The following is a 277,287-nucleotide window of genomic DNA, read 5'->3' on the forward strand; positions in this document are numbered from 1 at the left end:
CCCTGAGGCCTGCCCTCTGCCCCTCATTTCTCATTGTTGTGAGATCATACATGGTGTGAGGGGGAGGGGGTGTCAGGCTAATTATTTTGCCCCAAAACCTTTTCCCTAGTCAAGCTAAACTATGAGGCTCAGGAAGGGATGATGTGGCAGAGTGAAAACGAGGGGGCCCTTTTGGCTTTCAGAATACAACTGGGGCCTCCCACACAGACTACAAGCGGCTTCTTGGAAGTAGATCATCCAGGTTGAGCCAAAATGTGAATCACCTCTTCTCTAGGTTGACATAGCCTCTCCCATAACGGACACTGCATTGGAAGCTTCCCTGTGTTCCTCCCTGACTGCTCTTGAGCTAGGACTCTCCCCTCTCGGAGCCCCGGTGAGGGACAGCACAGATTCTGGAACCAGGCAGCCTGGGTTTGAATCATCACTAGGCCACATACTCGCTGTATGGCCTTGGGCAAGTCATTTCACCTCTCTGGGCCTGTTTCCCTATATATACAATGGTAATAATAATAATGCCCTCCTCATTGAATTGTTTGGATGATTCATTGGGCTAGTATATGCACAGGTCCTGGCACATAGTAAAAACTTGATAAGCTTTTTAAAAAAATGTCCATTCCAGGCTGGGCGCGGTGGCTTACGCCTGTAATCCCAGCACTTTGGGAGGCCGAGGCAGGAGGATCTTGTGCCCAGTAGTTCCAAGACCAATTTGACAACATGGTGAAACCCCATCTCTACTAAAAACAGAAAAATTAGCGGGGTGTGGTGGTACACGCCTCTACGTAGTTCCAGCTACTCAGGAGGCTGAGGTGTGGGAGGATGTCTTGAACCCGGGAGGTCGAGACTGCAGTCAGCCAAGATCGTGCCACTGCACTTCAGCCTGGGCAACAGAGACTCTGTCAAAAAAGAATGAGGAGGAGGAGGGGGAGGGGGAGGGAGGGGGGAGACAGGTGATAAGGAACTGGCATGGGCAACAGCCATGGCAAACAGCCTGGGCAAAGGCCAGGAGGTGAGACACAGTATGTTTGTAGACCTGGCTTACAGGATGAGGACCAGGCTGGGGCTCAGTGTACATGGAAAGAGAGGAGAGGAGGAGCCAAGGCCAGAAGAGTCTTGAAAAAAAGCTTTGAGTGCCAAATAAAGGAGGGGAACTTTATCCTGGGAGACATGGGAGATTTTCCAGCAGATCCCACCCCTGCCCCCCATTTGTTGGAGCCCTCCAGTGCATCCTGCACGGCTACGCCTTTTTGTTTTGTTTTGGAGCTCTGTCGCCCAGGCCGGAGTGCAGTGGCGCCAGCTCGGCTCTCTGCAGCCTCAATCCCCTGGGCTCAAGGGATCCTCCCACCTCAGCCTCCTGAGTAGCTAGGACCATAGGCGCGCGCCACCACGCCCAGTTCATTTTTTAAAGTTTTATTGTAGAGATGGGGTTGCCATGTTGACCAGGCTGGTCTCAAACCCCTGGGCTCAAGTGATCCGCCCGCTTTGGCCTCGCAAAGTGCTGGGATTACAGGCGTGAGGCCCCGCGCCCGGCAACGCCTTTGCTGACTGCTTCAAAACTTTTTTGAATTGACTGTAGTCATTATCTATAGCTTAGCCTTAGCCTTGCGCCCGTTCGTTTCCTGGAGTTTTCTTCCAGCGTCCCCGTAGGAGGTGCCCCCACGCCCATCTCCAGCACCATGGAGGCTCGACGCCAACCCCAGCGCGCCCCCACGCTCGCCGTCACCGGGACGTGACTCGTGAAACGTCCGCTCCAGGCGGCGGCGGCAGCGGCGGCAGGCTGGCTTGTACCCCGACAACGCGCGTCCGGCTTCTGCCGGACGTTCCTATCTGGGTTCAGAGCTGGGGCCGGGTGCTGCAGGTCCCGCAGTTTGAGAAGTTTTCGCGGGTTTCAGAAGTTTCCTTAGGCGTTCTAAGAGCTTTACTCAGGTGGAGTCTCCATTCAGGCACTTATTTAACCACCCATTTCTCCTTTAGGGGTCCTCGCTGCTCGCCCAACCGCTAATTAAGTGACGGACACAGTAGCTAAGGAGACTGCCTGATTGACACGCATGATTACCAACCGACTTCCGGAAACTCCAGTCAGGGCCTGCCCGGCGCGTAGCCCACGGCCCAATTAAAGAAGTGGAAGCGCCAAAGGGGGAGGTAACGGAGCGGCCTAGGTTGTGGCGGTTCCCTGGTGAATGCGCGCTGGGGTTGAGGCGTCTGCGGGCGTTCGGACGATGCCGTGACGCGGCATGGCGACACTGTTGGCAATGTGAGCGCACCCCTGTAGAGGGAGCCCTTCGGTCCTGGAGGCGGCGCGGCGTGAAGACAGGTTGCTATTTGAGAGCGTTCCCTTGAAGCCCCTCAGAGAGTGGGGGAGGGGCGGCGGACGGCGAGCGGTCCCTGTCTGCGCTTGCGCCGGCGCCTCTGCCGACCCGGCCTGCACGCACGCGCATGCCCGTAGCGCGCGGAGCCGCGGTGGCCGGCAGCACTGCGCGTGCGCGGTGAGGAGCCCGCTAAGGAGCGGCGCTGGCGGACGTCGGGCTGGCTACCCGTGACGTCGTGCGGAGAGCTTTAAAGTGCGGGCCGGGCCGGGCGTCCGAGGGTCTGGTCGGGAGTCGGGCCGCGTCTCCGCAGCAGCCCTCCGCGGTATGAGGCGCTGCCGGCGCCCCTGCCCCGCGGGACGTGGAGAAGGTGGAGGAGGAAGAAGCCCCGTTGTCGCCACCGTTGCATGACCCGCCGCTCCTGAGGCCCTACCCCACGCCCGGACCCTCGACGCCCCCCGCCGGGTCCCCCACTCACGCATGGGGGTTCGGCGCTAAGGACCCCCCTCCCTCCGGGGGCCCCGGGGCGCGTCCCCTAAGAGCCATGCCCGGCTGCCCCGCCCGCCCCGGAGGACCCTAGAGCAGCGTCGTGGGGGCCATGGCGGCCGCCAGCGGCTATACGGACCTGCGTGAGAAGCTCAAGTCCATGACGTCCCGGGACAACTATAAGGCGGGCAGCCGGGAGGCCGCCGCCGCTGCCGCAGCCGCCGTAGCCGCCGCAGCCGCAGCCGCCGCTGCCGCCGAACCTTACCCTGTGTCCGGGGCCAAGCGCAAGTATCAGGAGGACTCGGACCCCGAGCGCAGCGACTATGAGGAGCAGCAGCTGCAGAAGGAGGAGGAGGCGCGCAAGGTGAAGAGCGGCATCCGCCAGATGCGCCTCTTCAGCCAGGACGAGTGCGCCAAGATCGAGGCCCGCATTGACGAGGTGGTGTCCCGCGCTGAGAAGGGCCTGTACAACGAGCACACGGTGGACCGGGCCCCACTGCGCAACAAGTACTTCTTCGGCGAAGGCTACACTTACGGCGCCCAGCTGCAGAAGCGCGGGCCCGGCCAGGAGCGCCTCTACCCGCCGGGCGACGTGGACGAGATCCCCGAGTGGGTGCACCAGCTGGTGATCCAAAAGCTGGTGGAGCACCGCGTCATCCCCGAGGGCTTCGTCAACAGCGCCGTCATCAACGACTACCAGCCCGGCGGCTGCATCGTGTCTCACGTGGACCCCATCCACATCTTCGAGCGCCCCATCGTGTCCGTGTCCTTCTTTAGCGACTCTGCGCTGTGCTTCGGCTGCAAGTTCCAGTTCAAGCCTATTCGGGTGTCGGAACCAGTGCTTTCCCTGCCGGTGCGCAGGGGAAGCGTGACTGTGCTCAGGTAACCCACCCGGGTGGAGGGGGCGGCCCTGCGCCTGCTGCCTTAGCTACCCACCCTGGCCCAGAAAGCAGCAGCCCGTAGGAGTCCGCGTTTTTTACAGTTCTGACCAGTTCTTCTGTTTGTAGGTTGTAGGGAGCGAGAGAAGGGTTCTGTGTTTAAGATACCTATAGCAAGAAAATAGGGAACCGATGTGGAAATCCTGTCCCCGAAGGCAGGTTTGACGGGATCACTGACTTGGCTGAGAATTCATCGAAAGCCATCTTTTCAGAAGGCTGTTCCCTTTGATTTTTTTTTCCCCACCATCCATTTCTTAGCATAAGTCCCTTTGTGATTTTTCGGTTTTCCATTCTGGCCTTCCATTTACAAATCTATGCTTTAAAAAAATTTTTTTTTGAATTTATCTAAAAGTCTTTCTTGTTCTGCCATTTTTGGATTCCTTAACAGAGAAAGTAGTCACAGGCAAAGGCCCCAGAGATTATTTAATTGAAGCACATTCTCCATTCCCAGGAGGGGAAGTGACTTCCCTGGAGTTGAACAGATTAGTGGTTGGGCCAGGCATACAGAGCAGCACACTCTTAAAATTCTTCCCTCCTGGCTGCAGAAGAGCCCATCAGTTCTTTGTAAGAACGTGTTACCTGTAGTCAGGACTGAATACAACAGAATACAGCTGGTCTCTTGACTGTTTGGCCTTACAGTTGCGTGAGCAGCAGAACTTAGGCTTTTGGCCTATATTCGGTTCCCAGATCCTGCTGAGAATTAGCTCAGTGCCCTGGCCCCCAGAGGAGATTGCCATTGGGAACACCTTTGCTGTTTATGTGAAGTGAAAATTTATTTGGAAGCGGCCTCCTTCCAGTCCTGAAAAAGGTAAACCTAGTAATGTAATTCAGTAATACCCAAAACCTCTTAGGTCTAGACCGCAGCTGTTCTCAGAGCAGCTTGGTTGACCACCACCAAATACAAGATGAGGACACACTGGGCTTTTGTCGTGAGCAGCCCAGGTTCTGAAGTGAGTCAGTAGGGCCAAAGTCATGAGGAGAAGCAGGGTCCCTGGAGCCTCTTGATATTATGAGAGCAGGTCATCTGTTTCATTTGAGTCTAACAGCTGAGGCTGCTTCCATGTTGGGGATGGCAGCAGAGCCTTGTAATGTCCAAGACCTCCTGATGGGAAAGTGTGGGAAGTCAGTAGTAGCAGAAGCGATACTTTAGCTCTTTAGGCATCTGAAACTTAGAGGACAGCCTACCTGTCAGATGCCTTCTTATGATGGGCTTTTGAGCTTCTCAGATCTTCATGGCGCTCCTAGATGGATGTCTTGGCAAAATGCTTTAAGATGGGATTTCCAGGACACACCCTCCCAGGGTGCTTGCTGTGTAAGGCAGGTTGGGGTCAGACCCCATTGACGGGTTCTCAGTGCAAAAATTACCTCACACAAGGACCATTTGGTCTCTTAGCGGGATATTAATTTTCTGAGTAGTCATTGGCCCTCAGGGTGGTTGTCAGGAGGTCTAGTAGTGGTGTGGTGCTTAATGAGGGGATCACAAGGCATTTTTTTGGTTTTGGGACTACTCCTCTCCTTAACACATGCCCACCCTGTATTTAAGAACAGAAGTTTCGAGTTCTTAGTATGCAGGTCTGTTAGTGATCAGCAACAGGATTGCATCATCAGGAAAATTCTCTTCATCTTTTCCTCAGAATAGTAAAGTCCTAAAGCTTTCCCAGTCCCTGTCAACCCTTTCTGGATTCAGACTTGGCTGTGGTGTTAGTGTGGGAGGCTCAGCCATGTCCTGAAAAGTGCTGCCCCAGGCTTTGATTCCAGCTTTTCTCTAATTTGCTTTGGGATCTTGTAGGCGTTCTCTGAGCTGGCTTTCCCATCTGTAAGTGGGGATGATGCCAACTTCCGAAGCCTATTAGAATTAAATGTGGTGATTTGTTGTCTAAGATAGGGCCTGGCACAAGGTAGGTACTTAAATGGGTGCTTGCTTTCATATACAACCACTCAGTGGTCCCCTGCTCTCTCACTGGGGAAGGAACTAGGGATTTGGTGGAGCCTGAAACGTGACAGTTTCCCTTCATGTAGTTCAAGCCCCATGGAGGCCTCAGACAGGAGGATAAGTTATAGCCCAGGAAGGTAACTGCAGAAACACACCGAAGGGGGACATCTTTTCCACTTTGGAGTGTTGGAAGTTTAGGGGAGGAAATGAACTGGAATGTGAAAAGTGACTAGGAATGAGCCAAGCAGAGAAAGGTGGAGAAATACACAACAGCAGTGTCTTTGGCTGCAGTAGCAGGAGTAGCCATAGGTAAGAGGGGGTGGATGTTGATGGGAGGCAGATGGAGTTCATTAGTAGAGACTGTGATTGAGGATGCTCTGGTGAACTCTAGATCAGGGCTTCTCAACAGTGCTATTGTTATTCAGGGCTTGATAATGCTTCATTGTTGGGGCTGTTCGTGCATTGTAGACTGTTTAGCAGCATTCCTGGCTTCTATCTGCTAGGTGCCAATAGTGTTTTTTATGACAACCAGAAAGTGTCCAGACACTGCCAAATGCCGAGGCAGGGGAAGTGCAGAATCCTTAGTTGAGAGTCACTGCTCTAGGGTCTGGACCCTTCCACTAATTAAATCTTCTTGCACCTGCTTACTTAGCTTACCTGGTATGCAGGTGGGTGAACACCTGCCTATTAGTAGTGCCCATTGTCAAATTCTGCATATAAACTGGTAAGAAGTGGTGCTTTCTCTTTTCCTGGTACAGATCCTAGCCCAGAGGTGATGAGCAGTAAAGCTGCAGATTGGAAGGGAGGGGCTGGTGAAAACAGTGGTGCGGTGCAGATGGGGAGGGATTCTAGTAGTAGGCATCTTAGTGAGACTTCAGTTGGTGTTGGTGGCAATGGTATGTGTACCCCTCTAAGACCGCATGGCAAGAATACAATTTTATATTTAATAGTGATCAGCATGGATGTTGGTGCGTCACAAACATTGACTCAGCAGTGTCTAAACCTGGGCATTTAGAACAAGGCCTCACAGAATCTTCTGGAAGTGCTTCAAACTCCTTTCCAAACCTAGTCGTCAGTTGTTTTTTGTAACCTTCCCATGTTAGGCCTGGGTGGATCCCTTCTTAAGGCTGTTCTTTAGGGAAATATTTTTTATCTTCATATCACTTTATCTGTCATTCATTCTCCTATTCCCTGCTGGCTGCATGGGGCAGATTAAAACAGACTCTGATTGGACTAATTAGAATAATTACTTCAAGGCTAATTGCTTACTTGCTGCTATCTTTAATCACTGCTACGTGGTCTGTGGTGTGGTGGCCACATGCCCAGAGACCCAGGCCTAGGCCAGCCGTCTGGAAATGACTGTGTATCACCCAGGCACGGGGCATGCACTGGTGAGCTCAGCCTGTGACTCTTCCAGTTAACGGTTGATATTGGGTGGAGTGGGCACCCCTGTCAGTTCTGGGATAGTTTGATCTTGTTCAGCTGGTTGAAAGCAAAATTTAGCTTTCTGGCTTAAAATAGTTGGGAAAGTAGGGCAGATAGGTCCTGGGCCACAACTCTTGTGTGGACTCTTCTGATTCCACTGGAGGGGGAGGAACCACAGGATGAAGTCAGGGCTGTGCACCGTCAGGAGGAGCTCTGGGCCAGGGGGGTTGGCTGCCCTTGCTGCTGCCAGAGCCTGACAAGGCAGAGGGCAGTAAAAGAAAGGAAGCTAACAGTGAACCATGGTGTTAATCATGAAGCTCACAGCAAGCAGAGAATAAATAGGCCATAAAAATTTCAGAGCTGGCCAGGCTCAGTGGCTCATGCCTGTAATACCAGAACTTTGGGAGGCCAAGGTGGACGGATCGTGAGGTCAGGAGTTTGAGACCAACCTGGCCAACATGGTAAAACCCCATCTCTACTAAAAATACAAAAACTAGCCGGGCATGGTAGTGTGCACCTCTAATCCCAGCTACTCAGGAGGCTGAGGCAGGAGAATCACTTGAACCCGGGAGGCGGAGGTTGCAATGAGCCGAGATCGAGCCCTTGCGCTCCAGCCTGTGCTGTAGAGTGAGACTCCGTCTCAAAATAAAAATAAAAAAAAAAAAATTTCAAGGCCGGGCGCGGTGGCTCACGCCTGTAATCCCAGCACTTTGGGAGGCCGAGGTGGGTGGATCACGAGGTCAGGACATCGAGACCATCCTGGCTAGCACGGTGAAACCCTGTCTCTACTAAAAATACAAAAACAAAATTAGCTGGGTGTGGTGGCGAGCGCCTGTAGTCCCAGCTACTTGGGATGCTGAGGCGGCAGAATGGCACGAACCCGGGAGGCGGAGCTTGCAGTGAGCCGAGATCATGCCACTGAACTCCAGCCTGGCAGCCTGGGCAACAGAGCAAGACTCCGTCTCAAAAAAGAGAAAAAGAAAATTCAGAGCTGGCTGGCCAGTTGGTGGATAGCCTTCACTGATACAGTGCTAGCTCTCTGGGCGATATAGGTTCATCTCTGCAAATCTCTTTCATGGGGCTAGTGGGTGTACATGTGCCCTTTGGTGAGGCCAGCAAGGCCCCCTGGACAGGCTTGTTACCAGGAAACACAGATGGGCTTTTCTTCCTACCGCCTCCACAACAAAATCCAGAAAGTTTGACAGCAGACTTGGTTGGAGTTACAGCACCACCATTTTAACTCTTTGACTTTGGGCAAATTAATCTTTTTGAGGCCTCAGTTTTCCTCATCTGCAAAACCAGTCTAATGATGCTATAGAGTTGTTATAGAAAGTTGAATCTTTGTCATCTATTGAATGCTTGAAATTTAGCTAAAAGTGTCTCAGGAGATGGGCTACCTTCTGTGTTTAGTACTGTCTATCTTGGTGTGTACAGCATTGGGACTTGGCAGGTTGACCTTCCCTCTGGATTCAGAAAGCCCCAGGACTTCTTATAAAGTTAGGCCATGGGTCGTCTTGGAGGCTTGGGTCTGGTAAATAATTGAGCCTGAGCTCACAATCCTGCCCCTGGGTCCAGGTGGCTGGTCTGCTGCCCCCAAAAGCCTGACCTTCTTGGTCCTGTGGGTCTGTCAGTAAGGCAGGTAGCCATAGCCAGAGAGAGACAGTCACCAGGCTGGGATCTTGGCCAGTCCCTCCATCTCTGGTTCATCCTGGCCTAGGCAGGGCATGGAGTAGATGGAAAATGGTGGCCATCTTGGAAATGTGTCATAACAACTCAGTTTCCAAGACCGTCCCCTAGAGGAGAGATGTACAGTCCTGCATAGTTCCTTTAAAGAATTTTTCAGGGTCGGATGCGGTGGCTCATGCCTGTAATCCCAGCACTTTGGGAGGCCAGGGCGGGTGGATCACCTGAGGTCAGGAATTCAAGACAAGAATGGCCAAGATGGTGAAAGCTCATCTCTACTAAAAATACAAAAATTAGCCAGGCGTGGTGGCAGGCACCTGTAATCCCAGCTACTCGGGAGGCTGAGGCAGAGAATTGCTTGAACCCAGGAGCTAGAGGTTGCAGTGAGCCAAGATTGCGCCACTGCATTCCAGCCTAGGCAACAGAGTGGGACTCTGTCTCCAAAAAAAAAAAAAAAAATTTTCAGACACCTCATTTAATTTGCACCTAATCTTCTGAGGAGGGGGTTGCTGTGATCTTTGTTTTGCAGAGGCAGAAACAGGTTCTAAGTAGTAGAATAGTTCAGCTCAACACACATTTCATTTAGTGTCCACTGTGCAGGGATGAGTAAGGCCTTTGAAGAGCTTTGTCTTGAAGGGAAGACACAATTTCCACAAGGCCAGATGGAATAGCAAAGAGGCATGAGAGGGTGTGATTGAGCAATGTGGGGGGAACCCAGCCTGGGGAGTCAGGGAAAGGCCCCCAAAAGAGGAGATAGACATGTCAGCTCCTTCGAGAGTCACTCTGAGGTATAGGACTAGTGGGTGACATTTGCAATATATACTGGTCAGTGCCTCCGGCTGGGGCTGGGGGCTCAGCCCAGAGAGGGAGCAGGCAAGCCAGATGGCATAAGGTTATTTCCTCTTCTCCTTTCCCTGTGAAAACAAAAAAGCAGGAGGTCCTGGAACTTTTCGTGCCAGCAGTAGGGCTGGACCCAAGGGCATATTAAGTTGCAAGCTGGCCGACTGAGACTTTCAGACAATTTATTTTGTAGCAAGTAGGTTCCTTAATAGTAAATAATACCCTGTGGTCTCTGCTCGACACTTTGTGAGATTGGCCAGGAGAGCTTCCCTTAATCAGGACTTTGAGCTCATGTTGCCAGAGCAGCCGGATATTCCGAGGAAAGGGTCAGTGGGCTGTGTCATAGCTGCTAGGAAGTTCTAGAAGACCAGTACTAATAAGCCTTCCAGGTTGGGTCAGTGCCAAAGTCATTTTTGTGGGCCTGTGCAGCCCTACCTCCATACTAGTTCTTCCAAGGCCTGGGCTCCGTGGCAGGAACCTGACATGGCTTATTGTTTGTTCTAGAGCCCTTTGGGGGATGGGGTCAGGGAGCATGCGGGCAGTCAAGCTTTGACAAACATCTGGATTTGCTCCAGAACTGCATTAAGAAAAGTGGTTCCTTGTTGGAGATGGAAAGTCAGGGCCCTTGGTTATGCATATAGCCAAGTCAAACAGATTAATAACACTTGTCAATGGCAGGGAAAGTTGCCTGTAGCCAGCACTGCAGATTCAGGACTTAGAAACGTGCCTCTGGGGCCGAGCATGGTGGCTCACACTTGTAATCCCAGTACTTTGGGAGGCCGAGGTGGGTGGATCACGTGTGATCAGGAGATCGAGACCAGCCTGGCCAACATGGGGAAACAGTCTTCACTAAACATACAAAAATTAGCCTGTAGTCCCAGTTACTTGGGGGTCTGAGGCAGGAGAATCGCTTGAACCTGGGAGGTGGAGGTTACAGTGAGCCAAGATCATGCCACTGCACTCCAGCCTGGGCAACAGAGTGAGACTCTGTCTTTAAAAAAAAAAAAAAAAAAAAAAAAAAAAAGTGCCTTTGAGACCTTTGACAACTCTTTGGGAAAGTCCTGTGTGTCTATATGGGACAGTCTTGCAGTCTAGACCCCCATTCCCCCAGTGTGGAATGATAAAAGCATGGGATGAGAACTAGAGTTCCTAGCTCTGGAAATGGGGCCCAGGTGGCCCCCACTACTGGCAGATCCCTGCAGGGGGAGCCCAGACCATGTCTCTTTGGCAGATGCTGAATCCAGGGCTCTGATTTGCCCCAGGATAGTCCAGGGCCCTCTGACTTTTGTCAGAGTGCTTAGTAAAGATTGTAGGGTGTCAGGCACCCTGCATTATCTGACTTAATTCTCGCAATACCCCTGCAGGTAGGCCTCTCACCACCCCTTTCCAGGAGTGTCAACCATGTAGTCATATAATGCTGCTGTTCTGCCTGGAAGGGAGGAGGCCCAGTTTTTAAAATCTTGTAATCTTAAAAACTTTAATCTTGTAATCTTTAAAACTGTCCCCGTTTTTAAAATCTTGTAATATTAGTAGCAGCAAAAGAATAGCTAAATTATAAAGCATGACAAAATGAATACCCAAGAACCTACTGTTCTCCTTATTACAGATGAAGAAACTGTACAGGTTTTTAGGTTCAGCATGTGATTTAACAAAGGTCACAAAGCTAGTAGGAGACAAAGCTCACATTTGAACCCAGGTCTCTTCAACTCTCTAACTCGTGTGTGATACTTCTCACTGTGGGCTGATGGGTATTAATAGGTATTATGAGAGAAGGTTCTTTGGTCAGTGCTCAAAGTCAGTGGGTTCTTTTGCTGTAGTAATTCTCATGTGCTTTAAATATATTAATGCTTTTTGAAACTCTAATCAGTATTTTACAAATTGATTTCACTGTAGACATTTGTCCACTGTCTTTTTTTTTTTGAGACGGAGTCTCACTCTGTCACCCAGGCTGGAGTGCAGTGGCACTATCTTGGCTCACGGCAACCTCCACCTCCCAGGTTCAGCGATTCTCCTGCCTCAGCCTCTGCGATAGCTGGAATTACAGGCACCTGCCATCATGCCTGGCTTATTTTTGTATTTTTGTAGAGACGGGGTTTCACCATGTCGGCCAGACTGGTCACGAACTCCTAACCTCAGGCAACATGCCCACCTCGGCCTCCCAAAGTGCTGGGTGGGATTACAGGCGTGAGCCACCGTGCCCAGCCTGTCTACTGTCTCTTATGGGACTGGTGTTCATGGAGAAAATTTTGAAAAATTCTTGTCTAGGAGCAGCTTGAGGGAGAAGGTGGAATCTATAAAATAAAGGTTTGGGCCGGGCGCGGTGGCTCACACCTGTAATCCCAGCACTTTGGGAGGCCGAGGCTGGCGGATCACGAGGTCAGGAGTTCAAGACCATCCTGACCAACATAGTGAAACCCCATCTCTACTGAAAATAACAAAAATTAGACAGGCGTGGTGGGGTGCGCCTGTAGTCCCAGCTACTTGGGAGGCTGAGGCAGGAGAATCGCTTGAACCCGGTAGGCAGAGGTTGCAGTGAGCCGAGATTGTGCCACTGCACTCCAACCTGGGTGACAGAGTGAGACTGTCTCAAAAAAAAAAAATTAAATAAAGGTTTGTTCTATCCCCAGCATGAGCTCAAATCAGATTTCCAAATCAGAGGTGCTTCCTTAAGGCTGAGCCTGAAGCAGTCTGGCTTTTTATCTCTTGTTGGCTCTTGCATCCAGTTATTAGAGCTGAGGTTTGGCCAGCCTGGCCATCTTGAGGGGTCCTTCCCAGGCCTGCAGTGTTTTTAATAGTTAAGTTTGTGTCTGTACAACTAGCCTTTGAGAAGGGAGCTGATCAGCAGCCATGAGAGAAGGGTTTGTGGTACAGGGCCAGGTAGGGAAACTAAGCCATACTTGTCCTACTAGGCTTGTGGCTGAGTTTCTGGGTGTGTAGAACTGCTGCAGCTCAGTAGAGTAACTTGGAGTAGGAGTATCTTGTGGCTGCCATGCTTCCAGTGATAGCATGTGAGGGGTATAGGAAGCTCAGAGCTTGCTTCCAGAGTTTCAAATTGGAATGACGCTAGCTGAAAAGAGGACAGTCATCTACCCACATTAGTTGGTCTCTGAGCGGTTTTAAAAGTCACGTAACTTGTTGAAAATAAACAGATATCTGAGTATGATGGAAATCCTTTTTTTGGGGGGGGGGCAGGGAATGGGGGTCGGTGGTGGGGACGGAGTCTCGCTCTGTTGCCCAGGTGCAGTGGGCGTGATCTTGGCTCACTGCAACTTCTGCCTCCTAGGTTCAAGCGATTCTCCTGCCTCAGCCTCCCAAGTAGCTGGGATTACAGGCGCCTGCCACCATGCCTGGCTAATTTTTGTATTTTTAGTAGAGACGGGGTTTCGCCATGTTGGCCAGGCTGGTCTCGAACTCCTGACTTCAGGTGATCTGCCCACCTCAGCCTCCCAAAGTGCTAGGGTTACAGGCATGAGCCATCACGCCCAGCCGGAAATTCTTAAAATATTCAAACACAACTGTCTTCAAAATTTTGGATCCCCCCAAATGGAGACTTCATGTAGACATTCTATTTTGGAATGAGGCAGTCCTAGCTCTCCCTGGTGACTCAGTGCTATCAGTGGCTGCCTTGGCTTTCTCTACCTGCTAAATGGAGGGAGAATGAGGAGGAGCTGCAGAGTACTCTCTGGAGTACCCTTTTAAAAAAGGGTTCCTGGCCTGTTCAGGGAGAGTCTTGCTTCGGGCCTCTGCCTTAAGTGGCCAAGGGGTCTCCTTTGTGTCATACCAGGTTTTTCCTTGAGTATTACAGTCTCTTGGCAAAAGCATCCTGGAGCTTAATATGATATTCCCTTCCATGTAGATCCTTGAAACTCTCAAGTAATGGGTAGAGAGCAGCCGTAAGACCTAGGCCATGTTCCTGTCCTGTTATATACCCCAGGAACTTTGGTTGTCTGTCTACTCTTCATGGTCACATGTTCTGTGTTTCTTTTCAGTGGATATGCTGCTGATGAAATCACTCACTGCATACGGCCTCAGGACATCAAGGAGCGCCGAGCAGTCATCATCCTCAGGAAGTAAGTGCCTTGATGTCTGACCTTCTGCCTCACCTGCAGGCCTGTCTGGAGATGTAGCTCTGGGTCCACTTAGAACTCAGCTCCTATGTATCAGTGGCATGGCAGAGTGGAGAGCAGAACTATTAAGTTCTCTTTTTATTTGAATCCTGTGAGGATAAAGTTGTTTTGTTGTTTTATCAGAAAATTAAGTACTCTATTTAGGGAGTTTAGGTCTGAGCAAAAGCATTTACGCCCAATATTTGTGGGTATAATCTTGAGACAAGATTTGGGCAACATTCTTCCAAACCTCACCCCACCCCTTAGCCTCTGTTCCTCACCTCCTTGGTTCTTATTTGTCACACGTACTCTTGGTGATTATTTTTAGACTGTGCCTTTAGCAGCCTGCTTTAAAAATGCCTGGGTTTTCACTGCTGGGAGGAACAGGGAGTGAAGAGAGGAGACAAGGGTGGGAGGTTAGGATGTAGTATTCAGCAGAATCATGGCTTGTGGCTCTTCTCTGGGGAGGGAATCAGGGATGTGCTACTTAACATCAACAAACCTGGCTTCACCAGCATTTATTTCTTTCACGGGGTGAGTGGAAGAAGCCATAGCCTCACAGACATTGGATCAAGACAAGCCTTGCCCCACTGTCCACCCATCTTGCTCAGGCTGGAATGCAGTGGTGCCATCATAGCTCACTGCATCCTCAAAGTCCTGGACTCAAGCTCTTTTCCTGCTTCAGCCTCCCCAATAGCTGGGAATAGAGGCAAGTGCCACCATACCTGGTTCACGCCTACCTTTTGAATAGAGTCCCAGAGAAGATAGGTGATTGCCCAGAGTCATAGAAGTCAGTGAGCAGAGCAAAACAAGCACGTAAACTTAGGCTTGACCCATATAACTTGCTGTCTTCTTCTTCCTTCCTTCCTTTTATTAAACTTTATTTTTTAGAATAGTTTTAGATTTATAGACAATTGTGATAGTACAGAGTTCTCATGTACTCTGCATCCCATTTCCCCTATTTGTTAATTTTTTATTGGTATGACTGAAGTCCATACTTTATTTAGGTTTCCTTAGGTTTTTCCTAATGTCCTTTTTCTGTCCCAAGATCATTCTACATTACATTTAGTCAACATATCAACTCAGACTCCTCTTGGCTGTAACAGTTTCTCAGACTTTGCCTTATTCTTTTTTTTTTTTTTTTTTTTTTTTTTTTTGAGACAGGGTCTCACTCTGTCGCCTAGGCTGGAATGCAGTGGCACCATCTCGGCTCACTGCAACCTCTGCATCCCAAGTTCAAGTGATTTCGTGTCTCAGCCTCCTGAGTAGCTGGGACTATAGGCATGTGCCACAACACCCAGCTAACTTTATTTTTTCGTACAGATGGGGTTTCCCCCATGTTGGCCAAGCTGGTCTCTAACTTCCAACCTCAAGTGGTTCACCTGCCTTGGCCTCCCAAAGTGCTGGGATTACAGGTGTGAGCCACCATGCCCAGCCTGCCTTATTCTTGATGATATTGACTGGTTAGGTATCGTATAGAAAATCTCTCAATTAGAATTTGTCTGATGTGTTTATGGTAAAGTGTATGCCATTTTTACTACATAACCAAGAATATATACTATCAATGTAACTTAACACTGTTGATATTGATCACCTGGCCAATGCACTGTCAGGTTTTCCACTGTAAAATTACTGTTTTTCCTTGTCCATACTGTACCCTTAGGAAGGAAGTCGCCATGCATGCCCACAGTTAAAGAGTGTGGGAGTTAGCACCATCTCCTTGAGGGGGAGCATGCAGGTGAATTACTTAGAATTCTTCTGCAGGGGGGATTGGTCTACTCTCCCTGATTTATTCAATCATTTATTTATATAAGTATAATTTTTATGTAAGTATGGACTCTTGGGAATTTATTTTATGCTCAAATTCTTCCAGCTTTGGTCATTGGGAATTTTTTCTGGCTCATCAACTTTAGTCAGTAAACAATAACTTTGGCATCCTGGTCCTTTGGGCCCATAACTCCAGAATATTGTAGTGGTGAAGTCTCTTTGGTATGGCTTTGCCACTTTGCCGAGTCAAAACTTTTAGTCTGTTTTAACTATAGTAGATGGGTATGATCCATATGTGTGGGACAGTCCTATGGTACAGGCAGAGCAGTGAACACGTGGGAGCTCCAGAAACTTGGGTCAACTTGGTGGGGTTGGCAGCCTCTCTTTTCTAGCCTAAGACTGTTCCCAGAATTTGTCAGAGGAAGGGAAGAGTTTTTATCTGCCTGTACTTTATTTTTCTGTGATAACCAGCACAGGCAAGAACTCAGAAACAATGGAGTCCAGAGTGTAGCACTCTTCCAGCCTCTCCTCCAGTCATTTCTTCTCAGGCTGTACCTGGTACCTCCAACTGCAGCCAGGGATGGGTGGCCTGCCCAGGCCAGGAACCTGGAGAGGAACTTCTAATGTTATATAGAACCAGAGCAGTAACTTCCCAAGAGTTCCTCTCATCTTCCCATAATAGCTTATTTTGGAGACATCTTAGTTGGATGTGCAGGTGGTAGTGGCCATAGCTGGAGTGTCAGTCTTCCAGCTGCTACTCTTTTATTGAATGGTGACTCCCATATCTGGCCGCCCAGTCCAACTGAGTCAGATGCTCCTCAGCACAGCTAGGAGTCTGCACCGTTAATCAGCTCCCTGGGAAGCTTTTCAGCCAGCTGGGTCCCTGCCAGTGGCCTGACCTTGGGAATGGCTGTTACTGGGTGACTGAAGCTCTTCTACCTTCTGACTTCAGTGGGCCCAGGAACCATTCACAGACTGGGCTGGAGTGCAGAAGCACAGAGCTTTGGTGTAAGGGGACTGGAGAAGCGTGGGAGGATGTCCTAGCTTCCCCAGGTAGCTGAGCTGGGGAAGTACACAGCCGTGGGGAACTCTAAAGTATCTGCAGCTCCTGTTATGGTTTATGGATTTGTGCCTGGGCTCTTGTGGCAGTGTGGCCTCCACTGGGCATACCTTCTCATCTAACATGTTCATCCTCTGATTCATATCCCAACTCCCCAAATAAACCTACATGATAACCAACTCCTCAGATAACCTAGTCATTCTTCATCGTTCAGATTGACCATTTTGACATGCAGAAAGCATCATATAAAAAGCCCTTTAGCTTTTTAGCATCACCTAAAGCCCTTTCAGCACACATGCAGACACATACACACACCCGTTTGGACTGTCACAGCTCATACGCTTGCCATTGTGAATTTTCAAATCTGCATTCTGTAGGAATAAGGAGATCCCTGTTCATCTGGGGCCTAGCATGAGGTGCAGCCCAGAGGAGGCATCAACTAGTGTGGAGAACAATTCAGGCCAGTGAGGAGCAGCTCCAGAGTAGCTACATGGGCTTGTCTTGGGAAAGGACGGGTTGTGACAAGTTTAAAAAGGGGAGCATCTTGGCCCAGGCATTGCCCGGAGATAAGTATGATGTGGCCTTGGAAGATACCTGGCTGGTTTGATGTCTTCTGGTGAGGTTGTGTTACAGTGGGTAGAATCTGGGCATTGAGCCTGGCCCTGATTATGGTAGAGGAGTTAGAGCCAGTCCTGCCTTCTCATAAGTTCAGATAAAGATTGCACAGGCTGCTGGTGGAGACCCTGGGAGCTCTGTCACCAGCTCAGGTCAGTCAGAGCTGGAAAGGTCTTTCTAAGGGCCTCACGGAAGGAAATGGGTGGGTAGCTGCCAAGTGCTTTCTGGTTGGACAGAACGCAGCTTCTGTGAACATGGGTGGTGCCAAGTCTTCATGCACATGTGCCCTTGTTTCTCACGGGGAGGCTGGAAGTAACCTTTTAAAAAAGTCTCCCCAGAGTGGAATCCTCAGACTGTCCCTTGGTGTTATAATGTTTGGGGTCACAACTTAGCCAGTAAATGGCTGAGTGAGACCTGGAACCTGGGTCTTGTGGTTCCTTGGTGGTTTGCACAGTGGAGTACCCCAAGTCCTGCCCTTTCCCCCAGTGTGTCGTTGGGATGGATGCTTTGAGTTAGGAAACTGGAGCTCAGATATAGAAGGGCTTTCTTGCCTCTGCTGTGCAAGTAGAGAGTTGTGCTGATTGGGGAGTATGTAGGGGGCACTCTACAGAGAGTGGGGTGAGGCAGCAGCTACAGGCTAGTCGGCTCTTTGAGGTGCCTCAGCACCCCCAAACTTCCCTGAATGTTACTGTCTCCCAGCCGACCGAGGGCAAGCTGCCGCAACATGCAAGTCTTTTCTCTGTAATTGTTGGTAACCCTGGAAGGGGAGGCTAGACCTAACCTTACTGGAGGTGTGGTTAAAGTTCTAGATTACTAGTTAGATAACCAAGAGGCTGACAAACTTCTGGGGTATAATAATTCATCTGTGAGGGGAGTCTTCCAGTTTTTCCATGATTCCCTAGTGCTCCTGCACTAGTGCACTCTGTGCTTCTGCTCCTGGTAGGCCTTGCTAGCTGCCCTGTGCCAAGCATCCACATATTAACCTTGAAACTAGAAGGTATGAACTCTGTTTGGAAAGGGGCTCAGGTAGGAAGTGAGCTGCCTCAGGTCATCTTGCTAGTTGGAATGACCTTTGAGCAGGGATTTCTGACTTGAGGGAAACATCAAGTATCTACTATGTACAAGGCACTTGAGGTGGGTACCGCAGGAAATTTAGTGCCCCCTTGGTGCTTCACATGTAATAAGTTTGCACTTTGCATGCCATTCCAACACAAAGCAGAGTGAACACTGGTGTAAAAGCACAGGGTATTCTCTGGGAGCCCTGCAAAAAAAAACCCCAAAAACCCAGGCCGGTCGTGGTGGCTCACACCTGTAATCCAGCACTTCAGGAGGGCGAGGCAGTTGGATCACCTGAGGTCAGGAGTTCAAGACCAGCCTGACTAACGTGATGAAAATTCTAAAAATACAAGAATTAGCTGGGCATAGTGGCAGGTGTCTGTGATCCTAGCTACTGGGGAGGCTGAGGCAGGACAACTGCTTGAACCCGGGAGGCGGAGGTTGCAGTGAGCCGAGATTGCACCATTGCACTCCAGCCTGGGAGGCAGAGCGAGACTCCATCTCAAAAAAAAAAAAAAAAAAAAAAATTTTTTTTTTTTTTTTTTTTTTTTAATTACATCCAGCTTTGCAGGAGGAAGGGTAAAGGTGAGCTTGGTAGATCTGGCCCCTGAGCTAGAAATTGCTGGCCAGGCAGAAATGGTAAGCTCAAAGGCTAGGAGGCAGGGAAATATAGGGGACTTCTGTAGATGAGGAATGAAAGAGGGAAGGAGGCCTTAGGTCAACATTTGATTCTCAAGAGATGGCTTATGGGTCTTCGGGGCCTTTAGTTGGTGACTAGGGCACCCAATCCCTTGGTTTTTAGGAGGCCCTCAGGATTGCACTGTGAGACTTGTATTCTTGAGATTGGTACTCTCCAGTTAACCAGATAAAGTGGCACAAAGCAGTATATATAGCCCATTTATTTCCTTTTGGTCAAGTGGAACTCAGCTCAGAGTGGTCTGAAGCTGGGAAATGCAGCTAGAGATCCCTTTGCCAAGTGGTAACCTAAGCTGGTGTGTGCTAGGCTCTGTGCTAGTGCCCGGAATGGGGTTTGTATGGGTTCCTATTCTCTTTTGTCCTTTGGGAAAAGGCAGACATTTAGCATCTCAACAGGAACTGGTCAAAGAAGGCTTTCCAGATAAGTGCCACCTGAAGGTAGTCAAGGATGCTTGGACCTTAGCCAGCATAGAATGAGGCTCAGGGGCAAAGATAGTTCAGTCAGAAGAGATGCTCTTTACAGAGGCTTGGAGTCCAGGAACTCTGTTCTGGAACACAGAATAGATAAGGAGTGGAGGACTTGATACACCGGCCTAAGACAGCAAAAACTTCACGCTGTGCAGAGAAATGTTAAGGGCGCTGGGGAGCCATGGAGGCATGTGAGCAGTGGGGTGAGGGATTTGCATGTGAGAGATTGTAGGAAGCGGAGCTCAATAGCTTACTTGGTCATTAGATCCGCAGAGTTCGAGGAGTCAGGAGACCTTCCATGAGAGCAGAGCAATCTGAATGTGAGGCTGAGTGGATGGATGAGCAGTGGAAGGAAGTGGAGGTCTCATTCTGGACCTCGTTCCTCAGCAGTGGGGTGAGGGGTGGCTAGCTCTTAGTTTCTCTGACCAGGGCTTAGTGTGTTGCTCCTTTCTCCATGATTTGTGTCTCCTGTGGTTAGATTTAGCTCACATTTGTTCCCTGGTTCAGTAAGTCTGTGTCCACGTGCATACACCCTGCCCTTTTGGCAGCCTGACTCTTCTGATGTGTCTGTGGCCTGCCCAAGGAATATGGGTACAATGGGATCACCAAGGAGGTGACAAACTTGGGCTTCTGCCCTGGCTCTGCCACTCCTCTCCAAATGCAGTCTTATCTGCACCTATAAATTGGGCAGTTGTGGTTAAACTTGTGAATGCCAGGTGGTCTTCTAAACTCTTCCTGGCTGGGTGCGGTGGCTCGCACTTGTAATCCCAGCACTTTGGGAAGCCGAGGTGGGCGGATTGCCTGAGCGTGGGAATTTGAGACCACCCTGGGCAACATGGTGAAACCCCATCTCTACTAAAATACAAAAAATTAGCCGGGCGTGGTAGCATGCATCTGTAGTCCCAGCTACTTGGGAGGCTGAGGCACGAGAATCGCTTGAGCACGGGAGGCAGAGGTTGCAGTGAGCCAAGATTGATTGATAGATAGATAGATAGATAGATATGAAGATAGATAGATATAAAGATAGATAGATATATAGATATAAAGATAGAGATAAAGATAGATAGATAGATGATAGATTGATTGATTGATTGATTTAAAAAACCAGGTGTGGTGGCATGTAGCTATAGTCCGAGCTACTCGCGAGCCTGAGGCAGGAGAAATAATAAATAAATAAATAAAACCAGGTGTGGTGGCATATACCTGTAGTCTGAGCTACTCACGAGCCTGAGGCAGAAGAAATAATAAATTAAATAAATAAATAAATAAAACCGGGTGTGGTGGCATATACCTATAGTCCGAGCTACTCGCGAGCCTGAGGCAGGAGGATCGCTTGAGCCCAGGAGGTCAAGGCTGCAGTGAGCTGTAATCCCACCCGTGCACTCCAGGCTGGGTGATAGACCTTGTTTCAAAGAAAGTAATTAATTGGCCGGGTGCGGTGGTTCACGCCTGTAATCCCAGCACTTTGGGAGGCTGAGGCGGGCGGATCGTGAGGTCAGGAGATCGAGACCATCCTGGCTAACACGGTGAAACCCCGTCTCTACTAAAAATAAAAAAAAATCAGCCGGGCATGGTGGCAGGCGCCTGTCGTTGCAGCTACTTGGAGGCTGAGGCAGGAGAATGGCATGAACCCGGGAGGCAGAGGTTGCAGTGAGCCGAGATCGCACCACAGCACCCCAACCTGGGCGACAGAGCGAGACTCCGACTCAAAAAAAAAAAACAAAAAACAAAAAAAAACAGAAGCCTGATGTTGGCAGGGGGCTGGTGGAAGATGGGTGGGGAGAGTCCCGTGAGGGGAGTGGGTACTATTGCAGGAGAGCCAGCAAGGTACAGACCTGAGCTTTGTGGGAGTCTGATTCTCAAAGGTGCTGGAGCTTAGACCTTAGCTCTAGGGACCCAGGTTACTAAATAGGCAAGAGGGTGCTTGGACAGGCCCACAATACTGGTCTCTGCCTCGCTTTGTTGGAAAGCCAAGCTTTTAGCACAAGGATGCCTGGTAAAGGTGGTGCCAGAAGTTGGAGAGTAGTTGGTAGCTGGCTGGGGACTGCCCTCGCTCCAGAGTCATCGTGGCCTGAGTGCGGTCTGGTTTACCATCTTCCCAGAAATGGTGGTGCTGCCACCTGCATGCACAGTGTTCTCTTGCACTGAGGAGGGCCCGCCTGCACTTTATTTTTTAATTAAAAAAAAAAAATTAGGGCCGGGCACGATGGCTCACGCCTGTAATCCCAGCACTTTGGGAGGCTGAGGCAGGCGGATCACGAGGTCAAGAGATCAAGACCATCCTGGCCAACATGGTGAAACCCTGTCCCTACTAAAAATACAAAAATTAACTGGGCATGGTGGCGTGCACCTGTAGTCCCAGCTACTCATGAGGCTGAGGCAGGAGAATTGTCTGAACCCGGGAGGTGGAGGTGCAGTGAACCAAGATCGTGCCACTGCACTCCAGCCTGGAGACAGAGCAAGATTGTCTTTAAAAAAAAAAAAAAAAAAAAAAAAAAGTTTAAATAGGGACAAGGTCTTACTTTGTTGCCCGGGTTGGTCTGAAACTCCTGGCTTTTAAGTAATCCTTCTACCTTGGCCTCCCAAAGTGCTGGGCTCCCACAGTGTGAGCCACTGTGTCTGGCCCCACCTGTGCTTTAGAGGACGTCACAGAGTAGTAGGTAGTAGCTTTGTGACTCAAGCTAGTGATTTGCTCTGGGATTTAGCTTTGCTCTCCAGTCCCTACAGGGAGAATAATTCACCCTAGCAGCTTCTTTGGAGGACCTAGGATAGGATCAACTCCCTCCCTTCCCTTTGGTTCACACTTTAGTGCTACAGCCATCCTTTGTTGTGACCTCCCTTGTCCCTGCTTTGTCCTGACACTGTAGGTGGCCACTCTGGGTATCACGGTCAACCTCACATGCCCGAGGTCACATGCCCGAGGTGCTTTGCTCTGACCTTTGAATACTGACTGATCTGTAAGGCAGGTCTTCATTCCTGTTGCCACCTGAGGAGGCCTGGGTCCAGACCTTACTGCTAGAACTGAGCCTCCTGAATCCAGATTTGTGACTCTCTGCTAAACCCTGAGGACCTGGCCTACGCCATGGGAGTTGGTTGCCTTTTAACAGGGGCATGTTCTGAAGTTAAGCTACTGGTGGGCACTGGGCTTGGAGTCAAGCTCTAGCCTGGCATCCTGCAGCTTGGTGAATTTTTGGAAGTGTAGGGAGGGCAGGAGCTTCTCCAGCTGTTATGAGATGTACTTATAACAGTCCCAGGGGATGTGTCAAGAGCTCTCATCTTGGTGGCTCTGCTTTTCTCCTACCATCCATCATTCACCCGAAGAAACAACTCCAGAGTGCCTTCACTGGGGCTTTTGGGGCACACAGGGGCCTTCCTTCCCTGAACATGGGCTCCCTGGCACCTATAGAGTCTTAGCTTTATGGGTACCAGAGGAGGGACTTTCTTCAATGAGGCCCTTAGAGTCCTTTAAGTCAAGTATAACGGCTAACATTTTATTTAGTCTGATCTCTGCCACCTGGACCTCTCAACTTGGTGACACGAAGCCTGGTAAAGAAAAGGTCATTGGGCCAGGCGTGGTGGCTCACGCCTTTAATTCCAGCACTTTGGGAAGCCCGGACGGGCAGATCACCTGAGGTCAGGAGTTCAAGACCAGCCTGACCAACATGGAGAAACCCCGTCTCTACTAAAAATACAAAAGTAGCCAGGCGTGGGGGCGCATGCCTGTAATCCTAGCAATTCGGGAGGCTGAGGCAGAAGAGTCGCTTGAATGCGGGAAGCGGAGGTTGCAGTGAGCCAAGATCGTGCCAGTGCACTCCACCCTGGACAACAAGAGTAAAACTCTCTTAAAAAAAAAAAAAAAATAGAAAAGGTAATTGGGCCAGGTGTGGTGGCTCAGGCCCATAATCCTAGCAGTTTGGGAGGCTGAGATGGGCAGATCGCTTGAGCCCCAGTGTTTGAGACCAGTCTGGCTAACATGGTGAAATGCTGTCTCTACTGAAAATATAAAAATTAGCCGAGTGTGGCAGCGGGTACCTATAATCTCAGCTGCTTGGGAGGTTGAGGTGGGAGGATCGCTTTAAGTTGCAATGAGCCAAGATCCCGCCACTGCACTCCAGCCTGGGCGACAGAATGAGCCCCTGTCTCAAAAAATAATAATAAAAATAAAAAGCTCATCTGGAGCCGGGCTTGATGGCTCATACCTGTAATCTCAACACTTTGGGAGGCTGAGGTGGGAGGATCACTTAGAAGAGTTAGAGACCAGCCTAGGCAAAATGGTGGTACCCTGTCTCGCCAAAAAAAAAAAAAACCATTAGCCGGGCATGGTGGCCCAGTCCTAGCTTCTTGGGAGGCTTGGGCAGGAGGATCCCTTAAGCCTAGGAGTTCAAGGCTGCAGTGAGTTATGATCATACCACTGCCCTCCAGACTGGGCGACAGAGCAAAACACGATCTCTCTTTAAAAAAAAAAGAATGATTCTATTCTATTTCACATACTCATCTCTGGTAGTTGCCCAGTACCACCTCTACCCAGAGAATCCCAGCCTTGAAGGAGGCAACTTGCCTTCGATTCCTTAGACCCTCAGCGCAAAGAAGCCGTAGAGCTAGTCACATTTCTTTCTTTTGCTCAGATGGGGAAACTGAGGCCCGAGGAAGGATGGTGACTAGCTTGGACTCTGAATGGCAGTGCCAAGACTAGATCATCCTCCTGTTGATGTTAGGTTCTGCATCCATGAGTCTGGAGGAGTCCAGAGTGGAGTCTGAGACTGAAGAGCCACTCACTGCAGCTGGGCCCTACTGGCATCCCCTTCCGCAAGGCCAACCCAAAGGGATGGGGATGCCTGTCCTACCTGCCTACCCACCAGTTTGGGCCTGAGGCATCAGAACATTGGTTCCCAGCTGGAAGGAAGGAGATGCCCCTGCTGCCTTTAGGAGAGAGATTTCCTACCCATGTTCAGAGTAACTCTTGCCTGTCAGGCTTGAAGTCTCACTTTGGCTTTAAACTTTCCCCCGTGACTTGCAGGATGCATGACTTACTGCCTTTCTGATCCTTCCCATCTATGTACAGTAGACCAGCCAGTGGAATGTGGGGAGGCAGCCATGGGGAATGGGGGAAACTGAGGACCAGATGCAGTTGTTACCAAGGATGCCAAGCAGCCTAGCCCAAGGCAGTTCTTGGATTTCCCTCCTGCTTGCTTCTCCCCAGCATCCTCTAGTATCCTTAGAGTCCTGCTCTGACTGCAGCCCCTACTCCTTCGGAACTAAGTTACTACTTTGTGTCTAGCAGACCCTGGAAAAGGTGCCTTCAGGGTCTCTGCTAGCTGTGTCCTATCGCTTCCCACCCAGTCTATTACATGGGTCCTTCTGCCCTTTGCTCCCACCTGCCTGACTTGCCAGCCTTCTCTGTACCACACAAGGAGCCTGAGGGCTTTGAGGTTTTCCATGCCAGCTCCCTTCTGTTCTGGCTTCATAAAGGACTTGGATCACTGCCCTGAGTTACCTCTACCCAGCTTCTCCATCCCCCTCTTCCTCATCTGTATTTGTGTGCCTTCCCTTTACTAGGCAGTGTATTCCTTGAAACCTATAGCTACACCTGCTGCTTGGTGGGGACTGTGCCTTCAAAAGCCCTCTGGCCTTTACCTTGTCAGCATCGTGAAATGAGCAGAAACTGCCAGATGACTGCTCATGGTTGTGGAGTGGGCCTGGGTTCCCTACCCTGGCTCTGCCACTCAGTCTCAGCATCCCTGTCTGTACAGTGAGAAGATAGGGTAGCTCTGGCTCTCTTTCTCTCCAGCCCCTCTACAGGCCTGGACCAGGGATCCTTCCTGTGTTGGGACCCACCAGTGGGGCCATTGGTCCTCTGGCAAATGAAGTAGATGGCCCCAGAGAACCTGTGGGTCCAAGTGGAGTGAGGTGAGGCTGCTTGGTTCAGCTAAGAGTGAGCCCTGGGATCTTGCCCCTAGGGTAGCACAGCCTGTCATTGGGAGTTTCCAGACAGAAGTGTTCCCATTCCTTACTCCTAAACGTGGACTTGAGGAGGGTATTTGAAAGTCAGCTAGACCAATCTCTAGTTGAACCTCAAGGAGAGTGAGGTACAGAGCAGAGACTGCTGGCTTCCAGGTCTAGCTGGCTCCCACTTGGCCTGGCCAGAGAATTGGTCTGATGGTGCCCACACCTTCACCGGAGGCCCTTTGGTGACCCCATGCATGTTTCCTTTGCAGGACAAGATTAGATGCACCCCGGTTGGAAACAAAGTCCCTGAGCAGCTCCGTGTTACCACCCAGCTATGCTTCAGATCGCCTGTCAGGAAACAACAGGGACCCTGCTCTGAAACCCAAGCGGTCCCACCGCAAGGCAGACCCTGATGCTGCCCACAGGTACTCAGTTTAGGACCCTCAGCAAAGGCTGGCAAAGGCCTGGCTGCAGGGTGAGAAGGGTGGAGAAGCCTGGGGTAGGCTGTTTAGGAGCCTTGGCTTGCTCACCCTTTCGAAACCTTATGTCTGGTTCCTCTGGGTTGGTGGCATTGGTGACATTCCCATCTAACCCTGGCCAACTGCCTGTACACCCAGAGAGAAGGGGTCAGGCAGAGACTGTAACAAATGGCAATATCATGGCTTTCCCACGACTTTCCTTGTTCAGTCTCACCCAGACAGACGCCCTTGTGGAATTATACTTAGATGTCAGGAGGGAATCTTGGGACTTGGATAATAGTGAACCAGGGACTTATTTCAAAAAGGATTGGATAAAAGGTATTTGAGGAGATAATTTTTTTAAAGGAAAAAAAATGTTTTGGCCGGCGCAGTGGCTCACGCCTGTAATCCCAGCACTTTGGGAGGCCAAGGCAGGCAGATCACAAGGTCAGGAGATCGAGACCATCCTGCCTAAGACGGTGAAACCCCGTCTCTACTAAAAAATACAAAAAATTAGCCAGGTGTGGTGGCAGGTACCTGTAGTCCCAGCTCCTCGGGAGGCTGAGGCAGGAGAATGGCGTGAACCTGGGAGGCGGAGCTGGCAGTGACCCGAGATGGCACCACTGCACTCCAGCCTGTGCGACAGAGCAAGAATCCATCTCAAAAAAAAAAAAAAATGTTTTTTAAGTGTTGGGGAAGGTTTCCAAGGAGGTAATGTTTAAGTTGATTCCAGAAGGATAAGGAAGACATGGAAGAGCATTCTAGGCAGGAAATACTGTATGAGCTAAACCCTGAGACACAAAAGAGCTTTGTGGTTTCAGGGGGTAATGGGGTTAGTAAGTGGAGAAGGGGGTGTTGGGAGGCCCAAGAGAAAGTGGGTAGAGCTGGGAAGTAAAGGTAGATGGCAGAACCATGCAGAGTCTTGAGACTGTGGTAGGGAAGACCTCTGTCCAGCAGCCCTGGCAGTGTCCCAGGGCACCAGACTCCAAGCCAGGCAGACCCCACAGGGTAATTGGGAAATGTCCCAAAGACTGGGGTGGTCACTGGCACTTAGTGGGCAAGAACCTCCGATACCAGGGCCTCTGCCAGGACTACCCTTCGTTGAGGACCACTGAGCTGAAGTGACCCATCCCAAGGATGAGACGAGGTACAGCCGTAAAGCCAGGCGCCTCCTGCCAGCCTCTCAGATAACGTCCTACCTCCCTTTCCTTGCAGGCCACGGATCCTGGAGATGGACAAGGAAGAGAACCGGCGCTCGGTGCTGCTGCCCACACACCGGCGGAGGGGTAGCTTCAGCTCTGAGAACTACTGGCGCAAGTCATACGAGTCCTCAGAGGACTGCTCTGAGGCAGCAGGCAGCCCTGCCCGAAAGGTGAAGATGCGGCGGCACTGAGTCTACCCGCCGCCCTCCTGGGAACTCTGGCTCATCCTTACGTAGTTGCCCCTCCTTTTGTTTTGAGGGTTTTGTTTTTGTTTATTGGGGGGTTTTTGTTGTTGGTTTTTTTTGTTTTTTTGTTTTTTTTTTTTGATTCTATATATTTTTCCTTGGTTTTGTTGCCTGTTAAGGCTGAAGAATAGAATTGGCCAGGACCTAGGTTCTCATATTCTTGGTATTCCTCCTGGATGGAAAGGCTGTTGGCATCAATAGGGGACAGAGGCTGATGCTGGAGTGGCCAGTAGAGGTGGTGGAGCAGAGCAGCCATCTTTTAAGTGGGGCTGTATCAGGCTGGGTTTATTTAAAAGCAACAAAATGTTTTGGTTAAGAAAATTATTTTGCTTTCAGTGTAAATGTTCGCAGTGTTCTAAACAAAGTTCAGTCTTCTGCTCTCCCCTTTCCTCCACTGATGACTGCACTTGGTTGAGGTCTCCTGGAGCCTCACAGGCTCTGCATGGGGGCTGCTGTTCTCCACTTCTCACCTGCCATCCACGCCCTGCAAGCTCATGCAAACACCCTTTCTTCCTCCTGCGGCAGAGTTGTTCAGGTTGCCTGGGCAGGGGCTTAAACAGTGCCAGCCCCTGCCATCCCAAAGCTATTGTTAAGCCCCCCAGGCGTCCTCCACCCACACCCACTAGCCTGCCATGTCCACAGTTCCTTGGGCTGCTGAGGGGCTAGTGCAGTGGTCCTGACCTCTCTTATCAAGAGCACACTTCTTTGCTGGTTGCTCCTTTTGAGCATATGCGTGTGATTATTTGGAACAGTTAGACTTGCCACGTTGGGTCAGTTTTAGAAATTGTTTCTAGCTAGAGGGACTGGTGTCCTTCCAAGTCTAGCATTTGGGGTATGGAAAATTGTTGTGGTGTGTGGTAGGGTTTTTGTTTTCTTTTTTGAGTTTTTTTTCCCCCTTTAGTCTCCTGGCTTTTTCCTTTCCCTTCCCTTCTCCATTGGCCAGCTTGGGCCTCATCCTCATGTCATCCTTCTAGGAAGGCGCCTGCCCCATCTTGTCTGCCGGCAGCATGCATCCAAGGCCAGAGCTCAGGCCTGCAGACTGGGCTGGTGCCTCCTCCGCTTCAGGGTATGGGAGTTGGTGAAGGGGCTTTCAAAAAATAATAATAAAGAAAAAAAAGGTAAAGTCTTTGGTAGCTTCTATCCACTCAGATCCTGGAAGGCAGCAAGGTTTTGTGGATCTAGATTCATTAGGAATGTCTTCTTGTCAGCCAGGCCAGGACCCGGGCTTGCCAAGAGCAGAGGCCCTCCCAGCAACCAGGATACCACCACTCTGGGGGCTTTGTGTACAGAGGTCCGGGTCTGAGACCTCATAGGCTGCAGAAATCTGGGGCAGCCACCATCAAGAAGCCCCTCTCAGGGGCCAGAACTCCTTTGCCAGCGTGGATTTCTCAAGTCGGGACTGCATAATTAAAGCAGTTGCAGTTTTATTTTTTTTACAGCTTTTTTCCCAAAAATGATTTGTAGTTGTGTGTGCAGCACTTCGCCCTGATATGTGTGCTCTACAATAAAAACCAAATCTAATATATTTTGAAACAGTTGTCTGATGTTGTTGTAAGAGAGGGCTTGCCTTTGGTGCTTCCTTAATCCCTTTACTTTCTTAAACTTGAAACGGGTTGGGGAGGCAGAGCTCATTGGCCACCAGCGTCCCAGAGGAGTTGGTTGGTCTTGGACACTGGGCCTCCTGTGTGCCTAGCCTCGGGTTTATGGCAGAAGGTGGACTTGCCCTCACCCCACTGTCCTTTCTCCCACTCCAAGGAGGGTGAACTTCATAAACCACGATGTCCAGGTGCCCAGGGACCACACCTTCTGGAGTTCTGGAAGTCCCTCTTTTAGATATGATCACTGAGAGGCTGGTGCTGGTGCTGGTGAAGAGGGAAATGGCAGGCACAAAAGCAAGGGAGAACCTGGCTTTTGTGGAAAATATGCGAGTGATTTTGCTCATTAAACAAATACTTGGCCAGGCATGGTGGATCACCTGAGCTCAGGAGTTCGAGACCAGCATGGGCAACTTGGCGAAACCCCATCTCTACTAAAAATACAAAAACTTAGCCAGGTGCGTTGGCATCCACCTGTGGTCTCAGCTACTAGTGAGACTGAGACAGACAAGAATTGCTTGAGCCTGGGAGGCACAGGTTGCAGTAAGCCGAGATTGTGCCATTGCACTCCAACCTGAGCAACAGAGCGAGACCTTATCTCAAAAAAACAAAAAAAAATTCTTGAGTTCCTATTGTATACCAAGCCACACTGGGACCCCAATAGTGAGCAAAACTCTGGTCCCTCCTTTCAAGATGCTCATGATAGTGTGGAGTGCAGGTACTGGCATGAAGCAGATGTTTTTCAGTGGGTAAGGCTGGGGCCCAGAGGGCTTTAGTCCCTCCAGACTTCAGACCTGGCTCCGTATGCCTGGTAAAAGGCTTCTATCTAGAGTCTCTTACTCTGTTCTAGTGCTCAGAGCTAGTCTGCTTGGCCAAATTCTTGCTGTGGAAACTTGGATAAGCTACTTACCTCCACATTTACCAGAGAAGAGAGACTCCAGAGTGGGGCAAGTAACTGGCCCGGGCTTGGTCTGAAAACTAGTGCGAGGGTCTGAAGAGAGAGGGGCCAGAGTCTCAGTGTGGTCTGGGGCTAGTTGGGCCTGGAGGGGTAGACACTGGGCTAGGCAGAGTGGACCTTGGATCCCCTGGAGAAGGAAACACCGGATCTGAGGGAAAGTGACTTGCAGAACATCATCCAGAGTATAAATGGCAGAAGTAAGCATCCCCCACTCCATACCTGAGCTTCTGACTCTTGGGGCATGGGATAGGGGCTCAGAGAAGGGCTGGGGGAGTGCAAGGAACCGTCTTTGTGGAGGACCCTATTTTCCATTGCCATTAAAAAGTCAGACTCCTGGCCAGGCGCAGTGGCTCATGCCTATAATCCCAGCACTTTGGGAGGCCGAGGTGGGCAGATCACGAGGTCAGGAGTTTGAGACCAGCCTGGCCAACATAGTGGAACCCCGTCTCTACTAAAAATACAAAAAATTAGCTGGGCATGGTGGCGGGCCCCTGTAATCCCAGCTACTTGGGAGGCTGAGGCAGGAGAATCACTTGAAGCCAGGAGGCGAAGGTTGCAGCGAGCCGAGATCGTGCCACTGCACTCCAGCCCGACGGACAGTGCGAAACTCCATCTCAAAAAAAAAAAAAAAAAAAGACTCCCAGCCTGACCAATGGTGAAACTCCATCTCTACTAAAAATACAAAAATTAGCTGGGCGTAGTGCTGGGCGCCTGTAATCTCAGCTACTCAGGAGGCTGAGGCAGGAGAATCGCTTGTGAGGTTGCAGTGAGCCGAGATCGTGCCACTGGACTCCAGCCTGGGCGACAGCAAGACTCAGTCTCAAAAAAAAAAAAAAAAAAAAAAAAAGTCAGACTCAGCCAGGAACAGTGGCTCATACCTGTAGTCCCAGCATTTTGGGAGGCCAAGATGGATGAGCCCAGGAGTTTGAGGCCAGCCTGGGCAGCACAGCAAAACCCTGTCTCTACAAAAATACAAAAATTAGCCAGGTGTGGTTGTATGCACCTGTAGTCCCAGCTACTTCGGAAGCTGAGGTGGGAGATCACTTGAGCCCAGGAGGTCAAGGCTGTAGTGAGCCGAGATCGCGTCACTGCACTCCAGCCTGGGTGACCCTGTCTCAAAAAAAAAAAAAAGATTCGGGCCGGGCGCGGTGGCTCATGCCTGTAATCCCAGCACTTTGGGAGGCTGAGAAAGGCGGATCATGAGGTCAGGAGTTCGAGACCAGCCTGGCCAACATGGTGAAACTCTTTCTCTACTAAAAATACAAAAATCAGCTGGGCACGGTGGCGCGTGCCTGTAATCCCAGCTACTCAGGAGGCTGAGACAGGAGAATTGCTTGAACCTGGGAGGCGGAGGTTGCAGTGAGCTGAGATCACGCCACTGCACTCCAACCTGGATGACAGAGCAAGACTCTGTCTCAAAAAAAAAAAAAAAAAAAAAGAGGATTCAGCCTCTTCCCAATCCCTGGGTGAAAAAGGCCCTTCACCCTGTAGTATGGAGAGATAGGAGGACTAGAGGAGGGGGCTTTGGCCCTAGCAGTTCCTGCTGTCTCTCTACCTGTACAGTAGCACCCTATCTCTGTAACATAATCCTCTGAGTAGTCCCTAGAACTCTACATCTGATTCTGGATCTGCCTGATCTGATTCTGGATCTGCCTGTTCCCAGCCATCTCCTAGGGCCTCAGGCCAGGTGCTGAGTCCCATCAACCCCTGTCCCTAGCCCAGTCTTGTACACAGTAGATGCTCTAACAACTTGTGCCATCCCTCACCCCACTAGGACCCCATCCCATTCCTCCAACCCTTTTGTGTGGAAGGGGAAGCTGAGGCCCAGAGAAGTTGACTGGCCAGAGGTCACGTTCATGCATTGAAAAAATAGTGTCTGGCCAGGCGCAGTGGCTCATGCCTGTAATCCCAGCATTTTGGGAGGCCAAGGCAGGTGGATCACTTGAGGTCAGGAGTTTGAGACCAGCCTGGCTAACACAGTGAAACCCCATCTCTACTAAAAATACAAAAATTAGCCGGGCATGGTGGTGCGTACCCGTAGTCCCAGATAACTCGGGAGGCTGAGGTGGGAGAATCACTTGAACCCAGGAGGTGGAGGTTGCAGTGAGCTGAGATTGCGCAGTGCTGGAGATACAAGACAGACCTAGTATATGATGTCATATATGCATAAAGTTATAAATTTTACTGATGTGAAGTATAGCATATAAATATTATTTTTGAGATGGAGTCTTGTACTGTTGCCCAGGCTGGAGTGCAGTGAGTGGAGTGATCTCCACTCACTGCAACCTCCGCCTCCCGGGTTCAAGCGATTCTCCTGTCTCAGCCTCCCGAATAGCTGGGATTACAGGCACCTGCCACCATGCCCAGCTAATTTTTTGTATTTTCAGTAGAGATGGGGTTTCACTATGTTGGCCAGGCTAATCTTGAACTCCTGACCTCATGATCCACCCACCTCGGCCTCCCAAAGTGCTGGGATTACAGGCGTGAGCCACTGTGCCTGGCCAGCATTTAAATTATTAAAACATATATATTCTTATAAATTCCATATAACCAATCTTTTCTCACAGAAATCTATTTTAGTTTTTTTGCTGAATTACTGTATTTGTAGTCTGCCTGTGCTTATAATTCAGCCATGATATGACAAAGGGACTTGCATCATACCTGCTTGTAATAGTTTCCCATGGCTGCCATAACAAGTCACCACAACCCTGGTGGCTTAAAACAACAAATTTATTTCTCTCAAATTCTGGGAAACTCCACATCACTGGGCTTGCCTGTCTAGTGGAAAACCTGTTCTTTGCCTCTGACAGCTTCTGTTAGCTGTTAACATTCCTTGACTTGGGAATGGGCAGATTCACGTCTCTGCCTCCATGGTCACATGGCCTCCTCCTCTGTGTACCACATCTCCTCTGTCTTTTTTTTTTTTTTTTTTTTAAGACAGAGTCTCACTGTCACCCAGGCTGGAGTGCAATGGCTGGATCACAGCTCACTGCAGCCTTGACCTGCCAGGTTCAAGCAATCCTCCTGCCTTGGCCTCTCAAACTGCTGGGATAACAGGTGTGAGCCACTGTGCCTGGCTTCCGCCTCTCTCCTAATAGGACATTCACGATTGGATTTAGGGCCCCTCTGTCACCCAGGCTGGAGTGCAGTAACATGATCTCGACTCACTGCAGCCTCAAACTCCTGGGCTCAAGTGACCCTCCTGCCTCAGCCTCCCAACCTCAGGTGTGCACACACCACTACACCCTGCTAATTTCTTTTAAAAAATTTTGGGCCAGGCGCGGAGGCTCACACCTGTAATACCAGCACTTTGGGAGGCGGAGGCGGGCAGATCACGAGGTCAGGAGATCAAGACTATCCTGGCTCACACGGTGAAACCCCGTCTCTACTAAAAAATACAAAAAATTAGCCAGGCGTGGTGGCGGGTGCCTGTAGTCCCAGCTACTCGGGAGGCTGAGGCAGGAGAATGGCGTGAACCCAGGAGGTGGAACTTGCTGTGAGCTGAGATGCGCCACTGCACTCCAGCCTGGGCGACAGAGCAAGACTCCGTCTCAAAAAAAAAAAAAAAAAAAAAAATTTGTAGGCCGGGTGTGGTGGCTCACACCTATAATCCCAGCACTTTGGGAGACCAAGGCGGGTGGATCACCTGAGGTCAGGAGTTCGAGACCAGCCTGCCCAACGTGGCGAAACCCCATCTCTACTAAAAAATACAAAAAGTTAGCCAGGCTTGGTGGGCGCCTGTAATCCCAGCTACTTGGGAGGCTGAGGCAGGAGAATCGCTTGAACCTGGGAGGCGGAGGTTGCAGTGGGCCAAGATCGTGCCACTGCACTCCAGCCTGGGCGACAAGAGCAAAACTCTGTCCTCAAAAAAAAATTTTTTTTTTTGTAGAAGACTTCACACTGTGTTGCCCAGGCTAGTCTCAAACTCCCAGCCTCAAGTAATCCTCCTGCCTTGTCCTCCCAAAGCACTGAGCCACTGCACCCGGTCCCCTATGTAATGATGTTTAATTATATTCGAAAGACCCTTTTTCCTTATGAGGTGACATTCACAGGTCCCAGGGATAATGACCCGATATTTGTGGAGGCCATGGATCAGCCCCTACATGCCCTTCTCCCAGTAAAGTTATTGCCATTAAATCTGATATATCACCTGCTTTCTCATCCTCAAATATTAGTTGGATTAAAATTTCTCAGCTATAGCAGTACTTTTAAATTTAATCTGAATCATTAATATTTTCCTTCACTTTCTCTTTTTTTTGAGACGGAGTCTTGCTCTGCCGCCCAGGCTGGAGTACAGTGGCATGATCTCGGCTCTCTGCAAGCTCTGCCTCCCAAGTTCACGCCATTCTCCTACCTCAGCCTCCTGAGTAGCTGGGACTACCCGCCACCACGCCTGGCTAATTTTTTGTATTTTTTAGTAGAGACAGGGTTTCACCGTGTTAGCCAGGATGGTCTTGATCTCCTGACCTGGTGATCTGCCCACCTCGGCCTCTCAAAGTGCTGGGATTACAGGCGTGAACCACCACATCCGGCCCTCTTCATCACTTTCTTAAATCTAGACCTGTGCTCTTCAATACAGCAGCCACTGATACTTGGCTAGTGAGTATTTGAAATGTGGCTAGTTTGAATTGAAATGTGCTTTTAGTTTAAAATACCAGAATTTGAAGAGTTAGTATGAAAAAAACAATGTAAATCATTAAGAACTTTATATTGATTACTTGTTGAAGATACTATTTTGAGCTGGGCATGGTGGCCTACGTATAATCCCATCACTTTGGGAAGCTATGGTGGATGGATTACTTGAAGTCAGGAGTTTGAGAGCAGCCTGACCAAATGGCAAAACCCCGTCTCTACTAAAAACACAAAAAATAGGTGTGGTGGCGCTCGCCTGTAATCCCAGCTACTTGGGAGGCTGAGGCAGGCTTGCACCTAGGAGGCAGAGATTGCAGTGAGCCAAGATCGTGCCACTGCACTCCAGCCTGGGTGAGAGAGCGAGACTTTGTCTCAAAACCCCCCCAAAAAAGAAGAAAAAAAAAACTATTTTGGACATATGTTAAATTTGGACATACTGGGTTAAATAAAATAGGCTGAGGCAGGAGAATTGCTTGAACCTGGGAGGCGGAGGTTGCAGTGAGCCCGAGACCGTGCCATTGCACTCCAGCCTGGGCAACAGAGCCAGACTCTGTCTCAAAAAAAAAAAAAAAAGCTATTTAAATTAATTTCACCTGTCTTCTGTTACTGTTGTATCTGGGTACTCAATAATGAAAATTACATATGTGTCTTGCATTATATTTCTGTTGGATGGTACTGGTCTAGAAAACTATAGGGCTGGGCACAGCAGCACACCCTGTATTCCCAGCTACTCAGGAGGCTAAGCGGGAGGATTGCTTAAGTCCAGGGGTTATCATGGCTGATTGCAGCTGATCAAGGTAAGGTCACTGAACATCGAGCTGTGAAGAAATGTGCAGTAACACCCCAATATATAGTGTTTCCACCATACAGATACAATAGATGTAATCCAAGAGTACAGATAATAGGAAAATGTAGCAAAATAAGTAGGAAATGCTTAGTTTTTAATATTAACCTTAGTTTTTAGTGTAATTTTAATTTTATATAATCTAATTTTTAATGACTTTAACAACTGACTCACAAAAGTTCTTGAAAATTTGCCATTTGGCTCTTGCAGAGGGCTCCAGCACACCACTAGATTCCCATAGAGAGTTTGAGCAGAGGAGTGATGTGAACAGATGTAGGATCACTGGTGCTGCTGTGCAGAGGACTGTCAAAATCAATAAGAAAACCACTTTCTTAGCTGAGTGCAGTGGCTCACGCCTGTAGTTCCAGCACTTTGGGAGGCTGAGGTGGGTGGATCACCTGAGGTCAGGAGTTCAAAACTAGCCTGGCCAACATGGTGAAACCCTGTGTCTACTGAAAATTCAAAAATTAGCCGGCCTGGTGGTGGGCGCCTGTAATCCCAGCTGCTCAGAAGGCTGAGGCAGGAGAATTGTTTGAACCCGGGAAGCAGAGGTTGCAGTGAGCTGTGATCGTGCCATTGCACTCCAGCCTGGACGACAAGAGTGAAACTCTGTCTAAAAGAGAGAGGAGAGAGAAAGAGGAGAGAGAGAGAGAAAAAGAAGAAAAGAAAAAAAGAGAGAGAAAAGGAAAGAAAGAAAGGAAGGCCTGGCGCGGTGGCTCACACCTGTAATCCCAGCACTTTGGGAGGCCGAGGTGGGCGGATCACGAGGTCAAGATATCGAGACCATCCTGGCCAACCTGGTGAAACCCTGTCTCTACTAAAAATACAAAAAAACATTAGCCGGGCATGGTGGCAGGCACCTGTAATCCCAGCTACTTGGGAAGCTGAGGCAGGAGAATCGCTTGAACCCGGGAGGCGGAGGTTGCAGTGAGCCGAGATCGCGCCATTGCACTCCAGCCTGGGTGACAAAGTGAGACTCCGTACCTCCCCCCCAAAAAAAAAGAAAGAAAGAAAAGAAAAAAGAAAATCCACTGTCTTTGTGAGAGATGGAAAACTAAGGGCTCGGGCAGTGTCAGGGCTGGGGTCCTCCAGTTAGGTGTGAGGCGCTTGCTGCTGCAGTTCCTCCTGTGTCCACAGTGCGGCAGCATAGCCTGAGTGATGGTGCTTCAGAGTAGAGGGGGCAAGGGCCAGCAGCTGTCCCTTGGTTTGGATGGGGAACTGAGGTCCCCAGAGACCCCCGAACCTGCCAGAGGTTACTCAGAGCCAATAGCTTAGGTTTAGGTTCCCCACTGCTTCTGCCCTTCTCAGCCAGGGATCTCAGGGCTAGTAGGGTTTTCCTCCCACTTCCTTACTAATCCTAGTAGATGTGGAGGGGCACTGGGACCTGTGGGTCAAGCAGATGCCATCAGGTCCACCCCCAGGCCACACATAACAGCAGTCCCAGCCTGAGCCCCACGCTACCTCTCTTGGCCCCAGCTCCTTGGAGAGTTCTAGACATCTTTGCAAGTGCCAGTACTCTGCCTCAGGCAGCTCTCTTCCATGCTACCTTCTCTGGCCCCCTCCCAGGCTTTTCAGGGGTGCCTTTGGGCTCCCCCACCCAGACCGGGGCCTCCTTTGGCACTGCCTAGAGTGTACTCTGTGGTCCCAGTGTTTCCACTCCAGGCTGGGAAACAGGGCCCTAACTCCCACCTTCTCCTGCACTCTCATTGAGTGAGGCCATTAACTTACTGTCTCATTTAATTCTTGCTGCAACCTCTGAGACGTCATGAGGGGACTAGGTTTACATCCTGATTCTGCAATATACTAGCTGTGTGACTTTGGGCAAGTTAACCTCTCTGGCCTCAGTTTCTTCCTTTGTAAAATGGGCATAAGATTAAAGGAATAACTAGTGCCTGGCACAGACTAAGTGCTCAGTGTTAATAAATGGTAGCAATTAATATTAGCCCACATTTCGCAGATGAGAAAACAGGCCCAGAGAGGGAAAGTGGCAGAGGCAGGATTAGCACTTGGGGTACCAGAGAGAAGTGAAACACAAAGCCCCACCTTCCAACAGGTCTGTGGTAATGTCCACACACCCAGCCCCTTGGGCCTCAATCCTGACAGTCCTTGCAGGGAGCAGGTGTGCCCAGGTCCCCGTTCCTGTAGCCCAGCATGAGCCAAGAAAAGCACACTCAGGATCCAGGCTCAGCGAGTGTCAGGGCTGAGAGTCCTGCCTCCAGAGAAGGAGCACTCGGTTAGAGGTCCCGGGACTCATATATTATTCACCTGTCACCTTGGGCAGGTCACTTCTCTGAACCTCGGCTTCCTCCCTTGTATAAAACAAGGACAGAGTAGGTCAGCCCCAACACTCCCCCTACCTATCTGGCCTTTCTTTCATGGAGGCACACAACACTATTCACTCTGTAGATTGAGGAGGCCCTAAATCCATTGCTCCCTTCTGTCTGGACCTAAAGGACACAAGACCTTATTAAGCTTCAGCTTCATTTTGCATACCACATGGGATGAGGTATTCACTCCTCCCTGGCTTGGGCTGGTCTGCTGACCCTGTCTTGGAGTCTCAGTAAGCCCACCCTTTCTCCCACTCCCTCATCTCTCTCCTTCCATCCTGGGCCCTGCCTAGCTCTGTCCCAACCTAGACCACTCCAGGAATTTTCCAGCCTGCCAGATCTGGCCCCCCAGGAGCCACTAGGAAGAAGTTGAGTCCGTGGTTTGGGCAGCTCGAGAGGGTCATGGCCTCAGCTGGGATCTGGGCCAGCTTCTGAAAGCCAGGGCCTGCTTTCTTCAGTCAGACTCTTGGTTTTCCTCCCACTTCCTTACTGACCCTAATCTACCTCCCTTGGAGCTTTCCCACTTGTCGCTCCCTGAGATCACCCTTTCTCTTTCCCTCTGCAGAGGAGTGACCAAGTCACTTCTCTACACTTATCTTCCATTTACTGTCTATAAAACAGGGTTGTTCTGGTATCTATGAGGATTCAGGGAGATACGCACAGATATAGCCTTTACTGGGGCACCTACGTCTGAAGACACCTTCAATGCATGCCATCCTGTTCACCTACCTGCCTACTTACATCCCATCAACCACCAAACCGCCACTTCTGTGGACTTAACTCCTGAACAGTATGGATTATTTGTTGTTGTTTTTGTTTGTTTTCTTTTGTTTTTTTTTTGAGACAGCGTCTCACTCTTGCCCAATCTGGAGTGCAGTGGTGCCATCTTGGCTCACTACAACCTCCGCCTCCTGGGTTCAAGCGATTCTCCTGCCTCAGTCTCTCAAGTAGCTGGAATTACATGCATGCGCCACCACACCTGGCTAATTTTTATATTTTTATTTTTATTTATTTTGTTATTTATTTATTTTTTGAGATGGAGTTTCACTCATGTTGCCGAGGCTGGAGTGCAATATCTTGGCTCACTGCAACCTCTGCCTCCTAGGTTCATGCAATTCTCCTGCCTCTGCCTCCAGAGTAGCTGGGATTACAGGCATGTGCCATACGCCTGGCTAATTTTTTGTATTTTTAGTAGAGACAGGGTTTCACCGTGTTAGCCGGGATGGTCTCGATATCCCAACCTCAGGTGATCCACCAGCCTTGGCCTCCCAAAGTGCTGGGATTACAGGCGTGAGCGAGTGGGCCCGGCAATTTTTGTATTTTTAGTAGAGACAGGGTTTCACCATATTGGCCAGGCTGGACTCAAACTCCTGGCCTCAAGTGATCTGCCCACCTTGGCCTCCCAAAGTGCTGGGATTACAGGCGTGAACCACAGCGCCCGGCCTCAGATCTTTAATCTATTTTTTAAAATTTTTTTCTTTGAGACGGAGTCTCACTCTGTCACCCAGGCTGGAGTGCAGTGGCGTGATCTCAGTTTACTGCAACCTCTGCCTCCTGGGTTCAAGTGATTCTCCTGCCTCAGCCTCCTGAGCATTACAGGTATGCACCATCACACCTGACTAATTTTTTTTTTTTTTTTTTTTTGTATTTTTAGTAGAGATGAGGTTTCACCATGTTGGTCAGGCTAGTCTCGAATTCCTGACCTCGTATTCCACCTGCTTCAGCCTCCCAAAGTGCTGGGATTACAGGCGTGAGCCACTGTGCCCGGCTTTAATCTGTTTTTTTAAATGTGTTGAGCATTAATTATGTGCCAGGCACTATTCTAGGCACAGCTGGTTCACTAGGAACAAACCCTGCTGGGTCCTGTGCTCAACTCTTTTTTTGAGACAGAGTCTCGCTCTGTCGCCCAGGCCGGAGTGCAGTGGCACCGATCTCGGCTCACTGCAACCGCTGCCTCCTGGGTTCAAGTGATTCTCCCACCTCAGCCTCCCAAGTAGCTGGGACTACAGGTGTGTGCCATCACGCCCGGCTAATTTTTTGTATTTTTAGTAGTGATGGGTTTTCACCGTGTTAGCCAGGATGGTCTTTATCTCCTGACCTCTTGATCTGCCCTCCTCGGCCTCCCAAAGTGCTGGGATTACAGGCGTGAGTCACCGCGCCCTGCCTCAAATCTTGTTTTGAGTCATCTCATTTAGTCCTTACTGCATTTTACAGATGAGGAAACTGAGGCCCAGGGTGGACTCATGGTTTAGCTGAGGTCACCCAATGAGCAAGGGGATGTCTTGGGATTTGAAGGCGGACTCCAGAGCTGGGTGAGAGCCCTATGGGAGCCTAGGAGGAGGTGAGAGGAGGGGGACACACCACCAAGGAAATGCCGAGAAGGCAGCCCCTCCCTGGCCTGAGATTGACCTGAGGCTGGGAGGCTGAAGGAAGAACCAGCTTCCCCTGCCAGTGCTGCTGACTCAGGAACCCTCCTGCCTCCCCCAGCTCCAAGGATGGGTGGGCACCTGAGATGACCGGGACCCTGTGTTCAGTTGTTTGTCTGGGCTCCCCTGATCCTCAGTTTCTTGTTCTAGCAATGAGCTGACTTGGCATGGCCATCTGTGCCAGTCTCTGCCCCCTGGGGCTGCTGTGGTAATCATAGGCCTGGGCTGTCCTGACTTGCGGGGGAGCGGACAGACAAACAGTCATTAGTGTCCCAGACCCTCCCAGCCTGGGAGATAGTGCCCTCTCCAGTGCCATTTCTGAACCCTGCTTGATGGTATGGGTAGGCTGGGCCTACATGCCCAGGCCTCAGTTTACCCATTTGTATCTGTATACCCATTTGACCCCTCTTAACCTGATCAGATGGGGCCAAGCTAGGCCTCAGGGTCATTTGGGAAAGGAGCTGGTTTAAAATCCAGATTCTGGGGCCCCACTCGCCTGTCATTCACATTTGCAGGACCTAGAATCTGAATTAACAAGTGTGTGTGTGTTGTGGGGTGGGGGTACTGACACTTTGCGAATCCGTTTGCCATGAGACTCTTCCCTGCCTATCCCCTGGCTCCTTCCACTAGGTACACTCCTTACCCATTACAACCCATGTGCACTGTCCTCTCCCAGCAGGACACTGACCCTGGGCCAGATGCCTCTTCTGGGCTCCCACAGCTCCAGTGCATGCCCCATCATAGGACGGTGAGCTATGGTTAGCTGTGGTCTCGACTCAGTTCTGTTGCCCTGCTCCCCAAAAAACTGTGAGATAGGGGTTGGGAAAGGCATGGCTGCTTACTGCCTAATAACCAAGTCCCATTGAAAAATGGGGACTGCTGGCTGGGTGCGGTGGCTCACACCTGTAATCCCAGCACTTTGGGAGGCCAAGGCAGGCAGATCACGAGGTCAGGAGATCGAGACCATCCTGGCTAACACGGTGAAAACCCGTCTCTGCTAAAAATACAAAAAATTAGCTAGGCATGGTGGCACAGACCTATAGTCCCAGCTACTCAGGAGGCTGAGGCAGGAGAATCGCTTGAACCTGGGAGGCAAAGGTTGCAGTGAGCTGAGATTGTACCACTGCACTCCAGCCTGGGCGACCGAGTGAGACTCTGTCTCTCTGTCTCAAAAAAAAAAAAAAAAAAGAAAAAGTAAAATGGAGATTGGGTGTCGGGTGCAATGGCTCATGCCTGTAATCCCAGCACTTTGGGAGGCCAAGGCAGGCGGATCATCTGAGGTCAGGAGTTCAAGACCAGCCTGGTCAACATGGTGAAACCTGGTCTCTACTAAAAATACAAAAATTAGCTGAGTGTGGTGGCGCATTACTATAGTCCGAGCTACTTGGGAGGCTGAGGCAGGAGAATCGCTTGAACCTGGGAGGCAGAGGCTGCAGTGAGCCAAGATAGCGCTACTGTACTGCAATCTGGGTAACACAGCAAGACTCCATCTCAAAAAAAAAAAAAAGGAAAAGGAAAAAAAGGCTACTCCATAGGCAGAGTTGTCCTTTGTTTTTTTGAGATGGATTTTCACTCTTGTTGCCTAGGCTGGAGTGCAGTGGTGCAATCTCCGCTCACTGAAACCTCCACCCGCCGGGTTCAAGCAATTTTCCTGCCTCAGCCTCCCGAGTAGCTGGGATTACAGGCATGTGCCACCACGCCCAGCTAATTTGGTATTTTTAGTAGAGATGGGGTTCTTCCATGTTGGTCAGGCTGGTCTCAAACTCCTGATCTCAGGTGATCCACCTACCTCGGCCTCCCAGAGTGCCAGGATTACAGGCGTGAGCCACTGTGCCCAGCCAAGTTGCCTATTTTTGTGGTCATTTCCTGATGATATGCTAAACGTGGATTATTCATATCTCCCCTTTTTAGACCATATAGAGTAACTTTATGACGTTGCCATGACATTTGTAAACTGTCATGGCGCTAATGGGAGTGTAGCAGTGAGGATGTCCAGAGGTCATTCTCGTGGCCATCTTGGTTTTGGTGGGTTTTGGCCAGCTTCTTTACTGCAATCTGTTCTATCAGCAACGTCTTTATGACCTGTATTTTGTGCCGACCCCCTCCTAGCTCATCCTGTGACTTAGAATGCCTTAACCATCTGGGAATGCAGCCCAGTAGGTCTCAGCCTCATTTTACCCACCTCCTATTCAAGATGGAGTTGCTCTGGTTCATATTACCCTGACACATTTAATCTCTACAACAACCCTTTGAGGTAAATACTAATATTATCAGCATTTTTACTGATGAGGAAACTGAGGCACAGAGAATTTGAGGTAACTTGTTCCAGGTCACATAGCTTCCAAATGGTAAAGTGGGAACGTGAATCAACGTTTTTTGTTTTTTTTTTTGTTTTTTTTTTTCATTTCTCACGCTTGTTGCCCAGGCTGGAGAGCAAATGATCTCGGCTCACTGCAAGCTCCACCTCCTGGGTTCAAGCGATTCTCCTGCCTCAGCCTCATAAGTAGCTGGGACTACAGGCACCTGCCACCATGCCCGGCTATTTTTTGTATTTTTAGTAGAGACTGGGTTTTTCCCAAACTCCTGACCTCAAGTGATTTGCCCGCCTCAGCCTCCCAAAGCGCTGGGATTACAGGTGTGAGCCACTGCTCCTGGCCTTTTTTTCGAGATGGTCTTGCTCTGTTGCCCAGGCTGGAGTGCAGTGGCACGATCACAGCTCACAGCAGCCTCAACCTCCTGGGCTCAAGCCATCCTCCTGCCTCAACCTCCTGAGTAGCTGGAATTTACAACTGGGCCACCATGCCCAGCTAATTAAAAAAATATTTATTTTTTTTTTTTCTGTAGAGATGAGATCTCACCCTACTGCTCAGTCAGGTCTCAAACTCCTGGGGACAAGAGATCCTCCCTCCAAGGCCTCCCAAAGTGCTAGGACTACAGGCATGAGCCACTGCGCCCAGCCAGCAACTTCTTAACACTTCCTGTGTGAGGCAGGGCAGGGACCAGAACCCAGACCTCTGAGCTGTCCCTGCTGCCTGTGCTGGTGTGGCGTGGCCAGTGGCCAAAGGGGTCTCATCCTCCTCAGTCCAGCAGCTCTGCCAACAACTAACAGCCTTTGGCTGATGGTCTCAGCTTCCTCATTTGGGATGGGTAATATTGTTGGCTCCCTTGTAGAGCTACTGACAGCACTAAATCAGCTGAAACCAGGAAAGGGCTTTGAACAGTGCCTGCCCCGCAGTAGACACTTAGGGGCTTTACTGTCGTCATTCTCCCTCCTCTCACCTCCTCACTCACTCCTGGGCCCTCTTCCGGATCCAGCCCCAAATACGGGGAAGGGCTGAACACCGCCGGCCTGGCGTGGGTGGAGGGGGACAGCCAGGCCCCAAGGCTTGGCAGCCGCCTCGGGGTCAGAGGTCAGCTCCTCCTCCCTGGACACAGCTGGTGGGGTTGGGGCCTGTCCTACCTGCCCCACCTAAGCTTCTAGGACCTCCCGCAGCCCCAGCCCTGAGCCAGGCGGCCTATCCTCATCCTGGAAGGAAAGGTTCAGCCTCGAGGCCATTGTCCAGATGAGAAAAGGCCTGGGAGGTGGGTGGGGACAGGCAGACGGCCCCTGAGAGTAGGGGCAGGGCTAAGCTTTGTTCAGACGCTGTTCTCTGAGGGGGGAGGTCCTTCCCCCATCTCCGTAAAGCCCCAATCCAACCCCAGAACAGTCCCAAATGCCACCTCCTGGGGATCCCGTCTCTTTCTTTGGCTAAGAAAGAATCCCCTGTGCTGTGACACAGAGCCTTTTGCGTTGGGTCCTGAAAGATGTGTAGGAGTTCCCCAGGGGCTGGGGGTGAGGAAAGAATTCCTGACTACAAAGCCAAGGCAAAAGGACGGCGGTGGGAGGTGCTCTGACATAGCGGGGAACAGACGAAATGGAGTTCTGTGAAATTGGTAAAATATAAACTTGGCAATCACTTGACCAATGGTGTAGATGGGGAAACTGAGGCGCAGAGGGGCCAGGGAGTTGTTCCAGTCAGAGCTCTCTTGGCTTTCGGAACAGGGCTGCCCCATTACATGAGTGGGCACGTCGCTCGCTCTCTGGGAGGAGGAAAAAGTCTCCTCCAAGCCCGGGAACGTGCGCCAATCCCCCTCCAAAGCGCTTCCCCAGCCGCCCGCGCTGGAGCCCCCGCTCATGGACTACAAGTCCCGGCAGGCCCCGCGCCGCGGCGCATGCTAGGCGGGCGTCCCTTCGCGAGCCCGGCCGAGCCCGGGGACCCAGTTCACCATTGTCTGGCCAACAGGGGCGGGGCGGGCGGCACGGCGGGCTCGCTCACTGGTCGGGCGGCGCGTCCGTCGCGCCCGGAGCCCACCCCCGTGCAGGCCCGGCCCCGCGCGCCCGCGCCCGGGCCGCCTGGCGCCCCGCCCGCGCCTCAGGACCGGCGGGGCCGCGCGGCGCATCCTGCGGGCTTCGGCGGCGGCGGGCGCGGCGCCTGCAGCCGGGCGCAAGATGATGAAGTTTCGGTTCCGGCGGCAGGGCGCCGACCCGCAGCGCGAGAAGCTCAAGCAGGAGCTTTTCGCCTTCAACAAGGTGCGGCGGCGGCCCGGGCCCGGGCTCGGGCGGGAGGGGGCGGGACGGGGGCCTGGGCTGGGGGCCCGGGGTCGGAGCCACGTCGGGCCCGGGGGGCGGGGGCTGGCATGCAGCGCGGCGCGGGGCGGGGCGGGGCCGGGCCGGGCCGCGCACCCCCTCGGCGGGCCCCGCTCTGGCTCGGACTCTGGGTGGGTCTGGGTCTCCGGCCGACTTTCCGTGTCTGCTCCCCGAGTCTCTGCGGGCCGCTCTGGCCCTGGCTCTGCCAGTCTCTGTGTGTGGGGGTCTCTCTGTCTCTGAGACTCTTTGCCTGTCTCTGGGTCTCTGTCCCTCTTTCTCTGCTGCTGACCGGCTCTCTCGCCCCAGTTGTGCCTGTGTGTGTGGTGGGGGTGTCTCTGCCTCTGCCCCTTCCTATCTCTGCCTGTCTCCCTTTATCTCTCTGCCTCTCGTTTCTCTTGCTGCCTGTGCGTCTCTGAGTCTTCTTTGCCTGTCTCTCCCTGCGTGTCTCTCTCTGTCTCTGTGGAGTCTCTCGACCTCTGTCGCTCACTCTCTGTCTCTTTATCCTTTTTCTTAGGGGCTCCATTGCGTCCCTGCTCGGCCCTTGGGACAGCCCTGGGGCCCGGTTTGTTTTGTGCTTTGGCACCCAGGAGGGTGAGAGAGTTAGTGGGGGCGAGGCAGCTGTGGGGGGTGCGGCTGGGAAATCCCTTCAAGGAGCCTCTCCTTCCTTCCCCCACTGCTCCAGGCTCTGCCTTGCCCTGCTCTGCCCTGCCCGGGGCTCCGAGTCCAGGGGACATGCCTGGCTGTGTACTACACTGCACTGCACTTCACATCGTGGGGCCTCAGTTTCCCTAGCTGTGAAATGAGGCTACTTTTTTCCGTACTGTGGGCCCTGGCTCCCTCTGCCACATGGGCCAGCTGTCCTGCCTTTCTGCACCAAGGTGGAGTGAGGTGGAGGCTTTTCCTTCCTTTCCCGGAGTGGGACACTAGGGGCCAGGGAAAGGGGCCGCCTCAGCCCCCGCCTCCCTCTGCACTGATGTTAGAGCAGGGCCTCAGCCCACTCCTGGCTCACTCCTCTGGGGGCGTTGGTTTTGTCCTCATTCTTACCCCAGAGCCCACTGATCGCAGAGCCTCTCAGTGCTCTTCAAAATTAGAGTTATCTTCAAAATACAGGTGAGAAAATTGAGGTTCTGAGAGGGGTGACGGCTTGCCCAGAGTCAGACTGAGTTGCACCAATATCTTTCTTGAGTTCTTGTGTCAGTGGGGTTGGATTTTAGCCTTGAGGGGCAGGGATTTTTCCAAGGGGCTGCTGTGGTCCTGGGCCAGTGTTGTGCCAGGCGCCCTGGGCTGCCTTGAGGAGACACTTGTCTTGGAGGAGGCTCTGGGACGGCTGGACCTGGAGTAGTGGAGGCACTGGGATGTCTCAGGGTTTCCCTGCCTAGGTCTGCAGTGGTTGCCGGTGAGAGCTGCCAGGACCCTCACACGTTGGCTGAGAACCTGCTAGGAACCTGAGAGGGGCCCAGAAGGGAAGCTGGGGCTCCGTGGTCCCCAGATGGCGCCTGTTTTCTGTGCCGGGGAGGCTGTGAGGGTGAGGTGAGAGGAGAATGGCCCTTCAGGGAAAGGCAGCAACAGGCACAGGGCTAAATGTCACTTTTTTTTTTTTGGAAATGGGGTCTCACTCTCACCCAGGCTGGAGTGCAGTGGCACAATCACAGTCCACTGCAGCCTCACAACTCCCTGGCTTAGGTGATCCTCCCATCTCAGCCTCCTGAAGCTGGGACTACAGGCTTGTGTCACCATGCCCGGCTAGTTTTTGTATTTTTTGTAGAGATGGGGTTTCACCATGTTGCCCAGGCTGGTCTCGAACTCCTGGGTTCAAGCTATCTATCCATCCATGTTGGCTTCCCAAAGTACTAGGACTACAGACATGAGCTGCCATGCCTGGCCTAAATGTCATTTCTTCAGCCAGTGAATTGGGGTGTGCAGTGGGGGCTGGAGACAGATGGGGGTGAAGCTCAGCCCACTCTGGCTAGCCTTGGGGTGGTGGAAAGTAAGGGCCCTCCACTGAGGATGAAGCTTGGGCAGCAGTGGTGGAAAGTGGGGTGGTCTTGGGGAAGGGACTTAGTCACCTAAGTGGATAATAGGTGATCGCTAGGGAATAGACCCCTGATTCCTGAGTTTGGGGGGTGGGAGACAGGTCAGGAGTGAGCAGGGACTTTGGACTCCGAGTCTTGGGTTCAAATCCCAGTCCAGCCCACACATCGCCTGTGGAATGTGCCTTCTCTGTTAATACTGAGCCCCACTGTGTGTGAGGTCTCCAAGGTGCTGGGGACAACAGTAGTTAACCAAAAAGGACAAGTATCTCTTAACTCAGGTGTCTGATATAGTTGTGCAGGAGACAGTGAAAAGCCAAAACAAAAAAGTAAAATAGACTGTAGTTGGGATGGTAGCCAGTGCTGTGGATCAAATAAAGCAGGGCGAGGGGGTGAGAGGTGTGGCCAGGGCGGCTGCTGCAGCCAGGGTGGCCTAGGGAGGCTTCTCTGAGGAGATTACTCCCGAGCGACAGGAAGTGCTGGAGGAAGTGCGTTCCAGGCAGAGGGGCAGTAGGTGCAAAGGCCCTGAGGCACAAGCCTCCCTTAGCTGGGAGCCCCAGGAGGATCCTGAGCAGGGGAGGGACAAGGATCTGGCTGTGGCTTTCATAGGATCCCTCTGGCCTCTGTGGGAACAGACTGTAGTGAGTACCAATCTAGGCACGTGACAGTGGGGCCTGGAGCAGGGAGGGAGGTGACTTCTGTGTGTTTTGAAACTGAGTTGATGGGGCTCAGAAATGGACTGGACGTGGGGTATGAGGGAAGCAGATGCTGGACAGTGCATGTAACCTCCTTTCCTCGTTTGTAAAATGGGAAGGTTGCGGGGATTTGCAATGCAGTGTCCCGTCTCTGGACCCTGGTTGTAGTGAGGGACTGGCTAGACAAGGTCAGGTGCAGCAAGGGCGTGGTATTATTGGTGGGAGAGAGAAGCCCCAGCCAGATCGCCAACTCTGTCCTTAGGTGGGCTTACTGTCCCAAGGGCCCAGATGAGAGACTGAAGCTTGGAGAGTACTGAGTCTTGGAGAGTACTGTGACTTGCCCAAGGCCAGACAGCTAGGCCGTGACCAAACCAGCTGCCCAGAGGGCTCAATCCCCACCTGGATGGGCGGAGGCAGGCAGGGAGGGAGGTTGGGGTTACAGGCTGGGAACTGGGGTTTCTTACAAATGTGCATCTTCCTGAGGCAGTGGGTCAGGAATTACCAGTGGTAAAAGTGAAAAATAAATAACAACAACAAGATAAAAGGAGTTACCAGTGGCCCACGTGGGTGTCCTGCACTGGTGTTCAGGATGGGGCTGGAGCTCAGCTGTGCAGGCTTCCCAGGGAGGGCACAGCCAGGCCAAAGACAGGAGACTGGTGCAGAAAGGGTGTGCTGTGAAAGGGGCAGGGGAGCGGGTGGGGAGCTGTTTCATCGACACTCTGGGCACACAGACCCCCTTAACACCATCTCCGCCGCTGATGGTTATGGGAGTCATGTTGCCCAGCTATTGGCAGGTGGGGAGGTGGGAGGATGCCTTCGGGGTCCAGGCAGAAAGCTACCCCTCTCTGGGCCTCTTGTCTCCCTGTGTCTGGGAGGAGTCAAAAGCCTCTGCCTAGCTGATCCTGGATGTTGTCCCTTGACCTCTGACCTCCACTCAGGCCTGTGTTTGGGGAGTGTCATGGACATCTTGCGGGACTCCTCCGCAAGCTTTAGTCTGTGCCTCTAAAAATGGGGTGCAGAGCCCTTCATGGAGCAGGTGGGGCCTCGTCAGTGCCTGCACCTCTGTGAGCCTTGCTTCACCTGTTTGTTGCTGGAGCCTCCATGCAGTGGGGCCCACATGAGCCTGTGTGCATTGAGGGGCACAGGGGCTTGGCAAAGGGCGGGCCTCTGTGGACTATGCATGCGGTACAGTCATGGTGGAGCCTAGGGGTTTAGCCACCTCCCCACCAACTGGAGGCATGATAACCCATTTCACAGTTGAGGACGCTGAGGCACAGAACAAGTAGACCTGCCTCCTACCCCCAGTGTGTCAGCTGCAGACCCTGGAGGCTGCCTTGGGGTGGGCCTCAGGGTGGGCCATGGCAGAGGTGCCTGGGAGTGCTTACCCCCAGCAGCCCTCCCCTCCTTGCAGACTGTGGAGCATGGCTTCCCCAGTCAGCCCAGCGCCCTGGCCTTCGACCCCGAACTTCGCATCATGGCCATCGGCACCAGGTCTGGGGCTGTCAAGATGTATCCTTTGCAGGACAGGCGTTCAGGGTCTGTTCAGGACCACCTGCCTGTAGTTCCCTGTGCTCTGGGGTCCCAGTCTTGGCAGTATCCAGCTCGAGAGGAGGACAGAGGTGCTCTGATGGGCAGTAGTGGGGGCTTCTGCAGAGGTTGGCGTGGCTTCTATACCTGAGACAACTGTGCAGAGATGATGGGGTCCTTTTGCTGAGAGACGGGTGGTGGGGGGTCAGTTTGCAGTAGCACAGCTGTCCCTTGCTACGTGTCAGCCAGCCAGTTACCTAGGCGACCCTGCCATCGTCCCAGCAACTCTGGGGAGGCCAGGCAGAAGGCTGGGCTATGATACCCGTGGAGGGTGGCAGGTGGGCTGGGGGCCCTGGTGAGCTGATGCACACATGTGTGAATGTGAAGACACATGTGTTCAGCCAAGGGGGCTGGGGGCAGTGCCAGGCTCGGCATGGTGAACACAGCACGGCCCCCACCTGGATACTGGCTGCTGCACAATGGGCTGTGTGAGCCACACAAAGCGGGCATTTTCCCTGCAGGCCTGGGGTGGGGGTGGGGGCAGGCCGGCAGCTCAGTGTCTCCTTGCCAGCCCTGGAGAATCCCACCCCAACTGCTCTTGGGGAAGCCGAGGTGCCAGGGTCTGGCTGATGGCGGCTTGGTGAGGGGTGCTGACCCCTACCCGTCCTGTGTGGCCTTCTGGGTTTCAGTATCCTAGTTTCAGACATCAGTTCCCAGAAAATGTGTCAGTGCTGGGAAAGGGGAGGGTGTGGGATGGGGGTCTCCTCACCCCAGGGCTGGGGGCACTGGCCAGGCAGGGATGGGACTCTGAGCCTGTGGTTTGTGAGCTCTTTGCCTACTCTGGGGAGTGCGGATGGGCTGAGATGTCCCCTTCTCTCCCATGGCCCCAGCGGCACCTGTTGGTGAGTGTGGCAGTGCTCTGGGCCCCACATGCTCCGCTGCCTGGCCTGCTGCTCCCACTCCTGTGGGTGCTGCGCTGCGTCCGCACATGTGTCCCTGCAGCCTTCAGGTGTCCCTCCTGTGTTGGGATCTCCAGTGCACTTGTCCTCAGGCTCAAAAAGAACTTGAAGTGCAGATGAGGAGACTGAGCCTCAGAAAGGAGGCTGGAGCCCGGGGTCCTCTTCCCTTTTTCCCCTGACTGCCACTGCCTGGAGCCCCTTGGGTTGGGAAACTGAGGCTGGAGAGGGCCAGCCCTGGTCACTAGAAGCTGCCCCTCCCCCTGCCAGGCTGGCCCCATCTCCTTGACGACCCTGGTTCCCGCCCAGCTGCTCCTGTCCCCTCTTTTGTCCCTTCTTCGGAGTTTCTCGCCAGGCTCCTGTAGGGAATCTCAGCTCAAGCTCCAGGCAACGGCTCCTGTGTTGTCACCGGGGCAACGTTGCTGACTCCTCCCTGCACCCTCTGTCGTGGGCCCCCCTCAGGCCCTGCTGTCCACCATCAGCCCTGGAGTTGCCGGGACTCAGGCACTGACACCGGGCACTTCAAGCAGGTCACCCACCCCCTCCAAGTCTGTGTGCTCATCTGTGAAATGGGCAGGCTGGAGTCTCTCCTCCCTCATGATGGCAGTTGTTGGCTGCCTGCTTTGGAGGGAGGTGGGTTTTTTTTGTTTTGTTTTGTTTTTTTTGAGATGGAGTCTTGCTCTTTGTTGCCCAGGCTGGAGTGCAGTCGCACAATTTTGGCTCACTGCAACCTTTGCCTCCCGGGTTCAAGCAGTTCTCTGCCTCAGCCTCCCAAATAGCTGGGATTACAGGTGCCTGCCAGCATGCCCGGCTAATTTTTGCGTTTTTAGTAGAGACGAGGTTTCACCATCTTGGCCAGGCTGGTCCTCAACTCCTGACCTTGTGATCTACCTGCCTTGGCCTCCCAAAGTGCTGGGATTACAGAAGTGAGCCACCGTGCCCGGAGGAGGTGGGTTTTCTTACCCATGGCTGAAGTTTGGCCTGAAGCTGTGGGAAAAGGCAGCCTGGACTCTTCTGCCCCCTGGCTTTCTTGTCCAGGCCTGGCCTTGCACCTTTGGCCTGCCTGATCCCATCTGGCAAGGCGCAGCTCCCAGAACCCATAGACACATGGAGCTGAAGTGGAGCAGAGCCCCAGCCTCTCACCAGGCTGAGGCCAAGCCTGCTGGGTGTGTTTATTCTCACTTGATCTGCAACAGTCCTGTAAAGTGGGAGTCACTGGCCCAATTTATGGGAAGTGAAGGTCCTATAGCAGCACCTGACTTGCAGGAGTGAGTGGAGCCTGCACACTGATCTTGGGGATACTGTAGGGGTGCAGAGTGGGAGCTTTAGGGAGGGGGCCTCCGTTCTTCAGGGAGGACTCCTGGATGGTTAGGCCCATGCCGGGGCCCACTGGAATAGTCCGGGTCAAGGAGGAGCCTTGGGTGTCTCCCTCACTGTGGTTTGCTGGTCTATGCCTGTTTCCACCTTGACCTGCCACCCTCAGCTATGGTGCACCTGGCGTGGAGTTCACAGGCCTGCACCGGGATGCAGCCACTGTCACACAGATGCACTTCTTGACCGGCCAGGTGAGCCTCTGCTTCCCACTAGCCAGCTCCCTGTGGCCCCCATATCTACGCATCCCCCTAGGCCAGCCTAATTTTCATCTCTGCTCACACACCAGGGCCGCCTCCTGTCCCTGCTTGATGACAGCAGTCTGCATCTCTGGGAGATTGTCCACCATAATGGCTGTGCCCACCTGGAAGAAGCACTCAGTTTCCAGCTGCCCAGCCGGCCCTGCTTTGATGGTGCCAGGTACTGGAGAACTTGGCTGGGGCCAGCCACCGGGCAGGGAGGATCTGGGGGAGGCTGTGGGAACCTGCTGTGCAAAGGCAGCATGGAGACGGGCAGCGGTTCAGGGCGGGATGCCTTGAGCTAGGCCTGGGTCCCAGGCTGCAGCTGTTAGACCCTGCTTTACTGAGGTATACTCTGAACTTTTCAGGTTAAATGGGAGGTTTGGGTTGAGTCCGACGTGAGCAGGTAATTAACATTGTGAGCAGCAGGAGGTACATGTATTATATGCCAAACTCCTAGGACCTGAGGCCTGGCACTACACTTACTGCAATGATGGGGTTGTCTAGGGGTTTGGGGCAGGGCCTAAGCCAGTTAGTAACAGCAAGGGTCCCCTGGCCTCTTCAGTTGTGGGTGGGAGACAGGCCTTTCTGTGCCTAGGTGAAAGGGCAGGGTTGAGGGCAAGGAGGGTCCCATGGGCTGTGCTTGGTAAGGCGCTGGCAGCATGCCCCAGCTGAGTGAGAGTGTGGGGCATCTCTCTCCCCAGCCCTGCCTGAAATAGCTGGAAAAGGGGAGTACCAACCCAGGGATGGATTCCTGATGCCTCCCAGCTTCTGCAGATGGGGGTATCTGGGGCCCTCCTGCGAAGTCAGGAGATATCTGAAGGCTGGCAGCGGCATTCCTAGGAGGGGCTCAGCAGGGAGCTCCTGGTCCTGGCTTGGGCAGTGCCCTGGTTCCTGCTGTCCTCTCCTGGTGGGTGGGAGGAGCTGGGAGCCCAGTCTGCAAGACCTAGGGACCCTATTTTTATCCGTCTCCCTGCTGACATCCTGATGAATAATTGAGCGGGCTGATGATGACGCATGTCTTCCTGGGGTGGCTCTGTAAGTAGGCCCTGGTGAGTGCTGTGGGGCCAGTGATGAGTTATCAGCAGTGGCCCAGCCCCTCACACCCCACCTCAGCAGGTGGATGGGCTCGTACCCTCACTCCCTTCCCCTTGTTCCCTGCAGTGCTCCGCTCAGCCTTACCCGAGTCACAGTGGTCCTGCTGGTGGCTGCCGGCGACATAGCAGCCCTGGGCACTGAGGGCAGCAGTGTCTTCTTCCTGGATGTTACCACCCTGACCCTGCTCGAGGGGCAGACGCTTGCCCCAGGCGAGGTTCTGCGCAGGTAAGAGGCCGGTGGGCTTCCCAGCACCCACTGTGTGCCCGGGAAGTTCTGCTGGCTCACCTGCCTTCCTCCACAGCGTGCCAGACGACTACCGCTGTGGGAAGGCCCTGGGCCCCGTGGAGTCGCTCCAGGGACACCTGCGGGACCCCACGAAGATTCTCATTGGCTACAGCCGGGGCCTGCTGGTCATCTGGAACCAGGCCTCGCAGTGTGTGGACCACATCTTCCTGGGGAACCAGGTATGTAGGTGAGGCCTGTGTCCCCTCAGCCTGGGCCCCTTGTGCATGCCCACCATGGCTCATGCCTGCCTGCCCCTGCCTGCCCGCAGCAGCTGGAGAGCCTATGCTGGGGGCGTGATAGCAGCACTGTGGTCAGCTCACACAGCGATGGCAGCTATGCTGTCTGGTCTGTGGATGCCGGCAGCTCCCCAACGCTGCAGCCCACGGTAGCCACCACACCTTACGGTGAGTGCTGGGGACACCTTAGCCAGAGGGTGGTGATGGGAGGGGGCACCACTGAGCCAAGCCAAACTGGCTGAGGAGGGACTTCCCCGAGGGGGTGGTCTGGGGGCAGTGTGCCTCCCGCTGACTTCCCGGGGAGGCAGGAGGCAGCTGCAAGGTAGAGAGCAGTGGAGGGCAGAGCATGAATGGCAGAATTGCTAAGAACCACCAGTGAGTCTGGTCTGACGCTGTCCCACCCCTCAGGCCCCTTTCCCTGCAAGGCCATTAACAAGATTCTGTGGCGGAACTGTGAATCTGGGTAGGTCGAGGGAGCGGGTGTCCGATGTGAGTTGGGTCTGGCTAGGGGGCTGGAAGGGTGGGCTCTCCCTAGGTTGTGCAGTATGTGCTCTGGACCCAGGTGGTTCATGGCTCGCACACCTCCCTCTGCACATAGGGGCCACTTTATCATCTTCAGCGGTGGCATGCCCCGTGCCAGCTATGGTGACCGCCACTGTGTAAGTGTGCTTCGAGCCGAGACATTGGTGACGCTGGACTTTACCTCCCGCATCATCGACTTCTTCACAGTGCACAGCACACGGCCCGAGGATGGTGCGTGCCCTGCCATACCCTACCCTTTCCCAGCCCCACCTGGTGCCCTCTGCCACGTATGGCTGTGCTCACCCCATACTCCCTCCGTCCCACAGAATTTGATGACCCCCAGGCCCTGGCTGTGCTGCTGGAAGAGGAGCTGGTGGTGCTGGACCTGCAGACTCCTGGCTGGCCAGCTGTGCCTGCCCCATACCTGGCCCCGCTGCACTCGTCTGCAATCACTTGCTCGGCCCACGTGGCCAGTGTCCCCGCCAAGCTGTGGGCCCGCATTGTGAGCGCTGGCGAGCAGCAGAGCCCCCAGCCTGTCTCCAGTGCCTTGGTGTGTGCGGGGATCAGGGGGGTCTTACAGGGTGGAGTCTTGAGGAGGGGGAGAGTGTTTCAGTTCTAGGCCCGGAGGTCAGAATGTGCCATACTCGGGGTGAGAGGGAGAGGATGTTTGTCCTAACCTTGTGCATACATCTCTGCCACCCCCTCCCAGAGCTGGCCCATCACTGGGGGCCGAAACCTGGCCCAGGAGCCGTCACAGCGAGGGCTGCTGCTGACGGGGTAGGTGTGCGTGCTTATGTGGGTGAGTGGGCCCCTTGCTGTTGGGGGAGAGCCCATCCTGGGCCTGGTGGGTGCAGAGGTGCCAGGAGACTCAGGCCTGGCCCCTGGTGGGACCAGGTAGTTCCTCCTTGCCCAAGGTGGATTGGAATGAAACCTCCCTGGACCTTGGTTCAAGGTGCTGCCCTGATCTGCCTTTTGGCCTGGAACTGAGCTCTACCAAACCCCAGGGCTTCACCCGCCCAGCCTGCCTGCCCTGGGACTGGAAAATCTGGGCTGGCCCACGCTGAGCTGCCCAGGGAAGGTGCCAGAGAGCCCAGCGTGGGCCTGGCGGGTGCTGACGTGCCCGGTGACTCAGGTCTCAACTTCCTGCCCTGCCCCCACTCCCGCCTGTGCTGGGACCCTCAGGCCTCTGACTCTGGTGTGCCCTTCCCTGCTGAAGAGCTTGCCGTGGCTTTCAGGGCTGCGGGAATGAGTCTCAACCACCCCCACAGTCACACACCTCTCACGCCCTGGCTCTGGGCTTTCACCACCGCCCAGGGCCCTGCTTGGACTCTGCAGCTGTGTCCCAAGGCTGCGCCCTAGATTTGTCTACTCCTTCCCCTGCCCCCTCCCTGCTTCCTCCCGGCCTCTGTAGTCTTCCTGCTCCTCCACCTACGTGGCTGCCTTGGGCCCCATGCAGCTCCTCCCCCGGGATGCCCCATGCTCTGTTCTGTGACTGCCTTACTCTTGATCACCTTTGATGGCTGCTCCAGTGCAGGCAGAACCCCCAAAGTCCTCTGTTCTCTACGTGTCCCCCTTTGCCACCTCATGTTAATCAGGGTGGTCATTTCCACCTTGTTTGGTTTAAAGGGCCCAGGTGCATGTGGCCTGGCCTATAACAGGTGCACAGTGTACCTGTGCTGTATACAGTAGGTGCCTATTGTTTTTTGTAACAGTAGGATTCCGGTCAGTGTTTGGCACGTGCAGTAGGTGCTTAGTGAGTGGTCATCAGATGAGTGAATGGAGGGGCGTGCAGGCCTCCCAGGAACTCGGGTACCCCTGACATCTGCCCTCCCTGCAGCCACGAGGACGGCACCGTGAGGTTCTGGGATGCCTCGGGTGTGGCGCTGCGGCCGCTCTATAAGCTGAGCACAGCTGGCCTCTTCCAGACGGACTGTGAGCACGCTGACAGCCTGGCCCAGGCTGCCGAGGACGACTGGCCACCCTTCCGCAAGGTGGGCCCCTCCCCTGGCCCTGATGAGCTGGTCTTGACCCCGCCTGGACTCATTACTCCTTCCCATCCCTCTAGGTGGGCTGCTTCGATCCCTACAGTGACGATCCCCGGCTTGGTGTGCAGAAGGTTGCTCTCTGCAAGTATACAGCCCAGATGGTGGTGGCTGGCACTGCAGGCCAGGTAGGGCTGGGTGTCCCCTGGGTTGGAGATGTCAGGGAGGGCTTTCTGGAAGAGATGAGCTGGAGGGTCTGGTGGAAAGGGAGATGGACTGGCACAGGCAAAAGCCAAGGTGGGAATAGGGCTCTGGGTGGGGCTGGCTGGGGTGAGGACAGATGGGAAGTGGGCCTGTCGCTGGGGGAACCACAGTGTTGAGGGGAGGGAACTCATGTCAGTGCTGTGCTCCGGCACTCACACGACATACAGGAGGTGCTCAATGTGTCCTTATTGCTAAATGGGAGATAGAGGCTCAGGGTAAGGGTGGACACTTTGCCCTCAGAGGGCAGGGACTAGTGTGTCTTGGTCACCACTGTGTTCCTTGTGCTCAGCGAGGGCCTTGGTATACAGTAGGCACTCAGTGAGTGCTTGTTTAGCTGATGAACTGAAGACAGTCCTAGAACCACCTTGGTGGTGGCTGGGGCTGCTTCAGAGGCTCCAGGCTGAGTGGGGCCCAGGGCGGCCCCTCCCCTGCGCTGATGCTCCCCCTGCCTGGCTGTGGGCTCAGGTGCTGGTACTGGAGCTTAGTGATGTGCCGGTGGAGCAGGCGGTCAGCGTGGCCATCATAGACCTCCTCCAGGACCGCGAGGGCTTCACGTGGAAGGGCCACGAGCGGCTGAGCCCACGCACGGGGCCACTGCCCTGGCCTGCTGGCTTCCAGCCCCGTGTCCTGGTGCAGTGCCTGCCGCCAGCTGCTGTAACTGCTGTCACACTCCACACCGAGTGGAGCCTCGTGGCTTTTGGCACCAGTCATGGCTTTGGCCTCTTCGACTACCAGCGCAAGAGCCCTGTGCTGGCCAGGTGTGTGGGGTGGGGCCGGCTGGGCAGTTGGAGCCCCCAGCGAGATGGGGTCTGGGCTTCCGTTTCCACCTCTAGTGTTTGGTGTGGCAAAGGCCCCACTAACCTCCATTGCCCTATAAGAAATAACCTGGTAGCTCCAAGAAGGACATTCTCAGCACCACCTGCAGCTGGGTCCATAGGACTGCGCCAGAGGGGCTGTGACTCCCTGACCTGGGTGCCTCCACAGGTCAGCAGGAGTGTGGTGGCTGCCCCAGGAGGCTGCTCTATAGCACGACTGGACCCTGTCTTCCCCCAGGTGCACTCTTCACCCCAATGACTCCCTGGCCATGGAAGGTCCGCTCTCCCGGGTGAAGTCTCTCAAGAAGTCACTGCGCCAGTCTTTCCGGCGCATTCGCAAGAGTCGTGTCTCTGGCAAGAAGCGGGCTGCTAATGCCAGCAGCAAGGTGAGCTGGGGTGGGCTGCACAGGAGCTGTGCCTGTGTCCTGTGCCTTGGCCTGGCTCTGGCCTGGGACCCCTGGGGCCTGCTTAGCTCAGTGCTCCTCCCTCGGCAGCCCCTGGGCCCTCCAGAGGGATGGGTGAACTAAGCTGGGTGGTAGAGGAATGGTAACAGAACGTAGGGCGCAAAGCAGGATGCAAGCCACTGGGGTGCTAGGGAGACAGTGTTCAGGAACCCCCGCCCGGCAGTTGCAGGAAGCCAATGCACAGCTGGCTGAGCAGGCCTGCCCCCACGACGTGGAGATGACGCCCGTGCAGCGCCGCATTGAGCCCCGCTCCGCCGATGACTCCTTGTCGGGTGTCGTGCGTTGCCTATACTTTGCCGACACATTCCTTCGAGATGGTAAGGCAGGGGCAGGGGCAGGGACAGGGCAAGGGTTGGGGGTGCTGGCCTCAGCTGGCCACCTGGGAGATGGGTGGTGGCAGGGGAGGTGGTGGGACTGCACCTTCCAGGAGGTGGCTGGGCACGGTGGCTCAAGCCTGTGAGTGATCCCAGCACTTTGGGAGGCCGAGGTGGGTGGATCACCTGAGGTCAGGAGTTTGAGACCCACCAGGCCAACATGGTGAAAACTTGTCTCTACTAAAAATACAAAAATTAGCCAGGTGTAGTGGCGGGCGCCTGTAATCCCAGCTACTTGGGAGGCTGAGGCAGGAGAATTGCTTGAACGTGGGAGGCGGAGGTTGCAGTGAGCCGAGATCGTACCACTGCACTCCAGCCTGTGCAACAGAGTGAGACCTTCTCAGAAAAAAACGCTTACCATCCAGCTCTCCCAGGGGGACTGCTGGGTCACCCCCAGTCTCTCTGGGGGAGCTGGATGGTAAAGGATTTTTGAGTGAGCTGGGTGGGCCTCTCAGACCTGAGCCAGGAGAAGGGAGGTTGAGGCCTGGTGGATGACGGTGAGGGGCACCAGCCAGTGCCCAGGCCCTGAGCCGGGCATGTGTGTGGGCAGCTGCCCAGCCACTTGGCTGGAGTGGAGCAGGTGAGGGTTGAGGTGTGTGGCTCAGGGAGATACTGCTGCTGGCCAGAGGCTGAGGACCTGGCTTTGATTCTCAGTGGCCTGGGAGCCCTGGGAAGGTCCTGGATTTGGTGATTGAGTCACTGATTGATTTTGAACTTGTACAATGGGAGAGTTTCAAACATACACAAAAATAGAGAGGTGCAAAGTTGTCCCACATACCTCACATGCCTGCCACCAGCCATGTGCCCCTGCGGAGTCTGCCCCCCTCCTCCACATTCTTTGCTGTTTTTTTTGCCGGGGTATTTTAAACGAAAACCCAGATACAAGTACTTCAGCATGTTCCTGACAGATGTCACTGACAGCCACTGCTTACATCATGCCCTGTAGAACCAATGTGAATTCCTGAGTGTCATCTGCTTGGTCTACAAGCTCAGCTTTCTGATGCCATTTATTTGTCGAGGGTCTTTGTGCAGTGGATTTTCCCACTGTCTGGATGTGGCGGGTACAGCTGGGGGTGGGGGGTTCTTTGACTTTTTGTGTTTTTTGACTACAAAGACCTAGAAGAGGAGAGCCTGGGGTTTTTAACTTGTTCCACTGGCCCGAGAAGGCCGATGGGTTCATGTTCATGGCCGGCTGGGGTTCTTGTTGGGCATGTTTTGAGTTGTGCAGACACTTAATGCCTCAGGATCCATCGGGTCATCAGGGAGCAGGTGCTGAGTCTGCTCTTGCTTCTGCTGGGCTGGGCTCCGATTCTCCACTAAAGCTTGTCACCCAGAGGTTCAGTTCACACAGGCAGAGCAGGGTCGATGGATGGTCGTCCTAGGTGTCCCCAGGCTTGGCGGCTTCCTCTGGCTGCCACGTAGGGAGCACACTGAAGACAGTGGGGGTGAAGCAGGGCTAAGACAAGGCACACCTGTCGACAGGACTAGCAAGGGGACACAGGTGGAGAGAGGAGTCGGGGTCTTGTGGGGCTTGGGGCCTGAGTGATGCTAGGATGGAGCTGCGTTTACTGAGATGGGGGCTGAGGGTGCAGTGGGATGGGGCTGGAGGTCTGGTTTGGGTGCCCATCAGCATTCTGTGCAGATGCGCTACAACTGTTCGGGCCTCTGCAGGAGGGCTGCATCCTAGGCTCCGACTACAGTCAGCAGCATAGAGCTGGGGTCTCAGGCCTCGAGGCTGGAGGTCACCAGGGAGGCATGGGGCAGGAGGGAATCAGCCCTGAGTCCCAGGGTGTCATAGTTAGGAAGCAGGGGTACAAGAGAGGCAGGGAGGGACCTGCAGTCTGTGGGAAGACCCCAGGGGAGATGCCTGGCCCACAGGGAGCACCCTCTTACGCGCTCGTTTTCTGCAGGGGCCCACCACGGGCCCACCATGTGGGCTGGCACCAACTCAGGCTCTGTGTTCGCCTATGCACTGGAGGTGCCGGCAGCAGCAGTGGGTGGTGAGAAGCGGCCTGAGCAAGCGGTGGAGGCCGTGCTGGGCAAGGAGGTGCAGCTGATGCACCGGGCGCCTGTGGTGGCCATTGCCGTGTTGGACGGGCGTGGCCGCCCACTGCCCGAGCCCTACGAGGCCTCACGGGACCTGGCGCAGGCACCTGACATGCAGGGTGGTCACGCTGTGCTCATCGCATCTGAGGAGCAGTTCAAGGTGAGCCACTGTGGGCTATGGGGGACTCTGGGGGACTCCCCTCCAGGCCCCAACCTCATGGACACCATTGGACCCTCAAGAAACCCTTCCTGCCTGTATCCCCCACTGTCAGGACCTTAATTCCCTTGCACCCCAGAAAACACTCCCAACCAGCAGAGAACTCCTACCCAAGGACCCTGATGCCCCCTCAGCCTGCTGAGTTCCCCTGGGAGGGCAGGAATCTAGTCCTATCTCACTGTGCCACACAAGGCTCCTGTACTGGGCCCAGACCCCTGAGCCCAGTCCCCAGGGGCTCTGCCTCGAAAGAACTCGAGGTTTGATGGGGATACCAGCTGCATAACCTTGGCACTCTGTGATTGATTTTGTCACAGATCGAGAGAGGGCCTGGGAGGTTTCTGGAGTACAGTGCGAAGTCTGGAGTTTAGTGGGGCAGCCAGGTGTACAGGCACGGGAGGCCACATAGCATGCAGCTGGGCTTTGTGGTGGGGGCTGTTGCAGCAGCCACGAGGGTGAGGGGCCCTGGGGCTGAGGACAGGGCCAGGCTTTGTGCTCACTGGCCACCTGCTGTCAGGTGTTCACACTGCCCAAGGTGAGCGCGAAGACCAAGTTCAAGCTGACGGCCCATGAGGGCTGTCGTGTGCGCAAGGTGGCACTGGCCACATTTGCCAGTGTGGCCTGCGAGGACTATGCTGAGACCTGCCTGGCCTGCCTCACCAACCTGGGTGATGTCCACGTCTTCTCGGTGCCTGGCCTGCGGCCCCAGGTGCACTATTCCTGCATCCGGAAGGAGGACATCAGCGGCATCGCTTCGTGCGTCTTTACGCGCCATGGCCAGGGTGAGGCGGGGCAGAGGCCGAGGAGGCCTTCCTCAGGCGAGCGAACTGAGTGGGACCAGTACTGCTTGGGAGCAGGAAGGGCACTCCGGGTGGGCACAGGCCCAGGCCACGGAGGATCTGTGGTTGGTGGTATCTCCTAACTGCACTCCTCATTCTTCTGCCCACCCAGGCTTTTACCTGATATCCCCGTCAGAATTTGAACGCTTCTCCCTAAGTGCCCGGAACATCACAGAGCCGCTCTGCTCTCTGGACATTAACTGGCCCCGCGATGCCACCCAGGCCAGGTGTGTGGAGGGGCAGCTCCTAGCCTGGGGGACCTGTGCCCAGGGCCAGGTCTCATCCCACCCCCGAGATCTGCCTTCCCTGGGCTCAGGAGTGGGAGGGCAAGGATCTAGCGTGCCAGCCTCAAGTCATTCACCTGTGGTCCCCATCATGGCCTCATCTCTGCAGTTACAGGATCCGAGAGTCACCCAAGCTGAGCCAGGCTAACGGGACCCCAAGCATCCTGCTGGCCCCACAGAGCCTTGATGGAAGCCCTGATCCAGCCCACAGCAAGGGACCTGGTGAGGGGGGCATGAAAGGGGTCCAGACCTTGGCCCCACGGTGCCCTGGGGGAGGGAGTCGAGACTCACATAGCTCAGGGATCGGGCAGGCTTCTGTAGGAGATGGGTGGTTGTGTGCTCACTGGTGCCACCCCTCACCATGGGCTGCCTTATGGGTCTGTGTCCCTAGGCCCGCCAGGTGCAGAGGGTGCTAAGGGTCCTGGTAGGGGCTGATGACTTGCTCCCTGCAGACACCCCGGAGCCACCCGAGGCTGCACTCTCACCCATGTCCATCGACTCAGCCACCAGTGCTGACACCACGCTGGACACGACAGGGGACGTCACAGTGGAAGATGTGAAGGATTTCCTGGGGTGAGGCTGGTGGGCAGGTCCACAGGAGGGGCTGCCCTGTCCCCTAGGCCTCCCTCCCCAGGGCTGCCAGGGGCTCCCCCGCCCCCACCCCTGAGCACCATCCCCATCTCGCAGCTCCTCTGAGGAGTCAGAGAAGAACCTGAGGAACCTGGCAGAAGACGAGGCCCACGCCTGTGCCATCCTGATCAAATGAGGTGCTGCAGGGGTGGGGCCCTGGTCCTCACCACTGGCGACGTCCACCCCCTTCAGCCCGTCTGGGTACCATTTGGCCCTGGTCTTCCACCTGAGACCCTGGCAGGCCCATGTGATGGTGGCACTCTCTGAAACCTGGCTGCCTTCCATGGAGTGCCTCAATTGGGGACTTCTGGGGCTCACACAGACACCAGTGTCATGGTTGGGTATTAGAAAAGCAGGGCCAGCCCCTCAGCCCTTGCATGTGACAGGTGGTGGTTAGGACAAGACCAGATTTGTTTTGTTTTTTTTGTTTTTTTTTTTTGAGACGGAGTCTTGCTCTGTCGCCCAGGCTGGAGTGCAGTGGCGTGATCTTGGCTCACTGCAACCTCTGCCTCCTGGGTTCATGCCATTCTCCTGCCTCAGCCTCCTGAGCAGCTGGGACTACAGGCGCCCGCCACCACGCCCAGCTAATTTTTTGTGTTTTTAGTAGAGACGGGGGTTTCACTGTGTTAGCCAGGATGGTCTCGATCTCCTGATCTCGTGATCCACCCCCTCGGCCTCCCTAAGTCCTGGGATTACAGGCATGAGCCACCGCACCCGGCCAACAAGACCAGATTAAACCACTTAGAGGTGGCAGTAGTTTGGGGCTTGGGAGCTGGTTTGGCCAGCCTGTTTCATAGATGAGATCACTGAGGTGCACGAGGTCAGGTCTCATCGGTTGGGCCCAGCAAGTGGCTGACTTACCCCTGCCTGAGTCTGTGTGGATCCTCACCTAGATGTGGGGCCCATAGATCTGCCCAGCGCATTTGCTGCCTCATGTTCCCAGGCACCTGACTGTAGGCCATAGCCTCACCCTGCACAGGACATGGACACCTCCCAGCTCTTTGTCTGGTGCCTCTCCCTGGCCTCAGTGGGGCATATGTGGCCTGGCGCTTGGATACCCATCTGGAGACTCAGCAAGCCCATCTCAGGCGGTCACTGAAGGGCCATGCCTGCCCTGCAGAGGAGACAGTGGCAGCACCTGTGTGGTCTGGCCGCTGTGGCAATCCATCTGCCCTCTTTTGCCCTCCCTCACCTTCTGCTGATACCTCTTCTCTCCCTCTTCCAGGAAGGCCAGAACTATCCCGACCTCCACCTGCCCTGCTCGGAGCTGGAGTGCTGGATCCCTGGCACCTGCCTGGCCCCTTAACATAGAACCACGCCTGCTAACCTGTAGGCTCCACTGGGACCTGCTGTCCTGTCCCGCCTGACCCTGGGCCCTGGAGCAGCACCAGCCCCAGGGTGTGGGCCTGGGACCTGGGCCAGAACTGAGCCCTCCTGCAGGCATTTGGCTGCCCTGGGGGCCCGCTGCCTAGGGAAGAGGACAGGTGGGGCCCAGCACTTGTGCCACCTCCCCCTCTCCACACACCATCCTTCCCCCTCACTTTGCAGAGTATTTTTCCTTTTTTTTTTTTTTTTTTTTAAAGACGGAGTCTTGCTCTGTCGCCCAGGCTGGAGTGCAGTGGCCCCATCTCTGCTCACTGCAAGCCCCGCCTTCTGGGTTCACGCCATTCTTCTGCCTCAGCCTCCCAAGTAGCTGGGACTACAGGCGCCTGCCACCATGCCCAGCTAATTTTTTCTGTATTTTTAGTAGAGATGGGGTTTCACCATGTTAGCCAGGATGGTCTCGATCTCCTGACCTCGTGATCCGCCCACCTCGGCCTCCCAAAGTGCTGGGATTACAGGCGTGAGCCACCATGCCCAGCCCTGCAAAGAGTATTTTTCTAGCGCCTGGGCTGGACAGTTGTTTCTAAAACTATTTTGGTACCTGCTTCTGGGCCAGTCCCCAGCCTGTCATGAGTGTGTGTGTGCGGGCATGGATGTGACTGGGAGCTCTGCTGGGCACCCACAACTGGGGCCTAGTCAGGTGTGTGTGTCCGGGGGGGGGTGGGTGGGGGGGGGTCAAGATGAGTTTCCCTGTAGATTGTACCTTGGGGTTTTTTTCTGTCATTTTGTTAAAATTAGCGCCATTTTAATATTAAAAATACTGATTTTTAATATTGAAAATAAAAGCATTTAATATCTCTTAAAGGGCAGCCACATCTGCTTTATCCCTGGCGGAAGAGTGAGGGGGCTTCACACGTGCACTCACACTGTGGGGAGAGTTGGATTTCCCAGACCCCTGAGGGCACCTGTCAGGGTCATCCCCATTGGTGCTGCTTGAGGCTACTGGGGGGACTGTGGCACTGGACGTGGCTGGAGCAGGTGTTGTCACCTGAGTACATTCTTTGCTAGCAGACAGTGGATGAGGCCCCTTCCTCCTCCTCACCAAGCCTGGGGCTGTGCCAGCCTGTGTTAGGCCAGGGCCTTGCAGAAGGCACTCCAGGCATGGAAGCAGCGGGTAAAGGCATGCTGCTCATTGCCCTTGCGGACCAGGCGCAGCCGGCGCGGCCGCTCATGTTCCTTGGACCGCATGTGCTGGATATATACCTAGCAAGGGGACAGCGAGCCTTGGGTGATGACCCTGCCCTGCCCACAGGCCCACCTCGGCCCTCCCTCCACCCAGATTACCTGGCAGGCCTTCAGGCTCAGCTTGATCTCCACCTGGCTAGTCTGGGTCCCCACCCACATGTAGACCTGTGGGGGCAGCAGGGGAGATATGGTTGCATGGGTGCCTGGGAACAGCCCCTTGCTCCTGGCCCGAGAATTCCCATTTGTAAGTCTATGGGCGCCTCCTTGGATGGGCAGGGCTAGTGGCAACATCACACCTCTTGGCCATTGTCTAGCAACATGATGTCATCATCTGCCAGGTCATCTTGGCAAAAGTCGGAGCATTTCTCAGTCACTGCAAAGTAGCCCTTCTCATTGGAGCACCTGGGAATCAAGGGTCAAGGTGAGGCCAGAGGTCATAAGCAGCAGTGGCAGGACTGAGGGGAGGGTCAGGGCCCTGGCCTCACCGGAAGAGCCGTGTGTGTTTCATGTACTCGGCATCGTCATCATAGGGCTTCTGTGCCCCAATGCCCACCCAGAAGAAGTTCTCAGGCTCCTCGCCTTCGTTGATAACCTGCGGGAAAGGCCAGTCCAGCCCAGGGCCCCTGCCTGCCCTGGCTCCTCTGTGTGTGCCCGCCTGCCCGCCCGCCTCCTGACCTGCTTGCTGTAGGAGGTGTCAAACATGGTGTTCAGGATGTCTTCTGCCAACTTGGCTTCGTCAGGGTCTGATGCCCGGCCCACCCAGGCATACACGATGCCCTGGTTGTCCTCACTCTCAAAGGGAACCTGGGGAGTGTGCAGGGGTGGGGGTGTTCGCAGCTGACTCAGCCCCCAAACACCCCACCCCTTGGTCCACGGAGTCCTGGCTCACACCCACAACCCCACCTTGAGGATGAAGCAGAACTCGGAGTTGAGGAGGCTGGAGTCGGTGTTGATCTGGATGCACCTGTGGAAGGGATGGGGCATCAGCAAGGAGTCAGGCCTGGCTCCCTGACGCCTGCTCGCCACTGCGTCCTCCCCCAGCCAGGCACCGGGTGCAGAGGGCGCTGCCGTTGGTGCGGATCTGGTAGAGGCTGGGCTGTTGGGCGCCCTGGACCGCCTTCCTCTTGCCCCGGTGAATGATGAACTTCCTCTTGAAATGGGACAGGAACTTGGGGTTCTCCTGCTGCTGCGTCATGCGTACCACCTGGGGATATGGAAGTGTTAGGGGCAGCTCCCTGGACCCCCACCTGCCCCTCGGGAGCCTAACCTTCGCTGGGTCTGGGCCCCACCACACCCCTCCGCCTGGCCTAGGACTCGCGGGGCTGCCAGGCACACCTCCAGCTTCCCAGGGAAGAGGCTCTCGAACTTCTTTTGCAGGCTGAAGGTGAAGGTGAGCCAGCCCATATTGGAGGCTTCACGGCCCTGCCAGAAGTACACGATGCACTGGAAGTCCTCCTCTGGCTGCTTCTCCTCTGCCTCAGCGGTTGCTTCCTCGCCTTCTTTGCCCTCAGCCTTCTCCTCCTCCTTGTCTTCCTTCTTTTCCTCCTCCTCGTACTCCACGGGCACCCAGTACCTGCCGGGTTGGAAAGTTGTGAGCAGGGGCCCGAGCCCCCAGCACCAGGGGAGGGACTTGGGGAAGGGAGTGCTGAGGTGGCACCTGCAGAGGAAGACGTAGCAGTCCTGCGTGTAGAAGTGGCCAAACTCCTCTTCTGGCAGCCTCGCAAACTTCTTGCCCTCCAGCACGAAACCCTCCATGCCGTCTAGGTCTTCGTTCCACTCCTCCATCAGCTGCTCCGCCTGCAGGTGGCAGGGACCCGCCCCGCGGCAGGTCTGAGCGCGCTCTGCGCATAGGCCCCGCCCTCGGCCAGCCCCCCCGCCCCTCCCCCCGCCCCGGTCCCGGCCCTGCCCCCACCTCGGCCAGCGACATGGGCGGCTGCCGCGGCAGGAAAAGCGCAGTGAGGTCAGCCTTCATCTGGTCTTTCTTCTCGGCGTCGCGTTTCACCTTCCCAGAGAGACCCGGGCTCTGCAGCACGGCCTCCGCGTTGCGTGTGTAGTCCACCGTCAACACATCGTCCCAATTCTTGAACTTGGCCTTGAACACCTGCCAGGGAGGCCATCAACTAACCATGAGGGGTGCGGCATGGTTAGAGTTGGAGGAAGTAGCCCGAGGCTTGAGGCGGGACCCAAGGGAGATCTAGGGCGGGGCTTGGGAGGCGGGGCCTCGGACACGGAGGTAGGAATAGGAGGGGCAGCTTGCAGAGGGGGCGGGGCCTGGGCAGAGTCAGCAAAGAGGAGGTGGGTTTGGGCCCAGCTCTGTAGGGAGGTAGTGAAGCCACAGGGCTCAGGGCATGTCAGAGTGCGAAGGATCCTGGGGAGGGGCCTCCGAAGCTGCAAGCGCACCTGCGCCTCGGTGCCCTCGAGGCTGCGGCTGACCGTGGCATGGCGTGGCCGGTGCAGCATCCCGCACAGCTCCTGACCCAGCTTGAGGGCGGCAGCGCGCACCAGGCGCGGGGACTTGCGGCCGAGCCAGATGAACACGTCAGACCAACAGTCCAGAATGTACACGCAGCGCGTGTCCAGCAGACTCTGCAGCTGCGGACCGGGAGTCTGGAGGTCAAACCCAGCCAACGGGGAGGGATCCGGCCCCGCGCCCTCCTCCTGCATCTCTTACCAGCCGCATTCTTGGCATCAGCTCCACCTTGGGACGCTGCTTATGTTCCACGGAGAGCTTGTAGTTGATCTGTGGCAGCTCCAGGTAGCCCAAGCCCAGGCCCACCTGGCAGGAAGGATGAGCATGGCAGGGAAGGGATCTGGAGACAGGAACCTCACCCACACAGCCCTCTGCTCTGGAACCAGCCCTGCCCTGCAGCGTGGCTCACTGACTGCTTCTGTTTCCCCCTCCCCTTCAAGGTCTTTTTAGGGATATCCTTTCAGAAGGGCTTTTAAATGGAGTTTTCCCTGCCTGCCCTCTCCAGGCCCTTCATGCCATTTCTAATTAACTTGTCCCTTTCCTGTTCACAAGAATCTGGATAATTGAGCCAAGGTTCCCAGCCCTGGCACTAGGTGCTTCTGTCTCCCCTACGGCCCCACCATCCTGGAAAGACTCCGTCAGGCTACTTCTCAAAAGCAGCCTCCAGACCTTTGCTCATACTGTTCCTTGTCCAGAAGGTGGCACCCTCTCCCCACCAAAGTCGAGATGGAGCCCAAAGCCAACTACATCGGTGTGTAGTCCATTCCCCCAGTCGGTGGGTGAACTTGGGAGGCCAAGGTGGGCCTCAGCAGCAGGGCTCACCTTGTACAGCTTGGGCTGCGGCGGCCAGAAGTCATCAGGCACATGCTTCTTGATCTCAGAGGGCTCCCCACCCAGTGCCTCCCAGAACTCTGCGAGCTCCTGGCCCTGCACCAGCAGTGTGATCTCGGCCTTCCCTTTCCGCTCATTCTTGTTAATTTTCTCTGCAAAGAGCCTGAGAGCAGGATGCAAAGTCATCAGCGAGGCTCACACCCCTTTCCTTCACACAAAAGACCCCACGATGTCCTCGTACCTGGCCTTGGTGGTGCTGCTCAGTGTGGCCTGGGCCCCCCGCCACACGTAGATGTCTAGCCCTCGGTCCAGCAGGAAAACAAACCTGGACAGGAAGGGGCAGGAAGGAGCTGTGATGGTGCATGGGGCAATGGTCACCCCATGCTCCTGACCCCACCAAAAAAATCCCTCACTATGGGGTTTCTGGGTAAGCCTCAGGGAACCCCCGCCAAGCTCGTGGGCAGGAATTGCTAGAGGGCCTCCTCTTCTAAGAGGCCCACACCTGCCCCCACTGGTGGGGAGGAGGCTGAGGATGAAGCACCCCCACCTCACATTGTTGGGGCTCACCTTGGGTCCAGAGAGGTCCCCTTGAGGGGCACAGGCTCCAACTTGATGTTCTTTTTCCCATACACACGATACATCCTGGGCACAGGGCAAGAGTGGCTCAGTGTAGGCACCAAAGGCCTAACTTAGCCCCAACACCCTCCCCTCCACCCCTTGCCAGCAGACTCCAGGTCCATACCCCCCACTGCCCCCACACCCTCACCTGGTGACATAGTGCGTGTCTTCCACAGTGTAGAAGCCACTGGCTGTTCCACCCTCAATGTAGGAGATGTCGTTGTCAAACACCTGTGTGTGTGAGGGTGTGGTTCTTCATCACTGAGCTGCCCCCTCCCCCACCAACCACTGCCCCTCAGGTGGGGGTACAGAGTTGCGTACAGGTGAATTGAGTGCTACAAATCTATGATGCCTGTAATCCCAGCACTTCAGGAGTCTGAGGTGGGTGGATCACCTGAGGTCAGGAGTTGGAGACCAGCCTGACCAACATGGAGAAACCCTGTCTCTACTAAAAATACATAAATTAGCCAGGCGTGGTGGTGCATGCCTGTAATCCCAGCTACTCGGGAGGCTGAGGCAGGAGAATTGTTTGAACCTGGGAGGCGGAGGTTGCAGTGAGCTGAGATTGTGCCATTGTACTCCAGCCTGGGCAACAACAGCAAAACTCTGTTTTAAAACAAACAAACAAACAAACAACAACAACAACAAAACAGATCTGGCTGGGCACGGTGGCTCATGCCTGTAATCTTAGTACTTTGGGAGGCCAAGGCGGGTGGATCACCTAAGGTCAGGAGTTCGAGACCAGCCTGGCCAACATGGCAAAACCCCATCACTACTAAAAAAATACAAAAATTAGCTAGGCGTGGTGGCACATGCCTGTAATCCCAGCTACTTGGGAGGCTGAGGCAGGAGAATCGCTTGAACCCTGGGGGCGGAGGTTGCAGTGAGCCAAGATTGTGCCACTGCACTCCAACCTGGGCAACAAAGCGAGAGTCTAAAATAAAACATACACATCTGTGTCTATAAACATACACACATCGGGGTGTTGGGATGTATGAAAAACATGGACACGTTCACCCACGTGTGTAAAGATGCCAGCAGCATGTTTAGATGCACGCATATCAGGGTACACCAGCAAGTGGGTTCATGGAAGAGTGGAAACCTGGGTGAATGTGGGTAAAAAAAACTCGGCGGGGGTGGGGTGTGTGCATAAACTCCATGTGTGTGTACATGCGAACATATGTCTAGGTGTAACCAGCTGGCGGCTAACACTGCTCAGTAATTTATTCAAGACTGGACTCTGGTCCCGCCCTTGGCCCCACCTCCTTGGCATCCAGGTGTGTCCTTGCCTCCTAATAACAGGTTTTGGCCCTGCCTCCTCACTGCTCTTGGCAACACCCCTTCCACCCTACTCTCAGCTCCCCTGTGTCAGCCCATTGGTCTAGCTCCCATGCCCAGCCTGTACCCTTATCCTTGCCCGGATGAATTCTGCCCCGCGTTCCAGAACTCTCCTTTGCTGACCCAGGCTTTGGCCACCTTAGACCTCACCCTGCGGTCTGCCTTAGGTCCCGCACAGTATCGTTGATCCACCCCCTTTAACCCCAGCTCCCTGCCTGCCCACCTGTTCTGCCCACCTGCCTTGGGCCCACTGCCCCTGCACCAGAGTTCCCTGGGTCCCCCACTCTGCCCACCCCCAATTTTAACGGGCTGGCACCTGCAGGAACTCCTCGCTCTCATCGCCCATCTCCTCCCGGACAGTGCGGCACTCAGCACCCAGGTAGTTGCGCAAGTTGACAGCGTGGATGGCAGAGCAAGCTTTCTTGTCGAGTGTGGCCTCCCCGCCAATCCAGTAGTAGATCTCCCAGTTGAGGGAGCCGCTGTCATCCAGAAAGGTCTGGAAGCCAAGGCACTGGCCACATCAGCTTTCATCCTGGCCTTCCGGCCACCCGGGAGACGCCACTCTGAACAGCACAGGCTTCCCAGCCCCAGGGGCTTTGTACTGCCCCTGTGCCTGGACCACCTCCTGCAGCCTGCCCACCTCCCACCTGGCCTCCCTGAACAAAACTCTGGAGTTGGGGACTGAGCCATCTTAGAGGAAGGTACTGGGCCACATGGCCCCTAACAGCATGCCCAGCCCTCACCTTGAGCACAATGTAGCAGTCAGCCTCGTAGAACTTGCCGTGGAAGGCTTCCTCCACCAGCACAGGCACGAAGTTCTCTATCTGCCAGATGGTCAGGCCGGGCAGCTGGCCCACGTCCTCCGTGAAGAACTCGGAGTAGTCAAGGCGGGGCTTCTCCAGGCCCTGGTCCCAACGCCGCACCTTCCCGCCGGAGGCCCGGGCATCTGCACTCTCCTGGGGGCAGAGTCACAGAGCACGGCTTGACTCTGTGAAGCCACTCAGGCCAGTCTTTACTTGCTACCCACACCTCAGGGCCTTTGCACAGCTGTTCTTTCTGCCCAGCACCCCCCGTCCCTCTTGGCCAGGGTCAAGGCCAGGGTCGGCCTTCAGCAGAAGCTAAGGCTCCCTGCCTTGTCCCAGCCCTAGCCTGGCTCACCTCCTGCTTTTTGTTCTTCTCCTGGGCAACATCTGACATGCCCTTCAGCACCTGCTTGGCCTGGTCATCCTGGGCTGAATCCTTGCGCCTCCGCAGTCGCATCTTGCGAGCCATAGGGTCCTTGGGCCCACTCCCTGCTTAGGGGAGGGGTAAACAGCTGAGCCCTCACTGGGCCTGCTGCCCCCTTGGGCATGCGACCAACCAGGGGCCAACTCCACCCACCAGGGTCCAGAAAGCTGTATGCCACCCAATTTACAGATGTGTCATTTGAGGCCTGGAGAGGAGCCCCTGCTCCCAGGCCAGACCTTTCCCCACTCACCAGCTGCAGCCGCAGCCACGGTAGCAGGAGAGGCACCTGCTAGCCGCAGCTGGTTCTGCAGCGAGAAGTCGATGTTGTACCACTCAGCGGCACGGTCCGCGGGCTTGGGCGGCATGACCAGGTTGGGGTTCTCCCGCACATCCAGGACCTGCCCCGTAGGGTGAGCAGAGCTGGCACTGAGCCTGGGTCCCACCTCCCAGACACACCAATCCAGTTTCTTGCTCTTGTCTGCAGCCGCCAGGGCTGAGAGGTCAGGGAACTGGGTTCTCCTCCCACCCACCTCTGGGGCTGGCTGGGGGCTTAAATGAGACTGTGGAATGTACTCTGGATGCAGGGAGGTGGGGCCCACCTTCTCCCCATGGGCACCCTGGCACTGGCCACCTCCCTCAGGAGGCCTCTGCTGGGTCCCCCTCACTCCAGGGCACACCCCTTGCTTGTCTCTCTTGAGCCCTCTCAAACCCAGCATGCCTGACCTCGATCTCTGTCAGGAAATGGATGGCTTCTGGGAGGGTCACCAGGTGGTTCTTGTTCAGGACAAGTTTCCTCAGCTTTGGGCACCTGTGAAGACAGGGCCAGCCAGGGCCTCAGGCAGGTGACAAACAAGGGGAAGTGTGCAAGAAAACCCCTAGTCCTGGGGAGGGGAGGCAGGTAGGGTCAGAGGAACTGGCGGGGGTCTCCATTCTCTGCCTGAAGGACTTCTCAGAGCCAACAGACCATGTTATGCGCACTGTGATCTCCAGAAGGGGAGGGAAGCAACACTGTGTTCCCACGTCATGTGGCCTTGTCCCTAACAGTGCCCCCCAAAGGGTGCTCTCAGGGGCTCAAGTTGGGAATGGCTGGCATGGGACTGTGGTCTTCATCCACAAAGGTGAGTTAACTGGGCCGGGCGTGGTGGCTCACACCTGTAATCCCAGCACTTTGGGAGGCTGGTCATTTGAGGACAGGCATTCAAGACCAGCCTGGCCAACATGGTGAGACCCCATCTCTACTAAAAATACAAAAAGAGCCGGGCGTGGTAGCGCACGCCTATAATCCCAGCTACTCAGGAGGCTGAGGCAGGAGATTCGCTTGAACCTGGGAGACAGAGGCTGCAGTCAGCCGAGACTGCACCACTACATTCCAGCCCAGGCGACAGAGCGAGACTCTGTCTCAAAAAAAAAAAAAAAAAAAAGAAAAAAAAAGGTGAATTAACCCATCTTCATTTTGTCTGACTTGCACAGACCACAGGGTGGGCTCTGACTATGATCCTGGGGTTCTCTGTGCTGCGAGTGCCCCTGCTAGCCCCAGCCCTGCCCAGCACCTGCAGAGACTTTCAGGGATCAGCTCCAGGTTGTTGTTGGCAGCCATGAACTCTTCCAGGTTGGTGAGCTTGCCAATGCCTGAGGGCAGCCCGTCAAAGTCCAGCTTGTTGGAATTCAGGTACAGCTTCTTCAGCTTGCTCAGCTTGCAAATGGCTGACTGGAGGGGGAACGGGCAGGGGTGGGAGGTCAGGGCCAGGCTCACGGCCTTCCTCCCATCCCCCTACTGAGGGCCTCAGACGCACGGGCAGTGATGTGAGCTGATTTCGGGACAGGTTCAGAGTTTCCACGTGCACCCACTGGTCTATGCACAGGGACAGCTCCGTGATCTGGTTGCTGCTGAGGTTGAGGCGGTGCAGGCTGGGGAGGGTGTACAGACACTCAGGCACCCGCGTCAGGTCGTTGCAGGACAGGTCCACGTCTGGGGTGCAGGGTGGGGTGCATCAGCTGGGGCCCATGCACCAGGTGCCAGGGCAGCCAGCCCTAGTGTGAACCCCAGCTCTGCCACCTCTGAGCTGTGTGGCTTAGGCAAGTGACAACTGCTGTGCGCCCAAGTTTCTCCATTTGGACAAACTCCCTCACATGGGGGTTGCGGGGGAGTTTTCTAGGCATAAAGTCAGTGTTAAGGCATCATCATAATCGCAAAAGTCACTGTAACATAACTCCAGCCTTTTCCCTCTGGGCATTGGTCCGAAGAGCAGGGTTCAACCCCTTCCACCCAAGGAAGCAAGAGGGCCCAGAGGGGGCCAGAGCTCAGAGGGGCTCCTGGGGCTGCCTGACCTGCGAGGTTGCTCAGACCCTCCAGGCTGGTGGGCAGGTTGCTCTGGGTGCGCTGGGTGCTCCGCAGGTGCAGGGTCTGCAGGGCCGTCATTGCTGGGAGCTGCCTGCCAGGGTGATGTGAGTGGTCAGGGCCAGGGCCCACCTAGGGAGTGTTAAGGGTGGGGCTTGGCGGGGCAGGACCAAAAGCACAGGGCCCAGAGGGTAGGTGTGAGGTCACATCTGGTTGAAGGGACAAGCCTAAGGGTGGTTGCAGGGTGTGTAAGCGGGAAGACAGGACTGAGAGGTGGACATGATACTTAGGAGGTTGTACACTGAGGGGTGCTGCCTGCACGGAGGGATGGCTGGGCCTAAGGGAGAAGGGTTAGGGCCCTGGGAAGTGAAGGGGCCCGGCCAGACTCCTCAGGGTGGCTTCTGCAGGAGTGCGGTCCGAGGGGGCGCCCACCGGAGCTGTGCATGCAGCAGGGGGTTTCCATTGAGCACGAGCGTCTGCAGGTGCACCAGGCGGCGCATCTGCGGGGGCAGGCTCTCCAGGCGGTTCTCGCTGAGGTCCAGGTATAGTAGGTCAGTGAGGTTGATGAAGAGCTGGTTGGGGATGGTGTCGATGCTACAGGTGGGGAGCAGGAGCCACCTGAGTCAGCACCAGCCACCCCCCAGGGCCCACCTGCCCCCTGCCCCCCACTGGCCTGGCACCTGTTGTGGCTGAGGTTCAGCACCAGCATGTTCTTGGCGTTCTCCAGCTCCCGCGGGCACTCTGTCAGCTGGTTGTGGCTCAAGTCCTGGGTAGAAGGGGCAAGACCCAGGTCAGGGGAGTCTCCTCCCCACCAGGCGTCTGCCAAGCTTGGGGATCAGGCAGGGCACTGAGTTGGGTGTGGGGGTAGATGAGGGGGTTTCAGGGCCAAAGGGAGACAGCCAGGGACTTGGGAGGAAGAGTGCCTGGGTTAGGGATCTGACTCCAAAAGTGACCTCAGGCAAGGTATTATCCACTCCAAGACTCAGTTTTCCCATCTACAAAATGGGATAACAATGGCCCCAGGGACTTTTATAGTGAGTGGGGATTGAATGGTCCGGCTAGCATAGGGGCCAGGTGAGTGGGTAGCCACTGACCAGGACTGAGAGATCATCTAGCTTGAAGATGTCATCGGGGACTCCGGAATTCTTCAGACTGTTGGCTCGGGCCACGATGGCCTGGGAATAAACCATAAGAGTCTATAATTCCTGGCTTCCACTCTCAGGAAGGAACAGAGTCTAGAGAGGGACACCTCCTCAGGCAGCTCACCAGAGGCCAGGCCTGAGGACTCTCTCACCTCTGGCCTTTGATCAAATAGCCCCCTCTCCTGGAGCGCTCTTCCTAGCCTCCCAGTGAGCTCCTATTCATGCCTCAAAGCCCAGCTCAGATGTGCCCCGGAGCCCCAGCACAGGGCCCTCAGGGAACCTTTTCTGTTCAAACCATTTCTCTTCTTCTTAATTCCAGAAGGTGAGATAGGGGTGAGGTCTGAGTCAGGGTTTTCAGAACAGAGGGAGAGAAGTGGACCACAGAGAAATCAGAATCTGGATGGAGAGGAAGTCTGCTTTCTCTCCCTAACTTAAGACTGACACCTCCTCACACCTTACAGACATGCAGAAAGCTTGAGCATGAGGGAACAGGGCCAGAGAATGGTGTCGTGACTCCAAGTGACAACGGGAGTCACCGGGGCTGCCCCGCCACTTCTCCAGTCTGAATGCCTGTGTGGCACCCTGCTGCTGCTTCACGGGGTCACTGCTGCCCCTCCCAACCACTGCACTTGCAGAGGAGGCCCAGAAGGTAGAAGCGATTTGTACAAAGTCACATCGCCAGGAAGTGGCAAAGCCCAGCTCTGAACTCAGAGAGTCCAAGTCAGAAGCTGTGCCCTAAACATCTCCAGGGCTCTGGACTTCAGATGGGATGGCCCTCTTTGAGGCCTACAGGGTCTGGCCAAGGGCCTGATGTTCTGGGATGTTCAAGTCTTGGGTAGAAGGTACACGGTGCTCCCGGCCAAACCCCACTCAACCCCAGCTCTACCACTGCCTGGCTCTGTGACCTGGGGCAAGTAATCTGCCTTGGTGGCCAAGTTTCTCTTCCGCAACATTAGTGGAGGGCTAGAGCATATGAAAAAATCCTAACAGAATAGTGGGAACATTGCTCAGCCAGTCTTGGCTATTATTACTGTAGTTATTGTCCGTAACGGCTGGTAAGATTTTGGATTTCTTTACCTTTTTCCTGATGGAATTCTCTGATCCACATGGGTTACTTTACACAGGGCACTGCTGTAACCTCTAATGAGAGGGCCCCTCTGTGACACCTGAACCTCTGAGCCTGACACGGAGGTGGGCAGAAATGCTGGCCCAGCTTGGTGTCTAGCCCAGGCTTCACGTCCCTGACCAGACCTTGGCCCCAACCCCAAGCCCGGTGGCCTCCCGGCCAGCACTCACGCGCAGCGATGGCAGGCTGGACAGCTCCCCGTGAAGCGTGGTCAGGTTGTTGTGGCTCACAGACAAGTGTTCCTGGGCCGGAATGGGGAGCACAGGCTCAGCAGGGTGGGTGGGGTGTCCAGAGTCCCTGCCTGCCTCCACAACTCTGCACCATCCAGGAAGGCCTCAGCCACACTGGCCCAACTACCCCTGCAGCTTCCCTCTCTCACTCACCCGGCCTCTTCTTGCACACCTCCCTGGACAGGGTGCCCACTCCCTTTCTTCCAGCTCTGCTCATAGCTGTCGGTGTTCCTCTCTCTGGAGAAGTTGTCTGCCTTCTCCACAGGCTCTGCCCACCTGGCTCATCCACAGGGACCCTCCCCTGCCTGCCCAAACCCCCTTACCAGCTTCTGCAGGGCGGCCAGCTCCTCGGGCAGGTAGCAGAGGCCAGTGCGGTTCAGCTTCAGCCATCGCAGGCTGGTCATGGCCTTGACATTCTCAGGGAAGTAGCCGCCCTGGGGGAAGGATGTCAAGGTGAAGCACAGAGCCCCTGCTCACCACCTTCTATGGCTCCTCCAGCCCACAGGAGCCTTTGGGGAGCCACAGAACCAATTCTCACCATCTGTGAGAACACAGACAAGTCATTTCATCATTGCGCCTCAATTTCTTCACCCATAGAATGGGACTTTTAAGCCCCCCCGTGACAAAAGTGTTGGCCTAAGATTTGTCTCTCCTACTGGATTCTGGGCCCCAGGAGGGCCAGGACAAAACTGGCTTGTTTCAGGTGAGAGCCCAGCATCCGGCTCTGTGGTTAGCTCGGCTCAAATTCCTTCACCCAGCATTCCACGCTCTGACTGGCTGCCTGGGGTGGGGGATCCCCCTTCCAAGCCTTTGCAAAGGCGCCACCTGTGCCCTCATCCTGCCATCAGCACACAGGCAACTCACGGCCAGGGTCAAACCCTTGCTTGCCGAGACCGTGGCTCCCCACCCTGCAGGGCAGGCCAGCATCACTGCAGTCCCGTGGTGTGTGAACGCCCACCTCAGCACCTCCAGCCCTTGTGGCACCAAGTCTGGGGCAGTAGGTGCCTTCAGTGCCTGCGGCTGATATTCCTTTCCCCCTAGCGCCACATTCCCAGCTGGTGACTCGGACTCTCCCAGTTCAGCAAAGAGGAACGGGGACCCCAGGTTAGGGTGGTGGGGATGGGGTCAGGGAAAAGTGGTGTAGCCACTTGTACTTGGGGTCAAAGGTGTGTACACAGGCAGGTAAACGCAGGAAAAACCTGCCTCCTCGGCCCCAGCCCCAGACCAACAACCCAGGCCGACCCTGCCAGTCACCCACCCTGAAGGTGAGGCTGACCCTCCAGCCAGCTCTCCCTTCCTCTCTTTCTCTGCTTCCCCTTTGGTCAGGCAATGCCTGTCTCATTCTTGAGTCCTGAAACCACCCCGCCGCCCCACCCACTGGCTGCGGAGGGCTGGGCTCCGGTCCCTTTTCTCTCAGTCCAGCAGCTGCTCAGACAACTGCCACCCAGCACCTGGCACACCGGCCTGACACACTCTCCACACCAACAAATCTCACTATACTCCTTGCGTCCAAGGAGGAGACTTTTAAGCCCCTTCACCGGCTGAGAAAGCCTAGGCTCTGAGACGGGAAGTGATCTGAGAGGCCCAGGATCACACAGGATGGCGGGTGGCGGTGGCGGGGAGAGGGCAGTGATGAGTCGGCTCCACACCCGCCCCTGGGCAGCCGGGCAGCCATCCCTGAGTCGGGGCCTGGCTTGGGCGTGTGACCTCAGAGGGGCGGGGAGGCTCGCCCGATCCCCAGGCCACCATCCAGCCTAGACCGAGAACACGGACGCGGGGTGGGGGCTCCCGGCCGGGCCCCCGGCGGGACTCCGAGCCCAAGCGTCCGTCCCCGGCCTGCCTAGCCTCGGTCTCCCCGTACAGGCACTGGGCGGAGGCCTCGGAGGTCCATTCCTGGCCAGGGGAGAGCCCCACCCCGCCCCGGCCGCAGTCCCTGGGACACGCAGGGCCTGGAGCCGAGCGGGACAGGAAGCGGAGGCCAAGCGGGCCGGGCGGAAGAGAAGGCCTGCAGGGAGGCCCGGCACGCGCCCGGCCCGGCTCACCTTGAAGTCGTTGCCGCTGAGGTCCACGCCACGCACGAACGGCAGCACCCCGGTGGCCTCCATGGCGCCGCTCTCGCTGCCGGGCCGCGCCGGGTTAGGGAGCGCCGGGGCGAGGGCGCTGGGGGGAGCCGCGGGCTGGGCCAGAGCCGGCCCCGCCCCTTTAACCCGCCCGCGCCCGCCGCATTCCGCGGGGAAGTGTAGGCTTTAGGCCTCTTAGGGCCTCAGTTTCCCCGTCTGTTCGAAGACTGCGGAGGCATCAAGGAGTGCGGGCCCCCCCTGTGCTGGAGTTGGAGGCTTCCACGATCTCCAGGCTTAAGTCCCAGGGCCCCAGGGCAGGGGCCGTAACCGCCGCTGGTCGAGGCACCGTCCCCTGCGCTGCTGCAGCACATGAAGCTGGCCCTGACCTCAGAGAGATTCTAAACCCCGGCCCCGGGGCGCAGAGGCCCAGGAAGTGCCTGTACTTGGCTGACCGGTGGTAGTGAGACACCTGGATCCTCGGGTCCTAGCTCTCCTGCTTCTGGACTTAGTTTCCTCATGTGTTGTTTTTGTTTTGTTGAGACAGGGTCTTCTTGCTCTGCTGCCCAGGCTGGAGTGCAGTGGTGTGATCATAGCTCACTGCAGCCTCGAACTCCTGGGCTCAGCCTCCCGACTACCTGGGATTATAGGCGCAGGCCACCACACCTGGCTAAATTTATTTATTTTTTATTTTTTTTTGAGACAGAGTCTCGCTCTGTCGCCCAGGCTGGAGTGCAGTGGCGCAGTCTCGGCTCACTGCAACCTCCGCCTCCCGGGTTCACGCCATTCTCCTGCCTCAGCCTCCCGAGTAGCTGGGACTACAGGCACCCGCCACCACGCCCGGCTAATTTTTTTTTTTTTTTTTTTTTTTGTATTTTTAGTAGAGACGGGGTTTCACCATGTTAGCCAGGATGGTCTCGATCTCCTGACCTCGTGATCCAACCGCCTCGGCCTCCGAAAGTGCTGGGATTACAGGCGTGAGCCACCGCGCCCGGCCTTATTTATACTTTTTGTAGACACGCGGGGCTTGCTATGTTGCCCAGGCTGGTCTTGATCTCCTGGCCTCAAGTGATCCTCTGGTATCAGCTTCTCAGAGTGTTGGGATGACAGGCGTGAGCCACCGCGCCCTACCCAGTTTCCTCATTTGTAAAATAGTTTCTAAGGTTGTCACCATAAGCAAATTAACAAAGAATGCACGTGTAGCTCACAGCATACAGCAGGCGCTCAGTGAGTGGCAGGTTATTATTCCGTTTTGTTTTGTTTTGTGCGCCAGGTTATTATTCCCACTTAGTGTCAGCACCCCTGTGCTCGTACCCCCCTACAAAGGGAGGCTCCAGAAGAGAAGCATCCGTCTTGGTCCCTGCTGTTCAAGGGGGCTCGCCCTGGCTGGCACATAGCAGGACCCCAATAAATGAGCCACAGCTGTCATATGCCCAACCATCCTTCGCAGGGGAGGAGGGGGTCTAGTGTCCCCATTTTACAGGAGAAAAACTGATGCCCAGGTGGAGAATGGCCCACACAAGCTCGCACGGAGCAGGTGGCAGGGGTAGGCGCTGTGCCCCTCAGGCCCACAGGTAAGAATGAGGCCACCAAGACACTCTCTCGCAGAGGTGACCTAAGAGGTTGGATGTGCCGGGCCTCTAGCCATGTGCAGCCTCTCTACCTGGTCCCCAGAAGGAACGGGGCCCAGACAGCTTCCTCCACACCGGAGGCTCACATTACAACGCACAGACGTCCTGGAGGGTCGCCTGTCACATCACCTGTTCGCGGTCTCGGAATGCAGCCCTGCACCTTTAAATCCAGACTGCGTCATGGAGTCCCGCCCCAGAGGGAGTGCGTCTGTCGGCTGGGGGCGGGACCTGCCCTTCATTGGCTGAACCGCGCAGTATTTTGGCGCCTGTGCGCTGGACTCGAGCGCTCCGATTGGAGTTAGGGCCTGCTTGTCTGCGTGCTGCGAGGTCCGCGGCCGCCCCCGGGGCCCTAGTGGTTGGGTTCCAGGGTCCTTCACGTTCCATTCCCAGGCTGGTCTGAGCTCCGGGGCTGTGGTCCCGCTGCCTCCTCCGGTCGTCGTGCGGAAGCTGCGACGCAGGTACAGCTGGAGCGCGGCGGGGCGGCCCCCAGGGTCACCGGGCTCGGGGCTTGGCGCGCGACGGAACGCAGATCGGGGGCGTGGCCCGCGATCACCGCTGGGGAAGGCGGGGAGGGGACCTTTGGGGGACCAAGGGCAGCGTTCGAATCCTAGCCCAGCCCCCTTCCCCTCTCGGTCTCTCGGTTTACCCTGAGAACGGGGCGTCACCCGCCCACCTAGGGCTGCTGCGCGGCCTGCTCCGCCCGGGCCCAGGGCAGGCAGGTTTGGCGGAGGAGGGAAGGCCAAACGGCCTCCAGGGCCCCGCTGCGCAAACTTGGGTTATTTTCAGCCACCCGTGCCCTCTCCTGCTTCTCGGAGCTGGAAGGCTGTGGACTGAGGCCTGCGCGACCCCGCCAGAGGTGGGGCTGAGTCCCAATTTAGACAGGTTGGGAGTATTTAAAGCGCTTTACAGTTTGCAAAGTAGATTCCTGGTCTCTCTGGGGGCGGGTGGCAGTATTGATCCCCGAGTCACCGATGAGGAGATTGAAACCGGCCCTGGGGCCGTGGCGGGTCACCCGGTTGGCCTGGGATCGCCCCAGAGACCGTCTTATTTTTAGTCTGGGGCGAATGGGCGGGTGTACGGGGCTGAGTCACACAGCGCTTCAGGCTTCAGCTACTCCAGGCATCTGGTCACCTGGCAACTGGGCCCCTGGCACCCACACTCTGGCAGGGCAGGTAGAAGTCCTTGGTGCCCGGGCAGGCTGTGACCTCATGATCATCTGCTCAGGCCTACCCGGGAGAGTTCTGCTTGGTGTCTAACTGATGTCCTAAGGTCCCAGCCCTTCTCAGCTCCCAGGGCCTGAGGGCAGTGTCCCTCTCGCAGAACGTGAGGAACGTGGACTGGGCCCTAGGAGATATCTGCCTCCACTTCCCAAGTGCTGGCCCCCACCCAGCCACACACTTCAAGGCTGCCCACATCTGCCCCTCACTGCTGCCTATGCCATCTTACAGGTGAGCAAACAGGCTGGGGCCCAGGCCCTCACCTTACTTTCTGTGTTGCTTGGCCTTCCGGCAGCTGATAAGCATCACCCACCACTACCTACACATTGTCCCAAGACTGAGAGGCCCAGAGAGCCCCCTGTACAGAGGCACTGGGCAGCCCTTTCTGCCCTGCCAAAGGGGCTTCAACCCTGACAAGCACATCTGCATTGGCCTGCCTGGGCAGCTTGGGCCGTCTTACTCTGCCCGTGCTCTGACTTGGTAGCTCTGCCTCTTGGGCTACCCTGTCAAGATTTGGGGGTAACTGGTCCCAGTGGTCCCCCAGACTGGCTGGGGCCCCAAATTGTTGGTCTTCTCTGGACTTTGGGCTCTTTTGAAGAGGTTATCATAGAGGGCTGCTGTGCCCTCTGGGTAGGAACCTTCAGATGAGGCTGCTGCTGAGGACCTGGGCACCTGGCACAGGGAGAATCCGTCAGACTCTGTGGGCGGATGAGAGTCTGGAGGCCTTGCAGTCATGGGTTGGAGACCTTACCACTCACTTGTGAGCTGGCAGCCTGTAGCTCTGTAACATAGGGGTAGTGATGATGACACCCTGGTGATGTCAGAGGTCCTGGAGGGTGGGCTCCAGGGAGAGAGGCCCCTTCCTATACCTGCACAAGCCTCAGGGCCTTTGCGAGCTTCTTTCCAGGCAGCTTTGGGAGAAGGGGCTTGGCAGCTCCCTCATCTCCTCGTGAGAGATGGGGGTTTGGGACCCCAAAACCCAAGCTCATATCCCATCCCTGCCCTTTCTCAGGTACTTTACGTGATTTCCCAGGGCCTCGGTGTCGTCCGCTGTGGATGGGTGGCCCCTTTCTCTGAGAAATTCTCAGAAAGCCCCCCTCATGGGCTCAGCTCTGTTACCCAGCATAAGGACAGCCAGAGCACCTGTCCACAGCAGCCCCTCTCCCAGCCTGGCCACCTGCACCTGAGCTGCCCCTTCACCCCTGGCTCTCTTACAGGCAGACCATGGCAGAGTTCTCCCAGAAACGGGGGAAGCGGCGTGGCGACGAAGGGCTGGGCAGCATGGTGGACTTCCTCCTGGCCAATGCCCGCCTGGTGCTGGGCGTGGGCGGGGCTGCTGTGCTGGGCATTGCCACCCTGGCCGTGAAGCGGGTAAGGCCAGGTGGGCGGGTCATGCCTGAAGCTCCTAGAGGAGGACAACAGGGTTGGGCTTTTCAGAGGGGCCCTGGGGAGGGGTGGGGACTGCCGAAGGCCTTCATGGGAGCCCAGGGCACCTGCTTCTCCACCCAGCACGCTGGTCTGCTTTGCCCCTGGGCTTTGCTATGACTGCCCAGACTTCATATACACTGATCTGTGTGACTGTGCTTGCAGTTCATTGACAGGGCCACTAGCCCGCAGGATGAGGATGACACCAAGGCAGACAGCTGGAAGGAACTGAGCCTGCTCAAGGCCACACCACACCTGCAGCCCCGGCCTCCACCTGCTGCCCTTAGCCAGCCAGTGTTGCCCTTGGCTCCCTCGTCGTCTGCCCCAGGTGAGTGGCACTCCTTCCCCTCTTTTGGTGTCACATTCAAGAGACGCAGCCCAGGCTTTGCCCTGACTGACTGTGTGGCCCTGCGCGAGTCCCTGCTTCTCTCTCGGTTGTGGGCTCCTCAGATATTTAATGGGGGTGGTGTTTCTTTGCCCTGCTCCTGGAGCAAGGTGGTAGCGTTGTGATGGTGGGGAGCTTTAGATGGGGAAACTGAGGCCCAGAGGGGCGTGACATACCTACCTACTCTGCATGAAGCTGTTTAGCCAGGGTGTTGGACTCTGGGGCAATGAGAACTCGTCACCAAGTGCTCACTATATGTGAGGATCTGAACTGAGTGCCTTCTCAGGTGCCACTGCAGGTGAGAAAAGTGAGGCCCTGGGACATCACACAGCTAGTTCTCGGTGGCGTTTTCTTAACTAATCACAGGCTGTTCCGACATGTTTCCTGCCCCTTCACTCTGCAGAAGGGCCTGCAGAAACTGATCCTGAGGTGACACCACAGCTCAGCTCCCCAGCACTGCTGTGTCTGACACTGCAGGAGAGGCTGCTGGCCTTCGAGCGGGACCGTGTGACCATCCCAGCAGCCCAGGTGGCTTTGGCCAAACAGCTGGCTGGCGACATCGCCCTGGAGCTGCAGGCCTACTTTCGGAGCAAGTTCCCGGAACTGCCCTTTGGGGCATTCGTGCCTGGGGGGCCGCTCTACGACGGGCTGCAGGCGGGGGCTGCGGACCATGTGCGTCTCCTGGTGCCACTGGTGCTGGAGCCGGGCCTGTGGAGCCTGGTGCCGGGCGTGGACACTGTGGCGAGGGACCCTCGCTGCTGGGCCGTGCGCAGGACTCAGCTTGAATTCTGCCCCCGTGGAAGCAGCCCCTGGGACCGCTTCCTGGTCGGGGGCTACCTCTCCTCCCGCATCCTGCTGGAGCTACTCCGCAAGGCGCTGGCTGCCTCTGTCAACTGGCCGGCCATTGGCAGCCTTCTCGGGTGCCTGATCCGGCCCAGCATGGCCTCGGAGGAGCTGCTGCTTGAGGTGCAGCATGAACGCCTGGAGCTCACTGTGGCTGTGCTTGTGGCAGTCCCTGGGGTCGATGCTGACGACCGCCTCCTCTTGGCCTGGCCCCTGGAGGGGCTGGCGGGGAACCTCTGGCTGCAGGACCTGTATCCAGTGGAGGCAGCTAGGCTGCGAGCCCTGGACGACCATGACGCTGGGACTCGCCGGCGGCTGCTGCTGCTGCTGTGTGCTGTCTGCCGTGGTTGCTCGGCTCTGGGGCAGCTAGGCCGGGGTCACCTGACCCAGGTGGTCCTGCGTCTGGGGGAGGACAACGTGGATTGGACGGAGGCGGCCTTGGGTGAGCGCTTCCTGCAAGCCCTGGAGCTGCTCATCGGCAGCCTGGAGCAGGCCAGCCTGCCCTGCCACTTCAACCCCAGCGTGAACCTCTTCAGCAGCTTGCGTGAGGAGGAGATTGACGACATTGGCTATGCGCTGTATAGTGGCCTACAGGAGCCTGAGGGGCTGCTCTAGGTGGGTGGGAACGGGTGGCTGCCATGTTTTCTAATGCTGGGGAGCTGCACCCACCTCCCTTCCAGGGATTTGAATAGTGGTTTTTCTCTAGCTTTTTGCCAGAACAAAAGAGGGTACATTACTTAAACCCAGGGCATCAGGATGTGCTTGGGCTATGGTGGCCATAAACCCTGAGCCCAGAGAGCTTGGGTCACTGTCACCTGAGTGCAGCTGGGCTGCCTCAGGCAGCTTGGAGTGCCAGCCATTCCTGCAAGCACCGTTTCAGCTCTTGGGGCCAACCCCAGGACCTTTGGCTCTGTCCATCACCAGCAACCAATCCACCAACAGAATGTGGTTTCTGCCATCCTGGGCAGAAGCCGAAGGCCAGCTTCACATTTCTGCTGAGAGAAGGTGACTTAACACCTTTTCCGGCCCTAGCTCCAGGCGTTTTGAGGCGTCTGGTGCCTGATGGTAGGTATGGTGTGTTTCTTCTGTCCCCTAGGGGCTGGAGTCACCTGGTGCCCCTGAAGGACAGATTTTTGGCTGTTAAAGGATGGCATTTTCCTGCTATCTTCTGTGCGTTTAGTTTTCTTGCTGAGCAGGAGCTCAGTGTGACTTGCCACCCACCTGATACCTCAGGGCAAGGCCCTTTTTCCCTCCAGCCAGGTGAGTATTTTCTTCAGGCAGCTGAGGGTCCTGGGGGAGCTGAGGCTCTGTGCTGCGCCCCCAGCCCACAGCTGGGGCATCTCATTGGAGCTGTTCCAGGCCCCACTGGAGAGCAGAGGACCTGATCCCCCACTAGAGAGGTCCGGTGCGCACAGCCGGCCTCCCAGTGTGCCAAAATGAACTGCTCTCAGCTGATGGCTGTATTCTGACTTTGAAGCCTGTTAAGAGGTAGCAAGGGGGATAGAGGAGGGAGATTCCACCTCCCCTCCCAAGTGACCCTTCTCCTGCCTCTGGTATCCTTCCTGCTGAAACGAAGCTCAGCTTCGAAGATGTGAACAAGAATAAAAGGAAAAAATTCTAATGTATATGTAACTCAGGCTGGATAAGGGAGTCTTGGTGCTTTCATACGCAGCTGTTGAGGGTTTTCTGTAAGTCCTGTGGCTTGTCCTGGCACTTTGGCAAGAGTGCTTGAGGTCAATTGGAGGTGGTAGAGTTTACTTTAAAAAGTAGCATCTTGGCCGGGTTGTGGTGGCTCACACCTGTAATCCCAGCACATCGGGAGGCCGAGGCGGGCGGATCATGAGGTCAAGAGATAGAGACCATCCTGACCAACATGATGAAACCCCAACTCTACTAAAAAGACAAAAATTAGCTGGGCGTGGTGGCACGCGCCTATAGTCCCAGCTACTCAGGAGGCCGAGGCAGGAGAATTGCTTGAACCCGGGAGGTAGAGGTTGCAATGAGCTGAAATTGCACCACTGCACTCCAGACTGGAGACAGAGCAAGACTCTGTCTCAAAAAAATTAATAAATAAGCATCTTGGCCCCGCGCTGTGGCTCATGCCTATAATCCCAGCACTTTGGGAAGCCGAGGCAGGTAGATCACCTGAGGTTGGGAATTCAAGACCAGGCTGACCAACGTGGAGAAACTCCGTCTCTGGTAAAAATTCAAAAACAGTAGCTGGGCATGGTGGCGCATGCCTGTAATCCCAGCTACTTGGGAGGCTGAGGTAGGAGAATTGCTTGAACCTGGGAGGCAGAGGTTGTGGTGAGCTGAGATCGTGCCATTGCACTCCAGCCTAGGCAACAAGAGTGAAACTCTGTCTCAAAATAAAATAAAATAAAATAATAATAGTATAATAAATTAGCATCTCAGTCTGTTTGGGCTGTGATAACAAAATGCCATAGACTAGGTGGCTTATAAACATCAGAAATTTATGTCTTACCATTTTGGAGGCTAGAAATCCAAGAGTGAGTCACAGATTCCATGTTTGGTTGAGAGCCCACATCCTGGTTCATAGGTGTCCCCATCTAGCTGTCCTCATGTGGAGGAAGGGGGGAAATGCTCTCCTAGGGTCTCTTATAAGGAAACTAAGCCCACCCATGGGGTGGGGGCCCACATTCATGATCGAATCACTTCCCAAAGACCCCATCTCCTGTTAGCAGTGCCTTGGGGGTTAGGATTTCAGCATACAAGTTGAAGGGGACACAGACTTTCTGTCCGTGACAAGTAAGGTAAGTGGAAGGAAAAGATGAAAAGCTTGGTGTTGCTTTAGTAATGGGAACCAGCCAGTTTGGGATGTTTCTTCCCGCAAGGCTGAACTGCTGAGCCCTGCACCATACTTTCTGTAATTAGTGGGCTGTTGACAGCCCTTCAGCCATGCTCATCAGTTTTTAGAAACCTGTGTTTTTTTTCTTTGAGAGTGAGTATCACTCTGTCGCCCAGGCTGGAGTGCAGTGGTGCGATCTCGGCTCACTGCAACCTCTCCCTCCCGGGTTAAAGCAATTCTTCTGCCTCAGCCTCCCGAGTAGCTGGGACTACAAGCGCGCGCTACCACGCTCGGCTAATTTTTGTATTTTTAGTAGAGATGGATTTTCACCATGTTGGCCAGGATGGTCTTGATCTCTTGACCTTGTGATCTGCCTGCCTTGGCCTCCCAAAGTGCTGGGATTACACGCATGGGCCACCGCGCCTGGCCAGAAATGTGTGTTCTCTACCTCCCTTGCACCTCTTTGTGGCTGCACAAGTGGGGAGGAAACTTGCCCCGCCTTGTGCAGGTGAAAGGCCAGGGCATCTTAACCGTCCCACCCCCAAGAGCCAAAGCCAGGGCTCACTTCCTATCACCAGATGACAGATGTGGGCTGGGGAGGGCTCTGGTCTGCGTGCAGGGCTGCTTCCAGCCTAGCTGTGCCACTCGCACCCTGCTGGTCCTTCCCCGACTTATGTCCTGAGGGGACTCCCCTACCCCTTCCAGCTGTGACTGCAGGACCCAAGGGAAGCAGGACTGTGCCGAGCAAATGGAATAGTGGTGTAGGCCTCTAGGTGTTGGGTGTAGGGCAAGAGGCGGGCACGAGGGCTCCTTGTAGAGGATATTATAAGGTCCAAAGTGGGAGACACTTGGCTGAGGTCCATTCCAATCACTTGATGCCTTGATGCTGGAGAGCTTTGAGCAGTTTCCTTGGCGGTGTTGGGGCAGCAAGGGAACAGTCTGGGGCAGAGCCTGTGCCTCAGTCTTCTCATCTCTTAACTGGGGAGGGTCATGTAATACCCAACCCCAGGTGCTTGTGACGATTAACTGGGGTGGGCAGTGCTAACATAATGCCTGGGAACAAGGACTGGTGGGCCTAGCTGTGCCCCACCCTCCAGCCACATCCAAGCCCCAGCACAGCAAGGTGCTCCCAGCTGCCACTCCAGCCCCTGGTCAGAGCGCAGCTGTCCAGGAAGCAAGCTCAGTCTAGAGTCCCACTCCTTCGACGACCAGACCCCAACACAAGCCTGATGTAGAAGCCACTTGCTTCAGGTAGCTCTAAATTTACTGTCTCATACCATGGCTTAAAAAAAAAAAATCCAGGATGAGTTAAAAGTGTTCATGGTTCATGTTCGTGGTTTCATCACCTAGCCAAGGTTAATGTCTGGGTCTTCCGTTTCTAGCCAGAGAACTGGAAACAAATCACTGTTTTGCTAGGAGCTTTGCATGACCTCACGCCCTAGGCTGCCGGGTCCTGGGCTGTCCTGATGGGCTGTGAAATCCCACCCACTCCCCTCCCCGCAAGGCAAGGACAGCCTCTGCCCTGCCTGCCTGGGAGCACAGTATGGGCTTGCCTAGGCCTCAGTGTCTTAACACTGTGGTGACTCAAATTCCTTGTTTTACCTTCACCAAGTAACCCAGAGCCAGGATCCTTGATGACTCTGGTAAGGCAGTGACTACCCCTGCTCAGAATGCAAGGGTCGCTAGGGAAGATTTTAGAAAAAAAAAAAAAAAGGACTCCAAAAATGGAGAATCTAAATGTAGTCCTTTGAAAATGTCACCCATAGATCCTCTACCACTAACTGTAATAAATTTGACCAAATAGCGTTTCCTTTTTGTAAATCCACTTGTACGCACTTCTCTTCAGGAATACTTAGCTGCGGGATTGTCCTCAAAGGGGGACCATTTATTCCCGTAGAGCTGACCTGTTCAGCTTGTTTCCATATCTGCTGCTAATATTTAAAAAAGCAAACAAAAAAACAGGCCAGGTACAGTGGCTTATGCTTGTAATCCCAGCATTTTGGAGGTTGAAGCGGGAGGACTGCCTGAGGCCAGGGGTTCAAGACCAGCAGGGGCAACATAGACCTCATCTCTACAAAAAATAATTAGCCAGGTGTAGTATATACCTATGGGCCCAGCTATTCAGGAGGCTGAGGTGGGAGGATGGCTTGAGTCTAGCAGGGCAAGGCTGCAGTGAGCCATGATTACCCCTGGGATTACAAGCTGGTCTCAAACTCCTGGCTTCAAGCAGTCCTCCCAGCTCGGCCACCCTAAGTACTGGGATTATAGGTGTGAGCCACTGTGTGTAGCCAACATTTGCTTTTTTTTTTTTTTTGAAACGGAGTCTTGCTCTGTCACTCAGACTGGAGTACAGTGGCCCAATCTCTGTTCACTATAACCTCCACCTCCCTGGTTCAAGCAATTCTCCTGCCTCTCAGCCTCTTGGGTAGCTGGGTTTGCAGGCATGCGCCACCACACTCGGCTGATTTTTGCATTTTTAGTAGAGATGGTTTCGCCATGTTGCCTGGGCTGGTCTCGAACTCCTGACCTCAAATATCTGCCCGCCTCAGCCTCCCGAAGTGTTGGGATTACAGGTGTCAGCCACTTGTGCCCGGCCAACATTTGCGTTTTTAATGACACTTTTGTAATCAGGATATATGTATAATCTTAATTCCTTGAGAAAGCTAAGGTTATAGTGGAGAAAACCCAGGTGTGTTCCAAAGACAAACACCAGTGACTCTGGTGACCTGCACTGGGTCATCTCTGCACTGCTTGCCGAATTCCTGAGACGATGAGACCAATCAGTTCAGTGGGCTGCGGCCTCTGGCAGGCAGGGAGGCCACTGGGGCTCACTTGCGTGGGTTTCAGAAGGAACCTTTCAGGTTCAGACTGCAGGCCAGACCCTGACTCTATATTAGTGTTTTCCAGAGGGACAGAACCAATAGGCTGTATGTAATATATAGAAAGGGAGTTAATTAGGGAGAAGTGGCTCAGAGGATTACAAGGTGAAGTCCCAGAATAGGCCATCTACAAGCTGTGGAAAGAAGCCGGTAGGTAGCACAGCTGAGTCCAAGTCCAAAAGCCTCAAAACCAGAAAGCCCACAGTGCAGCCTTCAGTCTGTGGCAGAAGGCTCCAGGAAGCTGCTGGTGCAAGTCCCAGAGTCCAAATGCCGAAGAACCTGGAGTCTGATGTCCAACAGCAGAGAAGAGGAAGCAAGCATCTGGCACAGGAAGAGGGAGAGGGCTGGAGAAGACTCAGCAAGGTGCTCATCCCCCTTCTTCCACCTGTTGTTCTGGCCGTGCTGGCAGCTGATTGGATGGTGCCCACCCACATTGAGGGTGGGTCTTCCTTTCTCAGTCCACCGAGTCATGTCACTCTCCTCTGGCAACACCCTTACAGACACCCAGAAAAAATACCAGCCATCTCGGCGTCCCTTAATCTAGTGAAGTTGACACCTAACATTAACCACTGCACCAACACCACCTGTGTGTGAGCTGGCGGTCTAAGGTGGGGATGGGGTGCACAGGTCTGTCCCTTGTAGGGACGGTCAACAGGTGAGTGGCAACACCCTGGTGAGCATATTGAGCTGGGGCCACCTGTGTTCCAGTCCAAGAAACCTGGAGATCCAGCTGAATGTGAACATCCCAGGCCTTCGGCCGGATTCTGTAAGAGGCAGGTGGTGAATTCATCCCAAAGGGCAGTGGGGTCTCTGCCCAGTGTCTCAAAAGCCAGTGCCTCCAGGTGCAGGCCCCAGCGCTGTTGGGCACATTGAGCCTGGCTCTGGGGAGTGGGGGAGCCGGATGTTGGTGACAAGGCTTATTTTTAATTCTGGATGCTCTAAGTATCCGGGGTGGGATCAGGCAGAGACTCCTCAACTGCTACAAGTTGTGTGGGGTGGTCTCGTTTCCTCTGCTGTTAAGTGCAAGCAATCACCTGGGGAAGCATGTGCAGGACGTCAGCCAAGCTTCTTTGCCAAGATGGCAGGGAAGCCTCCAGTTACCCCATGGGCTCTCAGCATTGGTGTGGAGAGCAGGCAGGGGCTTTTTACAAAACTCTGATGGGGCTTAGGGGGACATGGCATCAGAGACTAGGTTTCAAGGCCAGGTTAGCTGCTTGGTAGAGGAAAACACTTAACCCAACAGAGCTATGGTTCCTGCACAAAAAGGACAGGAGATGCTGTCTTGCTGGCAGCAGGAGGTTGAAACCACTGTAGGTGACAGCCTGGCCAGTGCCTAGTCTCAGCTAGATCCAGCAAGGGGTAGGGGGGGTCATTTTCTTCTCCTTGGTTTTGCATTGCACAAGCTGCAGATGTGGCTCAACACAGGGACTAAAAACCCTTCCAGTCGACGTCGACGGGGTAGGATGAGCTGCATGCTGCTAACCTGAGTGGGCAATCGAGAGAGACTTAGAAATTCCAACAGGTTTGATTTGTGAAGCTTTAATTTGCAGTCGTGCCTGACCGTAAGCCTTCACTAGAGAGCCTCAATATGAACAAGGACACCCCATTACGGATGAGGCAACTGGGGCTCCAAGGATGAGGCTGCACACCCAGGGTGGCAGAAGAGGCCAGGAAGTGGGAGCTGAGCCTGGGTCTGTCTGATCTCAGATGCCTGGCCCAGTCCATGGTGCAGCCCAATCCTGCAGTTTGGTTTTGAGACACACAGGAGTTGCCTGCAGAGATGTGAAAACCACAAAGGCATCTGATATCCAGAAACTATGAAGAACTCCTACAACTCAACAACAAAGACAAACAACACAACTTAAAAATGGGGGAAGAGACCAGGTGTGATGGCTCCTGCCTGTTAATCCTAGCACTTTGGGAGGCTGAGTCTGGTAGATCACCTGAGGTCACGAGTTTGAGACCAGCCTGGCCAACATGGTGAAACCCCGTCTTTACTAAAAATACTAAACAAATTAGCTGGGTGTGGAGGCGGATGCCTGTAATTCCAGCTACTTGGGAGGCTGAGGCAGGAGAACTGCTTGAACCCAGGAGGCAGAGGTTGCAGTGAGCCAAGATCGCACCACTGCACTCCAGCCTGGGCACAAGAGCGAAACTCCATCTCAAAAAAAAATAAAAAATAAAAAATAAAAAATGGGTGAAGAACTTAAATCGACATTTTCCAAAGAATGTATACCAATGGCCAGTAAGCCTGTGGAAAGATGGTCAATGTCATTAACGACTAGGAAAATGCAAAACAAAACCACAATGACACGCCACTTCATACCCACTAGGATGACAAAACACTAGGATGGCTATAATACAAGAAAAGGAAAGGAACAAGTGTTCACAAGGATATGGAGAAGCAGTAACCCTGGTGTGCTGCTGGTGGGTGTAAAATGGTGCATCCACTGTGGAAAATTTGGAGGTTCCTCAAAAAGTCAAAACATGGAGTTATGGTATAAAACTACAATTCCATTCCTCGGCATATGCCCCAAATAACTGAAAACAAGTCATCAGACACTCATACACCAATGTTCACAACAGTGCTATTCACAATAGCCAAAAAGTGGAAACAACCCAATGTCCATCAACTGACAAATGGATAATCGTGTGGTATATTCATACAGTGGACTATCAGCTTATCATAAACATCGAGGACTGACATGCTACAATGTGGATGAGCCTGACAAACATCAGCCAAGTCAAAGAAACCAGACACAGGATGTCATGTATGGTAGGATTTCATTTTTTTTTTTTTTTTTTTGAGACAGAGTTTCACTCTTGTTGCCCAGGCTGGAGTGCAATGGCCCGATCTCAGCTCACTGCAACCTCTGCGTCCTGAGTAGCTGGGATTACAGGTGCCTGACACCACGCCGGGCTAATTTTTGTATTTTTTTAGAGACGGGGTTTCATCATATTGGTCAGGCTGGTCTCGAACTCCTGACCTCAGGTGATCTGCCCACCTTGGCCTCCCAAAGTGCTAGGATTACAGGCGTGAGCCACTGTGCCCAGCCTGGTATGACTCCATTTAAACAAAATATCCAGAGTAGGTAAACCCACAGAGACAAAAAGTGGTTGGTGGTTCCCTGGAGCTGGGATAGGCAAAATCACACACGCAGGGCCACAACCCACACCCACTCGGAGATGTTCCAGGAACAATCTCAGGAATCTGCATTTGTAAAAATCCTCCCCAATACCCCATCAGAACACAGAGCCACTGGTCTATGGGCCAGGAGCCCAAGACCTGAGAACAATCCTAGTTTCTTCAACAACTAGCAACATGACTGGGCAACTCACACCCACCTCTGCTCATCTTCTAAACTGTAAATCAGAGTCCACATGGCTTGTATTATTCACAAGGTTTCTGTGAAGGCAAACAGGGGAACATGGCCACCACTGGAAAAAGTGGAAGATGGAAAGTTAGTGATCTGAATCTGAACCTTTCATTGGACATCTCTGCTCTGAGGGACCATCTGTGGGGTGAGAAGAAATTGGGCTCAGTGCTTACCACGTGGAAAGGGAGGAAGGGCTCTCCACATGGAACACAAGGGACAGCCATGAAGGACAGAGGCTGACGAGACCCCCCAGGGTAAGCTCCTTCCAGCACTGGCTGGTACCTGTTGCTTCTGCAAATGTTCCCCAGACCCTCTGCACTCTCGCAGGTCAGAGTAAAAAAAGGCTGGATTCTTTCATTTTAAAAAAAGTTTGAGAGACAGGGTCTTACTCTGTCACCCAGGCTGGAGTGCAGTGGTGTGATCATGGCTTGCTGCAGCCTCAAACTCTTGGGTTCAAAGGATCCTCCCACTTCAGCCTCCTGAGCAGCTAGAACTAAAGACGTGTACAACTGTGCTTGTTGTATTTTTAAAAATAGAGACAAGGTCTAACTATGTTGCCCAGGCTGGTCTTGAACTCCTGATCTCAAGCAATCCTCCAGCCTTGGCCTCCCTAAGTGCTGGATTACAGGTGTGAGCCTCCACGCCCTGCCGGGGTGGGATTCTTTTTATTTTTTTAAATTTTTAAATTTTTTTGAGACCGAGTCTCGCTCTGTCGCCCAGGCTGGAGTCCAGTGGCGCAATCTCAGCTCACTGCAACCTCCGCCTCCCGGGTTCAAGCAATTCTCCTGCCTCAGCCTCCTGAGTAGCTGGGTCTACAGGCGCACACTGCCACACCTGGCTAATTTTTTGTATTTTAGTAGAGACAGGGTTTCACCATGTTGCCCTGGCTGGTCTCAAACTCCTGAGCTCAGGCAATCCGCCCCCTACAGCCTCCCAAAGTGCTGGGATTACAGGCATGAGCCACTGCACCCGGCCTGAGTTCTTTATTGAAGCAATGAATTCTGGGTGTCCTGGCTTAACTAGATAAAGAGGGAATGAAGCTTCTTCTGAAGGATTAGTGTTACCACAGCCATCTCCTTGCATTACACCATCCTTCTCAGGACGTCTATGAGAATCCCTGGGCAGCCTGGACAGGGACTGCCCCATGAGTGCTGGTGGCTCACTTGGGGCTTTCTGGAGGTGTAGGAAGCAGCCCTGGGAGCTTCTTCCTTTGGCACACAGTGGGCTTCAGCTGGGACTGCACCAATCCTCTGCTAACAGCAACCATCCTTGGGGGGTCCGAGGGAGCAGCTGCGTGACTTTTCAGCAGTGGCTATGGTCACTCCTGAGGCCTGGGAAGAGGGTCACTGTCCAGCAGAGCTGGCCTGCTCCAGAGTGATCTGGACCTTGTGCCCCTTAACACAAGAAGGCCCGACTCCAAAGGCCAACACTGTCCTCTAAGTTTCCAGGACACTAAATGGCCACTTGGTCCTGGTTAACTCATTTCTAAACACAAAGGGGACAGGTCTGAGAAAGTGGCGTTCTCTACCCTACCCTGAGCTCATCTGTTCTGAGGACAAAAGGGACGGGTGTGTCCAGGCTGGTGGCAAAGGCTGCATTTCCGGGGTTTCTTTGCGGTGGACCCCATGTCTGAGGAACTGGCCCGGGGCCTTTTGCTTCTGGCTTCCGACCCCAGGGTTCTTCCTCTGTCTCCTGTCCAGGACGGGGCTCCAGAAGTCCCTGTCGGGAGAGTTCAGGGGAGGGGTGAGGTTAGAACTGACATGCAGAAGTGGCAAGTCCTGAACACGGTGGCTCATGCCTGTAATCCCAGCACTTTAGGAAGCTGAGGGAGGAGGATTGCTTGAGCCCAGGAGTTCAAGATCAGCCTGGGCAACATGGTGAAACCTTGTCTTTAAAAAATGCAAAAATTAGCCAGGTGTGGTGTATGCCTGTGGTCACAGCTACTCGGGAGGATGCCTGAGCCTGGGAGGCTACAGTGAGCTGTGATCACACCACTGCACTCCAGCCTGGGCAACAGAGCGAGACCCTGTCTCAAAAAAAAAAAAAAAAAAAAAAAAAGAGCAGCAGACGATAAGGCTGAACCAACTTTTTTTTTTTTTTTTTTGAGATGGAGTCTTCGCTCTGTCGCCCAGGCTGGAGTGTGGAGTGCAGTGGTGTGATCTCCACTCACTGCAAGCTCCACCTCCCAGGTTCACGCCATTCTCCTGCCTCAGCCTCCCGAGTAGCTGGGACTACAGGCGCCCGCCACCACGCCCGGCTACTTTATTTTCTGTATTTTTAGTAGAGACGGGTTTCACCATGTTAGCCAGGATGGTCTCGATCTCCTAACCTTGTGATCTGCCCGCCTTGGCCTCCCGAAGTGCTGGGATTACAGGCGTGAGCCACCGTGCCCGGCCTTTTTTTTTTTTGAGATGGAGTCTGGCTCTGTCACCCAGGCTGGAATGCAGTGGTGCAATCTTGGCTCACTGCAAGCTCCGCCTCCCGGGTTCACGCCATTGTCCTGTCTCAGCCTCCCGAGAGTAGCTGGGACTACAGGGACCGACCACCATGCCCGGCTAATTGTTTGTATTTTTAGTAGAGACGGGGTTTCACTGTGTTAGCCAGGATGGTCTCGATCTCCTGACCTCGTGATCCGCCCGCCTAGGCCTCCCAAAGTGCTGGGATTACAGGCATGAGCCACCGCGCCCGACCGGCTGAATCAGTTTTTTATACAGCCATGTACACCCCACCAGCCAGCCTCCCTTCACACTGTGTCCAACTCTGTAAGGTCGAGGTGTGATGTGCCTGCTGCCTTATGTTACCTGACACCTCTCCCTCAAGAATCCTAAGCTTTGGAGACATTGTCCCACACTCACTTGGTAAGTGGACTTTCATGCCGGCCCTTTTTACAGAGGCAGAAACCCAAGCAAGCTGGCCTGTGTGGTAGGGTGGGAAAGACAAGCAGCCTATGACCGGCAACCTGTGGCCCAACTCCATGCAGGCAAGTCCAGCTCTGGATCCCTTCCTGTCCCCTCAACAGGCCTTTCCAGACCAGCTGCTCATTTACCCAGGACAGTCAGTCAGCCAGCCTGGAGGTCAGATACCATGTCCTTCCAAGCGGGGAGACAAGAGGCCAGACTGCATCTCACTTCAAATGTGGGTCTCTCACTGCAATGGCCATCTCTGGGCCCCATTAGCACTGGTAGCCAGTTCCAAGTCCCACAGTTTTTACCAAACCTCTGGTTTCTTTCTGTGCATGCCGGGCTAGTGACACATGTGTAAGAATCATAGTCTGAGACTAAACTCCTTTCTAAAACAGGAACCCTATGAATGTAGGCGGGGACCATCTTGTTGAGCAAACTTGAGGCAGAGAGGCTAAGTCATTTGTTCAAGGTTATACTGCTGAGCTTTGGAACCAGATTTGCTCAACTCCAAAGCTCCCACTAGGCCTTTGGGTCATTCTCAGCTACTTAAGCTCTGTTGTGCACTGGACTGGAGCAGGAGGAACCATTCAAAGTGCCTCCACGTACACCATTCAACTTGATGCAATGTCCAGGTGCCACTTCTCATGACACCCAGTTCCCGGACATTGGCCCAAGCTGTGTCACCCTGGGCAGGTTCCTAAGTATCATCGGGGTTGGCATCTTCATCTGAAGAAATGAGGCTGGGCCAGGCACGGTGGCTCACACCTGTAATCCCAGCACTTTGAGAGGCCAAGGCAGGAGGATCACCTGAGGTCAGGAGTTTGAGACCAGCCTAACCAACAGGGTGAAACCCCCGTCTCTACTAAAAATACAAAATTAGCTGTGCGTGGTGGTGCATGCCTGTAATCCCAGCTACCTGGGAGGCTGAGGCAGGAGAATCATTTGAACCTGGGAGGTGGAAGTTGCAGTGAGCCAAGATTGCACCATTGCACTCCAGTCTGGGCAGGCAACAAGAGCAAAACTCAGTCTCCAAAAAAAAAAAAAGAAATGAGGCTGATGCTTACGGTCTGCCAAGGGTCACGACAGCTGCAAGGGCACATGGCCATGGGACTGGGAAGGCCTATGTACTCATCCTGGTGTCTGTTGCTATGGGACCCTGAGCAATACCCACTTCATGTGTCTGGGTCTCACCTTTCTCACTTATAAGTAAAATTGTGATCATAATGCTCACCCGATGAGGATGGAAGATGCACAGGAAGTATACTTAGCATAGTGCCAGGCATAGGGCAAGTGACACCATTACTGGTAGCTACCCTTTAATTTGGAATGAGGACTGTACAATTATCACCTTGCTGAAAGTGATCAAGTGAGGAAAAGTGAGGTGCAAGGCAGCCCAGGTGCCCCTCCCAATCCCACCATGACCCTGCCTTGCCTTCTTTCTGCTGTCCCCAGTCTCTGAGGTAAACACCTGAAAACCGAAGGCAGGGATTCCCATGCCCCTCCCTGCCTCACCTGGAGCGGTGTTCTCATCGACCCACTGGAAGAAGCCACACTGCTGCTCTCTCGGCTTGGCACATGTGTGGAACTGGCGCCCCTTGTTGGGTCCATCCTTCTGCACAGTCCGTGTGACGGAAGGCTGGCTGCAAAGGCAGGATGTGCCACTACCACTGCCATCACCAGGGTTGCCAAACCCACCTAGGTGGATCCCTGGGCCTGGTGGGCGTCCCAGGGAGGCGCCCAGGGGTCTATATGCCAAGGCAGGAGGCCCTCCTGCTCCCGGATTGGGGCTGTCTGCCCACAGGAAGAAGTTGCAGCTACCTCCGTTGCACTTAAAGAACTGCCGGCCCTGGTTGGGGCCCTCCTTACGGACAGTGAGCAGCACAGCCTCCTGGCCACAGTTGCAGGTCACAGAATTGCTTTCACCAGCAGCCGTGGGTGGTGGGAGGGTCTGGGCCAGAGCCTTTGAGGGCCCAGTCTGTCTGCTGTCAGCAGGCTGGGGGTGCTGGCTGTTGTCCATCCTGTTCAGGGACTGGTTAGCCTGCAGGCGGCCAGAGGGCTGGCTAGCCCTGGGGGGGCCCCGTGAAAACCTCAGGTCCAGGATCTCCCTCAGGGTGTCGTCGCATCCACCGATGCAGCAAACAAACTCCAGAGGCATGGTCGGGGGAAGGCTACCGCGCTTAAACTTTAACTTTAACCTAGTGAGGCCAGAAGATGAGAAAAAACATTAACAACCAGATGCCAGCTTCTCCTTAGTCCACTGAGGGCTGCTTTAGCCCGAGGCCTCTCTCCACCATTCCTTATGCATCAGGAAGCCCACGCAAGTCCCCTGTGAGGCCCTCTATCAGCCCACCACAAGCCCCCACCAGTCATCACAGGAGTGGACAGTGGGAAACAGTGCAGATGAAATCTAAGATCCCAGTAATTCACTAAAATAAAAACACCTCTGAGAAGTCCCATGTCTCTGTATCAGCAGTTCTCCAAGTGTGGTTCCAGGGTGCCTGAGCCCTTTCAAGGAGAGTGCAAAACTCTTTTATAGGCCAGGTGTGGTGGCTCAAACCTGTAATCCCAGCACTTTGGGAGGCTGAGGCGGGCGGATCACGAAATCAAGAGATTGAGACCATCCTGACCAACATGGTGAAACCCCATCTCTACTAAAAATACAAAAATTAGCTGGGCATGGGGGCACGCGCCTGTAGTCCCAGCTACTCGGGAGGCTGAGGCAGGAGAACCTGTTGAACCTGGGAGTCGGAGGTTGCAGTGAGCCAAGATTGTGCCACTGCACTCCAGCCTGGTGACAGAGCAAGACTCTGTCTCAAAAAAAATTCTAAGAGGTTATGTCTATTTTGCTCTTATTCTTCCATGTGTATGCAACGGAGTTTCCTGGAGGTTCCAGCACATGCAATGACTCAGCAGGCTGACTGCAGAAGCAGATACGGGAATCCAGCTCTCTTCTATTAAGCCAGACATACAAATTGCAAAATGTAAAACAATGTCATTAATGTCATTATTATTTTGCTTTTGAAAATAGGTATTTTATTACCCTAAAAAACAAGTTATTTACAGTAGTATGCAATGCATTTACTAGAAATAAATTATTAAATTTTTTTTTTTGAGACAGAGTATCATTCTGTCGCCCAGGCTGGAGTGCAGTGGCGCAATCTCGGCTCACTGAAAGCTCCGCCTCCCGGGTTCACGCCATTCTCCTGCCTCAGCCTCCCGAGTAGCTGGGACTACAGGCGCCCGCCAGTACGCCTGGCTAATTTTTTGTATTTTTAGTAGAGACAGGGTTTCACCATGTTAGCCAGGATGGTCTCGATCTCCTGACCTCGTGATCCACCCACCTCGGCCTCCCAAAGTTTTGGGATTACAGGCGTGAGCCACCACGCCTGGCCATTTTTTTGTATTTTTAGTAGAGACAGGGTCTCACCATGTTAGCCAGGATGGTCTCGATCTCCTGTCCTCGTGATCCGCCTGTCTCGGCCTCCCAAAATGCTGGGATTACAGGCCTGAGCCACCAGGCTCGGCCTATTCATTTATTTCTAGAGACAGGGTCTGGCTCTGTCATTCCAGGCTGGAGAGCAGTGGTGAAATCATGGCTCACTACAGCCTAGACCTCTAGGATCAAGCGATCCTCCTGCCTCAGCCTCCTGATCAGCTTGGCCTATAGGCATATGTCAGCACATCTGGCTAATTTAAAATTTTTTTTGGCCAGGTGCAGTGGCTCACACCTATAATCCCAGCACTTTGGGAGGCGAAGGTGGGTGGATCACTTGGGGCCAGGAGTTCGAGACCAGCCTGGCCAACATGGTGAAACCCTGTCTCTACTAAAAATACAAAAAGTGGTCAGGCATAGTGGTGCATGCCTGTAATCCCAGCTACTCAGGACGCTGAGGCAGAAGAATCACTTGAACCCAGAAGGCGGAGGTTGCAGTGAGTCAAGACTGTGCCACTGCACTCCAGCCTGGGCAACCCAGCGAGACTGTCTTAAAAAAAAATTTTTTTTTAAATAATTTTTCTTTTTTTTTTTTTTAAAGAGATGGGGTCTTGCTATGTAGCCCAAGCTTGGATGTTGTATTTAATATGTGAATAATTTCCTAAGCCTGGTGTAGCAGTCATCTATCTGGAGAGCGCAGGGAAAGAGCCCTTCCTGGTTCTTTGCCCATGGCCCACTCCAAACAGGGTCATACCTGCCAAAGCAGTGACAGCATGGAACACAACAGAACTGGACCAGCCCTGCTGACCTGGCTGCTGCAGAACACAGCTACGCCCCTGCAGGGCCTGAGTGGAATCCCCGACACTCCTCTGGGTTCTGGCAGGAGCAAGGGAAAGATGGTGTACACACTCCAGAGGAGGCACCTGACTCAGGTGCCCAGCTCACCTGTACACAGGGTGTGGCTGACAAACTGGACACACACTACTGTCCCTGCTGGCCTCCAGCACCGAGTCAGGAAGCCACACAGCTGAGCGACACTCTGGGAAACCCATGCAGCTGAGGTAGAACCTGGGGACAAAGTGCCATGTCAGATGATAGGAGTGCAGGAGATGCTCTCAGCTGTTGGCCATCAGCTAAGGCAGCCTTTCCTCAGCCGCCCGAGGACAACATTCCCTTTTCTGGATGACACTTAACTGGATACACAAGCACTCATATTGAATTGATTGGGAAAAATGAGCCTTCTCACATCCCAAAAGCACAAAGCAGCTATTGCTGGCCCTGCTTTCTATTTAGAAAACCAACAACCAACCAAGCTGACGCCAGGGGCTCTGTGCTGTGCACTCACACATTCTTGCCTTTCTGCCTCGTGCCAAGTCTGGGCAGTGTCAGGAGCCCCCTCAGTTTGCATGTGAGTAAACAGTGGCTTGGTGTGGCCTGGAAACCTGCCCAGAGACATGCATGCATGTGCGGATGGGAGCCAGGAATGGAAACCCATCTGTTTGTGACAAAGCCTCACCCGCAACATCTACACCCCACCCACTGCCCATCCATCCCATCCCCGTCTCTCCTGGCCAATGTTTTTCAACACCTTGCAGTCATGAAACGTTAGGGTTTGACTAGCTAATATGTATGTGATTTACAAATTCCTCATGAGTGTGCCTGGGTACACTATGAAGAAAAAAAAAGCCCCGAACTCCAATCATTTAAATAAGAAATTTACAATCTCAGAAATGGAAATTATCAGATAAATCATGGAGTGGCAAATCCCACAAGATAATCTCCTGACCTTCTGGAGTAACTCAGAGAAGCATTACAGAAGAATAAAAGAAGAACAAACGAATAACAAAAGAATAATAATAATTCTCCAATTCAGAGAATTGGAGAATTCAGAGCTAAAACAAAAGTAGTTATTCTCTCTCCTTATATTCCAATGAGTACTAATCCAATAACCTACCGATGGCAAGGAAAACCCATCAACAGCATTTATTAGGTGCTGAAATATACGCCCAGTCATTGGGCTAAGCCTAGAGTGGCACTGGCTTCTGTCTGTGAGTGACGCGAGCCCTGACACCTGCTTCCAGGTCTGGCCCATAGACCTCTTGTTTCTGAGAGCCTGGGTGGCCTTCTCTTCATCTGGGCCAGCCAGGTTAATGATGGCTGGAGGTGAGGAGTTGAGAAACCTCCTTTCTTATTCAGCAGCAAGGTGCACAGCAGTCCCAGGTGGGCCAGGCAGGATGGAAAAAGGCAGTGAAAACCCGGTTTCAAACTCTGCTGCCCACCACGGCTGCTTGACTCCAAGCAAGCACCTCAGCCCTCTAAGCTGCATAAAAATCCCTGCCTTGCAGGGTAGTTAGGAGAATGGGATGAGGTAATGCTTACAGAGCACCACCCTGCATTACACCAGTGAGGGACGGCACCTGATGAATGATGGCTGCCACCCCTCCAGCTCGTCTTTCCCCGTGAACCTCCTCCAGTGGCCAGCCACTGGCTCAAACAACCTGATGTGAGGCTAAATTGCCCACTCAGATCTACTACATTTAAAGCGAAAAGGGAGTTGAGATTTTCAGGCCCCATTCAGAACTAAAACTAGGAGAGAACAAAAGTAATATCTGCTGAGTATCTACAACACATCAGGCAATGTGCTATACAGTCCTGACCGTTTTCACCAAATCCTCACACTTAACACAGCCTTGTGAGTACTGACCTTATTTTATAAAAGAAGAAATTGGGGCTCCGAGCAGGTAAGTAACTCGCTTCAGGCCACACCGCTTATATGCAGCATAAGTGGCATTTGAACCCAGACCCACCTAGATCTGAAGCTCACGCTCCTCCATGTGTTACACATCGGGTATATGATGTCCTATCCACAGGGGACAAAAAAACCCCACTATCATTCAGTTCCTCACCTGCTCTAAATTCCCATAGTGCTTTACACCTCAAAGGCCTGATCCCACCCTGCTATGCTTTTAGGCCAACACCTTGCCTGCAGATTGGCAACAACAGGCCTGTCTTGAAAGATTCCATGGAGTGAAATAGCAGGGCCTTTCGAGCTACGGCTGACACCGCAGGTGCTGGGGAGCAGAGGTGGGGGCAGAAGGCAGCGCACTCACCCGCCATTCTTCTTGGTCTTAAGGACCATGTCCTTGTTGCACTGTGGGCACTTCCTGATGGGCTCTGGCATGGCTGGGTAGATCTCTTCTTGCTGGGCCAACTCTGTCCCATTCCCAAAGTACTGGGCCAAGGCCTCGTCCAATCTGAAGAAAAGGCAAAGACAGACACCCATCAGCCAGCAATCGCTGCAAAGGCACCTACAACTCTTACATGCACACAACAGGCGTGACCTTGAGAACCAGCTGGTCAGTGAGCCGCAGGCCTCCTGCAGAGAACAGACGGCAGACAGAAGACTGAGCTCACCATGGGCCCTGGTGTCAAACCAACTCTTGGGAGGAGAGTCCAGATACAGACAGATGCTTCTGCTTGTCACCAGCCCACATTAAAAAGTAAAACTGGGCCAAATGCGGTGGCTCACACCTGTAATCCCAGGCCGAGGCGGGCGGATCACCTGAGGTTGGAATTTCGAGACCAGCCTGACCAACATGGTGAAACCCCGTCTCTACTAAAAATACAAAATTAGCCAGGCATGGTGGCGCATGCCTGTAATCCAAGCTACTCAGGAGGCTGAGGCAGGAGAATCGCTTGAACCCAGGAGGCAGAGGTTGTGGTTAGCCAAGATCACGCCATTGCACCCTAGCCTGGGCAACAAGAGCGAAACTCCATCTCGAAAAAAAAAAAGTAAAACTGCACAGGGTCCATGTACAAACTCCAGGAGTGTCTGTCTGTATTAAGTCTAAACTAGCTCATGCTTGCCTTTTCACAACTGGCATGGGGTACTCTGAAGAACAGAAAATAACAAACTGTTATCTTCTATTACAGTCTCACAACACACATCAGACACCAGATGTGTGGGAGTTTTCCCCATACACCAAGCAACTCTCCCGCCACATACCAGTTGGACATCCTCTAATTCAATTCAATTCTGACACTATGCACCTGGAGATCCATCTAACGGTTAAGGGCTCAGTCCCAGAAGACTGCTCCCCCAAATTCCCTCAGATGTCAGTCACAAATCCCAGGCTGTGACCTGTGCTTCTGACTGACTGGCTATAAACTGGGGTTCCTCAGACCCCCTCCTTGGTTTGATTCTCAATAGAGTGGCTCACAGAGCTCAGGGAAACACTTTACTTATGCTTACCCGTTAATTACAAAGGATCCAGGTGAATACCCAGATGGAAGCAACGCACAGGGCAAGGGATGTGGGGAAGGGGTAGCTTCCATGCCCTCTCCCAAACACCCACCCTCCAGGAATCTTTACCTGTTTAGCTATTTGGATGTGCCCCAAACCCAATTGTTTGATTTGTTTTTGTTGTTGTTGAAGAAGTCTCACTCTGTTGCCCAAGCTGGACTGCAGTGGGGCAATCTCGGCTCATTGCAACCTCCACCTTCCGGGTTCAAGCAGTTCTCCTGCCTCAGCCTCCCAGGTAGCTGGAACTACAGGTACGCACCACCATGCCTGCCTAATTTTTGTATTTTTTTTTTTTTTTTTAGCAGAGAAAGGGGTTTCACTGTGTTGGCCAGGCTGGTCTTGAACTCCTGACCTTGTGATCTGCTCACCTCGGCCTCCCAAAGTGCTGGGATTACAGGCGTGAGCCACTGTGCCCGACCCTTGTTTGGGGATTTTATGGAGGATTTATTACTTAGGCATGATTGACAAATCACTGGCCACGTGTGATCAACTCAACCTCCAGCCCCTCTGCTCTTCCTGAGGTAGGGGTGGGACTCAAAGTTCCAACCTTCTAATCACAGAGTTGGTTCCCTGACAACCAGACCGATCCCGAGGCTACCCAGGAGCCCTCAGCCACTAGTCATCTCATTTGTATACAACCTTCACAGCACTTAAAAAATTCCAAGGGTATCAGAAAATGAAGTTCAAATATATATATCTTATTATAAATCATAATATCACAGGTAGAAAACACATCATTTCTAACAAAATACACACATGCTGCTTGCTAAATATCCACCTCTAAATGCTCCAGAAAACAAATGGATCACACTCCAGCACTTGGGTTTACTGATTTAAAAGACTTTGTTGCCTAACTCAAGATAATTAATGTGTCATGTAATTAAAGCAGAAAAAAAAAAAGATAATTAAAATCAAGAGAATGGTATTTCTAAAGCCAATAGTTCAGAATAACTGAAGGAGACTGTTCCGATTACTGTTTCTATACTGACAAAGCTCTATGGAGAGTTGTAAAAGAACCCAGAGAAGAAAGTCCAAAGAAAAGGGGTATGTGGAAAACCTCCAGGCCAGGAGGCCACTGGTGAGGATGAATCTGGCAGGGTTATAAACTCTGACTGGCCCAGATGCGGTGGCTCACGCCTGTAATCCCCACACTTTGGGAGGCTGAGGTGGGAAGATCTCTTGAGGCCAGGAGTTCAAGACCAGCCTGGGCAACATAGTGAGACCCCTTTGTATTTCTTTTAAGGACTTACTTCTTTGCTTTAGCCACCGCTTCAATGAAAACCTGCTTGTATTTCTGCACTTGCTGCCTTAGAACCACAAATTTGTCCTTTTTGCCATCACAGATCAGCTTCAGATCAGCTTCCAGTTCAGCCCGGAGGTCAGGCTTAGACATTTCATAGCCCATGGAATCATAACCTGCAGGGAGAGAGTTGAGCTCAGTGAGGGCCCACCTGAGACCCTCAGGGACTTGGTCAACACCACCCACTACCCACTGCAAGCTCTGTCCTCCCTTACCTTCCACAAGTCCCATGCCCAGGTGCCCAGGGAGGAACCGCTTGTCTGGGGTGAGGCCCACGTACATCCGGGCTTTGATGGTCTCGATGTGCTCCGCATGAGTGGCATCCGTACCTGGAAGCCACTTGCTGGTTACTCTGAGGTAATACAGACAACAGCTCCACCTGGGTGGCGCATGGGCACCTTGCTCACCCCGGAACCCCTCCTTTGCCTGGACAGCCTATGCAGGTAAGATGCCTTCATTTCATTCCCATATAGCTCATTCAAGAAATCACAATGGCAACCTCAACTCTCTTGTTCCCTCACATCCCATTACTCAGGAAAGCTGTCAATTCCAGCTTCAAAGCTCTTTTTAAAAATTCTCTTCCCCATGTGTCCAAGCCATACTTGCAGCTTGTGTCCCTATTTCTAGTCTCTTCCTCTACCCTAACCATTCTTTAAGCTGTGGCCAAAGGGACCTTTCAAAATGTAGCTCTGCCATGAAGGAAATGCAAATTAAAACTGCAGTGAAGGCTGGGAGCAGTGGCTCATGCCTGTAATCCCAGCATTTTGGGAGGCCAAAGTGGGCGGATCACCTGAGGTCAGGAGTTCGAGACCAGCCTGGCCAACATGCTGAAACCCTGTCTCTATCAAAAATACAAAAATTAGCAGGGTGTGGCGGCACGCACCTGTAGTCCCAGCTGCTCAGGAGGCTGAGGCAGGAGAATCACTTGAACCCAGGAGACAGAGGCTGCAACGAGCCGAGATGGCACCGTTGCACTCCAGCCTGGGTGATGGAGTGAGACTCTGTCTTTAAAAAAAAAAAAAAAGGGCTGGGCGTGGTGGCTCACGCCTGTAATCCCAGCAATTTGGGAGGCCGAGGTGGGCAGATCACGAGGTCAGGAGATCAAGACCATCCTGGCTAACACGGTGAAACCCCGTCTCTACTAAAAACAAACAAACAAAAAAAATTAGCCGGGTGTGGTGGCAGGCGCCTGTAGTCCCAGCTACTCAGGAGGCTGACGCAGAAGAATGGCATGAACCTGGGAGGCGGAGCCTGCAGTGAGCGGAGATCGAGCCACTGCATTCCAGCCTGGGCGACAGAGCGAGACGCCACCTCAACAACAACAACAACAAAACAAACAAAAAAAACAACCAAAAAAACCAGTGAAATAGCAGTTCAGACCTACTGGCAAAATCAAAAAGAGAGATAATACTAAGTGTTAGTAAGGATGTGGATAAACTGGAATCCTAGTGCCTTGCTGGTGGAAATGAAAAACGGTACAGCCACTTCAGAAAAGTTTGGTGGTTCCTAAAAATGTTAAATGTAGAGTTACCAAGTAAACCAGCAATCCCACTCCTAAGTCTACCCAAGAGAAATGAAAACACATATCCACACAAAACCTTGTACAAAACTGTTCACAGCAGGATTATTTATAATAGCCAAAGAGTAGAAACAACTCAAGTGTCCATCAACTGCAACCTCCACCTTCCGGGTTCAAGTGATTCTCTTGCCTCAGCCTCCCTAGTAGCTGGGATTACAGGCGCCTGCCACCAAGCCCAGCTAATTTTTTCATTTTTAGTAGAGAAAGTGTTTCACCATGTTGGTGAAGCTGGTCTCGAACTCCTGACCTCAAGTGATTGGCCCGCCTTGGCCTCCCAAAGTGCTGGGATTACAGGTGTGAGCCACTGTGCCTGGCTCTTTATAGGAAATAACTAAAGTAGGCAAATCTGGCCAGGTGCAGTGGCTCACTCCTGTAATCCCAACACTTTGGGAGGTCGAGGTAGGAGGACAGTTTGAGGGTGCAAGTTCAAGACCAGACTAGGCAACAGAGCAAGACCCTGTCCCTACATAAAACAAAAAAGTCTGGCTGGGCATGGTGGCTCAGGCCTATGATCCCAGCACTTTGGGAGGCCGAGGCGGGTGGATCATTTGAGGTCAGGAATTCGAGACCAGCTTAGCTAACAGTGAAACCCCATCTCTACTAAAAATACAAAAATTAGCCAGTGATGCGCACCTGTAGTCCCAGCTACTCAGGAGGCTGAGGCAGGAGAATCTCTTGAACCCGGGAGGCGGAGGTTGCAGTGAGCTGAAATCGTGCCACTACACTTCAGCCTGGGTGACAGAGTAAGACTCTGTCTCAAACAAAACAAAACAAACAAACAAAAAACCCAACAAAAAAATTAGCTGGGTGTGGCAACACATGCCTGTAGTCCCAGCTACTTGGGAAGCTGAGGTGGAAGGATCCCTTCAAACCCAGGGTTCATGGCTGTGACCTAGCCTGGGTGACAGAGTAAGATGCTGTCTCTCCAAAACAAATTTTTTTAGGGGCCGGGCATGGTGGCTAACACCTGTAATCCTAACACTTTGGGAGGCCTAGGCAGGCGGATCATGAGGTCAGGAGTTTGAGACCAGCCAACCTGGCCAACATGGTGAAACCCTGTCTCTACTAAAAATAACAAAAATTAGCCGAGTGTGGTGGTGCGTGCCTGTAAGCCTAGCTACTGGGGAGGCTGAGACAGGAGAATCTCTTGAACCCGGGTGGTGGAAGTTGCAGTGAGCAGAGATTGTGCCACTCCACTCCAGCCGCAGCCAACAAGAGCAAAACTCCATCTCAAACAAAAAAAAAAAAACAAAAAAACTGACTGTGGTGATAGCTGCACAACTTTGTGAATATGCTAAAAAATGTACATTATACATTTGAAGGAGATAAACTGTATGGTATATAAATAAAGCTGTTAATTTTATATATATATATATATATTTTTTTTTTTTTAGATGGAGTCACTCTCTGTCACCAAGGCTGAAGTGCAGTGGCACAATCTTGGCTCACTGCAACCTCCACCTCCCGGGTTCAAGCAATTCTCCTGCCTCAGCCTCCTAAGTAGCTGGGATTACAGGCATCAGCCATAACACCTAGCAATTTTTTGTATTTTTAGTAGAGATGGAGTTTCACCATGTTGTCCAGGCTGGTCTTGAACTCCTGACCCCCTACCTTGGCCTCCCAAAGTGCTGGGATTATAGGTGTGAGACACAATGCCCAGCCTGTTAATAATCTTTTAAAAATATTATTATTTTTTTGTAAGTGTACCTCTATGTGGTTCCTTTACTTAGAAATCCTGGAAGACTCCCTGCTGACCATGTACCACCATCTAAGCCCCTCAACTGGGCAAGCCAAGGCCCTGCAAAGTCAGGCTTGGATCATCTTTCCAGGCTCACCTTCTATGGCCACCCCCCACCAATCCAGCTACAGCAGGCTTCTGCTTTCCTGCTCCTGTGCCCTTCCTCAGGCCTACCCTGCACTGGGCTGCCCTTCGCTGATCCAGAAGTCTTACTATGAGGTTTTGGTCCAGCTCAAATGCCAGTCCACCCATCACATTTTCTTCCCTGCCTACTCCCTGCAGAACTATTACATTGTATTCAATGTGTTGGTTTGGTTCTTCTGTTAGATTGAGAACTTAAAAAATGAGGTCTTATTCCTCTTTGTGTCCCTGGTGCTTAGTCCAAGCTCTCACTCTTGTGGGCCTCATACTTTGTACCTCAGTCTCTGCCTTCCGGGCTCAAGTGATCCTCCCACCTCAGCCTCCCTACCTATAGGCATGCACCTAATTTTTTGTAGAAATGGTTTTTTTTTTTTTTGAGATGGAGTCTTACTCTGTCACCCAGGCTGGAGTGCAGTGCTGCGATCCTGGCTCACTGCATCCTCCACCTCCTGGGTTCATGCAATTCTCCTGCCTCAGCCTCCCAAGTAGCTGGGACTACAGGTGCCCACCACCATGCCTGGCTAATTTTTGTATTTTTAGTAGAGACAGAGTTTCACCATGTTGGTCAGGCTGGTGGTCTTAAACTCCCTACCTCAGGTGATCCACCCAGCTCAGCCTCCTGAAGCGTTGGGATTACAGGCGTGAGCCACTGCTCCCAGCAAGATGGGGTTTTACCATGTTGCCCAAGCTGGTCTTGAATTCCTGGGCTCAAGTGATTCACCCATCTTGGCCTCCCAAAATGCTGGGATTACAGGTGTGAGCCACCACACCCAGCCTTCATACATTTTTATCAAATAAATCATGACAGGTGAACCTCTACTAATTTTACCTAAACCTGCAGGGTTTCTGGATGTCCTAGTGATGGTCAAGGACTTCACGTTGAAGCACTGCTTCCCAAGTCATAGGCCTAAGAAACTCCCTTTGTGGATGACGCAGCTGCTTATGTAACACATGCCCAGGTAGCTCTGCTTCCCCTCCACTGTGCTGCAGGTATTCCTGGACTAGGTTTGCCAGAGAAAGCCCTTGAGAGCCTTGACAAAAACGAATGGAGGGGACAGAGATTAGTTACAAGGCCCTACCTGCAAAGCTTGAGCCATGGGACTTATCAGCAGGGTCCTGGCACATACATGAGGCCAGCGTGAGCAGCCTGAGTGGGCAGTGTGGGTTCAGACCTGCAGAGACAGCTGCCACCCTCACCCAATGCTCCACATGGGAAGGAGGCTCAGGGCTCTATCTGACACTTCAAAATGAAGATAGATTTTATGATAACTGTCCGAAGTTTTAATTGTTGGTTCCTTACATGCTGTTCTTATTCGAAAGAATAACAAATCCTCATGTGGCCAACGGGTGCTCCCAGTTGGGTCCTCAAAGCCATGGGAAAAGTCTCTGTTACTATGTGGACAGCACAGTGCATGGTTTAAGAGCACTGACTGTGGAGTTATTCAGACCAGGTTTTAATAATACACACTTTGTGAACTTAGGTAAGTTCTTAACCTCTCTGAGCCTTATTTCAACTATAAAATGGGATAAAGATATAGCAGCTGCATTAGAGAATGGTTTGAAGACTAGAGGAAACCTGTACCTGGTACACGGTAAGCCTTAGCTCAAGAGATGCGAGTTACCCAGAGGAGCCACTGACCAATGCCATGCTTCTCCATGAGGGCAATGAGGTCGGCCTCGGTGAGCAGCTTGGGTGGGCTGGTCTCCCCGTCCACCATCTCCACGGTGCTGGGCTGAAAGTGGGATCCTTGCTCATAGACAGGGAGGATCTACAGGGAGCGGCAAGTGCAACAGTCAGATGATTCCATCAGCACACTCAGGCAAAAAATAACCTCATTTCAAGGAACATGGTCCTCCTCCACTAGAGAACTCAGGGCTCACAACACAACTGTCCTCCCTCTCACTGGGGACCACTCTTTATTACCTTGTCACTCCAGTGATCATATGGATACACATCCAGATAGTTTCGGGCCAGAATCATGAGGCCGTGGGCCACAAAGCGTTCCTGAGCGATGTCGATCTCCACTGTGGTCTCCTGCCCCTGAGCATCCTGGGAGCAGCAAGCCAGGAAATGGCGAACAATAAACTCGTACAGTCGCTGTTCATCTCCCTAGGAAGAAAAGAGGAGTTTGAAACTCCCCCTAGAATATCACCTCTCAAGGACAGGAGCATCACTGGTAGCCTTAGCCTAATGTCCTGCACAGAAGAGGCCACACTGCTCCTCAGGCCCTGCACTAACATGGAGTGCCAGGCAAACGAGTCCTGGGGAGAGGATGGGTTTAGGTTGACACATCTCACAACTCAAATCTGGCAAAGATAAGCAAAGGAGTCATCTTCCCTTCCAGACTGGGAAGTGGTTCTTTGATGTAAACGCAATCTAAGCAGAAAACAAGATGAAAGCATAAGAAGTTAGCAAGACACTCCTCAAATACAAGAGACAGCAACATTGCACCTGGTGGCGTTAAGCCAACTTCATGCACACGTTTAAGCAGTAATTTGCAGGGTAATTTTCAATTAGGTAATCAGTGATTTAGTGAGCCTCAGTCTATCAAAAGCCCATGAGACATTTATACACATATCCAATAATTCCCCTTCTAAGGATTTCTTCAAAGGAAATAACTGGAGAACCACAAAAATATTTATGTCTACAAATGTTAACTATAGTATCAAAAACACACAAAAAACAGATTTGGCAAAATAAATTACGGCACATCTTTGCAATTGTTAAATATCATGCTTAATAGGCAATTTTTCCCCCTTATAATCTTTTGTATTTCTTAACTTGTCTAAAATGAACATGTAATTTTTTTTTTTTCCGAGACAGAGTCTCACTCTGTCGCCAGGCTGGAGTGCAGTGGTGCAATCTCGGCTTATTGCAACCTCCACCTCCTGGGTTCAAGCGATTCTCCTGCCTCAGCCTCCTGAGAGTTGGGACTACAGGCACATGCCACCACGTCCAACTAATTTTTGTATTTCTAGTAGAGTTGGGGTTTCACCATGTTGGCCAAGATGGTCTCAATTTCCTGACCGTGTGATCCACCCGCCTTGTCCTCCCAAAGTGTTGGGATTACAAGCATAAGCCACCGCGTCCGGCCATATTTTTAAAATCAGAAAGAATGTATGTTATTAAAAGAAGGAGGAGAAGAACAAAAGACTAAGATATCCCCAGCTTTGTGAGAAGCCTAAAGATGTAAACAAGCCTAATGGCTCCTGTGCCTGCAGAGCCTGCCCCTGGCTGAGGAAATGACTGAGACAGACAAGCAGAGCTGTGTGGGAAACTGCAGTGACAGGGGGTGGCACGACTGGGGTGGCAGCAAAGTTTCAGGAGGCAACCAAAACTGAGCCAGCCTTGGGAGGATGGATAGAATTCTCTAGTTCCAGGGATTGGGAAGGCCACAAGGCTCACAGTGGAGGTGGGGATCTGCACAGGGGTTGCCTATGAAGGACTAGCAGGGAAGCAGCAGGAGCTGATGGAGAGTGGGACGTGGGGCTGGATTAAGACGGGGGCCCACCACAGGGAGGGATGAGGCGGTCTTTATCAAAGCCAGGCAGAGGATTGTGAAATGAGAGAGATCTCAAAATCACTTGTTTTTACAATCACAGCCCACAGAGTAAATTCAAACCTTACTACTGACCCCCAGCACTTCCCTATGGGTTCCAGCAGGCAGTACATTCAGGGAAACCAACCTGTAAGCTGTTGGTGTATTTGGTGGGGTGAATGGGAGGGTGAGCTTGGTCAGACTTGTTCCCATTGCGTGGGGTGGGACCACCCCGCTCTAGAATGCTCTGGGCGAAGGCCCCCCAGCGTGGATCGGGGGTCTGCTGTTCCACCAACACCGTCAGGTTTAAGTCTCTAGGAAAAATGTTTGTTTCTGTTCGGGGATAGCTGATGTACCTAAAACCAAGGCAAACAAACAGAAAAAGAAATTGCTAGGCTCTCTGATTGGTCTATAAACAACTGAAAGCACACACTAACACCTGCAAACACTCATCTGATATAGCCAACTCAACTGAAGGCAGCCTATGTTACCTGCTTCAGAAAAGTTCTGAGATGAGATGCACCCCCTCATGGGATGAAAAGCAGCTGGCTCTCCTGCTAGGACACTCAAAGAAGCCAAAAGGGGCAGCACAGCACAGGAAAAAGGCCAGCAGCCTCATAGCCTGGGGCTTGTCACTGGCCACTCTGAGGGTCAGTCTGACAGACCAGCCCTGATGCAGCACATGAGCCTCACTGACCCTGACAAGTTCCACCAGCGTGTGCTTCAAGACTCTTCTTAGAGTATACAAAGAACAATGCTGTCCAATAAACTGTAATGTGGACTCTATTTGTTTTTTCTTTTTCATTTTTGAGATAGTCTTGCTGTGGCACCCAGGCTGGAGTGTAGCAGCGCAATCTTGGCTCACTGTGGCCTCCGTCTCCCAAGCTAGTGATCCTCCTGCCTCAGCCTCCTGAATAGCTGGGACTACAAGTGTGTGGCACCATGCCTGGCTAATTTTTTTTTTTTTGTATTTTTTTTGTAGAGACAGGGTTTTGTCATGTTGCTCAGGTCGGTCTTCAACTCCTGAGCTCAAGTGATCCTCCTGCCTAGGCCTCCCAAAGTGCTCAGATTTCAGATGTGACCCAACATACCCAGTCTCTATTTGTAATTTTTGTTTCCCCCCAAGAGACGGAGTCTTGCTGTGTCACCCAGGCTGGAGTGCAGTGGCGTGATCTCAGCTCAGTACAACCTCTGCCTCCCGGGTTCAAGCAATTCTTCTGCCTCAGCCTCCTAAGTAGCTGGGATTACAGGTGCCTGCCACCACACCTGGCTAATTTTTGTATTTTTAGTAGAGGTGGGGTTTCACCATGTTGGCCAGGCTGGTCTCGAACTCCTGACCTCATGATCCACCCACCTCGGCCTCCCAAAGTGCTAGGATTACAGGCGTGAGCCACCGCGCCCAGCATAATTTAAAATTTTCAATTAGTCACTTAAGTTACTGAGATTACATTCTATTTTCATAGAAGTCTTCAAAACCCAATGTATATTTTACATCTATAGCGCATCCCAATTTGGACAACTTGAATTTCAACTGCTCAATAGCTGCAGGCTGGACAGCACAGTTAGAGGACCTCAGTGCTGGGGTGTATATGACTGGGGCGGGGAGGAGTTTCACAGCCAAACAACTTTTAAAGGTGCCACCCACTGTCTGCCACTTGCCAGGGCCACAGGGAGATGGCTGAGGAGTCAAAAGTAAGATCTGAATCTACTCTATGGGTTTTTACATAGAAACACCTTTTCTGTATCAGAAAAGAGAAGTCAAAGTCAAAATCCTACCTCAGAGCTTGGGTGCCATCTAGACAATCAGTTTTTCCCCATAAACTCTTATTTCTTTCTTTCTTTCTTTTTCCTTTTTTTTTGAGATGGAGTCTCGCTCACTCACCAGGCTGGAGTGCAGCGGTGTGATCTCACCTCACTGCAACCTCCGCCTCCTGGGTTCAAACGGTTCTCCTGCCTCAGCCTCCCCAGTAGCTGGGACTACAGGCGCACGCCACCACACCCAGCTGATTTTTGTATTTTTAATAGAGATGGGATTTCACCATGTTGGCCAGGATGGTCTTGATCTCTTGACCTCGTGATCTGCCCGCCTCGGCCACCCAAAGTGATGGGATTACAGGTGTAAGCCACCGTGCCCAGCCCATAAACTCTATTTCTCAAATATTTCATCCTGATAAAGACGGTTCAAATTCTACTCCCAAATCCAAAATACTTACCCTTGAGTGTAGAGCTTCTCAGCAATCCTCATGGTTTCTTTAGCATTTATTCTCAACTTTCGAGAAGCCAGCTTCTCAAGCTCCTGTGAAATGGGTCAACAGGCATGTTAGGTGTACTGCATGGGTCAGGCAGCACAACTCAAATACACAACTCATCTTCAGTCAAATCTGGCTCGTGTCACTCCAGGTGCTTCTGTCAAACAGAGCTGAAAAGGCTGCCCAACAACGATTTCTGGGCCTGCCAAGCAGAGTCAGATCCTAGCCTAGTGGTTCTCAGACTTTAATGTGTGCAGGACTCAACTGGGAAGCCAGCAGATTCGGGGCCCTGACCACTGGGGAAGCTGCTATGTTGCGCAGGCTGATCTTGAACTCCTGGCCTCAAGCAATCCTCCCGCCTTGGCCTCCCAAAATGCTAGGATCACAAGCGTGAGCTACCATATCCAGCCCAAACTCCACATTTTTTTTTTTTGAGACGGAGTCTCGCCCTGTCGCCTAGGCTGGAGTGCAGTAGCATGATCTCGGCCCACTGCAACCTCCACTTCCTGGGTTCAAGTGATTCTCCTGCTTCAGCCTCCCAAGTAGCTGAGATTACATCACCACCATGCTTGGCAAATTTTTGTATTTTTAGTAGAGATGGGGTTTTGCCATGCTGGTCTGGCTGGTCTCGAACACCTGACCTCAGGTGATCTGCCCGCCTCGGCCTCCCAAAGTGCTGGGATTACAGAAGTGAGCCACCACGTCTGGCCAAAACTCTGCATTTAAAATTTTTTTTTATTTTCGAGACAGAGTCTCACTCTTGTTGCCCAGACTGCAGTGCAGTGGCACGATCTCGGCTCACTGCAACCTCCGCCTCCCGGGTTCATGCGATTCTCCTGCCTCAGCCTCCTGAGTAGCTGGGACTACAGGTGCTCACCATGGCTGGCTAATTCTTGTGTTTTCAGTAGAGACGGGGTTTTGCCATGTTGGCCAGGCTGGTCTCAAATTCCTGACCTCAGGTGATCTGCCTGCCTTGGCCTCCCAAAGTGCTGTGATTACAGGCGTGAGCCACCGCGTCTGGCCCAGAAATCTACATTTTTTTTTTTTTCACATGGAGTCTTGCTCTGTCATCCAGGCTGGAGTGCAGTGGCGTGATCTCGGCTCACTGTAAGCTCTGCCTCCTGGGTTCACGCCAATTCTCCTGCCTCAGCCTCCCGAGTAGCTGGGACTACAGGCACCTGCCACCACGCCTGGCTGATTTTTTCTATTTTTAGTAGAGACGGGGTTTCACCATGTTAGCCAGGATGGTCTCGATCTCCTACCTCGTGATCTGCCCGCCTCAGCCTCCCAAAGTGCTGAAATTACAGGCGTGAGCCACTGCGCCCAGCCCGAAATCTACATTTTTTAACAAGCAGTCTAATACACTGCTTTAACACAGACAGTCTGAGAACCACACTTTGGGAACACCACCCAAGCCCCAGTAAATTCTCCTGGAGGGTGAAAATAACGAGCTGTTCTTTTCCCTAGGTGACAAGCTAACAATGCTGATGACTATACGTCACACTAAAGCACACTTAACCAGGGAGGACTAAAACACATATGCCTACTATATAAAATCAATGCAGCTGGGCACGGTGGGTCATGCCTCTAATCCCAGCACTTTGGGAGGCCGAGGCGGGTGGATCACGAGTTCAATAGATTGAGACTACCCTGGCCAACATGGTGAAACCCCATCTCTACTAAAAATACAAAAATTAGCTGGGTGTGGTGGCGCACACCTATAGTCCCAGCTACTCAGGAGGCTGAGGCAGGAGACTCGCTTGAGCCCGGGAGACGGAGGTTGCAGTGAACCAAGATCACGCCACTGCACTCCAGCCTGGCGACAGAGCAAGACTCTGTCTCAAAAAACAAACAAACAAAATGCATAACTTCCCCCATGCAATCCCTCCACACATATACACATTTATTGTGGCTTGACCAAGACAAAAGAACACACTGACCACCAGTCCCTGTGTGCTTCTTAGCCTCCATGCCTGTTAGCCTGAGTGTTCTGTATGTCCAACCTCCAGAGTGAATTCTAATAGTAATTCTATCCCAAATTTTCCTGCTAAGTGGTGACAGAGAAGGCATACTCCTAATGTGATTTACTCAGACTTATGTTCTGTCAGGGTGGCTCTTTCTGGGGTCAAATAATTTGAGAAGCCCTGTTCTAACGTAGGTTCATATAGCAGATTATTTAAAGCAATATTTATACAGATTATACAGCAACACGAAAAAAATGCTCGGGTGGAAAAGCTACTCTAATTATAATGCTGTAAAAATATGCAGATTAAAAAACAGGAAGAGATACTAGTAATTATGTAAGGATGGTGAAGCCATAGGTTGTCTTCCTCTTTTTGTTTCCCAAACCTCATACAATGCAGTTATATTGCATTTGTTAACAAAAACAAAAAAAAAAAGGCCAGGCGCGGTGGCTCACGCCTCTAATCCCAGCACTTCGGGAGGCTGAGGTGGGCAGATCACCTGAGGTCAGGAGTTCGAGACCAGCCTGACCAACATGGAGAAACCCTGTCTCTACTACAAACACAAAATTAGCCAGGCATGGTGGTGCATGCCTATAATCCCAGCTACTTGGGAGGCTGAGGCAGGAGAATCACTTGAACCCGGGAGGCAGAAGTTGTGGTGAGCTGAGACCGCACCATTGCACTCCAGCCTAGGCAACAAGAGCGAAACTCCATCTCAAAAAAAAAAAAAAAAAAAAAAAAAAAAAAAAAAAAAAAAAATTAACAGGCCAAGCAGTGGTTGGGTGTGGTGGCTTATGCCTGTAATCCCAGTACTTTGGGAGGCTGGGGCTGGAGAATCACTTGAGGCCAGGAGCTTGAGACCAGCCTAGTCAACATAGTGAGATTCCATCTCTACCAAAAAATTTTAAAAATAATTAGCTGGTCATAGTGGTACATGACTATAGTCCCAGCTACTTGGGAGGCTGAGGTGGGAAGATCTCTTGAGCCCAGAAGTTTGAGTCTACAAAAACAAAATAAACAAAAAAACAAACAGTGAGGCTAAGCAGGACCGTGTCTTTCTCCAGTGTTTTCTTGTGTGGCCTGGTGATGGGTGATATTTTCTTCCACCAAGCCACAGTCTAGGCGGTAGAACCACGGCCTCAAAACAGTAAGTGTTCCCCCAGTGCCTGAAACAGCTTGTCTGGAACATACCACAGTGTCCAAGGCTTGAGGCCGCCACTTGCTCTTGGGCTTAGATCTGACCTCTACCACAGTTGCCATGGGATCCTAGAAAGCCAGGAAAGAAAAGACCATGTTAACCTGTTAGTGCATCATCTCCATCCTTCCTATGGATAGCCCATGCCAATCCTTCTAGATCACACTGACCACCGCCAGCTAAGCCCGCAGTGACAGCCTAGGAGAGTGCCCCACTTAACGTCGCTTGTAGCTGACAGTATGGTAGACACCATCACTACTTTCCCACTCAAACCAAGATTGTCAAGGGCAATTTCACAAGCCTTAAGGTGCTTCCGCCAGAGTCTATGAAATCCAACAGCCTATGCATCACCTGAGTACAGTTTTCTATGTACACATGCACAGTGCTCTTTCTGTTGTTGTTTTCTTTAAAATATAGAGATGGGGTCTTGCTATGTTGCCCAGGCTGGCCCAGAAGTCCTGGGCTCAAGCAATACTCCCATAAGCCACCATGCTTGGCCCAGTGCTCCTTTAAAAAAAAAAATTCAGGATAATACAGAGTTAGAAATAGGAGAAATTGCTGGGCACAGTGGCTCACGCCTGTAATCCCACCACTTTGGGAGGCCGAGGCGGGCGGATTACGAGGTCAAAAGAGCTAGACCATCCTGGCCAACATGGTGAAAATCCATCTCTACTAAAAATACAAAAATTAGCTGGGCGTGGTGGTGCACGCCTGTAGTTCCAGCTACTGGGGAGGCTGAGGCAGGAGAATCGCTTGAACCCGGGAGGTAGAGGTTGCAGTGAGCTGAGATCGTGCCGTTGCACTCCAGCCTGGCGAATGAGCTAGACTTTGTCTCGGGGGGGAAAAAAAAAAGAAATAGGAGAAATTGTACAATACAAGTTGGAGACCTTTAATCTTAAAACCAGCTTCATAGTTTACATCACCCACCACGTAGTCCCGCACCACAACCGAGTGAAGGAGAAACAGGGCAGGTCTTTTTATTACTTACTTTTATATTTTATTATTATTTAAGTTGATTTTTTTTTTTGAGGCAGTATCTCGTTCTGTCACTCAGGCTGAAGTGCAGTGGCATAATCATGGCTCACTGCAGCCTCAATCTGCTGGGCTCAAGCGATTCTCCCACCTCAGCCTCCCAAGTAGATGGAACTATATGCAGGTACCACCACGCCTAGCTAATTTTTTTTCTTTTTTAGAAAGATGGGGTTTCACTATGAAACCCAGGCTGGTGGTCTTTTTATTTAACAAATAATTGTGCAGTGTCATAGAGACTCCCAGTGGTCCAGGGTCAAAGGGTGGAGAGAGAGAGAGATAGAGAAGGCAGCATGGTCTGCAGAAGGGGCAGGGACACACTAGGACTCAGTCGTGCTCTGCCATGTACAGCTCTCACGTGTCTGTGGGTTAAGTCTCTTCACTTTCTTTAGCTTCCTCATCTGGAAAATGTGGATGCTATCACTGCCTTCAGAGGCATTATTAGGATTAAACAAAACAACACATAACAAAGTGTACCTGGTCCATAGCGGGTGCTGCAGTTATCACATCCCTTTGCCTAATTAGTAACAAATCCGCCAGTGGGCTACAGCCAAGAAGCACACCATGAATTAAGCCTAGAGAGCTCGGAATTTTACTTAAGCATGACTCTGTGCAGCCCCTGGGTTAAACCAGGCTGTTATGTGCTAATAGGAAGTGGCATCAGAAAGTAAACAATCAGCCCAAGGGCCAGGAAACATTAGGGTGGGTCCCAACTCTGCCACCAACTGGCCTATGACCCGGGCCAGTCTTGCTTGCTCCCTTCTATGACACATGCGTGTCCCACCCACCCCCCCAGCCCTCTCCCTAATCTCTCCAGCCTCTGCTCAAGTGTTACCCCTCCCCTCACTGTCCCTCCGGCCTTTCTCTATCCCTTTACCTTGCTGTATTTTCTTCCTAGCTTTTATCACTATATAAAATTAGCCCACTAATTTGTGACTTTCACTTCTCTAGATGTCCTCATGTGACCAATAAAGAGGGGGCTGAGCCAAATGCTGTTCATTCTCTCCTAGCTCTATAAGTCAATGACCTGGACTGGTCTAGCTAATCCTTGCTGATTTCTGGTGATAGTATATGCCCCAAGAGGGGATTTCAACTATACATTTCCCAAAATTTCTGATTTTATCTAAAAATAATGTAGATACTTCCCTTTTCCTTTTAGTGCTGTTCTCATGGGGTTCTAGTCTTATTGGTTCCCAAAAAGTGATCCCGAGATGCAAACTTGAAGCTAAAGTCCAATGGGAGAATGAGACAGATCACCTCTGCCGACAGTGGGAGTGGTTTGGGAGGTGTGCAGAATGTTTCCTAGATCATTAGGGGTTCTTACCTCCATACACAACTGATAGAGAACTAGGCAAGCCGTGTGGTTAAAGAGTCGATGCCTTTTCCAGTTGAATTCTACGATACCATCTTTGTGGTCATGAGTTACTATATTAAGGAGAGACAAACAGAAAGGCTGTGTCTCAGAGACATGTCATGATATGACAGATAGAAAAAGGTTTATTGTGGTGAAAGTCAAACGAATATCAAATAGGGAAGAGTTTCTGGATAACAAAGGGAACTTTAAGTGGATTGTAATGGGCCAGGAAGGATGACAGCAAGACTAAAATAAATCACATCTTTATTAGTGCTATTAATGCTCACAGTCCCCCTCCTTAACCTTGGGCCCATAGGTCCCAGGCCATAACACCCACTCCAGGCCCTACCTTTAATTCTGTGGAAGATTTCTGGTACAAAAGCCTGAATGGCTTTGAACCGCTCCACCACAAAGCCCAGTGTGGGGAACTGGCAGCTGCCGTAACTGATGAGCTGCTCTGCCAGCACCTCAGGAAAAATCCTCTGAAGCCGCAGGGTCTGGAACCTAGTAAAGGCAGCTCCTGGAGAGTGAAGGAGAGTGAAGGAAGGTGAAAATGATGGATAATGAGAGCCCAGGGCTGGCTTCACCTATCGACACAGAGCCCATTTTTGGTCCCATAACACAACATTAATGTGGCCATGGGAGAGGTCTGCCTAGCTCCTCACCAATCCTCAGGTCCAGCTCCTGCCTCACATCCACAGCATCGCTCACCCTCTGATCAGGCTCGGTCAGGTTTTCACAAGCTGTCCTGACGGCATGGGGTGTGATCTCAGAGAATCGGGCTCGCAACACCTGCAGATTGGGCTTTACTGCAGAACACAAGGTGTTACACCAAGGTCAAAGTCAAATCACACTGCCCTCCATCATAAAGGACTCACTTTTCTTAAAGCCCCTTGAAATAAAGGCAAACCAGTTCAAGAAGCTGTGAGATGACCAATTTACCTATTAGGTTAAATCAATGGTGTACAGTGTCCAAAGAGGAAACATCACCACAACCTTTAAACTGAGTGTACTGTCAGAAATAGTGATGGAGTTAATTTTAGCTAGTAACTGTGGGGAAAAGAGAGATCAGATCATTACTGTGTCTACGTAGAAAAAGGAAGACATAAAGAAACTCCATTTTGATCTGTACTAAGAAAAACTGTTCTGCTTTGAGATGCTGTTAATCTGTGACTTGTCCCAACCCTGTGCTCACAAAAACATGTGCTGTACTGACTCAAGGTTTAAAGGATTTAGGACTGTGCAGGATGTGCTTTGTTAAAAATGTGTTTGCAGGCAGTACGCTTTGTGAAAGTCATCGTCATTCTCCATTCTCTATTAACCAGAGACACAATGCACTGCGGAAGGCCGCAGGGACCCCTGCCCAAGAAAGCCTGGGTATTGTCAAGGTTTCCCCCGACTGAGACAGCCTGAGATATGGCCTCGTGGGAAGGGAAAGACCTTACAGCCCCCCAGCCCGACGCTCGTAAAGGGTCAGTGCTGAGGAGGATTAGTGAAAGAGTAAGGCCTCTATGCGGTTGAGATAAGAAGAAGGCATCTGTCTCCTGCACGTCTCTGGGAATGGAATGACTCGGTGTACAACCGACCATATATTCTATTCTGAGAGAGGAGAAAACCGCCTTATGGCTGGAGGTGAGACATCATGGCGGCAATACTGCTGTTACTCTTTACTGCACTGAGATGTTTATGTAAAGGTAAACATAAATCTAGCCTACGTGCACATCCAGGCACAGCACCTTCCCTTATTTATGACACAGTCTTTTGTTCACGTTTTCCTGCTGACCCTCTCCCCACCAACACCCTATAGTCACACTGCATTCCCCTCCCCAAGATAGTAAAGATAGTGATCGATAAATACTGAGGAACTGAGACCAGCACTGGTGTAGGTCTTCACTTGCTGAGCGCCGGTCCCCTGGGCCCACTTTTCTTCCCCTTTACTTTGTGTGTGTCTTATTTCTTTTCTCAGTCTCTCGTCTCCACCTTGTGAGAAATACCCACAGGTGTGGAGGGGCAGGCCCCCTCCAATAACTAAAATACTAAAATGCTCTTGGTGAACATTTTTTTTTTTGGAGACAGTCTCACTCTGTCACCCAGGCTGGAGTGCAGTGGTGCAATCTCGGCTCACTGCAACCTCTGCTTTCTGGGTTCAAGCAATTCTCCTGCCTCAGTCTCCTGAGTAGCTGGGACTACAGGCGCCCGCCACCACACCCGGCTAATTTTTGTATTTTTAGTAGAGACAGGGTTTCCCCATGTTGACCAGGCTGGTCTTGAACACCTGACCTCAGGAGATCCACCTGCCTCAGCCTCCCAAAGTGCTGGGATTACAGGCATGAGCCACCGTGCCTGGCTGCCTTTTGCAACTTTAATCTTACTTGCTCTCTCAGGCCTTTTGGGAAAAGAAAAATATTGTCAATGAAAGGGTTCTGTAGGGGAATTTCATGTCCCTTCAGCAAAGAATATAGGACATATACACACTATCCTTGAAAGTTAATGCACTTAAATTTCCAGGAGTCATTACAGCTTTGAACACAAAACCACTAAAGGAAAGTAGCAACCCCACCCCCTGAGCCAGAGAATGGCCTGTTCATCACTCCCTCTAAGTTACCCAAAACCATTAACACTGTTAGAGCCTTTAAATCCACTGCAACAATTATTTATTAATAGTCGAGCGTTGTATAATATGAGAGATTAAAAAAGAAAACAGAACATTTTATAATTATTTTTTGTACTTTACTTGTGGTATATTCATTCTTTTATACATATTCAATATGTAATCTTATTTTTCTATTTTTGCTTCCATTAACCAAATACTAAAAGAATTCGATATATAACAACAACAACAACAACAAAAAGAATATAAAGTCCCTGTTCTCAAGGAGCCGGGTATCTGCTTGTATGCTTGTACCTAACAAGAAATGAGTCCTGGGCTAAATGGTTTACACCATTCATTAACTCATCTAATCTCTGTGGCAGTCCCAGGAAACATGTCAGATTGGCCTGATGTTAGAGACAAGGAAGTTGAGGCTCCCAATGGCTCAGTGATTTGCTCCAGGACACATGGCTGGTGGGACTCACAGACTGGGAGGGAGAGTACCTGCAGAGGAACTCATCTATGGCCCATGTGCACATATAAACGAGAACACTCTATTTATGGAGTTCCAAAGTAGAGAAAGTCAGCAGCAGCAGCAGCACTTACCAGCCTTACACACGTGGATAATCTCAAACCCGATGTTTTCACCTTCTCTATCACAGTCAGTCCAGATCACCAGAGCCTGGCACTGGCGAGTCTCTCGTTCCAAAGTTTTCTTAAGTTCACAGTGGAATAAGAGTGGTGAGAACAGAATTGCAGAACAGTGACTTGACACCTCTATGCTAAGGGGATCTGACTGAAGGTTAATGCTGCTCTTGGAGTGTGACAACTTGGCAAGGGAAAGAGAACAGAGAAAACTGCTCTCATTGGTGCTAATCATGATACAACCCCTTAGAACCATAAATGAGTTTCTAGAATAGAGGGTTTAATATAACTTCCCCAATATGACAAAACCTGAAATTCAGCTCTAACACACATACACACACACACACAGACACACACACACACACACGTGCACGCGCACGCACACTTCGAGAGGTTCTGATTATGACCTAGTTAAAAAAAACGAAGCCGGCTGGGCGTGGTGGCTCACGCCTGTAATCCCAGCACTTTGGGAGGCCGAGGTGGGTGGATCACGAGGTCAGGAGATCGAGACCATCCTGGTTAACACGGTGAAACTCTGTCTCTACTAAAAATACAAAAAATTAGCCAGGCATGGTGGCGGGCGCCTGTAGTCCCAGCTACTCGGGAAGCTGAGGCAGGAGAATGGCATGAACCCGGGAGGCGCAGCTTGCAGTGAGTCGAGATTGCACCACTGCAGTCCAGCCTGGGCGACAGAGCAAGACTCCATCTCAAAAAAAACAAACAAAACAAAATGAATCCCAATTGAATTTCATCCAAAGTTTTATCAGTTCTCAATAAATTAACTGGCCAGGCTCGGTGGCTCACGCCTGTAATCCCAAAACTTTAGGAGGCCGAGGCGGGTGGATCACGTGAGGTCAGGAGTTCGAGACCAGCCTGGCCAACATGGTGAAACCCCATCTCTATTAAAAATGCAAAAATTAGCCGGGTGTGGTGGCAGGCGCCTGTAATCTCAGCTACTCGAGAGGCTAAGGCAAGAGAATCGCTTGAACCTGGAGGCAGAGGTTGCAGTGAGCTGAGATTGCACCATCATACTCCAGCCTGGGGGACAAGAGCGAGCCTTCGTCTCAAAAAATAAATAAATAAATAAAAATTAAAAATAAATTAACTATGCATGCCCTGACTGCTTGACAACTGGCAATTTACTGTCAAACAGGCATTTATACTTTGTAGCCTCTTTCATCTAACAAGGGGTGAGATGGGGGCTAGGCGCTAATAATTTACAATACTTAGGATTATTTTTTGAGATAGGGTCTCACTTTCTCACCAGGCTGGAGTGTGGTGGTGTGATTACGGCTCACTGCAGCCTCAACCTCCTGCCTCCTGGGATCAAGTAATCCTCCTTCCTCAGCCTTACTAGTAGCTGGGACTATAGGCATACATCACCATGCCTGGTTAAATTTTTTTTTTTTTTTTTGAGAGATAGGGTCTCACTATGTTGCCCAGGCTGGTCTCAAATTCCTGGAGTTCATGTGATCCTGCCTTGGCCCCACAAATTGCTGGGATTACAGGCATAAACCACCATGTCTAGCCTTTACTCCTAGGATTTAAACAACTACTATTCATAAAAAAAAGTTTACTTCAGTCCCTTGGCCACTTAGCCACATTTATACAATGGGTGGGAACAAGCTTTTTAAATCATGGTAGTGACTTTGGTGGAAAACCTTATCTCCAAATGCCAATGCATTAAAAACAAAGAAATCACTCTGTTTGACTCTGTGGTTTGACTCAGTGCCATATGTCTTCCAAAAGACCCTACCTTGATGTCTACAAAATTCTCTGGGCAGTACTTTTCAATTTCTGCTTCAAAGAGGACAAGAGGGTTGCAGCTCTGCCTAGAAAAGAAATGAAAACAGAGTCCCAACTCAGTACATGACAGAGAGCCCTCCAATCTAATGACAGCAAACTGTTCCAATGGGTTCATGGTGTATCCCCAAAAGAAAAGGTCCCGGTGAATTGAAAGTAAGGCTATGACCCTCTGCATGACACACTGTCCACTTCTCCAAGAGTGTGAACAGGACTGATAAGATGGCATTCTGGAGCCCTTTCACAGGTAAATGCAATCCAATGGCTGCATGAAAAAGGTCTGGCAATTTTGAGGAACACCAAAAGTGACTGTTTAAAGAGTTAATAAAAATTCACAATGGATCAGATAATCCTAGATCATCTTAGTATTATAAATTACTGCTGGGCGTGGTAGCTCACGCCTGTAATCCCAGCACGTTGGGAGGCCAAGGTGGGTGGATCACGAGGTCAGGAGATCGAGACTAGCCTGGCTAACACGGTGAAACCCCGTCTCTACTAAAAATACGAAAAATTAGCCAAGCGTGGTGGCGGGCACCTGTAGTCCCAGCTACTCGGGAGGCTGAGGCAGGAGAATCGCTTGAACCCGGGAGGCAGAGGTTACAATGAGTGAAGATTGTGCCACTGCACTCCAGCCTGGGCGACAGAATAAAACTCCATCTCAAAAAATAAATAAAATAAATAAATAAATAAATAAATTACCAAGGCACAGTGGCTCACGCCTGTAATCCTAGCACTTTGGGAGGCAAAAGAAGGCAAACCCCGCTTTGTTTGAGACCAGCCTGGGCAACAGGGTGAAACTCCATCTCTACTAAAATAGAAAAAATTAGCTGGGTGTAGTGGCACATGGCTGTAAGGCCAGTTACTTGGGAAACTGAGGCATGAGAATCGCTTGAACCCAGGAGGCGGAGGTTGCAGTGAGACGAGATTGCGCCACTGCACTCCAGCCTGGGTAACGCAGCGAGACCCTGACTCAAAAAAAAAAAAAAAAAAAAAACTGGGCATGGTGGCTCACGGTCTGTAATCCCAGCACTTCAGGAGGCTGAGGTGGGCAGACCACCTGAGGTCAGGAGTTCGAGACCAGCCTGGTCAACATGGTGAAACCCTGTCTCTACTAAAAATACAAAAACTAGCCAGGTGTGGTGGCACGTGCCTATAGTCCCAGCTACTTGGGAGGGTGAGGCAGGAGAATCACTCGATCCCAGGAGGCAGAGGTTGCTGTGAGCCGAGATCATACCACTGCACTCCAGCCTGGGAGACAGAGTCTCACTCTGAAACTTTGTCTCCAACAAAAAAAAAAAAAAAAAAAAATACCCAGTAAGATCAACATGCCTCAAAATTCCTGTGAAATTTCACAACTTACTATAATCTGAAAGTCCTTCCCTTGAGAATTGTACTGACCATTTTCGAAACTGCATCTGGAAATCATGAGCCAGTAAATGTCCAGAAACTGAAGTCATTACCATGGTAACATTCTGAATGATGACAAAATTCAAAATTCAGTTAGTCTTTTTGCAGTTAGTATTCTGCCAAATCATTAAAATGAGAGGGAGGAGCTTCTATTAAAGACATTTTTAAAAACCTGATTGGGAAGAAATAAACATAAATATAAGCTCTTCAAAGCCAAAAGTCACAGGAATACAATCACCATTCTAATGATATGGTGTATAACTGACGCCTCTTGTATCAGTTAAATTTTCCTCAAACTATTGTATATTAGCTTTCTTTTTTTGTAATGAAGAGCTGAGATGGGACCATATTTTATTAAAAAGAGAACTCCTCATAAATTATAAAGTGATCACCCCATATCCAGGAACCTTTAGGTTGTTAACAGTTGTTATTCTTAAGACAGCGACATATTCTACATATGACGAGGCTGACTACTTTCTCTTGCTTATGATGGAAATATTTTAGCACCTACCTGGCCATACAGATGATAATCAAATTCATAGATCTTGTTGAATTTTGAAAGTCCTTCTCTCTATAAAACAAAAGTAAGTAAAAAATATAAATTACGTTTAAAACAATGGATTCCTTTGTATAATTCTTTCTGATCCTGAATTTGGCAATGATTTCTTGGTTATGATACCAAAAATATAACCAACATTGCTCCAAAGAAGATAAGAAATGGCCAACAAGCATATGAAAAGATGCTCAATGTTATTAATCATTAGGAAAACACAAATCAAAACCATGATGAGGTACCACTCCATACCCATTAGGATAATAATTAAATAGAATAATAAAAAAAAAACAAGTAAAATAACAAGTGTTGTTGAGGATGTGGAGAAATTGGACATTGTCAGTGGAAATGTAAAATGCTTTGGCCACTCTGGAAAATTTTGGTGTTTCCTCAAAAAGTTACAGAGTTATCACATGTCACAGCAATTCCACTCCTACAAATTTACCCAAAAGAATTAAAAACGCATTCAAATACACTTTGGGAGGCTGAGACAGTTGGATCACTTGAGGTCAGGAGTTCGAGACCAGCCTGGCCAACATGGTGAAACCCCATCTCTACTAAAAATACAACAATTGGCCAGGTGTGGTGGTGCGTGCCTGTAATCCCAGTTACTTGGGGAGGCTGAGGCAGGAGAATCACTTGAGCCCAGGAGGTGGACGTTGCAGTGAGTGGAGATGGCGCCACTGCACTCTAGCCTGGGTGACAGAGCGAGACTGTCTCAAAAAACAAAAAACAAACAAAAAAACACATTCAAACAAAAACTTGTACATGAAAGTCTATAGAAGTTCTTTTTTTTTTTTTTTTTTTTTTTTTTTTGAGATGGAGTCTGGCTCTGTCGCCTAGGCTGGAGTCCAGTGGCGTGATCTCGGCTTAGTGCAAGCTCCACCTCCCGGATTCACACCATTCTCCTGCCTCAGCCTCCCGAGTAGCTGGGACTACAGGCACCTGCCACCACGCCCGGCTAATTTTTTTGTATTTTTAGTAGAGATGGGGTTTCACCGTGTTAGCCAGGATGTTCTCAATCTCCTCACCTCGTGATCCACCTGCCTCGGCCTCCCAAAGTGCTGGGATTACAGGTGTGAGCCACCACGCCCAGCGAATGTCTATAGAAGTTTTATTCACAATAGTCAAAAGATGAAAACAACCCAAATGTCCATCAACTGATGTATGGTAAAATGAAATGTGATCTATCCATATGATAGAATATTATTCAGCCATAAAAAGGAATGAAGAGGCCAGGTGCAATGGCTCATGCCTGTAATTCCAGCACTTTGGGAGGCTGAGGTGGGCAGATCACGAGGTCAGGAGTTTGAGACCAGCCTGACCTCTACTAGTGAAACCCTGTCTCTACTAAAAATACAAAAAATTAGCTGGGCGTGGTGGTGGGTGCCTGTAATCCCAGCTACTTGGGAGGCTGAGGCAGGAGAATCGCTTGAACCTGGGAGGCGGTGGTTACAATGAGCCGAGATCGCATCACTGCACTCCAGCCTGAGCGACAGTGAGAGAGACTCCTTCTCAAAAACCAAAAAAAAGGAATGAAGAACTGATATTAATACAATGTACAACATGGATGGACTTCAAGAAGATTATGTTAAGTGAAAGAAACCTGACACAAAAGAGCATGTAAGATATGGGTCCACTTATAGGAAATGCCCAGAACAGGCAAATCCATGGGGAAAGAAGGCAGATTCGTGGTTGTGAGGGGCTGAGGAGAGGGTAAGGGGAGTGACTGCTTAATGGATATGAGGCTTCCTCTTGGGGTGAAAAAAAACCTTCTGGAACTAGATAATGATGATGGTGGCACATTTAGTGGACAAAATTCCACTGAACTATATACTTCAAAATGATTAAAATGGTCAATTTTCTGTGCATTTTACCACTCAACCTACATGGCTCTCTAAGACTCTTATGATCTGCACTCAACTGCTGCTCTTGCTTAACTCATCGGTGTCTCTTCCCACCACACCACACCCCTAACTTCTCACTGTTTCTGAATATGCCAAGCTGTTTCAAGCCACTAAGTTGTTCTTTACAGTTTCTACTGCCTGGTAAAACTTTCAGGCTCAGCTCAAACATGCATTCAACAAGTATGAATTTTTTTTTTTTTTTTTTTTTTTTGAGACAGAGTCTCACTTCGTTGCCCAGGCTGGAGTGCAGTGGCACAATCTCGGCTCACTGCAAGCTCCGCCTCCCGGGTTCATGCCATTCTCCTGCCTCAGCCTCCCGAGTAGCTGGGACTACAGGCGTCTGCCAGCATGCCCAGCTAATTTTTTGTATTTTTAGTAGAGACAGGGTTTCACCGTGTTAGCCAGGATGGTCTCAATCTCTTGACCTCGTGATCCGCCCACCTCGACCTCCCAGAGTGCTAGGATTACAGGTATGAGCCACCGCGCCTGGCCTAATTTTTTTTTTTGAGATGGAGTCTCACTCTGTCGCCCAGGTAATGCAATGGCGCAATCTAGGCTCACTGCAAGCTCCACTTCCCGAGTTCAAGCGATTCTCCTGCCTCAGCCTCGTGAGTAGCTGGGATTATGGGACCCCGCCACCACACCTGGCTAATTTTTGTATTTTTAGTAGGGATGGGGTTTTGCCATGTTGGCCAGGCTGGTCTTGAACTCATGACCTCAGGTGGTCTGCCCACTTGAGCCTCCCCAGCTGCTGGGATTACAGGCATGAGCCGCTGCGTTCAGCCCAACTATTAATATTTATTGAAAGTTTCCTGCATTCCAGACACCATATTAGGCGTTAGGACATAGCAATTAACAAAATATAATCACTGTCCTTTGGAGTTTAGAGTCCAAGGAGAGGCAGTGACAAAAATCAAATAAATGATCGCACATCCCATTATTTAACTGTAACTAGTAGATGCCTTTCAAGTAGAATAGAGTGCTACGACAGCATGTCAGTAAGGGTCTCTGACCTAGTGTGGGGGAACAGGTGGTGAGGGAAGGATTCCTTGAAGATGAGACATTTCAGCAGCCTCTCTCCTCTAGCCGCCCCAGATGCCAAAAGGAAAGATGGCCAAGGGGAAGAAAGTGGCCCTGGCCCCTGTTGTCATGGAGCAGCAGTAGGCCAAAAAGGTGGTAAATCCCATTTGAGAAAAGCCCTAATAATTTTGGCATTGGATATCTAGCCTAAGGGCCTCACCCACTTTGTCAAATAGTCCCGCTATAACTGGCTGCTGCGGCAGAGCCGCTGTACTCTATAAGTGGCTGATGTGCCACCTGGGATTGACCAGTTCACCCAGGCCTCAGACTACCAAACTTAAGCTACTCAATTGCTTAAGCTGGCCCACAGTACAGACAAGAGACAGAGCAAGGCATGAGATCGAAACCGTTGGCCCAGGCTGAGAAGAAAGCTTCCAGCAAAGGGGATGTCGCTACTAAGAGACCACCTACACTTCGAGCAGGGGTTGACACCGTCACCAACTTGGTAGAGAGCATGAAGGGTCAGCTGGTGGTGGATCCCATTGAGCTGGTTGTCTTCCTGCCTGTGCTGTGTCCTAAGATGGGGATTCTCTACTGCACTGTCAAGACTGGGGTGTCAAATTCCACAGGAAGACCTGCACCACTGTCACCTTCACAAAGGTTAACTTTCTGGTAGACAAAGGAGCTCTGGCTAAGCTGGTGGGACAAATTACAACGACATATGAGATCTGCTGTCACTGGGGAGGCAATGCCCTGGGTCCAAAATCTGTAGCTTGCATTACCAACCTAGAAAAGGCAAAGGCTAAAGAATTTGCCACTAAACTGGGTTAAGTACACACTGTTGTGTTTTCTGTACATAAAAATAAAAATTCTCTTTCCAAGAAAAGTCTTTCCTTTTGGCTGGAACTGCCATCTTGGAGTAATTTGCCAAAATGACGAACACAAAGGAAAAGAGGATGAGGCATCTGATGTATGTTCTCCTGGCCTTATAGAAAACATGGAGTTCGAGCTGGGCACGGTGGCTCACGCCTGTAACCCTAACACTTTGGGAGGCTAAGGCGGGTGGCTCGCCTGAAGTCAGGAGTTCAAGACCATCCTGGCCAACACAGTGAAACTACTAAAAATACAAAAAATTAGCTGGGCATGGTGACAGGCACCTGTAATCCCAGCTACTAGGGAGGCTGAGGCAGGAGAATCGCTTGAACCCGGGAGGCGGAGGTTGCAGTGAGCTGAGATCACACCATTGCACTCCAGCCTGGACAACAAGAGCAAAGCTCCATCTCAAAACAAACAAACAAAACAAAACAAAAATATGGAGTTTCTCTGGCCACAGACACCAGAATCTACAATGAAGGTGATATTGAGGACTTCGTGAGAATGCATACTGTTCAAAAGGGAATGACCCACAAATGTTATATGGCAGAACTGGAAAAGTCTATGTTACCCAGCATGCTGTTGGCACTGCTGCGAACAAGGGCTAGATTCTTGCCCAAAGAATTAATGTTTCTATTGAGCATATTAAGCACTCTAAGAACCAAGATCTTTCCTGAAATGTGTGAAGGAAAATGATCAAAAATAAGCAAGTCAAAGAGAAAGGGTTCAACTGAAGTGCCAGCCTGTTCCATTGAGGGAAGTACACTTTGTGAGAACCAATGGAAAAGAGCCTGAGCCACTGGAACCTATTCCCTATGGATTCATGGTATGATAGGGTAAAAATAGATAAATACAAGACCTCTGGATTGCTTAAAAAAAAAAAAAGGGGAGAGAGAGAGAGAATGAATTCAGCAGAGCCTTGAAGGATAAGAAGTTAGGCGTAGGAGAACCATTTTTCAATGTCTACTTCATTGTCTAGAAGTAGACAAACCTTGGGGCTGGTCACCAGGACTTCTAGCACTGGAAACAGGTAAAGCTGTCAGCCAGCATTCACACAACCCTGGCTCCACTCCCACTATCCTTGATCTGGAAACAGGTCTTAGGACCCTGGGAACTAAAGAAAAATGAGCAGGGAACTTCTACCCATGCTCTTAGAAAAGTTCTCCAGAAAACCATTTCAGGATCTACTTTTGTTATCTGAGATATTTTCCTGGACAGCTCTTTATGTCTCCCGTGGCACCTCCTTTATGAAACTTTTTCTTATCCTCCCTTGCGTTTGTGCCTCCCGTGTGTGTAGAACACATTCTTACCACTTACCTCTCTCAGAATCAGTTCATTCGGGTAGGAACAGGGCTGACTTCAAATCTAATCCCCAAACCTTACCGTGTTGCTGTAAGTGTGCACTGTGAGGCTGGAAAGTCACAAGGGCTGTAGAATGCAGTGGCTGTGGCACAGGATGGGGAGGGCTAGGTTGGCTGGGGAACGATCGGGCAGGGCTTGAATGCCAAGTTAAGGGAATCTGGTCAGTAGTTCCCAGATGAATTTCTGAATTTCGAGGGAAAAACAGTAAAATACACACTTCCCCAGCCTCACACAAGACCCGAAGGGCAGCCAGTGCCCGAGGCGATTCCGAGAATCAGACAAATTTGGGAACCTGCTAAGGGCAAGCAAAACAAAAGGTTTCCACGCAAATGAGTGAGATGTATCAACTACGTTTTAAAATGCACTCCAGTCCGAGAGCAGACAGGAGGCCACTGCAATAATCCAGACGAGGGGCAGTGAGGCCTGAGAAATGGGAGATAATCGCCTTCATCTCGATTCTTGGCGCCCACCACGCTGTCCCGCTCGGTGGGCCTCCCTTAAGGCACGCAGCTGATCGGAACGCGCTTTCTTACCCGCCTCATGCGACCGTTTGACAGCAGGTCGGCGATCCCCTTGGCCGCGTCGTTTTTTTCGGCCACACAGAGGACTTTCCGCACGCCTCGGAGAGCCACCTCCATGGCGGCGCGGGAAAAGGCACGGTCTTCGGGCCGTCGCAGCCACCGGAGCGCGTAGCGGGCGACAGGAAAGATCATCCTCAGGCCTCGCGCCCGGAGCCGCTCCCCGGCTGCCGGCGCATCCTGGGGAAGCCAAAGGCGAGGCTCAACTGGCGCCCACCGAAAGGGAACCAGAGCCTCGCTTCGGTCACGTCCCCACCAGCCTGCTGGCCTTTGGAGCTTCAGTCACTGAGCCTTTCCCGTGCCGCAACCGCCGCCTCAGCACCGAATCCAGTATCTTGGCGTGGAACTTCCGCCCGCCTTCTCCAGCTACTTCCGCCAGGCGCGCGCCCCACAGCGACCTGGAACTACAACTCCCAGACTGTCCCGCGCCCCTCGTCCAAGCACGTTCCCCCCTGCCACCTCCCCGCCGCCCCCGTCTCACTCCGCCCCACTTTCCCCTCCTTCCCGGCAGTGGTTGGTTAATCGGACTCCTTGCGGGGAGCCGCCAGACACTCCCATCCAACGCCTCTTTCTCATGACTTTTTAATCTCCTGCTCGGAAGTCTACGAGGACGCTTCCGGGTCACGCGGCGCCGACACCAGGAGTCATGTGATGTCAAGATGGCGGCGCCGCGGTAGCAGGATCCGGGTTGTGGCGTCCTAGGAGCCGCGACGGTTTCTGCCCTCGGGCAGTGAGGGGCCGCAGCGCTTGGCTGACCCCTGCGGCGTCCCGTAGCCTCGCGTTAAGCCTGGTTCAGAGCGGGGGCTTTTGCTGTAGCAGTGGGTTCCGGAGAGTGCAGGTGATCTCGCTGCAGGTTTCTTGTGCTGGCCGCGCTCGCCGGACCAAGAAGAGAAGGGCAGTTGGGCCTGCGGCCTTGGCGTTCATGAGGCCTCAGAGAGCTCCGGAGGAGCTACAACTCTGAGGGGGCTGCTAGAGTTCTTCTCCTCGGGTGTGTGAGAAGCAGCCTAGGACCCCGGGTTCGGGGAGTCGCAAAGAAGGCCGTAAGGGCTTCACTTCCTTCTCCGGAGGCCTGCCTTCTGCGCGTCGATTAACACCGCATTCTTTCCCACTTCCTCTCAATGTTTTCTTCATATATCTGGAAATATGATCAGCGCCCCTGACGTAGTGGCCTTCACCAAAGAGGAAGAGTATGAAGAAGAGCCTTACAATGAGCCGGCCCTGCCTGAGGAGTACTCGGTGCCGCTCTTCCCCTTCGCCAGCCAGGGTGCTAACCCCTGGTCAAAACTGTCCGGGGCCAAGTTTTCGAGGGACTTCATTCTTATTTCCGAGTTCTCTGAGCAGGTGGGACCCCAACCCTTACTGACCATCCCCAATGACACCAAAGTTTTTGGCACTTTTGATCTCAATTACTTCTCCCTGCGTATCATGTCTGTGGATTACCAGGCTTCCTTCGTGGGCCATCCTCCTGGATCTGCCTACCCCAAGCTGAACTTCGTGGAGGACTCCAAGGTGGTGCTGGGAGATTCTAAGGAGGGCGCCTTTGCATACGTGCACCATCTTACCCTATACGACCTGGAGGCCCGTGGCTTCGTGAGGCCGTTTTGCATGGCTTATATCTCTGCAGACCAGCATAAAATCATGCAGCAGTTCCAGGAGCTTTCAGCCGAATTTTCCAGAGCTTCTGAGTGCTTGAAGACTGGCAACAGGAAGGCATTTGCCGGGGAACTTGAAAAAAAGCTGAAAGACTTGGATTACACCAGGACAGTGCTACACACAGAAACGGAGATCCAGAAGAAAGCCAATGACAAAGGCTTTTACTCATCTCAGGCAATTGAGAAAGCCAATGAACTGGCCAGTGTGGAGAAGTCCATCATTGAACATCAAGACCTGCTGAAGCAGATCCGCTCATACCCTCATCGGAAGTTGAAGGGGCATGATTTGTGTCCTGGTGAGATGGAGCACATCCAGGATCAGGCCAGCCAGGCATCCACTACCTCTAACCCTGATGAGTCTGCTGACACAGACCTTTACACCTGCAGACCAGCCTACACCCCAAAACTTATCAAAGCAAAGTCCACCAAGTGTTTTGACAAGAAGTTGAAGACCTTGGAGGAGCTCTGTGACACTGAATATTTCACCCAGACCCTGGCTCAGCTCAGCCACATTGAACACATGTTCAGAGGAGACCTGTGTTACCTCCTGACCAGTCAGATTGATAGAGCACTTCTAAAACAACAGCATATAACAAACTTTCTCTTTGAAGACTTTGTGGAGGTCGATGACAGGATGGTGGAGAAACAAGAAAGCATATCCTCTAAGCCCAGTCAAGACAGGCCGCCTTCCAGTTCTCTAGAAGAATGCCCAATTCCTAAAGTGTTAATTAGTGTTGGTTCTTACAAGTCCAGTGTGGAGTCTGTGTTGATCAAGATGGAGCAGGAACTGGGAGATGAGGAGTACAAGGAAGTGGAAGTGACTGAGTTGAGCAGTTTCGACCCCCAGGAAAACTTGGACTACCTGGATATGGATATGAAAGGGAGTATCAGCAGTGGTGAAAGTATTGAAGTTTTGGGCACGGAGAAATCCACTTCCGTGCTTACTAAATCTGACAGCCAGGCAAGCCTCACAGTACCATTGAGCCCCCTGGTGGTCCGGAGCAAAGCAGTCAGCCACAGGACCATCAGCGAGGACAGTATTGAAGTCCTCAGTACCTGCCCCTCTGAGGCCCTTATCCCTGATGACTTTAAGGCCAGCTACCCAAGTGCCATTAATGAAGAAGAATCATATCCAGATAGCAATGAAGGAGCCATCCACTTCCAGGCAAGCATCATTCCTCCAGAACTGGGTGAGACAGAGGAAGGCAGCATAGAAAACACCCCATCACAAATAGACTCCTCCTGCTGTATTGTGAAGGAGAGCGATGGTCAGTTGGTGCTGCCCTCCACTCCAGCCCACACACACTCTGACGAGGATGGGGTGGTGAGCAGCCCCCCGCAGCGCCACAGGCAGAAGGACCAGGGGTTCCGTGTAGACTTTTCAATGGAAAATGCCAACCCTTCTTCCCGAGACAACAGTTGTGAAGGGTTTCCCGCTTATGAGCTGGACCCGAGCCACCTGCTGGCTAGCCGGGACATCAGTAAGACCAGCCTGGACAACTACTCAGACACCACCAGCTACGTGAGCAGTGTAGCGTCCACCAGCTCGGACAGGATCCCCTCTGCTTATCCTGCTGGCCTGTCTTCCGATAGGCATAAAAAGAGGGCTGGCCAGAACGCCTTAAAATTCATCCGCCAGTACCCCTTTGCCCACCCAGCCATCTACTCCCTGCTCAGCGGGAGGACACTTGTGGTCCTGGGGGAAGATGAGGCCATAGTCAGGAAACTCGTGACTGCACTGGCTATCTTTGTCCCCAGCTATGGCTGCTACGCTAAGCCCGTGAAACATTGGGCATCCTCCCCTTTGCACATTATGGATTTTCAGAAGTGGAAGCTTATTGGCTTGCAGAGGTAACTGGTTCCAGGTGGTGGGGAAGGGCCTTGGCCAGATAGGGATGAGGCATATTGGTGTGGTGGAGCCAGAATCAGGAAGCCTGGCTTCTAGACAGGGCCCAGTTCCTACCACTGTGTTACTTTTGGCAAGTCATCCCCTTCTCTGGTTTCTATTTCCTTGTCTGTCATGTGAGGGGGTTGCAGTTCCTAGGTGGTTGCCAATCCCCATCTGTCCCCGAGCTATGTCAGCATTATTAGGGAAAGTTTTTATTTTTATTTTTATTTTTTTTTTGCAGCAAAGTCTCGCTCTTGTCCCCCAGGCTGGAGTGCAATGGCGCGATCTTGGCTCACTGCAACCTCCGCCTCCCGGGTTCAAGCAATTCTCTTGCCTCACTGTCCTGAGTAGCTGGGATTACAGGCGCCTGCCACCACACCCGGCTAACTTTTCTATTTTTAGTAGAGACAGGGTTTCACCATGTTGGCCAGGCTGGTCTGGAACTCCTGACCTTAGGTGATCTGCCCGCCTCAGCCTCCCAAAGTGCTGGGATTACAGGTGTGAGCCACCGTGCCTGGCCGGAAAGTTTTTAAAATCATGGATTCCTGAGTCACAAGCCCTCGAGGTTCTGATTCGGTTGGTGTGAGGTAAGACATGGAATTTATCTGTTGCCATTGCCAGCCCGACTGCAGGGAGCATCTCTCTATAAAAGCAAAAGGCCCATCAGAAGGGACAGATGACTCCGGGGGAAAGGGTTAGGCTGCTGTCCCTGTAAGTGCTCTTTCAACCTTCAGAGCACGTGCAGATGTTGGGTGCTGGGAGCATCTGCCTCCAGCATCCTACACAGGCATGAGGTGCAGTGGGCAGGGGTGGGGAGCCCTGCACCCTGGAGGGTCCCCTGCGGGGCCAAATGGGAATGGGATGGGCTACAGCTCACCCAAAGAATTCCTGGGGGAGGTGAGCAGTAGACGCCACCTGAGGGTATGATAAGATGAAACTGTTGTGGGCTGTGGCAGTTAGCGGGAGCAGTGGGTGGTCTGGGTCAAGTCCTGTGTGCCACCACTCGCTGTCTGGATTCGGACCAACCATCTCATTCAGTCACCCAATCGTGTTGAACACCTCTGAAGGGCTCCCGGGGCCCACCTGAGAGCCATCGGAAGGGTCCACGTTTAGTGCATGTCCAAAAAAACACAGCACAGTGCAGTGCTGGGCCCTGAGAAGCACTCAGAGGGTGGAACCGGCACCGACACAGGCAGGCAGACTGGGGCCTACCTGAGGCCCAGCTTTAAAAATCACGAGCAGGAGAGATGTCTTCGGTGGTTGTGACCTTCCTATCCTCGGAGGTGTTGCGCTGCAGAGGCTCTGCACTCTGAGCACCACAGCCCAGAAGTGTGCCTCCTCACTCAGGCCCACTGCTCACATGATGGACTCTCTTTCAGGACTCTCACCTCCGAACACCAGTCTTGCTGGCCCTTGATTTTTTTCACTCTGCCTGGAAATGCTTGTAGTTGGGTCAGCCATCTGTGGGGATAAGAGATGGCTAAACAACCAAGCTGGTATCCTGTCATTTGCGGGTTTTTTTGTTTTGTGTGTTTTTTGTTGTTGTTGTTGTTGGAGACAGAGTCTTGCTCTGTTGCCCAGGCTGGAGTGCAGTGATGTGATCTCGGCCCACTGCAGCCTCTGCTTCCTAGGCTCAGGTTATTCTCGTGCCTCAGCCTCTCCAGTAGCTGGGATTATAGGCGTGCGCCATCATGCCAGGCTAATTTTTGTATCTTTAGTAGAGACAGGGTTTCACCATGTTGGCCAGGCTGGTCTCAAATGATTGGCCCACCTCAGCCTTCCGAAGTACTGGGATTATAGGCGTGAGCCCGGCCCTGCTGTCATTTTAAGTGAACACCAGGGGTCACCGTATTGCTTACTAAGCGGCAGTCACAAGCCCAGATCGAAAAGCAGAGCACAGTTCTGCCTGGAGAAAGTGCTAGCCTAGCGTGTGTCAGAGGCCCTGGGTTGAGTCCTGGCTTGACCACTTGCTAGCTAGGTGACCTTGCACAAGCTGCTGCTTTACCCAGACCTCTGTGTCCTCATTGGTGGAGAGGTGTCCTCCTGCGGCGGGCATGGTAAGTGCAATGTGAGGCTGCAGTTGGGGTGCCGTGCGCTTGGGGGCCGGAGACCTGAGGCTTGTCCCTTCCCGTGTCATCTGGCCTCCTGAGGAGGAGCTTTATGGAAACAGAAGTGGAGGAACAGTTAGAATAGCCAGCTTCTTCCAAAAGAAGTGTCACCATTGGGGCAGGTGTCAGCTGCATCAGGGGATGCTGGGCCTGGGAGCAGGTATCCCGGCAGAGATGGAGGGGCAAAAAAGTGGGAGGTGAGGCCTGGGTGCCCTGTGGCGGCAGCACCCGTGGAGCTGGATGTGCAGAGCTTGGGAGGTGTTTGACTCTGGCCGGCCCCGCTTTGGGGAGGTGAGGGTGAAGGCATTAGAGAGCTGAGAAGGTCCCGGAACACAGGGGCCATGCAGCATGGGTTGAGGAGAGCGTCTCACTGCCTTCGTGAGCTTTCTTAGCTGTCAGCCACCTGCAGGCCCCAATTCCTCCATGCCTGTGGGATGCATGTGGTCCATAGCCCAGTGCTGTCCCTATGGTCAGGATGCATGCAGTATGCATGGCCTGTCTCAGCTGTCCCATCTCTGTGACCTTGCTTTTGCCATGGTCTGCCACACCCTCCTCAGTCCCTAGAGCCCACGCTGCTTCTGAGGGCCAGCTCTGAGGCAACTCCACGAATCCCCCAGGTCTTCCCAACTACAGCCTCTTCCAGGGAGAATGAGACCTTGTCTCCCTTCACTTCACTGTACTTGTGCACATTTCTTTTTTTCTCAATCAGACTGAGCTCATTCAGGACAAGAGTTCTAGGTCATTCTTCATTACAGTGTTAGCTCCCAGGTCAATGTTGGGATGTTATAGATGCTCTGTAAATGATTGTTAAATATACAAGAAGATAAAACCCAGGAAGGAAATAGTACTATGAGATTACCTTGGTCCCAAGTCACCGTCAGTCCTTCTTACACCATACCTGTCTGATGTAAACCCTAAATGTCTGGGCCCTACAGGGCAGTCCCTGCTGCTCTGGGGAAGCTGTTTCAGGAGGGTGTTTAAGGAACCGCTCCCCTCACTGAGTGAACACTGGCTTTTCCTGGCTCTGATGTGCCAGGCACTGGGGGCATGAGACCAGATCAGATGCAGTTCTGGGACCCTAGAATCTTGGAGCTGCTTGTCCAGTGGGGAGAAGCCAATGAACAAACAGCAGTCACCCCACTGGTCAGTGCTAGGCTAAAAGTAGTGATGGTGATGACAGGAGCGCCTACCGAGGGCCAGCATTGTCCTAAACACAACTCATTTTGTCTCCACAGCGACCCCATGAGGGATGTAATAGTAGTAACTGGCCTGTACAGTGGCTCATGCCTGTAATCCCAAATCTTTGGGAGGCCAAGGCAGGAGGATCACTTGAGCTCAGCAGTTCAAGACCAGCCTGGGAAACATAGCAAGCTTCCATCTCTACAAAAAATTATCTGGGTGTGGTGGCATACGCCTATAGTACCAAATACTTGGGAGGCCAAGGTGGGAGGATTCCTTGAGCCCAGGAGGTGAAGGCTGCAGTGAGTCATGATCGTGCTACTGCACTCCAGCCTGGGCAACAGAGCAAGACCCTGTCTCTAAATAAATAAAAACAGTAGGAACTGTTATCTCCATCTTATAGGTGAGGCTCAGAGAGGTTAATGAATTTGGCCAAGGTCACAGCAGGAAAGCAGGAGAGGATCAGGGAAGGCTGAATATGCTTTAAATTAAGCTAAGTACAAGAGAGAGAGGTTATTTCAGGCAGAAAGAAGAGGTTTTTTTGTTTGTTTTTTAAGACAGAGTCTCACTCTGTTGCCCAGGCTAGAGTGCAGTGGCACGATTTTGGCTCACTGCAAGCTCTGCCTCCCGGATTCACACCATTCTCCTGCCTCAGCCGCCCAAGTAGCTGGGACTACAGGCACCTGCCACCACACCCGGCTAATTTTTTGTAATTTTGGTAGAGACATGGTTTCACCGTGTTAGCCAGGATGGTCTCGATCTCCTGACCTCGCGATGCGCCCGCCTCGGCCTCCCAAAGTGCTGGGATTACAGGTGTGAGCCATTGCACCCGGCCTGAACAAAGAGGTTTGTAATTCTAAGGCCCCACTGAAAGCTTGCCATGGCTCCAAAAAAGAGTCCATTCAGCAGGAATCGGACCACAAAGGGCTTTGTGGGCCACCCAGCGTGTTTTTGACCTTGGTCATAAGAGTGGTGAGGAGCCCTTTGAAGATTACAATGATCAGATTTGTCTTCCAGGAAGAGCCAGTGCATGCTGGCTAGGTGGATGCTGGCCTGGGGACAGGAGGCCTCACCTCCCAAGCTTCTGCCTCCACTTTCCCGGCCCTTGCCCTTCCTCCTGACCTTGGCCTGTCTGTTTCAGAGTGGCCTCCCCCGCCGGTGCTGGTACACTCCACGCCCTGAGCCGCTATAGCCGCTACACGAGCATCCTGGACCTTGACAACAAAACCCTGCGCTGCCCCCTTTACAGAGGCACCCTGGTGCCCCGCCTGGCAGACCACCGCACACAGATCAAGCGGGGCAGCACCTACTACCTGCATGTCCAGAGCATGCTCACCCAGCTCTGCTCCAAGGCCTTCCTCTACACCTTCTGCCACCACCTGCACCTGCCTACCCACGACAAGGAGACAGAGGAGCTGGTAGCCAGCCGCCAGATGAGCTTCCTAAAGCTGACCCTGGGTCTGGTGAATGAGGATGTTAGGGTGGTCCAGTACCTGGCTGAGCTGCTGAAGCTGCACTACATGCAGGAATCTCCAGGGACCAGCCACCCCATGCTCAGGTTTGACTATGTCCCCAGCTTTTTGTATAAAATCTGAGGTCGGTCCCAGACACTGTGACCAAGACGTGTGACTCAGGGTATGGGGAGGGGAGGGGTTGGCATGACCAAACAGTTGCCTGAGCTGGACTGTTTAGGTTTTTGGTGTCTGGCAGCATGGTTCCCACGTGGCTTCTAGTAGTTTTCAAGTTGGACATGGGCAGAAGTGGAGCCTGGCTCCCTCTAAAGGCGTCTGGAGGGATGGTGACAGCTACATTTGGCTCCCTGGTGAAGAGTGGCCCCTGGATATGGAGGGGGCCTTGGTTTTCTGAGGACTGGCAGCCAGGGCAGAAGGGAAGCCACCAGTCCCTTGGTGGGGCAGGTTGAGGGCAGGAAGGCCAAAGCCTGATGGGAGGAGCACACTGGCTGTATTCAGCATTGCCGGACACTTGAGTGGCAAAATGAACGAGGGTGACAGCCAGGTAACTGTTGTGGTTTGGTGGAAAACAGGAGGGCAGAACACCCATCGCCTCCTTCAGACCCAGATGCAGCCCTTTATTCGCTTCCTGGAGCCCACTGTCCTAGGGGAGGCCCTGGACCAGCCAGTGGGGGTGAGAAAGGCTGCCACCCTCTGGGTTGTGGGAAACATGCGACCTTGGCCTCAGGGCCACAGAGCGTGAGCAGCACCCTGTCCCCTGTCCTCGCCACCTTTACCTGGGAGAGAAGTGCCTGTGAGCGGGCCTTGGGACTCACTCCCTATACTCTTTCACCAGGAACGAGCAGTGTTCACTAGTCCTAGTGTGAAGCGGGCACAAGTGACCAAAGCCAATGGTGAGGACCACCTTGGGGGCTGGAGAGCACAGCAGGCAGAGCAGGGCTGAGGCGCCATGAGGCCATCACCACCATGCAAGGGAGGAGCAGCCAGCAGCTCTCCTGGGTGGCCCACCGGCTCCTGCCAGCCAGAGCGCATGAGCACTGACCTTCCTCGTGGGGAAGGTCTGCAGACCCGTGTGAACATGGCAGAGGCCACACTCCAGCTCCCACCCACATAAACCTTTGCAACCACTTCACTACCTCTCACTGGGTCTCGTGGGCTTGGGACAGCACGGTTCTGTTTAGTCAGCTGGTGCAGGTGGTTGGCCCAGCCGATGAGAACTCAAATAGCACGGATTTCCTGAATGAGCTACCACGTGGCGCTCTTCAGGTTCTGCCTCTGGGAGGCTGTGTGCACCTCAGTCACCACAGCTCACGGCCGTCCCCAGTTGAGTCCCCCTTCTGAGGACAAGTTTGAAACTGGGAAGGAGACACCCCCTGGTTCTGCCAGCACCTATCCCACTGATAGTGATCCCCTGGCCTCCCCGAGCCTCCTTAGGCAATGGCCACTGGTTTGTAGACAGAGGGTTTCTTGCAGCCTTGAAAATTTTATTCCCTAAGTGGGGACAGCTCTGGTATTACTGCTTCTTTAATTTGTTCCACAAAAATTGTGCTGAAATGGACCTGAATCAGCCCTGGGTGTGCTTCTGTTGGCGCCTGCTGCTGAGGCCCGGCCTGCCCATCGGCCTGTAGTACGCCATCGAGGTCATCATGGAGCCAGCCAGCTTCTCTTCTCATCAAGGAGGCAGAGACCCCTGGTGGAAGCCAAGAGTGACTGAAGAGGGCTTGCATCACGTCACTCCAGTGGTTCCCTCCTTGTCCAAGTCCTCGTTTTAAGGGCATGGCCCGTTGGCTCCAGCCGTTGGCTTCTGTTCAGGGTCCTTGCTCCCATCAGAGGTGTTTGATTTTGCTCCTGGGGCTGCGATGGAGAACCTTTTGTGGCAGATGGTGCTGCCTACATCTCATTGGTTCTCTGTACCTGTGCCCGTTGCGCATGTTCACAGACAGGAGAGTCGCCAGCAATACCTTGGCAGCCTTTAAATGTGAAACGTCTTACTTGCGCTGGAGGCAGAGGCTGTGCAGGGAGCCTGCTTCTAATTGTGGGCTCCCTTATCTGTTACGGTTCCGTCCCCTCCTGTTCTAGAAGCTGATTCGTTTTCTCACTGGCTGGTTAATTGCTGTCTACTTAGGCCTCCGAGGCCATAACTGTGCAACATTTTATCTGAGAAGGAAGGAAGGTCAGAAAGTGATCACTGGCACCACCACTGTGGCATTCCTGTCACACCAACACAGAAATTCACAGCTCATACTGTTCTCACCTGGGAAACTTGGGAAGGGCTGATGAGTTTGGGGCAGATCCTGAATTGCAGCCACACTTGGCCTTCTAGAAGCTGAAGCTGTGCACGCAAGTGGTCCTAAGTAGAAGTCCACTTGAGGTATTTGCTGGCACACACCCTCAAGGGTGGTTCAGAAGGTCCTGAAACCTAAGGCAAAAGGCTGCTGGGGCATGAACAGAACAGACTGTCTCAGGGGCAGCCATGTAAGTGGCAAGCAGGGCTGGTGTCCCTCAAGGTGGTTCTTCATTAAGTAAAGATGGCTTTGTGACTAGTGTTTAGCTCCCAGATTTATATTTGGGTTAAAAACTAACTTTTCAATGTGGCAGTTTCAAAGGATTACTTGATGCAAAGTATGTTTCCTTTCAAAGGGATCTTGACGTGGTACCAGGACTGAGTCATGATTTGGGCAGAGGCAGTTAACACTGGGAAGCCCTGCCCCTCCCTATGCCCCCTTCACTCTGGGGAACTGAAACCTACTCTGAGTCTCACATCTCTAAACCTCAGTGGTGAGACCTATGCAGTGGGACTAATCTCATCAAGAATTTTCAGTTGAGGCCGGGCGCAGTGGCTCACGCCTGTAATCCCAACACTTTGGGAGGCCGAGGTGGGCGGATCACCTGAGGTCAGGAGTTCGAGACCAGCCTGGCCAACATGGTGAAACCCCATCTCTACTAAAAATACAAAGAAAGTTAGCCAGGTCTGGTGGTGCGTGCCTGTAATCCCACTTACTCGGGAGGCTGAGGCAGGAGAATCACTTGAACCCAGGAGGCAGAGGTTGCAGTGAGCCGAGATCGCGCCACTGCACTCCACCCTGGGCAACAAGAGCGAAAACTCTTGTCTCAAAAAAAAAAAAAAAATTTCATTTGAGGTATTCTTCCAGTAGAAGGTTAGTAAGTTTTTAATGAAACCATTAAAAATAACACTTCCCAGAAAATAGATGACATCAGTGCCCCTTGCTACTTTCTCAGTCCTCACTATTGCTTTGAGGGCCCAGGTACTGAAACTGGTTGTCTTGAGTTTTGTGTCAGCTTTTCCTCCAGTCCATTATCCCCCTCCCTTGCTTCTGAAGCAGTCTAGGTTAAACTAGCCAGGCAGGTAGTTGTGGACTGGTGATTTCCAAAAGCCCCACTTTAGAGATCAGGCCACAGCTTTTTATATCGCACAGGACACATAGCCTGAGCTGCTGCCTCACGCCTGTTTCCCCAGGAACCTCACTCCTTTGGTAGAACCTTGGGATTTTAGAAATTGTGGCTTTTCCATAACTCATTTACTCCAACAGTTGAAGTTACACACATTGCTCCCGAATTTGGAAATAGACCACAGTACCTTACCTTTCATTCCCCATCTGGCCTTTACCTTCTTTGCTTCAGTGGTTGAAAACAGTTGCCATATTCAAAATATAGTAGATTTCAACCTCACACAAATGACAAGTCCCATTTCACAATCCTAGGAAGGCCCACCAATTTCATTTCACGCGCCAGGGCGGCTGCAGTTGGAGGCCGAGGGCAGCCCTCTGCTCACTGAATGTCTTGCATGTGCTGACTGCTGCCCGCAGTACTGAACATGCCCCACCGCCCAGGCCCAGCACTGCTTGTTGGGTCAGCATCTAGTGCTGCTGTCACATCTTTGTCTGCACAGCCAGTAGGATTGCCTCAGCCAGGGGGTTTATCAGAAGGTGTGCAAGGCCTTTGGGGGAACTGAGCCCCTATAGTGGGCAGTCTCCTTTACCTTCCCACCTCCCTGAAAAGCACAGAAGACAGTGCCTTGGTTTGTGTTTTGAAGCAAACCAGTCAGCTTTCTGGCTTTGCCCCAATACTGTGATGGAACATAATAAAACTGGAGATACGGTTTTTAACACTGCAAAAAGGAAGAAGCATCAAGTTTCTACTTCTGGCTGGAAAGCAAAACCAATATCTCAGCTGACAAGGCTGGGCAAACTAACTTTTCCTGAGCCCATTTTCCTTTGAGCCCTGACCTAGCCTGGCCTTAACTCATTAAGGTTTGGTTAAAGCAGTGGAAAGGAGAGGAGGCAGGGGTGGATGGGGGTGTGGGGAGGGGATGAGCACTCTGCAGCCGATTAATCTGTTGGTAGGGGCCCAGCTTCTTGGGAGTGCTTATTCAGCCCAAGAGTGGAGGCTGTATACAGCGAGCCCTGGAGATGGCAGCTTGTCTCCAGCTGGGAAGGGGTCAGGCCCCTGAATTGAAGACCACTTTGGTAGCAGAATTGTAGGGACTGGTGAGTCAACTCACAGATTCTGCAGCAGCTGCTCCACCCACAATAAAGCAAACGCCAACAGGCTAGACCCCAGATTGCAGGGGCTGCCACCTACAAGGTGGGACCACAGGCTGCCTCACTGGGATTGTCTGCCACTAAATAGCTGGAGTCACAGATTGAGATAAATGCCACCTTCAAGGTTGCAGTGAAAAGCATAATCCTATGTGATGAATTTATATGTGTTATTTTTTAAAAAGCTATTTTATTACTGCATGTTCCCGTCCCGTCTTGTGAATGTGAGTCCCCGCCACCACGTGAGCTGCAGTCGTTGCAGCGGCTGGTGCAGGAGTGCGGCTGGCGCGTGTGTGATAGCATCTCGTAGGTGTTGCTGCACAAGAGTTAACCAGAGTCAATGCCAAACACATAGTATGAGAAGTGTACTTTTTAAGAAATTAATTTATTTGAGTTCAAATATTTTTGAAATATAAAAATTGGTTGTATTTTTTAAAGCTATAATTCTTGTAGACATTCTGTGGTTAAAAATTTGATTGTGCTTATTAAAAATGGTCATCTATGTTTTGCACTTCAGCTACGTGAAAATAAAATTTCTTTGGGAAGGTGACATTTGGCTTCCTGATTACGGGAGGGAGTTGGTTATCTCAGGTGGAGCAGGAAAGCCTGGTTGATTCTTACACCAGGATGGGACTGGACCTTCCCAGGATGGAGGGAGGAGGCCATTTCTACACCATACTTTGAGCTACTGACAGCAAAACCCTCCCACCATACTGGGTGCATCTTGTTTACTCTTGACTAACATACACTTCTGATTTACAGCAGAAGCTTCAGAAGCTAATTCAGTTCTCCTTTGGCATGCCACTGCATAACAAGATAGTGAGGGGGCAGTGTGTACAAGCTGTGGACATGGGCATTTCCTCTCTGTTGCAGCAAGGCGGAGGAAAGCCCAGGGAGAGTAAAACGCTAGAATCTTTCTAACAAACAGCTTTACCCTACACCACCGTCTAAATGATTATGGCCAAGTGGCGACATAGTATTTTATTTTCCTAGAATTATGTCCAGCTGTGAGAAAGCCAGGTTCAAATTTAAATCCTTTAATAACCTGTCCCAGAATTACTAACAATGAGACTTAAACAAATTTTGATTTGTGAAGAAAACATGAAAAAAGTCCAAAAGAAACCCCCTCAAAGGGCCCGAGTGTCAACAGTTCCCCTTTGGAGCAGCTCATCCATCTCTCAAGTGGGGGTCCTCCGGCAGGCAGCTTCCTCTGTGGCGCCAGGTGGGTCCAGAGTGGGCCCGCTCCTTTAGAAGTCAGGCAGGCCAGGCAGAGGGAAGAGAGAGGCGAAGCTCTCAACCTCCTCCCGGAGAGCCTGCACGGCCGCCTGGTACTTATCCCCTGCCAGTCTCTCCTTGAACTCCTTCAGGGTGGCTCTGACACCAGTGTCGCTCTGGATCTGCAGGGTCAGCTCTATCCCTGTGCCACAAGACACAAATGAGTCACCCCACACTACACACCAAAGGGGGTACAATGGCTGGGGGCCGAGGCACAAATGTCAGAATGTCCCCCAGCTGGGGAGTGTGGCAGGGCACAAGGTCTCCATGCTTACCTCAATTACTCTGAGATGCACCCACCCTTGGACAGATGTCCTGGGCAGCCCAAATTTATAACCCTCTCAGACAAGGTGATTTACATAAGTGTTTTTTGCTGTCTCCCACCCCAACACTCAGCCTTGGTGCAGAATTGTCTTTCAGTGGCAGGGTCTCAGCTACTCATCACAGTCAGAAACTAAATACACACAATAAGATGTGGCAGCTTCCAAACTTTTATCCTTACCTCTGTGAATAAAGTGGGCTACTTTTTGGAAGTCTTTTTCCAAAAGTCCACGGGACGTCAGTGCTGGGGTCCCCAGCCGCAGTCCACTGGGCCGCAGAGCGCTTCTGTCACCTACAAGATAAACGGTGCTCTGTCCCTAAGTCACATTGTCACCACTGTGATGGTGGTGCATTTAAAAAGGGACATGTGGGCAAAAGAGAACTGGCCTGAGGATACTGGCTGTCCCTAGCAAGGAGTACAACTGATTCAGAAACTAAAGTAGAACCCAAGGCACAAGGAGGCACAACCACGTTTTGGCCACTCTGACTTAATTACTAGTACACAAAGTGGTCTGATGTGCCCATTGCTCCTAAAAATGAGGGTAACATCTGTCTGGGTCTGAGATGCGTCATTAATATTTTGTTAACAACCCACAGAGAAATGCAGCCTCTGGATTCCGGAGGCCCTGACCTCCCTTATCTGATGAATGTACCACCTCCAACAGCTCTACATCAGTCTTTTTGCTCCCTGGCAGGGTCAGGGCCAAGTACAAAGGCACAGCCAAGAGACAGCCAAGGTATGGTCCCTGCCCCCGCTCCATTTTTTTGTTTTTGTTTCTGTTTTTTTTTTGAGACGGAGTCTCACTGTCGCCTAAGCTGGAGTGCAGTGGCGCAATCTCGGCTCAATGCAGCCTCTGCCTCCTGGGTTCAAGCAATTCTTCTGCCTCAGCCTCCTGAGTAGCTGGGACTGTGGTGCGTGCCACCACAGCATTTTTAGTAGAGACCCCCAGGGGTTTCACCGCGTTAGCCTTCTCAATCTCCTGACCTCGTGATCCACCCACCTCGGCCTCCCAAAGTGCTGGGATTACAGGTGTGAACCATTTCACCTGGCCCAGTTTTTTTTTTTTAGACAGAGCCTCATTCTGTTGCTAAGGCTGGAGTGCAGTGGTACAATCTCCACTCACTGCAACCTTTGCCTCCCGGGTTCAAGTGACTCTTCTGCCTCAGCCTTCCGAGTAGCTGGGATTACGGGCATGCACCACCATGCCCAGCTAATTCTTCTATTTTTAGTAGAGACAGGATTTCACCATTTTGGCCAGGCTGGTCTCGAATTCCTGACCTCAAGTGATCCGCCTGCCTCGGCCTCCCAAAGTGCTGGGATTACAGGCGTGAGCCACCGTGCCCAGCCCCCACTACAGTTTTTATCTGAGGTCTATCCCCAGAGCCAATATATTCATCAGCTACAACTTTGGCCAGAAGAAATGCAGATGGGAGAGGAGTGAAGGAGAAGGCAAGGATGATTCTCACCTGGACAGGTGTTCTTGTTGCAGGCAATAGAACAGGCTTCTAGCACCTTCTCAGCCCTTCCACCATCTGTGCCTTTGGAACGGAGATCCACAAGGATCAAATGGTTGTCAGAACCACCTGGAAACAAAGTTGGACATGTAGAAATGCAGGCGAATTCTATGCCGTGAAGGAATCTCTGAGAAACGAAGGCGAGGACGAAGGCAGTCAAAGCAGATGAGGTCAGGAAGGTGAGCACCCCCACCACATGGCCTGGGATTCTAATCCCCACGAGAGATGCCCGTGCCTAAGAATGTGAAAGGAAGGACAGAGCACTTTTGAAAGGGGTAACTGATCATACAGCAGAGGGCCTGACACTCCCATGGGGAAGGGACAGCTTCCTCAGGCTGCTCCTGGCTTGTTTTCTCTGACAAGTTGCTTGGGCAATTCCCTAACATTGATGGTAAAGGCTCCCCCGAAGGCAGCATGAATATTGGGCAGCAGTTCAATTTACTTTGGGGGGTAAGGGGCATGTTCACAGAGCACATTAGGTGCCAGACACTGTAGCCTGTGGTAGGTTTTTCCCGGATCCTGTGAGGCTGATGGTATTATCAAAGTGGTAAGGTGACAACAGCAAGGCTAACAGAGTTTTCTGGACCTGGCCCGAGGTCATAGTGGAGGATCCTTCCACTTTGAACCTTCATTAAGCTGGGGTAGTGCCTTGGGTGCTGACAGCACTGGGGCCTCTGCTTCTGAGCTGTGTTGTGGGGATCCCTTTCAAGATGCGGGTGAGCTAGGGCTCCAACTTGGCTTTGCAGCCCCCCAGCCGTGTCCACCCACTTGCTGTATGGCTTTAGGCAGGCAGCTCAATATTGTGAAACCTCAGATGCCCATTTGTAACAAAAAGACCAATAATTCACAGGGCTGTCATGAAGTTTAAGTAAGATACTGGACATAGTGCTTCTCATAGCACCAGGCACCAAAGAGGGCATTTGCAAGCATTATCTGTTTCAGCCATGTGCATCGGGTCCTCAGATGGCAGAGTGACAATGACAAAGTCACCAGGGAGAGGACAGGCCCATGCCATGAGATGCCCATGGTGACAGGGACTATGGCCTAAACCCTCACAACTCCAAGGGTGGCTCCCAGACCAGCATCACCCAAGGCCTGGTCAGAATCTGCATTGCACCAACAGCCCCAGGGGTGGTGTGCACATTGAAGTTTAAGAAACAGGGACCTAAAGCAGTGGTCCCCAACCTTTTTGGCACCAGGAACTGGTTATGTGGAAGACAGTTTTTCCACGGATGGCATCGGGGGATGGTTTTGGGATGAAACTTCCACCTCAGATCATCGGGCATTAGATTCTCATAAGGATGCAGGTATAATCAGAAGGAAAAAAAAGATAGTTTCTTGAAAGTGTCTAGGCCCAACCTAGATCCCTCACATGTGCAGTTCAAACCAGGGTTCAGCTCCTATGAGAATCTAATGCTGCCACTGATCTGACAGGAGGCGGAGCTCAGGGGGCAATGCTCTCGGCCCAGCTCACTTCCTGCTGTGCGGCCAGGTTCCTAACAGACCACAAACCAGTACTAGTCCGTGGCCCGGAGGTTGGGGACTCCTGAGCTAAAAGCACCCTGAAGTTCACAGTCTGCACGAGGACTTCTTGAGCTTTATGATTTGAAGACATGGAGGATGAAGGGAGAACAGAAAGTAAGTGAAGTAGAACATAAAAGAGGGTGCGGCTGGTACTGCTGAGGAGACAGCACTGGCCCGGCCTTCCCAGGCACTGCCGCACATGCAGGATTGGGTGGGAGCCCCACTCCTTAGACCAGGAGGCCTGTAATCTCTCCCCAATCCTTAGATCAGAGGGCCTGTAATCCCTGTAAAGGGCAAAGGACACAGTGCAGAGAGTGGGCACTCACGTCTACACACAGCAGGACCCATATTCCTGGACCACACCACTGCTAGCACAATCGGCAGTCTTGTGGGACTAGGTATAAAGTCGCCCTTCCTCCGGAGGACTGAGTATGCTGCCTGCCAAAAAAATGCGATCTCCGTGGAAAGCTGCAGTGACTGTGAGGTGGATGGCACCCCAGAGTGGGGCCCTGACCTGGGAAGTCCATCTCATTCACAGCCCATCAGCTCCAGAATGTACAGATCCAAGCAAACATGGCTATAGCAAGCCAACTCCCCAGGAACATGCAGCAAACTGGGAGGGGAGAGCCCCTGCACCCCCAGCTCAGCAGGGTGAGAGAAGACACTCCCCTGGCACAGTGCAAGGCATCACCACACAGTCCTGGCGCCACCTACCAGGTGTGTGACCACTACAGCCCAACCTCTCAGTTGAGCCTCAGGTCATCCTCCTGCAAAGCTGTTCTGAGGACAAGCAGTCCTTATGCTGGTGACCAATGGCAACCACTATTCCCATCATCTGTGGCTCACCCAAGGGGGCGGCTGGCTGGTCTGAGGCAGGGGGAGGCTTTCCAGTTGGAGGCGAGGCTGACCTCCTCCCAAGGTGGGCCCGTCATTGCAGCTGCAGGAGCAGAGCCTGGGCCACATCCCAGTTGCACAAACTGAGAAGCAAGCCTTAATACAACCACAAGAACAGGCCTGCTGAATACCATCTGTGTCTCTACCTGTGACTATTTTGTAGCCCAGCTCCGTCAGGGCCTCAGACAGAGCCCTGCAGTTGGCCACCACCTGGTGTTGATAAACTTTAAATTCCAGAGTCATAGCTTGCTTCAGTGCCACAGCAACCCCTGGACAAGAAGAGACAATGGGTCAGGAGGCTAGGATAGAATCATACACAGATGATGAGTCAAACAACATTCCTGTTTTTACTCAAGCTTCCTTGCTTTTCAATGTCACCCCTTGCTTTTGGGTTGGATTATCTTTTCCTCCAAAATGATATATTTTTAAAAATTTTTTTATTATTTATTATTTTTATTTTTTTTGAGATGGAGTTTCACTCTTGTTGCCCAGGCTGGAGTGCAGTGGTGTGATCTTGGCTCACTGCAACCTCTGCCTCCCAGGTTCAAGTGATTCTTCTGCTTCGGCATCCCGAACAGCTGGGACTACAGGCACATGCCACCATGTCCAGCTAATTTTTGTTGGTATTTTTAGTAGAGACAGGGTTTCACTATATTGGCCAGGCTGGTCTTGAACTCCTGACCTCAAGTGATCCGCCTGCCTTGGCCTCCCCAAGTGCTGGGATTACAGGCATGAGCACCGTGCCCAGCTAAAAAAATTTTTTATTTTTATATTTTTTGAGACAGGGTCTCACTCCCATTGCCCAGGCTGGAGTACAGTGGTGTGATCACAGTTCACTGCAGCCTTGATGTTCAGGGCTCAGATGATCCTCCCATCTCAGTCTCCCGAGTAGGTGGGACTACAGGTGCATCCTACCACACCTGGCTAATTTTTTTTTGAGAGATGGAGTCTCGCTCTGTCGCTGAGGCTGGAGTGCAGTGGCGCAATCTCGGCTCACTGCAACCTCCGCCTCCCGGGTTCAAGCAATTCTCCTGCCTCAGCTTCCCAAGTAGCTGAGACTACAGGCACGTGCCACCACATCCAGCTAATTTTTGTACTTTTTAGTAGCGACAGGGTTTCACTGTATGTTGGCCAGGCTGTTCTGGAACTCCTGACCTCAAGTGATCCGTCCATCTCGGCCTCCCAAAGTGCTGGGACTACAGGCGTGAGCCACTGCGCCTGGCCACGCCTGGCTAATTTTTTATATTTTTGGTAAGAGACGGGCTTTCTTCATGTTGGCCAGGCTGGTCTCAAACTCCTGGGCTCAAGTGACCCACCCGCCTCAGCCTCCCAAAGTGCTGGGATTATAGGCATGAGCCACTGCGCCCAGCTGATATGCTTCTCTCTGAGGAACTGCTGTTGAGGTAACCTTTCCCTAAGCATGGAAGTTCTGTGCTAACATTACCATACCAAAGCTGTTAAGCAAGATGGATTTTACATCCTTTTTAATCTTGATGTGTGAAAACGATTACTTAGCAGGCCTAAGAGCCAATGCTCTGATGCCAGATTATGCAGCTCTCTAAGGTCAGAGCGCAGGTAGGAGGTGCAGCCTTCGTCCTACCCTGCACCATTCAGACTTATCTGGTATCTCACATTCAGTCCTGAGGGCTGCTTCAAGGGACACAGAGAATGGAGGATAAGGAGAACCCATGGGCCTGCACCCCACACAGAGCCTCCAATCAATACTTGTGAAAACAACTGGAAAGGGCGTCCAGAGCAGCTGGGGATGGGGTGATCCCTGCATCTCAGAGTTAAAGCAGCTGTGGGTGCCAAGTGTGTAGGTGTGATGGGAGAACATGAGAACACACCCGGGACCCCAGCTCCTTCCACCCCTTATGCCTAGTATCTCCCAATCGCTGCTGTCCCCAGGTTCCTCTCTAGAAGTGCTTGTGCGTCTCCTGACTGAGAAGCTACACCTTCATCCTGAGCCCCTCAGCGGGAATGAGTGCTACCAATGTCCTTGTTCCATGAAGGCAGCGGGATAACTCTTGAGTCATCACAAATGTCCTAAGCTACTTGTACAAAGAGACAAAGAACAAGTCAATGAGAACCTGCTGGGCAGGCATGGAATCTGACTCAGGAGTCACTGACGTGGCACTGGTGCAGGGTGTGAGGGTCAGACACAGGGGCCTCCACTGCCACAGGCCAGGTCCATCAAGGGCAAGGGGACTCATCCTGCGGGGTCTGGACCCCAATCTCTCTCACCTGTGCTTTGCCCTCTCCTAACTGTCAGATTCCTTCCCTAAGAGGGTGCCATGTACTTTACAAAACTCGGCCTGACCCACAGGTTTGCCTCTGGGTGGCCGTACACGTGGAGTGGATGCCATTCCCTACTGTCCCTACCTTAGGCCAGTCTCAACCATGCCCTACTCTGTGTTAGCATCTCCTGCACAGAGACAGCCCTCCAGCTTTTTCCCCAGCGTAGAAGTCCTGGCACACGATTTTGGAGGACAGGTGAGATGGGAATTAGGGGCCACAGGATGAGCAGAGGCAGATGATGTTTTACCAGCAATGGCGTGGTTGTGGGGACCTCCCTGCAGGCCAGGGAACACAGCAGAATTGATAAGAGACTCCAGGTTGTACAGAATCTCTTTGCCAGTCTTGGGATCCACATTTTTCACTCCTGGAGGAAGAAAAACATCACAATGGGATCATAGGGGCTTTCCCCTCTTTTTCTTTTTAGGCTCAAACCCAGACTGGCCAGGGAAGAATCAAGCACAAGCCTGGCCTTTATCCTGGCATGGAGAACTGATTTGTAACACAGCGGAGCAGAGGGGACCCTTGCCTCCTGAGGGCAGACCAGTATCTTTATTTTTTGGAAACCAACACATCATGGATGACTCTGGCTGGAATGCTGGTTTCAGCACCTCACCTGTCCACCTGCCTCCTCTGATGGCATCTCTTCTTAACACAACTAGAACAAGGCCTTAAAAATGAAAGGACAGGCTGGACGCGGTGGCTCACACCTGTAATCCCAGCACTTTGGGAGGCCAAGGCGGGCGGATCACGAGGTCAGGAGTTTGGGACTAGTCTGGCCAACATGGTGAAACCCCGTCTCTACTAAAAATACAAAAATTAGCCGGGCGTGGTGGTGTGCACCTGTAGTCCCAGCTACTTGGGAGGCTGAGGCAGAAGAATCGCTTGAACCCGGGAGGCAGACGTTGCAGTGAGCCGAGATCGCGCCAGTGCACTCCAGCCTGGGTGACAGAGTGACATTCTGTCTCAAAAAGAAAAAAAGAAAAAAAAAGGACAGAAATTTCCCTCCACTAACATTGTAACCAAGAATTCAAGAATTTGCCCTGGACATCTTTCCTTAAAGAAATGTCCATGTGGCTGGGCGTGGTGGTTCATGCGTGTAATCCCAGCACTTTGGGAGGCTGAGGCAGGTGGATCAATTAAGGTCAGGAGTTCAAGACCAGCTGGGTCAACATAGTGAAACCCTGTCTCTACTAATAATACAAAAGTTAGCTGGGCGTGGTGGCGGGCATCTGTAATTCCAGCTACTCAGGAGGCTGAAGCAGGAGAATGCGTTGAACCCGGGAGGTGGAGGTTGTAGCGAGCCGAGATTGCACCACTGCACTCCAGCCTGGGCGACAAGAGCAAAACTCCATCTCCGGGGAAAAAAAAAGTCCATGTAATCCCAGCACTTTGGGAGGCAGAGGTGGGAGGATCACTTGAACCCAGGAGTTCAAGACCAGCATGAGCAACAAAGAGAGAACCCATGTCCACAGAAAAATTTAAAAATTAGCCAGGCATGGTGGCGCATACCTGTGGTCCCAGCTACGTGGGAGGGTGAGGTAGGAAGATTGCTTGGGCCCAGGAAGTTGAAGTTGCAGTGAGCTTTGATTGCACCACTGCACAGCAGCCTGAGTGACAGAGTGAGACCCTGTCCCCAAAAATAAAATTTAAAGAGTCTCCAAGATGCATTGAAAGAGACAACGCTCATGTGGCTAATATGAAGAATAAGGTTCCTTTCTGAGAAAAAGTTAACCATCAATAATAGCTACTATTCAGTCATAATGGGTAACAACATCTATCTAGAGCTTCTAGTGAGCCAAGAACTACTCTAATCACTTTACATAAATTCATTTAATCCTCAAAACAGCAGTCCAAAGGGACAGGTACTATTATTACAGTCCCCACTCTAGAAGTGAGGAAATGAACAGAGAGGCTGCACAACTAGCCCTAAAGTCATACAGCGGGTGTGCGGCAGAGCTAGTACTTGCTCTGATAGGCTGGCTCCGGAGTCCCTAAGCACTGGGTGAAATGAATCATCAACACACAGTGGGGGAAAAAACCAAATGTCTCCTGGGCGGGTGGGAATGGCTGCCTGCCTCAGAAACATCAGCACAGCTAAAAACGGTCCTTGGAGGAGCAGAGAGGCAACGGGGTGCTGAGAAGCTGAGGGGGCATGTGGCTGTGTCTAGTCCCAGCCAGGGGCTGGGCAAGAAGACCCTGCATCGGGTAAGAGTAATGTAGTCAAACAGCCCTCTCCCTCTCCCTCTCCCTCCCCTCCCCCTCCCTCTCCCCACGGTCTCCCTCTCCCTCTCTCTCCACGGTCTCCCTCTGATGCCGAGCTGAAGCTGGACTGTACTACCGCCATCTTGGCTCACTGCAACCCCCCTGACTGATTCTCCTGCCTCAGCCTGCCGAGTGCCTGGGATTGCAGGCGCGTGCTGCCATGCCTGACTGGTTTTCATATTTTTTTGGTGGAGACGGGGTTTTGCTGTGTTGGCCGGGCTGGTCTCCAGCTCCTAACCGCGAGTGATCTGCCAGCCTCGGCCTCCCAAGGTGCCGGGACTGCAGACGGAGTCTCGTTCACTCAGTGCTCAATGTTGCCCAGGCTGGAGTGCAGTGGTCTGATCTCGGCTCACTACAACCTCCACCTCCCAGCCGCCTGCCTTGGCCTCCCAAAGTGCCGAGATTGCAGCCTCTGCCCGGCTGCCACCCCGTCTGGGAAGTGAGGAGCGTCTCTGCCTGGCCGCCCATCGTCTGGGATGTGAGGAGCCCCTCTGCCCAGCTGCCCAGTCTGGGAAGTGAGGAGCGCCTCTTCCCGGCCGCCATCCCGTCTAGGAAGTGAGGAGCGTCTCTGCCCAGATGCCCATCATCTGAGATGTGGGGAACGCCTCTGCCCTGCCACCCCGTCTGGGATGTGAGGAGCGCCTCTGCCCAGCTGCGACCCCGTCTGGGAGGTGAGGAGGGTCTCTGCCCGGCTGCCCCGCCTGAGAAGTGAGGAGCCCCTCCGCCCGGCAGTCGCCCCGTCTGGGAAGCGAGGAGCATCTCCGCCCGGCAGCCGCCCCGTCCGGCAGGTTGGGGGCAGCCCCCACCCGGCCAGCCGCCCTGTCCGGGAGGGAGGTGGGGGGCAGCCCCCGCCCGGCCAGCCGCCCCGTCCGGGAGGGAGGTGGGGGCCAGCCCCCGCCCGGCCAGCCGCCCCATCCAGGAGGGAGGTGGGGGGCAGCCCCCGCCCGGCTGCCACCCCTTCCAGGAGGTGGGGGGGCGCCTCTGCCCGGCCGCCCCTTCTGGGAAGTGAGGAGCCCCTCTGCCCGGCCGCCACCCCGTCTGGGAGGTGTACCCAACAGCTCATTGAGAACAGGCCATGATGACGATGGCGGTTTTGTCGAATAGAAAAGGGGGAAATGTGGGGAAAAGATAGAGAAATCAGATTGTTGCTGTGTCTGTGTAGAAAGAAGTAGACATAGGAGATTCCATTTTGTTCTGTACTAAGAAAAATTTTTCTGCCTTGGGATGCTGTTAATCTATAACCTTACCCCCAACCCCGTGCTCTCTGAAACATGTGCTGTGTCCACTCAGGGTTAAATGGATTAAGGGCGGTGCAAGATGTGCTTTGTTAAACAGATGCTTGAAGGCAGCATGCTCATTAAGAGTCATTACCACTCCCTAATCTCAAGTACCCAGGGACACAAACACTGCGGAAAGCCGCAGGGTCCTCTGCCTAGGAAAACCAGAGACCCTTGTTCACTTGTTTATCTGCTGACCTTCCCTCCACTATTGTCCTATGACCCTGCCAAATCCCCCTCCACGAGAAACACCCAAGAATGATCAATACATACTAAAAAAAAAAAAAAGAGTAATGTAGTCACCAGAGAGCTGGTGTCTTTGCTGATGCAAAGTTGGCGCATCAGGTCTCACCACAGGCTAAATGATGACCTGACCACTAACAGGCTTTCCCAGGTATGGGAATTCGAAAATAAGGGGAGTGCCTAGGGGTAGGTTATAAGGTAATGGAAAGAAAAACCTTCACTAAAATGATATTAATGTTTATACATCCATGTCTTCTAGTTTGACTACTATGAGTCTTTCTCTTTGAGAAACATGATGGACCACTGTAAGTTCACCAGAATAATGCAGCCTTGTGAGGTCTCCCAGTGGCCCCCAGCCAGCCATGCACCCTCCTTTCATTCAAACACCTGCCTCTCGAGTTCAGCGACCGGCACCATCCTAACACATAGTGGTTGCTGATCCCCCTCCTATGTTCCTAGGACCTGGATGCACAAAAGTGAAGCAGGAGCTGTGGCTGACGGTCTCCTTCTGGGGATTCCTTTCTTTTTTTTTTTTTTTTTTGAGACGGCATCTCGCTCTGTCGCCCAGGCTGGAGTACAGTGGCACAATCTCAGCTCACTGCAAGCTCCGCCTCCCAGGCTCACACCATTCTCCTGCCTTCGCCTCCCGAGTAGCTGGGACTACAGGTGCCCACCACCACACTCGGCTAATTTTTCGTGTTTTTAGTAGAGACGGGGTTTCACCGTGTTAGCCAGGATGGTCTTGATCTCCTGACCTCGTGATCTGCCCGCTTCGGACTCCCAAAGTGCTGGGATTACAGGCGCGAGCCACCTCACCTGGCCGGGAATCCTTTCTGTAAAGCCTGTCACTGCTCCTTCCTAAGCAGCTCTTTAAGGGACTGGGATCTTAATATTTTCCAAGGATCCCAGGTCGGAGTTTTTCCCAGCTCCCTCAACTGAATCTGAACCCCCACAGGAGAAATGTAAACCATGGTACCCGTCTGTACCCAACATTCGGGAGCTCACCTTTCCTGTAGAAGATCATGCCAGCTCGGCAGCCTCGCAGGGTCTTGTGAGTGGTGGTGGTCACCACGTGGCAGTGTTCAAATGGGGAGGGCACCACGCCAGCCGCCACCAGTCCGCTGATGTGAGCCATGTCCGCCATGAGATACGCCCCGTTCTCATCTGCAATCTTCCGTAGCCGGGCATATTCCAGGTTTCGGGAGTAGCAGCTGGTTCCTGAGACAGGAAAGGTGACACAGCTGCATCAGAGATGTCCACCGGCCAGCTGAGTTGGCTTCACAGTGGCCTCTAGATGTGCAGATCTGAAAGCCCAGAGATTTCTTCCCTTAAAGTCTCAGAGCAAAAATGGAGAATGCCCTCAAAAAGCACCTCTGTGCTAAAGGCAACCACTCTAACTCTTCAACGTCTTGGTGGTTGAGATGGCCCCAACTACTATTGCCAGCGCAGTCAGGGCCTGACATTTCTAGATGCTTCTCTGAGAACAGTCTCACATCTTAATCTACATAGCAATAGCACAAAAAGCAGCAAACACACATCTGTATCCTGAAAGAAACTAATATATGTAGACCCCAGAAACTCAGTTATCCAGGGCAGAAACTAGCAGTGGGCTCAACAGGGTGTGAACATCTTTCCATCCTCATTCTGTAAGAGGCACCAGGCTACTGGTGAACAAGGTGACTTTCCACCCCGCGCATCACCTGCGATGATCAGCTTCGGGTGGAAGAGGCGTGCGTTCTCCTCCAGCTGGTCATAGTTGATGTAGCCAGTATCTGGGTTCACCTGTGGAATGTCAGGGAGGCAGGTTCAGGCTGCTTCCTCCAGCCACACCTGCCTCCTGTCGTCCCACTTGAACTCGCTCCACCCGCCATGACAAGAGGAATGATGTCCTAGATGAGGACTTGAGGGTGCGACAGGATGGATACTGGTGTGTTCAGCCTGCTCAACCAAGTATGGCTCACAGACCCAGGAGTCCCTGAGGAGTCCCAGGGTTGTAGTGAGCCCTGCTGCTGGGGCACTACCCGCTGAGAAGGAACCAAAAAGCACCTGCAGAATGAAACAAATGTGACGGGACCACACAATGGAAACCAAAACGGTTACCTTCAGGAACAAGACCAAAATGCCTGCTGATACTACTTCTATTCCAAGTATAATGAGGCAAGAAAAAGAAACAAAAGGCATAACAATTAGGAAAGAAGAAATTTAAAAACTGACATTACACACAGACAACACAATATACCTAGAAAATCAAGATGCTAGGGGCCAACTGTTAGAATAAGCAAATTTAGCAAGGTCACTGGATACAGCATTGAAAAACAAAAAGTAGGGGCTGGGCGCGGTGGCTCACATCTGTAATCCCAGCACTTTGGGAGGCTGAGACGGGCAGATCATGAGGTCAGGAGATCGAGACCATCCTGGCTAACATGGTGAAACCCCGTCTCTACTAAAAATAAAAAAAATTAGCCAGACATGGTGGCGGGTGCCTGTAGTCCCAGCTACTTGGGAGGCTGAGGCAGGAGAATGGCGTGAACCCGGGAGGTGGAGCTTGCAGTGAGCTGAGATTGTGCCACTGCACTCCAGCACTCCAGCCTGGGAGACAGAGCGAGACTCCATCTGAAAAAAAAAAAAAAAAAAAGCCAAAAAGTATATAAAAGCAAGAAAGATAGAAAATGAAATGTAAATAACAAAAACCATAAAAGGAAAATCATACCAAACCTTTACACAAAACATCATTGCGTTGTGTATTTTGTGTCACAAAATGCTTGACAAATTATAGTAATTAAGGCAGCATGCATTCATGGAAGGGCAGAGCATCTGGCTTAACCAGAAGCAGAACCACACACAACACAGGTCATTGGATCCATGCCAGTGGTGACGCTGCAGTGCAGTGGGGAGAGGATGACCTTTTCAATCAATGGCACTAGGTCAACTGGGCATCCATTTGGACAAAAATGTTATCTGGATGCCCGCCTCACCCACACAAATCAATTCCATATTCAGCAATCCCACTTGTGAATCTATATCTTAAGAACTTGAAATCAGTATGTCAAAGAGACGTGCACTCCCATGTTCACTGCAGCACTATTCACAATAGCCAAGTTATGGAATAAAGCCATGTCCATCAACAGATGAATGGACAAAGGAAATGTGACACATATATATATAAACAATGTAATAATAATCAGTCCGAAAAAAGAAATTCTGTCATTTGCAACAACACCGATGAACTTGGAGGACCTTATGCTAAGTGAAATAGGCCAGGCTCAGAAAGACAAATACTGCATGATCTCACTTCTTTTTTGAGACAGAGTCTCACTCTGTCACCCAGGCTGGAGTGCGGTGGCGCCATCTCGGCTCATTGCAACCTCTACCTCCCGGGCTCAAGCGATTCTGCCACTCAGCCTCCTGAATAGCTGGGACCACAGGCAGTGCCACCACACCCGGCTAATTTTTATATTTTTGTAGAGATGGGGTTTCACCATGTTGCCCAGGCTGGTCTCGAACTCCTGGACTCAAGTGAGCCTCCTACCTCGACCTCCCAAAGTGCTGAGATTATAGGTGTGAGCCACCGCACCTGGCCATGTGATCTTACTTCTATGTGAAATCTAAAACAATCAAACTGCTGGGTGCGGTGGCTTATGCCTGCAGTTCCAGCACTTTGGGAGGCCAAGGCAGGTGGACCACCTGAGGACAGGAGTTTGAGACCAGCCTGGCCAACATGGTGAAACCCTGTCTCTACTAAACATTCACAAATTAGCCAGGCGTGGTGGCGTATGCCTGTAATCCCAGCTACTCGGGAGGCTGAGGCAGGAGAATCACTTGAACCCAGGAGGCGGAGGTTGCAGTGAGTCAAGATGGTGCCACTGCACTCCAGCCTGGGCGACAAAGTGAGACTCTGTCTCGAAAAAAAAAAATTAAAATTAAATAAATAAATAAATAAATAAAACAATCAAACTCACAGAAGCAGGGTAGAATGTGGTTACCAGTCACTGGAGGGTGGCAGACAATGGAGAGATACTGAGCAAAGGGTACAAAGTTGCAGTTAGAAAGGAAGAAAAATAATAAATATTTAAGGAGTGGGATATGTTAGTTAACTTGATTCAATAGTTCCACACTGTATATACAAATCATAACATCACTGTGCATCCCATAATTATATATAATTTGTTTAAAAAAAAAAGAAGTCAATTCCAAACAGATTGTAGATCTCAATGTAAAATTTTAAATAATTTTTCTTTTCTGGCAACACATCTCTTAGGAAGTTCATTTTATTAAACTTCTATAAACATATGGGTCAGCCAGGCGTGGTGGCTCACATCTGTAATCTCAGCACTTTGGGAGGCCGAGGGGGTCAGATCACCTGAGGTCAGGAGTTTGAGACCAGCCTAGCCAACATAGTAAAACCCCACCTCTACTAAAAACACAAAATTAGCCAGGCATGGTGGTACACACCTGCAGTCCTAGCGATTCAGGAAGCTGAGGGAGGAGAATCGCTTAAACCCGGGAGGCAGAGTTTGCAGTAAGCTGAGATCGTGCCACCGCACTCCTGCCTGGGCGACAAGAGGGAAACTTTGTCTCAAAAACAAACAAACAAAAAAAAAAAAAAAAAAGGGTCAGCCGGATGCGGTGGCTCATGCCTGTAATACCAGCACTTTGGGAGGCTGAGTTGGGCAGATCACTTGAGCCCAGGAGTTCAAGACCAGCCTGGGCAACATGGCAAAACCTTGTCTCCACAAAAAATACAAAAATTAGCCAGGCATGGTGGCATGCGCCTCTAGTCCCAGCTACTTGGGAGGCTGAAGAGGAAAGATCGCTTGAGCCCAGGAGGCAGAGGTTGCAATGAGCCGAGACAGAGCCACCACACTCCAGCCTGGGAGGCAGAGCCAGATACTGTCTTAAAAAAAAAAAAAAAAAGTCATGGGAAAGCACACATAACCAGCAGAGCATAGAGCGCACCACAGGAAAAACTGGGCTCTGGGATCTGAGAAGCCTCAGGGAAGAGGAGATGTGCAGAGAGGCTCTCTGTTCTGAAGGCCCTGACCCAACCTTCCTTCCTCTTACCTTGGTGTCCCCCTCAGAAACTACCAGCACATCTGGAGTGAAAGGTTTCAGGATTGGTGGTCACTCTTTCCAAATAAAAAAAGGCAGTTATAATCCAACCCAACTATAGAAGCTTGCCACAAGGTTTCGGGAACCAAGACCTCATCTAGAAAGTCAAGCTGAAAGATGATTTGTGGTTTTGTTTGCTGTGTTTTGCTTCAGGGGTGTGGTTCTTTCTCAGTCACCTGAATTTGGCAAAGAAACCGTTTTATGAAATGAAATATCAACAGCTGACCTCCAGTAAAAATGGACGTAATTCACCAGGCATGGTGGCTCACGCCTGTAATCCCAGCTCTTAGGGAGACAGAGGCAGTAGGATAGCTTGAGTCCAGGAGTTTGAGACCCGCCTGGGCAACATAGTGAGACCTTGTTCTCCACAAAAAGGAAAAAAAAAAAGATTTAAAAAAAATGGACATAATTCTAAAATTTTTTGTGTAGCCACAATTACCAAAAAAAAAAAAAAAAAAAAAAGCCTGTGCTGCTTTCTCCCTTTTTAATTTAATGGGTTTTTCAAAGGTTTTTCTTTTCTTTTTTTAATCTTGAAAATGAGACAACAGAACAACTCCTAGAAGAATTCACAGGCATTTATAATAAACTGCAGATGGGGTCCACAGTGCACAGAGGATAAGGAAGGAGACCCCAGCAGTCACTTAGGACCAGGGACAGGGAGGAATTCTCGAGTCACAGTGGGGATGGGCCAAAAACACAAAATAGAAGGTTAATGTTGCTGTTGCTCTAGCCTGACCCTGCGTGGGGCTCTTGCAGTGGAGTGGGGCAGGGGCTGAAGGTGGAGGCAGGCGGTCTGGTGAAGGCTGGGCAGGGCAGTGGCCCTGGGACACCCCCTGACCTCCAACTCTGCAGCCCGGTGGGGTGGAGGTGAGCTGCCTCTGGCTGCTGGTGAATGCCAATAAGGTCTGTCTCCTCCTCCTGTCCGCCAAGGGCAGGACTCAAATCACCCCCACAGCGGGTGAGCTGCACCTCCTGCTGCCCAAGCTGGCCAGGGTCCCAGGCCCCACCTCTCCATGCCCATCCTGAGGTGAGTCCCCTCACTGCACCCACAGGACTGCAGCCTGCACAATGTACATCAAAGACGGGGGTGGCTGGAGGGAACTGGGTGCGGGACGCAGATTCTTTCTTTTTTTTTTTGGAGAGGGAGTCTTGCTCTGTCACCTAGGCTGGAGTGCACTGGTGCAATCTTGGCTCACTGCAACCTCCGCCTCCCAGGTTCAAGTGGTTCTCCTGCCTCAGCCTCCTGAGTAGCTGGGATTACAGGTGCCCGCCACCACGTCCGGTTAATTTCTGTATTTTTAGTAGAGAAGGGTTTCACCATGTTGGCCAGGCTGGTCTCAAACTCCTGACCTCGGATGATCCGCCCACTTTGGCCTCCCAAAGTGTTGGGATTACAGGAGTGCACCACCATGTATTTTTAGTAGAGACGGGGTTTCACTGTGTTAGCCAGACTGGTCTTGAACTCCTGACCTCATGATCCGCCTGCCTCAGCCTCCCAAAGTGCTGGGATTACAAGCGTGAGCAACTGCGCCCTGCCTTTCTTATTTATTTTTTTTGAGATGGAGTTTCACTCTTGTCGCCCACTCTGGAGTGCAATGGAGCAATCTTGGCTCACTGCAACCTCCGCCTCCCGGGTTCAAGCAATTATCCCTCCTCAGCCTCCTGAGTAGCTGGAACTACGGGTGTGCACCACCACACCTGAGGAATTTTTTGTATTTTTAGTAGAGACAAGGTTTGAACATGTTGGCCAGGCTGGTCTCGAACTCCTGACCTCAGGTGATCTGCCCACCTCAGCTTCCCAAAGTGCTGTGATTACAGGTGTGAGCCACCGAGCCCAGCCAAGACAAACTATTTTGTTACTATTGTGACATGTTTCAAAATCTAGCTTCAAGGCTGGCCTTGGCCAATGAGGAGATCTGTGACTGCAAACACCTAGGTGTTCTGTGAAAAGAAATGACTGCAAAAAAGAGCACACGTGCAATCACCAGCACTGAGACAAAGGCTGAGTACACACAGAACCACGGACAGCATGCACCCAAGACCATGCAATGCCAGCCAAGCAGAAGGATGCAGTGCTACCTTTTTTCATGGTAACAAACATGAAACTAAGCAGGAATGGCACATTTATTAATAAAGTACATGAAAAGATGGTTCCTGGACACTAGAAAGAATCACCAACACTGGACACTAAAAGAATAAGCAAGTTACCTCTTCTTCCCATTATCCTTCATTTTTATAGATAAATCACCATGCCTGAATAAGCCCGCACATCTTACAGGCATTTTTTGACCCAACTGTTTATACAGACGGGTCCCATGAAAAACAAGTATTTGCCTGGGGCCCTGCACACCCTAGAGGCAGCACTTGGCACTGGTTCTGATGGTGTTGGTTCCACTGCTGGGCTGGCTGCGTTATCAGGTATGTGCAGTGGGGTGGCAATGGCAATGGGGTGTACACCTGAGCCATACAGGTGCTCCTCAACTTATGGGGTTACATTCCAATAAGCTCATCATTAAGCTGAAAATATCATAAAGTCAAAAATGCATGTAATATACCTAACCTACCAAACATCACAACCTAGCCTGGCCTACCTTAAACATGCTGAGGACACTGTGGTACCCTCCACTGGGCAAGATAGTCAAACACAAAGCTTATTTTATAATACGGTGTTGACTATCTCATGTAATCTACTGAATACTGTACTGAAACTGAAAAGCAGAATGGTCGTATGTGGGGCTTGAAGTACAGCTAATAACGCATGTCACTTTTGCACTATCCTAAAGTTGAACGCCCTAAGTCAAACCACTGTCTGTTCCTCTGTAGCCACTATACACAGGCAGGGGCTAGCCCTAACGTGGCCATGGAGGACTGTGGCTGTGGATGGTGCCGGGCTGCTGGTTTTGGTGCTGGAGCTGGGGATGTTGCCATGCCTGTAGCTACTGCATCCTTGTGCTGCTGCTGGCCCACAGGGGCTCCGAGCAGAGATGTCACCAGGCGAGGGCAGAGCTGCAGAGGTGGTGGCTGTTGCTGGGGTCCAACTGTAGTGACCTGGTTGCTATTCCCCAGGGTTGTTATTCCAAGCAGTTGCCACTGCCCCTGCCACATCTGAACTCTCCTCAGTAGCTGCCTCCCTCACTGGTTTCCCTGTGGCCTCAGCTCAGACCCTCGTCTCTCCATCCCAGCTGCCCCAGCGGGTCCTGAAAGCCTGAGGAGTCCCCGCTGCAAGGAAATTAAAAACGGTGCGAGGTGGGGACTTCCTGTAGTGACACATAAACCAAACTTACCCCTGCAGGCACAGCCAAGCATCAGAGGTTTCCGAAGGAAATAAAAGCTAGGAAAGAAACACATGCTTACCTTGTAGGGCATAGATTCAAAGAAGATGGACGTGGCAGAGATTTTCTTCTTGTCTGTCATGAACCCATGGGTCAGGTGGCCCCCATCCGGCAGGTCCAGGCCCATGATGCGCCCATGGGGTTCCACCAGGGCAGTGTATACAGCGAAGTTTGCAGGGGAGCCTGAAACGAGTGGACCAGAGGAGACATGATTATTTCTAACTGAGGTACCAAGTGGCATCCGGGACCTTGGCCACTAAGCCTTCACCCAGGAGTGGCGAGAACAGGCCTCGTGCCTTCCCTGAGCTCCAGGAGGTGCCCCTTCACCACCAGCCTTGAGAGGTGAAGTTCAGAGAGAGGACACTGCCTGGGAGGGGGTATACAGCTGGGAGCCCAAGGGCAATGCAGAGGGATGTGTGACTTATCTTTTATTTATGGCAGTTATTTATTTATTTTTTTTTTTGAGATGGAGTTTCGCTCTTGTTGCCCAGGCTGGAATGCAATGGCGCCATCTCGGCGGCTCACTGCAACCTCCGCCTCCCGGGTTCAAGCAATTCTCCTGCCTCAGGCTCCGAGTAGCTAGGATTACAGGCATGTGCCACTACACCCAGCTAATTTTTGTATTTTTAGTGGAGACCGGGTTTCTCCATGTTGGTCAGGCTGGTCTTGAACTGCCGGCCTCAGGTGGTCTGCCTGCCTCCGCCTCCCAAAGTGCTGGGATTACAGGCGTGAGCCACCGGGCCCGGCCTATGGCAGTCCATGGCAGTCCATCTTAGGACTTTTCTTGGTGCATGTCGGCCCTGGGGGATGCACATGAAGAGGCTGCACCAGGCCATATGGATGAGACAATCACCTGAGTAGGGCTGGACGTTGACCCCCCAGCACTGTGGGTCCAGCTTATAGGCCTGCAGGGCTCGCTTCTGACAGAGGGTCTCCAGTTCATCAATAAACTCAGTCCCGCCATAGTATCTGTGGGAGAAGAGCAGGAGACTTAGATCCACTCAGACCCAGAAAGTCTGTGCTTCACAGAGGCCAAAGAAGCTTAGGGGCGGGACAGTGAAACTAAAGTGGAGAGAAGTAATGAGAAGAGCTTGTTAACATGCAGATGCTGAAGCCAACATGATCAAGTGTTCCACCAATGCCTCTGGAATCTACAGTCAAGAGACCAAACCAGCTGTGTAACTTGGAGCAAATATCTCATCTATAAAAAGAGGGGGTTTTGGCCGGGAGAGGTGGCTTACACCTATAATCCCAGCACTTTGAGGAGCCAAGGCAGGAGGATTGCTTGAGCCCAGGAGTTCGAGACCAGCCTGGGCAATACAGCAATACCCCCATCTCTACAAAAAATTTCAAAAATTAGCCAGGTGTTGTGGTGTGTGCCCATAGTCCCAGCTACTTGGGAGGCTGAGAAGGGAAGATTCACTTGGGCCCAGGAGGTAAAGGCTGCAGTGAGCTGTGATCACGCCACTGGACTCCAGCCTGGACCCTGTCTCAAAAAAAAAAAAAAAAAAAAAAGAAAAAAAAAAAGGAAAGAAATCCTATCACATGCTATTAATACAACAGGGATGACCCTGAGAACATTATGCTAAGTGAAACAAACCAGTCACCACAAGACAAGCACTGTATGATTCAACTTTTATGAGGTCCCTAAGGTAGTCAAGCTTAGGCCGGGCGCGGTGGCTCACGCCTGTAATCCCAGCAGTTTGGGAGGCCGAGGTGGGTGGATCACCTGAGGTCAGGAGTTCCAGACCAGCCTGGCCAATATGGTGAAACCCCGTCTCTACTAAAAATACAAAAATTAGCCAGGAATGGTGGCGGGTGACTGTAATCCCAGCTGCTCGGGAGGCTGAGGCAGGAGAATCTCTTGAACCCAGGAGGTGGAGGTTGCAGTGAGCCGAGATCGCCCCACTGCACTCCAGCCTGGGCATCCCAGCAAGACTCAGTCTCAAAAAAAAATTTAAAGTAACTACATGCAGTGGCTCATGTCTGTAATCTCAGAGATTTGGAAGGCTGAGGTGGGAGAACTGCTTGAGGCCAGGAGTTCAAGACCAGCTAGGCAACATAGTGAGATCTCAGCTCTACAAAAAATTTTACAAATGAGCTAAGTATAGTGGCTTGCACCTATAGTCCTAGTTACTTGGAAGGCTGAGGTGGGAGGATCACTTGAACCCAGGAGTTGGAGATTGCAGTGAGCTTTGATTGTACCACTGCACTACAGCTGGAGCAACACAGTGAGACCCTATCTCTAAAAAAAATAAATAGGCCGGGCCCGGCATAGTGGCTCACATTGTAATCTCAGCACTTTGGGAGGCCGAAGTGGGCGGATCACCTGACGTCAGGGGTTCGAGACCAGCCTGACCAACATGGAGAAACCCCATCTCTCCTAAAAATACAAAATTAGCCAGGCGTGGTGGTGCACACCTGTATTCCCAGCTATTGAGGAGGCTGAGGTAGGAGAATTGCTTGAACCTGGGAGGCGGAGGTTGCGGTGAGCCGAGATTGTACCATTGCACTCCACCCTGGGCAACAAGAGCAAAACTTCGTCTCAAAAAAATAAAAATAAATAAAAAATAGGCCGGGCACGGTGGCTCACGCCTGTAATCCCAGCACTTTCGGAGGCCGAGGCAGGCGGATCACGAGGTCAGGAGATCGAGACCATCCTGGCTAACATGGTGAAACCCCGTCTCTACTAAAAAATGTATAAAAAATTAGCCAGGTGTGGTGGTGGGCGCCTGTAGTCCCAGCTACTCGGGAGGCTGAGGCAGGAGAATGGCATGAACCTGGGAGGTGGAGCTTGTAGTGAGCCGAGATCGTGCCACTGCGTTCCAGCCTGGGCGACAGAGTGAGACTCCGTCTCAAAATAAATAAATAAATAAATAAATAAAAAATAAATAGGCCAGATGTGGTTGTTCACACCTGTAATCCTAGTAATATGGAAGGCTCAGGTGGGAAGACTGCTTGAGGCCAGGAGTTTGAAACCAGCCTGGGCAACACAGCAAGACCTCATGTCTATTAAAAATTAGCCTGGTGTGGTGGCACGCACCTGTAGTCCTAGCTACAGAGAGGCTGAGGCAGGAGGATTGCTTGAGCCCAGGAGTTTGAGGCTGCAATGAGACGAGATTGCACCACTGCACTCCAGCCTGGGCAAGACAACGAGACCTTGTCATTCATTTATTCATACATACATAACACTTTGTTTTAAACCCAGAACTTTGTTTTTAGGTTTGTATCAAGCAAAGTCATTAATGTTAGGTCAACATTGTTTTCTTTTTTTTTTTTCTGAGATGGAGTCTTGCTCTGTCTCCCAGGCTGGAGTGCGGTGGTGCGATCTCGGCTCACTGCAACCTCCGCCTCCCAAGTTCAAGCAATTCTCCTACCTCAGCCTCCAGAGTAGCTGGGATTACAGGCATGCACCTCCACACCCAGCTAATTTTTGTATTTTTAGTAGAGACAGGGTTTCGACATGTTGGCCAGGCTGGTCTCAAACTCCTGACCTCAGGTGATCCACCTGCCTCAGCCTCCCGAAGTGCTGGGATTACAGGTGTGAACCACCACGCCTTGCCTATTGTTTTCAAATATTGCCTTTGATTTTAAATAATGTTCCAAAGATAGATTAATATTAAATTATATTAACAAAATATAATGAAAACATGTAATAATTACCTTTTATTTTTATTTTTATTATTTTTTTGAGACGGAATCTCACTCTGTCACCCAGGCTGGAGTGCAGTGGTGCGATCTCGGCTCACTGCAAACTCCACCTCCCAGGTTCACACCATTCTCCTGCCTTAGCCTCCCGAGTAGCTGGGACTACAGGTGCCAGCCACCACACCTGGCTAATTTTTTTGTATTTTTTTTTAGTAGAGATGGGGTTTCACCGTGTTAGCCAGGATGGTCTCGATCTCCTGACCTCATGATCCACCCAGCTCGGCCTCCTAAAGTGCTGGGATTACAGGCGTGAGCCACCACGCCCGGCCAATAATTACCTTTTAAAAGAGCCCTTTAATTGGCTGGGCACAGTGGCTCACGCCTGTAATCCCAACACTTTGGGAGACCGAGGCAGGCAGATCATGAGGTCAGGAGATCGAGACCAGCCTGGCTAACACGGTGAAACCCCGTCTCTACTAAAAATACAAAAAATAAATAAATAAATAAGTCAGTCGGGTGTGGTGGCGCGTGCCTATAGTCCCAGCTACTTGGGAGGCTGAGGCAAGAGAATCGCTTGAACCTGGGAGGTGGAGGTTGCAGTGAGCCGAGATTGTGCCACTGCACTCCAGCCTCGTGACAGAGCAATACTCCATGTAAAAAAAAAACAACAAGCCCTTTAACATGAATAAACGATGTAATTACACTTCTATTTAAGTTGTGGTTTTTCGGGTTTTTTTAAAATTTAGAAACAGGGTCTCATTCTGTCACCCCAGCTGGAGTGCACTGGCAAAATCATAGCTCACTGCAGCCTTTGATCTCCTGGGCTCAAGCAATACTCCACCTCAGTTTCTTGAGTAGCTGAGACTACAGGCGCATGCCCCCATGTCCGGCTAATTTTTAAATTTTGTTTTGGAGACAGCGTCTCACTATATTGCCCAGGCTGGTCTCAAATTCCTAGCCTCAAATGATCCTCTGCCCTGGCCTCTTAAAGCACTGGGATTACAGGGGTGAGCCACTACACTCAGTCCCCTTCTTAAAAATGTAGAAAACATCACCCCTTGCTCGATACATTGCTGTGAGAATCGAATGAAATATTAGTTTTGAAAACACCTGGTGTGGACCGGGTGCAGTGGCTCACAGCTCTAATCCTAAGCACTCTGGGAGGCCAAGGCAGGTGGATTGCTTGAGCTCAGGAGATGGAGATCAGCCTGGGCAACAACAGCCTGGGTGAAACTCTGTCTCTACAAAAAATTAGCTGGGTGTGGTGGTGTGTGCCTGTAGTCCCAGCGACTCAGGAGGCTGAGGTGGGAGGATGGCTTGGGTCCAGGAGACCAAGGCTGCAGTGAACCTTGATCACACCACTGCACTTCAGCCTGGGTGAGAGACAGACCATGTCTCAAAAAAGAAAAAAAAAAAAAGAAAACACCTGGTGTTAACAAAATACATTAGCCTGAAAGAAGAAAGAAAGGAAGGAAAAAGAAAAAGAAAGGAGAGAGAGAAAGAAAGAAAACACCTGGTGAATTCTTTAAGGCACAATGCAAAAGTTAGTTATTCACAATAGGAGAAAGACAATGCCTTCAACTTGATTATCAGTCTTCTACATAGAGCTTCAGGGGCATCTCAGGACAGAATGGCAATTCCTTCTCCAAGGGTGACCTTTCTGTTTCCTTTGGGACAAAAATGCACACATTTGCAAAAGCCATGTCTAATTCTGTAATTTATTTTCTTTGCCTGATGATGACTATAAAAAACAAAAATGAATATAACACTGTAATTCTGAGGGTGAAAGAGTCAACTGAAAGCCACTGCATGTGTAAATCCAACATTTATAATGCAGAAACGGTTTTCAGTAATCCAGATTCAGCCTCCACTTCCACACCATTCCCAATACAGACTCAATGACTCACATGGCAACGGCCACCTTCTGCAGCATCCCTCAGATGACACTGACCTTTTCTAGACAGAGGCCACACACCAGTCCAGTGGCTCAATACTCCTTACAAACTGGCCTGTTTTTCTAGAAAGCCCCCAAAGAACTGTGAAATGTGCCCCTGAGTACACCTGCGCTGAGCTCTTCAGTGTTATCACATGCTGGGAATAAAAGAGTTCTGTCAGAGAGCAGGCGTGGAACAGAAATCCTACAGTTGGGAAGCTTGTTGTTTTCTGAAATTTCCAAATTGTTTAGGTCCTAGGCTGATTGAGTACTCCCTATGACTGTGTCAGAACCAGGCCTTTGAAGATATTCACATACCTCTGGCCCGGGTACCCCTCAGAGTATTTGTTATTTAAGCAAGAGCCTAGGGCCTCCAAAACTGCTCGGCTGGCGAAATTCTCCGAGGCAATCAGCTCCAATCCAACCCTCTGCCGGTTACTCTCCTTCTTAATGATGTTGTAAACCTTATGAGAAGAAAACAGATGCTTGATATTTGGAAATTTTAGTTTAAAATTTTGCTCTGATCCAAATTACAACCTCCTAAAGGGAAAAGACACTCTTTCACATTAAGGAATAGAATGAATCCTCCTCAAAGGTTTTAGTATCTGAGAAAGCACTAATCAATGAATTAAGAAAAACAAAATGATAGCCAGGTGCGGTGGCTCACTACTGTAATACCAGCACTTTGGGAGGCCGAGGCTGGTGGATCACCTGAGGTCAGGAGTTCTAGACCAGCCTGGACAATATGGTGAAACTCCATCTCTACTAAAAATACAAAACTTGGCTGGGCGCGGTGGCTCACGCCTGTAATCCCAGCACTTTGGGAGGCCGAGATGGGCAGATCACCTGAGGTCGGGGGTTCGAGACCAGCCTGACCAACATGGAGAAACCCTCGTCTCTACTAAAAAATACAAAATTAGCCGGGCGTGGTGGCACATGCCTGTAATCCCAGCTACTCGGGAGGCTGAGGCAGGAGAATCGCTTGAACCCGGGAGGCGGAGGTTGCAGTGAGCCGAGATCATGCCATTGCACTCCAGCCTGGGCGACAAGAACAAAACTCTGTCTCAAAAACAAACAAACAAAAAAACAAAACTTAGATGGGTGTGGTGGCAGGCGCCTATAATCTCAGCTACTCGGGGGGCCGAGGCAGGAGAATCACTTGAACCTGGGAGGTGGAGGATTCAGTGAGCCGAGATCGCACCATCGCACTCCAGCCTGGGAAACAAGAGCAAGACTTCATCCCAAAAAAAGAAAAACAAAATGATTGAAGAGAAAGTTATCTTTAAGTGTCCCACCTAATTTTTAACACCACCATCCTGTTATTTTTATTCCTACATTTCACCAAGTTTCTCCCTCCCTGAACCTTATTCCTTGTTCTTCTTCCTTAAAAGAAAAGATGCTTTAGGCCGGGCGTGGTGGCTCACGCCTGTAATCCCAGCACTTTGGGAGGCCGAGACAGGTGGATCACGAGGTCAGGAGATCGAGACCATCCTGGCTAACATGGTGAAATCCCGTCTCTACTAAAAAAAAAAAAAAAAAATACAAAAAATTAGCCAGGGCGTGGTAGCTGGCACCTGTAGTCCCAGCTACTCGGGAGGCTAAGACAGGAGAATGGCGTGAACCCAGGAGATGGAGCTTGCAGTGAGCTGAGATCGCGTCACTGCACTCCAGCCTGAGCAACAGAGCAAGACTATATCTCAAAAAAAAAAGGCCGGGTGCCGTGGCTCACGCCTGTAATCCCAGCACTTTGGGAGGCCGAGGTGGGCGGATCACGAGGTCAGGAGATCAAGACCATCCTGGCTAACATGGTGAAACCCCATCTCTACTAAAAAATACAAAAAATTAGCTGGGTGTGGTGGCGGGCACCTGTAGTCCCAGCTACTCAGGAGGCTGAGGCAGGAGAATGGCATGAACCCGGGAGGTGGAACTTGCAGTGAGCCAAGATCACACCATTGCACTCCAGCCTGGGCAACAAGAGTGAAACTCTGTCTCAAAAAAATAAATAAACAAGTAAAATAAAATAAAATAAAGGTGCTTCCAGATGTCTAGATAGATCTATATTCCCTGTGAACTGTCAGGAAAGGGTCAACTGTCAGTGATCTCTCCCCTTCTCGCTTTCCTCCAGAGCACCCTGCACAGTGCTCCACACTTTGAAGAAACCCAGCAATCTTTAAATTTACCCTCAAAGGATTTGTAGCCATTTTGTCTGCCACCACCTCTAAATCCAGCAGGATAATACTCATTTCAAGGCTGTCCCTAATTAATTTTGTAATTAGAACTAGAGATTTAAATGAAGGCCTCCAACATAAAAAAATCTGTGAAGACCCCAAAAATCTCACCTCAACATCACTGTCTTTGAGGGGCTGTGCCAGCATCTTGTCATGTGAGGACCACAGGTCAGCATCCTTGTGGGCCCCGTTGACTGGCATCGTCATTGCACTGGTTTGAAGCTGCCTAAAAAAATGGGAAAAACATGTGTAGCTTCCAGAATTAAATTTATTTTTTTATTTTATTTATTTTTGAGATGTAGTCTTTGTTGCCCAGGCTGGAGTGCAGTGGCGTGATCTCGGCTCACTGCAACCTCTGTCTCCCAGGTTCAAGAGATTCTCCTGCCTCAATCTTCTGACTACAGGCGCATGCCACCATGCCCGGCTAATTTTTTGTATTTTAGTAGAGACGAGGTTTCACTGTGTTAGCCAGGATGGTCTCAATCTCCTGACCTTGTCATCCGCCCACGCTGGCTTCCCAAAGTGCTGGGATTACAGGTGTCAGCCACCGCGCCCCACCTATTTATTTTTATTTTTTTGAGACAAGACTCCCATTCTGTCACCCAGGCAATGGCGTGATCTTGGCTCACTGCAACCTCCGCCTCCTGGGTTCAAGTGATTCTCCTGCCTCAGCCTCCTGAGTAGCTGGGACTACAGGCGTGCGCCACTACGCCTGGCTAATTTGTGTATTTTTTGTAGAGATGGAGTTTTATCACGTTGGTCAGGCTGGTCTTGAACTCCTCTCAAGTGATCCGCCTGCCTCGGCCTCCCAAAGTGCTGGGATTACAGGCGTGAGCCACCATGGCCGGCCGCAGCATTATATTGAATCAAAGCTCATCACAACCTGTTAGTTCTATCAAGTTGCTAAACTAACACTTTTTTTTAGCCTTTCCCTCAGAATTGCTTGGTAAACACGAGCACGTTCTATTGCAAAACCACCATGTGGAACTTCTGGTTCCTTTCCGAACTGCAGACGTCAGCTCATCTCCCTCAGAAATGAGAACTGACCCTCCTCCCCACCTGCAGGGAGCCCAACTCCGCCTCCTCTCAGCCAAACTTCTCATGGATATAGCTTATCTCCCACAACTAAACTAAGCTCCTTGAAGGTAAGGACTGAGTGCTACTTTTAAAAAAAATCTCCTGCGGTACCCAACACTGCTATACATGAAGAATATTTTCCGGCCGGGCACGGTGGCTCACGCCTGTAATCCCAGCACTTTGGGAGGCCGAGGTGGGCAGATCACAAGATCTGGAGTTCGAGACCATCCTGGCCAACCTGGTGAAACCCCGTCTCTACTAAAAATACAAAAAATGAGCTGGACGTTGTGGCACATGCCTGTAGTCCCAGCTACTCGGGAGGCTGAGGCAGGAGAATCGCTTGAATCTGGGAGGCGGAGCTTGCAGTGAGCCGAGATCACACCACTGCACTCCAGCCTGGCCATAGAGCAAGACTCCACCTCAAAAAAAAAAAAAAAAAAAAAAAGAGTATTTTCCAAATGACTGAACAGATGAATCATTGACTTGAAAGAATTCCACTGGCAGGGAACTGGCAGGCCCTCATAAAATAGTAAATATTCACTATTTAGCAACTTTTCAAAAGATTTTTTGGGACACACAAGTTAATGATGAACAGGATATAGGCAGTTGGGATCATCTTTCCAGGACGACCACCAGTAGTATTTTATAAATGATAATGTAAGTACAGCAAATAGCACCTATTCACTCAGTCTGGACACATTTCTCCAGGCTCCAGAAAAATGTAAATGGGAGTTTTGCTATAAGAAGGGCCTCAAAAATCTCTGTACGATTTTTGAATACATAAAGACCTCATTTTAATCCTAGCAACACTTTAATGTGTTAATTTATTTCATACTTCAAGTAATGAAATTGAGGCTCAGGGCCAGGCATGGCAACTCACACCTGTAACCCCAGCACTTTGGGAGGCCAGGAGTTCAAGACCAGCCTGGGCATTGCTACAAAAAAAAAAGTTAGCTGGGCATGGTGGGATGGGCCTATAGTCCTACCTACTGAGCTGGGACTCTTTTTTTTTTTTTTTTTTTTTTTTGAGACAGAGTCTCACTCTGTCGCCCAGGCTGGAGTACAGTGGCGCGATCTCGGCTCACTGCAAGCTCCACCTCCCGGGTTCATGCCATTCTCCTGCCTCAGCCTCCCGAGTAGCCAGGAACACAGGTACCCACCACCATGCCTGGCTAATTTTTTTTTTTTTTTTTTTCAGTAGAGATGGGGTTTCACCGGTTAGCCAGGATGGTCTCGGCCTCCCAAAGTGCTGGGATTACAGGTGTAAGCCACCGCGCCCAGCCTGGGCTAGGACTCTTAAAAAAAAGAACTAAAGAAAGAAAAACGACGTTAGAAAAGTGAAATATTGTGGCTGGGTGCAGTGGCTTATGCCTGTAATCCCAGTACTTTGGGAGGCCAAGGTGGGCGGATCAGGAGGTCAGGAGATCGAGACCATCCTGGCCTACACGGTGAAACCCCATCTCTACTAAAAATACAAAAATTAGCCGGGCGTAGTGGCTCACGCCTGTAATCCCAGCTACTCGGGAGGCTGAGGCAGGAGAATCGCTTGAACCTGGGAGTCGGAGGTTGCAATGAGCCAAGATCACCACTGCACTCCAGGCTGGCAACAGAGCGAGACTGTCTCAAAGAAAAGTAAAATATCTTAGCCCAGGGCTGCACAGAAAGTTAGCCACAGAGGTAGGACTCGAAACCCCAAAGCACATGCTCTAAGTACTCCACAGAGTTCCTGTGAAGCTGTTAGTTAAAATATGTACTTGGGCTGGGTGTGGTGGTTCATGCCTGTAATTCCAGCACTTTGGGAGGCTGAGGCAGGAGGATCACTTGAGCCCAGGAGTTCAAGACTGGCCTGGGCAACATGGCAAAGCCCCATTTCTACAAAAAATACAAATTATTAGCTGGTCGTGGTGGCATGCATCTGTAGTCCCAGCTGTTCAGGAGGCTGAGGTGGGAGGATCACCTGAGCCTGGAAGCTAGAGGTTGCAATGAGCCGTGATTGTGGCAGTGCATTCCAGCCTGGGTGACAGAGTAAGACCCTGTGTGTGTGTGTGTTTTTCTTTTAAATAAAAAAAGGACTTGTTTGAATATAAATCTTCCTAAAGAATTACAGGTTGGGCTGGGCCCAGTGGCTCATACCTGTAATCCCAGCACTTTGGGAGGCCAAGGCGTGCGAATCATGAGGTCGTAAGTTCGAGACCAGCCTGGCCAACATGATGAAAGCCCATCTTTACTAAAAATACAAAAATTAGCCAGGTGTGGTGGCAGGCACCTGTAATCCCAGCTACTCGGGAGGCTGAGGCAGGAGAATTGCTTGAACCCGGGAGGCGGAAGTTGTAGTGAGCCGAGATCACACCACTGCACTCTAGCCTGGGTGACAAAGCAAGACTCCATCTCCGGGGGGGAAAAAAAAAAAGGGCCTGGTATGGTGGCTTATGCCTGTAATCCCAGCACTTAGGGGAGTCGAGGCGGGAGGATCCTTTGAGCCTAGGAATTCAACCACAGCCTAGGCAACACAGTGAAACCACGTCTCTACAAAAATTTAGAAATTAGGCTGGGCAAGGTGGCTCACATCTGTAATCCCAGCACTTTGGAAGGCTGAGGTAGGCAGATCAACTTGAGGCCAGGAGTTTGAGACCAGCCTGGCTAACATGGTGAAACCCTGTCTATACCAAAAATATAAAAAATTAGTTGGGTGTGGTGGCACACACCTGAGGCATGAGACTTACTTGAGCCTGAGAGGTGGAGGCTGCAGTGAGCCGAGATTGTGCCACTGCACTCCAGTCTGGGTGACAGAGTGAGACTGTGTCTCAATAAAAAAAAAAAAAAAGGCCAGGTGCAGTGGTTCACGCCTGTAATCCCAGCACTTTGGGAGGCCAAGGCGGGCAGACCACGAGGTCAGGAAATCAAGACTGTCCTGGCCAACATGGTGAAACCCCATCTCCACTAAAATTACTAAAATTAGCTGGGTGTGGTGGCGCCCGCCTGTAATTCCAGCTACTCAGGAGGCTGAGGCAGAAAAATGGCTTGAACCCGGGAGGCGGAGACTGTAGTGAGCAGAGATCACACCACTGCACCGCAGCCTGGCAACAAAGCGAGACTCTATCTTAAAAAAAGAAAAAAAATTATTTGGCCAGGCACAGTGGCTCACACCTGTAACCCCAGCACTTTGGGAGGCCAAGGTGGGAGGATCACCTGAGGTCAGGAGTTCGAGACCAGCCTGGCCAACACAGCGAAACCCCGTCTCTACTAAAAAATACAAAAATTAGATGGGCATAATGGTGGGCCCCTGTAATACCAGCTATGCGGGAGGCTGAGGTAGGAAAATCGCTTGAACCCAGGAGGTGGAGGTTGCAGTGAGCCGAGATCATCCCATTGCACTCCAGCCTGGATGACAGAGCAAGACTCCATCACAAAAAAAAACAAAAAGAAATACACAAGGCCAGGCATGGTTGCTCACACTTGTAATCCCAGAACTCTGAGAGGCTGAGGCGAGAAGAACACTTGAGCCCAGGCGTTCAAGACCAGCCTAGGCAACATGGCAAAACCCTGTCTCTAAAAAAAATACAAAAAATTACCCGAGCCTGGTGGCGCACGCCTGTATTCTCAGCTACTCTGGGTGGCTGAGGCAGGAGGATCACTTGAGTCCCGGAGGTTGAGGCTGCAATGAGCCCAGATTTTCCCACAGCACTCCAGCCTGGCCAAGAGAACAAGACCCTGTCTCAAAAAAAAAAAAAAAGAAAAGAAAAGAAAAGAAAGAAAGATGCAATAAATGGGTGCAGGGCTACTTTAGACTGGGTCAGGGAACGTCCCCCAGCTGAAATCTGAGCTGTGGAAAGGAGCCAACCATGAAATCTGGGATGAGAGCAATCTACGCGGAGTAAACAAATGCAGAGCACCCCAAGTTCAAAGGCCAGACAAAGGAGAAAGTGTGACTGGCCAAGGGTCAGAAATCAGGCTTGCACACCTGAAGTCTGGGGAGTCACAGGACCACAAGAGTCAAGACCACCCTGGGCAACATAGGGAGATCCCGTCTCTCTAAAGAAAGAAAAAAAAGCGGTCGGGCGCGGTGGCTGACGCCTGTAATCCCAGCACTTTGGGAGACCGAGGTGGGTGGATCACTTGAGGTCAGGAGTTTGAGACCAGCCTGGCCAATATGGTGAAACCCCATCTCTACTAAAAATACAAAAATTAGCTGGGCGCAGTGGCTCAATTCCTGTAATCCCAGCACTTTGGGAGGCCAAGGCGGGTGCATCACCCGAGGTCAGGAGTTCGAGACCAGCCTGACCAACACGGTAAAACTCCATCTCTACTAAAAATACAAAAATGAGCTGGGTGTGTGGTGCGCACCTGTAACCCCAGCTACTCAGGAGGCTGAGGCAAGATAATCGCTTGAACCCAGGAGGTTGCAGTGAGCTGAGATCGTGCCACTGCACTCCAGCCTGGACAACAGAGCAAGACTCTGTCTCAAAAAAAAAAACAAAAACAAAAACAAAAACAAAAATTAGCCAGTCATGGTGGCATATGCCTGTAATCCCAGCTACTCGGCAGGCTGAGACCAGGAGAATAGCTTGAACCAGTGAGGTAGAGATTGCAGTGGGCCGAGATCATGCCACTGCACTCCAGCCTGGGTGACAGAGCTAGACTCCGTTTCAAAAAAAAAAACAAAAAAGAAAAAAGGGGGCTGGGTGCGGTGGCTCACACCTGTAATCCCAGCACTTTGGGAGGCCGAGGCGGGCAGATCACGAGGTCAGGAGATCGAGACCATCCTGGCTAACATGGTGAAACCCCGTCTCTACAAAAATAAAAAAAAATTAGCTGGGCGTGGTGGCGGCGCCTGTAGTCCCAGCTACTCAGGAGGCTGAGGCAGGAGAATGGCGTGAACCCGGGAGGCGGAGCTTGCAGTGAGCCGAGATCGCGCCACTGCTCTCCGGCCTGGGCAACAGAGTGAGACTCCGTCTCAAAAAAAAAAAAAAAAAAGAAAAGAAAATTGGGAATCTTAGGGACATCTTCATTAACATTCAGTAACACCTGGTAAGCTCCCCGGCCAACACAGCTCACTGCAACATTAGTCATTACAACATTGGATATTTCTGTAGAGGCACTGTTGCTCATGTGTGGCATGATCCTCAACGTCAGGGAAAAAGACCTAGTAAGTGAAGTCACCTGCAAGGTCACCAGCCTCCCCATGCCTCCAAATCTTACCTGGGCCTCTGTCACATAAGAGGATCCAGCCAAGGATCTGCTCAGGGAACTAACTTGTTGCACATCTTCTATCTCACACACATTTTGTGTTCTCTTCTTTACAGAGGAGGAAATTGAGGCCCAGGGAGCTAACTTGTCTAAAGCCATATAAGAGCCAGAATCTGAACAGTGGTTTCTCTTCAGTTCCAAAGCCTTGTCCCAGGACATTGCACTAAATAAAAACACAATTACCCACTTCCGTTCCAAGTTCCCCCAAGTAATAAATTTACGTTATTTCTTTTCTTTCTTTTCTTTCTCTCTCTCTCTCTCTCTTTCTTTCTTTTGAGATAGAGTCTCACTCTGTCACTCAGGCTGGAGTGCAGTGGCGTGATCTCCGCTCACTGCAACCTCCACCTCCCGGGTTCAAGCGATTCTCCTGCCTCAGCCTTCCGAGTAGCTGGGATTATAGGTGTGTGCCACCATGGGCAGCCAGGTTTTTTTGTATTTTTAGTACAGACGGGGTTTCACCATGTTCGCCAGGCTGGTCTCCAACTACTGACCTCAAGTGATCCGCCCACCTCGGCCTCCCAAAATGCTGGGATTACAGGCATGAGCCACCGCGCCCGGCCTACAATGTTATTTCTGCAAGAACCTAAACTGGTGTTTCCAGTCTATTCTCTGGGTAACTGCCCGACTGAAGGCCCGCATCTGTGCTGACCTCAGCTGGACCAAGGGTCACTTAACTCCCGGAATCTCGAAGCCGAGGCACCGGGCCAAGAACTTCACAGTGCAACATTTGTCTCCTAGAACAGGGGGTGGCAGATTGCGGGCAACAGGAAGAGCTCATTCCCCACAGGGATCTGGTGGCACGGGCCAAAAGTGGAGCGACCCTGCGCGTAGCCTTTAGGGGCGCAGGCTTTGAGAACCCGGGTTCTATTCCGGGCTCTGCCATTTAAGTTGCCTCCTTTCTCAGGGCCCCACCACCTTCCTCACCTGTAAAATGGGGGAAACAGTAGCACTTGACTTCCAGCTTTGTTGTGAAGGAGCTAGGATAGGGGTTGTGTTTAAATCGAAAATGCTCAACGAGAAAAGTGCTCAGTAGAGAGCTACTACTCACATCCCCGATAAGCCTTCGCATTCTTGCCAAAGGCCACGGGCCGCCACCCCATCATACCGAATGTGCCTGGAACTGGGGCGCTGCGGCTGGCCGCCGCCCGATCCCCAGCCCAGGCGCGACCCAAGCGCTCCCCTCCCGTCGTTCCGGCTGCAGAGGGTGGGGTACGGCGGGGGACAGCGAGGACGCCGAAGCACCCCCCGGGCTCTGGGACGCCGCGGCCCTCGGACCCGAAGCCGCCCACCTACCGGAACACGGCCCGCGCACGTGCCTAGCGACGCCTCGGTCCTACGCCGCCGCCGGTGCCACCAGTCCCAGACCCGCTGACCCAACGCCCCGCGCACCGCCGCGGGCCAGCCACGTGACCAGCCGCTCCAACCCCAAACCCCGAACTTGGCGCTGGACCGCTCAAGCTCCGCTAGGTGCACCCTGCGCGCCAGGCTTGGGCTTGGCCCCGCCCCCGGAGGCGCCCAATCAGAGAGCGCAGCCAAGCATGGGCCGCCACCAAACGCACCCGCGCTATTGGCTGCGGCGCAGCGGCGGGCAGGGCCTGCTTATCCCGGGCCGGCCGGAGGCCGCGTGGTGCAGCTGCGCACCTGGGGCAGGGACCTGCAGAACTGACCCGCTTTGGCTGCAGGCCTGGTGTGTGGACCAGGATTTCCAGGAAGACTACACAGGGCCTTCCTCACTTAAGCCTGTCGCTTGGGCCGTGGGATTATGAGTGAATGTTGTTCATGGTACTACTTTTAGTTTGCAGGGTGGTCATTTAAATTAGGACAAATGTGGGTCCAAACTGCAACATTATTACTCTGTAGGTGTATAATCCAAGAGCAGGCACTTTATTATTATTATTGTTATTTTTTATTTTTATTTTTTTGAGACAGGGTCTCACTCTGTCGCCCAGGTTGGAGTAGAGATGGGGGTCTAACTATGTTGCCTCCCAGGAGGCGGAGGTTGCAGTGAGTCGAGATCGCGCCACTGCACTCCAGCCTGGGGGACGGAGCGAGACAACGTCTCAAGAAGAATAAAATAAGATAAATAAAATACTGACACACAATAAGGACTCAATGAACATTACGTATTGTTAAGAATGATAAAAACCGGGGCCACATGTCAGGACCACCTGAGGCTGCGTCATAAATTTTTTTGTCAAATAATAACAATAATTATTATAAGAATGATAAAAACCGGGCACAGTGGCTCACCCCTGTAATTCCAGCACTTTGGGAGGCCGAGGCAGATGGCTTGAGCCTAGGATTTCAAGACCAGCCTGGGCAAAATGGTGAAACCTTGTCTCTACAAATAATTTTAAAATTAGCTGGGTGTGGTGGCAGTCGCCTGTAGTCCCAGCTACTTGGGAGGCTGAATGGGAGGATCACTTGAGCCTGGGAGGCAGAGGTTGCAGTAAGCAATGATCTTGCCTCTGTACTCCAGCCTGGGCAACAGAGTGAGACCCTCATCATCTCAAAAAACAAACAAACAAAAAATACAAAAAAAACTTTTTTTTTTTTTTTGAGACGGAGTCTTGCTCTGTCGCCCAGGCTGGAGTGCAGTGGCGCGATCTCGGCTCACCGCAAGCTCCACCTCCCGGGTTCACGTCATTCTCCTGCTTCAGCTTCCTGAGTAGCTGGGACTACAGGCCTCCGCCACCACGCCTGGCTAATTTTTTTGTATTTTTGTAGAGACGGGGTTTCACCATGTTAGCCAGGATGGTCTCAATCTCCTGACCTCGTGATCCGCCCGCCTCGGTCTCCCAAAGTGCTGGGATTACAGGCTTGAGCCACAGCGCCCGGCCGCAATGTTTTTTTTAAAGTGATAAAAACCAAGGGGCTGCAACGGGGGAAAGAGCCCAGGTACCTGATCTTTGGTAAATTGCCTTCTCTGAGTCTTATCATCCCCACTTAGAGGATAGACTCATTTTTCAGTCCTCAGAACTTTGTTCCCCTCTCATCGATTTCCAAAATGTTGTAACAAATGTGGCTAGTGTGCAGTCCTCAGAACTTTGTTCCCCTCTCATCGATTTCCAAAATGTTGTAACAAATGTGGCTAGTGTGCAGTCCTCAGAACTTTGTTCCCCTCTCATCGATTTCCAAAATGTTGTAACAAATGTGGCTAGTGTGACAGTTAATGCATGGATTCAAAAGAGATTCAGAAAAGTCCAGGGAGAGATAGTAAGAGTGTAGGGATCTATTAGAAGTTGGAGAGGAAGCAGTTCTTTCTACAAGAGTCATACACACTACAGTACATATACTCTGAATGATTTTGTCAAATAGCTTTTTTGCCTAGTGACATGCCACGCTCCCCCCCACCATGAATTTTTGGAATTTAGAACATCAAGCAGGAAGTAGATTCTAAGGACAAATACAAATTAAAGATACTAGGTTTTAGTCTCCCAGTTGAAAATAAGAGATTTTCCTCCCCTCCTTTTTCTTTGAGCATTTACTTTTGAAAACTTGCCATTGTAACTGCTTTCTTCTCTATTTGAAATCTGCATAAATCTTTTCAACACTAGATAGGCCTTTTGTCAGCTTTATGACCTAGGAATATCTTCCTCAAGGAACTGATATGTAAACAGCAAGGTAGATAGCACCCATATCTCCCAGTTTCTGTGGGAGGGTAGAAGCCTAATTTGGGGGCCGGGCGCGGTGGCTCACGCCTGTAATCCCACCACTTTGGGAGGCCGAGGCGGGCGGATCACCTGAGGTCAGGAGTTGGTGACCAGCCTCAACATGGAGAAACCCTGTCTCTACTAAAAATACAAAATTAGCCAGGTGTGGTGGTGCATGCCTGTAATCCCAGCTACTCAGGAGGCTGAGGCAGGAGAATTGCTTGAACCTGGGAGGCGGAGGTTGCGGTGAGCCAAGATCGCGCCATTGCACTCCAGCCTGGGCAACAAGAGCGTAACTCCGTCTCAAAAAAAAAAAGAAGCTTAATTTTGGTGGGCTTCCTGCCCCAAATTGCAAAACCACTTCCTGTCATAAAGATATGAAAAGTTTGCTTTTCCTCTAGATAAAGCCAAATAGGATGAACTATATGGGACAAAGTGTGCTGTCAAGTCCTCTTGAGGACTAATTATGGTTTATCTTGGAAAATATGTATGTACTGAGTTCTATCTGCTTGGCTATATAAGGGGGTGAGATTTCTTTCTGTCTGCAATTTCTTAGCAGATTGCCTGTGATGTGTTTCACTTTCTGGCTTAATGTTTTATACAATACTAAAGTGTTTTCTTTTTCACTAGCTTTGTGAAGAACACTTCTGGATTGGGAGAAAATTTTGTTTTAAATTATATTTTTCGGCCGGGCATGGTGGCTCATGCCTGTAATCCCAGCACTTTGGGAGACCGAGGTGGGTGGATCACCTGAGGTCGGGAGTTTGAAACCAGCCTGACCAACACAGAGAAACCCCGTCTCTGCTAAAAATACAAAATTAGCCGGGCATTGTGGCGTGCGCCTGTAATCCCAGCTACTCGGGAGGCTGAGGCAGGAGAATCACTTGAACCTGGGAGGCAGAGGTTGCAGTGAGCCGAGATCACACCACTGCACTCCAGCCTGGGGCCGGGCGCGGGCTCACGCCTGTAATCCCAGCACTTTGGGAGATCAAGGTGGGTGGATCACGAGGTCAGGAGATCAAGACCAGCCTGGCCAATATGGTAAAACCCCATCTCTACTAAAAATACAAAAAAATTAGTTGGGCATGGTGGCACATGCCTGTAATCCCAGCTACTTGGGAGGCTGAGGCAGGACAATTGCTTGAACCTGGGAGGCGGAGGTTGCAGTGAGCCAAGATCGCGCCACTAGACTCCAGCCTGGGTGACAGAGCGAGACTCCATCTCAAAAAAAAAGAAAGAAAGAAAGAAAAAATACCCAGGCCTGGTGGTGGGTGGCTGCAGTCCCAGCTACTCACGAGGCTGAGGCAGGAGAATTGCTTGAATCCAGGAGGTGGAAGTTGCAGTGAGCTGAGATGGAGCCACTGCACTCCAACCTGGGCAACAGAGTGAGACTCCATCTCAAAAAAAAAAAAACAAAAAAAAACAGTATATTTTTCTGGCCAGGTGCAGTGGCTCATGCCTGTAATCCCAGCACTTTGGGAGGCCAAGGCAGGCTGATCACCTGAGGTCAGGAGTTTGAGACCAGCCTGACCAACATGGTGAAACCTGATCTCTACTAAAAATACAAAATTAGGTCGGGCGCAGTGGCTCACGCCTGTAATCCCAGCACTTTGGGAGGCTGAGGTGGGTAGATCACGTGAGGTCAGGTTAGTGACCAGCCTGGCTAACACGGCGGAATCCTCTCCACTAAAAATACAAAAATTAGCCAAGTGTGGCGGCTCAAGCCTGTAATCCCAGCTACATGGGAGGCTGAGGAGGGAGAATCGCTTGAACCCGGGAGGCGGAGGTCGCCATGGGCCAAGATCATGCCATTGCACTCCAGCCTGGGGAGCAAGAGTGAAACTCCATCTCAAAAAAAAAAAAAAATACTGTCAACAACAAATGCTGGCAGATTTGTAACAAGACTGGATATAACATAACATACATTGCTGGTGGAGACGTAAAACATAGAGCCACTCTGGAAAATAGTTTGTCAGTGACAACAAACTAAGCACTTTCCATAGGACCCAGCAATTGCACTGCTGGGCACTTATCCCAGAGAATAGAAAAGTTATGTCCACACAATCTGTACATGAATGTTCACAACAATGTTATTTGTAATAACCAAAAACTAGAAATATTAGAAATGTCCTTCAGCAAATAAATGGTTAAACTATGGTATATCCAGACATGGAATACTAGTTAACAATAAAAGGAAATGAGCTATTGATACATACAACTTGGATGGATCTTTTTTTTTTTTTTGAGATGGAGTCTCGCTCTGTCGCCCAGGCTGGAGTGCAGTGGCACAATCTCAGCTCACTGCAACCTCTGTCTGCCAGGTTCAAGCAATTCTCCTGCCTCAGCCTCCTGAGTAGCTGGGACTACAGGAGCATGCCGCCATGCCTGGCTAATCTTTTGTATTTTGGTGAGACGGGGTTTCACCATGTTTCCCAGGCTAGTCGCGAACTCCTGAGCTCAGGCAATCCACCCACCTCGGCCTCCCAAAGTGCTGGGATTACAGGCATGAGCTACCACGCCTGGCTAGGAGGATCTTTTTATGTGTGTGTGTGTGTGTGTGTGTGTGTGTGTGATTTCTTGATATATCCTAATTGGATGGATCTTAAGGGAATTATGCTGCATGAAAAAAAAAGGCAAGTCAGGCAGGCGTGGTGGCTCACGCCTGTAATCCCAGCATTTTGGGAGGCTAAGGCGGACGGATCACCTGAGGCCAGAAGTTTGAGACCAGCCTGGCCAACATGGTGAAACCCCACCTCTACTAAAAATATAAAAATTAGCCAGGTGTGGTGGCCGGCACCTGTAATCCCAGCTACTCGGGAGGCTGAGACAGGAGAATCGCTGGAACCCGGGAGGTGGACGTTGCAGTGAGCTAAGATCACACCACTACACTCCAGTCTGGACAACAGAGTAAGACTCCATCTCAAATAAAAAAAAAGGCAATCTCAAAAGGTTACAGACTGTATGATTTGATTCCATTTATATAACATTCTTGAAATGACATAATTACAGAAATGGAGAACAAATTACTCATTGTCAGGAATTAGGGATGGTGTGGAGCAGGGTTATGTCTATAAAGGGGTGAGGGCCTGGCGTGGTGACGCATACCTGTAATCCCAGTGCTTTGGGAGGCTGAGATTCGAGGATCACTTGAGGCCAGGACTTTGAGACCAGCCTGGGCAACATGGCAAGACCTTGTCTCTACAAAAAAATTGAAAAACTTGGCCGGGCACAGTGGCTCATGCCTGTAATCCCAGCACTTTTGGAGGCCAAGGCGGGCGGATCATGAGTTCAGGAGATCGAGACCATCCTGGCTAACATGGTGAAACCCTGTCTCTACTAAAAAATACAAAAAATTAGCCGGGTGTGGTGGCAGGCCCCTGTGGTCCCAGCGACTCGGGAGGCTGAGGCAGGAGAATGGTGTGAACCCGGAAGGTGGGGCTTGCAGTGAGCCGAGATCGTGCCACTGCACTCCAGCCTGGACAACAGAGCAAGACTCCATCTCAAAAAAAAAAAATTGAAAAAATTATCCAGGCCTGGTAGTGCATGCATGTCTGCAGTCCCAGCTATTCTGGAGGCTTAGGTGGGAGGATCACATTAGTCCAGGAGTTCAAGGCTGCAGTGAACTATCATTATGCTGCTGCACTCCAGCCTGGGCAGCAGAGTGAGGCTCTGTCTCTAAAAATTACTAATAAAATAAATAAAAGGCAAAAGAGATCTTTGTGGAACAGTTTTGTATCTTGATTGCAATGGTGAGTACATGAATCAACACGTGATAAAATCGCATAAAACCATATACACATATTTCATTAATGTAAATTTCATGGTTTGATATTGTACTATAGCTATGGAAAATGTAGCCATGGGAGGAACTGTGTGAAGAGCACACAGGACTTCTCTGTGCTGTGTGCAGTTTCCTGTGAATGTAAAATTATTTTGAAATTAAAGGCCAGGTGTGGTGGCTTTGGCTGGGTGTGGTGGCTCATGCTTGTAATCCCAACAGTTTGGGAGGCCAAGGCAGGCAGATTACTTGAGGTCAGGAGTTCGAGACCAGCCTGACCAACATGGCAAAACCCCGTCTCTACTAAACATACAAAAATTAGCCGGGTGTGGTGGCATATGCCTGTAATCCCAGCTACTCTGGAGGCTGAGGCATGAGAATCACTTGAACCCAGGAGGCAGAGGTTGCAGTGAGCCCAGATCATGCCACTGCACTCCAGCCTGGGTGACTAACTGAGACTCTGTCAAAAAAAAAATAATGTATATATATATATATATTCTCTCACAGTTCTGTAGGCTCAAAGTCAGGAATCAAACTGTTGGCAAGGTCATTTGAAGCCTGGAAGGGGGGATCGTTTCTTGACTCCTCCAGCATCTGGAGGCTACTGGCCATCCTGGTGTTACTAAAACACCAGGGGTTCTGTCTAGGGCCTGCCACTCACCTCACAGAAAGCCAATCACTGAGACAATGATTATTGCCAAGGAAGAAGGCTTTAATAAGGTGCTGCAGCTGAGGGGATGGGAGGGATTCATCCCAGGAATGCAGGGGGTGGTTCAACATAAGAAAATCAATTAATGTAATATACCACATTAGTAGAACAAAGGGAAAAAAACAGTCATTCCAGCTGACACAGAAAAAGCATCTAAGAAATTCTAACATTTCACGATTAAAACATACATAAAACTATGAAACGAGAGGAATTGCCTCAACATTATAAGAGACATTTGTGAAAAACCCACAGTTATCATCATACTTAATGGCAAAAGACTAAAAGCTTTCCCCCTAAGATCAGGAAGAAGACACGGAGGTTCACTTTTACCACTGCTAGTCAACACTTTACTAGAAGTTGTAGCCAAAGCCTTTAGGTAAGAAAAAGCAATAAGAGGCACCAAACTGGGAAAGAAGAAATAAAACTATCTCTCTAAATATAGAAAATCCCAAGGAATACTCACACAAAAATTACTAGAGCTAATAAGCAAATTCAGCAAAGTTTCAGAACACAAGATCAACTCACAAAAACCAGTTGTTTTTTTGTTGTTGTTGACATTTTTTTTTTTTTAGGAGTTTTGCTTTTTTTGCCCAGGCTAGAGTGCAATGGCTGGATCTTGGCTCATTGCAAGCTCGGCCTCCCGGGTTCAAGTGATTCTCCAGCCTCAGCCTCCAAAGTAGCTGGGATTACAGGTGCCCACCACCATGCTTGGCTAATTTTTGTATTTTTAGTAGAGATGGGGTTTCACCATGTTGGCTGGGCTGGTCTCAAATTCCTGAGCTCAGGTGTTCCGCCCGCCTCGGCCTCCCAAAGTGCTGATGATAGACATGAGTCACCGTGCCTGGTCCAGTTGTGTTTTTATACACTAGCAAGGAACAATTCAAAAATATAATTAAGAAATCCGCGGCTGGGCGCGGTGGCTCACGCCTGTAATCCCAGCACTCTGGGAAGCTGAGGAGGGCGGATCATGAGATCAGGAGATCGAGACCATCCTGGCTAACACGGTGAAACCCCGTCTCTACTAAAAAATACAAAAAAAAAAAAAAAAAATTAGCTGGGTGTGGTGGTGAGTGCCTGTAGTCCCAGCTACTTGGGAGGCTGAGGCAGGAGAATGGCATGAACCCGGGAGGCGGAGCTTGCAGTGAGCTGAGATCTCATCACTGCACTCCAGCCTGGGTGACTGAGCGAGACTCCATCTCAAAAAAAAAAAGAAAAGAGAAAACCGCTGGGTGTGGTGGCTCACGCCTGTAGTCCCACCACTTTTGAGAGGCTTAGGTGGGTGGATCCCTTGAGCCCAGGAGTTCAACACCAGCCTGGGCAATGTGGTGAAGCCCCTTCCCTACAAAAAAACATAAAAAATTAGCCTGATGTGATGGCATGTGCCTGTGGTCCCAGCTATTCAGGAAGCTGACGTGGGAGGATCACCTGAGCCCTGGAGGTCAAGGCTGCAGTGAGCCGTCATGCATTGCACTCCAGCCTAAAAAAGGAGTGAAATTCTGCAATATGTTACAACATGAATGAACCTTGAAAACAAATATAAGTGAAGTAAGCCAGATACAAAAAGACAATATTGCATGTTTCCACTTTTGGGGTACCTACAAGAATCAAATTCATAGAGACAGAAAGTAGAATAGTGGTTAAAAGGGTCTGGGCAGAGGGAGGAAAGGGAAGTTTGTTTTATGGGTAGAGTTTCAGTTTGGGATGTCGAAAAAGTTCTGGAGATAAATAATGGTGATGGTTACATGCCAATGGCTACATGAATGTACTTAATGCCACTGAAATGTATATGTGAAAAATGGTTAAGATGGTATATTTTATGTCTATTGTATACTATCTCCCCTAAAAAAATTGTTTTTAAGTCAAGATCTCACAGTCTCCCACGCTGGGGTGCAGTGGGGCGATCAAAGCTCACTGCAGCTTCGGACTCAGCCAGCTTCCCTGGCTCAAGGGATCATCCTGTTCACCCTCCCCAGTAGCTGGGACTACAGGCGGTGCCCCCACGCCCAGCTCATTTTTTATTTTTTATTTTTTATTTTTTCCCCCCTTGGTAGAGACGGGATTCTGCTATATTGCCTAGGCTAGTCTTGAACTCATAGAACAACGTATCCTCTCGCCTGGACCGCGGCGTGGGCTCTCAAAACACCAGGATCACCGGATTACAGGACACCAGGAGCAAACGCTTCCCGCTTTAAAAATTCGGGTTGTGATTGGCTGTCATTCCGTATTATGCTAATTTAGCACGCCTGCTTTTAAACTTTTTAAATTAAAACAATTTTTTAAAATTACGTTTCCACTTAAAACGTTAAAATGTGTTCTTAAGTGATAGTATTCGAAAAGATGTTATTGCTAATATATCTTCCTATTTATTTCCTAAGGGAATCAGAAATAGCGAAACTATCTCGCCATCAGTTGAAAGTGCACGGCGGATGTGGACCCAGCACAGGCTAGGATTATAAAGCTAAAACTATACTTTCAGGGATCGTTTGTATAATTCGTTACTAGAGGAGTTTCTCTGAATGTGTAGAACACCGGAAACTACGAGGAAGAAGCGTAGTGTTCTTTTCTGAGCGTGAAAGCGGCGTGTTGGTGTTGTTTTCGTTGCAAGTAGTATTTGCCATTAATGATCGTTCTTACTGTTCTGTTTGGAGAGTAAGAAAGAGAGAACACGGTCTGAGTGGGTTTGTTACTTTCTAATGGTTTAATAGAAGAAGGTGGTTTGATTACCTTGGTTTTATTTACTCGTATTGTTAATGAGTTATTTACTCATACTTAAGAGCTATGCTGTTTTAGTGTGGTATCTTGTCTCGATCTTGTTTTTTTTTTTATTTGAGACAGAATCTTGCTGTGTTTCCCAGCATGGGGTGTAGTGGCGCGATCTCGACTCACTGCAAGCTCCGCCTCCCGGGTTCATGCCATTTTCCTGCTTCATCCTCCCAAGTACTACCTGGGACTGTTGGCGCGTGCCACCACGCCCGGCTAATTTTTTTTGTTTGTATTTTTAGTAGAGATGGGGTTTCACCGTGTTAGCCAGGATGGTCTCCATCTCCTGACCTCGTGATCCGCCAGCCTCGGCCTTCCAAAGTGCTGGGATTACAGGCGAGAGTCACTTCGTCCGGCCTCGATTCAATCTTAATCTTTACAGACGGGATGCTATGATGTGTTGTTCCTTTTTTTCCCGTATTTTTTTTTCCCCTCCTTGCTACCTCCTCCTGCCCCCGATTTTTCTTAACTTACCATTTTTGGATACGGTAGCTGTCTTGAGTTTCCCCAATTCGAAACGTTTTCTGTTCCTGCGTTTTGAGCAATGGGAGACAGCAAACGGTGTAGGTGGCTCTCTTTAAAGAGAGTTATAAAGGAAAGCAATTTAGTATTCACCTAACTACTCTTGGGTGCTATGCTTATTTCTATGTTTCTTTAGTAAAATGAAATCTTACATCAGCTTTTTTCTTTTCTTTTCTTTTTTTTCTTTTCTTTTTGAGACAGAGTCTCGCTCTGTCCACCCAGGCTGGAGTGCAATGGCGCGATCTCGGCTCACTGTAACCTCTGCCTCCCTGGTTCAAGCAATTCTCATGCCTCAGCCTCCCGGGTAGCTGGGACTACAGGCGCCCTGCCACCACGCCTGGCTAATTTTTTTTGTGTTTTTAGTAGAGATGGGGTTTCACCATGTTGGCCAGGCTGGTCTGGAACTCCTGACCTCAGGTGATCCGCCTGCGGCGCCGGTCCCCCAAATATATGTCTTTCTAAACTTTGCTAATCTGCCTTTACAAAAGGGATATATAGGCCGGGTGCAGTGGCTCACGCCCGTAATCCCAGCACTTTGGGAGGCAGAGGCGTCATTGCACTCAGCCTGGGCTACAGAGTAAGACTCCATCTCAAAAACAAACAAACAAAAAAAACCCGGATATGTAATAACTTGCTTTTCCCGTTTAACAGTGCATGTCTGTCTCTAGGCCAACTGATAGAGATCCAAGTTATTCATTTGAACAGGTGCTTAACACTTTGTCATTTGTATGTAACCATAATTTCTTCATCCATACCTGTACAGAAGGATAATATTTATTATTACTTTGCAGTTTTTCCCACTAGAAACAAGGCTTTGATAAAATACCTTGTAATATATATTTACATAATGAGTTTTGTGTTGTTTTGTTTTTTTGAGATGGAGTCTCCTGTCACCCAGGCTGGAGTGCAATGGCATGGTCTTGGCTAACCTCCTCCTCCTGGGTTCAAGTGATTCTCCTGCTTCAATCCCTGAGTAGCTAGGATTACAGGCACACGCCACCATGTCTGGCTAATTTTTTTTTTTTTTTGAGACGGAGTCTCCCTCTCTTGCCCAGGCTGGAGTACTGTGGCGCAGTCTGGGCCCACTGCAAGCTCCGCCTCCCGGGTTCACGCCATTCTCCTGCCTCAGCCTCCCGAGTAGCTGAGACTACAGGAGCCCACCACCACGCCTGGCTAATTTTTTGTATTTTCAGTAGAGACAGGGTTTCACCATGTTAGCCAGGATGGTCTTGATCTCCTGACCTTGTGATCCACCTGCCTCAGCCTGCCAAAGTGCTAGGATTACAGGCGTGAGCCACCACACCCGGCCACATCCGGCTAATTTTTGTATGTTTAGTAGAGATAGGGTTTCACCATATTGGCTAGGCTGGTCTTGAACTCCTGATCTCAAGTGATCCATCCTCCTCGGCCCCCAAAGTGCTGGGATAACAAGCAAGAGCCACTGCGCCTGGCCTGGCCAACATAGTGAGTGTTTTTGTTTTTTGTTTTTGTTTTTTTATTTATTTATTTGAGATGGAGTCTCGCTCTGTCACCCAGGCTGGAGTGCAGTGATGCGATCTTGGCTCCCTGCAACCTCTGCCTCTCTGGTTCAAGCAATTCTCCTGCATCGGCTTCCCGAGTAGCTGGGACTACAGGCGTGCACCACCATGCCCAGCTAATTGTTCTTTTTGTTTGTTTGTTTGAGACGGAGTCTCGCTCTGTCGCCCAGGCAGGCGTGAGTGCAGTGGCTCGATCTTGGCTCACTGCAGTCTCCACCTCCCAGGTTCATGCCATTCTCCTGCCTCAGCCTCCCGAGTAGCTGGGACTACAGGCGCCCGCCACCACGTCCGGCTAATTTTTTATATTTTTAGTAGAGACAGGGTTTCACTGTGTTAACCAGGATGGTGTCGATCTCCTGACCTCATGATCCGCCTGCCTTGGCCTCCCAAAGTGCTGGGATTACAGGCGTGAGCCACCGCGCCCGGCCGTGCCCAGCTAATTTTTGTATTTTTCTCACAGACAGGGATTCGCCATGTAAGCCAGGCTGGTCTCGAACTCCTGACCTCAGGTGATTCACCTGCCTCGGCTTCCCAAAGTGCTGGGATTACAGGCACAAGCCACCGCGCCCGGCCTGTTGTTTGTTTTTTTGAGATGGAGCCTCACTCTGTTGCCCAGGCTGAGGGGCAATAGTGTGATCTCGGCTCACTGCAACTTCCGCCTCCCGGGTTCAAGCAGTTCTCCCACCTCAGCCTCCCAAGTAGCTGCGACTACAGGCGTGCGCCACTACGCCCTGCTAATTTTTGTATTTTTAGTAGAGACGAGGTTTCACTATGTTGGTCAGGCTGGTCTCGAACTCTTGACCTCAGATGATCTCGCTTCAGCCTCTCAAAGTGGTGGGATTACAGGCGTAAGCCACTGTGCCCAACCCGTGAGTTTTTAATATCCAAAGTAAGATTTCTGGGTCAAGCTTTTAGTAAATATTGCCATATTGCTTTCTACAAGCATTGTAACAATTCACACTCCCAGCAACAATTTTGGGAAATACCCATTTCTCATTTCTTCTCCAGCACTGAATGCTTCATTTTTTATTTTTTTAGATAGAGTCTCTGTTGCCCAGGCTGGAGTGCAGTGGCGTGATCTTGGCTCACTGCAGTCTCTGCTTCCTGGGTTCAAGTGATTCTCCTTCTTCAGCCTCTCGAGTAGCTGGGGTTACAGGCATGCACCATGACACCTGGCTATTTTTTTTTTTGTATTTTTAGTAGAGACGGGGTTTTGCCATGTTGGCCAGGCTGGTCTCAAACTCCTGACCTCAAGTGATCCACCTGCCTCAGCTTCCCAAAGTGCTGGGATTACAGGCGTGAGCTACTGTGCCCGGCCTACTGATACTTAAATTTTTTTTTTTTTTTTTTTTTTTTGAGATGGAGTCTTGCTCTGTCTCCAGGCTGGAGTGCAGTGGCACAATCTTGGCTCACTGCAACCTCTGCCTCCCAGGTTCAAGCAATTCTCCTGCCTCAGCCTCCTGAGTAGCTGGGACTACAGGCACCCACCACCACGTCTGGCTAATTTTTGTATTTTTAGTAGAGATGAGGTTTCACCATTTTGGCCAGGATGGTCTTGATCTCCTGACGTCATGATCCGCACGTCTTGGCCTCCCAAAGTGCTGGGATTACTTACAGGCGTGAGCCACCGCACCCAGCTAAAAAATATTTTATTTGTGGCTGGGCATGGTGACTCAGGCTCACACCTGTAATCTTAGAACTTTGGGGAGGCTGAGGTAGGAGGATTGCTTGAGGCTAGGAGTTCAAGAGTAGCCTGGGCAACATAGCAAGATCCCATCTCTATGAAAAATTAAAATTAAAAAAATTATAACATTTTATGCTACATGATGAAAAAAATTAAAAAGAAAGAAAGAAAATTGGCCAGGTGTGGAAGTGCACACCTGTATTCCCAACTAGTCAGGGTGCTGAGTGGGGAGGATCTCCTGAGCCCAGGAGTTCAAGGCTGCAGTGAGCTGTGATCGTGCCACTGCTCTCCAGCCTAAGATACGGGAAAAACCAAAGCGTTTTTCTTTTCTTTTTTTTCTGCTGTCATTGTATGAAATAGTCTATAGTTTCCATTATATCCAGTTATAGAGGGTGTTACTGAGTTACGGATTTTCTGCCTGCTGGATCTGTTTCTGATAGAGGGACATTGAAGTCGCCAACTATAATAGTTTCTCCTTGCAGTGCTGTCACTTTTTCCCTCACATATTTTGATGTTCTGTTGTTAGGATCATACATGTTAAGGACTGTTACGTCTTCTTTGAGCATTGACTCCTTAAACATTATGTAATGACCTGTCCTTATCCCTCACAACTTTCTTTTCTTTCCCTTCCTTCCTTTTTCTTTTTCTTTTCTTTTCTTTCTTTCTTTTTTTTTTTTTTTGAGACAGAGTCTCTGTCAACCAGGCTGGAATGCAGTGGCATGATCTCGGCTCACTGCAGCCTCTGCCTCCCAGGCTCAAGTGATTCTCGTGCCTCAGCCTGAGGAGTAGCTGGGATTACAGTCGAGTGCAACCATGCCCAGCTAATTTTTGTATTTTTAGTAAAGACAGGGTTTTGTCATGTTGGCCAGGCTTGTCTTGAACTCCTGGCCTCAAGTGATCTGCCCGCCTTGGCTTCCCAAAGTGCTGGGAAGCCACCCAGCACCTGTCCTGTTCCTGATGACTTTCCTTGCCCTGAAGCCTGTACTGTCTGAAATTAATATAGGGACTCCTGCTTCCTTTTGATTAGTGTTGGCATAGTAGATCTTTCTTTATCCATTTACTTTTAATATATACATCTTTAAAGTGTAGTTCTTATAAGGAGCATATAGTTGCATCTTGTTTTTTGCTCTACTCTGACAATCTCTCTCTTTTTCTTTTCTTTTTTTCTTTTTTTTTTTGAGATGGAGTCTTGCTCTGTTGCCCAGGCTGGAGCGCAGTGGCGCGATCTCAGCTCACTGCAACCTCTGCCTCCTGGGTCCACGCCTTTCTCCTGCCTCACCCTCCCAAGTAGCTGGGACTACAGGCGCCCGCCACCACGCCCAGCTAATTTTTTGTGTTTTTAGGAGAGACAGGGTTTCACCATGTTAGACAGGATGGTCTCAATCTCCTGACCTCGTGATCCGCCCACCTTGGCCTCCCAAAGTGCTGGGATTACAGGCATGAGCCACTTTGCCCAGCCCAATCTCTCTCTTTTTTTTTTTTTTTTTTTTTTTGAGACGGAGTCTGGCTCTGTCGCCCAGGCTGGAGTGCAGTGGCGCAATCTCAGCTCACTGCAAGCTCCGCCTCCCGGATTCACGCCATTCTCCTGCCTCAGCCTCCCGAGTAGCTGGGACTACAGGCGCCTGCCACTACGCCTGGCTAATTTTTTGTATTTTTAGTAGAGACAGGGTTTCACCATGTTAGCCAGGATGGTCTCGATCTCCTGACCTCGTGATCCGCCCGCCTCGGCCTCCCAAAGTGCTGGGATTACAGGCGTGAGCCACCGCGCCCGGCCCAATCTCTCTCTTTTAATCGGTTAATTTGGACCATTGATATGCAAAGGAATTGTTGATATAATTGGATTAATATCTGCCATTTTTTTTTTTTTACTGTTTTCTAATTGTTGCCTTTGTTTCTTTGTTTGTATTTTTGTCTTCCATTCTTTTTCTGCCTCTTGTAGTGTTTTGTCTTTGTGTTTTTCTTTCTTTTTTTTTTTCTTTTGAGACAAAGTCTTGCTCTGTCACCCAGGCTGGAGTGCAGTGGCACAATCATGGTTTGTCGCAGCCTCAAGCTGCTGGGCTCAAGCAATCCTACCATCTTGGCCTCCCGAGTAGCTGGGACCACAGGTATGTACCACCGTGCCTGGCTAATTTTTTTTAATTTAATTTTTTGTAGAGACAGAGTCTACGACGTTGCCCAGGCTGGTCTCAAACTCCTGGGCTCAAGTGATCCTTCTGCCTCAGCCTCTCAAGTAGCTGGGACTACAGTCACATACCACCACGCCTGGCTAATTTTTTATTTTTTGTAGAGATAAGAGATGGGATTTTGCAATGTTGCATAGGCTGGTCTCAAGCTCCTGGCCTCAAGCAATCCTCCCGTCTCAGCCTCCCAAAGCACTGGGATTACAGGCATGAACCACTATGCCCAGCCATAAATAAAATATGTTTTAGAGTATCTGTGTCCACTGATAAGGGCGTAGTCATTTCTTCCCTCGCCCGCTCCTGTAAGTGCTGAGGATTCCACTGTACTGACCCAGGTTGTGCCCTCAGGGAATGTTGAGTCCTAGCAGATGTTAAACAACATATGACACACCTAAGCATTTCACTGGACTTACAGTACACAGGTGGCTGTTAGTTTGATTTTCTTTCTTTCTTTTTTTCTTTTTGAGAAAGTCTCGATCTGTCACCTGGGCTGGAGTGCAGTGGCACGATCTCGGCTCACTGTAACCCCTGCCCCCCCAGGTTCAAGCAATTCTCATGCCTCAGCCTCCCGAGTAGCTGGGATTACAGGCGCCCACCACCACGCCCGGCTAATTTTTTTGTATTTTTAGTAGAGACGGGGTTTCACCGTGTTGGCCAGGCTGGTCTTGAACTCCTGACCTCATGATTCACCTGCCTCAGCTTCCCAAAGTGCTGGGATTACAGGCGTGAGCCACCGTGCCTGGCCAGTTTTCTTCTGACTTTATTTCTCTCACCCCTGCCTCTCAGAGCAAAAGGTTTTCTGCTTACCTTTGCTGCCCATGAGCTTTGGGCTGCTGGGATAAAAGAAGGCGCCACTGAAAAGGAAAGTTCTCCTGCTCTTATAAAAATTCTAATATAACCCACTTAAGGTGAAGAGGTTGATGATGATGAGAGTAAGGAGAGCAGGCAAAGCTTTCTCAGGATGGAGAGAAGATGGGGTACCAGGATTAGATTCTCAACCGATTAGGGAAAAAAAAACCCAAAAAACCAGCGATTTATAAAATAGAAGAGTTTATTTCTCTCTCCCATAACACAATCTGGGGGTAGACACTCCAAGACTGGTCTTGGACCTTGACCTTCCTCCCATCAAAAGGTAGACTCCAATGCCACACTCCGTAAGGGCTGGTTTGGTGACAGGCTCCTAAGACATGGAATGAGGCTGGTGGGCACAGTGGTTCATGCCTGTAATCCCAGCACTTTGGGAGGCCGAGGCAGGCAGATCACTTGAGGTCAGGAGTTCAAAACCAGCCTGGCCAACAAGGTGAAACCCCGTCTCTACCAAAAATACAAAAATTAGCCAGGTGTGGTGGCACACGGCTGTAGTCCTAGCTACTCAGGAGGCTGAGGCAGAAGAATTGCTTGAACCCAGGAGGCAGAGGTTGCAGTGAGCTGAGATCGTGCCACTGCACTCCAGCCTGGGCAACAGAGTGAGACCCTGTCTCAAACAGACAAACAAACAAACAAACACAAAGAAATGGAATGCGGCCGGGTGTGATGGCGCACGCCTGTAATCCCAGGAGGCTGCGGCATGTGTATCCTTTGTGCTCAGGACTTTGAGACCAGCCTGGGCAACATGGTGAGACCCTGACTCTACAAAAAATACAAAAAATCAACCAGGCATGATGGAGCATGCCTACATTTTCAGCTACTTGGGAGGCTGAGGTGGGAGGACCTCTTGAATCTGGGAAGTTGAGGCTGCAGTGAGCCAAGATTGCACCCCTGCATTTCAGCCTGGGCAACAGAGTGAGACCCTGCCTTTTAAAATAAATTTTAAAGTAAAAAAATTTTAAATAAAGAAACAAGGAAGTTGATTTTTATACACTGTGTAAGATAAGGATCCAATTTCTTCTGCATGTGGGTATACAATTTTACCAATACCGTTGATTAAAGAGGCTGTTTTTTTCCCTCTTTGTACCTGAAGAGACTGTCCTTGTCCCCTTTGTCAGAAATCAGTTGGCCATAATTGTGTGGGTTTATTTCTGGGAGAGTGAGACCCTGTCTTGAAAGAAAGAGAGAAAGAAAGAGAAAGGAAAAAAGGAAAGAAAGAAAGAGAAAGACAGACAGGAAGAAAGGAAGGAAGGAAGGAGAAGGGGAAGGAAGGAAGGATAAGGGAAAGGAAGGAAAAGGAAGGAAGGGAGGGAGGGAGGGAGCCGGGCGCGGTGGCTGATGCCTGTAATCCCAGCACTTTGAGAGTCCGAGGTGGGCAGATCATGAGGTCAGGAGTTTGAGACCAGCCTGACCAATATGGTGAAACCTCGTCTCTACTGAAAATACAAAAATTAGCTGGGCGTCGTGGTGCATGCCTGTAATCCCATGTACTCAGGAGACTGAGACAGGAGAATCGTTTGAACCCAGGAGGCGGAGGTTGCAGTGAGCCGAGATCATGCCATTGCACTCCAGCCTGGGCAACAGAGTGAGACTCCATCTCAAAAAAGAGAGAGAGAGAAAGGAAGAAGGAGGAGGAGGAGGAGAAGAAAGAGAAAGAAAGAGAGAAGAGAAGAGAAAAGGAAAAGAAAGAAATGGAATGCAACAGAAGTGACACTGTGTGAACTTCAAGGCTAGGTCATGAGCAGTGTCCACTCTCTCTGGAAAACTCACTCTTGGAACCCTGCCACCATCCTGTGAGGAGGGCCAGTCCACACACAGAGGCTACCTGAAAGCCCCACTGAGGTCTCAGCTGACAGACAGACAGCACTGGCCATCAGACATGGGAGTGGTCTTCACCTGTGGTCTCCGTCTCCACCCTCCATCTGACAGTAACCACAAGAAAGACCCAAGGCAGGCACCATTTAGCTGAGCCGAGGCAATCACCAGAACCAAGAGACATAATAAACAATTAATGATAGTTTTATACCATGTTATGACTCAGCGACATTTCTAAAGAAAAAAAATAAAAAAAAATCCGTTAAGTTTGGGGCGGTTCAGTAAGCGTCAACAGATAACACATGTGTTCTACCCTGTCTCCCAGAATTCCTCGACAGGATTAAGACCCAGTTACCTGTAGCAGTAATTTACTTGATAACAATGCTCTTGGTGACTATTTTCCCCATCCTACTCCCTTGTCACTGTTTCTCAAGATCATCTCCCAAGGCCACAGGCAGTGGCTCACGCCTGTAATCCCAGCACTTTGGGAGGCCAAGGTGGGTGGATCACCTGAGGCCAGGAGTTGGAGACCAGCTTGGTCAACATGGTAAGATCCTGTCTCTATTAAAAATACAAAAATTAGCCAAACGTGGTGGTGCGTGCCTGTAATCCCAACTACTTAAGAGGCTGAGGCAGGAGAATCTCTTAAATTCAGGAGGCAGAGGTTACAGTGAGCCGAGATCGCACCACTGCACTCCAGCCTGGGTGACAGAGTGAGACTCCTCAAAAACAAAACAAAACAAACAAGATCATCTCCCAAATAAACTACTTGTATCAAATTACTAATTCAGGGTATGCCGCTGGAGAACCCACTTAAAGCAGTGTGATAATTAAGAGCAGGAACTCAGTGGCCAAGGTGAGTCCGTTCAGAACCCAGTTCTAACATACATTAGCTATTGATGGTGGTAAGTTGCTTAATGTCCCTCCATTTCAGTTTGCTCATGTGTAAAATATGAATAAATGGACCTACCTCACTGGGTTCTTGTAAGTTTGAATGAATTAACGTGTAAAGTGTTTAAAACAGTTTCAGACACATAGCAGAGTAAATGTGTTCTGTAAATATACAAACAAACCTGTTTTAGATAATAAAGATAATTTATTGCCTCAGGTAACTGGAAAATTCTAGTTGTTATCACTGGAATTCAGGAATGGCTTGATCAGGGCTTCGACTCCATTTTGGAACTGTTCTTTCAACTCTGCCGTCCCCCATGGGTTGGCTTCATACTTGGACTGGATTCTTTCTGGTAAGAAAAAGTAGGGGCTGGGTGTGCACAGTGGCTCACACCTGTAATCCCAGCACTTTGGGAGGCAGAGACAGGTGGATCACCTAAGGTCAGAAGTTTGAGACTAGCTTGACCAACATGGTGAAACCCCATCTCTACTAAATATACAAAAATTAGCCAGTGTGGTGGCAGATGCCTGTAATCACAGCTACTCAGGAGGCTCAGGCAGGAGAATCACTTAAACCCAGGAGGCAGAGGTTGCAGTGAGCCAAGATTGTACCATTGCACTCCAGCCTGGGTGACAAGAGCAAGACTCCATTTCAAAAAAAAAAAAAAGAAAAGAAAAAAAGTAGGGGCAGGGCTGGCCTCGTTGCTCATGCCTGTAATCCCAGCACTTTGGAAGGTTGAGGTGGGCAGATCACGTGAGATCAGGAGTTCGAGACCAGCATGGCCAAGATGGCAAAAACCTGTTTCTACTAAAAACACAAAAATTAGCTGGGCAGTGGCTGGTGTCTGTAATCCCAGCTACCTGGGAGGCCCAGGCAGGAGAATTGCTTGAACCTAGAAGGTGGTGACTGCAGTGAGCCGAGATAGCACCACTGCACTCCAGCATGGGCAACAGATACTCCATCTCAAAAAAAAAAAGGCCGGGCGTGGTGGGTCATGCCTGTAATCTCAGCACTTTGGGAGAAAGAGGTGGGTGGATCATTTGAGGTCAGAAGTTTGAAACCAACCTGGCCAACATGGTGAATCCCCATCTCTACTAAAAAATACAAAAATTGGCCGGGTGCTGTGGCTCATGCCTGTAATCCCAGCACTTTGGGAGGCCGAGGTGGGCGGATCATGAGGTCAGGAGATTGAGACTATCCTGTCTAACACGGTGAAACACCGTCTCTACTAAAAATACAAAAAATTAGCCGGGCATGGTGGTGGGCGCCTGTAGTCCCAGCTACTTGGGAGGCTGAGGCAGGAGAATGATGTGAACCAGGGAGGCGGAGCTTGCAGTGAGCCGAGATTGCGACACTGCACTCCAGCCTGGGAGACAGAGTGAGACTCCATCTCACAAAAAAAAAAAAAAAAAAAAAAAAAAAAAAAAATTATTAAAAGCTCAATAAGGAGATAACAAAAAAACAAACCTTAGAAAATTCATGTGGTAGTTGAATAATTGCCTCCCAAAGATGTCCACCCAATAATAGCCTCCCAAAGATGTTCCTAATCCCCGGAACCTGTAAATATGTTACTTATATGGCAAAAGGGGTTGTGCAGATGTGATTCAATTACAGATCTTAAAATAAGGGGAGTATCCTGGATAATTCAGGTGGGCTCAATGTTAAGAACAGGATTCCTGAACAGATGAAGAAGGAGGGGAGTCAGGGGGGAGATGGGATGATGGAACTGCAGATTAGAGTGATACGATAGCTGGTCTTGAAGGCTGAGGACGTCACCACAAGCCAGAGAGTATAAGTGGCCTCTAAAGGCTGGAAAAGGCAAAGAAATGATTTCCCTCTAGAGCTTCAAAAGGAATGCAGTCCTACCAACACCTTCGTTTTAGCCCAGTGAAACTCATTTTGCACTTCCAATCACCAGAATGATAAAATGATAATTTGTGTTTTTTTGTGTGTGTTTTGTTTGTTGGTTTTGAGACAAAATCTCACTCTGTCGCCTAGCTGGAGTGCAGTGGTGTGATCATGACTCACTGCAGCCTCAACCCCCTAGGCTCAGACGATCCTCCCACCTCAGCCTCCTAAGTAGCTGAGATTACAGGTATGGACCACCATGCCCAGGTAATTTTGAAAATTTTTTGTGGAGATGGAGTCTTGCTATGTTGCCCAGACTGGTCTTGAACTTATGGACTCAAGTGATCCTCCCACCTCAGCCTCGTTTGTGTTTTAAAGATTAGGCCGGGTGTGGTGGCTCACACCAGTAATCCCAGCACTTTGGGAGGCTGAGGTGGGTGGATCACTTGAGGTCAAGGGTTAAAGACCAGCCTGGCCAACATGGTGAAACCCCGTCTCTACTAAAATACAAAAAACACTTTGGGAAGCTGAGGTGGGTGGTTTACCTGAGGTCAGGAGTTCAAGACCAGACTGGCCAACACAGTGAAACCTCATCTCTACTAAAAATACAAAAATTAGCCAGGTGTGGTGGCATGCGCCTGTAGTCCCAGCTACTCAGGAGACTGAGGCAGGAGAACCCATGAGGCAGAGGTTGCAGTGAGCTGAGATGGTGCCACTGCACTCAACCTGGGCCACGGAGCGAGACTCTGTCTCCAAACAACAACAACAAAAAGATTATAAAGATTATTTTAATTTTTTACGTCGACTAAATTTAACACCTGTTACACAAAATATACAACACAATATATTGGAGTGTTTTATAAAATAAGTATAATTGTTAGAATGGCATTCCAGTTCACAATACCCTACAGGTGTGGTGATCCAGCAACAGAATACTGCCTCGATTGGAATGACTGCTGTAACCTCTTTCATTAACATGAAGCCTAGCCAAATAATCCGACTTCCCTCTCCTCTACTTCACACCCCAGGCTCCATGACCCACTGTATACATTTCCTATTGCTGTTGTAACAAATTACCATGAACTTGGTGGCTTAAAACAATGCAGTTTACATTACTTACAGTTTTTGATGTCAGAAATCGGAAATGGGTCTCACTGGACTAAAATCAAGGTGTAAGCTAGGCAGCATTTATTCTGGAGGCTCTAGGGAAGAATCCTTTCTTTTTCTTTTCTTTTTTTTTTTTTTCTTTTTTTGCCTATTACAGCTTCTAGAGGCCACCAGCATTCCTTGGCTTGTGGGCCCTTCCTCCCTGTTCAGACTCAGCAAAGGCAAGTATTGTCCTCCTCATGTTGTCTCGCTCTGACCTCCTCTTCTCCCTCTCCCTTCCTCTCCCCAGGGCCCCACTTCCAATGACTGCCACCTCCCAGGGAGGGGCCAAGCTCAAAGGTGAAGCAGCCGGGCTCGGTGGCTGACGCCTGTAGTCCCAGCTCTTTGGGAGGCTGAGGTGGGCGAATCATCTGAGGTCAGGAGTTGGAGACCAGCCTGGCCAACATGCTGAAACCCCATCTATACTAAAAATACAAACATTAACTGGGTGTGGTGGCGTGCACCTGTAGTCCCAGCTACTCAGGAGGCTGAGACAGGAGAATTGCTTGAACCTGGGAGACAGGGGTTACAGTGAGCCGAGTTGGTGCCACTGCACTCCAGCCTGGGAGACAGAGCGAGACTCCGTCTCAAAAAAAAAAAAAAAAGAAAAGAAAAGGTGAATCAGGGAGGCCAGGGGTGAGGCTGGCGTTGGCCCCCGTAGTCATTGACACAAACGGCTCCTTTCTGAAGACAGTTGATTGCAGGCGTACAATGAGTGGTTAGAAGACAAGTGTCACCAGGAATAAAGTGGGAGAAGGCTGGGGCAGAAGCTGAGTAGCCAGTCATCTCTGGTGGCATCTCACTCAAGACATGGGCCGGGAGCTGAGGACACTGGAGACCACTTTGTTTCCTCATTGCTGTCAGGGGCCTGTGCTGCCCTCCCCACCCCCACTGCCCCTGTCAGCTCCTCCACCTCTAGGAATGGGGGTTTCCTGCATCCCCTCTCCATGGCCGAGTTCAGGAGCTTCCCATGAGATTCACCCAAAAAGGGCACAGGCCTTTTCTATCCCATGGGGGCCTGAGGCCAGTATCAGGCGTCGGTCCCTGATCTCCCCCGTCTGCTGGGACCTTTCTCTCCTGCCAGGCTGTTTTGTCCTAGTGAGGCCTGCCAGGATGACCAGGTGATATCACCCAGTCCGCCTGTTCCATCCCCTGGCTCCCCCTCAAGCCCTCCTTCCACTAAAACCACGGGGATTTCAGGAATGACCTGGAAAGCGACACCACCTCTGCAGAAGGGGCCTGTTACGCTGGGCCAGTAAAATGAGCGCCTGGAAAGGGGGGTCCCATCGCCCCTTTCTTGAAGACGCTGAGGGTCACCACAGAAGGAAAAGGCAGCAGCCCTGGTCCCCAGTGTGAGGAAAAGACCAATAAGCTGGCATCACTCTCTGCCACTCAATCTGACTTCATAAAAGCCACCAGGGGCCATTTCTGGGTGGGGGAAGAGGCAGGTAGGAAAAGCCAAGTGCATCGGGCTCCCAGGCCTCAGCCACAGCCCAGGCTTAGTGGCACCTGAAGCCAGCCCTGGTGCTGCTGCACTGTGCACACTTTATAAAATGGGGCCGGGCGCGGTGGCTCATGCCTGTGATCCCAGCATTTTGGGAGGCCAAGGCGGGTGGATCACTTGAGGTCAGGAGTTCGAGACCAGCCAGGCCAACATGGTGAATCCCCTTCTCTGCTAAAAATACTGGGCATGGTGACGGATACCTGTAATTCCAGCACTTTGGGAGGCCAAGGCGGGTGGATCACTTGAGGTCAGGAGTTCGAGACCAGCCTGGCCAACATGGTGAATCCCCTTCTCTGCTAAAAATACAAAAATTTTCTCGGCGTGGTGACGGATACCTGTAATCCCAGCACTTTGGGAGGCCAAGGCGGGTGGATCACTTGAGGTCAGGAGTTCGAGACCAGCCTGGCCAACATGGTGAATCCCCTTCTCTGCTAAAAATACAAAAATTTTCTGGGCGTGGTGACGGACACCTGTAATCCCAGCTACTCGGGAGGCTGAGGCAGGAGAATGGCTTGAACCCAGGAGGCAGAGGTTGCAGTGAGCCGAGATCGTGCCATTGTACTCCAGCCTGGGTGACAGAGCGAGACTTTGTCTCTTAAAAAAAAAAAAAATGGACCTTGTGCCAGTTGTCTGGAGTGAACGTTCCCTGGCTGCCCCATCATGTCAGTGGAGAACACAGAGCCAGGCCCTGGGCTGGCAGGACACCCCCTCCTCTCCTTGGGGATTGAGAGCTGTGGGTGGGGGCCAGCCTGGCAGCAGGGCCTCTGAGCTGGCTGGAGATGTTTATTAATCCTGAGCTCCGGAGCTGGGGCCTCTCCGCTGAGCCTGCGCCTGCATGTGCACGTCTGTCTCCAGACCCGTCTGTCCTGGCCCAGCTCCTTCCCTATCTGGGTGTGATCGCCACCGCGCTCCCCTGGGCATGTGGGTGTAACAAGTCCAAACCTTCTGTGGGAGTCGGGCAGGCTCGGCCCCACCCTCAAGGCTGTGCCCTTTCCTCTCAGATTGGTTATGCAAGAGCAGGCATGAGTGTGGTTTTTGTGGGTGCATGCGCGGCAGGCCTGGGGCCTGGCCGCCTGCTGCCTCACCTGCAAGGAGGGGCCTCCCAGAAACTCCCTTCCCCAATGCCCAGCCGCCCCACCTTGCCAGACTTAGCTGACCAGCCAGCAAGGACGCCCGCTGCCTCCCACCTGCCCTCCTGCCCTCCATCGCCAGCCAAGCCCAGCCTGAGCCAGCACCTGCCTTTATGACCATGTTCAAGGGACTGAGCAAAGGCTCCCAGGGGAAGGGGTCCCCCAAGGGCTCCCCAGCCAAGGGGTCCCCCAAAGGCTCCCCCAGCAAGCACAGCTGGTGAGTGGGACTAGGGGATGGGGAGCCAGGGAGCTAGGGTGGGGGTGGTGCCAGGCCCAGGTCCTTGAGCCACCTGGCGGTGGCCCAGAGCCCAGGACCAGCCCCGTGCTGGCATTTGGTGTCCCGAGGCCAAAGGGCCCAGGGGTGGACTCTCTCCCTGCCTTGGGAGCCGCAGGCCCAGGCCAAACTTCAGCCCTGGCAGGAGGCAGGGGATGGCCTGGGGCTCCCTACACCCTCTAAGGGGGCCTGTGGGCCACAGATTGATGCTGCTCAGCGGGAAAAGTGCTGGACAGGAGCCTGCACCGATGCCCTCCTCTGCCAGAGGCTGGGACACAGGAGAGCCTGGCTGTGTGACTGCAGCTCTGCCCCAAGGCTCTCCTTGGCTGGAATGACCCCTGGAGCCTGGGTGCAGGGCATGAGGACTGAGCGGGCGGGGTGGGATCCCTGGGGTAGGGACTCAGGGGCTGTGCTGCCTTCTGCCTAAGCCAGAGCCCTCCCCAGAGTTCTCACCCAGGGCCTTGTTGTATTGAAGAGTTAGGGGTTCATGGCTGGGCGTGGTAGCTCATGCCTATAATCCCTGAACTTCAGGAGGCCAATGTGGGAGGATTCCTTGAGCCCAGGAGTTCGAGACCAGCCTGGGCAACATAGGGAGATCTTGTTTCTATAAAAAAAAAAAAGTAAAAATTAGCCAGGCATGGTGGCTCGTGCCTATTGCTTGAGCCCAGGAGTTTGAGGCTGCAGTGAGCCATGATCACACCACTGCACTCCCGCCTGGGTGACAGACTGAGACTCTGTCTTAAAAAAAAAAAAATCCTGGTGCAATACCTCACGCCTGCAATCCTACCACTTTGGGAGGCCGAGGCGAGTGGATGACTTGAGCCCAGGAGTTGGAGACAGCCTGGGCAACATGACGAAATCCCATCTCTATAAAAAATACACAAAAATTATCTGGATGTAGTGGTGCATGCCTGTAGTCAGAGCTACTTGGGAGGCTGAGGTGAGAGGATCACTTGAGCCCGGGAAGTCGAGGCTGCAGTGAGCTGTGATCACTCCACTGCACTCTAGCCTCGGTGACAGAGCAAGACCCTGTCTGTTAAAACAAAACAAAATAGAGCTGGGGCTTCCTTTTCCAGTGGGTGTGGTGCAGGGGGCACTGGGCCTCCCTTGGACCACCCGGTTCTCTGGGGCCCAGCCCCAGCTCTCTGTGGATGGATTGGGTGGTGCTCTTCCCACTCACTGGCTTCAGCTCGTCTGCAGAGGAGGCGGCAGCCCTCCTGGGTCCAGGGTGTCGAGATAAGCTCAGGGATGAAAGGCTGGTATGGGAGTGGGGGTGCCCATTACCCCGATAGGGATCAAGGCACCAACAGACACCGAGGCTGGGAGTTTGGGCCGACGGGAAAGACAGTGCTTAAGACTCTCAGCTAACACTCTCGCTGAGTGACCTGTCCTCCCTGGGGCACCTGAGCCCCACCCAGGGTGGAGTGTGCAGCTCCTGGTGGGAGCAGCCATCCCAGGAGGCGGGACCTGAGCAGGAGCGCCCAGGGCCCAGCACCTGCAGCTCCCACTGTCCAGGCAGGCTCCCCAGCAGTGCGCTCCTGGCCTGGGGCAGCTCGGTCCTCAGGGCCCTGTTGGCTCTGGATCACCTCACGTGCGATCTACTCGTTTGACATGAACTTACTGAGCACTTACTGCATGCCAGGACTGTTCTAGGCACTGGAGATGTCGCTGTAGACAGAACCAACAGGCCCCTGCCTTCAAGGCACTAGCCCTCTAGTGGGATAAAAACTAACACGTGCTGGGTGCCGACCCTGCACCAGGCCTGCACTGGATGTTTCAGATGGATAAATTCAATTAATGCTCACAATAGCCCTAAGGCATAGATATTTTTATTAAAATCCCTCTTTACGAGTGAGGCACCTCAGGCACAGAGAGGTTGAGTAACTTGCCCAAGGTCACACAGCATTAATGATGGAGAAAGATGAAACCAGGCTGTCTTGGCCACAGAGTTCTTCCAGACTGCTGTGCCTTCACCAGCACTGTCCCGTTGCCTGGGGGGGCCCATCCTTTGACCCAGTTCAAGGCTTCCCCTGCCCCAGGATAATGATCCCCCATAAGGCACTGTGCTCATAAGGCTTGGACCAATCTGCCCTCTTTTAGGTCTGCTTGGCCTCGTGACCTCCACAGAGTGACTGCATGCACACAGCAGGTGCTCTATGGAGGCTGCAGGGCGAATGCACAGAAAAAGCCCTGGGGTGGAAGCAAGGTTTCCCCTCCGTCCCTGACCACGTAACTCAGAGCAAGTCAGGGCCCAATCTGGGCTTTGAACCCTCAACTCTGGAGAATGTTAGGGTGCCCAGCAGTCTCTTGCGCCTGCCCCCGCTCCCCGGCTCCGACAGTGTGAGGCTCCTCTAGACGGCTACTGAAGCCAGCACTCTGGCAAAGCTCCCCGGGGTGGAGGAGGTATAGGGGAACACAGGGCTGGAGTGGGAGGAGGTGGGGGTGGGGGGCATGCTGCTGCCTCCCTGCCCCAGCCAGCCCAACTGCCCCTCCCAGGGCCCAGCCAGGCTGGCTCAGGTACTACCGGCTCACAGGGGGGAAGTGGCAGGCAGCTGGGTGGGGTCGGGAACTCACTGCCAGCACAGCTGGCTGAGGCTGGGACACCGAGGCCGCCTGCCCCCCAGCACCACACAGACCTGAGACCCTCACCTTTTGACCCCTCATGTGGCGGGGCAGTGCTAACACCCCCAACCAGGTCTAGCTCACAGAGCCTCCTGCAGAGAGAGACCCCAAAGTCAGGGCAGTTAGCTAGGCTGTGGGGGCAGGATGGGGTGGAGGGAGGGCAGGGGATGCCACCTGGATGGGGCACAGAGGGACCTCTTCCACCGAGCTGCCCACTATCCCCTCCACCCACCAAGACTGCCACCCAGGAGCTGACCCTGCTCATCTCCCACATGCAAGCCAACCCCGACCAGGTGGAGCGGGACATCCTGGAGACGCAGAAGAGGCTGCAGCAGGTGAGAACCCGGCAGCAGTTGGCAGGGCGTGGGCAGGCCGGGTGGCATGGGAGGCCCATCATCAGGCCTGGCACTCCCTGAGTGCCCCCTGGTGATGGTGAAGATGGGACAGATGACATTTGTCCTGCACCGCCTGTCCCCTAACACACGGTGGGAGAGAGGGCTCAGCTTCCTTCTTTGCTGGGCTCCCCTATGTCTTTGTCACCTGCCCCATGGATGCCCTGGGCCTGACCCTGTGCCTGGCGTGGGCCTCGAGGTTGGCCAGCATAGCTGGGGTCCCAAAGGTGGGGCTCAGGCCCACAGTGATGGGCAGCAGGGGTGCGGGGGCTCTGGGCCCTGGCAAGTCTGCCCATCCCCTGCCCACAGGACCGGCTGAACAGTGAGCAGAGCCAGGCCCTGCAGCACCAGCAGGAGACGGGCAGCAGCAGCCTGAAGGAGGCCAAGGTGCTGCTCAAGGACCTCTTCCTGGACGAGGACAAGGCCCAGCGGCTCAAGCACCCACAGGCTGAGGAGACTGAGGAGGAGTAAGTGGGGCTGCGGCAGGGCTGGGGGTCCCTGGGGAAGACCCAAGCCCAGCCCTGACCTGCCGGCCACCTTCTTGACAGCATCGAGCAGCTGCACGAGCGGGTGACCCAGGAGTGTGCGGAGTACCGTGCCCTGTACGAGAAGATGGTGCTGCCGCCCCGACGTGGGATCCAGGGTCGACTGGGCACACGTGCTGGAGCAGAAACAGGTCAGGAGCTCAAAGTCACACCCCAGTGTGATCAGAGGGCGATACGGAACTGCATTTAACCCAGGGCCTGACTGTAGGCTTGAACAGTCAGGGTATAGGGGTGGCTCAGGGGTCTGGGCAGGGAGACAGCAGAGGAGACAGTGCAGTCAGGGAAGACTTCCTGCAGGAGGAGGCACATGAAGAGACCTCAGAGGGGTGAGAGGGCTCGGTTGGGTCAGGGTGAAGTAGTGAGGAGAGGACAATTCCAGAAAGAAGGAGCAAAGGCACCTGCCAGGAGGAAGCCTAGGATTCGATGGGAAGTGGGGATTTCTGGCCAGGTGGGCAGAGCCAGGACATGGGGCATTCTGATCCCTGGTTGAGGAGTTGTGCTTTGATGCCACACAGAAGGGGTGTCATCATGACAACAGAGGAACAGTGGGGAAGGGCCCAGGTGCAGCAGGGCGTTCTGAGGGCCCTAGAGCTTGGCTGGAGGTGTCCAGGCAGGAAGCACTGAGGCTGGGTCACAGACAAGGCAGGATGGAGCTGGAGACTTCTCAGAGGCTGAGCCCAGCGTCTGGGAACCAGTGGGACTTAGGGGCCACTGCAGAATGGCCTCTGCAGTGGCCATCCTGCAGAGCAGAATGGCTCACCCTGGGTGAGCTGCAGGGCGTGCACCCGGGCGGCTCCCAGGCTCGTCCACGCTCTGCCCAAATGACCAAGTCCACTTCTCCGGGTGGGAGACGTGTGGGGTTTTCTGGCTCTCCACCGCGGTCCTGTGGTGACTGAGCCGCCGGCTCTCCTGCAGAAGCAGGTCTGCGCAAGCCAGTATGGGCCGGGCATGGCGGAGCTGGAGGAACAGATCGCGGAGCTCAACATCGTGCAGAACGAGATCAACGACCAAGGAGAGCAGCTGCGGAGCCTGGTGGGGCCGGTGGGTGAGCCGGGAGGATGTTACATCCGGGGCCAGCCCCAGCCCCTGTTTTTCCAGTCAGAGCCGAAGCTAGATCGGCTGGGCCCTGGGGATAGGGGTGGGTGGGGTATGGCTTGCCCAGATCTTAGGGGGCCGTCTCCCTGCGCCCCACCTCTCATGGGCTTGTTTCTTCCCTTGGTCAAGGCAGGATGCCGCCGCCATCCGGAGCCAATACCGAGACCTACTGGTGAGCAGGAGGGAGGGTCGGGCAGGGTGGCTGCAGGTGGGCCTGAGTGGCCGCCCGGACTCTGCCCGGGGCCAGTCAGTGTTCTTGAGCGCCGCCCAATGGCGCCTTTTGCCCCCCACTTTCTCTCTCCCCACCCTGCTGCTGGCGGCGGGTCCTGAGCACAGAGGGCGGCGTCGTGGCGCGGGCAGAGCCTGGGCAGCCTGTACACGCACTGCAGGGCTGCACGTGGCTGCTGAGCGCCCTGGCGGAGCAGCAGCGCCTCATCCTGCAGCAGGACTGGAGCGACCTCATGGCTGACCCTGCGGGCGTGCGGCGGGAATACGAGGTCGGCTGGCAGAGGTTGGGGCCAGGCGGGGGCGGCCAGGGCCATCCTGGTCCTCACCGCCGCTCCCCACCCGACTAGCCCCCAAGCACTTCAAGCAGCACGAGCTGCTGAGCCAGGAGCAGAGCGTAAACCAGCTGGAGGACGACGGCAAGCGCATGGTGGAGCTGCGGCACCCCGCGGTGGGGCCCATCCAGGTGCGCTGGGGGCAGGGCGAGAGTGAGAAGGGACGTGGTGGGCGGGGAAGGGGGGGATGGACGTGGGTGCGGGGGCGGGGTGTGGTCCGAGGGCTCCGTGCTGCGGTACCCAGGCCCACCAGGAGGCCCTGAAGATGGAGTGGCAGACCTTCCTGAACCTGTGCATCTGCCAGGAGACCCAGCTGCAGCACGTGGAGGACTACAGCCGGGTGAGCCCTCGGGCAGGCGGCAGGGGTGGCAGGGGCGGGAGGTCCCACAGCACACCGGCCCACAGGAGAGGCACTGCACCTCTCAACTAGACAGAGCTGGCAAGTCGCGGTGGCTCACACCTGTAATCCCAGCACTTTGGGAGGCTGAGGCTGGCCGATCACTTGAGGTCAGGAGTTCGAGATCAGCCTGGCCAACATGGTGAAACCCTGTCTCTACTAAAAATACCAAAATTAGCTAGACGTGGTGGCGCGCACCTGTAATCCCAGCTACTCAGGAGGCTGAGGCAGGAGAATCGCTTGAACCCAGGAGGCGGAGGTTGCAGTGGGCCGAGATTGGTCCACTGCACTCCAGCCTGGGTGACAAAAGAGAGACTCCACCTCAAAAATAAAATAAAATAGAGCTGTGTGGTTGCCACTCGGTCCCAGAGGGGAGGAAAGGCATGGGCACATTCTCAACAGGGTGAAGCGGTTCCCAGGGGGGGTGAAAATTGGTTCTTAATGGCAGAAAAGTAACTGTTTTTATGCATGAAGTACAGATCCACATACAGCACCTAAGCTGTATACAGCATATCTGTGGTATAAATATTTCATGGGGGCCAGGTGTGGTGGCTCACACCTGTAATTCCAGCACTTTGGGAGGCCGAGCCAGGAGAATTGCTTGACCCCGTAGTTCCAGACCAGCCTGGGCAACATAGGGAGATCTTGTTTCCATAAAAAATAAAAATAAAAACTAGCCAGGCACGCTGGCTCGTGCCTATTGCTTGAGCCCAGGAGTTTGAGGCTGCAGTGAGCCATGATCACACCACTGCACTCCCGCCTGGGTGACAGACTGCGACTCTGTCTTAAAAAAAAAAAAAAAAATCCTGGTGCAATACCTCACGCCTGCAATCCTACCACTTTGGGAGGCCGAGGCGGGTGGATGACTTGAGCCCAGGAGTTGGAGACCAGCCTGGGCAACATGATGAAATCCCGTCTCTACAAAAAATATACAAAAATTATCTGGATGTAGTGGTGCATGCCTGTAGTCAGAGCTACTTGGGAGGCTGAGGTGAGAGGATCACTTGAGCCCTGGAAGTCGAGGCTGCAGTGAGCTGTGATCACTCCACTGCACTCTAGCCTCGGTGACAGAGCAAGACCCTGTCTGTTAAAACAAAACAAAATAGAGCTGGGGCTTCCTTTTCCAGTGGGTGTGGTGCAGGGGGCACTGGGCCTCCCTTGGACCACCCAGTTCTCTGGGGCCCAGCCCCAGCTCTCTGTGGATGGATTGGGTGGTGCTCCTCCCACTCACTGGCTTCAGCTCGTCTGCAGAGGAGGCGGCAGCGAAAGATGGGTAGAAAGAGATGGGGGAGAGACAGAGGAGGCTGAGAGGGAGAGGAGGATGGAGAGAGCAGAGAGAGAGAAAGAGAGATGGGGAAAGGGGCAATAGATGACAAGAGAGACAGAGAAGCCAGAGAGGCAGAGGGGGAGAAACGGAGAGAGGGAGAGAGGGAGAGAGAGACAGAGCAGGAGGTCGGGGCACTCTGGGTCCCAGTTTCCAGTGCAGTTGAAGGTAACCATCACCTAACTGCATGTGCAATAAAGCCCTCGTGCCTGCTGCTCGCAGCCCCTGAGAGTCCTTCCTCCTGGAGAATAAAACCTTTGAGGGCTGCCCTTCCTCACTGGATTTTGGTTGTTTCTAATGAACTGAGTCATCCTGTCTATCACCTTCCTGGGCTCATGGCTCCACTGAACGCTGCCCCCTCGGTTCGGGAGGACCAGTGGTGCCCCCATCTCACCAGGCTCCCAAGAAAGCTTGTGACCTTGGCTTGGGCCCAAAGTAGCCGGGTACCCACTGGGGCTCTGCTTCTCCCTTCACTAAGAGAAGAAAGAGACCAAAGAATGGTCTGCACAGAGGGCACCTGTGCAAACACCCAGGGAACCAGGGAGTTGAGCCGTCTTCATTTCCTAACAGACACATTCCCTTCTGTGCCTCCTTAATGAGGGCATGAAGCACAGTATGCGTGTGTCCAGCTGTGTGCAAAGGCATGTGTGTGTGCATGTGTGTTGTGGGGGCGTGCAGTAGGCAGCAAGGAAAGGGCAGCTCCTGCTCAAAGCTGCAAGTCTCTCTGAAGGAAAGATCAAGATTCCCTGGACCACAGCAGGACAGTGTTTTCATTTGCATCCATTTTTATTAGCATTTAAAGTGTATCATGAGTAGCATATAAACTTTAAGTTGGTTAACTGTTCTTACAAGCATTTACACAGTAAGATAAACATACGATAATATACACTGAAATTATGCACCCTGCACCCCGCCGTCCCCACACTGGCCAGAATTATCTTGCAAACCTACACCCAGCAAAAGATCCCATAGTGCACTTTGGGAGGTATAAACAGGAAGCCTGAGTCTCCATCGCTCATCCATCTTTTCACCAGCTGTGGGCTACCAGGCTGCATTGGTTTGCTAGGGCTTCCTTAAAGTACCACAGACCGGGCAGCTTCAGCAACAGAATCTCACTGTCTCACAGTCCTGGAGGCTGTAGGTCCAAGATCAAGGTGTCGGCAGGGAAAGTCCCTTTCCAGGGCGGTGCGGGAAGGCTCTGTTTCAGGTCTCTCTCCTGGCATGTAGGTGGCCTTCCCGGTGTCTCTTCACCTGGTCTTCCCTCTATGCATGTCTCTGTGTCCAAATTTGCCCTTTTATAAGGACATCAGTCATATTGAATTGGGCACCCCCTAATGATCTCATTTTTCATTTTAACTTATTTCTATAAGACGCTGTCTCCAAATAAGATCACATTCTCAGGCACTGGGGCTAAGGACATCAGCATAGGAATTTCAGGGGACAAATTCAACCCACCACATAGGCCCTCCCCGAGGCCACCTCTGCGTCATCTTTGTCTACAGGCAAGTTGGCATCTAAAAAGTGTCTGCCCAAGACATGCGTCTGGCCCATGGTAGAGCCAGTCCACACGGCCAATGGTGAAATCTGGGTGGCATTGTTTCCTCACCGCCATGCCTCATGCAAGCAGCTGCCTTCTTATAACGGTGGACACAAATCCCGGCACTGGTGCAGACGCTTGCTGGCTGTGGGTGAAGTAGCCCCACGTCAGTGTGCTGCAAAGATGCAGCTTAGAATGTTACGGCTTGTGTGAAAGATACGCAGATTTCTATTCCTTCCAATCTGTGGTTTCAAGTTCTGCTTGAACCCAAGGGCCTCTATAGGGTGCTTCTGGAACAGCCGGGGTGTTAGGGGTGCTGAAAAGGTGTTAGGGTGCCTAGGCTCAACCCCAGCTTCAATCACACAAATAATCTTGTTGACATGATTTTTGGTTAATTTTTTTTTTTTTTTTTTTTTGAGACAGAGTCTTGCTCTGTCGCCCAGGCTGGAGTGCAGTGGCCTGATCTCGGCTCACTGCAAGCTCCGCCTCCTGGGTTCATGCCATTCTCCTGCCTCAGCCTCCCAAGTAGCTGGGACTACAAGTGCCCGCCACCACGCATGGCTAATTTTTTTTTTGTATTTTTAGTAGAGACGAGGTTTCGCCATGTTAGCCAGGATGGTCTCGATCTCCCGACCTCATGATCTGCCCGCCTCGGCCTCCCAAAGTGCTGGGATTATAGGTGTGAGCCACTGCGCCTGGCCTGGTCAGTTTTTTAATTGATCTTTTGTATAATTTTTTTGTTTAAGAAAGGGATCCTTTGGCAGAAAGAAAATCTGAAACTCTAAATACTGTCCATTTTATCCATATATTGGTCATACCCCCAAAATATATCCTGATTCCAGCCATTTGTCATGACCGCTTTAATCTGAGCTCCCATCATTTTTCACCTGGATTACTGTACCAGCCTCCCCAGTGGCCTCCCTGGTGCCACCTGGCCCCTCCCCAGAACTCAGCAAGATTTTTCTGCAAAGGACCTGGTAGTAAGCATCTTGGGCTTCGTGGACCCTGTGGTCTTTGTTGCACCTACTCAACAGTTACTCAGCTTCGCCACTGCAGCCCCAAAGCAGCCCCAGACAAAAAGTGAACACAGGCGAGGAACTGTGGCTCCAATAAACCTTTATTCACAATAGGAGGGGGGCTTCATCTGGATTGTGGGCCACAGTTTGCCCACCCCTGCCTGACTTCATGGCAACACTGACCTTCGTATTTACGCCTCTTAAAAACGTGTAAGCCGAGTGCAGTGGCTCATGCCTGTAATCCCAATACTTTGAGAGGCCGAGGCTGGAGGATTGCTTGGGGGCAGGAGGTCCAGACCAGCCTGGATAACACGGCAAGATCCTGTCTCTACAAGAAACCATTTCAAAAGCAGCCAGGCATGGGGGCCCACACATGTAGTCCCAGCTATTCAGGAGGCTGAGGTGGGAGGATTGCTTGAGCCTGGGAAGTCAAGGCTGTAGTGAGCTGTGTTTGGGCCACTGCACTTCAGCCTGGGTGACGGAGCAAGACCCTGTCTCTCTCTCTCTCCATACATATATATGTATATACACATACATATATATGTATATATATACACATACATATATATGTATATATATACACATACATATATATGTATATATATACACATACATATATATGTATATATATACACATACATATATATGTATATATATACACATACATATATATGTATATATACACATACATATATATGTATATATACACATACATATATATGTATATATACATACATATATATGTATATATACATACATATGTATATATACATGCATATATATGTATATATACATATATATGTATATATACATATATATGTATGTATATATACATACATATATATGTATATATACATACATATGTATGTATGTATACATACATATATATGTATATATACATATACATATGTATGTATACATACATATATATGTATATATACATACATATATATGTATATATACATACATATATATGTATATATACACATACATATATATAAAATTTATTTATAGTGTAATGGTTGTCTACAAGACACACCTTTAATTAATCACAGCCAACCCTCAAATAATACGCATAGTATAGGACCCTTACAACGTTACACTCCCAACTCTTCTCCCCACCCACCTTTTGTTTTCTTTCTTTCCACAGATTCTGTGTCCATCTTCCTCTCCTCATTGACTCTGCATGAAGGGGATTTCTGGTGGAGTAAGGGTGGCAGGTGAGAAATGAAGTACCAAGAAACTAGCAAAGGGTCTTCTGGTTGTCTGGGGACAGTCCTCCTGTCATCCCCAGCCTAGTCTCAAGGGTTCTGGGCCGGTCACCCTGCTGCCTCTGTGCTGTGTCTCTGGATCTGGCCTCCATGGGAAGGACCCTGGGAGACCCAGCAGAGTGGGGTGCCTGGGTTGACAAACAGCTTCCTGTTCCTCTGGCTATGTGGCTCAGGAATAGGCCCAGACAGTGCATCCAGATGTGCGAGGCCACATCACTGTCCCCTTTGAGATGGCCCAGAGGACCTTGTGGCACAAGCGTGAAGCTCAGCACCCGGAGCCTGGGACAAACTGCCCCTCCCTGTGTCCTGGAGTTGGGGTCCAGTCCCGAGAAGACTCTCAGTCACCTGTGGGTGCCGATGAGGGGAGGGAGAGGTCTGTGGACTGAGAAGGGCCATTGGTAGGGGACTCTGAGCACCACCACTCAGGGGTCTGGTCAGTGGGGGTCTGGTCAGCAGAGATTGAACTCTGGGGCTCAGACACAGAAAACCTGCTCGGTGACCCTTTCTCCTTTTTTAGCTCTTGCCCCACGTGCAGAGAGAGAGGAACTTCCAGTGCCCGCTATGGAGCCACAGCCCACAGCATGGGGAAGTCCCCATCCATAGGCAGCGCTGCAGCTAGAGGTAGCTCCAGAGTCCTCCGGGCCCTGCACCGATATAGCCAAAGACCAGCAAAGCAACAAGCTGCCAGACCTCATGCCACCTGCTGTAGCCACTGGGCTCAGCCCTGGAGCTGAGAGCGTCGCTGGAGATAGACGTGGCAGAGAAGAGGTTGCGAGCATGGCCCCAGCCAGCGGCTCCCACGCTGCCCCTAGTCCTGGGCATGGAGCGAGCCTTGGTGTCAGAGACCAGGGTGTGCAGTCTGAGCTCCTCTACCTTACTAAAGGGAGGCCTCTTTTATTTACCAGAGCCACAGCCCTGCTGCCTCAGGACCTTTTCATTCTGCCGGTGCTGGGGCTGTCTATCTGCAAGCTGGAGGTGTTGAGAGCAGGAAAAGGAGGCTGTGAGGAAGGGTTCGGGCAGCTCCTCCTGCTCTCAGAGGTGGCCTCCTCCTCCAGGCATGGAGGTCTGTCCACTACTGGGCTTCTGGGCTATTTGCCCCTGATTTGCTCCCTGGTACGGGCTCTTCTTAACAGGCAGGCAAGGGGTGCGGGGACCAGGCGAGGGCTTCAAAGGGTACAGTACCAAATCTTCCAAACTCAGCACTTGTGCCCTGGGGTCTCCAAACTGTCTTCTGCCCTAGGATTTATTCATACTGTTAAATTACCAGTTTATGCAAATGATATGTAAATAAAGCTCAATTTTTTGAAACTTCATGCCTTTTTGAACTCCCTAATGTTACATGGTGTTTTTGAGGCTCTCTGAAAATCTCTGATAGTTGTGTCTTTTGTTGTGGTTGTTTGTGTGATTGAGTTACCACCACCAAATCAACTGTTATTGGAAACATTTCAGGTATGGCTTTTAGAAGACCTGGACCTACTCTTGCCTGTTTTGACCCTCCAGTTTATTGTGGAAGGAAGGATCATGTGGTTTCATGTCTCCGGCAGATCAATCACTTTCCTCCATCCATAGCAGGGAGGAGTCATGGCACCCCAGAGGGATGAAATACTTCTCCCCAAGTATTTCTTATTCTGTCTCTTCCTCTCTCTCATTCCCTGCTCCACATATCTCTTTCTGTCTCCTTTTCCAGTTCTCTCTCCCTCCTCATCTCGCTGCATGCCACTGTTCAGGCTCCTGGGGCTCCACGTGGATGGGCGGACACGGGACTCCTAAGCTAATTTTCATGGCACAAGCACAGGGCTGCAGGACCTAGGTCCCCCACCTCCCAGCACCCTCAAAATGAGAGGTGTGGGGTGTGCCCGTGCTCTCCTGGGTGGGAGCCCCATGCTCCAGGAAGCAGAAACTGCAGGACAAAGTTGGCACAAGTGACATGCCCACGTGGCTGCCAGCTTCCCTCTTGGGATCTGCTGAGGCCAAAGCAGAGGACACCTGCCCACAACCGACCCCGCACCAGGGTGCGGGGAGGGGTGGGTTTGGGGGTGAGAATGGGGATGGGAACAGCCACTGCAAAGCAGTCCCTGGCTGGCTTCCTGCCCTGTACCCTGTCATGCAAGGCCTCTCCTCCCACCCCACCCCTGCCCCTCACCACCTCCACCCCTAGGCTGTCCAAATCCAGGCTCCAGAAGTCTCCCAGGATCCAAGAACTAAGGGTAACCACTGGGCTCCACAGCCCCTAGTCCATGAGTCAGCCACCCCTCTGCATGCTGACAAACCTTGGCTGTCACTTATCCTCCACCCCAAACCAGCCCCAGCCCCATCCTACTGCAGGCCTGTGTGGCTGCTGGAGAAGCCGGGCTCCTTTCCTCACCCCAAGGCTGCCTGATATACTTTCTGGATCCTGGAGAAAACTGACCCACTATTCTCATACTGGTGCAGCTTCTTCCAAGACCTCAAAATTGGACAACGTGAACTTGTCCTGTTTCTTGTCTCTTGCTAGGACTGTCATGGGGACAGTCCGAGATGGGGGGTGGGGGGAGAAAATGGATGAATGGATGGATGAATGGACATCCCCCCACCAGCATTACCACCTCCTCCTAAACATAGTCCTGAGAGCTCTATTTCCTGGTAAACTTCCCCCTTCCCACCCTGGTCCAGGGAAGCCCAAAGGCCAGCGCCCTCCACCCACCCTTCCTGGGGTCCACTCTACTGTCTGCTTGCCCAGATGTCTTAACCCAGCTTTACCAAGCTAGAACAGATAGCAGGGATGAGCCCCCAGCCTCTGCCAGGAAGATTTGCCAAAATGTTCTCAGTTTAGAAGCAGGGGCAGTGACGGGGCCTAGGGATGACCCCAGGGTTGTCACTCAAGTAGCAAGAAGGGCAAGGAGCCCTGTTTCCTGCCCTTACCCTGGGGGAACTTGGCCGGGGCTCCACAAGGCCCCGCAGGGGCAACAGGAGAGCAAATCCATGCTCCTTTTGAGGAAGTCACCACCATCCCTAGGAAGCAGCAGATGGGGGCGCACTGGCAGAGCCCTCGCGTGCTATAGGGCGAGGCCAGCAGATCTGTACTCAGCCTCAGCCCCAGGGGAGCTGCAAGATAGACTGAGACCCTCACAGGTTTGGCCCTGTGTCCCCACCCAAATCTCATCTGGAATTGTAATTCTCTTGTGTCAAGGGAGGAACCTGGTAGGAGGGGATTGGATTTGGGGACAGTTTCCCCCATGCTGCTCCCCGGATAGTGAGGTAGTTCTCAGGAGAGCTGATGGTTTCAAAATGTGGCACTTACTGGTTCTCCACTCACTCCCTCCTGCCATCTTGTGAAGAAGGTGCCTGCTTCCCCTTCACCTTCTGCCGTGATTGCAAGTTTCCCGAACTGCAAGTCAATAAAGCCTGTTTCCTTTATAAATTACCCAATCTCAGGTATTTCTTTATAGCAGTGTGAAAACAAACTAATACAGTCCCCTTCCCTGAGGTGCCTTCTCCTTAGGCAACCAGCTGCCCCCATGCACCTCCTCTGCCCCCTGATATTTCCTTTCCCCTCATGAGGCCCAAGTGATCCACATGGCCAGACCCAACCCCATCCTACTGCAGGCCTGTGTGGCTGCTGGAGAGGCTGGGCTCCTTTCCTCACCCCAAGGCTGCCTGATATGCTTTCTGGATCCTAGAGAAAACTGACCCACTATTCTCATACTGGTGCAACTTCTTTCAAGACCTCAAAACTGGACAACATGAACTTGTCTTGTTTCTTATCTCTTCTTGCTACGGCTGTCATTGGGACAGTCCGAGATGCGGCAAGAGCTGAAAAAGGAGAGCTGCTCAGAGCTGAAAAAACCTGCTCAGTGACCCTTCTCTTTCGTCCTCATGGTGGCTTCGTAGAGTGGGTGCTGTTCCCAAATGTACCCGTTCGACAGGTGAGACATCTGGGGTCAGAGAGGCGGTAACCGGCCTGGGAATCAGACATGACCCTGGATTCTGCTGTCAGCCCTGCTGTGTGCCGTGCTAGACTTCAGGCCTCAACCCTGAGACCTCCCTGCTCTAGATCCCAAATCTGCCCAGATTTCCGATCCCGATGGGGCAGAGCCTGGCCCTGGCAGAGACACTGGAATGGATCCACTGTGGGTGGGGAGGAGGGAAGGGTCCTCAGAACACACCTGGGGCCTAAGCTGGGTCCTGATGGTCACTGTGGGACCCACTGGACACACATAGTCCCTTGTCTGGGAGTGGCATGGGGAGCCTTCTGCCCTTGGGCAGTTGTGGAAAGTGAAGGAGCCCTGGAGGGCTGGCTGAGGGGAGACTATCTTCCCTTGTGTTCAAAGGGGTCCGGGCACTGGGGTTCTCCCCAAGTATTTCTTATTCTGTCTGGCCTCGCTTTCCTTTTGCCCTGAGTATTCTCAGGAGGGACGGTCCATCTAGATGTTCTCCAGGAGCAAGGACCCACTCTTCTACATCAGTGACACAGGAACATGAAGCCCCCTCCTGTAGGGACAGCTCAGAATGGTGGAGTCCACAGTCTGTCCCTGACAGACGTGGTTTCCATGAGCACAGTGGCTGCTTTGGAGACAGTAGATCATTTTCATCCCCAAAACCAAACACACTCCTGCTCAAATGGCGTTATTCTTAAAGCAGCTTCACTGGTTAGACTGAAGGGCCATGGTAGCCCAAGTGATGAGCGGGGTAGAACGGAGCAATCAGGAGAGATCTTGTTCCTCATAGGAAACTGGGCATCTCTGTGGCCCTGAGCATCCCAGGAGGCTGATCGTACAGAGACCTCTGGTGCCTGACCGCAGTTCACATCCACATCCCTGGAATAGCCCATCACAGGCTCTTCACCCTTGGCAGGTGGACACCATTCAACCTGCCAGGGCAGGTGTGTGCCCGTTTCATGGCATATGGGGACAACGGGATTCTCTGTCCAGGTCCCACTCTTCTCAAGTCCTTGGGAAGATGCCCACCCCTGCTAAGGGCTTCAGACTGCAGAGACCCATGGATGTGTGGGCCACGGGGTTTGGACCCTTTTTACCAGAGTGCAGTGGTGGAATGAAGATTATACAACCAGCCAGCATCTGGGAGCCCGGCGGGAGCAGTTCAGGGGTTCTCTGAAGCTGTCGGGTACAGTGTAACCTTTAGACAATTTTGTCTCACAGAATGGACATGGTAGAGGGCGCGGATAGTGTGCAGGCATAGGAGCGGGAGGACATAATTATGAAGTATCAGAAGGTACAGTTCGGTCTGCTCCTTGGAGGGAGGCCTCTTCCAGTGCGCCCTGGTCAAAGGGTCCTGGGTTCCCTCGGAGCACAGGGCAGGGACTGGTGGCCAATACCGCCAGGCCCTTGCACCCTTTACCTTGGACCCCTCACCAAGGCTCCCTCTGGGTTACAGGGACACCGAGCTGGGCTGCCAGAGGACAAGGGGCCTAAACCTGTTGGAATCTACAGCAACGTTGATCACTTTGGGATTCTGCAGTGAGTCCTCTGTGCTCCCCTCACCCCTAAAGCAGCTGTCTCAGCTCAGGGATGGGTTTGCTCTTAGAAAGGCCTTTCTGACGCAGGACATGTCTCGCCAGGTCAGGCCAACCTCTTTTCCAGGGTCAGAACTCCTCCCTGGCTCCCCTGCAGGTCCAGCCCGAGATTGTTGTTAGGCCAGAGGTGCAAGGCCCATCTAGGGAGCTGGTGGGAATGGAGACTGGGCTAGGCCAGGCCCCTGGGCTCTCAGCAGTTCTGTCAGCAAGTTAGCACAAGAGGAGCGGGGCAGCCTGAGGTTCTGGCCCTGTCTACCAGGAGACAACCCCAGTAAGATACAAGGGTTGTGGCCACAGGGTGAGGAGACACCTGGCCCAGCGTCAGGGCTGCTGTCCAGCAGGTCTCTCAGAGCCCACCTGCCCCTGTCCTCCCCCATTTCCCTAGAACTACAGCCCTCACTGTCCCCATGGGGAAGGGGGAAAGGTGTGGGGACAGTGGGGGCTTTGGCCCAAAGAGAATGGGGGAGAAGATGGGCAGGGCCCCGCTCTGGGCATCTCATGGTGAGACCAGAGAGGAGCAGGGCTTGTGGCTAAGGACCCTGGGTCTGGTGCTGGGAAGGGATCTGGGGCCAGGTAAGAGGAGCCCAGCCAGGAGCCCATCCCTCGGGGATCATAGGATGGAGAGACAGAGGATCCCGGGGGAGGTAGGGTGGGAGGGAGCTGATGAGCCGTGCCACTTCTGAAATGCAGGGTGTGTGGCTCAGATGCAGGGAGAGGCAGGTGGATGCTGGGAGGTCAGAACCTGCAAGAGCCTTGGGGCTGTCAAGTGGGATGGGCCCCTGGTGCACCCAGAGTACACCTGGCAGGTCTCAGGGCACACTCCCTTGGCCCTGGCGGGGTGATGTGGTCACTCCCTGAGGGACTCCTGTCAGGGCCCGGTCGCCCACCCTGGGTGGCCCCCATCCCATCTCAGGGCTAACCTTTCTCAGCTCCAGCAGAAAGCACCACCTTGAGTCCAGGACGCGCAGCCCCATTGTGCAGCCTGACCACCCCCCATGCCAGGGCCCCAGTAACCCCAGCCAGGCTGTCCCTGCACTCCTTCTTCTCCCAGATCCTGCCCCTCCTGGGAGTCAGCCCCACAGGAAGGTCCTTGTCCTCCCTTCCCTGTGACTTCTCCTGGGCTGAGCCCTGAGCTGGATAGGGACAATGCCAGTCCTTTCTGGGGGTCGGCTCCCAGGCTTGGGCGGCTCCAGGCCCTGTGCAGGTCCTCAGCTCTGCCTGGGTTGCCTTACAGTGAGACGGAGCTGCCTCCTGTGACTGCACGGGAGGCGAAGGTAAGAGCCTGATGGATGGAGGGGCTGGTCCAGGGACGTAGGGACTGGGCGGGTGGTCAGTGAGGCAGAGGAAGCAGCTGGCCTGGGCTGTGGCGGGTGAGGGCAACACGCTGTCACTGGGAGGGGCAGCAGAGACCTGACCCCAGTTGCTGTAACTTTGGCAGTTTGATAAAATTCCAAAGTGAGAACCACAGTCCTGGCTTGGGGGTGGCTGCCCGCTTGTGTCAGGAACCCACCTAGAGGCTGGGACCTAAGACTGGTGTGTCTGTGGCCTGAGGATGGCACATCCTGGGGTCCCAAAGCCAGCCCACTGGCGCTCATTTGCTCAAAGGCTCTCAGCCCTTAGGGTCTGCCCTTCCCTGGCTCCTTCCAGCTGGGTCCCACCAGGGCTCCAGAGCCCAAGACCCAGCATCCACGGGAGGCTCTGGGAAGCCTGGCAGCTCCGCTAACTCCAACATTCCTCATTTGGCAGCAAATTCGGCAGGAGAAAAAAAGAAAGAGCAAGTGGCTGGAAATGCTGGGCAAATGGGAGACATATAAAAACAGCAAAAAGGTAATGTGTGGAGGGAGAGGCCCCCGGAAGTACTCTCTGCAGAGACAGGAGAGAGGCACCCATGGCTGTGGCCTGGCACCGTCAGCCTCTCAGAGGGCGGGTGGCACACTGTCCTTGCACAGAAGACTGCAGGCCTGGTCGTCAGATTGCCTGCCTATTCGTGCAAGCGTCACCTTGCTGGGAGGGAATCTGAATCTAGGGCTGGGATCACCTGGAGCTCAAGGCTAGGGATGCCCTGGTGACCTGAAGGAAGAAAAAGGTTCGGATCACAGTTTCGACTCTGAGTGTCCATCCACTCTTTCAGTCCTGGGAAGGGAGACCCTGTCCCAGCTTGATCTCACCTCTACTGAGGAATCATGGGGCCAAAACCGAAAATTTCCAGAATCCCTGGGCTGTGACCCTCACTGGGGTCACCCCATGGCCTGTGACACCAGACTGTTTTCTGCCCACAGCTCATAGATCGCATCTATAAGGGCATTCCCATGAACATCCGGGGCCTGGTGTGGTCAGTCCTCCTGAACATTCAGGAAATCAAGTCAAAACACCCAAAAAAACACGAGGTACGCTCAGCCAGAGCACAACAAACAGGACAGACCGTGTCAGGGGCCCAGGCCTCCAGCTGGAGGGAATGTCAAGCCCAGCCTGGGGTGGGGGGGATGGTCAGATGCACTTCCTGGGCACAGATGGTGACATAGTCACCACAGATGAACTCGGCTCTGGTGACCCTCCCTGGCTTCAGTAACAAGCCAAAAAGCAGCTTTCTGCACAAGGAAACCTTCCTTCTTTCCTTCCTTCCCAAAGTGCTGACTGTGGGCTTACTGCCATTTGGGGCAGGGAGTCTTCCATCTGTTCTGAGGCTGCTTCCTCCTCTTGGCCCTGCCCTACAGATCATGAAGGAGAAGGGCAAGAGGTCTTCTGAACACATTCACCAGATCAACCTGGATGTGAGCAGGACTCTCCAGAACCATGTCTTCTTCAGGGATCGATATGGAGTGAAGTAAGCCTACGGGAGCCACAGGGTCCCAGAGGAGATGGGGTGAACGAGAGGGATGGGGACTTTCCCAGAGCAGAAGCCAGGGTCACCCAGGAGGGATGACAGAGCTGCCAAGAGCTCTCCTGGCCCAGGGAGCAGCTGGCACCACGAACCGAGCACCTCCCTGGTTCCAAGCCCTGGGCCAGGCTGGAACATGTGGGGCCAGAACCCAGGAGGATCCTGAGGAGACAGAAGACAGCAAACAAAATCATGCATAATGGTGAAAGGTGCTCTCCCTGACCCATGGGGACCCATGGTAGGACCCACGGGAGGGTGGCAGGATGGAGGGCCCATGAGCCTCCCCAGGCAACACTGACAGCACCAAATGCTGGGAGAATTAGAGGTCCTGGAAACTCTCATCCAGGTCTGCTGGGAATATGACATGGCATAGCCACGTTGGCAGCCAGTTGGGCAGTGGCTCACAAAGCTCAATGGACTTGAACCACGCGTCCCCAAGGTGTCACAGATATTGAACCCACTGATTTGAAAACTGACATCCACGTGAAACCTGCATGCCACATTCACTGCTTGATTCCTCATCAGTCACACACGGAGCCTTCGGGGATGGCCTTCAACACGGGAATGGGGAGAGACAGTCTGGTCCTCCTTTCAAACGGAAGACCCAGTGAGAAAAGGGAATGAGCCAGTGATGCCCGCAGGAACGTGGGTGGATCCTAGATGCATTTTGCTAAGGGAAAGAAGCCAGACCCAATAAGCTACCACAGTAGGATTCCCATTCCTAGGCCATTCTGGAAAAGACCAAACCATAGGGACTGAGAAGCAGTCTGGGTGGCCAGGGGCTGACGGATCGGGGAGAGGCTGGGTGCATAGGGGAAACCCTGGAGATTTGGAAGATCAGGAGTCACTCCAGGAGGGGCTGGAGCGGTGGCTGGGAGACTCTGCACACTGGTTTGGAACTGTGGAGGAACTGTATGTACACCCAAAGACTGAACTGGCGTGTGTGCAAACTGAAAAAAAAAAAAAAATCATTCAGAGTGAAAAGGATCGGTCAACTCCCTGTACAACTGGGCTATTTGCATGTCACAGATGTGGATTTTACCGAAACATTTCTTCAACAATCTCAGGCCCTGAAAGTTCACTGCTTATCTGGCGAATCATCTGAACCTGAAATGGGATTTGTTGTTAGGATTTGTAGACAAAGTGAAACTAACAGCATCTGCACAAACCAAACCCTAGCCCCCTTTCTCTGTTTCCTAGGCAGCAGGAACTATTCTACATCCTCCTGGCATATTTGGAGTATAACCCGGTGAGTATTCCCGGCAGTGAGGTTCCCGGGCCGTATTTCCATATTCACAGGAGTGGGTGTCTGATGGGGGTGTCGTTGCTTCTTTTAAAGTTAGTATTTGTAACCCACCAGGATATAGGAGGTAGGATTCCAGGTCACCGCTGGCATAAACCTCCAAGCAAGGGGGTGGTCTCAAGGGGTCAAGCTGAGACACAAAGGACTTGGGGCCTGGACTCCTGGTGTCACCTGGGCCTGTCACCTGGGCACTTCTCAGAACAAGAAATGACGCCCTCCTCCTGGGGCTGCCCCAAAGCCCGGGAGCTTGGCAGTGTCACATGCAGGACGGTGCTCTCAGGAGACATTTTGGACAAGGTGCTGAAGTGCCTGATGGACTTGGCTCTTGTCATGAAATGAATTTGCATCCTGAGGGAGCCTCTTCAGAGGAAGCCTCCCCAGTCACCTCTGCCCTCTCCAATGACATGAGTCCTCCCAGGTGACCTCGGCCCTCCCAGGTGATGTCCTTCCATGGTGACTCTGGGTCTTGCAGGAGGCGGGCTACTGCAGGGACCTGAGCCACATTGCCACCTTGTTCCTCCTTTATCTGCCTGAGGAGGATGCATTCTGGGCACTGGTGCAGCTGCTGGCCAGTGAGAGGCACTCCCTGCTGGGTAGGTGAACAGCTGCCCGTGGGGCCTCATGCAGCCAGATCTGGGGACAGCCACCGTGGCCAGGTGATCTCGGCTTTAAGCCAAGGCACCATCCTTGTGTCGCCAGCTTGTTGGGAACCTTTAGGACGTCTCTGCTGAGGGTCCCACAGGAGTCCGCAGCTGACCCCCACAGCCCACGTCAGATGCCTTTCATCCCCATCAGCAGAGGGCATCTCATCCTCCCCGTGGCCACCCTCTGTGTCCTGGAGCCACGCCCTCCGGCTCTGACTCTGTGCAGCTGACTCTCCCCTCCCTGAGAGTCCTCCTGCCCTCCAGCTGCCCAGGCTCCTGCTGCCCTTGGTGCCCACAAATGGGCTAACCAAGCCCAGGTGGCAGCATCTCCCCATCCCGTGTCCCCTGGCCCAACCCCACTTCCACGAGATGACCAGGAAGCCCAGCAGCCACCGTGTTCTGGCCGCTCTGTTGTGACCTCAAAGTCAGGCTTGCCCTTTTTGCACCCTAGCCCAGGAGGCCTCCAGGGGAACCTCCAGCCAGGCTCCAGGGGATGTTCTTGTCCCACCTCCCCAGGGCAAAGGCCGCATGGTGGGGTCACCAGATGGGAGGGTGGGAGGCCTTCGGGTTTGGGGGCCTCTGCAGCTGCCCAGCTTTTGCAGCTGATGGCTCCACATCTTGGGGGAAGGCTCTGATTTCATGATGGGCTGGGGGCTTCTCAGGATTCCACAGCCCAAATGGCGGGACAGTCCAGGGGCTCCAAGACCAACAGGAGCATGTGGTACCCAAGTCACAACCCAAGACCATGTGGCATCAGGTGAGTTTATTGTCCCCTCGGCTCTTCTCAGAGGCCTTGCCTCCCTTGGGGCTGTAGGAGCAGGGGGACTGGAGACCCTCGTGGGACTAGTGACCGGCGGAGTCCCAGCCAGGGCCTGACCTGAGACATCGGGTTCTCCATGGGCTGGGAGTTTGTTTCCTTTCCTGCCCTGGAGGAGACAGAGGCACAGGGATGGGGGCCCAGCTCCTGCAGAGCAAGTCAAAGGTCAGTGTGTCCACCGAGAGTGTGGGAAGGGGACAGTGTTGTGGGGAGCTCTGGACACCGCCCAGTGTTCTGCACTAGGGGAAGGGTCTTCAGAGGCCCTGGAAGATGGAGGTTTTTAGGGCAGCCCAGGGGGCCCTGAGCACCTCTGTTCCTCCCATCAGGACAAAGAAGGTCTACGTGGACAGTGTTCCTCGTTAGGCTGCCTTCTCCGGATATTGATTGAAGGGGTAAGCAGGCATAGGGAGACCCTGGCTCAGGGACCCTCGTTGCCCTGCAGTGCCCTGCTTCCCCAGTCCGGAGGTCTGGCTCACTCCCAGCCCACAGGAGGCTCAGGCGGGTCCCCGAAGGACACACAAGCAAAACCCTCTGCCCAAGAGGGGTCATCCCAGGGCAATGGCTGGGGCTCAGGCCCAGTCTCAAGGGCAGACTGGGCCAGGACCCAACTTGAGAGGGCTCAGGGAAGCCGCAAGCCCCTCTGTCCAGGAGCCACATCCCCACTCAAATGAGTGCCCCCTATGAGGAGCTGTAAGACCTTGTGTGACCCAGCATTCTGGATGGCTCAGGCGACCCTTATGGGGAAGGTCACTGACTCTGGAGACTGAAGCCCCAATGTGTGCAGCTTGAGCCACCAGCCCCAGCCTGGAAGGGCCAGGTTGTCTCACACCTGCTGTCCCCACAGATCTCTCTCGGGCTCACCCTGCGCCTGTGGGACGTGTATTTGCTGGAAGGACAGGTGTTGATGCCGATCAGAAGCATTGGTTTTGAGGTTCAGAAGAGTAAGTCTATGTGTACCCAGTGGGGCCTGGGGAGCCCTGCGGTCAGACTCGACTGGCCTGAGGGCAGCTTCCTCACACTGTCCTCATGATCCTCTGTTCTGGCCCAGAGGGAGGTCTGGCCAGGTGGGCTGGGAAGGGCACTGTGACACCGAGCCCATCCCTCACATGACCCAGATGAAGGTCAGGAGTGTGGTGAGCACTTCCCTGTCCAGATCACCCCCCAGCCACAGTCTCCTGTGTACATCTGGACGCCTGGGGTGGCCACAAAAGGATCCGGCACCGCCCAGTGGGAGACTGAAGTGGCCACGGGGTATGAGCTGTGACCATTCCCAGGTAACTGTCCTGGCCTGATATCCACCCTGTCCCTAGAGCGCCTCATGAAGGCATCCAGGTCTGGCCTTTTGGCATGTTTTCAGAACCAGTTCTTCCATACCTGGGCCACGGACGATGACACTGTGCTCAAGCATCTTACGGCCTCTACGAAGAAACTAACAAGGAAGCAAGGGGACCTGCCACCCCCAAGTGGGCTCCAGTGCCATGTCCCCTCCCATGTCACCCTCTGGGGCAGTCAATAGTGGGCGAGTGCCCCGGACCAGCAACCCTACTACCTGGGCCTTCCTCTTCACCTTTTCTTCCTTCTCTTTCTCCTGGACTCTAAGAAAGTACAGGAGGCCCACCAGTCCTCAGGGCAGGGGCTCAGTGTGTGTATACTGGACGTGTTGTGCACGCAGGAGGGGGATGTGGGCAAGACCCTCCAACAAGCAAGCCCCCTCCCACTTTCCACGGTGTCTCGCTCTGCCCCTCACAGGGCCCTCAAAGTTACTAGAGGAGCCAGACCCATTTGTGGGAGACCCCGCCGCTCCCTACAAGCACCCACAGCCTCAGAGAGCAGCAGAGGCCCCTCACTCCTGCACCTCCTCCAAGGTTGCCAGGACAACAAGCCTTGAGCAAGGGAGACAAGGGAATTGGGTGCCCCTGACTCACAGGGCATTCAGGGAGAGGGCACAGGCGGGACCATTTTCTTGTCTACTTGATTTTAGAGTCAGTTCTTACTATTAGGCAGCTACTAATTAGTTGATATTAAAACCAGCCCTCGTTTAGGCATTTTACTTTGATAATATAGTTTTTATTGTTTAGGCATTTTATAAACTTAACCTTTCTCTTGCTATCTCTCCAGAAAGATGACAAACCTACATTTATAGTTTTGCAGCTACAGATAATTGTACAAGTAACTAAATATGTGGAATTGTTAATTTGTGTCAAGCACTGTACTAGGCATATTATATACATAATTTATTTACTCTATATAGCCCAGTATAAAGTAGTTACCATTATAATCCACATTTTTCAGATAAGGAAAATGAGGCACAGAGAATTTAAGAAATACATGTAAGTTACACTAGTAGGATGTAGCAAAACCCACATTTAAACCCACATTTCTCCCCAAAGAGCTTAAACTCCTAACTTTTAAGTTATACTGATTTGGTACTTATCACTTTTGAGTCTCAGTTTTCTCATCTAGGAAGTATACTACTTCATTTGTTCATTAATTCATTCAGTCGTTTCATTGTCTACCACGTGCTAGGCTATACGGAGGTGCAGGCACAAGGATTAACCAGGAACAAAACAGACTGTGTGTGCTGTCAAGGGCATAACTTTCCAGTGAGAGGAGTCAGAGAGCCAGGAAATAAATGACTGTAACATCATGTGGTGACAAGAACTTTTATGAAAAATGAAGTAGGCTAAAGTAGAGAGAAAGTGTTGTATTAGAAGCACATTTTACATCATATGTGGAAAATTCTGGTAATGAGACATTTGAATAGCAAGAAGAAGATTCTAGGCAAAAAGTAAGACAAAGTTAAGTAGGAGGATGTTCTGGGAAGAACGTGCCCATCAGTGAGGCCAGAGCAAAGTGCACAACGGGAGGATGGTAGACGACAGTTTCAGAGCAATGCCAGGAGCTAAATAATGCCAGGCCTTGGGAGACATTGTGGTCAGTTACTGTCCAACCAGGAGGCTGAAACTGCACAGTAATTTGAATGAGGAAAATTGAAAGTAAATAACTGTTAACTATTTCAGGGAATTCTCTCTTAAAGCAGGGGTGTCCAATCTTTTGGCTTCCCTGGGCCACATTGGAAGAATTGTCTCAGGCCACACATAAAATACATGAACACTAATGATGGCCAATAAGCTAAAAAAAAAAAAAAAAAAATCACAAAAAAACCTCATAGTGTTTTTCTATTTGTTTTGGGTTTTTGTTGTTGTTGTTTGCTTTGGTTTTTGGGGTTTTTTTTGATACGGAGTCTCGCCCTGTTGCCAGACTGGAGTGCAGTGGCACCATCTCAACTCATGGCAACCTCTGCTTCCTGGGTTTAAGCGATTCTCCTGCTTCAGCCTCCCGAGTAGCTGGAACTACAGGCACACACCCAGCTAATTTTTGTATTTTTAGTAGAGATGAGGTTTCACCATGTTGGCCAGCATGGTCTCGATCTCTTGATCTCAGGATCTGCTTGGCTCGGCCTCCCAAAGTTCTGGGATTACAGGTGTGAGCCACTGCACCCAGCCTGTTGTTTTGTTTTTTTGGACAGAGTCTTACTCTGTCACCCAGGCTGGAGTGTAGTGGCATGATCTCGGCTCACTGCAACCTCTGCCTCCAGACTCAATCAATTCTTGTGCCTCAGCCTCCTGAGTAGGTGGGATTATAGGCATGTGCCACCACACCTGGCTAATTTTTGTACTTTCAGTAGAGAGACGGGTTTTCACCATGTTGGCCAGGCTGGTCTTGAACTCCTGAACTCAAGTGCTCTGCCTGCCTCGGCCTCCCAAAGTGCTGGGATTATAGGCATGAACCACTGGCACCCAGCCAAAAATCTCATAGTGTTTTAAGGAAGTTTACAAATTTGTGTTGGGCCTCATTCAAACCAGCCCTAGGCTGTGGGTTGGACAAGCTTAGGAAAGGCAAAGCAAACACACACACAAAATAGGGACAGCAAATTCACGGAGCTGCCAATGTGCTCTCCAGAGCTTCAGGCAAGCACTGCAGGAAGAAACAAATCTAGAAGAATCTCCCACACACACCAGAAGTGAGTGCTAGACCTTCTTGGAGAGGGTGAGGATGTGGCCTGCTTGACAGCAGAGAATTTTGCTGAGTTTCTACACTGACAAAACACTGGAAAGCTGCTCCCCTAGGTGCTGCTTGTGACCTGCTCTGTCCCCAGAGAGGTGATGGCCAGGGTTGGCTGCTGTCCCCCACAAGAGCAAGGTAAGAGGAGCACTCAGAACTAGAAAGAGCCCCAACCTTCTCCAGCGTCCCTTTAGCAGATGCTGCAGATGAAGTTTCACACTGTGCCACAGAAAAGGCAAAGCCGGCAAGCAGGGTAAAGGGGGGAGGTTTGGAACTGATGGTAACCAGCTCAACAGTGCAAGAAAAATGAGTTTTCTTTTGAAAAGACGTTCAACGTCACTGATCATTAGAGAAATGCAAATCAAAACCACAATGAGCTACCACCTCACACTAGTCAGAATGGCTATTACTAAAAAGTCAAAAAATAACAGATGCTGGCAAGGTTGTGGAGAAAAAGGGAACACTTAGGCACTGTTGGTGGGAGTGTAAATTAATTCAGCCATTGTGGAAGACAGTGGCAATTCCTCAAAGACCCAAGACTGAAATACCATTCAATGAAGCAATCCCATTACTGGGTGTATACCCAAAGGAAAATAAATCATTTTATTATAAAGACATATGCATGCGTATGTTCATTCCAGCACTAGTCACAATAGCAAAGACATGGAATCAACCCAAATACCCATCAACGATAGGCTGGATAAAGAAAATGTGGTATATATACACCATGGGGTACTATGCAGCCATAAAAAAGAATGAGATCGTGTCCTCTGCAGGGACATGGATGGAGCTGGAGGCCATTATCCTTAGCAAGCTTATAAGTGGGAGCTAAATGATGAGAACACATGGACACATAGAGGGGAACGACAAACACTGGGGCCTTTCGAAGGGTGGAGGGTGGGAGGAGGGAGAAGAGCAGAAAAAAAAATAGTGGGTACTAGGCTTAATACCTGGATGATGAAAGAATCTATACAACAAACCCCCATGACACAAGTGTACCTATGGAACAAGCCTGCATATGTACCAACCTTAAAAGTTAAATTTTTTAAAAAAAAGAAAAGATGAGTTTTGCCCTCATTCAAAGAATTTGAGCCAAAGGGTGACATTTTAAATGATATTTTTGAAAAATCAGCTGGATGGCTTCATGGAAAGACAAAAGGAACAATAGAAGGAGTAAAAAGCATCTAGAAGGACAGGCTACTAATCAAGACCTGAGATGACAGATGGGAAGGGGTGGAAGCAGTAGACCTGTAAGAGATGCTTGGATTCACAAAAGGTTTTTTTTTTTTTTTTTAGTGCAGTGGCGAGATCTCGGCTCACTGCAAGCTCCACCTCCCAGGTTCACGCCATTCTTCTGCCTCAGCCTCCCGAGTAGCTGGGACTAAAGTTGTCCACCACCATGCCTGGCTAATTTTTTGTATTTTTCGTAGAGACAGGGTTTCACTGTGTAGCGAGGATGGTCTCGATCTCCTGACCTGTGATCCACCCTCCTCGGCCTCCCAAAGTGCTGGGATTACAGGCATGAGCCACGGCACCCAGCCTCATTTGCTGTTAAACTCATTTATTGAGTCACCTTTTTCTTCCTCACACTTTTTAGTCTTAGAATTTTTGTGTGTTTTTATTTACCCTAATCTGTCAATTTCATAGTTTCCACTTTCTTGTTGAAGTTTCCGAGCTTGACCTCATGCCTTTGAATATACTAATTCTAGTTGCTTTGACACATTTTTTTCTTTTTCCTTGGCATCTGTTTATTGCTTCTCACAGTGTCTTTTTTCTTCATTGACCCTCATATCTTTCAGCAAATGTACAAAATATAGTGGGTGAACAACTGGTTTTGTCTGTCTTTAGAGGCCCAACTAATGTTTTCTTTCTCAAATGATTGCTATTTGTTCGTGCCAGAAGTATAAGGACAGTCAAATTCTGAATTACTTTCATAAAAATTTGGAGTTGGAACCTTTTTGGGCACTCAGTTGGAGAGCAGCCAGCCTGCTGTGGTGACTGGGTGAATTCTGGTTCCTTCTCACTGCTTTAATGTACCAGCAGCTTTTGATAGCCATGACCAAACTGGGGGCCTCTGCAAGACTAGCAGAGGTTTAACACAACCTGGTAGATATCCCATCTGAAGTAATAAATGGCTCCAGGGCAAAGCAGCTCTTATTTCTCTAAATGCTGTTTCTCTCCAAATCTTAGCCTGACAATTCTTAGTTGTGCATTAACTCAGTTAGTGTTAAAAAAATAATAATAAATTATTACCTCTTATTTATTTTATTCATTTATTTATTTTATTTTTATTTTTTTGTGATGGAGTCTTGCTCTGTCACCCAGGCTGGAGTGCAGTGGCACAATCTCGGCTGACTGCAACATCCGCCTCTGAGAATCAAGGGATTCTCCTGCCTCAGCTTCCCGAGTAGCTGTGACTACAGGCGCACGCCACTACTAATTTTTGTATTTTTAGTAGACACGGGGTTTCGCCACGTTAGCCAGGCTGGTCTCAACCTCCTGAACTCAGGTGATCCACCTGCCTCGGCCTCCCAAAGTGCTGGGATTATAGGCGTGAGCCACTGTGCCAGGACCTGATTTGTTTTAAAATGTTATTTTACATACAAAACCTAATTTAAATTATTCTAGGATACCTAATCTGTCTTTATCAGAAGCATAAGTCTGACATTTATTCATCATAAAAAATGGTATTTGAAATTTTCTGTCACTTGTGTTGTTTTGTTGTTGACCTCACAAAATTATCTTATAAAAATGTTCTTGATTATGTCTGATATTGTTTTATTTGACAAATAATTTTTTCTTTGCGCCATTCTTGAAACTTTTATATTGTAACATTAGATGAAAAGAATTAAGAACTATTTTAAACTGGTGTTAGAAAGCAGTGCTTACTAAGGACCTATGTGTTAAAAGAGAAATGGCACTATTTGTCAAAATATCTACACAACCACCTAATTTGCATGTATGCTACACTGCAAATAAAATGTTTATATTTATAAATGTCTTATTTTTTGTCACAGTGTAGAATGAATTGGAGAAGGAACAAAGAAATCTGTAACCGGTGTGATCAATCAGTTGTAAACACCAGCCTCCAAATTACCTGTTATTAATTGTTGGTACTGAGCGTTCACAGTGAAATAGAACAATCAGAAAACATGGGCAAATAAAATTATTAAAAATTCATCTCTATGATGTGCCATGTTCTGAATAGGCAGTTTCTGAGTGTCCGGGCCATCTGTACAAGAAAGAGAGTTGTTATTTGGTCAAGGACACGTGCATTTTTCAGTCTAGAAGAATGTCATCATTTTCTTGAGGTAATCGCAATGTTCCTACTCTGTATCAAACAGCAAATACCTCTGATTCCTAAGTCAACAGCATAGTTATTATTTGATTTTTTCCAAGTGAATAAAATGAAAAATGAAATGTTATGTCACAATCCCAAAACACTGCTGGCATATGGAATAGTTGAGATGATAGAACATGATTTGACAACTCCAAACTGAAAATATCTATCCAAGCAGTTGCACCCCTGAAAAACTATTATATTGTCTGGCAAAAGACTCTCATGATAGGAAGGCTTTCTAGATATTTCTAGAAATAGAGACAGGGATTAAACTTTATGTGGCCCCAAGAAAAGGAATCAGAATTGAGTATTGTCAATGATTGCTTATGGGCTTGAGAATTAAGAAAAAAAGGACCCCTCCCCACAGGTACCAACAGTTACATAACCACGGGTGCCATGGAGCTAATTTGACATACTGCAACAATTTTCTATAATCATTCAGATTTCTGACAAATCAAAATATAACTATCAAATTCATACTTATGTTACTTACAAGTCAAATCTTATTTTTAAAAAATCCAAATTCTTTGAAGATTTATCTTAACAATGACAAAGCAATTGACTGGGAAGTAGTTTTGTTAACCATTCAATTGACTATTTGACCTAAGAATGTTGTATGTATATATATTTAATTTCTATTAAACAAATGAACATATTTGTTTATACCATATAGTTATAGTTTGACTTTTTTTAAGAATTCAACCAAAACCATCAATCCTGAAGTATCAAACTCCAGTGACTTCAGCAATTCTACTTTAGAATTCAGTGATTTGGTAACAAATGTAAGTAAAATATTAATAATTTCAGCCAGACGCGGTGGCTCATGCCTGTAATCCCAGCACTTTGGGAGGCTGAGTTGGGCGGATCATGAGGTCAGGAGATCGAGACCACGGTGAAACCCCGTCTCTACTAAAAATACAAAAAATTAGCCGGGTGTGGTGGCGGGCGCCTGTAGTCCTAGCTACTTTGGAGGCTGAGGCAGGAGAATGGCGTGAACCTAGGAGGCGGAGCTTGCAGTGAGCTGAGATCGCGCCACTGCACTCCAGCCTGGGCAACAGAGCAAGACTATGTCTCAGAAAAAAAAATAATAATAATAATTTCATGGTAACCCTCTTCATTTTTTTCAAAATCAGAACAACATTTTACCTTTGCTGATTATTAAGGAATGTTCTCAGTATCATCTAATATTTATGTTCTTGCAAATGCAAGCACTGAACACTGGTATTTTAAATAACATCTTGTTTTTAAAAATCATGTATCTTTCATGTATCTGTAACCATCTGATCAATGATCAGAAAACGGAAAAGTCAGTAAGTATCACTAGGATTCTCTCAGAGAGTCACATTTAATTGGCCGGGCCCGTTTGAATTTCCATCTAGAATCTTCTGAGATTAATGTAGAAGTAATCACAGTGCATAAAAGCAGCTTAAAATACTGGACGTAGCTTCAGTATCAGAACACTTTCAACTACAGTGTGACGTGCACAATTGCTTTATTTTTCTTGAATATTTTCTCTCTTCCACTTGGCTAAGAATTTAGCAGATTGTGCTTTTCTGGAGAAAAAAAACCAATGTTGGAAACCAAGTTTTATTTAACAAAATTAAGTAATTTAAGCACAGAGAGATTTTGAACTTAATTCTACAGTACGTGTTTCACAACAAATTTCCTTGTATTAACGGTACGCCATTTCATACACAGAGCAAGTTCGAGCACCGCAGAACACAGCTAATTTTGCTAATGTATCACAATTACAGAAATACCTGTGCTAAATGAACCTGTCCTATTTTCATGAAAATGAAGTGTTCAATAACCCTCAAAACATTTTATTTCATGCTGATTCAGATTTTCTCTAACCATTTTTTTCTGTGACTTTGCTTCCACAATAACATAGAATGCTTTTAAAAAGGCAAATGTAGTTTGTTTTCATATATATTTTCCAGATATTCTTTCTTAAGAAAGCATGGTAACTTGCAGTTACTACCATGCATATCTTTTTTTTGGCAAAAGGATATGTTTTAAAAAGCCAATCCAAACACTGTCCTATGTGTATATAGGGTGGCCATGCTGTTAAATTTGCACATAGACTGTCAGTGACTGAGGATGACCCAAATTGCAACTTCCTGTTTTAATGTTGCAAAGGTTGCCCATGCCTGATGGTGTGTCAAATACCCAAAGCTTGCATGGAGGCAGCTAACAATGGACCTTTTCACAGCTGTGTTTCCAGAATCTTTACTGACTTTACTTCAAAGTACAATAAGATGAAAACAAAACGCAAACCGCCTGATTTCCAAGAGCTTATTTAAAACCAAAACCACCATGTGAGACTTAAGTTAGTATAGTACACATTAGATATGGATGACATTTCTGCAGTAAGTCATTGTAAGTCTAGTAAATATCCAGATGATAACATCTATTTAAGAACAGCACTGATAATTATATACGAGGAGGTCATGTTAAGTATTCCACAACAAATTAAAGAGATCGATGTCCATGAAGTTATCTATGCTACTCTATATAACAGATGGAAAAAGCTTGGGTAATATTCAGTGCGGATACTGACTTGTGTTCCTAACTCATAGGCGGTGCTCAGACACATTTAACCCACTGTCTGACAGAATGAATGAACGTGTGCTGTAACTGAACCCGTTCTGGGCATGAGGTTAATTATTTTCTATATGAGTACATTAAATCATTTTCTTTTCCAAGGGTAAATGAAGCCTTCAATTTGATTGAATAAAATACAAGATGTGCACCACCATGCCCGGCTAATTTGTTTATTTTTGTACAGGCAGGGTTTCACCATGTTGCCCAGGCTGGTATGAGACTCCTGAGTTCAAGCCACCAGCACCTGCCTTGGCCTCCCAAAGTGCTAGGATTACAGGTGCGACCCACTGCACCTGTCCTAAAAGACAGATTTTGCTTAATGTCTACACTTGATGTTCTGGTACAGACATTTGCTTGGAAATACAGTATAGTTAGCGGAAGCCTTTTCATGGGGAAATAAGATATCAGTAAGTATTCCAGGATTTTAAACTAGAATACAAAAGAAGAAAATATTTAAAATAAACTATAGGGTAATATAAAATGTATTTACATCCTTACATTTAACTGCTTATTTTACAAGCAATAAGTTATCATTCACCAATTAATAATTTATGTCACGTTCACCTGTATTAATACACATAAACTTCTATGAAGTTCCATAATGCCAAATAAAAAAGCAACATTTAGGTTTAACATGTATTTTATATAGGCATAACGCAACACTAGCATTACAGGATTGCATTTACAAATTCTCTTGACTCTAAGCATGAAGTTATGTTAAAAAAGACTAAGGCAATTTAACTGTTTTTGGGTTTTTTTATATTAAGGAAACCTAAATTTGTATGAGTGAATTAAATTGAATTACATTCTTATAGGCATATCAGTTTACCCTTTGTTAAAATAACATGCACTGCCCTACAAAATGAATGCCGTAGTCACAATCATGTTTCTGCCACAATCTTAAAGATTTGGGGAAACTACAATCTAAAATCACAGACTCCATGTTCAATGCCAAAGGTACACACCTCTATTTTTCCCCAATAAGCCTCTTGGAAAAGTCTTTGAATTACACGTTAAAGTGCACTTCAAGGAAATGTGATGTTTTCGTTTATAGCTGGTGAACAGCATGCAATTTGACAGCACTGTCACTAACAATCAGAGACTGCTCTGGATCTAAGTACTAAAAATGACCCACACTGCAATCACAAGATATTTGGAAGTGGGAATTTATTGAACAAAGTTAGGCCGGGACTCTAAAGCAGCGCTTGCTTCTTTTGCTCGAAGACGACGACGTTTAAACATCACTATTGTTTCTTTTTTCCTCAACTCTTCTCCCACACTGCCTTCTTCTCCCCCACCACCTTCTCCCATCGTCTTTCCCCGCTTCCCTTCTTCCTCCCTCCGCTCCCCCTTCTCCCAGCACTCTTCTCAGCCCTTCTGCCTTTTTCTTCCCCTCCCCACCTCGTTCCCTGCCTCATCCTCTTCTCTCCCACCAATCTTTTTCCCCTCTCCATCGCTTTCCCCAAGGTCGTCTTCGCCGCTTTCCCCCTCCCTTCTTCTTCCCCCCAATCCGTCCTCTTCCCTACTCCCTCCCCATCCTTTTCTTCCCTTCACCCCTTTTCCACAGTCTTCTTCCCCACCTTCTGCCCTTTCCCTCCCCTCTCCTTCCCGACCCTTCTCCTTTTCCACCCCTCTCCTTTCCCAACGTCTTCCCACCTTTCTCTCCCCTCTCCCTCGTCTTCTCCCCTCCTTCTTCCCCACTGCGGTCTTCCCGCATCCTCTTCTGCCGTCTCCCTACTGTCTTCTTCCCGCACCTTCTTGTCCCCCGCATTTTCCCCTTCCCCACCGTTTTCTTCCCCTCAGTCTCTCCCGTTCCTCGCAGCATGGGTTCCTGTGGCGGCAGCTTTTCCTTCCATCTCCTTCTCTCCACCCGCTGGCTTCCAGTCTCCACCTTCCCGCCTATTCCCCCAGCAGCGTCTTCCCGCCGCTCCCTCTTCTCCCCTCCCCCTCCTCACCGTCTTCTCCCGGCCCATTACCGCCAACCGTTTTCTTCCTCACCCCGCACCCTTTTCTTCCCATGTCTGCCTTAGTCTTCTTCCCACCCTCTTCTCCTCTCCCCATCGCCTTCTTCCCACCCTCTTCTCCTCTCCCAATCGTCTTTCCCAGCCTCTTATTCTCCCTTTTCTTTCCGCCTCCATATCCCCACCTTCTTCTCGCAGCAGCGTCTTCCTGTCGCGCTTTTCTCTCCCCTCACCATCTTCTCTCTTGCTCTTCCCCACCGTCCTCTCCCCACGCCCTCTTCTCCTGTCTTCTCCCCGCGCCTTCCCCACCACCGTTTTCTTCCCCTCACACCGTTTTCTTCCCATGTCCTCCCACCGTCTCGCAGCAGCGTGTCAGTCGCAATCTTCTTCCCACTTTCTTCTCTCCCTCTCCCCATCGTCTTTTTTCCCCAGCCTCTTATTCTCCGCCATCTTCTTCCCCTCCCCACCGTTCTCTTCCCGTTTCCATCTCCCCACCTTCTCGCAGCAGCGACTTCCTGCCGCGTTTTTCTCTCCCCGCACCCTCTTCTCCCCTCTTCCACTCCCCACCGTCTTCGCCCCCGATCGTCTTCTTGCCCACCCCCTTCTCGCGCTCTCCAACTGCCTTTCACCTAGAAGCGCTCCACGCGTGCGCGCGCCTGTGTCCCTGCGCCTGGTGTGTCTGTGCGCCCAGGCAGCCCCATGAGCTGGGCCCCTGAGCTCCGCCCCAACAGCCAACAGGAGACCCAGGAGAGTCGCTGCCAGTGCCAGCACGGTTGCCCCCGCCCCCGCCCCCGCCCCCGCCGCTACCTCAGAACTGAACAGTGTTGGCTGCGGGCGAAAGACAGTGGGGCCCAGAAGACTGCGGGGAGAGGGGGAGGGGGGGACGGAGAGGGTGGGAAAGACCTTGGAAAGTGGGATGGGGAGAAAGAAGGCGGGGAAGAAGACAGTGGGGAGAAAGTGCAGGGAGAAGACAGTGTGGTAGAGAAGACAGTGGAGGAAAACGGTGAGGAGAGGGAGAAAGGAGGGTGGAAAAGAAGACGATGAGGGCAAGGCCGGGCGCGGTGGCTCACGCCTGTAATCCCAGCACTTTGGGAGGCTGATGCGGGCGGATCACAAGGTCAGGAGTTCGAGACCTGCCTGACCAACATGCTGAAACCCAGTCTCTACTAAAAATACAAAAATTAGCTGGGCGTGATGGCGAGCGCCTGTAATCCCACCTATTCCAGCGCCTGAGGCAGGAGAATCGCTTGAACCCCGGAGGCGGAGGTTGCAATGAGCTGAGAACTCACCATTGCACTCCAGCCTGGATGACAGAGTGAGACTCCATCTCAAAAAAGAAGAAAAAACCACAGCGGGGATAGGGCGAGGGGAAGAAGATAGTGGGGGAAAAAGACCACCGAGAAAGGGAGAAGAGATGGGGAGAGCTCTATTGTTTCACTGAACATTCCTCAGTTACAGTTAAAATGTTCTCATAAGTTTGTGTGTTTTCAACCTCTGCTCTTCCAGTTGGTATATTCTTTTCTTTCTCCATCTCCTTTTTATAACTCCAACCACCTTTCTCTTTTTATTTTCCAATGTTTTTCTTTCTTCTAAGAACATTCTTAACGCTGGTAACACTTTACAATGTTGCAAAGCTCTGAATCCTATTTCCTGTCATCTCTTCATGCTTTCCCATTGAGATATCAGGAGATTTTCCTCCTATTACTTTGTTTACACTAGGAACATTTCAGCTTGGCTAGACCTGTTTTCTACCTAATTTTTTTCAACTTCAAGCTTGAGAAACCCAAATATGCTCCCAAATATGTTGTTGTTGTTTTGTTTTGTTTTTTGAGACGGAATCTCTCCCTGTTGCCCAGGCTGGAGTTCAGTGGCAAGATCTCGGCTCACGGCAAGCTCCGCCTCCCAGGTTCACGCCATTCTCCTGCCTCAGCCCCCCTAGTAGCTGGGACTACAGGCGCCCGCCACCACGCCCGGCTAATTTTCTGTATTTTTTTAGTAGAGACGGGATTTCGCCATGTTAGCCAGGCTGGTCTCTATCTCCTGACCTCGTGATCCGCCCGCCTTGGCCTCCCAAAGTGCTGGGATTACAGGCATGACCAAATGTGCTCCTTTACCAATTGTTTCTGTCTCAGGAATTGGTTTCTTGTTGCACTGTGATACACATGAAGCCATATACCTTTTTCAGCTCATTATCCCCAGAATGTATTTGTACATTATTAACACAGAATAGACACCTAATAAATATTTCTAAATTTTTATTATTCCTTGCCGCAAAACAGCAATCACTTTTTTTTAGCATGATGTACATGCCCTTCTATCATCTTGCCCTGAACTATTTATCAAATCTTATTTCTTCCCACTCCCCCATTTGTTTCCCATGCTGTGGCTGTACAAAACTACTTAGAGCTCTGTCAACTCTCCATGCTATTTTATAATAACACTAATGAAAAGAAAAGGGGCTTTATAACAGAGACAGAACTCATTATGTTCTAAAAAATACACGCATGTTTCCCATGTTGAATAGTGTCCCGCAGAAAGTCATGTCCAGCTGGAACCCGGGAATGTTAAACTGTTTGGAAACAGGGTCTCTGCAGATAACACTTGGTTAAGACAAGGTCACAATGCATTAGGGTGGGCTGTAAAGCCAATGGCTGTGTCCTTTCAGGAAGGTTGTGGGAACATACAGAGACCTACAGGGAAGACTGCCATGGGACCAGGGAGGCAGAGTCTGGAGTTACGCTGCCTACAGTCACGGAATGCCAAGGACAGCTGGAAACCACCAGAAGCCAAGAAGGAGATTTTACCTGAAAGCCTCTCAAAGAAATCAATCATACTCACACCTCCTTTTTGAATTTCTGGCCTCGTGAATGGTGAAAAAATAAATTTCTGTCGTCTTAAGCCCCACGGTTTGTAGTCATTTGTTCTGTTCCTAGCCTTAGGAAACTAACACAGCATGCTAAGGGAAAAGAAGAAAATTCTGCATAAAATGTCATTTTACTTTTTAAAACAACTACTCTTGACAGTAAATGAGTATTCTTCCAAGATTCATATGCAGAACATATATGCAGCCCGGAACATTTTTTGAGACCCATGGCATAAGTGATTATGATCGATAAAATCCAAATATTAACCTGCCAAGAGTTATTTTTTCTTTTGCAGTCATTTAAAGGTAATAAGCAGAGGTCATGAGCCCTATAAAAATTAATCTATTCATTTGTTGTCACTTGATACTTAACGATCCGTTGACATATTTAGGTTTTAATTCTTTGTACAGATTATGGTTCATCTTGCACTGTAATTTTATTGCACAACAAATTTTTTATTTATCATATATCTAAGTTGTTTCTTAAATGTAACTTTGCACTTGAAAATACTCAGAAGACTTCTGTCGACGTTCTCATAACAGCTTCTTCTAGTTAATAAAAACCTAATCCCATTTTCCTTTTATGTATAGATTACAAGTAAAATCGGCATTTAAAAAGTAAAATCTGTTCCACAATTTCTATTGCTATTGTAGGTAGTATAACATAAAATGTGTCTTATTTTTCCCTCACTCATTGACAATTTTAAGTAAATTTTTTAAACCAAGAAGCTCTTTTCATATACCAGGCCCAGTGATTGGAATTGAGTATTCAGTATTGAACAGAGCAAACAAGTTTCTTATCATTAAGCTCATATTCTATGTTATAAACATTTTTCCAGTGAAATTACTGGAATGTTTTCAAGCAATATTGAATTGTGTTCTTATAATCACCTATCTCCATTTATTGTTGAGAATGAAGAAAATTTTGGAGCATACAATTCAATGCAATGTTTTTTTTTTTTTTTTTTTTTTTTTTGAGACAGAGTTTCGTTCTTGCTGCTCAGGCTGGAGTGTAGTGTCACGATCTTGGCTCATTGCAACCTCCACTTCCTGGGTTCAAACAATTCTCCTGCCTGAGCCTCCTGAGTAGCTGAGATTATAGACTTGTGCCACCATACCCGGCTAATTTTTTGTTTAGTAGAGACGGATTTTCACCAGGCTATCCAGGCTCGTCTCGAACTCCTGACGTCAGATGATCCACCCACCTCAGCCTCCCAAAGTGCCAGCATTACAGGCATGAGCCACTGTGCCCGGCCCAGTGCAGTGATTTGATAGTTATTATGGTGGTTTTAAAATGACCTGAGTGAAATATAGTGCTTACATCAATTCCTTATCTGTCATGCATTTCATCTAGTAATCTGCTCTAACTACATTAACATTATTTCTTTTTATTAAATGTCTTGAGATTAAAAAAGATGTTTTGTACTTATACTCAAGCTTGGAACCATAGTGACCAACTGTTATGGACAGACTGGATTGTATCCCCTTCCAATTAAGTTATGGTGCTGCTACAGAAAGAAAAGAGGTGAATTATTTTTTAAAAGCATTTCTCCATTGGCTTTGAAAATGCCTATATCATCATGAATAGAATGTTGGTAAAATTCTGAAAGCTGAAGGCCATTCTGGTGAGATCTCATATGGAAATGAGATGCAGCTTATTAGAAACAGGAGGAAAAGTGATCCTTGTTTTAAAGTGGCAAAGAACTTGGATGTATCATGTTCTAATATTTTGTGAAAGGTAGAACTTGCAAGTGATGAAATTGTATATTTTGCTGAGGAGATTTCTAAGCAAAGTGATGAATGAATGGTGTGGTTTCTCTTTACCACTTATAGTAAAGTGCAAGAGAAAAGAGATAAAATAATACTTAAAAAGGAATCACAGGCCACATGCAGTGGTTCACTCCTGTAATACCAGCACTTTGGAAGGCCGAGGAGGGCAGATCACTTGAGGTCAGGAGTTGGAGACCAGCTTAGTGAAACCCTGCCTCTACTATTTTTGTAAACATACAAAAAATTGCCAGGTGTGATGGCATGCACCTGTAGTCCCATCTTCTCGGGAGGCTGAGGCATGAGAATCAGTTGAACCTGGGAGGTGGAGGCTGCAGTGAGCTAAGATCGCTCCACTACACACCAGCCTGGGTGATGGAGCAAGAGTCTGTCAAAAAAAAAAAAAAAAAAGGAAATCATAGCTTGAATATCTGAAAAATCCTCAGCCTGTCTATATTGCAAAACATAAGAAACATGTTCGGCTGGGCGCGGTGGCTCACGCCTATAGTCTTAGCACTTTGGGAGCCCGAGGCGAGCAGATCACCAGAGGTCGGGAGTTTAAGACCAGCTTGACCAATGTGGAGAAACTCTGTCTCTACTGAAAATACAAAATGAGCCAGGCATGGCGGTGCATGCCTGTAATCCCAGCTACTCCGCAGGCTGAGGCACCAGAATAGCTTGAATCCGGGAGGCGGAGGTTGCAGTGAGCCGAGATCGCACCACTGCACTCCAGACTGAGGGACAAAGTGAGACTCAGTCTCAAAAAAAAAAAAAAAAAAAAAGAAACAAAGAAAGAAAAGAAAAAAAAGAAAAAAAAGGAAGCAAGCTGGGTATGTGCGTTTAGAGGTGCTGTACCTTTTCAGCATTATAAATGAATAGAGATGAGTGGCAATAGTTACTTTGGTCCATAGGTTTTTGGTATCTTAACTAGTTTTGGATCTCTTCCACTAAAGGAACTGCCTGTTGAACGTTGTTAGGAATGTAAATACTGAAGGCAAACTGCCTGGATTTGAATTTTGCTCTGTCCCTTGCACCCTGCCTGGGTTCAAATACTAGCTCTGCTTATTAAGTTCTTTTATGGTGATGACCTTTGAGCAAATGTCTTAGCTTCTGCTTTCCCAAGTAAATGGACACAATAGCTGCTACCTTGTGAAAGATTCATGTAATTGACCAGTGTTTACCAAGTAGCATCAGTGTTCAGTTTCAGTCATTGGTGATTCTGCAGTTGGACTGTGATGGGGTGTTGGGGTGGGGGTGGTGTGTGTGTGTAGCACTTAACTGCATGCGGAAAGGAAAAGGTACTTTTTATAACCGAGAGGCAGCTTTTCTCTGCTTTTGTGTCAAAAGGTAAGAAGGGAGTTTGGAGAGGGAAACCAATTCTCTTTAATACTAAGCTCTCTTCTTCAAAATCAGAGGTAGATAGAATGTGTAATAATTTACAGAATTTCTAGACTGAAACAATCTGATTTTTTAAAATGTATTTTTATTTTTTCAGGTTGAGACTGAGCTACAGTTAATCTGTGGCGACGTGCTGGATGCACTGGACAAACACCTCATTCCAGTAGCTGACACTGGCAAGTCCAAGGTTTTCTATTAGGAAATGTAGATTCTATACTAGAAAGGAAAATGTAAGATTAAAAGTTGGCCTTTTTAGAATCATGACTTTCTTCTTTGTAGGTTTCCAACTTTTATTTAAAAATAATTGTTTAATGTTAGAAGGATAGTCAATGTTGGAATAAAAAGATGGTCAGGCTATTATAAAAAATGGATTAGCTTTTGCTTTACCTATTTATATTCTTTTGCTTTCATGGGACCTATCTCGTTCCCCTCCCCTAAATGGCCGCACATTGCATAGTGCTGGCTGAAAGTTTCATGTAGAAATTTTATTTTATGATTAATACACTTGTGCCATTTCTTGGAACCACTTGCTTGTTTAATTCTAGTCTATCACGTGATAATTTTGTTGATATTTAGAGGCTCCTCAGTTAATTTCTATGGGATTTTTCGTTATATTTAATAAGAAAAATAATAGGAAGTAGCTAAGAAAAAAAGAAACAAAGCCAATTATTCTTGAGCATGTTTAAAATTATTGAAGTACACTTGTTAATTTTTAGTATAGAACCTACATTTCATAATAGAAAACCTTGGACTTGCCAGTGTTTAGCTGCTGGAATAAGGTGTTTGTCCAGTACATTCAGAATGTCGCCACAGATGAACTTTAGCTCAGTCTCAACCTGAAAAAATAAAAATGAATTTTAAAAAATTCAGATTGTTGAAGTCTAGAAATTCTGTAAGTTATTACACATTCTATGTACCTCTGATTTTGAGGAAGAGAGCTTAGTATTGAACAGAATTCATTTCCCTCTCCCAACTCCCTTCCTCCCTTTTGACACAAAAGCAGAGAAAAGCTGCCTCTCGGTCATCAAAAGTATCTTTTCCTTTCTGCGTGCAATTAAGTGCTACACACACGCACCACCCCCACCCCAACACCCCATCACGGTCCAACTGCAGAATCACCAATGACTGAAACTGAACACTGATACTACTTGGTAAACACTGGTCAATTACATGAATCTTTCACAAGGTAGCAACTATTGTGTCCATTTACTTGGGAAAAGAGAAGCTAAGACATTTGCTCAAATCACCTTAAAAGAACTTAATAAGCAGAGCTAGGATTTGAACCCAGGCAGGGTGCAAGGGACAGAACAAAATTCAAACCCAGGCAGTTTGCCTTCAGTACTTATATTCCTAACAACGTTCAACAGGCAATCCCTTTAGTGGAAGAGATCCAAAACTAGTTAAGATACCAAAAATCTGTGGACCAAAGTAACTATTGCCACATACCCAGTTTACTTCTTTTTTTTTTTTTTTTTTGAGAGGGAGTCTCGCTCTGTCACCCAGGCTGGAGTGCAGTGGTGTGATCTCAGCTCACTGCAATCTCCACCTCCCGGGTTCGTGTCATTCTTCTGCCTCAGCCTCCCGAGGAGCTGGGACCACAGGCGCCCGCCACCAGGCCCAGCTAATTTTTTGTATTTTTAGTAGAGACGGGTTTCACCGTGTTAGCCAGGATGGTCTCGATCTCCTGACCTCGTGATCCGCCCGCCTCGGCCTCCCAAAGTGCTAGGATTACAGGCGTAAGCCACCATTGCCCGGCCGCTAAACTCTTTAATTTTCAATTACTGCAATTGCTTGAAACTCAAATAGCCATATGGGGCTAGTGGCCACCATTTGGACAGAGTGACTCCAACATTCCATGTGGTGTAATTTTATTTGCTAGCCTTTAGCATCATGTAATGTGATCTTCTTGACTTGTTTTGTCTGTGTGACCAGAGCATCAGCTCCTTGAGGTGGGAATTGGTTTGTCTTGTCCACTGCTGTATGCTGGGGCTAGAAGTGGGCCTGGCATATAGTAGATGCTCAATATGTAATTGCCGAATGAATGCATGAGTAAATGAATGACTCCTGGGGACCATGAACTCTGAATTTCTCCAAAAGTAATGCTAGTTCTGCCAGGGCTTGCTGCTCTGTGACCTCAAGTCAGGATCTTGCCCTCTCTGGGCTCAGCATCCTGACCAAGGGGCACTGGGGCCCCACTGGTCCTAAGGCTCTGAGACTTACTGCTGCCTACTCTGTCCTGTTGGGAGAAAAGCTGAGTGTTGGGAGAGAAGCTGAGGCAGGGCTCGCATGTCTGCTAGACTTGCTGGCTCCTTGCTTCTAGCACTCCCATTATCTCAAGTAGCCACATGTTTCAAAGAAAATGCTACACCATCACAGCTGCAGCTCACTCACTTGATACATTGCTTCCTTTAAACCCCCACAGCCTCACCACCTGTTTCTTTGTTTGAGCACCAATAAATAGCCTGGGCTCCCTGTGTACCGATTGTTCTCACTTAATACATGAGAACATGCAATATTTGGCTGTTTCTGCGTTAATTCACGTAGGATAATGACCTTCAGCTGCATCTGTGTCGCTGCAAAGGACATGATTTTGTTCTTTTTTATGACTGCCTAGTACTTTGTGGTGTATATGCACCACATTTTCTTTATTTAATGAACCGTTGGTGGATACTTACCTTGGTTCCATGACCTTGCTGTTGTAAGTTATGCTGCGATAAACATGGGAGTGCAGTGCCTTTTTATATAATGATTTCTTTCCCTTTGGGTAGATACCCAGTAGTGGGATTGCTGGGTCGAAAGGTAGTTGTACTTTTAGTTCTTTGAGATACCTCCCTACTTTTTCCATAGAAGTTGAACTAATTGATACCTACCACCGCTTGCTGGAGGTTGAGGATGCCCAGTGAGTGTGCACCCGGGCTGGAGAAGGGAGGAGGTATGGCCCGGAAAAGAGACACAGAAAGGTAATCCAAGAGGGCTTTCTGGAGGAGGTGGCAGCTGAGCCTAGAGGTGAATTTCATTGGGGAAGAGGGAGTGAGGCCTAGGCAGCTTAGGCCATGACCCCTATGGTGGGAGACGGCTGCATAAGGGTCTCTCTCCTGGCATCCGTCTTTACCCATGCCTGGGCATCCTACCCCCATCACCCTTTAACCCCTGAGGGCCTTGGCTGGGTCCCAGAAATTCCCAGGAGGGTGCTCAGAGAAGACCACAGGGACTCTCATCACCCCCACCCTGGCTCACTTCCAAAAAGGCTGCAAGAAGGGTGTTGGAGGGTCTCCTGGAGGCTGCCAAGGGCATTTTCTCATGGAGCCCACGTCTCTCCCCGATCCTGGTGGCTGTGATCGGTAATTCCAGCTTCATACTGGCTACAGGTGGATGATGCCCACCTGGCTGCCGATGACTTCTGCACCAAGTGAGGCTGGGTCTCTGGAGCTGCCCCAGGGGCTGGACAAGCTGACCCTGCCTGGAGCCAAGCTGGAGATGCAGCCTGAGAACCTCAAGGAGGACGTGGTCTACCTGAAGAAGAACCATGAGGAGGTGAGTTCAGCTCAGGGAATGCAGCAGAAATTCACCTGGAAGCAAGCGAGGCTGGGGCCCAGAACCTCCCTGGGCTGGGCCATGCTTCCAGTCCAGTTCCCATCCTTAATGGATGCCTAGCTCTGACCCTCAGAGGACCCTGGGTGAGGCCTGGAGGAGCCCTCTTCTCAAATAGACTTCATTTGTCCCTTCAGGCTCAGCTCACTGCAGTTAACTAACTAATGAGTAACTCAGTGTAAGAACACACAATGCTAATTATTATAATTAATTATAATAGTGATAGTCATTAAAACAAGGAACTTCTGCCCAGCACTACAAGTGACTCACAGCCATTACCTCAACTGATACAAAAACTGGGAGAAAGATACTGTTTCTTCCTTTTGACCTGTGAAGAAACTGAGGCTCAGAGAGGTTAAGGGATATATCTACGGCTGCACAGGGACCCTCCTTAAGGTCGGACTCGTATCCACCCCACCTCTCTGCCCCTCTCCTGCCTCTCCTTTCCAGAAGGTTCTAGGTCCCAGGGACTGCAAGGCTCAACCCACGGATAGAGATCCAAGGTCCTGCCGGGGCGGTCAGGAGGTCTTACATGCCCTGTCCTGTGGCTTCCTTCTCAGCTGAGCTCTGTGCTGCTCTAAGCTGGGGGAGCCTACTCCCCGAGAAGCAGGACACCCAGAAGGTGTTTCCCCCTGGCGTTGAGGCTGGTTATACAATTGCTTTCCTCCAGCAGATTAACATTTGCTAACGGGGCCTGGCGCGGTGACACCAGCGTAAGGTTGCTTTTTGCATGCCTGTGCTGTGGGGTTGGTGGTGGGGGCAAGGCGGTGGTAGGGGCGAGGTCAGGGCAGTGAGTGAGGTTGCCCATGGTCATCCTCCACCGTGCTGGGGGGTTGTCATCTCTCGGGGCTTAGCACTTGTTGGGGATGGGTGAAGTCCAGTCCTGAGTCACAGTGTGTGTTGGGAGAGGTTGCTGATATTCATAGCCCTGTATGTTTGAGTAATGACAACATCCATCTCCACCTTCAGGGTGAGGAGCTGTTGGCCTATCTGTGTCTGTCTGTCTGTCATCCGTACCTGTCTCTCTGAGGGAGAGAAGGCAGGCCCCAGGGTCTTTCCCCAGGATGGCCTTGGGTGAGTTCCTGCTGTCCTCTCTGCCCAGGAAATGAACGCCCTTTGAGGTCAGGTGGACGAGGATGTCAGTGTGAAGATGGACACTGTGCCTGGAGTGAACCTGAGCTGCATCCTGAATGAGATGTGTGACCAGGACAAGAAACTGGTGGAGAAGAGCTGCAAGGATGCCCAGGGCTGGTTCTTCAGCGTGGTGGGTGGCCGTGTGTAAGCAGGTGTGCACACGTGTGGGCACATATGCTGTGTGCTGGTGCAGCTGGCAGATTCACAGGCTGTCCCAGTTGGAAGGACTTTTGGAAACCAGTCGGACCAGCCCTTCATGTCTTCGACGTAAAATGTGAGGCTCAGAGAGGACTCAAGCTCACACAGCCCTTCACTGTGGCCTGCAAAATAGATCCAGTTCTCTGCAAGTCTGGTCTTGGGTTTCCACCACAGCTGTTTACAGGATGTGTGTATTTGAGTACGTACGCATACCCTTGGCAAGCACAAGCTGTGTGTTTCCGGTGTCCTAGAGACAGCAACAGGTGCAAAAGAATAACACCCAGTGCCTGTCTTTGAGGTGCTGTAGTTCGGTAGGAGTAAGAAATGCAAACGACCGCAGAGCAGGCTGAATTCCTCCAAGGTCCAACGTGGGTGCAGAGGGTCTTTTTGTGCAGGTGCCTTTGGGGCCCCATAGAGGCCAGGGAGGGTTTAGGGGATGGTTCTGGGAGGCGAGGGCTCAGGAACAGCCCCTTTCCTGTGCCCCACTTCTGAAAGTCTCCATAAACCCCTGTGGCCCACTCTGCCTTCCAGAGAGAGGGGCTGAACTGCGAGGTGGCCACCAACACAGAGGCCCTGCAGAGCGGCAGGATGGAGATACGGAGCTCTACATCTCTGTGCATAACCTGAGCCGTCCCAGCTCAGCAAGGTAGGGCCTCTGTCCCTTCCCCACCCTGTACATGTCACCCCAGGGTGAGCGCAGCCTTATAGACCCCTGCTTGGAGAACCAGAGTCCCCACCCAGCCTGTCCCTTCACACTCAGTGGCTGGGTGCACTACCACCCAACTGTGCCGGCAGCACCCACAGGTCCATACAGGAGGGGCTCCTCTCTAGTGCTCTGCCATGGGGAAGGGTCCCACATCCATCTCATCGCACCACCTATCTCTTGGCCCACAGAAAGCATCGCTGGAGGGCAGCCTGGTGGAGACGGAGGTGTGCTACAGGACCCAGCTGGCCCAGCTGCAGGGGCTCATCAGAAGCATGAAACAGCAGCTGTGCGAGCTCTGCTGTGATGCAGAGCACCAGAACCACGAGCACCAGGTCCTTCTGGACGTGAAGACGCGGCTGGAGCAGGAGATCGCCACCTACAGCCGCTTGCTAGAGGTTGAGGACGCCCAGTGAGTGTGCACCCAGGTACCTGCTGGGGCGGGCTGGGGGCCCATTTCACCCAGGGAGAAGTTGGTGTCTGAGCACCAGCAAAGTTCAGGAGGTGTGAATGTGGGAACCTGTGGGGTTTGCAGGAGGTGAAACTGAGGATGCAGGCTGGAGTCTGACTGAGGAGCCTTGACTGCCAAGTTAAAGCATCTGGACTAGATCACGTAGGCAATGGGGAGCCATGGAGGGATTTGGAGCAGAACAGGGGAATGAACATCAAGATATTTTAGAACATTCACTCTGGCTGCAGAGGGAGAAATGGACCAGAGGGGTCAGGGTGGGGCCAGAGAGATGCGTCAGGGGGCTAGAGCAGGGAGTCTGGCCAGAGAAGTCTTGCGGAGTGGAGGCTGGGTGGGGGGGCAGGGGAAGGAAGGTGGTGCATGCAGAAGAGAGGTTATAGCTCAAAACAGCAGGACTGGATGCGTGGATCTCAGGCCTGTAAGCATGGCTCACAGTCAGGACTCAGTAAGTGTTGGGTGAACACATATGAAGGAGTGGGCATTGATGGCCCTGGGTTTCTGGTTCCGATGACTGTGAGTCCATCAGCCACAGGGTGAAGAGCATGGTGGGTGATGGTCGGGTTTGCAGTTGGGAAGGGTGATCAGGCCTTCAGCTGAGAGTGTCCTGGAGTCTCCATGCTTAGTCACACGTTGCAGCTTTTTGCTCCCCGAAAATGGTGAAGTCCATCTATAGTCTAACGACAGTCTCTCCTGCTTTAATTGGGTCTATTTGTTGGGTCCTCTGGGATATGGAAAAACCACTTGCTCAGCTTCTTGTAAATTCCTGGTGAGTGCCTCCAGGCCTACTGCTGTGCTGTTTCTTTTTCTTCTTCCTGCTGCGCTGAACCCCTGCCCTTTCATTCTTGGGCTTGTGCTAATTTCTGTGCATTCCCAACTGTGATTTTTCACCAATTTAGGGGAACCTCCTCTGCCAGGGCCTGCTTCTCCCCAGCAGTGCTTGCAGGGGCCTGGGCTGGCTGGCATCCCTGGGTCGATGGGTGCTCCTCTCCCTGCAGGCTGGCCACTCAGTACTCCTTGTCCCTGGCCTCGCAGCCCACCCGGGAAGGTAAGAAGCTGCCCTGTCCTGCTGTGTGGACCCCAAGGTGGGGGAGAGGCTGAGGACCCTTCTGTGTGGGAGACTGGGGGGACCACAGACTCGGGCAGGTGGGGGGAAGAGCTCCTGCCTGATGTTCCCTGTGCCTCCCTCCTCCATCGCCTGCAGCCACAGTGACCAGCCACCAGGTGTGCCATCGTGGAGGAAGTCCAGGTTGGAGAGGTGGTCTTCTGTGAGCAGGTCCATCTCTCAAGCCACTGAGGCCCCTTTCTGCCTGTGACAGCCCCACCTCGAGGGTCACGGCACAGCCATCAGCTCCAGCTCCCAGCATGCTACTGCCACGCCCCGAGTGTCCGTCTGGGCACCGGTCCATGACCTGTTGTCTTTCTGTATCTACTTTCTGCAGCCCCTCACTGAGGAGGCCCCCTGGGTTTGTCCAGTGCCTGCTATTAAAGCTTTGCTCCAAGTTCAATGCCTCGTGTGATCTGGTCTGTTCATTGGTTTGGGGCAGTGTGGGCTGAAGGACTGGGATAGGTGGAGAGTTTATTGAGTGTTTGGGTATCGGCTTGTCACCTGCCAATCTGTTCTGCCCACTCCATCCAGGCCTGGGGCTCCTGGAAAGACCAGAGGGGAGGAGGAGGAAGGATTAAGGGTGGAGGGATGGGACAGCCCCTTGTATTGGGAAAAGTTTCTAAGAATCAGCCCCTGAGTCCCTGTCACCTGTGGCTGGTCCCTGGGAGGGCCACACAGACTTTCCAAGGACCACACCTGTTGGGGAGCACTCCCTGTCTCAGCCCAGGGCGCGTTCAAGAGCAGGAGAGGGGCTCGGTGGGGAGGGGCTTCTGAAGGAGTGGTCCAGGGCACTGATGAGTGAGGGGGTGAGAGCGACGCAGCTAGCCCAGGAAAGCAGACCGGCTCTGCCCAGCTCGGGGTGTGTGTGGGGCAGGATGGCCGCTGTGTGTGTACGCATGGGGGGTGTCCTGTTTGCTTTGGTGGCTTGGCAGCCACTGGGCTATTGAGGAATCTCTCTCTGCTGCTGGTGGGGCTACCTGGGCCTGTCTGGGAAGTGGAAGCCATTGGCAGTCTGAAACATGACCACCTTCCACCCAGCGGGCCTGGCGGGACCCTGGGACCCAGGGCGGGGCTTGGGGTGGTGGGCAGGGCAGGGTGGGGCTGTGGAGTGGGGCACTTGGCCCACCAAGGAGCCACATCTTGGGGAGCCTGGAGTGGGAAGGGGGCTGGCTGGCTGGGGTCTCTGTAAGAGCCTCTTCTTGGGCAATGTCCGTTAGGTTTCCTGTGGGCTGAGACCTGAGAGAAATGCCCCTCACCTGACCCTGAGGTCTCTTGGGGTACAGAAGGGCGAGAGGAGTGGAAGGGGGCATCCCCCTCTCAGTTGGTTTAGATCCTCTCTTAGCACGGCCCACCTTTTCCCCATCCTATAGCTGAGCCCCTGTTTGCCCACCCCAGCCTGGAGTGTAAACCTGGGGAAAGGTTTACACGAGGAGACTGGGTTAGCAAGGGCTTCTAGGGATGGGGCAGGGTCAGAAGCTGACTGGATGGAACTGTAGCCCCTAGAGTGCATTCCTGGGTGTCAGACTCTACAGAAGGGGCCAGTGTGGACACTGCACCCCTCTGGAGCCCCAATTTCTTTATCTGCGATGTGGGTTGGTCTCCGAGCCTTGATGGCATTTCTATGCTGTGAGGTGGGCCTGGTGGGTTTGGGCTCAGTTTCCAAGGCAGGATAGGCTCTCGGTCCCCTCTTTCTCTTCAGCACCCAGCCCCGGGCCAGCACCGTGGGTGGAGCAGTGTGGGGTGAAAGACAGCAACTTCAGGGGGGTGGTCACCTGACACTGCAACCCATTTCCCCACCAGACAGGGTTGAGGTGGGCCGGGCTGGGGTGGTGGCTGCCTGGGAGGGCCTGGGGACAGTGAAGTCCTGTATTCTCCTCTTCTCCATATTAGGTCATGGGAAAGCATAGCTGGAGGGCCCGCCCAAATCAGAGGTGACGGGCCTCAGAGCAGTGGCACGCACACGCGCAGCACCCAGCACGAGGATTTGGAGAAATGAGGCAAATTCCTGATGATGGGTGGGGAGGGAGTCCCCAGCCACCTGGGAGCTGGCAGGTGGCCCGTGGTGATGAAAGCCCAGGGGAACGGAAACAGAGGAGCCTGTTGTAATGGCTATGCCCACAGGCCTATAAAGGAAGCCTGTGAACCCTGGCAGCCCTACACTACTTGGGGCCCCTCTTCTTTCCAGCCCTTCTCCTGTGTGCCTGCCTCCTGCCGCCGCCACCATGACCACCTCCATCCGCCAGTTCACCTCCTCCAGCTTCATCAAGGGCTCCTCTGGCCTGGGGGGCGGCTCATCCCGCACCTCCTGCCAGCTGTCTGGCGGCCTGGGTGCCGGCTCCTGCAGGCTGGGATCTGCTGGTGGCCTGGGCAGTGCCCTCGGGGGTAGCAGCTACTCCAGCTGCTACAGCTTTGGCTCTGGCGGTGGCTATGGCAGCAGCTTTGGGGGCATTGATGGGCTGCTGGCCGGAGGTGAGAAGGCCACCATGCAGAACCTCAATGACCGCCTGGCCTCCTACCTGGACAAGGTGCGTGCCCTGGAGGAGGCCGACACTGAGCTGGAGGTGAAGATCCGTGACTGGTACCAGAGGCAGGCCCCGGGGCCCGCCCGTGACTACAGCCAGTACTACAGGATAATCGAGGAGCTGCAGAACAAGGTAGGGCCTGCTGGTGGGAGGGGTCTTGGGGGGCATGACTTCTTCCCCCCAACTCCTGCCCTGGCCAAAGGCCTGGAGTCCAGCCATAGGGTCTCAGGGAGCCAAGGGTGGTTTGGCTGTGGCTTAGCTTCTGGGAACCTGTCTTGGGGCCCCTGTGTGGCCCACATCCCCCTTTTCTGGGGGCAGTAGGCTGAGTCAGGAACAAACAGGCCTCGTGGAGCCCCTTGGAGACTCAGTTTCTCCCTCGTGGAGCTCCTCCACCTGGAGAGGTTGTAGGATGAGGCAGGAGGATGCAGATGGAGGGCTGGGCCCATGGGCCACTGGATGCGTGGTGTCTTGCTCCTTTGGAGCAGGGGTCAGCAGGAAGGGGTTTTGGGAGGTGTGGAGTGGGGGTGTCTGAGTGAGCTCCTGATAGCACCTGCTGCGGGGGGGGGAGGCAGAAAGGAGGGGGTGGGACCTCAGGGTGGGGAAGGCCTCTGATGTGCCTTATTTGGGGATTTTTCTGGCTTCTCCTTTCCTCCTGCTGTCCCTTAAGACAGGCTCAGCAAACCGCAGGGGGCGGGGCTGCTGGCTGGAGCCCAGGGTTAGGGATTAGGAAGGGTCCTGACTTCTGATTTGGGACCACTCTTTGGTGAGGGCTCCTTTAGCCTCCTTTTGGGGGAGCCTGTCAGGGGCACCCTCTAGCTGACTGTAAAACGAGGGGGTTGCCCACATCCCCTCCCTTGTTCTAGAATTCTGGGACAGTTTCTGCCCTGGGGACATTTTCCCTTTCTTTTCTGGTTGCCTCATACTCCCAGCCAGCTGCCTCTTCTCCTTTAAGGCTGAGCCTGGCATGGGGGTCTGGTGGGGTACTGAGTAGCGGGGGAAGAAGAGGCACCTTTGAGCCCTTCAGACTCCTGCTTGCCCGTCCTCTGCCAATAATACAGCACGGGACACGGGAGGGGCTGGGCGGGAAGAGAGGCCCCCAGGAAGGAAGATCTGTTCAGAACTCTGGTGTGGGCTCAGCCACCCCCATCCGATGACCTGAGTCGGTGTGAATCCTGGCTTGGGAGTTGGAGCTGGCTGCGGTCTGTGCTCTCTCACTTTTGTGCTGCTTAACCTGGATAAGGCTTTCGCCCTCTCCGGTTGGGGTATTGATAGCCTTTGGTGACCTTGAAGACCATTTTCAGTTCTGAGGGTGATGGGTCTGTGGTTGGATTGGAACTCCAGGCCCACCCTGACACCTGAACGCTGAGGTTTTTGTCCAAGATTCCGGGGTCCCCTTTGCCCCTCTTTGGGGTGGGGGTGGGTGTGGGGAAAAGAAAGAGAGATCAGTGTCTCTTTCTATAAGGACTGTGTCTATATAGAAAGAAGTAGACATAAGAGACTCCATTTTGTTCTGTACTAAGAAAAATTCTTCTGCCTTGAGATGCTGTTAATCTGTAACCCTACCCCTAACCCTGTGCTCGCAGAAACATGCCCTGTGTGGACTCAAGGTTTAATGGATTTAGGGCTATGCAGGATGTGCTTTGTTAAACAAATGCTTGAAGGCAGCTAGCTTGTTAAAAGTCATCACCACTCCCTAATCTCAAGTACCCAGGGACACAAAACACTGCGGAAGGGAGGTCGCAGGGACCTCTGCCTAGGAAAGCCAGGTTTCTCCCCATGTGATAGTCTGAAATATGGCCTCATGGGAAGGGAAAGACCTGACCGTCCCCCAGCCCGACACCCGTAAAGGGTCTGTGCTGAGGAGGATTAGTAAAAGAGGAAGGCCTCTTTGCAGTTGAGATAAGAGGAAGGCATCTGTCTCCTGCTCATCCCTGGGCAAAACCCGATTGTATATTCCATCTACTGAGATAGGAGAAAACCGCCTTAGGGCTGGAGGTGAGACATGCTGGCGGTAACACTGCTCTTTAATGCACCGAGATGTTTATGTATGTGCACATCAAAGCACAGCACCTTTTCCTTAACCTTGTTTATGACACAGAGACATTTGTTCACATTTTCCTGCTGGCCCTCTCCCCACTATTACCCTATTGTCCTGCCACATCCCCCTCTGGGAGATGGTAGAGATGGTAGAGATATAATGATCAATAAATACTGAGGGAACTCAGAGACTGGGGCCAGCGTGGGTCCTCTGTATGCTGAGCGCCAGTCCCCTGGGCCCATTTTTCTTTCTCTATACTTTGTCTCTGTGTCTCTTTCTTTTCTCAGTCTCTCATCCCACCCGACGAGAAATACCCACAGGTGTGGAGGGGCAGGCCACCCCTTCAGGTGGGGAGTGTCGGGTTCCCTCTCCCAGGTTTGGCTCTGAAGGCACGAGAAATACCCACAGGTGTGGAGGGGCAGGCCACCCCTTCAGGTGGGGAGTGTCGGGTTCCCTCTCCCAGGTTTGGCTCTGAAGGCACGAGAAATACCCACAGGTGTGGAGGGGCAGGCCACCCCTTCAGGTGGGGAGTGTCGGGTTCCCTCTCCCAGGTTTGGCTCTGAAGGCACGTGCATCCATTCAGCTCTTACCTCTGATCCCAGAGTGACCAGGGGAGATGTAGCAGCGACAAAACCCTGGTTTTGCTGAGACAAGGAATTGCCTGCCCCAGTGGAGCCCAGGCAGAGGCAAGCTGTCTCTGGGCTCCTCACCTCAACAGAGGCACTGCAGAGCAAGGCCAGTGGCCAGCACCAAGGGATGCCCCACAGCACCCTGAGGAGGCCCCATCTTGGTGTCCAGACCCCTCCTCCTCCCTCCAGTCCTCGGTGCTGCACCAGCCTCTCAGGCCAAGGCCTGAGCAGGGCCCACCCTGGGCAGACCTCATGCCAGTGATCGTGGGGAGGTGGGTGAGAGTTGGGTATACTGGCCCCGCCTGCAGGCATGGTGGGAGCCTGGAGAGGGCTGAGGTCTGGGTTCTAGTTGCAGCTCTGCAGCTTAAAGCAGAGTGACTTTGAGTGAATTTCCACCTGTCTCTGGTTACCCCTCTGTCCCCTCTGATCAAGAAAATGATATAAATTTGAGACGCACAGAGAGAGGGCTCAGGATGACAGAACAGGCTTAGGCAAGGAGAACAGGCAGGCAGGTTCACATCTCAGCTTCCAGTGCCTGGTCCTGGGAAGCCCACTTATCCTCCCTGAATCCCAGCTCCCTCACCTGAGGACTGGTGGCAGGAATAACGCCCCCGTCATCCCTGCTCACAGAACCGTACAACACACACCAGGCTCTCCATGGGTGCCTGAGTGGGCCCATGACTAGTGCTCTCCCCCAGCTCAGCTGGATGAATGGAGCTGCCAGGCCCAGCGTGGGATCTGTGGACACAGGAGAGAGAACTGCTGGGAACGGATCCCCAGCCAGTCCTGTTTCTACAGGGTAGGGGGGAACTCTGAGGCCCACGGCGGGGTCAGGGGTCACACCTGGCTGCAGTGGCAGGATGGGGCTCCCTCCCACCGGCCTGCAGGTGGGGTGCCTGTGATTAGGAGAGGGCGGTAGAGGAGTGGAGGAGCTAGGTGTGGGGCTGTGGTGTTCTTCAGCTGGGAGTGTGGGGGACGCAGGGCCCCGCGTAGCGGTTCGGGAGGGTGCCAGTGTGTAGAGGTGAGTGTGAGGAGCAGGTGGCTGGAGGGGGAGGATGAGGAGGATGAGGGGCAGGGCTGGCCCTTGGGGAGGGGCCGGTGGGGTGCTTCGCGCATGTTTCTTTGTGGCTAGTGGTGTGTCATCCCCTTTTACAGGTGAGAAAACTGAGGACCAAGGGGCTGTAAGACCAGCCTGTGCTGTACAGCTGGTAAGGGCAGAGCAGGGACTCAGTGCCGCCTGTCTGGCTCCATGGCCAGTGCTGTTTGTATGGTGCACACACTTCTGGAGATCCCGGGGGCTCAAGTCAGCCCTCGGAACTGGAATTAGATCCAAGAGGGGAAAGAGAGTCATAGGATTTTTAGAACCAGAAGGGACTCTGCAATCACCCAGTCCAGCCTGGTCACCACTGAGGGGAAACAGGCCCAGAGGTGGGAGGTGGGGAGCCTCAGGCCACACAGCAAGCAGAGTGAAGACACGAACTCTGCCCCTGCCCAGAGTGGGACATGTAGGATCCCCGCAACTGCTCCCCAAGACAGCCCAGGATGGCATCACTGAGGTCTCTTTCAGCCAAGGCTGTCACTGTGGGGCAGGGAGTTCTTCTGAAGGGCTGACTCACTGCCTGGGGACGCAGTTGCCACAAAGCCACCTGTGCCAAGGCCCCACTGGCCCCAAGGGCTCCAGGAACGGGAGCGTGATTCCCGGCCACCTAGCCTGAGTCACCACCAACTCGCATTTGTGTGTTTTTCTCTCAGCTCCACACTCTCAAAGCTGGGTGGGAACTCTGAGCCAGCACACAGCAGAGTTGATCCTGGGCTGAATAATCCAGAGTGAGGAGTTGGACGGGACCGGGAGTGATGAAATCCAGAGGGGAACCTGGAGTCAGCAGTTAGGAGGGCCCCGCCTTCCCCAGGTGCATATAAAGGTCTCTGGGGCTGGAGGCAGCCACAGCATGCTCTTAGCCTTCCTGAGCACCTTCCCTTTTTTCAGCCAACTGCTCGCTCGCTCACCTCCCTCCTTGGCACCATGAGCACCTGCAGCCACCAGTTCACCTCCTCCAGATCCATGAAGGGCTCCTGCAGCATCAGGGGCAGCATCGGGGGCGGCTCCAGCCACATCTCCTCTGTCCTGGCTGGAGGGTCCTGCCATGCCCCCAGCACCTACGGGGGGGCCTGTGTGTCTCCTTCTCTCGCTTCTCCTTTGGGGGAGCCTGCGGGCTGGGGGGCGGCTATGGCGGTGGCTTCGGCAGCAGCAGCAGCTTTGCTAGTGGCTTCAGGGGAGGATACGGTGGTGGCCTTGGTGCTGGCTTCAGTGGTGGCTTGGGTGCTGGCTTGGGTGGTGGCTTTGCTGGTGGTGATGGGCTTCTGGTGGGCAGTGAGAAGGTGACCATGCAGCACCTCAATGACCGCCTGGCCTCCTACCTGGACAAGGTGCGTGCTCTGGAGGAGGCCAATGCCGACCTGGAAGTGAAGATCCGTGACTGGTACCTGAGGCAGCGGCCCAGTGAGATCAAAGACTATAGTCCCTACTTCAAGACCATCGAGGACCTGAGGCACAAGGTGGGTGACTTTGGTGTATGGAGCACTGAGAGAGGCTGGGGCTATAGTGGCCCTTGGGATACCTCTTTTTAGCAATTACACTTTACAAACAGGGAGACTGGGCACCTTTGGGGAGTGGCCAGGATCACCCAGGGAAGTGGTGGCAGAGGGTCCCTTTTCAGCATCTCTGTGCCCGGACTGGGGCTGTTACCCTGAATCTCTTATTTCCTGCAAGGGTTCAGCTGCAAGTTCCGCTTCCCTGCCTTGGGCCCAGGAAAGGGGTGATCGGGATGGAGTGCATCCCTGCATACCCTGAGCTGGTGGAGAAGGCATGCCAGCCCTGCCAGCCAGAAGACTTCCAGATTTGGGGAGGTTCCTTTTGCCCCTTTCTGCCTTTCACGCTCAAGTAGTAAGGTCCTTGCCTGACCAGGGCTCCTGTCCTCCATCCCCACTCCAGATCATTGTGGCCACCATTGAGAATGCGCAGCCCATTTTGCAGATTGACAATGCCAGGCTGGCAGCTGATGACTTCAGGACCAAGTGAGCAGCCAGCATGGTGGGCTGGGGGCAGAGGGCAAGGGACAAAGAGTGGGGCTGTCCACCCAGCAGGGCCAGCAGACCCTGAGCCTCAGAATCCTCAGGGCTGCAGCCTAAGGACCTGACCTCTGTCCTGCCAGTTACGAGCACGAGCTGGCCCTCCGGCAGACTGTGGAGGCTGGCATCAATGGCCTGTGCCGGGTGTTGGACGAGCTGACCCTGGCCAGGACTGACCTGGAGATGCAGATGGAAGGCCTGAAGGAGGAGCTGGCCTACCTGAGGAAGAACCACGAGGAGGTGCGGTTGCTGCTGGCTTCCGGGATGGGAGGCTGGTTTGGTGGGGTTGCCAGATGCACCCAGGGCCAGGAGAGGAGGCTGCTGAGCTGACTGCCTCCTGCCATCCCTTCCCAGGAGATGCTTGCTCTGCGAGGTCAGACCGGTGGAGAAGTGAATGTGGAGACGGATGCCGCACCTGGCGTGGACCTGAGCTGCATCCTGAATGAGATGTGCAACCAGTACGAGCAGATGGCAAAGCAGAACCACAGAGACGCTGAGGCCTGGTTCCTGAGCAAGGTGGGGCTCGGGCCCTCGGTGGGCCTGCAGCACTTCCCAGCTGGGGGCTTTGGGAGAGCCTCACCTTTCACTCTGCTTTCCTGTCTCAGACCAAGGAGCTGAACAAAAAAGTGGCCTCCAGCAGTGAACTGGTACAGAGCAGCCGCAGTGAGGTGACGGAGCTCCAGAGGGTGTTCCAGGGCCTGGAGATGGAGCTGCAGTCCCAGCTCAGCATAGTATGAAGGACCCGGCACAGCAGCAGCCCCCAGGTCACCAGTAATGGCCACCACCCCCTCAACAAGCCACAATTTAGTTCCACCTTTCTTTTCTCAGGGCGGGACCAGAGGACTCATGGGACCTGTTATATAGATAGAGAAACTAGCCCTAGAATAGTGGGCTAGCATTTCTCTATATTGTCTGGCCCATCAGTACCCCAACTGGGATCAAAATCCGGGCACCTCTCAAAAACCATGCCCAGAGACCTGGAGGGACAGGAGTGACCACCTCCATTGACTCTTTTTCTCTCTCTCACTTGCAGAAAGCGTCCCTGGAGAACAGCCTGGAGGAGACCAAAGGCTGCTACTGCATGCAGCTGTCCCAGATCCAGGGACTGATTGGCAGTGTGGAGGAGCAGCTGGCCCAGCTAAGCTGTGAGATGGAGCAGCAGAGCCAGGAGTACCAGATCTTGCTAGACATGAAGACACGGCTGGAGCAGATCGCCACCTACTGCCGCCTGCTGGAGGGCGAGGACGCCCAGTGAGTCCCAGGCCCCTCAGTTCTGCCTCCCAGACCCTTTAGCCCCCCTGCTGCTCTCAGCACAACTGACTGCCCTGCCTTTTCTCACCCACAGCCTTTCCTCCCCACACGCATCTGGCCAATCCTGTTCTTCCCGAGTGGGTAAGGCTCCTGAGGCTCCCCGGCACTGCAGCCCCTCTGCCTGTTTCCATGGAGTGGGGGCCAGGCCCTTCTCCTCAGAGCTCCCAGCCCTCCCTTCTCCCTGCCCTGGAGTTGGCTTAGCTCTCAGACCCCTTCTCACCTCCTCTTCTCTCTCCCACAGTCTTCACCTCCTCTTCGTCCTCTTCGAGCCGTCAGACCTGGCCCATCCTCAAGGAGCAGGGCTCATCCAGCTTCAGCCAGGGCCAGTGCTCCTAGAACTGAGCTGCCTCTACCACAGCCTCCTGCCCACCAGCTGGCCTCACCTCCTGAAGGCCTGGGTCAGGACCCTGCTCTCCCAGCGCAGTTCCCAGCTGTCTCCCTGCTCCTCTACTGGTGATGGGCTAATAAAGCTGACTTTCTGGTTGATGCAAACCTGTGTGATCTCTGTTCTTGAACTGATGGGAGGGGAGTTGCAGGTGCTTTCCAGAAACCTCCTGGAGCCTCACAGCCTGAGAGATGTGGGAAATGGGACAAATCTCAGAAGATCTTGAAGGCTTTTCCTGGAAGACCTCCATGCTCTATGGAAGTGGGAGGTGGGACACAGGATGGGGGAGTGTCCACACGTGCTGACTGACACCATGGAGGCATTCTACAGAGGTTATTTTACGATATTGCCCTTGCAACCCTGTGAGGTGGGTGTGGTCAGGCCCATTTTGGAATTTGACAACCCCCAGAATTCAGAGTTTCAGTAACTTGCGTAAAATCATGCAGATAGTAAGTGGCACGGCTGGAGCTCAAACTCAGTTCTGTCTGTCTGCAAAGTCCATGCCTTTCTTTTAACACCACTCTACCTTTTTAGGTATTTTAACCCGAAGACTCCCACGCTTGAATCTTAACTCTACCCATGGGCTCCCCCACATCTGCACACAGTTTCTACATTGGAGGGTGGAAGGGAGTGCTTTCTGCCTTGAGAACGATGTCCTCGTCAGACCTGAAATCCTCCTTCTCCCAGCCTGCTTCTCCTCACACCCCATCAATTCCTCCTTCCTTATTCCCCTCAACTGGTGAATTGTGTGCTGATGAGCACCCTAGGAAACACCTGCTGCCCCATGGCCATTGCCATGTTCAGATCTTCTTCCTCTCTCCCTAGACCTGGGCACAGCCTAACTGGGTCCCCTTGAGAGTCAATCTCATCCACATTCAATTTCCACTGAATGATTTCCACCAGAATGTGGTCAGGATCAAGAACAAGGGTGAGATCAGGACTCCCGTGCTTAACAACCGGCGATGGATCCCATTCCCCTCCAGCACTCAGCCTTCAGTCTCAACCCAGCTTGGTGTCCTCCTGTCCCTCCCAGCTCCAAACCCCTGAGTCACCCCTACCTGACTGAGATATGACCCATACCTCTCAGTTGCCGTTCCTTCTTCCTGGATGCCTTCCATATTTTAAATATTTAAATTTAAAAAAGTTATGTATGTACAACAGCATAAGCCTTTTTTTTTTTTGGAAACAGAGTCTTGCTCTGTCGCCCAGCCTGGAGTGCAGTGGCACGATATCAGTTCACTGCAAGCTCCACCTCCCGAGTTCACACCATTCTCCTGCCTCAGCCTCCCGAGTAGCTGGGACTACAGTCACTCACCACCATGTCCGGCTAATTTTCTTTTGTATTTTTAGTAGAGACGGGGTTTCACCGTATTAGCCAGGATGGTCTTGATCTTCTGACCTCGTGATCTGCCTGTTTTGGCCTCCCAAGTGCTGGGATTATAGGCGTGAGCCATGGCACCTGGCCAAGATTTTTTTTATTATTATGCTTAAAGTTATAGGGTACACTTGCACAATGTGCATGTTTGTTACATAGGTATACATGTGCCATGTTGTTTGCTGCACCCATCAACTCATCATTTACATTAGGTATTTCTCCAAATGCTATCCCTCCCACAGTCCTCCACCCTGACAGGCCCCGATGTGTGATGTTCCCCGCCCTGTGCCCATGTGTTCTCATTGTTCAACTCCCACCTATGAGTGAGAACATGTGGTGTTTGGTTTTCTGTCCTTGTGATAGTTTGCTTAGAATGATGGTTTCCAGCTTCATCCATGTCCCTGCAAATGACATGAACTCATCCTTTTTTATGGCTGCATAGTATTCCAAGGTGCACATGTGCCACATTTTCTTAATCCAGTCTATCATTGATGGACATTTGGGTTGGTTCCAAGTCTTTGCTATTGTGAATAAGACTTTTTTTTTTTTTTAATGAAAAAGCCATCCCCAGACTGGATACCACAGCTCTGTTCCCACCTCCCCTTTTCAACTTCAGCTGTTTCTTTTGGGATTTGTCTGCTTACTTCTAAATAACAGGCTTTACCTTGTTACTGTTTGGTTTTTCTGTTTCAGTTTTTAATTGCTTGACTTCTGGCTGTGAAGAATGAGGATGTAGATCTGTTATACAGCATTGCCCCTCCCCACTTCTTTTTTAAATATCTTCTTCCCACCTTTTCAATATATTCATATTTTTGTTAAATAAATGTTTACATTATCATGACTATTTAAATGTTATTCATAGTCAAATCATATATTATACTATATTACATTTTATACTATATTAAATTTCCTTGGAATAAATATCTCTTTTTCAATTTGCCTAAACTTTCTATGTATTGATCATTAATTTGTTTCCTGATTCACTGCTGGAAGCATAAATCTCCTCAGTATTTTAGAACCCTGGGTGTTCCTTCAATTTCATCCTCATGAAGATGTGTCTCCTAGGGCCTTCTATCCTGCTCTTGTCTGTTCTGGGTGCTGTTTGGGTCTCCTGCTCAGCTGTGATCCTGGAATCTCTCTTCACCATCATCCTGAAATCCTTCTTTTTCCTGTGTTGCTTTCCTTGTTTTCTGGATCCAATGTCTTCCTCCTTCCTGTTTTTATTTTTCCCTTTGTTTTAGTGAAGCACATCCTCAAGTAGTTTCCTGGGAAGGGAGTTATCAGGGTTAAATTTTTTTAGACCGTTTGTGTCAAAAAGATCTTTAGTTGATCCTCACTCTTGACTGATAGTTTGGCTGGGTATGGAATTCTAGCTTGGAAATCATTTGCACTCAGCGTCTGAAGGTACAGTTTCACTGTTTCTTGGCTTCTGGTGTTGCTGTTGAGAAGTCTTATGCCATATTGATTCTAGATCATGTCTTATTATCCTATTCCCACACTCCTCCCTAGAAGCTTTTCAGTTCTTCTCTTTCTCTCCAGCAGGCTGAAATACCATGTGTTGAATTGATGCAGCTGTGACTTCATCAACTGGCTGGACACTAGCAGAAACTTCCAATGTGGGAGCTCATGTTGTTCAATTCTGGCAAATTTTCGTGTTTCATGATTTCCTCCCTCCATTTTCTCTCTTTCTGAAATGGCTCTTTTTCCTATGTATTGTTTTTTTTTCCGTCTTGTCTTTTTTTCTTTGTTGCTGTTTTCTGAGAAATTTCTTTAACTTTGACCTCTAACTCCATTATTCAGAGTTTTAAAAAATCTGCTGTATTTGGCCAGGCACAGCATCTCATGCCTGTAATCCCAGCACTTTGGGAGGCCAAGGTGGGTGGATTGCTTGAGCCCAGGAGTTCGAGACCAGCCTGGGCAAAATGGTGAGACCCTGCCTCTACAAAATATATAAAAATTAGCTGGATGTGGTGGCCTGGGCCTGTAGTCCCAGCTGCTAGGGAGGCTGAGGTGGGATGATCACTTGAGCCTGGGAAGTCAAGGCTGCAGTGAGCTGAGATCACACCATCGCATTCTAGCCTGGGCAACAGAGTGAGATCCTGTCTTAAAAACAACAATAATCTTTTATATTTTTCATCTCTCATAGCTCTGCATGTTTTTTCAACAGTCTCTTGTTCTTGTTTCAAGATGCAATGGTTTCTCTGATCTCTTTGAGCCTATTAGTCCTGGCTCCAGCAGTGCTTCTATTTCTGTCATCAGCTCAGTTTCCTCAGTTCCTTTCTTGCTGTTTGTCTTGCCTCCATCTTTCATGCCAGAGGCTTTTCTCAGATATCTGGTGGTCCTTGGTAGTCGTTCATATTTAAGAGTAAGTCACTGAGAAACTGATTGGAATATGTGTATATGTGTGCGGATAGCATGGGAGCTTGCCACTGGTAGGTCTCAGTATAGAGTAATCTGGTGAAGAATAAGCTGTTTCGTTGGGGGACAGTTATCTGTAGGACTTTTCTTGGGGAGGGTCTTCCTCAGAAGGAATACCTCTAATTCCCTGTCTGGATTGTAAAAGCTACCAGCTTTCTGGAAGCTGAGTGCGGGAAGGGGGCAAAGAAGGTCTCAGTCTCAGCTACTCTGCTACTAGTTGATTGCAGTTTATTGGCCCTGCTTGGTGTCTCAGGATTCAGAGTCCCTCTGGGGAAATTCTCAAGCATAAATATCTAGTTTCTCCTGGAGTAATCGTGGAGTGGTTGGGTTCAGACAAGGAAGGGAGAGAGGAGCTATAGGGGCCTCTCTGCTTTTTTTTTTCTTTTCCTGAGATGGTGTCTCGCTCTGTTGCCCAGGCTGGAGTGCAGTAGCACCATCTCGGCTCACTGCAAGCTCTGCCTCCCGGGTTCACACCATTCTCCTGCCTCAGCCTCCCGAATAGCTGGGACTACAGGCGCCCGCCACCATGCCTGGCTAATTTTTTTGTATTTTTAGTAGAGACGGGGTTTCACCGTGTTAGCCAAGACAGTCTCGATCTCCTGACCTCATGATCCACCCGCCTCGGTCTCCCAAAGTGCTGGGATTACAGGCATTAGCCACCGTGCCTGGCCACCTCTCTGCTTTTTATACAGATCTCTAGCTCACCCTCCCATTTCTAGTTCACTTGTTCCTCGCTGTCAGAGGTACCTGGTGCCCCCTATTCCAGAGACTTTCCAGAGTTCTTAAAAATTCAGAGTTAAAAAGTTCCAGAGTGTATGCTTTGCCTCTTGGCTTCTCTCTGGGCAAGCGCTGGGCTTTCTTTGTCTTTGTTTTCCAGATTCCAAAATTTGATTGCTATAATCTACTTTCCTGATCTCTTTGACCCCATGGATTTTATCCATTTACAATAATTTTAGTAATGTTTAGGAGGTGAAGATAAACTGCATGTTTAACCCGAGTTTAATCTGAAGTCTCTGCTTTACATGACTTTTCAAGTCTGCTGAGCCTGATTCATTACTCTATAATGCACGATCATTGTTGGCATTGTTGGTTGTTCAGCAAATGTGTCTCCCTTTTTCTGGTCACCCTGTCTCCCAAGCCCTAGGGTGAGCCTATGACTTAGAGTGAACCCCAAATCTTGATACCAAAGGTAACCACTGATAGTATTTTTACAAGTTTCTTTCTCTCTCTGTCTCTATATATATACAGTCATGCACCATATAACGACATGTTGTTTTTCAGTGATGGATGGTATATATATACAAGAGTGGTCCCATAAGATTGTAATACTATATTTTTACTGTACTTTTTCTGTGTTTAGGTAGGTTTAGATACACAAATACCAACTATTGAGTTACAATTGCCTATAGTATTCAGCACAGTAACCTGCTGTTCAAGTTTATAACCTAGGAGCAATAGGCTATACCATCTAGCCTTGGCATGAAGTAGGTTATACCATGTAGGTCTATGTAAGTATACTGTATGTTGTTCACACAATGACAAAATTATTTAATAATGCATTTCTCAGAATGTATTCCAGTTGTTAAGTAATCCGTGACTGTGTATATATATACACATTTATACCTATATACATTTATACGTATATGTATAACTAAAATACATTTATGCATATATATATTTATGTACTTATGCATATATATATTTATGTACTTATACATATATATGTATAAATGAAGTAAACATATCTTACCAGCTATAATTACAACAACAATTACACTAAATGTCTGTACCATTTTGCATTCTTTTTTTTTTTTTGAGACAGAGTCTCACTCTGTCGCCCAGGCTGGAGTGCAGTGTCATGATCTCAACTCACTGCAACCTCTGCTGCCCAAGTTCAAGCGATTCTCCTGCCTCAGCTCCCACAAATATTTTTGATTATTTCCTTAGGCTAGATTCCTAGGTGTATACTAGATGAGAAGATACAGATGTTTTAAGGTTCTCGATTTGAATGGCTAAATTGATTTAAAGAGAAATTGTGTCAATTTTCATATCTTGCCAGCAGGGAATGGGAGTGCCTATTTCAAAACATTCTCATCAACTTTGAGTATTATCTTTAAAAACCTCTTTGGTAAATTGATTCATCTGATTCTTTTAAAGATGATGTTGTGGAAGGACCTTACACAGAGACATAGTCCTGGCCTGGGTTATTAAACAACCCCTTGGCTGGCACACACATCTCATTAATGAGATGTCAGAACAGAGGATGTAGAATACCCTCCAACTGGGCATGGGGTGCTGTTTTATTTTATTTTATCTATTTATTTATTTATTTATTTATTTATTTATTGAGACAAAGTCTCACTGTCACCCAGGCTGGAATGCAGTGGTGCGATCTTGGCTCACTGCAACTTTTGCCTCCCAGGTTCAAGCAATTCTCATGCCTCAGCCTCCCAAGTAGCTGGGACTACAGGTGTGTGCCACCACACTCAGCTAATTTTTTTTTTTTTTGTATTTTTAGTAGAGACAGGATTTCACCATGTTGGCCAGGCTGGTCTCAAACTCCTGGCCTCAAGTGATCTGCCTGCCTCGGCCTCCCAGAGTGCTGGGATTACAGGCATAAGCCACCACACCCAGCCTGGGAATGGGTGCTATTTTAAAGAAGTTGTCTGTACCTGTATCTTCAGAGTGCCTAACCTCCAGGAGCAGATCCTTGGAAAGCTCATCACGAAAGGCCTCTACCTAACAGATGCAGAAATTCAGGTTTACAGTAGTTAAAGGAAAAAAAAACTTTCTTGGGGGAGAGCAGGAATCACTTATCTCTTGTTCATTGCTGTTATCTTGTAGAAACAAATCATGAGCCCCTTTTAAACAGAAGGACAATATCGTGCAGAAATATGAGTTTTCCCTTCAATAAGGGAACCAGAATTTCCATCTGGAAATGGCTTGCTGCCTGGATTTCTCAAACTAAGATTCAAGTCCCAAATCAGACTGCCTTTTGCTCTTGCCTGGTCTTTCCCACTTCCTAAGATCCTGGCACCTGAGCTGAGAAGGTTGAGTAGTACTCTCAGTGGTCCTTGAAATTTGTCTAATTTGAACACACCTTCAGATTCCTACTGCTTGACTTACTGTCAAAGTTTGGGAAATATCGTTTTAGATAATTGCATGAGGTGCAAAAACAATGACTAGAGTGAGAATTAATGGCAGCCCATAAAGTGCATCTGCTGATGTAAATGAATGAGTGGTATGCTTGTAAAGCTCGGCTTTCTTTGGGTCCATTGTTTCTGAGAGCTATAATAAGCTCAGTGTCCCTCCTAGTGTATGAGATAAGCAATTTCGTATGCTTGTCTTCTCACTGCTGTAGCTTGTTGTTTAAGACCTTCTGTCTGCTCCCCGAAACATAAACAGTAATGAAACTTTTGTTTTGCTAGTCGTCAACAGCCCCTGGATGGTACCGAGGCCACAAGGGACACTCAGTAAAGACTTGTGGAGTCAGGCCATGGAGGTTTGGTTTAAAAGTCTCTGCTCTTTCAGGACTCCACAGAACTTGCTCAGAAGAGAATTTCTTGAGGACAGGCTTCTCTGGGTTCCATGTGCCTCCCATTGTGGTGGCACAGGGCAATCTCCATGGGTAGGTATTGACAAGCTGGCATGGATGTGAAAGCAAATACCTTCTTGAGACCTGGAGGGATGGAGCCCCGGAGGGATGGAGCCCCATCTACAGAACTGAGGTATGAGGCAGTGGAGCTCCTTATCTGGCCCCTCCTCTGATGTGCTGTCTGCATCCTGGAATCCCCAACAGTCCAAGACCCCCAAAGGGCTTTGAGCAGATCAGGGAGTGTTAAAGCAATAGTGGCAGCTATTCAGGAGATGCCATTTCTGACTTCACCCCTTCACACTGTTGATTGCAAGGGTCCCTCTTTCTCCTACCATGATAGGATTGTTACACATAAAACACATGCGCTGGCCAGGTGCGGTGCCTCACACCTGTAATCCCAGCACTTTGGGAGGCCGAAGAGGGAGGATCACCTGAGGTCAGGTGTTTGAGAGCAGTCTGGCCAACATGGTGAAACCCCATCTCTACCAAAAAATACAAAAATTAGCATTAGCCAGGCGTGGTGGCGTGTGCCTGTAGCCCCACTACTTAGGAGGCTGAGGTGGGAGAATCGCTTGAATCCAGGAGGTGGAGGTTGCAGTAAGCCGAGAGTGTGCCACTGCACTACAGCCTGGGTGAGAGAGTGAGACCCTGTCTCAAACAACAACAACAACAACAACAACAACAACAACAAAAAACAACAACAAAAAGATCCCATACGTCTCTAGCTTTTATCTACCATATGAATAGTGTGACAAAACAAAAGGAAATATAGAAAATGAAAACATTCATAGATTGTTCTGTCACCAGACCTTTTATTCTCCCAGGTTCTTTTCAGGCTTTGTTGTATGTGATTATACAGCAAAGATGATTTTCAAATTATTTAAGGGACTTCACTTAATTTTAAATTAATAGAAATAACAGACCAGTATAAAAAGGCATATGTGCAAAGATATTTACTGCTGTTTATTTGTAGTGACAGAAGATGGCAAACACATTTTAAAAAATTGATAATGGACAGGTGGAATAAATAATGGTCCACTCCTACCCTGGAGTATTAAGCAGCCATTATAGTCAATAAATTGGAGCTATTTATTGGATGGCAAGGAAGGACTCCTCCAGGGATTGGGGAGAGAGAAATGTGGAATGCAGAAACATACATGTAGGATATTGATTTCACTTGTGTGAAATAAACAGCCAACCCTTCATCCTTCATTTATGTAAATGCATGTACGTGTGTCTGCGAGATTATATACGCATGAACAATATGAAAAGATACATACAGAGTTATTAACATAGATTACCGTGGGGGTGCGGTTGAAGGCTGATGTAGGTGGCAGTGGTTGAGGGGAAAAGGGGAGCCAAGAAAAACAGGAAAGGAACAAAGAGTGCACACACATTTTAATACTTACACATAAAATTGTGTGTGTGTGTATATGAATAAAGAAACTAAACAACAATTTAAGAACCAAAGAATCAATTAATTTGTTGAATACCACATCGACTTCCTAATTAGAAACAGATTGCATGCACAAATATTCTGGCCTGTCAATTTTATGTGATCATAAAATAGATTTTTAATTTACTTTATGCTTAGATAATAATATAACTATACACATTAAAACTGATAACCAAAAGAAAACATTTTTTAAAAAGGCCAGATCACAGTCCTTTGCAGGAGGTAGTGTCGAATAGCTGGGGGGAGGGCAGAGGCTAACCTGAGGCTGAACTTCCAGCGTGAACTTGGAGGTATCCTTCACCCGCCCCTGGTCTTTGTGAGTTTCGGTTTCCTCATCCGTACATTTAGGGTATTAATATTTATCTGAAGGAGTTTATTTGAGGAATAAAGGAGATAAAGGGTGGATAAAACACACAGTATGTACCCAATAAACATTTTTTGTTCCTTCCCTCTCCTGTTGGACAATTTTTAATGTTGCCCAATCCTTTATTGCCTGATTTGATTCTGGCAGCAAGGCTGCAGACAGGCAGCTGTGTTCTGCTTCCTAAAGCTGAGCTGGAGCAAATGCCTCCTCCCTGCATGCTCCCTGCAAGGCCTCCTTGCTATCTCCACGCACCTGACTCATCCCATTTTACAGGTGAGGAAATTGAGGCTCAGGGAGGCTGAGCGACTTACTCAAGGGTGCATGACTAGTAGTAGATGGGGTGTCAGAATGCCCTGCACCCCCAACCCTGTGCCGCCTCTGCATAGATCTTCCCTGGTGAGCAAATCTCTGGTCTCGTTTGACTTGATCCGGCTTGCAGAGAAGGTGGGTGCTAGCAGTAGGCCAGTGAATTCAGTCCAAGTCCACTTAGAGGCTGTTCTGGGCCAGGTGTTGTGCTGGGCTCGGGGTGGGGCAGGGTAGGGATTCAGTGATAAGTCAGGAGCCACCTTGGCCTTAAATAAGATACTTACTTACAGCACCTACACAGGCAATGGTGCTTTTTGTCCTCCTCCTCCTAGACATGCCTTTGGTGTGTGAGGGGATGGGCATTTCCCCTGCTGGCTGAGTTCTTTCTCAATAGCTGGGCCTTGGCTGATGCTTCCTCTCTCCCTCCTCCTTTTCTAGGTAAGGGGGTGGGGACTGGGCTGTGGACCTACAGAGGCTTAAACAGTGGCTGGTGTTTGCCCTATCTGCCCACAAGGCCACAAGAATTGCAGCCTTAGTGAGTTCTCTACAGTGAGATAACCACCCCCCACCCACCCCCAGGAGCAGATCTGCCCGGGCTTGAACCCCAGCCCCACTCCCTACCTACCTTAGTGTTGCTCTGAGGATTAGAAGACATGATGAAGTTAAGACCTGACCCCTGGTAAGTCCTCAATACATGTTAACCTTTGGTGGAATGAGACTGTAAGAGGGTATGTTTTACTCCTAAGCTAGCTCAAGGGGATGACTGGTTAAACTAGTTCTGTTCTGTTCCATAGAACAACAAGAAACTTGACTCAGGGGTTTCATTGTCATACTTACCTTCTCTAACACCACCAGCACCACCATCACCACCTTCATCATCACCACTCCCGCCACAATGACCACCCCCACCACTGAAATCACCACCCCCACCACCACTAGCACCACCACCATCACCATCACCACCACCACCACCACCAATACCCCCATCACCACCATCACCACCATCATTACCTCCATCACCACCACCACCACCACCACCCCCACCATCACCATCATTACCATCACCACCACCATCACCGCCATCATTACCCCCATCACCACCACCACCACCACCACCACTACTTCCAGTACCTCCAACACCCCCAACACCATCACTTCCTTTCCCCCAATCACTCCTCTAGTTCTTTGAAGGGGGTGTTATCCATATGGGTTAAGTTAGACGGGGAGTAAACAAAGTCTTGGGACACACAGACATCACTCAAGCTGGGACAGTCAAAGGACAGATGCACACTGAGTGCTGCAGTAGAAGAGTCCTTGCTAGATGCTGACAGAGAGAACAACCAACAGAACACTGATGAGATAGTTGAGATAATGAGGTAGCACAGACTTGGATCCCCCCATGGGGCTCCCTGGGAGGCAGACAGTGCCTGGTCTGCCTTGTGAAGGCTGGACAGCCTCTGGATGCTGCCTCTGCTCCTATCCACCTAGGCTGTCTCCCTAACCGCGGGGGCCCACCAACTCTTCTTCCCCTTCCCTCACCAATATCCTCCCCCAATCTGGTTTTCCCTCTTTCACTTTGTTTTATCCAGAAGCTTTCCCTTTGTCCCTCCTAGTCCCTTTTTATGGCCTAAACCTCGAGGCTCATTGGCATGCTGGAGCTGGCTCATGCTGGCTCTTGAGAGCAGGATATTAAAATTTCAGGAATTTTGCAAGGTGATTGTTAAATATGGCGCTCATCAACAATTAAATTATACAAACTTAAAATTAAGTGAATTATATTGAGAACAAAGGTAATGCATACTGAAAACTCATTCCTTCCAAATTATTTTACTACATTGTACTAATATCTGTGCTCTTGAGGTACTTATGACCATTTTATCTATATGGTGGACATGCTATAAGGCAGTGAGCTACTGCACATCTCTTCCCAACCCTGTGTTAAGTGATTCCCTGTTGGTTGCTTGAAATTGGCCACAGTGGGGGTATTCACAACACGAAAAAAATAACCGTTATAAATTAGGGCTTGATTTATTGTTTTATTGATTGTCTTTTTTGTTTGTTTGTTTGTTTTAAGATGGGGTCTCACTCTGCCACCCAGGCTGGAGTGCAGTGCTGTGGTCATGGCTCACTGCAGCCTTGACCTGCTGGGGTTTAAGCAATCCTCCCACCTCAGTCTTCCGAGCTGCTGGGACTACTGGTGTATGCCACCATGCCTGGCTAATTATTTTATTTTATTTATTTTATTTTATTTTTTGTAGAGATGGTATCTCATTATGGGTGCCCAGGCATGTCTTGAACTCCTGGGCTCAAGTGATCCTCCTGCCTCAGCCTCCCAAAGCGCTGGAATTACAGGTGTGAGCCACCATGCCCAGCCCTGAATTGCCTCTTTTAGAAGCTAATTCAAGCTGAGTTTCCATTGCTTGCAACCAAAATGTGCCCATCAATATATCCTGTTACCTAATTCTTGATTTATTTTTCTTCTATCCTTGCTGGATATTTTTAGTTTTATTGTAAATGTGTCTTTTATCATAAGCCATCCATGCTTTCTTTTGGAACTGGGAGAGAGAAATGGTCATTTTTTTGCAGATATTGCACTGACAGCCAGGATGGGCTCATTGGAACCTGAGAAGCTGCTTCCCCATCCCCTCATTCCAGCCAGAGAATGTGGGCCCTGCTGGAAGGTCCCAGGCCTCCTCCCCTCACACCTAAACCATCCGCTGACTCTTCCTCATCAGTTTCCAGGCCTGCCCTATTCCCACAGCCTCCACCCTGGCCAGGCCCTTGCAGACTCACCAGCTGGCTGGCTGACCTCAGCAGCTCCCAGCTCCTGCAACAGGAGCTCCAGTAACATCCTGGACTGTTCTTTGTTCTCTGCCTCAAGGTCTTTGGCTGAACCTTGACAACTGTTCTCCATTTGCACCCCCTACCCACTTTGGTCCAACTCCAGGGCTTAATTTAAGTGAACTTTTACCAAACATTTCCTCTGTGCCAAGTACCACGTTGGCTACCTGCCCTGACTTACCCACTCCTCTCAATAATCCTGCCAGGCTGAACTGGTGCTATTCCCATTTGATAGAAAACCAAAGCTTGGATGGCTGCAATGGCCTGTCCAAGGTCACATGGCTCGTCAGCGATGGAGCCAAGACTTGAAAGCTGGTCGTTGAGATCGGGGAGGACCTGCTCCTTCCTTGATCCCATGCGGTATCACATCTGGGGGAGGGAGGTGGGGTGCAAGATGCTGAATCTGTTCCCACATCTCTGACTGTGGGAAATGACTCTTTCTACCCATGAGGCTAGAACTACTTGGCGACCCCTTCCCTTCCTCTTTCCCTTTCCCTCTCCCTCTGTCCTGCCGACCAGAGCTCAGGACTCCTGACACAGACATTCCGACTCCCAGGTGCTGACTTTCCCTGTAACTGACCACTGTGCTGGAGTTCCCACAGCCACGCCCTCTCCCCACTGCACCCTCCAGGGTTCTTCCTTCTTTCAAAACCTGAGTCAAAGCACGTGCTTTCCAAGAAAACTTCTGTGTGCTAATCCACCCAACCTTGTGGCTCCTGTGCTCCCGGCTCCCCTCAGCCTATGGCACAGGGAAAACTCTGGGCTCTGCGACCCTCCTCCATCAGACTGGACAGCCCACGGGCAAGGGTTGTGTCTCCCACATCAGACCAGAGTAACGCTGAGGACTGACTATGTGAAAAACACTTTGTGGACCCCTAAGGCACTATGGAGAGATATAATCAAGGGTGGGGGCACAGATCACAGAGGCAGTGGGAGGGCTGAGAGATGGGGAGAAAGCCAGGTGACCTGAGCTGATGAGGTGAGACTTCCTGGGAGAGGAGAGGTCTGAGCCAACAACATCCCTTACCTGGATATGGCAAATTCTGCCTACTGATCCCCCACACCATGGCAAAGTATGTTCTGCATGGACACCAGGGTGGCCTTTGTGAAACATCCGGTGGCATCACTTGCCAGCTTAGGACCCTTCAGTGGCTCCAGCGTTGTCAGGATAAAGTCTGAGCTTCCCAGCACCTTTATCACCACCTGGCCTAAGACTCTCAGTTTCATCAGGCAGGCCCAGCCTTGAGCTGTGAACATTAGCAATATGCAACTGCTTGCAGTTTCCATCAGACCAGTCTTTCACATGTCTGCACTTCGCCCGGGTGCTTCCTTGGGCAAATGGGACATCTAGCCTCACTTCCGCTGCTTGCTCAGCATCTAATCATCTTCAAGGTTCAGATCAGTTAAGGGCTCCTCTAGGATGCTGGCCCCCTCTGTCCCCAGCTGGGCTCGCTGTCCTTTCTCAGTGCTCCACCATCCTTTACCCACCTGCCCACCCACCATCCACCCACCTCCTGTTCATCCCTCTATCCTTTCATCCATTATTATTCCTTCCTTCCATTCATCCATTCATCTGCTTCCCTGCCTGAACACACCCCACCCGTTCATCCCTCCACTTTCCCTCCTTCTCCCCTTCCTTCCACTCATCTATCCATCTGTCCACCTGCCATCCATCCATCCATCCATCCATCCGTCTATATGTCCATTCACCCATCCATCCATCCCTCTTCTACATTCCCTTACCCTCTTCCCTTTCCCTTCCTCCTGTTCTCCCTCCTCCCTCCCTCTCTCTGTCCTCCTTCTCTCCTCCCTCCTCTTACTCTCCCTCCTCCCTCCCTCTGTCCTTCCTTCCTTCATTGAGCACCTACTTTGTGCCACACAGCCTGCAGGAATCTGCATAAACTATATGTGGAACTGAGGCTTGGCCTTAAAGAACATGAGGGGTTTGGGTAGGAAGAGAGGAGATATGTGGAAATTCAGGCAGAGATTGGAAATGGATGGAGATGTGGGGACCAGCAAGGAGACAGGCCTGTTGGGGAGGTGACCCAGTTTACAGTGGGGCCTCATGAGTGATGGGCTGGAGCATTTAAGCTGCATTTTGCCTGAACTGGGAGCTAGCGGCAGGGTTGTAAACTAATCTATTCCTTGCCTTTGGCCACCTGACTGCATTTTAAAAAACCTGAACATGATTCTGGGGTGCAGCCACAGCCATTTTCACCCCAGGCATATTCTTACTCTGCCTAGCTCAGAATCCTGGGTGACACTTCTGCTGTGTGACCTTGGACACGTTCCTTGCCCTGGCTGGGACTCACATTTTCTATCTGTAAAGTTAAGAGCCTGGTCTAGAGGCTGTTCTTAGCTCTGACTTTTGGGGACTTTCTAGCAGGAGGGGACCTGTCACTAAAAAGTGAGGCTTGCAGCCAGCTGAGCTGGAGTGGAACCCTGAGTGAGCAGCTGACTTGCTGTGGGCCTTGGGGGAACTCCTCCACCTCTGAGCTTTCTTCTTCTTCTTTTTTGTTTTTTTTTTTTTTGAGACGGAGTCTTGCTCCGTCACCCAGGCTGGAGTGCAGTGGCACGATCTCCGCTCACTGCAAGCTCTGCCTCCCAGGTTCACGCCATTCTCCTGCCTCAGCCTCCCAAGTAGCTGAGACTACAGGTGCCTGCCACCATGCCTGGCTAATTTTTTGTGTTTTTAGTACAGACGGGGTTTCACCATGTTAGCCAGGATGGTCGCAATCTCCTGACCTCATGATCCACCCGCCTCGGCCTCCCAAAGTGCTGGGATTACAGGCGTGAGCCACCGCGCCCGGCCTCTTCTTCTATAATGTGGGCTGGCCAAGCTCTGTTGTCAGCCTTGTGGCACAGCTCGGAGGCTCAGACAAGGACACAGACACTGAAACGCTGGCTCAGCCCATCTCTTGTATCAGCCCAGATGGGCAGGCTGGCCTGGGAAATCAGCAGGCGGCATAGCTGTCTGGGGAAA

The 277,287-nt window shown here is 51.3% G+C and overlaps 10 protein-coding genes, 2 long non-coding RNA genes, 1 other non-coding gene and 1 pseudogene across 55 annotated transcripts; 9 read left to right on the plus strand and 5 right to left on the minus strand.

Moving 5' to 3' along the window:
- The first annotated feature begins 1,407 nt into the window (after positions 1-1,407).
- Positions 1,408-28,760, plus strand: ALKBH5 (alkB homolog 5, RNA demethylase). The gene is made up of 4 exons (XM_004042164.5): positions 1,408-3,671; positions 13,598-13,678; positions 25,592-25,747; positions 26,996-28,760. The coding sequence occupies exons 1-4, from the start codon at positions 2,902-2,904 to the stop codon at positions 27,171-27,173; spliced, it is 1,185 nt and encodes a 394-aa protein (XP_004042212.2). The 5' UTR covers positions 1,408-2,901; the 3' UTR covers positions 27,174-28,760.
- A 15,628-nt stretch (positions 28,761-44,388) lies between these two features.
- On the plus strand, positions 44,389-63,694 carry LLGL1 (LLGL scribble cell polarity complex component 1). Of its 3 annotated transcripts, XM_004042165.5 has the most exons (23): positions 44,390-44,579; positions 48,773-48,870; positions 51,328-51,409; positions 51,505-51,635; positions 52,619-52,777; positions 52,854-53,016; positions 53,106-53,241; positions 53,482-53,536; positions 53,672-53,826; positions 53,922-54,145; positions 54,305-54,372; positions 55,433-55,586; positions 55,661-55,765; positions 56,307-56,599; positions 56,895-57,042; positions 57,284-57,437; positions 59,405-59,700; positions 60,272-60,536; positions 60,706-60,820; positions 60,987-61,099; positions 61,330-61,450; positions 61,565-61,644; positions 62,733-62,875. In XM_004042165.5, the coding sequence occupies exons 1-22, from the start codon at positions 44,499-44,501 to the stop codon at positions 61,641-61,643; spliced, it is 3,195 nt and encodes a 1,064-aa protein (XP_004042213.3). In that variant the 5' UTR covers positions 44,390-44,498; the 3' UTR covers position 61,644; positions 62,733-62,875. The 3 variants fall into 3 exon arrangements, with proteins under 3 accessions (XP_055242040.2, XP_004042213.3, XP_055242039.2); XM_055386065.2 differs by lacking the exon at positions 61,565-61,644 and having other exon boundaries at positions 44,389-44,579; positions 57,290-57,437; positions 62,733-63,694; XM_055386064.2 differs by lacking the exon at positions 61,565-61,644 and having other exon boundaries at positions 62,733-63,694.
- Positions 58,484-59,683, minus strand: LOC134758557 (uncharacterized). The gene is made up of 2 exons (XR_010133866.1): positions 59,388-59,683; positions 58,484-58,924 (listed from the first exon to the last, which is right to left on the minus strand). It is a non-coding gene; the product is annotated as an uncharacterized lncRNA (long non-coding RNA).
- FLII (FLII actin remodeling protein) lies at positions 63,655-78,035 on the minus strand. 2 transcript variants are annotated; one of them, XM_019027110.4, is made up of 30 exons: positions 77,438-78,035; positions 75,719-75,829; positions 75,336-75,407; positions 73,992-74,072; positions 73,578-73,663; positions 73,330-73,491; positions 72,888-72,991; positions 72,353-72,528; positions 72,110-72,267; positions 71,283-71,367; positions 70,810-70,957; positions 70,491-70,624; positions 70,076-70,288; positions 69,649-69,828; positions 68,143-68,225; positions 67,944-68,018; positions 67,618-67,701; positions 67,368-67,539; positions 66,747-66,851; positions 66,476-66,667; positions 65,988-66,176; positions 65,733-65,872; positions 65,411-65,648; positions 65,125-65,279; positions 64,979-65,039; positions 64,751-64,879; positions 64,561-64,667; positions 64,372-64,477; positions 64,175-64,240; positions 63,655-64,093 (listed from the first exon to the last, which is right to left on the minus strand). In XM_019027110.4, exons 1-30 carry the CDS (start codon positions 77,498-77,500, stop codon positions 63,959-63,961), a joined length of 3,810 nt encoding a protein of 1,269 aa, XP_018882655.1. In that variant the 5' UTR covers positions 77,501-78,035; the 3' UTR covers positions 63,655-63,958. The 2 variants fall into 2 exon arrangements, with proteins under 2 accessions (XP_018882655.1, XP_004042214.1); XM_004042166.5 differs by having other exon boundaries at positions 70,491-70,627; positions 77,438-77,921.
- A 1,305-nt stretch (positions 78,036-79,340) lies between these two features.
- MIEF2 (mitochondrial elongation factor 2) lies at positions 79,341-84,585 on the plus strand. 2 transcript variants are annotated; one of them, XM_055386073.2, is made up of 5 exons: positions 79,341-79,541; positions 80,308-80,531; positions 81,518-81,671; positions 81,891-82,053; positions 82,514-84,585. In XM_055386073.2, the coding sequence occupies exons 2-5, from the start codon at positions 80,518-80,520 to the stop codon at positions 83,566-83,568; spliced, it is 1,386 nt and encodes a 461-aa protein (XP_055242048.1). In that variant the 5' UTR covers positions 79,341-79,541; positions 80,308-80,517; the 3' UTR covers positions 83,569-84,585. The 2 variants fall into 2 exon arrangements, with proteins under 2 accessions (XP_055242048.1, XP_004042218.1); XM_004042170.4 differs by lacking the exon at positions 80,308-80,531 and having other exon boundaries at positions 79,343-79,541.
- A 4,046-nt stretch (positions 84,586-88,631) lies between these two features.
- TOP3A (DNA topoisomerase III alpha) lies at positions 88,632-132,052 on the minus strand. 6 transcript variants are annotated; one of them, XR_008679543.2, is made up of 21 exons: positions 131,439-131,898; positions 125,702-125,761; positions 125,182-125,255; positions 123,737-123,812; positions 121,942-122,050; positions 119,411-119,554; positions 119,095-119,265; positions 118,716-118,816; positions 116,359-116,433; positions 113,168-113,250; positions 111,103-111,310; positions 109,340-109,525; positions 109,055-109,184; positions 104,173-104,286; positions 103,908-104,073; positions 101,465-101,608; positions 99,300-99,422; positions 96,434-97,116; positions 93,552-93,737; positions 91,987-92,079; positions 88,632-90,124 (listed from the first exon to the last, which is right to left on the minus strand). XR_008679543.2 is itself a non-coding variant. In XM_055386066.2 (20 exons), the coding sequence occupies exons 1-19, from the start codon at positions 131,616-131,618 to the stop codon at positions 93,559-93,561; spliced, it is 3,006 nt and encodes a 1,001-aa protein (XP_055242041.1). In that variant the 5' UTR covers positions 131,619-131,898; the 3' UTR covers positions 90,165-92,079; positions 93,552-93,558. The 6 variants fall into 6 exon arrangements, 4 of the variants coding, with proteins under 4 accessions (XP_055242041.1, XP_018883760.1, XP_018883763.1 ...); XR_002006161.4 differs by lacking the exon at positions 88,632-90,124 and adding an exon at positions 90,165-90,413 and having other exon boundaries at positions 131,439-132,052; XM_055386066.2 differs by lacking the exon at positions 88,632-90,124 and having other exon boundaries at positions 90,165-92,079.
- SMCR8 (SMCR8-C9orf72 complex subunit) lies at positions 132,043-144,891 on the plus strand. The gene is made up of 2 exons (XM_019027741.4): positions 132,043-134,986; positions 139,452-144,891. Exons 1-2 carry the CDS (start codon positions 132,627-132,629, stop codon positions 139,903-139,905), a joined length of 2,814 nt encoding a protein of 937 aa, XP_018883286.3. The 5' UTR covers positions 132,043-132,626; the 3' UTR covers positions 139,906-144,891.
- SHMT1 (serine hydroxymethyltransferase 1) lies at positions 144,708-180,098 on the minus strand. Of its 6 annotated transcripts, none has more exons than XM_055386067.2 (13): positions 179,818-180,041; positions 176,850-176,988; positions 172,312-172,426; positions 170,291-170,436; positions 165,245-165,360; positions 164,414-164,574; positions 157,651-157,732; positions 156,956-157,168; positions 152,416-152,532; positions 150,017-150,139; positions 147,405-147,521; positions 146,119-146,229; positions 144,708-145,758 (listed from the first exon to the last, which is right to left on the minus strand). In XM_055386067.2, exons 3-13 carry the CDS (start codon positions 172,405-172,407, stop codon positions 145,589-145,591), a joined length of 1,452 nt encoding a protein of 483 aa, XP_055242042.1. In that variant the 5' UTR covers positions 172,408-172,426; positions 176,850-176,988; positions 179,818-180,041; the 3' UTR covers positions 144,708-145,588. The 6 variants fall into 6 exon arrangements, with proteins under 6 accessions (XP_055242042.1, XP_055242043.1, XP_030866637.1 ...); XM_055386068.1 differs by having other exon boundaries at positions 179,449-179,824; XM_031010777.3 differs by lacking the exon at positions 176,850-176,988 and having other exon boundaries at positions 179,818-180,098.
- Positions 180,099-189,124: 9,026 nt separating this feature from the next.
- On the plus strand, positions 189,125-189,343 carry LOC115934912 (small nucleolar RNA U3). The gene has a single exon (XR_004070641.2). It is a non-coding gene; the product is annotated as a small nucleolar RNA U3 (small nucleolar RNA).
- An 18,346-nt stretch (positions 189,344-207,689) lies between these two features.
- On the plus strand, positions 207,690-216,895 carry EVPLL (envoplakin like). 2 transcript variants are annotated; one of them, XM_063706633.1, is made up of 10 exons: positions 207,690-207,781; positions 208,148-208,305; positions 208,387-208,514; positions 209,299-209,424; positions 209,612-209,650; positions 209,815-209,975; positions 210,062-210,169; positions 210,283-210,378; positions 215,463-215,532; positions 216,101-216,895. In XM_063706633.1, the coding sequence occupies exons 1-9, from the start codon at positions 207,719-207,721 to the stop codon at positions 215,490-215,492; spliced, it is 909 nt and encodes a 302-aa protein (XP_063562703.1). In that variant the 5' UTR covers positions 207,690-207,718; the 3' UTR covers positions 215,493-215,532; positions 216,101-216,895. The 2 variants fall into 2 exon arrangements, 1 of the variants encoding a protein (XP_063562703.1); XR_010133867.1 differs by lacking the exon at positions 210,283-210,378 and having other exon boundaries at positions 209,815-210,169; positions 216,101-216,894.
- LOC129533372 (uncharacterized) lies at positions 212,525-216,105 on the minus strand. The gene is made up of 2 exons (XR_008679545.2): positions 215,439-216,105; positions 212,525-213,441 (listed from the first exon to the last, which is right to left on the minus strand). It is a non-coding gene; the product is annotated as an uncharacterized lncRNA (long non-coding RNA).
- Positions 216,896-238,108: 21,213 nt separating the features above from the next.
- Positions 238,109-241,611, plus strand: LOC109026708 (uncharacterized; annotated as a pseudogene).
- A 4,041-nt stretch (positions 241,612-245,652) lies between these two features.
- On the plus strand, positions 245,653-252,335 carry LOC115932994 (uncharacterized). 28 transcript variants are annotated; one of them, XR_008679554.2, is made up of 10 exons: positions 247,177-247,433; positions 247,583-247,695; positions 248,104-248,269; positions 248,777-248,948; positions 249,429-250,053; positions 250,190-250,304; positions 250,553-250,789; positions 250,897-250,974; positions 251,727-251,875; positions 252,032-252,335. XR_008679554.2 is itself a non-coding variant. In XM_055386074.2 (3 exons), exons 1-3 carry the CDS (start codon positions 251,484-251,486, stop codon positions 252,097-252,099), a joined length of 330 nt encoding a protein of 109 aa, XP_055242049.1. In that variant the 5' UTR covers positions 251,167-251,483; the 3' UTR covers positions 252,100-252,335. The 28 variants fall into 28 exon arrangements, 1 of the variants encoding a protein (XP_055242049.1); XR_008679563.2 differs by lacking the exon at positions 248,777-248,948 and having other exon boundaries at positions 248,087-248,269; positions 249,429-249,857; XR_008679548.2 differs by having other exon boundaries at positions 248,777-250,053; positions 250,897-251,596.
- A 6,555-nt stretch (positions 252,336-258,890) lies between these two features.
- Positions 258,891-262,031, plus strand: LOC101124577 (keratin, type I cytoskeletal 16-like). The gene is given in 9 exon segments (XM_063706634.1): positions 258,891-259,283; positions 259,286-259,680; positions 260,117-260,199; positions 260,337-260,493; positions 260,608-260,769; positions 260,859-260,984; positions 261,287-261,504; positions 261,599-261,645; positions 261,806-262,031. Coding segments are annotated over 9 exon segments (1,419 nt in total). The 5' UTR covers positions 258,891-259,147; the 3' UTR covers positions 261,901-262,031.
- Positions 262,032-277,287: the final 15,256 nt, after the last annotated feature.

The sequence above is a fragment of the Gorilla gorilla genome, chromosome 4 (assembly GCF_029281585.2).
Source record: "Gorilla gorilla gorilla isolate KB3781 chromosome 4, NHGRI_mGorGor1-v2.1_pri, whole genome shotgun sequence".
NCBI lineage: Eukaryota > Metazoa > Chordata > Mammalia > Primates > Hominidae > Gorilla > Gorilla gorilla.

Bases quoted from the DNA above. Each gene is read 5' to 3' on its own strand.
- ALKBH5 (XM_004042164.5), top strand. From the start codon at position 2,902: ATGGCGGCCGCCAGCGGCTATACGGACCTGCGTGAGAAGCTCAAGTCC. The intron at 3,672-13,597 runs GTAACCCACCCG...GTTTCTTTTCAG, and splicing joins GGAAGCGTGACTGTGCTCAG to TGGATATGCTGCTGATGAAA. The intron at 25,748-26,995 runs GTACTCAGTTTA...CTTTCCTTGCAG, and splicing joins GACCCTGATGCTGCCCACAG to GCCACGGATCCTGGAGATGG.
- LLGL1 (XM_055386064.2), top strand. From the start codon at position 44,499: ATGATGAAGTTTCGGTTCCGGCGGCAGGGCGCCGACCCGCAGCGCGAG. The intron at 55,766-56,306 runs GTAGGGCTGGGT...CTGTGGGCTCAG, and splicing joins TGGCTGGCACTGCAGGCCAG to GTGCTGGTACTGGAGCTTAG. The intron at 57,438-59,404 runs GTAAGGCAGGGG...CGTTTTCTGCAG, and splicing joins CGACACATTCCTTCGAGATG to GGGCCCACCACGGGCCCACC.
- FLII (XM_004042166.5), bottom strand. From the start codon at position 77,500: ATGGAGGCCACCGGGGTGCTGCCGTTCGTGCGTGGCGTGGACCTCAGC. The intron at 67,540-67,617 runs GTACGAGGACAT...TCCTGCTCTCAG, and splicing joins AGCAGCACCACCAAGGCCAG to GCTCTTTGCAGAGAAAATTA. The intron at 65,040-65,124 runs GTGCCTGGCTGG...TCCCTTCCACAG, and splicing joins GGCAGCGCCCTCTGCACCCG to GTGCATCCAGATCAACACCG.
- MIEF2 (XM_055386073.2), top strand. The intron at 81,672-81,890 runs GTAAGGCCAGGT...CTGTGCTTGCAG, and splicing joins CCACCCTGGCCGTGAAGCGG to TTCATTGACAGGGCCACTAG. The intron at 82,054-82,513 runs GTGAGTGGCACT...TTCACTCTGCAG, and splicing joins TCCCTCGTCGTCTGCCCCAG to AAGGGCCTGCAGAAACTGAT.
- TOP3A (XM_063706632.1), bottom strand. From the start codon at position 131,618: ATGATCTTTCCTGTCGCCCGCTACGCGCTCCGGTGGCTGCGACGGCCC. The intron at 125,762-131,438 runs GTAAGAAAGCGC...TTTGTTTTATAG, and splicing joins CAAACGGTCGCATGAGGCGG to AGAGAAGGACTTTCAAAATT. The intron at 123,813-125,181 runs GTCAGTACAATT...TTTCTTTTCTAG, and splicing joins CAGATGCAGTTTCGAAAATG to GCAGAGCTGCAACCCTCTTG.
- SMCR8 (XM_019027741.4), top strand. From the start codon at position 132,627: ATGATCAGCGCCCCTGACGTAGTGGCCTTCACCAAAGAGGAAGAGTAT. The intron at 134,987-139,451 runs GTAACTGGTTCC...TGTCTGTTTCAG, and splicing joins AAGCTTATTGGCTTGCAGAG to AGTGGCCTCCCCCGCCGGTG.
- SHMT1 (XM_031010777.3), bottom strand. From the start codon at position 172,407: ATGACGATGCCAGTCAACGGGGCCCACAAGGATGCTGACCTGTGGTCC. The intron at 157,733-164,413 runs GTAAGCATGTGT...GACATTCCACAG, and splicing joins TTGAATCTATGCCCTACAAG to GTGAACCCAGATACTGGCTA. The intron at 150,140-152,415 runs GTAAAACATCAT...CTTCTTGTCCAG, and splicing joins CCACAACCACGCCATTGCTG to GGGTTGCTGTGGCACTGAAG.
- EVPLL (XM_063706633.1), top strand. From the start codon at position 207,719: ATGCAAGCCAACCCCGACCAGGTGGAGCGGGACATCCTGGAGACGCAG. The intron at 208,306-208,386 runs GTAAGTGGGGCT...CCTTCTTGACAG, and splicing joins GCTGAGGAGACTGAGGAGGA to CATCGAGCAGCTGCACGAGC. The intron at 209,425-209,611 runs GTGGGTGAGCCG...TGGTCAAGGCAG, and splicing joins TGCGGAGCCTGGTGGGGCCG to GATGCCGCCGCCATCCGGAG.
- LOC115932994 (XM_055386074.2), top strand. From the start codon at position 251,484: ATGGTGAAGTCCATCTATAGTCTAACGACAGTCTCTCCTGCTTTAATT. The intron at 251,597-251,726 runs GTGAGTGCCTCC...TCACCAATTTAG, and splicing joins CAGCTTCTTGTAAATTCCTG to GGGAACCTCCTCTGCCAGGG. The intron at 251,876-252,031 runs GTAAGAAGCTGC...CATCGCCTGCAG, and splicing joins CTCGCAGCCCACCCGGGAAG to CCACAGTGACCAGCCACCAG.